Source organism: Ochotona curzoniae, unplaced genomic scaffold (assembly GCF_017591425.1).
Source record: "Ochotona curzoniae isolate NIBS_2020 unplaced genomic scaffold, NIBS_Ocur_1.0 contig_523, whole genome shotgun sequence".
Classification (NCBI taxonomy): Eukaryota; Metazoa; Chordata; class Mammalia; order Lagomorpha; family Ochotonidae; genus Ochotona; species Ochotona curzoniae.
In genome coordinates, this window is record NW_024466459.1 from 2,218,229 (window position 1) to 2,506,586 (window position 288,358).

Sequence of the window (288,358 nt, forward strand, 5' to 3'; positions counted from 1 at the left end):
CTCGAGCTGGATGGGAAGCAGGGCTACTGGAACATGACCCAGCGCATATGGGATCCTGGCATGTGCAATGCAAGGATGTTAGCCACTAGACTACTGTGCTTGGCCTGGAACTTTCTAGATTTTAAAATGGTGTTCCGAGAAGATAAAAACCACGCTTCCAGTGGAGATGATGGATTTAAACCTCACAAGGCACACCAAGAGCTGTGAGCTATCTTTGGAATGTTCTGGATGGAATCCCTTGCAAGCTTAAGGGCACCCAGTGATTCTCAGGGGTTGCTAATAAGCAGTCAGCCACCAGCTGACTCTGTCAGCATCTTGTAGGAGCAGGAAAGTTATTTTTGGAATAAGATTTTATTTTTAAAAATCACAGAAGTCCTGATTTGGCTATTATCCTGAAATATTCCCCAAATGACAGAGTGATCAAAGTTTTCTGAGAACGAGAAGTGAGGAATCCACATTTTTTATGTTTTCTGTGCCCATCTTTGGGTGCACAGAGTTGGTATTTACTTTTTTTAAAAAAGATTTGCTTTATTTTTATTGGAAAGGCAGATATACAGACAGGAGAGACAGAGAGGAAGATCTTTTGTTCAATGCTTCACTCTCCAAGTGACTGCAATGGCTGGAGATGAGCTGATTGGAAGCTAGGAGCCCCGAAGCTCTTCTGGATATCCCACACAGGTGCAGGGTCCCAAGGCTTTGGGCCGTCCTCGACTGCTTTCTCAGGCCACAAGCAGGGAGCTGGAAGGGAAGCGGGGCTGCCATGATTAGAACCGGCGTCCATATGGGATCCTGGCATGTGCGAGGTGAGAATTTTAGCCACTAGGCCACCATACCGGGCCCTCAAATTTGCTCTTGTACAGGATGCTCTTGTTGTAGGCGGTGGCTTAACCCACAGTACCACAACACCAGCCCCTACCAGAAACTTTGAGAAAAACGTGGGTGTTTGGCAGTCTGAGTAATGTTCAAGAAAACGCCTTGACTAAAGGCTGCTGTAAGAGATTGCTGTGTGCGTGTGTGTGTGTGGGGGGGGGGGTTGTTAAAACATCCACATATTTAACATCAGGCATCCAAATATTTAATATTCCCATACAGTGTAGCCCCAGCAGCCAGGCTGATCCCAACTTCGCTGACTGAAAGTCAGCCAGTGACTGTGTGGGAAGTCTGTGTGTTTTGAATAGAGAACTAACAGGCCGGGTGGGGGTGTAATGGATGAAGTGGAACCTACAAAAGTGAGCATGTTTTAGTTAACTGGTGTGGGGAGAACCTGCAGCGTACAACTTTGTGTGTGTCCGATTCAGCTGAGGCTGGATGTGGCTGTGACTTTCAGGATTGAACAGGAGACCCCAGAGAGAAGGGTGTGATGCTGATGAAGCACCAAGAACAGCCAACCAGGGACACTGCGGCATCTCTGACCTCACACTGCCCCTTAAAAACGATTTTTTGGAAAGGCAGGAGGAGCAGGGAAGTGGGGTGGGGAGAGAGTGTTTCTACGCATTGGTTCGCTCTCAAAATGCTGTAACAGCCAGGGCAGAGCCAGGCGCCAGGACCTCCATCTATGTCTCCCACACGGGTAGCAAGGAACCCAATTATTTGGGTCAGTGTGTGTTGCTTTCCCAAACATGTTCATAGAAAGCTGGATCAGAAGCAAAGCAGCGGAGACTCCAGTGTGGGAAGGAGGCTGGCATTGCAAGTCACAGCGTCACCTGCTGGCTCCTGTACCCCCCTGGGATGAAGGGAAACAGAGACCCGTCAGGTGTAGAGATGAGGCTGTGTGTGCACCCATTGGGTGACACCTTCATCATGTCAGTGGACAGTTAGCGCAGACATGAGAGAGATCTGACCTTGAAGGCATCACACACCTTGTCGCTGGCAAGGCTTCCTTGCCCCAAAGTCACCCAGAGTCAGGTCTACATAGCATCCCTAGGTTTGTCTCTTCTTCCTCTGCGGCTTATTTCCTATCAACCCACAAGGTGACACCTGCCATCATTCCTTCGAGAACAGCTGAGAAAGAGAGGAAGCTACCCTTGGAAAGAAGATTGCTTTGTACTTTATTTACAACAGAATGTAAGAAAAAGTAGGTTATGAACAATAATAAATAACTGGGGGGCAGGAAACACAGAACAGCCATAAAATGACGCAGCAGGATGGCAGATGGAGGATCAACTTGTGTTGGCTTTGCTTGTAATCTACGACACGGTGTGCTCCAGAGCTTGGTCCTTCTGCAGTGGCAGTGCTACATATGGATTAATGTCGCCAGTCAAGATCCCAGCTCAAAATGTAAACACCAGAAATTATACGTGAAGCGACAGGTAAGTGGCATGGGTGCCACATCTACTCCAAGAACCTCTTCTTGGTGACACATAGAAACTACAGAGAGACTTACAGTTCAATAGACGCTTTCGACCTAAAGCAGAAACATCCAGAGGCTTATCCCAAAGCATGTGTTAACAGTTATTAACGGTATTAGAAAAGTTCTTGACATATTCACATTTTCTTATTGCACTAACTCCTAATAAGCTTACACATGTATGTTTCAAATGCAAACGGATTGTTTTGAGGGCAGAACACAGAGGACTGCTATATATTTTCCCACTGGCCTGCTGACCGGTGTGGGTTATGTGTGACCCTTGGGTTTTAGCAAGAACAAATAAAGTCACTGGACAGAATTTATTTTCGAAAGTATGGCTCCTGCTGTCAGACGATCAGCACGTTACTAAGGCTATTGGACAAGTCCTCTCTTATTTGACGATCTGATGATGTTTTACATGCAGCCAATTCGATTCTCATCCTTCTCATAAAAATAAATTCTGAATAGCCTAAGCTAGCCAGTGAGCTGCGATTGTGTTGTCTCTGATCCACAAAGAGATGCTCAAGAAGGCAAAACTATAGAATACACATAAACAATTAGTCCCAGAAAAATGATTTATCAAGACCCCCCAGAATGGATTCTCTTTACTGTTTATTACCGTGTGTCTTGAAGCGAAACCACATGATTGCTTTGGGGGAATTATTGTGTTCTTAAGCTTTTTCTTTCTTTGTCCACAACTGTGCTATTGAATTTCTTTTCACAATTCTAATCATGGCTAATCCATACTTCCAAACCCGTTACAATCATCTGATTCACTCGCCAAGTGAGCGCAACGGCCGATGCTATGCCAATCCGAAGCCAGGAGCCTCTTCCGGGTCTCCCACATGGGTGCAGGGTCCCAAAGCTTTGGGTCGTCCTCGACTGCTTTTCCGGGCTACAGGCAGGGAGCTGGAAGGGAAGCGGGGCTGCCGGGATTAGAACCAGCGCCCATATGGGATCCCGGGCATGCAAGGCAAGGACCTTAACCACTGCGCCACTGCGCCGGGCCCTCCTTCTCCTTTGCTTCTCGTCCTCTTACAGCCCCAAAGTTGGCAAATGAAATGGACTGCAAAGATGATTTCTCACAGAGTTTATGCAATAAAAACACAGACCTCCTGAACCAGGGAAAACAGAGGGAAGCTCATACCGGAAGTCCATCCAAAAGCAATGAAGTTTACGTTCGTTTTTACTGTCTCCACTATTATCAGAGATGAAGCGTGGGTGAATATGCATGTCATAATGATACTTTCATTTGGCTACCAGAGACTTAAAACTGGTGGTGTCAGACCACTATACTATATTTATATATGTATATATATATATATATACACACACACAGATATACAATTTTGGTGAGCAAAGTTGAAGGTATCCACATTGCAGAGGCACTGAATTGAGGATTCTATTTTCCCCCCAAACATGCTTAGCAAATTCAAGTTTCTGCTTTTTTCTTCTAAATTACCATCATGCAGCTTTTTAATTTCCATCCATATAAATATTAATGTCCTATATACACATTCATTACAGTTTTCTATCCCATAATCATAAGTTCATGGATGGAGGAAGTGAAGCTTGAAAACCAAGATTTAGAAAATATTGAATTGATGCCTTGTGATGACTGGGTTAAGTAGCCAAAGCAGCTAAACAAGTTACCTGTGTACCTGCCCCCCTCCATTATTTAATGTACACAAACCACACGTAGACAGAGAAAGTGAACATACATCTGTTGGCTAAGAGACACACCATCATGGGTAGCTTTGAAATGGATGTCTGTGGTATTAAACCAGCTACAGAACAGAGCACACAGCAAAGTAAATCAGAACTTGAATCTTCTAAAAGCACATAGAATTTCCACCTATATGTTGACCTAGACAGCAGAAAATAGCAACAGGATTCATGGGAAAACTAGGTGCCAGATGTGTCCACAAACTGCACCCAACAAATTCATTCTCTGTGAAAACAATGAGTCCACTCCCTCCCTGACTTCAGCTTGCAAATGGTAAGCAAAGAAATTCACCATCTCGGGGTCTCCCAAGAACAGAATTTTGCTTTTAAAGCCAAACGTTCTTATTAAGTACTACCATGTGCAAGAGGGACCATGTAGTCCAAGGGGGTTGATAGAAGATTATTTTCCCACAGGCAAAAAAAGAGTCATGCTTCCATTCCATGCAAAGTAGGTGCCTCACTATGATACATGGCGCCTAACGAGGAAATGCATTGCTCTCCTAAGTTATTTGCAACCACTTTCCTCCGAGTTCGGGGTCCATTTTGATTTTTTTTCATTGTCAACCCTACAGGTAAAGAAATGATCTGGACAGTCTGACTTGTGGCTTAGAATACTTTGGTGCTTTGGCTCCCAGGACCAGCGTCTTGCCTGATGGGGATGGTGAGGAGGGGGTGTGGGGGAAGTGTAAGACGTGACTTGACAGGCTGAGCACTGACCAGGGGGGCAGGCAAGGTCCTCTGGCCGATGGGCTGTGAGTAAAGAACAGCTTCCTCAGTCTCCTTGTGTTGCCTTGGGAGTCCGTTTGGGGAAAGTCCCTTTCCCGAGGTTGGAGGTTCTGGTCAGGAAAGCTGGCTAGGACTCGGGCCTCAAAGGTGCCCACTTCCCTGCTTCTCCCCTTCTCCTGGAGGACGAAAGTCAGCGTGGAGATCCTGTTCGCCCGCCCCTCTCTGTGTTGAAAGGCAGTGAGATGCAAAGGCTTCTTTCTTTAGATGGAAAAATCCTCCCGCCACTTGGATGAATGAGCTTGCCTCCTGTCAACCTTGAGCCTAATCTTGCACTAGCAGTATTTGCAGAAAGAAAATAATAATAATAATAATAATAATAATAATAATAATAATAAGGCCAGTCAGGGAGGCATCCATCCCACTGTCAGCAATTCTGCTCATTCTCACCTCCCACTTGATGGCATTTCCCCATTTCTGCAACATTCTCAATATTTGGATTTCACAGGAGGAACAAGAGATTGACAGTCTTTTTCTAAGGTCTGGTGGTGGGCAGTCCATTCCAGGGAGGTCTGGAGTGTCAAGAGTTGTTACACCAGGATGGGTGGGAGACAAATTTGGTTTATGAGACACACACCAGACATGTTGACGACGTTAGAGCCTGGGTAGCCTACTCTACTGTTGAACTTGTTTGGATGGGCAAACGCTCAATGAATCCTAGTTAGCAAAACTGCAGATTCTGACACTTTGAAAGGATGAGGAGAAGGTGACAAGTCAATGTTTGTGGGTACCTCTGTAGAGAAACAAGATGACTGTCTCTCTGGAGCCTCTAGGATCCTAAATGAAATCGGTCCAAAATAAATCACCCAGGCGGTTGGAAAAGATTTCTGAGGCCCCAAGGGCGCAAGAGGGAAAAGTTATTAAAAGACATCCACAAGAGAAATCTTTAGTAAACTCTGTGTGAAAGGTATAAATGTTATCGTTAATTGCACTTGGAGCCTCTAGAAGGTCAATAATTAAAATTTTCAAAAATTTTAAGAGTGAATTAGGCCCCAAATCCTGAGTCAGACTGATCAAAATAGGAATTTCAATACTATTGGTATTCAAGTATTGGTGACCAGCAGTTCAAAATTTAACAGTTATCTGACGCCTGAGAATATTTTTCGAGAATTTCGGGTTGGACAGGAAGAAACCAACTTCACTATTGGACCACATCTTGGAAACAAAGCGTTGCAAAGTTTTTATTTCTTCACCCTCCAAGTCCATGCCCATCTCCTCAAGTGCCCAAAAGGAGGGCTTCTTCCCTGGCTTAGATCTATCTGCGGCTCCAGAAAAAAAAATTCCTTCCAACCTCTGTCATTCTTGAATCTTCCCCTCCACTGTGATGCTGTGTGGCCCAGTTAGGGAACTGTATTACCCGGAATTACTTAACCACATGCACAGTTAGAGATCAAAGGAACATGTTTAAGTGACAAACCAGTCTCTTCCCATATCAGAAGATTCTTTAAAACAAACAAACCCCAAAATGAAACGATCAAACCCCATGAGCTATTCAGACGCAGTTAATCCGATTTGGGTCGACATGGCTTCACTGAGGAGTGTGCACCAGGCAGAGTCAGCGTGGCTTTTTTCTCAGGGTCTGGAAGTGTCAGAGTTTCTGGGGCTGACTTTTTCCGGGGCCGATCTTTGGGAACCGATAGAAACTCGGGCGCATCTGTGGAGAGAGGGGTGGACGGGGCACTGGATGGAGCGCTGCGGACGGAGGAAGGCAGCAGGGGAATGCTGGAGATAGAAATGGCAGGGGGGAAAACGCCGATTTTCCTGTTGGTAGCTTCCTGAGTGGCTCTCTCGAACTCTCGGACTTCATCCATTGTCATGTCTTCAAAAAGAAACACAGAAAGGAGAGTGAGCTGGTGTTGGACCCTCCGTGACACCTGCTGCTAAAGGCATTAACCCTATCAGGAAGCGGTGCCTCCAGATTACCCACCCCAAAGATGCTACCCTCCTCATTTTTCCCTTTTCTGCAGAAACACCCAGGAAACCCACATTCTTTTTTCAGTGTCCACCCAAGACTTGCTCAAAGCACTCTGCAGTGAGTAGTTGAAGTAATCTGAATAAGGACTTAGAAGGAGAGTACAGAACAGGACCACAGGTGCAGGAACGTGCTGAGTGGGGTGTGGAGTATAGGAGACCGTCTTGTCTTCCACAAAGAGAAAGCAACGAACACAATCACCATCCCTGATATGGCACATCACAAAGTTCACGGAGAGTGGAATGAAAAAATAAGTTCATTTGGGTACAAAAACTTCTCTTTTAAAATTGTATTTGTTGGACCTGGTACGGTGGCGTTTCATGCTGATCCTCTACCTGCAGCGCCGGCATCCCATATGGTGCCGGTTTGTGTCCTGGCTGTTCTGCTACTGATCCACCTCCTGGCTTACAGCCTGGGAAAGCAGCAGAGGATGGTCTAGTGCCTGGGCCCCCTGTACTCACATGGGAGACCCAGAGGAAGCTCCTGGCTCAGCTCCAGCTGTTATGACTATTTGGGGAGTGAGTCAGCAGATGGGAGATCTTTTCTCTCTATAAAATCTGCCTTTCAAATAAAACAAGTGAAAATGGCAGAAAGACAGAACTCCCCATCTTCAAATGCCTGCCATTGCCAGGGTAGGGCCAGGCTGAATTTGGGAGCCAGGAACTCAATCCAGGGCTCCAGGCACTGGCTGCCTCAGGTGTAACACAAGAGCAGGAATTAGAACCGGAACCGGAAGTTGACCCCTAGGTGTTCTGCTATGGGATGCGGGTGTCCCAGGCAGTGCCTTAAACACTTGCCAAATTGTACTTCCTCTTCCCAAATGTGAAATTCATGTGTACAAGACGACTCCAAATAGTTCACAAAAATGTGTAATATGAAAAAAACCCCTATCAATGGATTTTAAAAAACTATTCTTTAAGGCCTTATTTGTTTGTAAAACAGAGTTAGAGAGAGTCTTTCATGTGCTAGTACATTCCCCAAATGGTCACAATGGCCAGGGCTGGGCCAGGCTGAAGCCAGGAGCCAGTTGCCAGGAGAGCCTTCCAGGTCCCCCACCTGGGAACAGTGTTCCAGGCATCTGGTCATCCTCTGTTGCTTTCCCAGGCACATTAGTAGGGAGCTGGATTGGAAGCAGAGTACCTGGAACTCCAACTGGTACCTATACGCAATACTGGTCCTGAACGCAGCAGCCTAACCTGATATGCCACAGCACTGGCCCCTACAAACTTTTTGGACCAAAATAAAGCTACCTTTTAATTCTATTTTCCATTAAGTGTTGAAGTCACCCATGTATCACTGTCAATTTTGGATCATAAACAAGTGTGCCTGTCCAGGCTAAGGAGGTAAGTCATCAGAATGTCTCGATGTGTTCTCTACTTCAGGAATAACTTGGACATTCTGTAGGGACCCTGATTTCCTGACTGTGTACCCAGCCTGACTTAGTTCAGATGCTGTGTTTGATTTGGCTACCAAAAAACATTAAGAAAAAAAAAAAAAAACCCTGCTACTTATCTCAAAGCCAAAGAAAGAAAATCTCTTCTCCAAGAAACTTAGAACGGAGAATGCCAAGAGAGGGTCAGTCGATGAGAGATGCTTTTATTCATGGAAAGAAAGCATTGCTGGGAACTCAGCAAAGTCAGCGATGCCTTCACAGGCACTGTCAGAAACAGTGGATTTGCCAAAGATCCGCGGTGCTTGTATTATACAGAAAGTAAAAACACATTTTGGAAACGTTGGTCTTTTCCCCAAGGCATTTCATGCATCTCCTGACTACTTCTGAGACACAGCAGATAGAAAATATTATCCCTGGGGTTACTTCTTTCTCAAGTTTATTCTTTGATAGTGCTTCTTTCGTTCTCAAAGACTTAATATTTTTTCTCGTTATTTTATTACTCTCAATCTGGTCATCCCTGGGATATTTTGCACTTTGATTTGCTGGCAACAGGAAAATCAGGGGGTTTAGTAGAGTGAGGATTCAACACCTGCTGCCCTTGGCGTTCTTCTGTTTCGGCCACTCAGAGGCTACCTTGTCCTACCTTCTTATCCGCCACCGTGGGCTAAGTAGTCAAATCATCCCCAGCCTTGCAGGCATTTGGGGAGTGACGCAGAGGAGGGAAGTTTGTTCTCTTTCTGGTTCTTTGTGTTACTCTGCTTTTCAAATAGATTTTAGAAAAAATTAAAATACTAAGATTACGAAGGTTCAAGTAGATTAGGTGAATAAAAATAATTTATTTCAAAATAAAGACACAGAAAGAAAAATTTTAGTGAATTAGGATATGACGTGTTTTTGCTATCATAAATCTTCAAAAAAGTTGACTTTCCAAACGAGTGTCTGAATACTTGTGCTACTCCGCACATCCAGCAGGGGGCAGAAATTATCCAGGGACAGAGTTTGACTTATCTGTTTTTGAGTGTCGGTCAAGTTTACTTTCCTGCAGGCTTTGCAAAGACTCAACTGGAGCGACACTGCTATTTCTTCCTCGCTGTGTTGCTGACATCACTTTTGCGCCACTTCAGCCTAACTCATCCCTGCTCAGGTTGATGGTTTACTTCCATCTAGCACCACGCAGCTTTATTTGGGCTGGGTGGCAGCCTCTGGATTTTAACTGGTTCCCATTATGGTAGAGGAGAAGGAAAAGCAAATGACCTCCAATTTCCAAGAAACAAGGGAAATGTCACACACTGTCCAACAACCACTTTGCGTAACATCTTGGGCAGGAGGCAGCTTGCGTTCTGAGTCACGCGAAAAGGGCTGGAGTGAGCGAATACACAGGCATTCCCTGTGGAGGACCACTCACTCAAGGCCGTCAGTTTCTCTGACTCTGAACTACCAGGAGGTATTTCTATGGCTCACCCTCTGCTTGGTGATTTTTACAATAAACAGCGATGGAGGGGGGAGACATTCCGGAAAAGAGTGACAGAAATTCATGAGCAGTTTCCCTGAAGAACATCTCTGACTTTCGCCCAAGGGGAGAGGTTTGGTGGGAGTTGGTCTGAGCGTGCAGAGAGGGGATACTTCAGCTACGTCTCATCCAGACACTTTCAGCAAACGCAATCGTGGCATGTTAAATGAGGAGCAAGAGTTAGGGCCCTTGTGACGTCAAGGGCAGTCCCATGCAGCCGCACAGGGCACACGACAAAGACATGCTCGCAACACTTGACTTTGCAACTTGCCAAAGCACAACCAGGAAGTCTCGCAATGCTAAAGGACCTGCTCACAGCAAGAGCACCTCTCTGTTTCCCATCACCACATTTGTGATTATTCTTTAAAGATGCATTTGTCTGAAAGGCAGAACTAGAGGTGTGTGTATGTGAAGTGTAGAGAGAGATCTTCCATCTGCTGCTTCGCTCCCCAAACAGCTGAAGCCAGGAGTCGGGAGCTTCTTCCACATCTCCCAAGTGGCTGCCAGGGCCCACGGATATGAGCAAACTACACTGTTTTCCCAGGTGTATTGATGGACAGCTGGATTAGAAATGGAGCATCTAGGGCTTGAACTGGGGACCATATTGAATGCCAGCATTGCAGGTGGCAGCCTAACCCATTACACCATAACACACTTATGATTTTTAAGAAGCCTAAATGTATTATTCGGGGGCATGAGCTAAGAGACAGGCAAGTTCAAGGTGGAATATAAAGACAGCACAGCTTCGGTTGATCAGGCATATATATATAATTTATTGATTGATACTATTTTCTTTGTTGGCTCCACCTTTTCCACATTAGTGTGGAATACTGAGGGCTAACTGTATCTAAAATGCTGGCCTTGGGGTGGCCATGGTGGTACAGTGAGGTAGGTGACCACTTAGCATGCCTGAGCTCTGTATCTGTGTGTGTACGTCTCAGCTGCTCCACTTCTGATCCAGTTTCCTCCCGACACCTTCCGGGAGGCAGCAGACGATGGCCCATCAAGTGCCTGGGCTCCTGCCACCCATCTGGGAGACTAGGATGGAGTTTCAGGCTCCAGGTTCTAGCCTGGCACAACTCCAGCGGAGGTAGGCATCTGGGGGAGTGAACCGACAAATACAAGCTCCCTCTCCTCCTGCTTTTCAAATAGATGAAAATAAACACTAAAAAAAAAATATGCTGACCTAAAAGCATAGTTAGTTCTCAATTTCCATATTTGATTTCAGAGAAAAGATTGAGAAGGAATCGGTCTCAATGCCCACGATGTGACTAGATAACCTGGGGCCCTACGAGGTGGCTCTGGTGTGCAGCTGGGTACATTCCTTGCTCCCCACCCTGCATGGCTCGGCCTCTGGGTGCACACACACTGCTCCCCCAGCTCGAGATTACCCTATGCAAAAAAGGAACCGATTGCCTGAGACGGCTGGAAAGAGCCTTGAAAGCATTTTGAAGTGAATGTAGAGAAAGCTAAAGCAGCAGATGAGCAGAAGCCCTCCCTCGATGGAATAAGCGAATGCTACGTTTTTAAAAGTTACCGACATACTGTTCTAGCTTACACATGACATCCCTTTTTTTTTTTTTTTTAAATTCCTCTGCCTTTTATGGCATAGGCTGTTTTACTAGTACCACAAAATGTTTCCACTCTCCATGGTCTCGGTTTTACGACCCAAATTAACCCCCAAGAGAAGCAGCTTCAAGCAACTGAACCGCATGGAAGAGAGAGAAAGAGAGAGTGACATGCCCAACCTGAGCCCCAGTTCAGTGACTTCATCGATGGTTTTTCTGGGAGGTGGGGAAGGGGGTGTTTGCAGCACTTGCAAGATCAGTTCACGTGTGCCTTTTTGGTAAAGGGTGGGCAACATGTTTTAAAAATTCTACATACACTTGTTTGGGCATGGCTGTCTATGTCATCCACAGTGGAGGAATGCTGATTGCAAACTTTTATGTTGGTTTGTTCATGCATGTTTTTCTCGTATTCCCGAACATCATCCATTGTCATATCTGAAAGAGGTCAAGACGTGGGTAACTTCCGTTATTAAATGCAATCTTTCAACGGGGGGGGGGGAAGACTACAAGGAAAGGCGGGAGCTTAGCAGTCGCCAAGGAGGTCTTAAAAAGCAGGGAACTGGCTAACTTTACGAAAAGTCATAAAGTTAGCTCTACCAGCCAAAGGAGAAGTGAGGGTAAGGGAGTTAAGTCAAAGGGAGTCTTAGAGGAGATGTGGAACTGCTGAGGGGTGTTTCTTGTCAGAGTGAGCTGAGCGTGGTGGGAGAGTTAGCACGCGGGCTACAGGGCAGCCCCAGATCTCCTACAGCCGTGTTAGCAGATCCCCTGGGGACGCAGGGTCAGCCTGGTTTGGTTTAAACACTTACCTTCCAGGTAAAGAGATTTAGAGATCCTTTGATCAATGCATTCAACACGTGCCTTGCTCCTGTAGGAGTCAGGGCGCGGCAGACAGGCCCGCGATATTTACTGGTGCGATCCTCACTCACACAGACGGATCACTGCGCTGAATGCGCCGTGTCAGAGAGCGCAGGTCTACACCGAACCGCGCATCTAGCCTAACAGCTTGGAGACGGCTGGCACTACTCCCACCCACACTGATCTATAAATAAAATGGCACATGACATGATTTTTGGGCTGAGTTTACAGTGTTTTAGTATTTCAGGACGATGATCTGTTATGCCAGTGGTTCTCAACGAGGGACAATTTTTTTTTCTTTGATATTTCAGTGATTATGGTTGGGGAAGGGGTGCTACTGGCATCTTGGAGGTAAAGGCTGGGGGCGGTGCGGTGCATCCTCCGATACACAGATCCCGCAGCCCCCAACAGAGAATTCTCTGGTCCAAAATGCCCACAGTGCAGAGGGTGCCAAACTGCTTTAAATCAACCGATAAAGAAGTTAGGAAATGCATCTATCTTTCGTGTGTGAAATGCAGAAACATGACAGCTGGTCTCGCTTTAAATGCTTCTGCTGTTTTATCCCTTCCCTCCCCCATGCCTTAGGTTTAACTCACAACATTTTATCAGCAATTTTCCCAGATGGGCATTCCTTTGCTGCTCCGTCCGCAGGATTTAACTCCGTGCCTTTCCAAGGAGGAAGGTATGCTGAACAAAACCTTCATCGACCCCCTGCTCACTAACTGGCTCAGTGGGCGCTGCAGCGGGGGAGGCACAGCTGCGTTTTTTCCCCCTGAAGTATTTTCCCTATCATGTGGTTCAGTGTCTTTTTCTATCAATCCTAGTGTCATGTGAGAGCCGATTTCTTTCCAAAGAACAGGCTTGCCAGAGCTTATGATTTAATTCGCTGCGGTCTGGGGCCAAGACAAGGAGAGGCTCTAAATCCAGACCTGGACTATTTTACCAAAGCTGATGACTCCCCCCCTCTCTACCCCGAAACCCTGAAATCATCCATCACAAGCACTGTCCGAGAAGCAGCGTCAGCATCCAGAGGGCTAGGCAGCGGGCTGGCCAGGCAAACAGCATGCTTTTCTTTGAGGTACAACAGAAAGATGCCATCATGTGATTAGAACGAGCGCATCTTACTTAGCTCACAACACATTCTGTCAACACAGTCACTTTCATCGCAAGGGCTGGCTATCACATTTTTAAAACCAAATACACCTGGAACGCGTACTAAGAGGTCATTTTGGGCTGAAAGCTTAACATTTCAAGCAGTTTCTCGCTGTATGTCTGTTATCAGTGACCCTCTGCGAGACGCCAACAGGCACGACGGGAATTTGGAAAACACAGGCAAAGGAATGTGAGCTGCTTCTTTTTTATCTTAGTGAAATCTCAGAGAGAATTCTTTATCTTCAGCTAACTCTGGGTCCGCAGAGGATGTGTAGTGCATGACTATGGGCTTTCAAAGACACATCTGTTTCATGGATGACAAAGGATTTGGCAACAAAGTCGTTCACTAGTGACTTGCTTAGGAAAAACTGAAAACAACTCCACGGACCAGCAATGTCACAAACGTGGTAGACAAATATGCGACACCGCTATAGAGACAAGGCATCATTATCCATTACTGCTAAATTAAAAAATAAGATAAAAATTATACACATTCTATGATTCATCATTTGAGTCAGAAAAGCCTTATCTCCATTTAATAATACCCAAAGCACACATTTTCAAATGTTAGCAGGATTCTTTTGAGGAGTTGAAGATCATTTTTATTTCTTTTTGCTGTAACTGTATTTTCTAAATCTTCTGCAGCAAATATGTGTTACTTGTGTAAGAAGGGGGAAAATGATTTAAAAATCAATAATTTGGGGTCATTAGAAGATAAATATTATCAGTTTGGAATTAGTAAGGAAAAGATACACTTTTGTAGAATTTATGGTCATTCCTAGGAATAATTCATGTTTAAATATTTTTATAATAGAAAATAAATTCTAGAAAATTCCATACAAAAGGAAAAAAGTTTTCTGATTAGCCCTCATAAAAAAATGAACACTTGGAGAGTGTTTCTCTAAAAACCTGATACTTTGGTCCCCACTGACGCTGAACTATCTCCACATAGAATAAATCTATCTGGAAATAATCGTAAAGATTTTAAACAGTTTCCTCCATTGTTTATGGACACCTTAATCAACTGAGAATGTTCCTGTGCAGATTATCTGGGTAAAACGTGTTGTGTCTCGCTTTTGCAACATATATTACCTCCAAATCTACATGCGAGTCCAGTTTTTGGCAAATTCAACGGCCTGTGCCCAGTGACAGTCTCCTTCCTTCGATGATTCATCTTCATGACTGACTGAATTTCAATGATCATACTGTCTTCTAACAATTTAGACTCCCATCTCCTGACTTCTACAAACAAATGTTCACACACATCGCACAACTTTCTAACTAAAGGACCTTCGCTCAACTCTTTCACCAACACGTTGGGAACTAATCATTTTGGAATTGGTAGGCTTTTGAAAGCTCCTATTTTGGCTTTCTTAATGAAGGTTCTTGAACAAGCAATACTGGGGCTACCTGCACGATTTAGGAGAGTACTGGGAAGAGTGCTGGATGACATGCTGCCTTCAGTGTTTACCGACGCAATGAGAAGCATTCTGGGGCACAATGCTCTCCTCACTGCATTGTGGTGGGACGAGACCCCTTGCCCTGTCCTCTCAAAAGACCATTTCTTTGCTACTCTCTCTTGTTCCGTAGGTGAGAGGACAGCTGGCCTCGGATATCCTGGGGTGTGGAAGTCCTGCTGCACGGGGCCTGGGAAGAACTTGCTCCTGCAGCAGGGGGCTGGACAGAGATCAGCACGTCGCCCTCTGCCAGCAGCCCAGCTTCGCCGAAGCAGCTCCAACCACAGAAGATATGTTACCTGCAGAAGCCCCAGTTTTCTAAACTGTGAGCTACAGGCTTGAGGATCAAAATATGCCTCAACGTTAGCAGGCTAACACTGCTTCCACTACTTCTTTTGTATAAAAGAGCATTTTCAACTGATGCATCTTCACTGACTCATTCAGGTAATGCCTGAATTACATTCCGCTAAATGCTTCACATAGTCCCAGATTATAGAGAAAAATGGGTTTGTTTCATTTGATCCTCTTCCATCAATCTTATTCCTTCTTGAGATAACCAATGTTAAAGGTTAGAGGCATACACTGGGAGATTTTTGCTTCTAAGAAGTCACATCTTCATGAGTGTCCTCTCTCATCTCTTTATTTTTACATATAGAAATCACACTATAGCATGCTAGACTAGACATACCAATCATGCAGTGCTAACTTGCTTTTTCCACTAATGGAAAGAACTCCCTTATTCTTTACAAGCGCTACAAACAATATTCATGGAACGGACACATCATAATTGCCTTGACTACAGTCGTTAATGAGCATGTATGCTGACACACATTCTTAGCTTTTATAAACACTATTAGCATTGTATATATGCTTGTAAACACATACATGTTTGTTCAGAACAAATTTCTGGAAGTGGAACAGCTAGGTCATATGTTTTTTTGTACTTATCACTTTGACAAAGATCTTACACTTCATCATTGTCTTCCTAATGCTGGATATTATCACTCTTTTTTCTATCAGATATTTGTCATATTTTCTTATCTTCAGTACACTTGTGATCGAACGTATTGGTCATTTGTATTTCTTCTTCCACGGTTTATTTACCTATTCATGTTTTTTGCCTGTGCTCAAATTTTTGATTTCTAATTATAGCTATTAACTGTCTGTTGCATACCTAAAGAGGAGCTGGCTTCTCTTCGTCTTTCAGCTTTGTTAGCAGTGGCAACTTTCACTTGCTTGATTTTTGAAAAGGTCAGGTTGACTTCTTAGGAAGTGGAAAGTAAGATCAGATATTTGGGAGACAGCATAGAAGTCAAACAGACAAAGGAATGATAAATGCCCTGGATCAAATGAATTTTCTTTTATTGTATTACCTAGTGGCAGTAGCTAAGATATTTTTAAAAATTTATTTCATTTTTATTGGAAAGTCAGACAGAGAGGAAGAGAGACAGAGAGCAAGATCTTCTCTCTGTTGATTCACTCCTTAAGTGACCGCAACAGCTGGAGCTGTGCCAATTCAAAGCCAGGGTCCTGGAGCCTCTTCTGGGTCCCACATGAGTGCAGAATCCCAAGGCTTTGGACCGTCCTTGACTACTTTCCCAGGCCACAAGCAGGGAGCTGATGGGAAGCGGGGCTGCTGGGATTAGAACCAGCGCCCATATGGGATCCTGGCAAGTTCAAGGCAAGAACTTTACTCGCTAGGCTACTGCACTGCGCCCATTAGCTAAGATTTTTAAAAGGAGATCTAACAGGCTCACACAGCAACCATCCAATGGTATCCCTGACTGGTGCATTTTCTTTTCCAATTTCCCTCTACAAATGTTTTCTAATTCTGGTTTCCACAGCCAAAATAGAAATCGCTTTTTTTTTTCATTGTAAGTAAAAATGGAAGTCTCCAACCGGTTGTAGCTGGAGGGAGGCTCCAGAAAAATGGTGGCCATCCTGTGGGAAGTACTGTGTTTTTACCCCACTCAATGATCATAACTTCTATTTATGCTTGCTCTCCGGAGTGAGAACAGCCAGGCCTGAAGTGGATGTAAGCCCTTTCCATGACTTCCATCCACTCAGATCCTCAGCAGTAATCCAGAGTTGGGCCATTTCCTGCAGCTCTAACTGGGGTGGAGGGCATGCAGGGAAGGGCCCCTTGATCTCTCGGACAATCTAACGGAAAGCTACGAACTCTCTCCCTGGCAAGCTGTACATAAACAACCACATACAAGGTCGCCTAAGAGCACAGCACTCAAGTTCCTATTTCAGAAAACATGGGATCCCCGGAAAATGCTGGCTTGGTGAGCTCAACTAGCCTGTGTGAGTGCTTGCAGGTGTCCTGGTCCACCCTGAGCTTGCTTCATTCGCCCTCAGACCGACAGCAGGCACTCCGCACGGCTGACTGCTGAATCACTTTTCATAGTTCCATCCACACAAGCCAGAACTTCCTTCCCTCATACTTCTTGGGCAGAGTCAGGTTTTCAAAGACATTCATGAGAGTCCACTTGGTCCCAGGCTCCCTTTGACAATCTTCTGTGTTCCTCTTTCAAAATACTGACAGATTTGTGAGGCAAAACTGGGCTTTTGTGAAGCCGGGCTGCCTATTTTTAATCCATCTCCCTGCTTGCCCCATCTTGCAAAATGTGTTCTTGCTGCTTTTCTGATGAGTGTTCCAGCCATGCAGAGAGAACCCAAGGCTCACAGATAAAGACCAGTCAGGGCTTTGAAACACAAACTCGTCTCCTCCAACACAGACACGGCTATACTTTACACTGAACATGAGCAGAATAAAACCTGTTTAGGGAAATAAGTTTCGTGACTACCAAATGCTGGAACTCAGAACAGATCCAGAATTAATCCTTGTGTGAAAAACAAATCACCATCCCCTACAATATCTTTCTTTTTTCCCTTGACTATTAATTAAGCACTAGTGGTGGTGATTCTGATTAGAGAGACAGACATCCAAGGCTGACACTGCATCAGGGTGTATGGTTTGTGCAGTGTAGGAGAGTCAAGTCAACAAAGTGACTGCGGCTAAAATTTGGCCAAGCTCACACACTTGCTGATTCGGCCCAGAAGGGGCGCCATTTTCTAATCCGGCTGTCTGACACAGAGTGCATTTTTCTAACACTCACAAGCCATCAAGGTTTAGTAGTTGGCCTGAAGACACCTGCACCACTCTGGTCTAATTTATTTGGACTAAATTAAACTGTCTTTGAAATCCAATCTAATTTACAGCCCATTTATAAGCCAGTAGTTCTGAAACGTCAGCCAGTATTAGAATCTTCCAGAAGACTTGTTTAAACTGATTGCTGGGCAATATACATTCAGGATTGCTAAATTAGTAGAGTTGAGGTGGGGCCTAGGAATGTTGGATTCTAACAAGTATCCAGGGAATACTATGGTTGCATTTCCGAAGACTTCACTTTGGAAACCAGGGCCACGCTCTCTGCATATAGCCAGAGGTGAGAGTTTTCTTACTTTGGACCTTTCCCCCTATTTATTAATAGAGTCCCATTGAGCCTGAATCTGCTAAAGAAAACTAAGCAACGTTAGGTAGCCAAAACTGGTGGGACAGTAACACACCCATCTTCCTAAAATGCCCACAGCTGTCTGACAGAGAAGACACTGTGTGGGCAGGGGCCATTGCCATTCATTGACTGACTGCACCAGCTTAATCAAGAAGCCATGGCATGCCTGGCTAGCACCTCAATGGTGTTGTTCTCAGCCCACTCGCTGACTGAAAACTGCTGTTTGTTTTGGTTGGGTCTGAGTGTGTACATAGCGGGTGGAACTCACTCTGGGTATTACAGGCACCTTGATGACACACACCCACTAACGGCCACACTGGGATTTTTAGGGGCACTCAGATACAGAAAAGACTTTTTGACCAAGAGATTCTTTGAGTTGTTGACAGCTTCCATCTAATACCTTCTAAGTAAACAGGCCAATGTTCTCCAAGTTTCCTGGCTGGGACATAGCCCATTTCCTTTGATGTAGTAGTCCAGCTTTGGACAATCTGAAGATTCTCTCCCCCATTGAAAAGCTTTATGTTCCTTCCTTGCCCCAGGCTCAGCTGAGCCATGTAAGAGTCCGTCCTGATCCTCCGTGCCCAGACATTGCCTTGAATTTCTTTGGCTTCCTGTATCACGTCTCCAATCAAACCCTCTTCTCTAGTGAAGAACCTTACAGAGTTTTAGCCTCTTGGTCAGAATGTGGCCACCCTTTTTTGATGTTGCCTTTTCTGAAAAATTCTCTTTGGTCCTAGGGAGAAACCTATTCCACCGCCTGTCTCCCAGTCTTCAAGTGGCAGAGTTTTGGCCTTTCAATGTCTGTTCTTCTGCCAAACTTCGCATCAGCTTAAGCTCATGATTCTTTGGGTATCTTTTTTTTTTCCTGTTCCCTTGGTGTTGGTAGCAAAGAAACCACAAACTCCAAAGAGTACAACAGATACCAGAAGATTTTTAACCCCTCTTTGGGATTTATGCTTCCTTTGAGAATCTGAATAAAGTTCACTAGAAAAAAAATCACTAGAAATATTTGAGGAACTGAAGAAGTCATCACAGAAGACTCTCCTTCCACCTATCCCACCAAAGAAAACTGCAAGTAGACAGGTCTTTGGGGGAACCTGAGGACAATGTGGCAAGCCACACGTACTCACGACATGAGCAAAGCATAGTGGCATTTGTGACTAGAAACATTAAATCATATTCTGTCTCTGGACAGATGTGGGGAGATGCACTGGCTCTCTAAAAGGTGCAGATCTGGGAAAATTGCAAAAATAAAATAAGTCTGTAGCCTACAAAATCATGTCTTTCCAAAGGCAATTCACAAATAGCCAACAACGTTAATAACCATCACTGTCTTTGTCCATTTCATTCACTGTGTCCTCTGACTTTCATGTTGGTGTCTTCTGCTAAGAACAGGGAAAGCATTGGTAGAACAAGGATGGAAGGACCAAAATGCAATATAGGTTACACTCAGGCCACATTTAATGTGACATAGGAACAAGCCAAGGAGGAGGGCAGCTTGCTAGACAACTGACCTGAAAAATCAGATCTAACCTAAGGCATCCACTGGGCGTGTTCCTCTCTATTTATAGCCAAGGACAAGAGCTGTCTGATGACTGATTCTGGAAATCGCAGAGGATTCATGTGGGCAGAGCAGGAGTTCACAGGGTCTGGGAAGAATGGTCCATCCGTCAGAGGAAAAAACCAACCTTGTTGTTATTTATTGGAAATGTGCAGAACTTGTTTAACTCTTTCTTGGTCACGAAACAGGCCAGCCTCTGTCTACCCTTAAAGCTTTGCAGAACCTTTATATTATTTAGTAAGGAATTGTTTCAAGTGTTTTTTGATTCAAAGGACTGTTCTGACTTGATATGATGCTATAGACAACTTTGATCTTGAATAGAAGTTTGGGATAAATCGAGTTGGGTCTGAAACCCATCCAAACAGAGAATGATGGAGCTCTGCAGATCAACTTGCAAGCATCAAAAACACCGAGGTCTTAGTTAATCAATAGTTCTGTGGTTATTTTAGCTCAAGTTTCTGCAATTACATCTTCATCATGCCTAGTGGATAATGCCATTTCCAACACAGGAAGCAGTGGCCTGCCTTTGTTGTTGTCCTAGGTAGCAGTTGAAACCAAATGGACCCAAAGCCCAAGTCCATGTGCTACTGGGAGGTTCTCCAAGTTACAGTGGGGAAGTTGACTTACCATACCACTCATCAACCCATGCAAAAGCCTGTCTATGTCCAATCAGCAGGATGTCTCGGACCACCTGGAAAGTAAAAGGCACAAGCTAAATAACATCATGCTTGGTTAAAACACCAAAACCAAAACAAACAAAAATCAGGCTATGTCCCATTCTGGGAGTCCTCGTGGTGATTACCTACGTCCCTGTCAGTATGTGGTGACAATTAGACTGACATGCGCAGACAGCACGCCTGCTCCCCCTTGACCCTTTGCACGCTGTGCATGTATTTTACTGGAAATGAATTTGTTTCATTTGAGCCTCGGGTTGGGGATGTGTAAAGGTGGATGACAAGTACCTGACAGTCACATGGCAGTGATTGAATGACTCTACACTCATCACCTGGAGGCTCTTCCTTTCATTGATCTTGAACCAAAACGGTGTCTGCTTTTCATTTGTGGGTGGGTGTACGTCTCTCTGGGACCAGGAGGGCACACATGCTGGAAATCAAGAGCACTTTTCTGGGCAGCAAGCCACTTCTACACAAAGAGCCCTTAACATTCCCTGTTCTCTGATGAATTATCCCAAATACTGATTCAGTTAAAAAAAAATAAAGGAGGGTGTGTGCCAGGGACCAAAGCACTTAAACCATCACCTACTGTTTCCCAGGAACTGGGTTGGGAGGAAGTTAGGGGTTAGGAGTGATAGCCAGGCACGGAACCCAGGCATTCTGATATGGGATGTTGGCATCTTTCTGCTGGGCCAAATGCCTGTTCCCAGTTATCTATGATTGAAAGAATGTAAGGGGCTCAGTGCAATAGCCTAGTGGCTAAGTCTTTGCCTTGCATTCACCCGGATTGCATACAGACACCCGTTTGTGTCCCCGCTACTCTTCTTCCCATCCAGCTCCCTGCTTGTGACCTGGGAAAGCAGCAGATTGTCCAAAGCCTTGGGACCCTGCGCCTGTATGGGAAACTGGGAGAAGTTCCTGCCTCCTGGCTTCAGATTGGCTTAGCTCCTGTCAGCTCTGGTTGTTTTGGCCACTTGGGGAGTGAACCAGTGGACAGAAGATCTTTCCCTCCGTCTCTCCTCTCTGTAAATCTGCCTTTCCAATAAGAATAAATATATCTTTTTTAAGAAAGAGAAAGAGCAGAAACAGCAGAAATGGGAGTGATAGGGTTGGTTGAAGACGGAATCAAGTGGTTGCTGAGGGTGACATGTCATGATAACAGAAGGCCAAGGAAAATCCCACAGGCCGTGTGTGTGTGTGTGTGTGTGTGTGTGGTCTGATACCGCTTATATGCTTTTATTGTTTTCTGTCTCATCCTGAATAATTTTTTAAATCTTTCTTGCACACTCACAGTCTCCCCGTAACATTCCTTTTTTTCCTGCCAAGCCAAATCCAGTGACTGTCGATACTTAAGGGCTAGGGGGAAGCAATTAGTAAACTATTACTATTTTTAAGTAAATCTATCAAGTTGAGAGACAGAGAGAGCTCCCATCTGCTGGCTGACAAGGGCTGGGGCTCGGCCAGGCTGAAGCCAGGAGCTTCAAACTCACCCATCTCTCCTCTGGAAGGGTTCGAGTTATGTTTCAGCAATTGACAGCTTTGAATTTGGTGTGTTTGCCCAAACAAGGGGAGCATTTCTAATGAAGTATTTGTATTAGCTCCTGGCCTTCGGATCCCCACGGAGGCTTCAGGACGGGGAGCAGGAGACATGCCATGAATAGAAGAAAGAATGCACAGTGCTGAGTGTGTCAAATTCAGGGAATGCAGAGGCGCAGCATCCAGGCATCAGTAAACACACCCCGTTATACGGAGCACAAACACAACACAGCTGCCGGCTGCAAACAAGAATTCAATCAAGTGCTAATGGCTCTGCGATTCAACAGTTTCCCCCTCTTAACTGTGAACAGACGCTTAAAAAAACAACAAAGGTGTTCAGAGAAAGGCATCCCTGGCACTTGAAGCCCATTCAAATGCTAGTCTCATTAGCTGGGTGAGCAGGTGTGTTTGGGGACATAGATCACACCTCATTATATTTGGAAATGGGCAATGGGAATGCCTGGAATAGAGCATTCTTCTTCCAGATTTTTTTTTTTAAGATGTGTTTATTTTTATTGAGAAGGCAGATTTACAGAGAGAAGGAAAGACAGAAAGATCTCTCATCTGCTGGTTCGCTCCCCCCAAGGGGCCACAATGGCCAGAGCTGTGCTAATCTGAAGCCAGCAGGCAGGAGCTTCTTCCAGGTCTCCCACGCAGGATGCAGGGTCGCAAGGTTTTGGGTATCCTCTACTGTTTTGCCACGCCACAAGTAGGGAGGCTGGAATGGAAGTGGAATAGCCAGGACATGAACCAGCATCCATATGGAATCCCAGGACATGCAAGGCGAGGATTCAGCTACTAAGTAACCCATTCTGGAGGCCAGTTAGGCCCAGCAACAAGACACTGCTGAGGACATCTGCATATGACATCTGAGTGTCCTGCTTTTGTTTTCCATTCTTGCATCCCCTTACTGTGCACCCGGAAGGCAGCAGGTGAGGCTTCATATCCATGGGCCCCTGTGTCCATGTGGGAAACCAGGTTGGAGTTCTGGCTCCTGGCTTCGGTGTAGCCCAGCTCAGGTTGCTCAGAGTATTTGAGGAGTGAATAGGCAGGTGGGAGATCTTTTGTCTCTCTGTGTCTCAGCCTCATCTCTCTGCCTTTCAAATAAGCTATGCTTTTTAAAAAGCCCAAGAAAATAGATTTTGAAAACCAGCCAAAGTCAATTGTAAGACAAGAAGATGCTGCAGCAATCTAAATTTGCTTTGTGGGAAGAAATAGAACGTGCTATGACAGCGGCCCTGTCAGCACTTTGTTTCGGGTTAAAAAGCTCCAGGAAAGGGATATTATGGGAAGTCAGATAAGACACAGCCTTAGATGCAAGGATGGGGCAGGAGAACGCTGACTCTGGGACCTGTGACTGCCTTCCTGCTTCTGGGAGGACGAGGAGAAGCTCCGGACCTCCATTCCCGTGGCGCTCCCTTTCAGCCAAGAGCTCAGTCCAGGAACCGCAGTCTTGTCTGTTTAGGAGCACACGCCGTGGCCTCTCACGTTTGTCCCAGGGTCTCTTACCATCCACCTAAACTATGGGGGCGTTGAGAAGCAAACCATCTCTTCCTTGGTCCTAGATCTAAGAATTAAACTTTCCATTGTCCATCGGCCCCCAATGTCAGGAGAGAAATCTATTCATGTATCAACTGCTCAGTGCATGCAGGTGAACTCCAGTGTCCCCCATCCCCCCGAAGTTCCAAGACTGTCCTTCATCAGTGTTTAAGCGGAAAGGTAAACAGAGTCAGCCCTGGAACACCTTAGAAACATAGAAAATTTAAATCACCACCAAGTGAATTCCTGCTGTAAAACTGCCATGTTTCATTAAGGTAGATATTCAACAGAAGCTCATACTCTGAGTTTGTTCCTCATTTTGTAGTAACACAATTGTGAAAGGGACAGAAACGTTGAGGTGTGCTACCTAATGGGACCAATGGAATTTCTTTTTTCATCTTATGGGCGCTCTCCCACCTTAGGAGCCTACATCCGCAGGAGCTGTCTGAGTGAGAATTGGCCTACGAGCCGTGCACACTGATAAATGCCCTGGCCGCTTCCCAAGGGCCTTCCTCAGCAAGCAGATTAGCCCAGTGCTCAAGACAGAAGTGTATTTGGAAAGCTCCAGGCCCCAAAGCTCCAGGTCTCTCTCTCAGACAGCAGCTCAGAGAGAGAGAGAAAGAGGAAGAGTGAAACATCAATTACCAGCAAAAAATGAAACCCAGGTATGCCACGCATCTGCGCCTAAGAGGTGAGTTTCACATGCAGTCACCTGGCTTTGGTTTGGCAGTTGTGTCTCACACACTTCATCCTGCTCGTAAAGACAACGGCCTTGGCTGTAGTCCAGGAACTGGTATTGGTTCACGTACCTTATGAACGAACTGTTCCACTCTGGTCTGGAGTCCCCAGACCTCAAACTTGACAGTCACCAGCTTGTAGGAGCACATGATGGGCTGATGGTGATCCCTCCAGCCTTCCCTTAGCTGTCCCCGGCCCGTCTTCTCGGACTTGAAGTGTTTAGGATCCTGGGGGGGAATGTATCAAAGAAACGGATATATTACAAGTTTGACTCTCTAGAGGACATGTCCAGCGTAGGAAAATCCAGGGAGGAAGTAGATTCACGGCTGCCAGGGATTGGCGAGGGGTAGGGATGTGCTGTGTCCACTCATGGGCTCAGGCTTTCTTGCTAAGATGGTGAAATCACTTCGGAACTAGGTAGTGGTGATAGTCACGCCACCCCGTGAGTACCAACTCCATCGAGTTGTGCCCTTCGTTAGAGCACGAATTGCAGGGCATCTTCATTTTATAAAAGGAAGTTTGTGATGGGATCAAGTGGCAAGAAGACAGCTCACCTAATTTAAATGTCAAAAAAAGCGATTTAAAACGAGATCTTACAATATCGTGCTATATTTTCCCTTGACCTTGGGGCCAATAAACTTTGCTACAGAGAAAGGCGGCTGGTTTGTTTCTGTGAAGTGCAAATTGGTACAATCACCATGGTCGATTACTCAGCAATGCCAACAAATATGTACAAAGCGAAGCAGATGCCTAACTACGATTTGATAGCTCCACGTCTAGAGTACAACGTGTGCCCTCGGCCGCCAAAAGACTATTCTGAAACATTCACAACAGCTTTAAACGTAAGAGACAAAGAATGGGAACAGTTCAGACTTTCATCCGTAGGAAGCCAGATCATCTCATCAGGGGACAAGACACCCAAGGAGAAAAGAATAAATAATTCCTGCTGGTTGACACATGTAGGAATCACGTGCGAGTCCCACAGACTAGGTTAACCCAAGAGCCAAATGCAAGAGCGGAGTGTACACTGTGCAATTCAAACTGAAGTCCAAGGGTAAAATGTATCTACGGGATTAAAGCAAGAGGCGCAAGGGTCTGTGCAAAGCGGCCTAAGAGGAAACCCCGCAGTGATTTTATGTTGAGCTGGATGTAGCATGCAAACATTTACCAAGTCTTTACATCTTTCAGCTGTAAGACTTAACGAAGAACAGTAGAAAAGGTGTCTTTTTGTTTTGTTTTAATGTGTAACCATGTCGTATTTGCTCAGTGATCGTCAGATGGAGATCAGCCACTACTTAGATCACTGGAGATCGTTTCTCCAGAGGTGCTTCCAAGCCGACACAGAACAATGTGCAGAGTGGCCCTGCTTGATGTTTAGAAGTCTATGTGGAATGTTCACGCTCATGAAGAGAGCTTGTGGGGCTTGCTTCGCGAGCTGGGTGGGCGGCCCTTGACTAGGATCCTCATCCCGGCCCTGGCGGATGGAGGCAGAAGCCAGGGGTGAGAGGTGACAGCCCCAGGTACAGAGCAGAAGCAGAAAAGAAGGGTCTGGTCTAATGTAAAGAAAAAGTAGATGGGCAGAGAGCAGAGCAGCCAGGTGGGGACTGACCCAGTCCCTGCAGGAGTGAGGCTGAGTGATCTCTCTCTCTCTCTCTCTCTCTCTCTCACACACACACCCCTCTGGCTGCAGCTGCACAGGGCTGTCTGGTGCTCGCTTCTGAAGAGGTTTAGCCAGCTGCCATCACCAGCCTCTGCAGCTGCGACTCCTCCAGGAGAGATACCTGTGCGTGCTCCTGCCACTGTGTCCCCTCCTCCAGGCAGCCCAAGTAGAGCCTTATCTTTCCCACCTTCATGTTCTGTGGCCAGAGGGGCTTCCCAATGCATACTCCCAAACCCATCCCACAGCACCCACCAAGTCATCAGGGGTAACATTAAAATGCCCTGGCATGGAGCTGCTCGCACCTCATGGGTCAGCATCCCAAGCCCACAGTTCTCCGCTTTGCCCCAGGAAGTGCCTCGCAGCCCCAGGCTGACATCCCAGAAACTGAACATTTTTTGGGCAAGTGTTGGGGGGTCTCCTTCTGAAGTTCCCTCATTGCAGCCAACTGCATTCTCTGCCTGTATCTCCTTTTCTTTCAAGACTCAATCCCGGGGTGGCCGTGGGTACGTGACACACCTGCCTCTCCACTGGGCGTGCCCAGGTTTGAGTCCTGGCTCTTCTGATTCCAGTTTCCTGCCAACGTAGACTCTGGGAGGCAGTGTGGTGGCTCAGGTAGTTAAGCTCCTGCTTGGCATGTGAGAGACCTGGCATGAGTTTCTGGTACCTGGGTTCAGCCTGGCCCAGTTCTGGATGTTATGGGTATTTGAGTAGCAAACCAGAGGATGGAAGATTTCTTTGCCTTTCAAAGAAGTGAAATAAACAAATAAAACACTCTACCACAAATACAATCTAAAGTGTTCTATGCGTTACTGAGGTGGCATCTTCAAGGCGGACACCAGCTCTGCATTTAACAGGTGTCCCCACACACAGTGATGCTGTAGTGGTCCTTAAGTTGAGCATATGTTCAGTATTAGATATGAGCAGTGAGAGCCTGGCTCTCTTACTGACTTTTCTAAAAAGGTGCATTTATATGAAAGGCAAAAACAACAGAGACAAGTTGAGACAATTAGAACAAGGAAGCTAATGAGAGAGAGAGAGAGAGAGAGAGAGAGAGAGAGAGAGAGAGAGAGGCAGAGAGAGAGTTTTCATCCACTGATCTGCTCTCTAAATAACTGCAATAGCTAGGTCTGGGTTAGGTCTCCCACATGGATGGCAGAAGCTGGATTAGAAGTGGAGTTGGTGGGATTGAACTGATACTCAATTCTGAATCCTGATTACAGGATACCAGGGTAGTAAACAGCAGTTTAACTCACTAGGCCACAACGCTGGCCCCATACATAACCAGTATTAAGAGGATGGAAACTAAATTCATTGGTGGTGTTTGGAGGCGGAGACACTGGAAAGGGATAAAATTAAATTAGGTCATTAGGATGGATGAGATCATGGGGATGTGAAAACCCTCTATAAGAGGGACAGAGATACAGAAGTGCCCACATGCTCCTGTCATGGCATGATACAGCCCAAAGAGGTCCCATACCACAGCCAGCTCCATGTTACTGGGATCTTGTGTGTCCAGAACCATGAGCCAAAATAAAGCCCTTCCCTCAATAGCTGACTGCCTGAATATGGAGTCATAGGAATATAAAGCAAACACAGAAAGGAACATAAAGTCTGTCCTGCTATGGGAGTAGAATAAGATGGACAACAGGGATTCTGGGAAGGGTTAAGAAGAAGAGGATGAAGAAGGATTGTCCCAGGGGAATATGTGTGTGACAGGGCTGATGACCTTGGCTGTGGGAAGCCTTTTGGAAGCTTTGTTTCCAACTTTGTGATGTTGTTTGTCCATTGTCTGAACCAACCCAGAAGCTGCCCCCGAGAGCAGATGCACAGGCCTGGAAAGATTACACTAATTTAATAACACAGTACATGAAAAAAGCCTAAGTGCAGGGCCTGGCCCATAGCAAGTGCTCAATTGATGTTGGCCATTACTGCACTTCCCGAGGCAGCCAATGGAACCTTTATATGACATGTCCAACCCTGCAGTCTGGAGCAAAGACGGCATGCTTTCCCAAAGCTGCCAGGCAAAGATTTGATGTTTAAAGCAACAGGATTAATTTTCCCTAGCCTTATATGCTCTTATAGTGGATAATGCCATTAAGAATACCAAGATGATGATCATTATAATAATGAGTAAGTGGGAGAAAAAATTTGGAGGTGATGGATGGGTTTTTCAGTATACGTTGTGGTAAAGGTTTCATGAGGACAAGCTTATCTTCAAATTCACTGGGCTGTGTGCATTAATTTTGTATGTCAAAAAATTTTTTTAAATTATATTGAGTTGAAATAAAAGGAGAAGACAAAAACAAATCAAGCATGCATCATCAGGCAGACTACAATGCATTGCCTTCCCTCACTGCACTGGGGTGCTGGTCCTCTCATCTGGTGCTGGTGTTGTGGCATGCAGAAGAACTTGCTGCTTGCAATGCAGGCATCCCATACTAGAGTGCTGGTTCAAGTTCTGGCAGCCCTGCTTCTGATCCAGCTTCCTGCAAATGCACCTGGGAAGGCAGTGGATGACGGCCCAAGTTCTTGAGCCCCTGCCACCAAGTAGGGGCCCTGGATGGAATTTCTGTCTCCTAGCTTTGGCCTGATCCAGCCCTCACTACTGCAGCTATCTGGGGAGAAAACTAACAGATGGAAGACCTCTGTCTCTCTGCCTTGCAAATAAATGAATTAAATCTTGAACAGGGAGCGGGGTTGGTGCTATGGTGCTGGAATTCCATATGGGTGCCAGTTGGCATGCCAGCTGCTGCTTCACTTCTGATCCAGTTCCTTTTGATTGTACCTGGAAAAGCAGAAGATGATCCAAGTGCTTGGTCCCTTGCACTAGAGTGTGGGAGACCCAAAGAAGTCCCCAGCTCCTAGCTTCATATGGGTCCAATTCTGGTCCATCCAACCATTTGTGGAGTGAGTCAGATTATGCAAGATCTCTTTTGTCTCTTCCTCCCCATAACCCTTTCAAATAAAGTCCTTAAAAAAAGTGGGCCTGGTGCAATAGCCTAGTGACTAAAGTCCCTGCCTTGCATGCACCAAAATCCCGTATGGGTACTGGTTCATATTCTAGTTGCTCTACTTCCCATCCAGCTACCTGCTTGTGGCATGGGAAAGTAGTGGAGTACGGGCCCAAAGCCTTGGGACCATGGACCCCTGTTAAGTGGCTCCTCACTCCTGGCTTCAGATAAGCTCAGTTCAGGTCACTGTGGTCATTTGAAAACTGAACCAGCGAATGGAAGATCTTTCTCTCCGTTTCTCCTTCTCTCTGTCAATCTGTCTTTCCAATAAAGATGGGTGGATTTAAAAAGAAAAAAAGAAAAGAAAAAGAAAAAAAGGAGAGTCTATCTCTTCTTCCCTTGAATTTAATCTGGTTGGTGCTTTGCTTTGGTGGATAGAATATGGTGAAAGAGACACTTTGCTGGTTTCAACTTTTAAGAGAAGCTGGAAACCAGAAACCGGAAGCCTGCCATTATGTAAAAAGCCAAGTCTGAGTACCTTAGACCACTGCACTGCGGGGTCGCTGAAACTAGCCACACTGGGAGAGCGAGTGAAGGATCTTCGACCAGGTCTTAGGTGTTGCAGCTCAGACACCTTAGGGAAAAGACTCCTTAGTTCCACCCCAGCACGGGCCAGGAAAAGCAGATCTGCCCAACTAACCAGGTAAAATGCAGAACTATGAGAAATAATCCACAGTGGTTGTTACTGTTTTAAATATTTACTTCTTTGGCAGGAAAGAGAGGGTGGGGAGAGAGTAAGAGAGACTAGCTACCACCCATTAGTTCACTTTCCAAATGCCTACAACACATGGGGCCGGGGTAAGACAGAACCCAAAGACTGGAGCTCAGCAGCACGCAGCACAAGTCAGCAGCTGGAGCCTGAATGGAACCCACAATCTGCGGTGTAGGACAGAGGCGACTTAGCCACAGATCAAACACCCGGGGCACTGCTGCTGTTTTAAGCCAAAATCTGGGGTGGCATGTCACTTAGTCAAAGGCAACAAGACAGATGTATCAAGTGGATTAAAAAAACAAATGCATTAACTGGATTGCTAAAGATGAAGAAGAGAGTGAATGCTACTTTGTTCTTTCACCGAACACACCAGAAGTTTAAGTCATCAGCCACAACTGCCTGGAAGCTACAAACGAGGAAACGGAAGCCTGCCAAGGAGCTCCTGTGGATTAAAAGTCAGGGGCTAAGGTTAAACTGGGAAAACTGGTTTCTTTCAGCACCTGCTTTTAGACTTTCCCACAGGTGAGGCAAATGAAGGGCGTTATTCACTCTGCTAACGTTGAGGCAAAAAGACACGGCGTCCACCCTGTGGTCAGCCAGCACATGGACAGGCAAATCCTCATGGTGCTGAGTGAAGGTTGTCTTCCTTGGGTTGGGGACTGGGTAAATAAGGGCTGGGTACACACGCAGGACAGAAAGCAGGAGGCCAAATCTTAGGCCAACTCAGGGTCACAGGGAGACAAAGAACACAGGGAAAAGAGCAAGGTGGGCAGGAAGGCACTAAAATTTAGGGAACTAAAATAAAAGCCAACGCCATAGCCTTAACTTCCTCCAGGCCCCTTAGATCCTGTCCATGGGATGTGAGCGAAAAAACTGCAGATGAACTGCAGAACAGCTGGCCACGCACTGGCCCCATCTTGCCCAAATCATGGGCTGCCTCTGGCTCATTTCTTCAGCTCATGGTTCTTGCCTTTGAGATGGTACCTGTTCTAGAATCTTCCTGGACACACTGATTCTGCTCGTCTCAAGAATCAAACAAGGAAGCTCAGCGTGGTAGCCAGGTGGCTACAGTCATCGCCCTGTATGTGCTGGGATCCCCTATGGGCGCCTGTTTGTGTCCCAGCTGCTCCATTTCCCATCCAGCTCCCTGCTTGGTGCCTGGGAAAGCAGCAGAGGATGGCTCAAAGCCTTGGGACCCTGCACCTGCCTGGGGAGACCCAGAAGAAGCTCCTGGCTCCTGGTTTTGGATTGATTCAGTTCTGGCCATTGTAGCCACTTTGGGAGTGAAACACTGGACAAAAGATCTTTCTCTCTGTTTCTCCTTCTCTCTGTAAATATTTCATATATATATATATATATTTTTTTTAAAGCAAGAATCTGCAACACTGAGGGTCATGGTCAATTTGAATCTCAGTTCAGAGTTAAGATTGGAAGAATCACTGCTCGAACAGCACAGTGTGGAGGCTTCAATGCATGAATGGGTCTTGATGGCAGTTTCTAATCATACAATTCTCTGAGCAGCCTTTTTTGGGGGGGTCAGCAAATTAAGCCACTGCTTATGATGTCAGCATTCCATTTCAGAGAGCCAGATCAGGCCCCGCTCCACTGCTTCTAATCCAGTTCCCTGTTAATGTATCTAGGAAAACAGTGGGTGATGACCAAAGCACTTGAGCCCCCCACTTCTCATGAGGGAGACCCAGGCTCCTGGCTTCAGCCTGGACCAGTCCCAGTCACTGTGGCCATTTGAGTAGTGAATCTCTGTTATTCTGCTTTTCCCATAGATAAATGCTTCTTTCCACAAAAGTTACAGTTTTGAGAAAGGCTAAATGGGAATGCAGAGTCTACTACATTTTAAAGATAAATAGAACTTCCTATTTTAATTCTAATCGTGTTAAAGAATAGAATTCTGAAGCTTGAAGTGATGATTTGGTTCATGTCCTTAATTCTACAGATAAGAAGCCCAAAACTTGAGAGAAAGGAAATGCTTGGCTGCCAAGTCTCCCACATGTGATAACAGGACCATGACTACTATGCCAGCCTCCTCCCCTAATCCTAGCCCAGTGTGCTTTCCAATACATTTACTTCTAATGTGAAGGGGCACAGGGTGTTTTTCTTAGAGCAGGCACCAAAAAAACAATGAACAATTGAATTTTCAATGGCAACTGGCACAAAGAATATGTACAAGGCGGGCATGTTCTTTAGCTATTGACTTCACGTACTCAACCTCAGTCAAAGCCTGCAATTAGGGGTTCACTTGCAAAGAGCTGGAGGGAAGGAAAGATGTACCTGAGAATTCCTCTCATCAAAACTCAAGAGCAGAGCCAGCACAATGGCTCAGCTGGCTAATCTTCCACCTGCCAGTGCTGCCATCCCATTTGGGTGCTTCTTCATGACCCGGGTGCTCCACTTCCCATCCCACTCCTTGCCTATGGCCTTGGAGGGCAGTGGAGGATGAGACCCAAATCCTTGGGAGATCTGGAAAAAGCTCCTGGCTCCTGCCTTTGAATTGGTTCAGCTTTGGCAGTTGGGGCCATTTGGGGAGTGAACCAGTGCATGGAAGCTCTCTCTCATTCTCTCCATGGACTTGCCCTTCAATAAAAATAAATAAATCTTTAAACAAAAAAATTAAAAAAGAAAATTGTTCTGCTGTAGTTTCAGATATATATCTTAACTTTTTGTTTTTAAAGATTTAGTTATTTTCATTGGAAAAACAAATCTACAGAAAAAAGAGGAGACAGAGAGCAAGATCTTCCATCTGCTGGTTCACAATGGCTGGAGCTGAGCTGATCAGAAGCCAGGAGTTAGGAGTTTCTTCTGGGTCATGGTTCCAAGGCATTGGGCTGTTCTCTACTACTTTCCTAGGCCATAAGCAGGGAGCTGGATGGGAAGTGGAACAGATGTGATACAAATCAACACCCACATGGGATGCCAGTGCTTGAAAGGTGGAATATTAGCCAATTTAGTCAATGCAATTGGCCTTAAATAAATACGTTTTAAAGAAAGATAGATATATATATATGTATATATATATATATTATTGGAAAGTCATATTTACAGAGAGAAGGAGAGACAGAGAGAAAGATCCTCCGTCCAGTGATTTGCTTCTCAAGTGACCACAATGGCTGGAACTGAGCTGATTTTAAGCTAGGAACCAGGAGCTTTTTCCAGGTCTCCCACATGGGTACAGAGTCCCAAGGTTTTGGGCCATGCTCGACTGCTTTCCCAGGCCACAAGCAGGGAGCTAGATGGGAAGTGGAGCAGCTGGGACATAAACTGGTGCCCATATGGATTCTGGTGCATGCAAGGTGAGGACTTCAGCTACTAGGCTACCATGCCAGGCCTGCTAAATAAATAAATCTTAAAAAACAACAACTCTGGGAGCAGACACACATTCACAGGGAATGCTTTTGAAGGAAGAGAAGCCCAAAATAGGAGAGGAGGACAAGTGACGGTGCGAGGTCTCATCTGGGAGAGAATTTTCTATTCCCCTCTCCAACTCCCTTCCACTCCACCTCCCTCCCAATACCCTTTGCACTGAACTCATTTGCTTCATCTTTCATTTTCTCATTTGGTTTTGTGAACGTTAGGTATCTAAATTGCCTCATTCACCTATTGGTCGACCTTTCTCACAATTTTTTTAAAACCAAATGTATTTCTGGTTTACAGTTCTATAGCCTCTGCAATATTTTTGGACCCGATTCAAACTCTTGTTACATGCCATCTATCACTCTTTCTCAAAGAACAGGCGCTACTTTGCACATCAGACATCCGTTTCATGTTTGCTTATTTTAAGATGAAGTTTCCACACTTTAAGCTTCATCTCAGATGCCACAAGTTCTCTGGGTCATTCTACATGCCACTTTCAGGGTTTAGTCCATTATAAAAAGATCATAAAGCTTGACTGGGGTGACAGGGAGGTCACACATCCTGTTGGATCGACTCGGTGTATTAAAAAAAAAAAGGGTGGCAGTGGTGAAGTTCTTTGCAATGGGTGGCATGGTGATCCTTCCCCCACCAAAAGATATGCCCAAGTCCTTACCTCTAGCACCTATAAATGTGATCTTATTTGGGAAAAAAGGTCTTTGCCAATATAATTAAATGAAGGCTCTTCAGATGAGATCATCCTGGATTAAATGGATGGCCCTAAATCCCATGACAAATGTCCTTATAAGAAGACTTGGAGGGGAGAAGGTCACACGAGGACAGGGCAGAGACTGGAGTGATGCAGTCACAAGCCTGGACTCCTGGAGCCATCCGAGGCTGCTGGAAGAACGGAGGGGGTCATCTCCTAGAACCTGCCCTTGATTTTGGACTTCTGGGCTCCACAGTTAGAGGGGACAGCTCTGGGTCAAGGAGCAAACAGAACAAGAGCAACCACCAGTACACTCTAATCACGCTGGCCTTGGGTGGGGTCTGGAATCCGGCTTTTCCATAGCCACCCCATAGCCTACCACAGCCTAGCCAAAGTGCAACCCCTGTTGTTTCCTAGGACAGCTGAGAGTTAAAGCATAGGGACTTATCATTTCCCAACCAGGACTTTGGAGAATCAAGAAGAATCGGACCCACACATCTTTCCCTGTTCCTGTTTGTTAGCCACCCTTGGTCCTCTGGGGCTGCAGGTGTATCACCATGGAGTGATTTTGTGATGTTCCACAGTTGTCTGCGCTGAGCACCCCTTCTGATGAGGACACTCTTGGTATTCCATTAAGCCCATCCTAACAGCCTCCTTTTAATTAGACAACCTCTGAGGTACGGGACTTCAGCCTACCTTTTTGAGGGACACAACTTAACTCATGTTTCAAAGAGGTTTTTACAATACAATCTTCCAGATTCTCTAGACAACATTCTACTACCCACACACTTGGTCATGTTGGGCTGAACCCCATGGTTAGCTGGACCCACTGGCTAACACTGCTTCTCTGAAAGGGATGCTCCTCCCTCGAGGATCCTGCCCAGCTCCTCCATCCCCAGGGACTGGCTGCGGCTCCAAGATCTTCTCGCTGGGACTTACAGATTTATCCTCCACAAGGTTGCTGGCTTTGGATGCTGTTGCTACTCCCCAGACATGGCAGATGGCAAATTGAACCCTTATAGCTAAGCCCATCTGTATGGAAGGGCTGAGACGTGCCAGGGCTGTTTCTCCAGGGCCAGATGAATCTGGCTGGCTACCCCTGCCCTCTTTAGAAGGCTTTGGCCTTCTACATCTGCAGGTCTCTGGCACTTGCACGTGGTGCATGGATGAAGGTGAGGCTATGGGCCTCTTCACCAGTGCAGCCCATGTGAAAGTGTGTCCTGTGTTGACTCCACTCCATCTTGCTCCACTCACCTGGAAGGTGACAAGGAGAAACTCATGGGGGATGCTGGTCCACCTGAGGCTAATGTTGCATCTCGGAGACAATCTTGTCAGCTGACATTCCCTGGGATACAGTCTCCTTGATGAATTATACTTTCAACCTGCACCAGAAAGGATAACAACCCAGGGGGGCCGGGGGGCTTGCTCTGTTCATGGGAATGCGAAGGTTTTGATAGAGGTTAGATGAGATGGGACTACTGCAGTCAGGAACCACTGCCTGATGTAACCCCAGGGCCCTAAACTAGCGAACACAGTAATGATTATCTATCACAAGTCAAGTATTTTCCTAGATTCTGAAACTCCGAGCTGGTACAGGTGCTAGTGTAATTCCCTCCCATGAATGGCTGCTCCAACTAGGCAAAATATAGCTCTGAGTTTACTGTAGATTTTCTTAAGCTTGAGTCATAAGAGAGATATACACAAAAAACAAAGGAGCTGTGGCCAGTGTTGGGGTACAGTGTGTTAAGCCACCAACATCCCATAGGAGTGCCAGTTCAAGTCCTGGCTCTCCACTTTCAATCCAGCTCCACGCCGATACACCTGGGAAAGCAGCACAGATGGCTCAAATGCTGTGGTCCTTACCTCCCATGAGGACCCAGATAGAATTCTAGGTTCCTGGCTTTGGTGGGCCTTCAGGGAGTGAACCAGTGGAGGAAGATCTCTGTCTCTCCTCACTCTGTAACTGTGCCTTCAAACAAATAAATAATTTTTTCAAAAAGGATCTGTTTATTTTTATGGAAAAGGAAGATTCTACAGAGAGGAGAGGCAAAGATCTCCCATCTGTTGGTTCATTCCCCAAATGGCTACAATGGCTAGAGCTGAGCTGATCTGAAGCTGAATGGGAAGTGGAGCAGCAGGGACATGAATTAGCACACACACGGGATCCTGGTGCTTGTAAGGGGAGAATTAGCCAATTGAACCACTGCACTGGGCCTCCAAATAAATCTTCAACAAACAACCCAAACCTAAGAACTAATGAACTTGCAACAAAGCCAATCCCCAAAGACCATCTATGGGGAGTAAATGAACCCTTTACTTTGTAGTGGGACCAGGGAAGCCCATGGGGATGGTAGGTTAGTGGTTGGTAAGGTTGGGGCAGGTGTGAGGGCAAGACCGTAGGCGGTGACACCTGAAGTAAATAGGGTTTCTTTCAGGGTGGATGAAAATGTTGCAATTTGATTATGATGGTGGCTGCACCCATTTGTATGTATACTAAAATCCACTGAATTGTGCCCTCAATATGGATGAGTCACATGGTATGGGGACCATATGCCTATAAATTTGTTTAGAAGGGGGAAAAACCCCCATCAACTCAGGAGCCTCTTGAGAACGATCTAAACCCTATCTGAAAGGTCACCCGCTACACATCAGTTTAAATAAACAAATAAATAGAGAAAGCCTTCAAAGCAAATCCCAGCCAGAAGCGCCAATTCTTGCTTTGTTAGCAGTTAATGCTCCAAGTGCTATTTTTAAAGCATTTGCTCTTGGCACCAGAATACACTGGCCACACGGAGCGAGGGGCACAGGTCCTCAGCAAAGTGACTCTGCCAAAGGAGCTTGGGCCAGGCAGATGGGTCAGGGTCATCTGATGTTTTGATAAGGCAGGGAAAAAGGTGGCGTGGTATGTGGGGCACCTGCCTACCCAAGGAGTTCCAGGAACATTTGAAATGGACTGCTCTCAGAGACAGGAGGATGAGATGGGAAATGGGAACACACAGCACGACATCAAAAACATTGTTTGAAGGTGGAGAGGCAGGGACTCAACTCCTTGCAGGCTCAGGGCTGCCTCTCAGGGTCTGTGGTGACAGGAAGCCAGAGCCAGGAGCAGAGCCGAGAATCCAACCCAGGGATGCGGGGAGGGGAGGCAGGCATTCCAAGTGGCAGTTTCACCATGGGGCCATATGTGTGCCTTCGCCATGCTGCACAATGTCCCTACCTGTGGTTTCAAGCCTCAGCATCATGGCTGTGGATGCCTGTTAGGGCCTGGGAGGAGATAGGGGTATCAGAACAAAGTTAAGGGCGTTAGCAGGGAAAAAGACTTACAGGAGCTAATGCTTATTAAGTGCACATTTGGAGCCGGAGCCTGTGGCAAGCACTTCCGCTGCATCCTCTCCTGGAAGCCTTGGGGGGAAAAGGACTGTACTTGGTGCTGGTCTCTGGTTCTGGGCACAGAGCTTCTCAAGGCCTTGGAACTTCCCAAGGCAGGCATCATATCCTGTTATTTTGAAGGAGCCCTTCCAGCACACCTGAGTTTGCACTAATGAAGTGGGTGGAGGTAGAGCCGCTTGAGACTCATAATGAAGCTGGTCCCCAGAAAAGACAAGGGACTAACGGCTTGGAGCTTCCACTCTCATCCAGCAGCCTCTCTGGATTGGGGGAATGGTAGCTGAGATTAAGCTTCTCCTGATTTATAAAAATATTTTTATTTTCTTAATTATTTGGGAGACAGAGGTCCATCCACAGATTCAATCCCCAGATGCCCTCGACAGGCCTGTGCAGGCTGGAAGTCAGGAGCTGGGGGCTCAACCTGGAGCTCCCATGAGGGTGGCAGGGACCCAAGTACTGGATCCACCATGGCTACCTTGCAGTGTTTATATTAGCAGGAGGGTGGAGTCAGGAGCTGGAGCCAGGAATCGAACCCAGGTACTCTGATGCTGGTGTCTAAATGGCAATACCAAATATCTGTTCCTAAAAAAAAAAAGTTTGGGGCTCAGCGCAATGATTCAGTGGCTAAAATCCTCACCGTGAATGTGTTGGGTTCAAGCCCTGGCTGCACCACTTCCCAACCAGCTCCCTGCTTGTGGTCTGGGAAAGCAGTCGAGGATGGCCCAAAGCCTTGGGACCCTACGCCCATGTAGGAGATGGGGGAGAGGCTTAGGACTAGCCCAGCGCTGGACGTTGTGGCCATTTGGGGAGCAAATCAGCAGGTGAAAGATTTTTCTGTCACTTATTATGTCTGTAAAAATCGGCCTTTCCAATAAAAATAAATTAAAAAAAAAATATTAAAACTGAACTGAATAGTTGGACACCCACCTGGTATTACAGAACTGGAGACCAAGTTTAGCCTCAGTACACCCTGAAAGTGAACCTACTTCTCTCCATTAGCATTATATATATAATATAGATGTGAATATATTTATTTGAAAGGGAGACTGACAGATTGATGGAGAAAGAAAGAAAGGAGACAATGAGATCTTCCGTCTGCTGTCTCACTCTCCCAACGGCCTGTAACAGCCAGGTTTGGGCCAGACCGAAGCCAGGAGTCTTCAACTCCAGAGGCCCCAAGCACTTGGGTCATCATTTGAATCTGAAGTTGGGAAGAGAGTGCACCTGCAAAGAAGCAATGGTGCCCCTCCTCCATCTCCATAAACTGCCCGGAAAGTGGGACAGGATGGGTTATGGGCAACAGTCTGAAGCCAGGGGGCAGATTCCTGGTAGGGAGAACCTGGAGAGCTCATGGTCTCCATGACAGGCAGCTGCCTACTGAATGGAGCACTGACTGTACTCCGCTTAAGTCCCTAGCTCGGGGCCTAGTTCTAATCCCAGAGCAACCAGCGACATCGCCCTAACATCCTGTTACGTAATGCCCATGGTTTCCTTTTGACATTAACAGAAATGACTTCCTATTCCAAGATTACTTCTATTCAAAACCATAAGGTTATTCAAGGGCACCCTGGTGTGGACCCCACCTTAGTACACGTGACTGGAAGAGGCTGGGAGCTCTAACAGCAAGTGGGTGGAGGGCAGACTCCTCCTGAAAAGAAAGTCTGTTGGGACCTGGCTCTGAGCCTTTGAATGGAGACTGCTGCTTGTGGGAGTGTCCCTGCCCATCCTCACATCAGCAGTGTTATCTGGACATGGGCCATGAAGAAGCATTCAAAGCCCAGATCCACACCGAGAATACACGATCCGGCCCATGCCAACGTCAGCTGATCAAATCAGAAGCTGATAATGGATTGACAAATATCCTTTTGAGTTGCCACAGCCACAGTAATCAGGATTGGTTGGCTTAGCTGTCCCTCAGTCTAGCCTGCTCTCTTCATTGGACTGCATGTTTTTGGAAAACCTGGACCTCTCACTTGTTGAACAGAACCTTGGATGGACAGTGTTCAATGAGCCAATCAACCTGTAATTTGAAGACAACAGAGGATTTCCATTTCCCTAACTAGATCAGGTTGCAAGTTTATTTTAGCTTTAGAACATATTTTGTTTTTCCAAATGTGCGGTTACTTAGAATTTCAACACATTAAGCTGATAAGAATGATGAGTAGAGGTGCTGGCACTGTGATGCGGAAAATCAAATTCGTTCCTGCAACACTGGCCTCCCATATAGGTACTAGTTCAAGTCCCAGCTACTCCATTTCTGAAACAGCTCCCTGCTAACAGAAGCCATGATTTTCATCTGGATCTCCCATGTGGGTACAGAGACCCAAGCACTTGGCCATCCTCCATTGCTTTCCTAGGTGCATTAGCAGGGCTCAGAAGTGGAGCAGCTGGGATGTGAATCAGTGCCCATGAGATGCAGGTGCTGTAGGCAGTGGCTTAATCCACTATGCCACAACACTCGCCTTTATATTATTCTTTATCAGGCCCAGGAATGTTTCTGTGGGATCCTAGGTTCTATGGAGCCTAAGCAAGGCGATTGTTATTTGAAGAGGATGGCCATGACCTTTTATTTTCTATTAAACATGGGTTCCTATATTACTCAGTTGTGGGATGGCCAATTCTTGGAGGTCAGAGATTAGCCAAGTCAAAGCCAGGAACTCTATCTGGGTCTTTCATATGGAGGTCAGGTGCCGCTGCCCAGCAGTGACACTAAATAACGAGGCACACTCCTGAGGGTCTGGGAGAAGCCAGAACCGCAACCGATTCATTGCCAAAAGCCGCCGCGTTTAAACCCTTTTCTCCACTGCCCCTTTCCCCATTGGCCTTAGCTTTCCTCTGCCGCTTCTCTAGTCCTCTCTCCGTCACCCTTCTTCGTTCTTGTCCCTGTTTTCTGCTGCATTCCTCCGTTCTTGTCCCCTAACTTGGGTCTTACTACTTCTCTATCATTTTTCCAGCCCTTTCTCGGCCACCCTTCTTCCCACCTGTGCTTCTTCTCCCTGACCCGTCTTTCTCTCTTGTAGTCTCTCCGTCTTTCTCGTCATCGTCCATCCGTCCATCCGTCCATCCATCCCCAGCTTTTACAAAGGCTACTTTTATATCATTCTCCACCAATCACTTCTCCCCGTGAGTCCACTTGGCGCTACGTGATAGGCCAGTAGCAATGACACATTCGCAGCGAGGGCATAAGCCCATCCCTGTGACTTCCTGTTTACCTGCTGGCGAGACTAACTCCACCTCCTGGCCTTGGGCCAGCTTGCAACAGCCCCTCCCAATCCCAGGAACGGCTTTAGCACCCTGCCCCCCATAGTCAGGGACCAAAATACTCAACCATCCCCTGCTGCTTCCTGAAGAGTACCAGCAGGAGCAGAGATGGGGATGCATGTTGGACACTTGGATATAGGATGCTGGTGTCTCCACTGCCCAGCAAGACCTCTGTGTGTCCTCCAGACGCACATTGGTTCTGGCCAATCCATTAGCTTCTGGGAAGAAACTTCTTCCAAATTGAGAGATTCCATCAGGTCAGGTAGCCAAGGGGGCTGCCAAACCTTCCTTCCTGCTTTTCTCTGTCTTAAAGACCCACGCATTGGTAGGGTCAGTGGGTTGCGAGGTTGGAGGAATATACCAACACAGGAATGGTTGTCAAGCACAACAGTTGCTTCTACCCTCCACCTTCCCCTTGGGAGCGGTTTTTCTGCCAGGAAGTACAATTTCTGGGGGTTTGAACTCAGACTTCCTGAAGCTCCTGGCAAGTTACTCTCTTAGAAATTGGAGAAGTAGCTCTTCTTCTGACTCGCTAGGATCAAACGGTAATTGTGCAAGATGACTTAGCCTTGCCTTTTCCTTTCTAAAGACTGAGTTCCTAGCCTTCTAAAGTCGGGTTTAGCAGCTCTGTGAGAAACCTGCTGAAAACTCTTATGCTCCCAGCTAATGAGCCAGTAATTGTGTGTCTTTCTCTAGGCTCTTTAACAATAAAGATGAAGACAAGCACCTTAATAGAACCTATTCTTTCCTGGATATTTTTGGAGCAGTAACTGAACAGTTGTACTTGGGAATGTGAAGAAATAGAAGTGGAGGTGACAATCACTGGGGTCAGATCTTACCTCTAGAGGGGAAGAATGTGACTTACAGCATCCCAGAGCCAGAGCCAGAGGTGGGAGCAAGGAAATGTAGATGAGGGCGCACCTGTAGCTATCGCTCACTCAGAAACAGCTCAGGAGGAAGATGGCACATGCACACATCTCCTGCAGTCAGCATCAGTGCCCAGCAGGGAAGGCCTTGGACCGGACTCTGCAGATGGTTTCAGATTCCCAACAGATGGAGCGAGATTCAAAGGCACTGACCCCTCCTCCCTCAGTTGGAATAGGCAATCTTCCAGGCTTACGCTGCTGTTTCCCCACAAAATTAAGAAATAATAAAAAACAGTCGAAGGAGCTCTTGGAGGAAAAGCTTCCCTACCTTGAATGGACAGGAGATGTTGTTAAGTTCTAGTTCCACTCCTTGGGCAATGAGACCGGGCCTCCATAGCCCAAGGGGTGGCCACCCCTGTGCAGGAGCTCCTCTGTGGCAGACTGATCGGAATCTGATCATTTTCTAGAGACCAGGATTGTGGCACAGTGGGCTAAGGCACCATTTGAGACACTGGCATTGGACAGGGGAGTGCTGGTTCAAGTCCCTGCTACTTTGTTTCTGATCCAGCTGCCCCCTAGTGAGGCTGAGAAGACAGTGGATGATGGCCCAAATATTTGGGGTCCTGCCACCCATTTGGGAGACCAAAATGGAGTTCTTGGCTCCAGGCTTTGTCCTGGCTAGCACTGGCTATTGTGGCCATCTGGGAAGTGATCCAATAATGAAAAATTTCTCTCTTTTCCTCCTTTCTCTGATGTTCTTTGCCTTTTAAATTAAACACCACTTCCACCTGATCATTTTTACATATCATGACATAAAGAAAGTTGGGAATTTCTTCCTTGAGTCCATTGCCTCAAAGCCTATGCGTGCACACACAGATTCTTAGGTTCCATCTTTGTGACACCACTTTGGTGGGAGTTAGATGGGACTCAGCTGCTCAATATTTTAACATTACCTTCCCTGATTCTGTTTTGAGGGCCAAGAAATTCTGGTGTTTTAATTCAGTAAGATTAAAAATAGCAGAGGCCGATGCAGCTGGCCCAAGTCCTGAGGAACTTGTATACTTGTTGTCGGTTTTCTAGGAAGCACAAAAGGAGGTTCTTGGTTAGAACTGAAGGCAGAGCCTGGCACAGTGGCTTAGTGGCTAAAGTCCTTGCCTTGAATATGCTGGAATCCCATAAGGGCATCGTTCTAATCCCGGTGGCCCCACTTCCCATCCAGCTCCCTGCTTGTGGCCTGGGAAAGCAGTTGAGGATGGCCCAAAACCTTGGTACCCTGCACCCACGTGGGAGACCTGGAAGAGGCTCCTGGCTCCTGGCTCCTGGCTTTGGACTGGCTCAGCTCCAGCCATTGTGGCTACTTGGGGAGTGAACCATCAGATGGAAGATCTTCCTCTCTGTCTCTCCTCTCTGTATACCTGCTTTTCCAATAAAAAAAAATAATAAATATTAAAAAAAAAAAGAACTGAAGGTAAGCTTAGTCGTGTCTGTTCAATGTTGGTTGAGAACCTTGGCCCTTTCAGCTCCTGTTTCCTTCTTTTTAATGTCTAAATATTTTTCTCCTGAAATATACCTGGAATGATGGTTCATGGCAGACTGAGAAAATCCCAAAACCATCTTGGGGCTTCAGTGCCATGGGCTACCTAAATTTGGCACAATAGAAAGCACAGTATCGAAGGTTTCTTAGAAGCAAAATATCGGGTATACAGGCCATTCAGAATTCAAGGTCAACTATAAGAGAAATCCTAACCCATTTATTCCCCTTTGGCAAAGTCTCAGTAGTACAAATGGCCTTGGTTTCTGAAGGCTCAGGCTGCACCTGCTGTGGGTGCCGAAACCTGAGAGCCGGAGCTTTGGGACTGACTGTTCCTCTTCTCCATTCATGACACCTGGTGGAACCTTTCTCACACACTTACACACACACCCATATATATGCTGAAGCTCCCAAAAACATATGGTTTCCACTGAAGCATGGTTCCTGAATCCAGGAGAAAGGAGCCTTTTAAAAAGGCATACTATGTGCTGTGAGCTGTGCTAGAAGCTGTGCTAGTAAGCTGTGCCTTTGAGGTTCTCTCATCTTAGCTCTCCAAACATCCATCCTTGTAAAGAGAGAAAAGGATTCAAGAGAGAACTGATGACAGTGAAGTGCATTGGCTCTGATCAGCTGGAAGATCTTGCAGGGCCAGAGCTCCTGTTCATACTAGAGTTGCGTCATCTCTAGACCAGAAAGAAGAGGCTGGGAATCCTGATTCATAGGTTCTAGAGGTTATCTTTGGTCAAGGTTCCTCTGTGGCAAGCCAAATCCATTCTCCCCTTTGTGTCTTCTTTGGATCAATTCTTCCATCTCTGGTCTATCATCTCCCCAAGGGTTCCTCCAATCAACTCAACAATCCGATGCCACAATCAGCAAGCCCATTCCTGGCACAGAGTTAGCATCTCTGGTTTTGATCTGGCCTTCAGGAATTCATTTGCCTTGAATCTGTTTGACGTACTTGGTCTAGTATTTTACTACCAAATTCAACTGGGGAGATGTGCCATTGCTGCTCTGAGCATGGACTTCTGGGAGACCACAATTATGCAAATTATTACAGCAGCTTAAATTGTTCTTGCTTTTATCCCTTAGAAATGCTTACTTTAGGTTACAGTTAACCACCACCAGTACCCTAATACTCCAAATAAAAAGCAGATTTGCTCAAAACCCTGAGTACCTCCACATTATGAGGCCAAAGGGGAAGCCAATGGGTAGCTAGAATCAGCATGAGACATGGCACCTCAGCAAGCCTTGGGGTTCCAACTTTCTCTCATCGGGAAGGGATGAGATCTGGAAGAGAATACTTGTCTATACCCTGGAAAGTGAACTATCCGTTATTGGTCTGAGAATGATGAAGGTCATTGAGGTCTGGACTACTATTTGGTTCCTTTTCTTTTTTTTTTTTTAAAGATTTATTTATTTATTGGAAAGTCAGATATACAGAGAGGAGGAGAGACAGAGAGGAAGATCTTCCGTCCAATGATTCACTCCCCAAGTGAGCGCAACAGCTGATGCTATGCCAATCCAAAGCCAGGATCCAGGAACTTCTTCCAAGTCTCCCACATGGGTGCAGGGTCCCAAGGTTTTGGGCCGTCCTCAACTGCATTCCCAGGCCACAAGCAGGGAGCTGGATGGGAAGTGGAGCTGCCGGGATTAGAACTGGCGCCCATAAGGGCTCCCGGAGCGTTCAAGGCGAGGACTTTAGCCATCAGGCCACACTGCTGGGCCCTATTTGATTCCTTTTCATTTCCAAATGTTCCATTTATGCTCAAACGGTTATTGGCAAGATGGCAGAAGGGGAATTTGCCAGTGAAAGAGGGAAGCAGAGAGAGAAAGGAGTGGTTAATGGATTTGGAGAGTCCAAAACCACCAAATATTGGGGAGCCTGCCCTCACCACCCCATGAGAACCAGTCCCTCTGGTCAGGCCCCAAATGGAGTCCCTTTGCATCCCAAATGTGACCCTTCCTTTGAAAGCCTTTTGCTACCGGCAGAATAAAGTCCTAACTCTTTGGCTTGACATTCAAGGTCAAAGAGTTATTCATTGACTCATGAATATGCCTTACCTTTGCTCTATTTTCTACACTGCCTCTTTAGTCTCACTTATGTTCAAACTTTAGTGTGCTGCCATACAACCCATACAAGCATGAGTCAGAAGGTAATTTAAGCAAAGGCAACTTGGCCCTATCTGGGAAGACTTAAAGCCATCTTCCCACTGGATCAATATTGCTCTTCCAGAACTGATTCTACAGAAATATTAGAACACTCAAAATGTATCTGAGGCGGGTGAGTCTATGACCTGTATGACCAGTATCCTGGGGTAATGGGACCTGGCTCCAGTTCCTGACTCAAGTTTCTTGCTAACGAGGAACCTAGTAGGCAGTGATGATGACGGCTCAGCAGTCGGGTCCCTGCCTTCCCTGTGAGAGACCTGGATTGAGTTACTAGTTCCTAGCTTTGGTACCCTGGCTGTTGTAGGTACTTGAGGGAGTGAACCACAGAAGGGTAGTTCTTTTCTGTCTTTCTCCCTAATAGGTAAAATTATTAAAAATATATCTATGAATATTGCTTTTGGCAATAGCAAAAGAATGGAAACACTGTTTTCAATATCCTCCAAGTGAAGAATGGCACAATAATGGCATTGCCTGACAGCGGCATACGATACAGCCACTAGCAACCTGCTTGAGGCATGCACTGCCTCAGAAAAATGTTAAGCTTTGGGGAGTGAAATAATGCCTGTTGCAAAGTGGTGTGTTGCACAATGTGAGTCTCATTTTCTAAAATAATGCTATTTAGGTCTTCCATTTACATCTAGACACCATAAACACTAACTTTACTAGCAGCAATTTTTGTGATGTGGTCTTCCAAGACAATTACTCTCTGGCTGCTATTTGTTGGTAGCACACTGGAGTTTTTGAAACGGAGATCACGTATTAACTTGTGACCAAGTGAATTAGGACAAGCCCTTTTCCCAAAGGTTCAGATTCACACAGCACCTCCCCTCCAGTACCTCTAACCTCTTGGGTCCAGAGATACCCACACATCAGTTTTCTGGTGATGACTGTGGGTTTTAGGAGAATAAACCACACACAGCCATGTGGATGGATTCATCCTGAAGCTTTCCAGAGATGACGCCTATCAGGTCAGGCTGCTCCCATTCAGAGGAATCTACCCAAACATCACTTGCTGGGTCTGAGACCTGCTGCCTTTCCAAGGCATCACCTCAGACAGACATGCAGGATGGGGTCCAGCTTGTGAAGCAGGAGAGAGAAAAAAGAAAAAACAAGCCAGCTTCCCAAGAGAGGGTCCCAGTTCTGCCCACCTCTGCAACACAGGAGGGTGTAAGTACTGATACCGCCACCCTGCTTTGGAGCCAACAGAAGCAGAACTCTGGGGAAATGGCTTCTGCATTGTTGCTACAGCACCTGGGAAAGCAGGTATAATGAAAAGTGCTCTCCTTCTTGCATGGGGCTTCTCCCATTTCCACTGCAAGGGTCCACATCCTGAGGCCACCACCAAGGGTTTCTCTCTCAATTTCCAACAGCCCTGGCATCAGTGGGAGCCTAAAGGAGAGCGGGCGCAGGGCTCTGCACGGCTGCCACAGCTGCTGGGAACCATTTCTCTGAGCTCTCTCATTTGTAAGCTTCGCCACCCATTTCCAAGGCTCTCACTGGGGGCTCTCTTGCCCATGGAGACTTTTCTCCTCAATCTCCCCCTGTTGCAGCGAGAACACTTATTAACTGGGAGACACTCAGCCCCCAGAGAGCTGGAAGCCAGTGCAAAGCAGCAGTGTTACTCTCAGAAAACAACAGATGGACTGAGGGAAGGGAGGCAAAAAGTGACAAAAACAGCACGGTGGTGAACTGAATTGACCATGCACCTTGGCGAGAGGCACTGCTGCAGGAAGCCTGGCCACTTGGAGATCATTGAAAAGTCTTCACCATCCTCAACTGCCAAGTTGCAGACCAAAAGGAAAATATTTTGAATGTGAGGGAGCTGACTGGTTTGAAGAAGCACTCTGCACCAAAGGGTTCAGCTACAAAGGCCAATATTTACTTGCTTGTCCTCTCTGTTTTCCATTTGGAGCCCATTGTACTTAGCAAACAGCATTTAATCTCTCGCCTGTGACAGCGACTGGGTGAGTTAGATGTATCTCTTGTTCTATTCTCTGTTCCGTAAGAGACAACTCAACAGATATTTAGATTAACATGACCAATGAATGGGTGGCCAGGCTGGGGGAGGGGAGGGCCTCAAGGAGGGGGGCAGGAAAAAATTGCCCCCATTTGAGATTCACTGAGTGAAAGACTCCTGTGCTTTCCTTGGTCATAAATCTATGAAGATTTGAAAGTACAAAGCACAAAAAAAGTATCTCCTGCTTCTAAACTTCCGCTACGGGGGCATGGAGGCATGTCTGAGAACATAGCAGCCATGCACGCCCTACACAAGCACAACTTACATCCTGGGGAGAGAGACAGGTGGTAGCAGCACCTATAGTGCCATTGCCTCCGGTCACCCCGTGTGGGGTGGAAGCCAAGGTTGGAGAGCACCTGCCAAGACTCAGGGAGGAATACTGGCACTTGACCTTGGGCAATACCCACGGCCCTGAAGTTGGCTATCTTTGAGCAGACTTGTACACTCTCCTGCTCTCCAGGCTGGACCAGGTTTCAAGATTTGATCCTACAATCTGTTAACTGCCTGTTCCGACTTCCTAGGACAGTCTCATGCTAGCAGGCCTGCCACAACTCACGGCCCAGAGTTCCTCATTCCTCCGTCGGGATCTTCACCTTGAAATCTTGGCAGAGCATCAAAGAGTCGGGATGGGAATCTTGGCATATCCAATGCATAACAAATACAGCCCTCTTGGATTTAGGCTTCTCCCTGGCCTGCTGCTCCATCGGGGCTGATGAAGGCTGCCCATGTGAGTTGGTGCAAAGGAAGCCGGGTCTCTCCTGGGGTGGGGGCAGGGAGGACTGGGGCCTGTTGGTCTATGCACACAGATGGCTGGCTCTCTTTGCACTAGAACTCGCACTGATCTATCTCTCTTTCTTTTTTTTTCTTTCCAACAACAACACAGGCCTGCAGGGTCCTCCAGTGGATACAAGAATGAGACCTCGAGCTAAGCGGCTCTGGGGAGCTGTAGCTCAGACCTTCAATTCGGATAAATAGCAAACAGCAGCACCGCAAAAATAAGACTAAGGAGTGCCCAGCAGGGGCCATCAGCTGATCTCGAGTCCCCGGAGTGTCCTTGGTTAGTAGAGGCACAAGGGCTGCCAGGCAGAAGGTCACCCGCCAGTGGAAAATTCCCAGCTCTGGTCACCTTAGCAAGAGAGGCATTCTTGACTATGTAGCTTAGAGGTTTCCAGGGAGAAATGAGAAAAAAAAAAAGTGTCGCCATCCCCTCCTTTGGCCCCGGTGGCACCATGTGCGATGGCAGCTGGGTGGTGAGGAGTGCCCCAGATAATCCTGCTCTTGATTCACTGGTATCAAAATAATCTCGGGGTACAGTCACCTTCCCCCACTCTCCTTGCCTTCCACCCCAGAGCCCTGGCGCGGTCTGCAGAAAACGTGCTCCTGCTTCTGCTGCTGACACAGTCAACTTGCAGAGATGGCCTGGAAGGAAGCGTGCTCATAAAGCCATACGCTTTAGATTACAAAAAAAAAAAAAAAAAAAAGAGACTGATTTACAAGTGCTGGCTCAACAGCAGCAAATCCATCTTCTCAGATGGCACCCGCAATTGTCAATGAAGAGACAAATACCCCCTGCCTTCACTCATTCATTCAACAACCCTGAGCAAGGGTTGTGTGGAAGGGCCACTTGGGTGGGGTATCTTTTTTGGAAGCCATGACATTACTACTCTGAATTGGCATCCATTAGCATGGTCTAGAAGTCTTGGCCCACAATGGCACTGGCCTCCAGGCTATGGGTCAGGGGTGCAGCAAGCCCATGGAGGGGGTGCTAGAGAGGTGGGGGAAAGTGGGCTTCACAAGGGGGAAGGTGTACTTGAGCTAAACCCTGCCAGAGGGCAGTGAATGACAAGGTCAGGTGTCATTTTAGAGGGAAACTCGTGCAGTGGGGGCATAGGGAGGAGGGTGTTCATTATTTACAGTGTGCTGTATAGGATTCGATTTAGAAAAGTCTCCCCTTCTGAATTGGTTGTTCTGATTCTGGGTCCCTGGGTCCCTCTCTAAGGTGGGTTGATTACAGCCTAGGAATCAGGCAGTCAAATGAGGGTAGCGCCGGCCTGTGGGGCAGGGGGATGTGGAAGATGTGTTCAGTCTCAGGTTTAATGGCAGGCTCATGAGGTTGCCAGTAACCCTTTATGGTTAACTGCTGGATCTGTGAATAAAGAAGGCAACCTGTGACACAAGTCAGCTGGCCCTCTTTTGGAGGACAATACTGGACAAAGCTCAGCCCCGGGTGTTCCCTTCGTCCACATCCATGTAGTAGCCTGAATGTCTCTGGGCATGAGAGCTAAAGCCACGGTTCCATTTGTACCCTTTGGGGGCAGGCTTTCCCAGTCAAAAGCACATTTGGACCAGATAATTTTTTGTTGTGAGGGGTGAGCTGTGCTTTACGGCTGCCAGGTGGAATTCCTGGCTGCTTCCACCCTCTAGACAATGGTAGAAACCCCTCAAGTTGTGAAAACCTAAGATATCCCCAGCATTGCCAAGCATCCTGTGGGGTAAAATCACTACCCCAGCCGCATTGGGACTGTTTTAGAAGTCCTTTTTCCATCTATTTCCATTTGGTCTTCCATTCCATCTGACTTGCTCACTCAGCGGCATTAACACAATGGGTCTCTGTCTTTCTTCCACACCCTCTATTCTTTGATGCACCCTCCTGGTTTGCTTCTCACCTCTCTGACCAATGTGTGGTAGATTCCTGGTGCCACCCGACCCCCTTCCTGCCCTCCAAATGCTGCCAGCCTTTCAGGCTCATGCCTGAGCCCCCTTCTCTGTTACACATCCTATTATCTCTCCCCAGGATTCTTGTGCCTGCCAAGTGCTCTCAGAGTTGCCTCCAGCCCGGATGCTCAGCGAAGATCCAAGTTCATTTTTCATTAGCACCAGAAATTCCAGCCATCTTTCTCAAATTCCCATCTCACTCAACAGCACCTACATCTATCCAGTGCTCAAGAAGGGGTGCTCAGGGTCATCCCGACTCCTCCCCGTCTTTGTGGTAATCCCCCGGGTTAAGCCATCTGAAACCTGAGCAACCACAAGGCCAGCACTCCAGTGACCTCCAGGGTCTCCGGCCTTCCACTTGGCCTTCAGTGTATTCTCTGCTCGGTGCAATCATTGAAAAGCACACATCAGATCATCTGATGTTCTGAATTCCATTTCTTATTTTAAAAATACTTATTTAAAAGGCAAGAGCAAAAGAAAGAGGAAGGGACACAGAGAGATAGATCTTTTGTTCAATGATTCACTCCCCAAATTATCACTACAGTTAGGTCTGGGTCAAACTAAAACAGGGAGCCAGGAACTCCATCGTGGTCGCCCTTGTGGGTGTCCGGGGTCCAAGTATTTGAGCCACTTTTCTCTGCCTTCTCAGGAGCATGAGCAGGAAGATGGATTGCAAGTGGAGCAGCCAGGAGTACACGGGATGCTGCCATCACAGCTATGGCCTTACCAGCCGCAATAGTGGCACCCTGGCTTCCATCTCTTTAGCTTGCCCTCAGATACACTTCTAGGGCCTTCCAAACAGCCCCTCCCTTCTTCCCAAGCTCTTCTGTGTGCTGCTGCCACCACTCGGGCCTTCGTTCAGTTCATCACTGCCACATGTTTTGCCTCTACCCGCAAGACTATCCCCTCTCTTCATCCTGCTGGTCTTGGCATCACCCCCTTTCCTTCCGGAACATTTCTGCTGCTCACAGAGTCTTATGCTGAGTTTCTCACTTTAGTCTCTCTCTGTTCCCTTCCTGCTTGCAAGTGTGACTCATAGCTCCCTATCCACCTTTCTGCTTACATCTGTATTGTGTGGCTGCTCTGCTGAACTGGAAGGGTCCCCAGGGGAGGAACCCTTGGCATCTTCTTTGTTCATTGCAATGTCTCTACCTGAACGCTGTAGGTGATACCCACTGACTGCCTGGCAAACACTTGGTGCATGGGTGACTAATCATCTCATTTCCTCGATGACACTGCAGCTGGGAAAGACTATGACCCAGACGGAGAGGACGAACAGGTTCACGGGTGACCCTGCAAGGCCTGAAGGAAGAGATAGATCCTTAAAGGTCTAGGTCAAAGAAAAGACACTTTCTGGTGGCAGATATTGCGGTCACAAAGCACAGGGCAATAAGCCAGGCACCTGCTGACTCAGAGCCAGCCTTGTGGATTTTTCTGTCACATTCCCTGTCTATTCTGGGACTTCCATTTAGCCAGGACAGAGCTCCCTGGGAGCCAGGTTGGTTCTGAGCCCCGGACTCCAAGAAGAAGGGCTGAGATGAGTTCAGAACCTAAAAGGCTCAGGGCTCTGGGTAGGACAGAGCCCCCTGGGCCCAAGGAGCCACAGGAAAGATGGCTTGGTAAGAAACCTTACATGTCACTGAGGTCCTCTAAGTACTGGTGGCTTTGGCCTGACATGGTAGGTGTATCTTGAAGCCGGCATGGGGTATAGCAAGTTAAGCTACCACCTGGAATGCCAGCATCCCATTTGGGCACCAGTTTCAGTCCTGGCAACTCTGCTTCTAACCCAGTTCCTACTAACGCACCAGGGAAAGCAGGCTCCTAGCTTTTGGCCTGGGTTACTGTTATTTGGGAGAGTAAACCGGCGGATGCAAGATCTCTCTCTCTCTCTCTCTGTAACTCTGCCTTTCAAACAGAAAATAACAAATCTTTTTTTTCTCTCCTCAGGAATGTTTTGGTGGAGTGAGCAAGGGGGTAGGCCGATGGAGAGGCTTCTCCCTTCGTCAGCAAAACTGCCCTTTACTTTTTTTTTTTTGAAGGCACAGGTATGGCTGGCTGCAGAGCGTGGTATCGGTGCTCGGCCTGGGGTCAATGTGTGTGATCCACGCCAGCTGCTCGTGTCCCCAGCTCTCTAAGGAACAGCAGCTGCAAAGGACACAACTGCCAAGATCAGGTATGGCTTGTACAGCAAACGACTCACACAGTGTCGAAGCAAAAACCTCCAGACCCCAGGGCGAGCCTGGTCTGAGGTAGGGTACAGTTCCCTTCACCCAGGATGACCTATTCTCTCTTCTTCAATCAGCTTGAATGAATCTGAGAGAAGGGTTTCCAAGTTCATGTGTTACGGCTCAAGGACGAGTCTGGGGCCTTGATTCCAAACATACTGCGATTGGCTGCACGTTGCTAAACAACCGAACTAGCCCGCACCTGGTGTCATAGCAGGGCCCAAGTGATATTTACAGGAGGGTCACTCAGCCAACAGCAGTCATTAATAAAATGCTAATGGGATACAAATGGCTGCTTGCACGTAGAACTAAAGGAAAGGAGGGCTTCCAGCTAGAAGAGCGACCTATCGAATGACCGTAGAGAATGCTATTTTCAGCCACAAGAGAAGAAAGGAACAGCTTTGTTATTCCGAAATGGGTTCTGGCCTAAGATGAGCCATCAAAGTTTCAAAAACGGATTGAGGATTTTCTTTGTATTAAAACCCAAGAGATATAAATAAGCATGGTTCCTGCACCCTCCAGAGTGTGCGACTGGTGAGCTGGACTGGGGTGCTGCATGGCTCAGCTCTTCAAATACTGACACTGTCCAGAGCGATGGCCACTGGGGGCAGGAGACAGCCATCAGAACTGAGCGGCAGCTAGGGCTGGTGCTGGCTCCTGGGGAGCCAGGACTTCATTTTGAGAACTATGCTAAAAAGCCCTGCAAGATGAGAACTCCAGCTGGAAGGAAGTCTCCTACACAAACTTCTGTCGAATGAATGGACACCTGACTCTGCCCCATGTCACCCCATCTCTTGCTTACCTCAGATTCCTTGTAGTAACGTTCTGGAATTTCATCACAGGCAATATCAATAAAGCAAACTTCTCTCTCCAGGTCTTTGGCTTCATTGTCAAAAATCTGAAAAGAGCAGAGCAACATATCAAAGATTACTGATGCCAGGTGGTGCCCTCCAAGGTCCCCGTGGGTTGGCATCGTTGTGCCCGAGGCAGAAGGGCACCCTGCACAGCATCTTCACAGAGCTCCTGGCTAACGCTTTCACCAGCCACAGAGCCTGCGAGAATCATCAAAAGGTTTTTTATGCATCGCTGAGGTTTTGTCACATCAGAGGCAGGTGTAGCATCAATCACCACTTGGTGAGCGGTAAGAGAAAAAGTTGGCTGTTTTTAGAAGTTCAGGAGTGAGGAAATGAATCTCTTGCAAAAAAAAAAAAAAAAAAAAAAACTTCCCAAACTGCAGTCTGCCGTTTTCTGGCCGTGAGTCAGTACAGGGGGAGTGACAAGGCCGAACAAAAAGCAGTGTGCCGGCCAAGGATTTAGAGAAGAAAAAAGGTGTATCTGTGTTTTCATGAAAATATTCATATAGATTTAATTTCACAAATAATACACACTCAGGACAGAGATAAGCACACACACACACACACACACACACACACACACACACAGAGGACAAGAAGCCATCATCCTATGATGCAAGTTAAAATACATGTGTTTTTCTTGACCACCTAAGAGAACTGTGTCCTTGACTAACGCAGTGGCCGCGAGTTTAGCATGGTAACACAGTGATACTGCTTCCTGCCAGCCTCCATGGGGTTTGACTGGTCCAGGGTGCCCACCCCCTGCCACACACATAAAAGCAACACCGCCAGCCACAATATAGAGACACAGTATGCAACTACAGTATCTCTAGGTTTTCTCCTTGCCATCTTTCTGGACTTTTCTTTTGGAAGGATGGTAACGGGCTAAGCCATGCAAACCACGCCACCTTGCAGGAACTCAGTGTTACGCTGCAACTCCTCAGGAAACACTACTTACAACAGACCCTTCAGAAGAGAATAAAATATTTTTACAAGGGCAGGGAGGTTGAGGTCAAAGAACATTGTCCTGAGTCACATTTGGGGGCCTATCAACAGTGATGCCACGCCAACAGACAGCGTTGGAAAGACTCTATGTTGCCTTTACGGTTGGCTTCTCCAATGGAAACTCCTAGCTCTTTCTGAATCACACATGGACTGGTCAAGACCCTCCAAGATGGTTCCCTGTTCTATTGCCTACTTTGGCAAAGGAAATCAACTCCCCAGTTTGGCCTGAGCCAGCCTCTGCCTCTTGCTTGCTCTTAAAGGTAGAGAAAGATTGGTTCCTTCCACTGCCATTTGAAGTCACGTGCTTGGAGACTCTTTGAATGTATTTGGGAGGGACAGGTGGATTGTCTTGGAAAGAAACAAGTTCAAGGCTGAGTGGAGAAATCAGCTGTGAAAGGCCACACTGACCCTCAGAGGTTCTCTCTGTCTCACTAAAGTGTGTCGCAAGAGAAGGAAGACATGAAACTCATTAACAAGACAACACTGAACACTCTGGGAGGATATGAGTTCCGAGGGAATAAATGACAAAAGAACTTTCCGATGTATTGGTGTTAAAACTTACAACATCCAAAGAAAGGGGAAGAGTGGGGGGTGACAGGAGCTGCCGACAGGTTATGTGTCTTTACCTAATTTAACGGGAGGGCTTCTGACCACCCATTGTGTCCATTACCACATTACTGCCTTTCGGTCCCAGTTCCCAGACAATGGACTGGACCCCCTAAAGGCTTCTTCCTTATAATGAGTCTGGCACTAAGCCTTGTCAGTAGAGGGCGCTAGAGGGACACTCCAGGGAGATGGGGCGGGCTCTCCTGGGTTTGGCTCTGCCCCAGGGGCACGATCTATCATGTAGGTAAAGACAGCTCCAGCCCTGCTCTGCCCGAGTTGAACCTTGAACCTGGAGGGCAGAAATGCTCAGTGTGACCTTGCAGCCCTGGCACGGGCCCAGAAACCACTTCTCCATGCCCTCTCGACTGAGGCACTGTGTACACCAGGCTGTACATGAGCAGTGCATCCTGACAACCTCCACACACTTGTCCACCAACCTCATCTTGCCAGAGGGTTGTCTACTGTCCGGCTTAGGTCTCCGCTATCCTACGGGCTCCAATAATCATCCCTTCTCCAGGAAAGTCTGCACCCCAGCCAGACAGGTGTTCCTCCCAGTACTTTCTTCTCGGGTATTCTCGCAGTCTTAGGACACCCTTGAGAGTTCTCTTTGCAGCTTCAAAGTTGTCCTTATTAAGTGGTAACAATTCCTTATGTTAGAATTTACTTGGGACGGTGTGCTGGCTGTCTCCTGTATGGACATGAATGCCCACCAAGCGCTGCCCTAGGCCTTAGTGACTCAAAAACTGCTGATAGGTTGAGTTCCTGATCTGAAAAAAAGCTGTTGTCTAGTAGGAGAGAGACGGACTGGGAAGCTCTCACCAAAACCCCAAAGCACAACCTAGTTGGTGCAACTCAAAGCTAGCGAGATGCACCATTGCTGTTGACTCAGCAACATCACCCAAGGTCACGGTCAGCGGACAGGCTCAGATGGAAGGGCAAAGTCTCTAGACTCCACTGCTGGGCTCCTCCCCTGATAAAAGGTTGTCTCTTAGCACTCAGTGAAGAAGATTGCTATCAGCTCAGAGTGCTTCCTGCTTCTTCCTAAAAAAGCTCTTGGTTTTCCTTCTGCTACTTACTAAGGTCCACTGCTGAGACCCAAAGGCCACTGCTAAGACCTTCGCCGAGCCTTGGGCTTTTCTGCTGCTCTGTCCCCTCACCGTGGCTGCTGCACATTTTCTGGAGGCTCTCTTCGGTCCGACAGGACTGGTATCCTTGGTTAATATGTTTACTTCTTGTGCCAAAGCATGGAAAAGTCAAGTTTACTGGAACTTTGCCACAAACATTTCAAAGGTGGAGTTATACTACTTGAACAAAGCCACAGAAAAGCCACTTTGGGAACCTCAAGCTACTCTTTAGCTTTGCAATTACAGGGTCTTGCTTTCCAATAAATAACCATTCTCCCAGGCCTTGGTCCTTTTAGAAGCTGCTCATGGGTGTTTTATTCGCTAAATTGGTGGCATGCATTAGCTTCTGCTTTCCCAAAAGGAATCCATAGCAGGAATATTACTTACTAATTGATCTTTGATTCCTGTCATGAGTATGGGCTCTGTTTATTCCGTCATAAGTACCCACATTTCCCACAATTTCCAATATAGGATTTCAAACAGGGTGGTGACCCCTTAAGTATGGGCCAGTGGGTCCTATACTGGGAATCTGGAGAGCCAAGTTGGAGTTAATTTATTCAGGTAACCTGCAGGCTTCCATGCTTTTGTCTTTAAATACAAAAGTTTAAGCCAAATGGGTGAGGTTTGGCAAGTATGAAACACCCTGGCAAGCAGACAAACCTCAGGGACGTACACTTCCTGACAGGAGTGTCAACCACTTTGACTATCGGTGCGAACCGAGGCACCTGGTCTGTGTCTTGGGCCTGCTGCTGATCCCTGATTCCCATTAACATGCATCCCTGGAGGGAGACCCCGATGGAGTTCCAGGCTCCCGACGTTGGCCTGCCCTCAGTCCTGGCTGTTGTAGATCTTGGATAAATGAATCAGCATAAGGGCGCTCTCTTTCTGCCTTTAAATTACAAATGAAAATAAATGAATATTTATATGAAAAGACATCTGTGGCCCTGCTGAAGTTGAAACCCAGTGATCCAGATGAGCACAGAAATTCCTTCCAGTTAAAAAGCCTATGGTGCTCAGTATGGCCTCTGGGTCACATTAGTCCCCAAAGCCTTGCTCCTCTGGCTTGTTCCCTCCCTAATCCCTTCATCCCACAGCCAGCCAACTTGGGTGGGAGACAGAGAGGCTGCAGTAGGGCCACAGGAGGTGGTGGCAGTGAGGGTGCAGCATAATCGGAGGGCACAACCAGGGTGAAAGAGCGTGAACTTCACATTCAGTTAAGGGCAGCATCCAGAGGGGACTCTGCTACCACCAGGCAGAGGCTTGGTCAGGCCCCAGAGGAGTGTGCTCAGGAAGAGGAGCAGTTTATCTGGGCTTTCTCCCCGTAGCAGCTGCAGCTGCTAGAGCTCTGGTCCAACCACTGGCTCTCAGAGGTGTTGTTTAGGGCCCCCTCTGAGATGGTGCATCTTACACATAAGCCAAGCCAGGGCCTTGCAGATGGCACTGGACACCTCAGTGCTGCGCACACTCTCCTGGCCTCAGACTTGACTTTGAGAGTTGATTGAGGGACTTTTCCTACATGACTTTAGGATATGGCTCCCGTGGTTGGGTGTTTTTCAAAGACATGGAAGGGGAAATGCGTTGTCCTCTTTCTCGTCTACCACCCACCCACACATCATCCGCAGCGGGGTTTTGGTGCCAGCATGGTTGACGCTCCTGCCCCCCACTCCTCTACGAGGGAAGGAGTGATCTGCAAGGCAAACTCCTTTTAACACAGACTGAGAGATCCCGCAAGAAGGCAGACCTGCAGAAACACTATGACAGATTCCAAAGTAAAAAAGACATTTGTCCTTTTTTTTTTTTTTTGTAAAACATTCAGTTGAACACTAAGTATCCATTGTCTTGAAATTTTTCCTAGACTTCCACTCGGTAAGAGCACACTTGGAGAATTTATCTTAAGGCAATAACCATAAAGAAAAAGCTTATGCACGAACATTTCCATTGCAATATTATTGCAATGACAAGAACAAAAGAAAAGAGAAGGAAGAAAACAGCTTAAATATCCCACTATGGGAGAAGAACTAAGGGGATTCAGATACATCCACTGCTGAAGGATTATGGGTCATGCAATTGTCACTAAGAAAGGACAAGTACATGGAACTACATGGAACGTGTTTCAACCTCGCTCTGGATTTCTCTGTGCATAGAAGCATCTTTTCAGATTTGGTGACGTCTCTTATTCGAGTCCATCAAGAGGACCATGTGGATGACTCTTCATCAATTTACAACCCATCATCCTGGGAATCAGAGATTCTGCCACCCCTTTCGCTACAATATTAACTTTCACTGGTTTAAGATGCAAGTTCAGGGGCAGACACTGTGTTGCAGTGGGGTAAGCTGCAGCTTGGGGATCTAATGGCCCATATGGTGCAGGTTCAAGTTCTGTCTCCTCAACTTCAGGTCTAGCTTCCTGCTAATGCACCTGGGAGGTGGCAGGTGATGGCTAGGTCTTTGGATCCCTGCCACTCACATGGCTTTGGCCTGTCTCACTCCTGGCTGTTAGGGGTATTTGGGGATTGAGTCAATGAACTGAAAAATCTCTCTCTCTTTCAAGTAAATGAAGACAAACTTTTTAAAGATCCAGAGGGGTCGGCACATTAGTCAGTATACTACCTATAATGCCAACACCCCATAGGAATACCTGTTTGAGTCTGGATGCTTCACTTCCGATTCAGCTCCCTGCTAATGAACGTGGAAAGACAGCAGAATTTGGCGTAAGTACTTGGGTCTCTTTCACTATGTGGGAGATACAGATGAGGCTTTTGGCTCCTGCCTTCTGGCTTTCACTTGGCCTGCCCCAGCCCTTGCAGCCATCTGGGGAGTGACCCAGTGGATGAAAAAAATCTCACTCTTTGTAGCTCCCACTTTTCAAACAAATAAGTCTTTTTTTCCCTCCATGGTCACCACGATCATATTATTACTCCAGTGGCACTGGGCTGGGCTGCAGAGTCTCCTGCCTCCTGGAAGTCCCACCCACCTGCTCCTCCCCATTTTGTGGGGAAAAGCTGCTGTGGGCCACTGACCCCAATAAAACTCCTCATGTTTCTCTAGAATTTTGTGCACGTCCATGCTTCCCTAAGATAAAATGAGAAACAAAGTGTTGGGCGTCTCCCCAATCCCCACTGGCCAGTGAGTCTTGTGCAGAAGGTAGGGCTCGGGCCCAGCCACCCCAAGGGGGCAGCTGTAAGGTATGACTGACTGTGGGAGTGCCATCTGGCTGAGCCAGGTCAGGGTGCGGGATTGGCACTGTGGTGCCATGGTTTAAGTTACTTCTTGCAAGGTGCCAGCATCCCATGTCTGAGCATGTGCTACAGTCCTGGCTGTCCCCTTCCTGACCTAGCTCTCTGCTAAGGGGCCTAGCAAGGCAGTGGAAGACGGTCCAAGGACCTGCACCTCTGACACCCATGGAAGAGACCCGATGTAGTTCCTGGCTCCTGGCTTTGACCTAACTGAGATCTGGTTATTGTCCTTTTGGGGAATGAATCAGTAGGTGGAGGATCTCTGTCTCTCTCACTATCTCTGCCTTTTAAACATATGGCTTTCTCTGTTTTTCAATCCAAACATAGAAGAGGACTCAGTACTTTCAGCACAATTTTTCTGCAAACCTTAAGTTTCTCTAAAAAACAGTCTATTACTTGAAGAACTGAGGTGGAAGAGAGGAACAGGCTTAGCAGCTATGTGGATTTATATCTTCCTGCCCGAGTCACGGAGGATGCAAGACAGAGGAACCTGTTACTAGGGATTTACAGAAAAATCTAGCCATCATCTTGCTTTATGCTCCAAATATGATTAAAGGTACCAAGGAGTCTAGCTACATCGCTGCTCTTCCCAACTAGAACTTCTGGCATCTGGGAGCTCTCGGGGGAAACAGCTAAGACATACCAATAAAGTACAGGTTGGGCAAGGATAAGCAGTGGAAGCTGAACTGTTGTTTCAGCCGAGCTTTCATGCTTATGCCCTGGGTTTGCTCAGTGGCAAGTGGTTGGGTAGAGAGAAAGGAACACTGGCCACTGGCTAAAACTTTAGGTATTTGGGGCTAGGATTGGTTCGTGGGTGACAGATTATTCCCTCTTAGTTTAGGATTTGCTTATTTATTTAAACACAGGGTCAAAGAGAGAACCATTCACTTGTTCACACCCTAAAGGACCACAATCAGCTAGGGCTGGGGTTGGGCCAGGCTGAAGGCAAAGGCCAAGAGCCTCATTCCAGGTCTCCCACATGGGCAGCAGGGGATGAAGCACGTGGACCATCTTCTGCTGCTTCCTCAGGTACATTGGTAGGGAGCAGATCTGAAGTGGAGCAGTTGGGACTTGAACTGATGACCACATGGGATGTTGGCACCACAGTGGTTGAATTCTCTATGCTACAATGTCAGCTCTTCTGTTTTTTACTTTCAGTTTTAAGATTTATTTATTTACTTGCAAGTCAGAATTATAGACGAGAGAGAGAGATGCAAAGAGAAAGATTTTCCATCCACAATTTCTCTCCTAAGAGAGTCTCAATGGCCAATACTGGGCCAGGGGGCAGGAACTTCATCTGGGGTGGCAGGTACTACACACCTGAGCCATTCTCTGCAGCCTTTCCCAGGCCATCAGCAGGGAGCTGGATCACAAGTGGAGCCCATATAGGATGTCAGATGTCAGCACTGCAGCGGATAGCTCTGCCTATGTCACCATGGCGGGGCCCTGATGGACTGATATGTAGCAGTAGCAAGTCATTAAGAGTAGCTTGAAAAACTGATATAATGCAAAAAAAGCAGGGGAGGCAAGGTGATCAGTGCCCCCAAACCCATCATCTCATTATCCTGGTTCTACCGGTATTCTCAACAATCATTTTCACAGCTGCCTGATTCAACAGTGGCCATAAGAGTGTTAAGCGCTCCCTGATGCATCCCAAGAAGTCTTCCACGCCGTTAAGACAGGCCTAAAAAGAACGGTGGACATTGATTTCTTCAAGAACATTTTCCATCTCCATGCTGCTTCCCATTTGCCACAGTAGAGAGGTGAGTAGGTGTCACCGGCTCTGAAGAGAGTGACTTGAGGATGGTAAGGAAGCGGTTAGGGCACAGCACCCAGGGAATCTGCAATAGTTAACAAGCACCTATGATGTGGCCAACACTGTGCCTCTTGCAATGTGGTTGGGAGGTCTCCTCTCAAGAAGCTCTGGTCGCTCAGAGAGTAGATTCATTGTAAGATTTCACCTTCTGACACAGACACCGTATGTCACTGAAGCACAGAGGTTCCTCTTTACCTGTAGGAACTGGTTCTAAACCCCTGCAGACACACCACCATACACAGATGCTGGAGTCCCTGATATAAAATGATGAAGTATTTGCATACATAATCCTTACACATCTTCCCATATCATTTCTAGATATTTTATAACACTTAACACAATGCAAATGCCATATAACCGGTTGTTACATTCTATTGTCTGGGAAATAATGACAAGAAAAAAAAATGTTGGGGGTGAGTGTTTCATGAAGTAGTTAAGATACCACGTTGGGGATTAATGATGTGGCATAGTGTGTTAAGTCGCCACTTGTAACACCAGAAGCCCATAGAGGCACCAGTCTGTGCCCCAGCTGCTCCACTTCCAATCCAACTCCCTGCTAATGCACTGGGAAAAGATGGTTCAAGTGTTCTGGTCTCTCACCCGTGTGGGAGACCAGAATTTAACTCCACTGTTAGCCTGGTCTAGCCTGGCCATTGTGGCCATCTGGACACTCAATCAATCTCTCTTTCTCCTCTAACTTTGCCTTTCAAATCAATTACTTCTTTAAAAATGACACCCCATGAGATACCCACATTGTATCTCAGAGCACCTGGTTCAAGCCTTGGCTTCTCTACTTCCAACCTAGCTTCCTGCTAATGTACAAAACTCTGGGAGGCATCAGATGATGCTTCACGTACCTGAGCCCCTGCATCTCATGTGGGAGATCTGGATGGAGTTCTGGGGCTTCTGGTTTGGGTCTGGCCACCATAGGGTATACAGAGAGTAAAGCAGAGGACAGAAGACCTCTTTCTATCTGTTTTTCAAATAATGTGAGAATAACTAATTAAAAACAAAGTCACATGTCCATGTTTAGTATGGGCACAATTTTCATTGAGGATTTTTCATTGGCTGTGGAGGCTGACTGACTACTTGGTCCTGAAAGGGGCGCTTCTGAAAGGGACCCGAGAACCAACTCAGTGAGGAAGGATGCCAGCACAGGCTACTGTCCCTGGGTACAGGAGGGGTACTCGGCCAGCAGGAAGAGGAAGATTGGGTGGTATGCTGGGATGTACACTGCCTTTCCTCAATCCTCCACCAACATGGGCCCTGGTGCAGGGATGTCTTGGTTTATCCAGCTTCTGCCAGGAGCAGTCAAGCCAATGTTTCAGTCCTGAGAGGGTCTCCACACATCCCAGCACTGGCCAGGAGTCAGTGATGGACCTGGCATGGCCTGTGAGTGAAGAGTTTGTTGCCACTGTCAATCATGAAGTTTATGGTTATCTGTTGGGATGGTCCAGGAAGCCAACACCTGGGCCAGCTTTGGTCCAGACCCTTGTCCTCCACTCTCCAGCTCAAGAGGAGATGCTCTGGTCTCAGCCCTGGCCCTGAATGTTCCTATTGCAGGTACCTATGGCTATTTCATTCCCTGCTGGGCGGGTATGGACAGAAGAAGGGGTTGCAAAACTCCAAGTGGACATATGCCATGTGGCATTCTGAGAGGCACATAGAAGACATGTGTGTTTTCCCTGCCCACCGCAAAGGTTGCAGAAAACCCAGGACAGATGGAAACCCATCAACCACAACAGATCCGAGACAGTAGGACATAGTCGTCGGGATAACACCATCAAGACAAAGGAGCAATGGTCAGGTGCAAAAGTGGCCCAGCAGAGTCAGTCACACAGAGGCTCTGAAGTCACTATGCGATGCTTTTGAGGTCAAGGATGTTCCTGTTCCTGGCTTCGTGTCTGGGAAGAACTCCTGCAAAGTGGCAGCAGGCTGGGAACCATCTCATGCCATGATACAGGGTCTGGGCGGGACACCATGGCAAACGCAGGCTTACACAGGGCAGAGAAAAATGAGCAAGATGGCTTAGGAGGGAGACAATAATCCAAGTGACATGGTGAGCGATGAGCAAAAGACTCATTTGGACAGTGTTCTAATCAGGTGCTCTAGGTCTAGTTAACTAAGGACAGAAGAGTCCATTAAAGTCATGCACAAGGTCACGAATTCTGGGACTCCATTCATTTGCTAAGCAGCCTTTAAAGGCACAGAATTGCTCCTAAGTTACGGTTCCCAGGGCAGCTCTAACAAGGCTCCTTTCATGCGCATGGTCTAATTTCAGTGCAGAGTAGCCTTGGTCCAAGTTCTTCCCCGGGGGCCACGGCCTCCTCTGGATGCAGTAGGCAGCGGCTCGGCCCAAGCCTGCTCTCCTTGTGGCAGGATCAATACGGTTGCCGAAAATAAGCCTCGGAAGCCGAGCTCAAAATAGCTCCAGTGTCACCCCGTTCTGTGTGATTTCGCTCCACGGGGTGGTCTCTAGGAACGAGGACTGCTGGTTTGCTCTCAAGTTGACAAATCGATATTGAACGGGAAGGCTCCTGGGGTCTGCGTGGGGCTGGCCTCCAGGGGCCTTGATCCTCCACATCTAGGTGACTTTGATCCTCCCTTGAACTTTTTTGGAGAACCTAAACAATGACTCCTTGGCACAAAGAGGCAGAGTCCTTGACACAGAAAAACCAGGGCTACTTGCTATTCCACTAGCTCAGCTGGGAGAGCAGAGAGCAAGACCCAGCCGTCAGATGGCTTGGAGGTGAGGAGAGGTCCATGGGGGTGGGGGAGATGGATTGGGGTGTGTGGTGGTGTGTGTGGCCACATTGTTCGGGGGGAGGATGCCAAAAGACACATCAAGACTCCCAGCCTCATTCTTCACACAGGAGGGAGTCACTGTTGTTCACCGGACAACAGCTAGTCCCCAGGGGACTCTGGAGGCTGTCTCCTTCTAGTTCATTCCTGGCCAGCTTCTTTGGGCAAAAACAATGCCATGGGCACCAGCCCAAAACCACTTAAGAATCATAGATTGCATCTACTGTCAGAAAAACAAAATAAAAGAACAAACTGTTATATTTTCCTAGTAGGTTGTGTTGTGTTTGGTTTCTCTTTCTGCGCGGATGGCTTGTACATTCTTCCTGGGGCTAAGTCAGAATTTCACAAGGCCTCCTGGCCCAGCTCCATGGATTCTCCAGTCTCTAGGCCTGGCGAGAACAGGTTTGGGCCAGGAGAGGAGGAGGAGAGGAGGCTGGCTTCCAAAGGCATGGGTAATGCACTCTCAGGTCCCTCAGCCGCCCCAAACCCATGGCCCCTGGGGCCCTGCCACTCCTGACAGTCCTGATTCTCCTGGTAGGGAGGAACCTATAGCCCCACCCCCACACTTTAGCTCTCAAATCTGTTTTTTGTGACTCAACCTTGAGCTGTAGGTACTCCATCAATGTTCAATGTTAGTATCATTGAGGGAGAGAAAATCACCCACAAGGCCAATGCTTACTTAAAATTATTATTATTATTATTTTACTTATTTGAGAGGGAGGAAAAGGAGAAGGTCCCTATATATTGATTCTCCCAATGTGTGCCCACACAGGCAGGGCCTGGTGCTACAGTCCAGCCATGTTGGCGAGTAGTAGGAACCCAGTTACTGCTGCCCCCTTGTCTCTTCCCAGGCAGCAGCCAGGGCTGGGAGTGGAACCGAGATGCTCCAAGGTGTGAGGCGAGTGGCTTCACCACCAGACTGGCCACTGGCTCCCACAGTCTTCATTGCAAGGTCTGAATTGCATCATCACTTGGCTGCAATACAAACGAACCAATATTCTCCCCTAAACCCTCCCAAATGCATGGTTGAAACTTGTCCTTTTTATTCCTTTTTTTCTTTTTGGGTGTTACTGGATAAAATGCCAACCTTTGATGGTGGATGATTTAACAAATCTCCTGAATTATCTCAGATATGTTTCCTGAATTCCAGATCTACAGAAGTCAACTGTGAACTGGACATCAATCTCTGGTTTTATCCAAAACTAACATATTCAAAATTGCATTCATCATTTCTACTTATCCTCTGGCTTAAGGTTGGAGCCTTTTTCTCCTCATGGTTCTTTAAACATCCAAGGTAGAAACCTGGGTGTCTTTGTCTTAATTCTTCCTGCTTCTCACATGTGGTCAGGCACTAAGTCTTTTTCACTCTAACATCTCTGCCTGTTACCCACTCATCTCCCTGATGGGCCCTCTACTCTCTATTTTTCCTGGACTCCTAACATTCTTATTGTTGAGATTCTGGTATCGTCATCCATATGTCCATTCATCCACCCTCTATGCATCTACCATCTATTCATGTACTATCACCCATTTAGCCATTCTTTATTAAGCTATAATCCATCCTCCATCTAGCCATCCTCTAGTCATTGATCCCCCCATCATCCATTCATCTACTCATCTGCCTATGCATTTACTTATCAGGAACATACCAGTTTATGACAGAAATGTTAGTGCCCAAGAATTAAACTATCTGGATCTAATCCTGACTCGGGCTTCTCTTTCATCATTTAGAAGTGAGCACTCTGTGTGTCCTGCCCATCACTGAGCTGTTGGCATCTGCTGAGATACTGGGTGTGAAGGTGCTTGGAAAAGTACCAAATGCTACATAAAGGCACAGACTTAGTATTGCTACCTCCACCCTTCAACTCACCCATCTGGAATGTCCTCCTCTCCTCCTCGCTCTGGGCCTGCCCCCCTTCCCCTAAAGCTGCTTTGTTCTCTCTTACAACCTTCCATACCCTGTCTGACTCTCAATCCTCCTTTGACCTAAAAGCCCATCCCATTTCACCAAGATTATGGCTTCTGCCAGGTCTTTCTTAATCATATTTTAGGAAATCATGTGAGTTAAGTCACAGTATATGCAATAAATTCATTTGTGGGTTGCGTTTAGTTATGGGTTCATTCTCGGGCGATCTCAGGCCCAACCCACACCTGCCTGATGGAACTGCCAGGTCACATGAGCCTGAATGAGACATTTGTCTCAGTTATTGTTGTTATGTTAAATTAGGATCTCACACACTGTTACTCTAGGCAAGGTGGAACTATTATCCTCCAATTCCACAGTTTTGGAGAAAGCCAAAGCTGGCAAGTAGCAACCAGCTCATCTTAATATTTTATTTTGAAAAACCATTCATCTATCAAGCTGGAGTTTCAGAACAAATATCCGCGTTACATGGGCTTGAGTAGCTGTCTGGACATGGAAGAGAAAATACATTTGAGAGGCAACAGAGAAAGTCTTTCATTCTGTTGAGTTTCACAAGTCTAGACTAGCAGTATCCCAAGGATTCTATCAAGAGAAAGGTCACTGCCAGAGTCCCATTAAATGTTCCAGTACGCCAAGCTTGTGCAGCCTTGGGGCTATGGGGAATATGCTATTCAACGAACAAAGTCCATTCCTCTGGGTGCCCCCATACATTCTTTCACTATTTCTCTCTCATAAATAGAAGCTTAGCACTTCAATTTCTTTAGTTTTTTTTTTTTTAATAAAAAAAGATTTATTTACTTTGGAAAAGCAGTTCAGATTTATGGAGAGAAAGAGCGACAAAGATCCTCCACCTTCTGGTTCATTCCCCAAATGGCCACAACGGTTGGAGTTGAGCCAATCTGAAACCAGGAACCAGAAGCCTCTTGTGGCTTTCCCATGCAAGTGCAGGGCTCCAAGGTTTTGGACCATCCTCTACTGCTTTCCCAGGCCACAAGCAGGGAGGTGGATGGGAAGTGGAGCAGCTGGGACATGAACTGGCACCCATATGGGATCCCAGTGCTGCAAGGTGAAGATTTAGCCATTGAGTCATCATGCCTGTTGTAGAACAGGACTTTGAGCTTTAATGTTAGTGTGTTTGTTAGTAGCTCCTTCATCTTGTTTGTCAGTAGAGACAAAACTCAGAAAAAAAATTTATCTGGGAAAAAAGGCAAATTCAGATACAATCCATCCACTTAGTTTATTTTTGCAAGTTAGGAAAAACAACTTCACATTTCATTGTAGAGGTTGAGTTTCTTGAATCAGAACAGAGAACCAGTCCTCGCTGCTCCCGCTGGTGAGCACAATAGTAGGGGCTGGGAGCAGGCTAGATCAAGTTGGACTGCAGCACCCTTTGGTGTGAGCTGGGTCTGGGGGTGAGTCAGGCAGGATCAGTCCACAGCAAACAGTGGCACAAGTGAGAGCCAGGACAGGGTACAGGACAGGCCAGACTTGACCTCAACACTCGCCAGTTCACATGAGGGTTGGAGGTGGATCAGGTTGGGCTAGTGACAGCTGGAACTGGGGGCGGGCCAGGCTGAGCCAGGCTGTAGCACTGCTGGTGAATGCTGAGACTGGGATGCAGCACCTGCTGGCACATGTAAGACTCAGGGTTGGGCATGGGTCAGGCTAGACAAGACAAGACAAGGCACCTGTTGGCACGTGTGAGGGCCGGTTCTGGGGGGTTGGGTCAGCTGAGCTAAGCCATAGTACACATTGCTGTGCCCAAGACCTGAATGGGATATGGGTTGGGCCAGGCTAGGCTGCAGCAGATGCTGGCATGCAAAAACTGGGTCTGTGGCAGGCTGGCTGGGCTGGGATGTAGCACCTGTTGGTTTGCATGAGATACGGAGCTGGGATAGAACTGCCCAGGCAGCTGCATTCACTGGTATGTATGTTGAATGGTGCACACAGGAATGAAGTGTGAGGTCATCTCAGGCAAGTTCTCTTGGGGGGCTCCCCAACTAGATTTCTAGACTCAAGTCCCAGCCTAAGGGAAAAATCACATAATCTGTGGTCCAACCTTGGCATCATGTATTGGGTCTGGGCCTCCTCAGTTGTTGATGCAGTAAACAACATGCCAAGATGCACACAAGGGACATGATGGCCAGTTCATTTAGGCCAGAAAGGACGTTGAATGAGTGCCTCACTGGAGAATGGAAAACAAAACAGGTTGGACCACTCTCCTGGTCAGGCTTTGCAACATGTTCCTGGGTCTGTGGATGCACACTGTGGTGTACTTGGTCAGTCAATAAGCCTTGGAAAAATACTTTTAGCCCTGTCACAATGAAACCAACAAGTTCTCAGAACTATCAAGTAACTATCAAGTAAAACCACTCAAGTAATACCTTCGGAACACTCTTCCTCACACTGGGTCTCTAAGGCGTTATCAAATGATCATCCCCCATCCTTGGGTACTGATGTGATTTGACAGCCTCCTCCCCCTCCTCCCCTATGGACAGAGAAGAGAAAAATAAAACCAAATACCGAAGTTTATGCCTCACCTGCTTTCCTCTATACCCAAACCTCCCCATCCTAATTACGGAGGTACACTTGGGCATGCATCCCTCTCAACCATGTAAAAAATATTTAAAAAGAAAATTAAAATTTAAAAAAATCAAGCTTCAATACCTACACTCATATAGCCTGAGGGATAACTTAAGTTCTTTGCATAGGACATAAGCTTCCAGCATGCTTTAAATAGTATGTCCCATGCTTTAATGTACATACAAGTCACCTGGGGAATCTGGTGTGCTTAAGACCAGGTTCTGATTTAGTAGGTGTGAGTACAGTATGTGACTCTAACAAGCTCCCAGACAGTGCTGAAGACTCTAGAAATATCTGGCATTTCTGAAATGTAAGTTTGAGGCAGAGCACATGGAACAGAGAAACCTGGGAAGAAAGAGGCTCGTGGGTACCAGGTGCTGGAATTTCTTCCATGGGACTGCTCAGAATTGAGATTACCTACATTCCTTCCAGGGAGCCCGGTGGGAACTGGGTTTAATGAAATATGGCCCCAGACAAGACACCAGGGCTTTCATTACTACCATTGGTAGTCGGAATGGACAAATGGTATGCAAATGGTAATGTTTAAGAAGCAAAAACCCACTCCAATGGGACGCCCAGGCTTGGGCACAAAAGGGCAACTCACTAACCCACTCTGATCCGTGTTGACTCTGGGTGCCCCTGGGAAGGCTGCATTGTAATTGGCAAGAGGCAGAGGCCAGGCTATCTCGGTGCTCTGCCTTGGGATCCTTCTTTCTTTCATTTAGAGGGACTTGTCAGAGCACACAGTCATCTTTACTGCCTTAGTGCCTAGAACAGCCTAGCTCTTCCAACACTGACCCTCACACCACACCAGCCCCTCACACCAGCTCGGTGACAAACACAGCTTGGAAAACTTTTGGTCAGAGTCTTCCCAAAAGCTGGAAAATAAGGTATGTGGAAGCCACTAATGGAGAAAGGATCTTCTGAAAGTTTCCAAAGACTTCATATGATTACTGTGAGGGGTTTTCCAAAAAGTTCACAGAGCGTATGTATTATGTAAAAGTTATGCGTGGTTGGGAATATTTTTTGTACCAAAAATAGCTTTTATTTAAAAAATTTTATAAAAACTTAAAAAACATTTACTTATTTGCTTAAAAGGCAGAGCAACAGAGAGGAGACAGACAGATACATACAAAATCTTACTTGCTGGTTTACTCCTGAAATGGCCATTAACAACCAGGGCTGGGCCAGGATGAAGCAAGAGCCAGGAACTCTACCCAGGTTTCCTATGTGGGCACCCAACATTGTTCACTGCTTTTCCAGGCATACGAGCAGCAAGCTAGATTGGAAGCTGAGCATCCAGGACCTGAACTGATACTCCAAATTGGAATGTTGGCATCACAAGCATAGGTAGGAATAACCTGCTGTGCCACAATGCTGGTTCTCACCTTTTCTTTTTTACTTTTCCATAAAAGTATCTTTCCTGCCAAAGATACACAATGTGAACTCAATTGTGAGAATGCAATTAGGAAAACCCAAGAATGGAGGGCATCCATGAGACTTTTCCAAATCTCAGACTCAGGAAAGACAGAAAAGCTGGCACACCGCTTCTGATGAAAGGAGACACAAAGAAGTGACAGCCAAATGTCACGTGTGGGCCTACACTGCAACCTGAATCAGTAAGGTTTTGATTGTTTGCTGTAAAGCACGTTACTGGGACAACTGGAACAATGTAAATATGCTTTTATGAGCCTATCAGATAGTAGCTGAGAATTTAATCACTGCACTACGGTTATGTCAGGGCAAGACCTCGTTAGGACACGTTCAGTGAAGTGCTCAAGGGAGAAGGGTCATGATGTAGGTAACGTGTGCTCAATGAGTTCTGGGGGGAAAATCAAGTGTAAATATTTGTAGAAAGAAAAAAAAAACAGAAAGAGAAAAACATTAGCAACTGGTGGCTCTGGGATAATGGTACCATTCTGGCAAACTTCTCGGTAGATTGAATGTTCTCAAAAGTAATTCATCAATCTTGGGCTGGCTTTGTAGAAAGCAGGGACATGGGGCTCATCACGCAGTCTTACCACAGAGACCCCCCCTACCACTCCCAGTGTTCAGGCTATGGGCACCAGTGCTGTACACCCTTTGCAGGGGAGCAAGATGAGAGGGAAACCTCAAAGTAACCTTTCTGGGCTGTACCACACAATGCCTGGGGTCAGTTCCTGCTGGGGCTGGGAGGTGGCTGGAATGTGTCCTCCGGGGAACCATCTATTTAATTCCAGCCCCACTGTTAAGCATGAGGAAGGTAGATACTTAGAAAAAGGTGGACATTTCATCCAGCCATGGTGCTTCAAATGGGGCCTTTGCAACGTGATGAGTGATAAGGATTAGATGAAGCCATGAGGGTAGAGACAAGGACAAGAGGGACAGAGATCAGAGGAGGCACATATCTGCACAGTGCTTGTTGTCTCTTGTCATGTGATGCCACAAACCACCTTGGCACCTGGCTAATAGGAAAGCCAACACTACTGCATGTGGCCTCTTGAGTGTCCAGAACAATGAGGCCACAGAAACCTCTTTTCTGCATTATTATTCAGCCTTGGGTGTCTTGTTATAGTCACACAGAACAGACTAATACAACTCCTTCTCTTGAAATCTCACAAAAGGGAGACAAGGTCATTAGAAGGGTGCTCTCTTGCAGGAGTCCTTCTAGAATGGTGGGGTGATCCTTGGCCATCAGGCAGCAGGGCCCACGAGCTTCCAGTCACTTGGTCCTCAGAGTGTCAGACAGCAGGAGGGAAGGCTCAAGTTTCACTTGAATGATGGTTTCTTCAACTTCAGACATATGAGCCCTGTTGGTTAGATTTGTCCTGAAGTGGCAGAAACATGCTATTCTGTACTTAGGCTAAGTGAGGACAGCAGAGAGGGGCAGGTGGGAAGGGTGATTGTAGAGACCCTTTTAACATCAAGCAACTGCCAAGCACTTAGACACTAGTCTGTTTCCAAGCTCATTTAGACATCGAAGGAGAACAAGCGGAAAGAGGGCTGCTACACAAGAATTCTTTTGTACCTTTCCTCCATTTTTTTCCCTTTAGCCCTCTGCTCCCTTTTTATTATTATTTTTTAATGAAAAGAAAAATACTCTCTTGGCCTTGTGCCTAAAATCTCTTACTTGTGATGCTAATCTCTCCTCCCTGGCTCCAGGCCATTGCTATTGGCTCTGTGCCTATTTAATATCGCGGCTACTGATAGCAGGTGTGGCAATGTTTCCATGATGAAATTCAGCATGAAAAATGATTCCAAGATAGAGAAGCCTTTCAGACTTCTGTGTGCAGTCATCCAAGCGTGGGCTGGGGTCTCCAGCCTGCCTCTGCAGGCCACTCTGACTTAGCTGAATTTACACGTGGTTCTTAAGAACTGTTTGGAAAAGTCAGTTTTCAGTATAAAGTTTCATTTTCTAAATATGGTGCCACTTCTTTGAAGGCACTTGAATGTGAGTTTGTCTTAACAACCACCACCAAGACATATGCCACCTGGGTGTTTAAGGAAAGAATATTTTTCCTCGGGGCTTGATAAAAAATTATTCTGGAGCCAATGCAATAGTTCAACTGGATAACCCTCTGCCTGCAAAAACCAACATTTCATATGGGTGCCAGTTCATGTCCTAGCCTCTCCAAGCAGGGAGCTGGAAGGGAAGCGGGGCTGCTGGGATTAGAACTAACACCAAAATGGTATCCTGGCACGTGAAAGAGGAGGACTTTAATCACTAGGCTACCTTGCCTGGTCCTCAACCCTACTTCTTATAACCTGTGTAAAACTGGAGACTTTTTAACTCAACTACGGAATAAATTCCTCATGTATCTCCCATTGCACACTCATGGTTCCAAGCTTCCCTACCCGAGGTCCACTCTGGCATTGAATTTGCCTCTTGGAGGCTGAATTATAATGTGGAAAGGGCAAAGGACACACAATCTGAAGTCTGGGGACACTGGCTTTTTCAATGGCTTTGGACAATTTGCTTAAAAACTGCTCCAGGAAACAACCTTCTAGATGGTTCTGACCATTGCTATGGCTTGGATTTGGTCTGAGTGTATTACTCAGGGGATTGTGTGTTCAAATTTTATTTCTATTGTGAAGGATAAGAGGATGGGGACTTCATCTGTTTTTGTTGTTTAGAGGTAGGGCTTTCGGACTCAGTTAGGTCATTAGGGTGGAGCATCCATGATTGAGTCTTGAAGGTTCTATACTTGCCAGAGTGAGAGTAAAGAGACAGACAGACACATATAAACATTGGCCATCTCTTGCCTGTGATGCTTTATAATCCTGCCAGCAGGAACACCATTGCAGCCCTTGACCTTGGGCTAGAACTAAGAGCCAAAGTAAATCTATAAGTTACCAAGCATTAGGGATTTTATTATGGTAACAACAAAAACAGTCCAAATGCGGAGACAATATATGGTAGATGGGTTCTTAAAAACAAGCATTAGGTGTTCTTCTATCCTGGTACCTAGTAAGTGCCTGCTTTGAACTTGCTCTGTGTCTTGATATGTGTGCAGGCAGCTTCTGCCATCTGGTCCAGGAGGAGCTTCCTGGTTTGCTTTTAAGATCCATTTCCTAGCCTGTGACTGATTATCAGGCTTCTCAGGAACAGCCCATTGCCAATACAAGGCCCCTACCTAAGACTGACATCATTTAGAAGGTCGAAACAAGTTAAGAATCTCGAATACCATTTCCCCCAGCTAAATACCTCACCAAAACAAGGTCAGGAGGTTTTTGAGGATGAAGATGCAACACCAGGGAAATGTACCACACATTGAGAGGACTCTCCCAGGTCCAGAGTAAATCTGTTCCCAGGCTGGACAGCAGTTGCCTGTTGGCAGGCAGTGTGTGTCCAGGCTCTTGCACAGATTATGGAAAATCCATAAAGGGCTCAGGACAAAGCCTTCTGCAGAGCAGTCTGTCTCTCCACATGGGCAGATATGCTGAGTCGTTTTGGCTGTGGGTATTTTGGGCTGTCCTTTGGCATTTGATCTCAGTTCCATGAGGCACGTGGGGCCTCAGAGGTAGGAAAAATACATTGCTCCAACATCAGGCTCTAGGAATAGAGTTCTTAGTTGAGTTTTGTTCCTGCCAAGGAGCTCTTAGGTTTATCATTACCCTCATTTTATTTTTAACTTGTTTCCTTTGCTTCCTGGTCTCTAGGGCCAGTCTCCCCTCCCCACCAGGGTGTTCCCACCCGGATCTTCTTTTTCTCTAGACTCTCGGCTTTTAGGAGTGACGTGCCTTCTTTTGTGAGTTATCAGCATCCTGCTACTTAGTACATCAGCATCACTGTTAGTTTGGCCAGATTTTGTTACTGTAATGAAATACCTGAAGCTGCATCATCTTACAATGAAAAGAGGTTTCTTTGCTCTCATGGATCTGGCCTAAGGTGAAGGGGCCATACCTGACCACAGTCTTCTGCTGGCAGACTACGGTACATGGCATAGTGAGAGCAAGTGTGTGCTCATGTGCCTCTGGTCCCCCTCTTTCTCCTTTAGAAAGTCACAGAATTTAGTCTTGAAGGCTTAACCTTAATGACCTTATCAAATGTTAACTATTACCCCACAGCCCTGCCTCTCCACACCACAGTTCAAATGAGTTTTCACCTTCTTGATGCTTCGCCATGGAGATTACACTTTGGCATGTGAGTCCCTGGGGGAGGGGGGGCATTCCAACCAAGTCCAAATCATAGCACCTGATAACCCTGGGAGTCTTGCAGACACCAGACTGAGGATGAGCTAGCTCTGTTTTCCATCCCTGATGGAAGATACATAGGTACTGAACACATGACAAGCAAATCATATTTCGGACGACTCCAGCTGATGAAAGCCCCCAATGAGGCAAAACACCTCTGTGAAAATGCTGCCTTTTTGAAAGAGTTTCTGAAAACACAAGATGGTGAGGGGGCATTATTATCATTATGGTTCCTTTCAGGTCCTGGAAAACCAAGAAGGAGGAAAAAAAAATTCCTTTGCAATTGCTTGTGTAATATTGGAGGGATCTACTTCCTTTGCCTCCTTATGAAGTGCCAAGTCTTTGACCTCAGATAGGAAGATAAAAAAAAAACTTAAAAATTAGAAGTATTTTGCACATACAGAATTGGAATTATTCTTAACCAAATATAGCGTGGTAAGCCCATGTGAGCCTGTGCTGCAGGCAACCTCCTCCAAACATGTAAGAACTGAGTCCTGGGTCCGACCCCTGCCAACACTGACTGGGTGCACACCACAGGCTCCCACTGAACCTTGGTGCCTGCTGTAGAATGAAGATATGACCAGTTATGAAGGTTTAATGAGCTTGTGGCTGCAGACAGATGAGTGGGATGTGGCGTTCATGGTCAAATACTATTCCTGCCTATGCTCAGGTCATAATCCTATTACAGCCAGTCTATATCCACAGGGCAGCCATTGTCACTGCCTCTCTCCTCCCGAAGACGTTGCTTTCTCCCTGGGGCCTGCTGGCTTGTCCTCTGCTCTTTGCACCATCCTTTCTCAGAGTCCCAGGGCTGAGGCAGACCTGCTGGCTCCACCTGTACTTTGCAGAGATGTCATTAGATAGGTCCTTGCTGTCATCACCCACCTTGGCCAAGTGGCTCTGACCCTGGACTTGAATACTTGGAGATCCCACTCTTTTGAGCAACAAACACTCTAACCCCGTGAGCTCACACATGGTGCTGTAACCGAGCCTCTTGCATGGGGCAGAAGATAGAAACTGTGGCCCCAGAAGCTCAATCTGGGCAAAGTTGTCTAGTCATGGTCCTTAATTCATTCCTTGAAAATGGTAACATGGGAGAAAATTTAAAAGCACATTAAAATTCCTAGAGGTTGGTGGTCACGGAAGAACCACTGGCACCCTGTCAGGGCCCCACCCCCTTCAGGCTGTTGACGTCATGGGTGACTTGCTGTTACAGTAAGGCCACCTTGCTTTGCCCCTGGTGTTCCAGAGCTCCAAGGACTGTGGCCATGCTGGACTTCATCCCAGCTCATAGGCACACCTTTGAGATCTCAGCAACCACACGCCCTCAGTGCTGTGGGCCGCTCTTCCTTCCACACTCCACTTCTGTCTCTCCCCCGTCGACCTTCACTGCTATGCCATTTCAGCTCACACTTCCCTCCAAGTTCCACTGAGGTCTTAAAACCTCCTGCAACTATTCCATTTCGGACCTCTGAAAACTTGAGCGCCTTTTCCTCCAGCCCTAGCCTCCATTCTCTGACTCTCCCTCCCTCCCTCCCAAGACAAATTCTCCTTGACCTTCCCCCAGCTTTCCAGTCCTGGAGAGCCTCCACCAGCCTCCGAGGCCCATTTTGACCTTCACTGACTCAATTTTTCCATCCTCCGCTGAAGCTACCCAGAAAACAAATCCTGAATCAATTCAGCCATTTCCTGTGCTCCTCTATGCAGGCTGCAAAGCACAGCTGGGAAAATGACACAATTATGTAGGCTGGTGGCCCTACTCATTCAAAATCTCCCCCTTCACCAGACTGCCAAGCAATCCTTTTACTCCTCTTCCCCTTCCCATTCCCCAAAGCCTTCTTTCCTGTCTCCTTCTGTCCCAGCCAGTGACTGTTCTTCCCATTACTGGAAGCTGCGTGAGCTCCGGGGATTTTCTTTCTGCCTCTTTGCCCTCTCCTTATCTGCCCTGCCCATAAACCTTTTCTCCTATATGGAAGTTCACAAGAACCATTCACTCTCAGGCTTCCAATGCCCTCTGCCTCTTCTAATCCCAAACTCATACATCTACTGGCTTTTTCATGTGTTTCGTGGTGAAAGGTTCATGCATGACATGTCACTGGTTATGGGACCACATGCATTTCTCTTGTTCTTGCATCTAATACAATGTTCACCATGCTAAGCTTTAACCATTCCTCCCCTCAAAAATTCACGCTTGAACTGAATCCCCACTGTGAGGTATTAAGAGGTAGAGACCTTATTCAACTCTATTTGGATGAGGGACTTTTGGGAAGGGAATAAACTTAGGAAGGGTAGAGCCTTAATCCAGCGGGGACTGTATCTTGGTAAAAAGAGAAGATACCTGAATTAGGATGCTCTGTGTTGTGCAGGTCTTAAACAAGGCTGAAACCCTGCAGAGAGAGACCCACTGGCAACAATGACCTCACAGGATGTGGCTGCCTGATTTTGAACTTCCCAGCCTTCAGAGCTATGAATCAAGTAGATCTTTACAAATTACTCATCCATGATATTCAGTTATAGCAACTGACAATGGATTAAACCATATCATTAGAGTTACTGCTTCTTTGCATGCTATGTCTTTCCTCTTGAGTAGCTGCTTGCTTGTATGCACGCTTGTTTATTTAAGAGGAAAAAGAATATAGAGACAGAGAAACTGACAAAGGTCCCCAAGCCACTGGTTCATTCCCCAAGTGCCTGCACTAGCGAGGGTTGGGTCAGCCTGAAGTCAGAAGCCAAAAATTCAATTCAGCTCTTGCACGTGGGTGGCAGGAATCCAACCACTAGAGCCATCACCTGCTACCTCGCGGGTGTGCATCAGAAGGAAACCAGGATGCAGAGTGGAGCCAGAACTCGACCCAGACACTTTGATGTGGAATGTGGGCATCCTAACCAAGTTCTCAACCACCAGGACACAAACCTATTCCTTGAGTAGCTTTGAAGAGCTTTCAAAAAGTCTCTTAATACTCTGGAGTTGTATTACAACGTACCTACCTAGGAATTTATTCTTATTTATCTTCTTGGAATATACAGAGGTATTAGAGAGTAACTAGGCCTCCAGGGGGTCTAATTCCATCATCTAGCTGGTTGACCCTGATCAGCTATTTCCATTCCACATCGTGGCCCACACTTGGCTTCAGGGCTAGTACTTGCCTGCCCATCAGACTGACAACTCCTAATGGCAAACAGGTGTTCACCAAAAGTTTCCTGTACAATGCATCAAAACACCATCAAGACAATCCTCTCCTTTTAATACAAAAAAAGGACCTTCCAGATTTCTAGTCCAAAGATAGAACAAGGAATTGAGGAAAATAACTGATATTCACTAAATAAGTATGTCCTGTTAGGAACCTGATAGTGGCTGACATCAATTATTTGGTTTGGAGGATTCTTAAGCATTTTAAAAACTGACATGAGGGAGTAAGAAAAGCAAGGTAAAGAATCTTTATACCACAAGAATTTATTAGACCTCCAAGGAATAAAGAACACTCCAGGGAGCAGCACAAATCAGTAGCCTTTTTATTCTTTCTCATTCGGAAGAATGGTTGGGAACAGCACAAGTTCATCTCGATCTGTTGGATACAGGTGTGACTTGCCCACTTTTCAAGGCAGGGGTTGGCTGCCCTTGAGACAACGTAGGACTCCTCAAGAACATAACCCCAGCTATGCAGCACTGAGCCTGCTACCCAATAAAATCACTCGACTTTGTGCAACATAACATGTCTTATCTGGAGGGGGCACCAGTCAGGTACAAGATAAAGCATGTGGAACTGGAAACTCCTTTATGCCAGGCATTCTATTTGCACAAGTACACAATGCTAATTTTATTCATTGTGCAGTCTGTTCCTCCACTCCCCATGGTGCAAACTCACACAGTGAACAGCCTCCATTTTCAGGGCAGTTAGAGAACAAATCTGGCACATACACACACACACACACACACACACACACACACACACACACACACACCTCTCAAAAAATCTGAACCCAGAGGGAATCACTGATTAATTTTAAGCCCTTAATTAGATGAGAGAATATTTTCCCCAATGGTCAGAGTTTTCAAACAGAAAGGACAAATGTTAGAAACAGGAGGCTGGTGCTGGTGCTGGGAAGCATGCCTCTCCTATGCAAATACCTGGCTTCAAGTCCCAGCTGTTCCAGACTCCGGCTTCCTGCTTCTGCGGATCCTAGGAGGCAGCAGGTGAAGGAGCCAGGTAGCCAGGGCTCTGCTAACCACATGGGAAACCTACATTGAGTTCCTGGGTCTTGGTTCTGGCCTGGTCCAACCTGGTCCAACAGGGAAAAACTCTATCTTTCAAATAAATTTTAAAAAAGGAAGAAAGAGGAACCATTATGTAGTTACATAAATTCCTTTTAAAAAATGCCTGTCTTATTGATGTGTAACAGAGGTCTTCCATCCACCAGTTCACTCTCCTTTTGTCTTCCTTGACTACCACATGACTACATTTTACTATTTTCTCTTTCAGACCGTTCCAAAAAGCCCCAACAAAGGCGTGCCATGTGGGCGAATTGGTGTATCTGGCTTCACAAATCTATTCCAAGAGATCCAGATGGTACTAAGAAAATTTAGCTGAGTGCTGAAAACAAGGCTTTACTCGTAGAACAAAATAAAGTTACTAGAAAAATCCATCTCCCTGTGTCCTCCTTTCTCAAGGATCTTCCTTAACATGCCTCATATTTCATTTCAATATTTTCCTCATTTTGACATGCCCACCAAGGTGAAGTTAAAGGAAGAATAAACTCAAACTCTGATGGATTTCTGGTCCCAGGTATGAGTGTTGATAAAACATGCCAGGGATGAGTACCAGGCACAGGGCTGGGTGGCTGCTTGGGATGTCTGCATCTCAGGCAGGAACATCTGGGTTCAAATCCTGGTTCAGTTCCTGATTCTAGTTTCCCACTCATGCACACCCTGGGATGTAGCTGGTGATGGCTTGAGTGTTTGGTTCCCTGCTGTCCACATGTGAGACCAGGAGGGTTCCTGGCTTCTGTATGGGCCAGTTCTAGAAGTTGTGGGAATTTGTTGAGGGAACCACCAGCTGTAAGATCTCTCTCTTTTTCAAATAAAAAGTTAATTCAATGTTAACAAACCATTTCAGCACCAATGGTCCATTATTTGGTCCCTCCCATGCGTAACGATTCCATGAAGGCATTTGGTTGATGCTTCCCAACACCCAATTACTAATAATCTGATCAGCACAAGATAGAGACTAAGAAAATCGCTCCAGACAATGGTCTGTGGAGTCTAAAGGTATTTATGATAGTCTCCTTATAGGGCTGGGAGCAAGAGGAGACATTTTAACTACTATCAACTGCTCTGTGAAGTTGATAGTTAATACATTAATGTGCCCAATGGGTATAAAATCTGATAGAATAAAGAGAAAGCCTTCAGTAGGGATTAGCAGGGAAATTTGATTTAAATATGATTTAACAGCTTCACCATATCGAGTCAGAAAGATCCTGAACCTCAAAAGATCAAGGAGGATCTTGATATGGAGGAACAGCTGGTTCCATCCAGCTAGAAGCTGAGCCTTTGTCCATACAGGGTGGCAGAAGGAAGGAGCACTCGCTCTTAGCACAGCCAAAGGAAAAAACGCGTCCATTGGAAATCATTAACTTCGCTTCCAGAAGCTCAGTGTCCATCACCCTCTTACCCAATTTTTTTTTTAAAGACTGAAAACACTAGCTGAGATCTTATTCTTGAAGGCGTTCATCATGGATTCAGAGAGAAATGCATTTGCAAAGATGATAGCCACTCCCTTTTTGGAATTTGATCAAGTCACTCACATTACTAGGGAGAGCTGGTCACTGTTCTGGAAGAAGTTAGCCAACATGTTCCAAACCCGAACAGCTACATCACTTCATTTCCAGTAACTTTCTGTTGGCAGAACCCAATTCAGGGTTCACACTAAATTTTATAATTATTATTTTGTATGCATTTGAGAGGCAGAAGGAGAGAGAGAGAGAGAGAGAGAGAGAGAGAGAGATTGGCTTCACCTGCTAGTCCATTTTGCAGATACCTGCAGTGGCCAGGGCTATCACCAGGAACTGGACACTCAATCTAGCTCTCCCACATGGGTGCAGAACTCAGTTATTTGAGCCAGTAGGCCCAGGGATATGTGACTTATAAAGTCATGTCTCCTGGATGATGGCCAAGGAGTAAGGATTGCAGACTTGAGAAGTGGGAGAATGGAGCACCTTTCCGCCAAAGGGATTCCCATGATTAATTTTTCCCCTGTGGATCATCTCCGGTGCTCTAATTCAACGATTATTCCCAGGAAGCCCAGCTGAAATTCCTTTTATGGAGACATTTACTGTCTCGCTAGATCCTCCCCATAAACCTAGGAGGCGGGCATCGCTTTCCCCTTGTCATGGCTGAGCAAGTTCAGACTGATGAACCCTCATTCCCACGGGTCACAGAGCCCTGTTCGGGACCCTGTTTGAGCCGAGGCTGTTGACTTCTCCAACTCAAGTACGCTGGCCTGGCAAATGAGTCTGGCCAATTGCTGGCTTCTGCAGATTCCTAAAGTGTCCTCATCCCAAATGCTCTGAGACCCACAGGTTACCGGCCACCCTCTGTCATGACTAATCCATCCACTGAGGTATGAGCTCAGAACTGCGCTCAGCAAACATAAATACAACACTCTAGGTAAATAAACAGGAAAGCTGTGCCTTATTTGTTTTAAGGGAAGTGTGCTCTTTTCCCACAGAAATTAGGTCTCTTATGGTGGGGTGGGGGTGGGGAGGCGGCAGGAGGGAGTCAAGCATTTGCAAATAACTACAGAGCCAGTGATGGGAGCTAAGAATGGATCCCAGGCACAGAACGGAAGTGTTGAAATAAGATTTTTCTGTTTCAAAACTGAAGACCCACATCTAAATACGAAGGATTATACAAAACACAGCCACTATCAACCCCTCAAAATGAACATCAGGGAGCATTGTGTTCGATCTGATTTCTGACTCCACCCTTACTTGAGAAAGAGAGTGACCAAGCAAGAGAGGGACAGATAAAATCCCTTCCCTTTTCTCTTCAAGTCTGAAAGCTATCACAAATCTTTCTGAGGCAATTCCTATTTTTAATAAGTTCATATTTCATGACATGCAAATGCATGTTTGTTCAATGTTTTCATCAAGGATGCTTAGGTTTGAGAACTTTTGTAGTTTCTTTGTGACTATGGAGTGAGGTAGGGATCAAGTGCTTTTCTTCCATTAGAAATGCAAAAGGACCTAATGTAATTTATCGAGAAACTTATTTTTCCTCCTCACTGATTTGAGACACTTAGTTAACCACATATCAAACTCCTATCATCAGGGTACGCGTCTCTCTCTGTGCCAAAGCCAAGTTATTTTGTATGAGGTAGTCAGCTGATATTTATTCTGTTTGGGACTTTTATCCTTTCAGCAGATTTTGTTTTTCACTTTCAGTGGATTTTGTAGCTAATTTTTTTAGAAATTCTGCTGAGGTTTTGGTTGGAATTATTTGTCTTTTTTTTTTCTTTTAGTATTTAGTCTTACCATCCATGCATATGGAATATTATTTTTTCAGGTTTTTGTTTTGTCATTTAAGAACAATTCCGTTCAGAAAGATCTGGTTTATTTTAAAGTACCTTAAAGTTGTGTTGACATTGATTATTAAAATTTTTCTGATTAGAACTGACATATGGAATACTACTGATATTGATATAATACCTAGTAACTTTGCTGTACTTATAGTCTTAATTAATATTTTAATTAGTTAAAAGCTTCCTCCCACACCTCAGTTCTTTTCTTTTTATATTCTTGGTCTGCTGGTAGGGATAGGGATTGCTTGCTCCTTGCTGTCAAACTACATCAGTACCCAGGGAAGGAGGATGATCATTTGACAACGCCTTAGAGACCCCAATATGAGGAAGAGTGTTCTGAGGGTGTTACTTGAGTGGTTTTGATAGTTCTGAGAAGTTGCTGGCTTCATTGTGCCATGGTTGAGAAATCTTTCCAAAGACTATTGGCTGACCAAGTCTGTCTCAGTGTGCATCCACAGACCCAGGAACATGTTGCGAAGCTTAGCCAGGAGAGTGGTCCAGCCTGTTCTGCTTCCCATCCTCCAATGATGCACTTGATATCTTCTGCTGGCCTAGATGAATCATCATGTCCCTTGTGTACATCTGGGGATGCTGACCACTGCACAGGCATCGGCAACTGAGGAGGCCCAGACCCAATACATGCATGCCAAGGTTGGACCACAAATTTTTTGATTTTTCCCTAAGGATGGGACTTGAGTTTAGAAATCCAGTTGGGGAGTCCTCCAAGAAATTTTTCCTGGGGTGACCTCAGACTTGAGTCTTTTGGCTACCAGCCTGTGCAGAGTCAGGTTCAGTCTGCTAACTGTACCAGTCAATACACATACTGGTAGATGTGGCTGCCTGGTTAGTTCTGTCCCACCTCCATCTCTCACATAAACCAATGGTGCCCAGTCCTCACACACACCAGTGGGTACCATGCCTAGTCAGGGTGGCCCCCCAAAACCCATCAGGTATGGCCCCACTTTCGGTTTTTGCCTGTGCCAGCATGTGCTGCTACCCAACCCAGTCTGTCCTGCATCCTATCTGGCTTTTGTGCATATCCATAGGTGCTGCAGCTTAGCTGAACCCGATCTGCCCCTAGAACTGGCCTACGCGTTTGCTGATGGGTGTTGCTGCCCTGACCAGACTGGCCCACTCACAGACCTGGCTCTTGTGTCTACCAGTAGGAGCGTGCCCACAGTTGCCCTACCAAGAACCATTCCTTTGCCCTGGATCTAACACCTGCCAGTGGATAATATAGTCTAGTTTGATATGACTTGCACCCAGTCTAGGTACTTGCCAGCTGGTGCTGTGGCCTCATCTGGCTGGTCCACACCTATTCTGGCTCTCACCAATGGGTGTTACAGTCTTGCCCAGCCTGCCCTACCCCCCAGCTCTGTCTGGTCTGGTCTGATCTAGCTCCCCAGCAGGAGCTGCAGGCTAATAGGGGCGTTCCTCAAGTTCTCCTATCAGTCCTGCTCCCAGCCTCGGATCTCATACATGCTGGTGGGTGCCGCAGCTCTGCTTGGCCTGGTTTGCCCTTAGTCCCAGTCTTTATATGTGCCAGCAGGTGCTGCATGGCTCTGCCCGGCTTCCTCCCAGCTCCAACTTTCATGTGCACTTGTGGGCTGTGGGCGATGCTACTTAGCCCAGTCCAGGTCTCCCACATGGGCAGGTGCCTTGGCCTGACCCGGACATGCCCTCTGGTCTCCCCACTCCAGACTACCCCGTCTCAGCTCTCTCACCTACATGCAAGTGCCGTGGTCTGATCTATGGAAGCTACAGAAGTCATTCCTTCCCTGTCAAACATGCTCTCAATCCCTCCCAACCCAGTATGTCTCTAGAACCCCTTCCCTGGGGAATCTGGAGCTCTAACACAAATTTGGCATTAACCAGGCCCACAGTACCATCCAGTTATTGCTACTTTTCTCCCAGCAGTGTAACACTTGCCTAGTTATAAGGCAACTAGGCAGTTGCCTATAGCTAGGGGTAAATGCCTTCTTATTATTTTTTTAAGATTTATTTATTTTTATTAGAAAGGCAGATCCACAGAGGGAAGGAGAGACAGAAAGATTTCGCATCCACTGGTTCACTCCCCAGATGTTGGCCAAGGCATGGCTGGGCCAGGCCAAACCCAAGAGCTAAGAGCTTTACCTATTTCTCCCCTATGGTTATCAGGGCCCAAACCTTGGACCTTCTTCCACTGCTTTTTTTCTTTAGATTTATTTATTTTTATTGGAAAGCCAGATATAGAGAGAGGAGGAGAGACAGAGAGGAAGATCTTCTGTCTGATGGGTCACTCCCTAAGTGACCGCAATGGCTGGAGCTGAGTAAACCCAAAGCCAGGAGCCAGGAGCATCTTCCAGGTCTCCCACGCAGGTGCAGGGTCCTAAAGCTTTGGGTCGTCCTCGACTGCTTTCCCAGGCCACAAGCAGGGAGCTGAATGAGAAGCAGGGCTGGCGGGATTAGAACTGGCGCCCATATGGGATCCCAGTGTGTTCAAGGTGAGGACTTTAATTGCTACACTATTGCGCCAGGCCCCTTCCACTACTTTTTGTAGGCCATTAGCAGGAAACTGGATTGGAAGTAGAGCAGCCAAAATCTGAACCAGTACCCCTATGGTTTTGCAGGCAGCAGCTTTATGTGCTATGCCACAACAACGGCCTCAGTTAAGAGCCCTGGCAAGGTCTCGTAGGTTTTCAACTGAGATATTATTGAGAATAACAAAAATGCTTTATCTTTGATTACATCTATTCCTTTGCTTCCATTTTATTTTTTTTTTAATTCACTTATTTTTATTGGAAAGGCAGATGTACAGAGAGGAGGAGAGACAGAGAAGAAGATCCTTCGTCCGATGATCCACTCCCAAAGTGGCCGCAATGGCTGGTGCTGCACTGATCCGAAGCCAGGATCCAGGAACTTCTCTCTGGGTTTCTCACGCGGGTACAGGGCCCCAATGCTCTGGGCTGTCCTCAACTGCTTTCCCAGGCCACAAACAGGGAGCTAGACAGGAAGTAGAGCTGCCAGGACTAGAACCAGCACCCACATGGGATCCCGGTGCGTTCCTGGTGAGGACTTTAGCCACTATGCTATTGTGCTGGGCCCCCTTCCAGTTTATTTTTCAAAATCATTCTAATTTTAAATTTTGAACTTAATAAAACATTTCAAGAATAGCCACAAAATCCTCAATCTTCTTTACTTAGCTTCTCCAATGGTGAGCATTTGCCCCGTTTGTTTTGTCACTCACATTTGAGAGAACATGGTAGATATCACATCTCTTTTTTCCAAAACATTTTCGGGATGGATTTTCTGAGAATTAATGTGGCTACAACATGAGTTAATAAAACCTCTGCTTCTTAGAAACCTTTTGGATGAATCGAATCATCAAAACACCGATCCCAGCCATGATTAGACTATTTTTTCTCTTTCATTAATAGAGATCAGGACGTTACCTAAAAGGTTACCCTTGGTACTAACGCAGCAGCCTAAGCAGTTTGTTATGAATTCCTCCCAGGCCGTGTGAACCAGGCCCAGCCAGAAGGCAAACAGGACGTGAAGCTGTGTCAGGATTACAGGTGTCATGTCCAACTTCTTCCAACAGAGGTACGGCGCCCGTGACCGCCATCAGAAAGGCAGCCCTGTGACACACCCCAGGCCCTGCTCCTCTTGTGTCGCTCACATCCCAGCTGTCAGATCCCAAACGGTACCACAAATAGCCATGGCCGTGTCTTAAGGAAACAAACACGATCCGCTCTCCATTGTCCTCAAAATGATACCATTAGACAAAGATTGAGTGAGGATGCTGGCTTTCCACTTCACGACCCAAATGGATAATCATCCTTGCAGACTGCAAATTGGAGTGTTTTGTGCAGCCTTCTTGTTAGCATGTACCGACTTATTAGAGAAAATTGCTGATTCTGTAGGTGGCTGCTTCAAATCATCTAAGGTTAAAAACAGAACCATAAAAGTTGAAGACAGAAGAGATCACGTCTAAAAATAAAGCAGGTGCTTTTTTCTTCCTCTAATCTTCAATCAGAAGCCATTTAAGGAAAAGATAACCGGCTCCAGGGGCCTTTGAGTATGGATTCCACAGCTGTCACAGGCACCCCCCGGTCGGTGCATTAACTTGGGTACATTTCCAGATGTGTTCATCAACGGCTTTACCTCTCATCTCTCCACATCACCCTTCTGATGTCATAAACATGAATCTTGAGTCAGACACCATGAGGACTGGGAGAATAACAAATCATCAATAACTAACACGTGAACCGCCCTCTGTGTCCACGGGCAACTTCCAGGGGGAAGTGGCTTACCAGCGGGACAGTGGTTCAGCAAGGTTGGCTTTTCCTGAGGGTTCTTTCTTTGGCTTGTGTTCTGGTATGAACATCCTGTGTACACGTGATCCCCCTCATCTCATTATGTGTCACGTGTTCCTTCTCCCCAAGACACAGGCCACTATGCTGACTTCATTGCTCCTTGGTCGCCCTTTTGAAGGCCTTATCTCCAAACATAGTCCCATTCTTAGTGCTTCGTCATACTGAATCTGAATGATGGGGGTGGGAGCACATCTCAGTCCATACCAGTGCCTCAGCCTGGCTAACCCTGGCATTGATTGCCTGGGTCCCATACTCACGTCTGCCATGGAATTGCCATCTTGACCTGATCACCTGTTGCCAGCGAGTTCCTCCTGGCTCAGAACTGCTTTCTAGGTACTCACCACCACTGTCGTTCTGTTTGCTTATTTGGTCTCCCTCGCGCCATGAGGGCTGGACAATAGTCTGGCTTCCTTACAGTCATATCCTCAGGATTTCCCATAATAGCTGGCATGTGGTATGTGCTCAAGACTCCAAGAGCCAACAACACATGGCTGATTGACAATGCAGAGTGGCCTAAGGCAGTCATCATGAACACGCATCTACCCATCACAGCCCCGGCCGCTAACACTTGTAGTGCACTTTACACTTCATGGAGTGCCTGCAGGAAAGCCAGCCTCTGGGAACACTCCATACTTGGGCACCAGCACGACTGATTCGATTTCTCTTGATAAAGGGGCTGAGACGCCGACTAGTTAAGAGGATGGCTTAGGGTTACGGTGCTTGAGGGGCAGTACTGATGGATGGTACTGCCTCAACAAGAATGGCGACGTGTTCTTGCACGACAACATGGGTGAGTCAGAAACCAGAAACCTCTTCTAGGCAGCCTCTGAGAGGAGAGCTCTGGGAAAGATAGAGCTGTGTGCTTCCAGGAACTGGAAAGAACTGGAAGTTTTTCCCATATTGTTGCGGGGTGGTGTGTGTCTTTGCCCTGAGGAGGGGCATGGTCCTTGCCAACACGTGACGAAGGAGAACATACACTCTGCCCTAAGGTTTTTGACCACATGAGTGGGGGATGGGGTGGCAGTTACCAACACATTTCACCAACACTTCAATTTCCAGGAGGATGAAGAAGTGAAGATCTTGGGAGAGCCTGGGTTCTTAAATCTTAGCTTTGTCACTCCTTAGACTCACCTGTGGGAGTTTTGAAAATCCTAATGCTAAGGGCTGGCATTGTGGCACAGTGGATTAAAAGCCATGTGCAATGCCAGCATTCCATATTAGGGTACTGATTTGAGTTCTAGCTGCTCCACTTCTGTTCTGGTTCCCCGCTGATGCAACTCAGAAGGCAGCAGAAAAGGCCCAAGAATGGAGACCCTAGCTCTAGGCTTCAGTCTGGTCAGACTTGGCTGCTGTGACCATTTGGGGAGGGGACCAGTGGATGGAAAATCTCTCCTTTCAATCATACCCAATGTTTGGCCCTTATTCCAGATGAATGAAATCAGAATTCAGTGGGGGGGGAGGTGACACAGGAATCTTCCCAGGTGATGTTTTCATGTGTTTAATTTACCTATTTATTTGCCAGAACCAGAGAGGGAAAGGGGGACTGAACTGGAGAATGCATCTCTTTACCAGTTGACTCCTGAAATGCCTATAATGACTGGGAGCCAAGAACTCAATTCAGGTCTCCCACCTGGGTGGCAAGGATCCAATCATTTGAACCATCACTGTTGCTTTCCAGTGTGTGTATAAGCTGGAAGGTGGAGTTAGGACCCAGAACTGGGGATTGAACCCAGGTACTGAGATCTAGAACATGGGTATCTTAACAGCTAGGTCAACACCACCCTCAGGTCACTTGACTGTGCAGCCATGATTGACAATGCTGGTCTGAATATTCCCCTGGGTGGGGAAGGCATACTCTAGGTCCTCTCCAGGAATGCATCAACTGAGCCCAAGGGTACACTCTCTTTTGCTGTGCATACTCCCAGCTGAAGAATCCAGCATTCTGGAAGCAGGTGTTCCATCTTTCATGTCTGCTGGCTGGCTGGCTGAGGGATGTGCATCCAGGACCAACAACAGTAAATCAAAATCCCAGGGGAGAAGGGGCCCAGCTTGAACTGCTGCGAAAGCTTCTCAGGTGAGTGCAATGTGCAGTCAAGGTCAAGAGCTACTGCTTAGAGGGGTGCAAGCTTTGTTTGGAAGAAGAAATAAGTGTCAGACTGCTCCTTATTAGCTTCATTGAACACCTGTCACCTGGCAACAGGTACCACACACCAGCAGCTCCTCCTTCTGCTGGACCAGGCAGTGCAAAGCTCCGACTCTCCCAGGTCTAGATTTATAGCCTCGGCCAGACAACAGAATCTTCCCCTGGCATTATGCCACCCTCCCCAGCACTAATTAAGTCCTAAGTAATTCTCATCAGTATGCACATAAAATAAATGTGCCTCAACTCAAGACAACTTCCCCACTGTGCCCTTGGCTAATGTAATCATATTTTGCAGGTTTCCACAATCATAAACGCACAACTTTTATTTATAACAAAGAGAATACATTTATATTTAGTCATCCTGATACTTTTTTAAAAAACTAGATACTGGGTTATGCAAAAAAAAATTTACCAACATGGTAACTGATAATAGGACAACAACAATAATAGGACATTCAACAATAATCAATAGGATGATTACTTTCAATCAAGATATTATTTCTTATCAACATCACAGTCATTAAATTTTAGCAAGTGGTGGAGGAAACAATGTAGACATTAGTATGAAAGATGGTAGCTGAATGATGATATACCCAGAAAATACACAAGACATAATCTGAGTTTATTAAGTAGTTTGGAAACATGGTGAGATGAGTCTCTACCACTGCACTGCTGAGTCACTATGCCTCCCATCCAAAACTCTACACTCAATTCTGGACAGAAAAACACGTCAGCACATGCCATTGGCTTGAATGCATAGCTGGACAAAGCTATGTTTTAATAAGGAAAGAATTATCAGGCAAGTTTATATTTCTCATGTCGTGATTCTGAAGCACTAGTAAGTGGGATGGAAAACATTAACGCTCTCCTTCTCTCCCTCCCTGGGATGCTGAGCCAGCTGGGCAACCACCTGCTGCTGCTGAATATGTAAATTAGGAAGTGAACTGGCAAAGAAAATCAGGCTGTGACTGGGCCTGAGGCCCACGGGCCCCAGGAGCAAGCTCTGGGGAGCTGGGGGAGCTAGAGAACTGAGCTGGGAAAAGGCTGGGGTGGGGACACGTGAAGTCTCTCCCGTGATGGTGGGACTTGAACAAGATGGATGCACAGCAGAGGTAAGGAGTGGCCCTGTGGGTGATCTTAGCGGTTAGTGCTTCCCAAGCACTTTGGCTATCACTTGCTGCCTCCCAAGGTAGCTATCAGCAGGAAGTTGGAATCAGGGTGGAGCTGGTACTCAAACCCAGGCATAATGCTATGGGATAGAAGCATCCCAAATGAGGCCTTAATATCTGTGCCAAACACTTGCTCTGAAGTCACCCTTACATTCCATTTTGCATGATTTGTTTAAAGTATCCTTGTATATTTAACCACATCCCCTGTTTCTGGTAAGTATTACTGCCATTGAGAAGGCATGTGCTCAGTCCTACAACTGAAAATCGAACCATGGCATTCTGAAGTTCTCCATCATCCTCTCCACCTCCAAGGACCCATCAAGGCAGGTTCCAGAGATTTCTGTACAGTGGTTCACTAAACATCTATATCATTGATTAGAAAAAACCCAAACCATGAAACAACACCATGGAGAAGTCCCTATGGAATTATCCTCAGGAACCCAAGGCCAGACCGTGACTGTGGCACACACGGCTATGTGAAGGCGAGTGCTGAGTGGAAGGAGGGGAGCTACTCACGCTGTCGTTGCTTCCTTTGTTGTCCTCGTACTTGGTTTCTATATGAATGGAGAATTTCGGCAGGAAGGAACACTGTGGGGGGGGAAAAAAAAAAGCAAACTTTCATGAGCCTAACAGCACTTTCCCTTTCTTCCTGCTGATCACCTGGCTGGGAGCACTGTTCTAGAACACAAAAGTGAAGATACTAAATCAAAATCCAAATTCAGACAAGAAAAGCTGCCTCTGGGAAGGGAACACTTTTATTTTTCTTTTGAAACAGATATCAAACCAGAGACAATAACCAACATCGGAAGTCAAATCCCTCAAGAGAACCTGTCCACAGCAACTTGAGAGGTCTTAAGAAAGCTCACAGAAAACGTGTCTGAGAAAAAAAATATGGGGTGGATGCCCAACGTTGTTTGGTACATGAATAAATTCACTTTTCAATTTTGGTTTCCTCTGAACATTTCGAAGTATTCTTATATGTGTCCAAGGGAAAAGCAAATCCGTGAAACAGACATCCCCTTGGAGCTTGCTTTCAATACCTGCCACTGTGGGCTGCCTGAGAACCCAACTTTAACTCCACATTCATGTTATGGGGCTGGTGGGTATTTGACCTAAAAGTTAAAATCAGCTCTAACTGGATCAAGGACCTAATTCTACACCCAGAAACAATCAAACTATTAGAGGAAAACATAGGAAGCACTCTATAAGACACAGACATTTGTAAAGACTTCTTAGAAAAGTCACTAAAAGCACCAGCAGTCAAAGCCAAAACAAACAAATGGGATTACATCAAACTAAGAAGCTTCTGTACAGCAAAGGAAACGATCAACAAAAGCGACATGAAAAAATACTCAGATTCCCTAGGTATTATGGAAATGCAAGTAAAAATCACATTGAGGTTCCATGTAACTGCAGTGAGATTGGCCTACATTTGGAAATCTTTTAACACCTGTTGACATGGATGTGAAGAAAAAGGTCCCCTACTCCACTACTGGAGTAGTGCAGCCACTGTGGAAGTCAGTATGGAGAGTGCTAAGACAATTGAAAACTGATCTACCGTATGACCCAGCTATTCCACTCCTGGAAAAAATACATATAAAGGAAGTGAAATCTGCATGTGAGACAGGGACCTTCAACCCCATCTAAAGGCAAAGCTATTCCATGGGATGCTACTTGGCCATTAGAAAGAATGAAGTTCTACCATTTGTCAAAATGGTCCTAAATGGAGAGACAACTAAGCTCGGTGAAATAAGCCAATCCTAAAAGAATACATATCATACGTTCTTTTTTTAAAGAGCGCTATTTTTTTTTTTTTTTTAAGATTTACTTATTTTTATGCAAAGTCAGATATACAGAGAGGAGAAGAGACAGAGAGGAAGATCGTCCACCCGATGATTCTTTCCCCAAGTGAGTGCGAGGGCCTGTGCCGTGCCGATCTGAAGCCAGGAGCCAGAAACTTCCTCCAGGTCTCCCAAGCAGGTGCCAAGGATTTGGGCCATCCTCAACTGCTTTCCCAGGCCACGAGCAGGGAGCTGGATGGGAAGTGGGCCCACCAGGACTAGAACCGGCGCCTATAAGGGATCCTGGCGTGTACAAGACGAGGACTTTAGCTGCTAGGCCACCGTGCCAGGCCCTATCATATGTTCTCTTTGACATAAGGCAACACTCAAGCAAAATACAAAACAAATAAATGAAATCAGGAATAAAATGGTGGAATAAAAGCAGGACTCCCAATGAAGGAAGCTGTTAACTATACCTTGACAATATGATACCAGCTTTTCTACCATTGCCTATACCTACAATGTCATGATACATATAAACAGCAGAATGTTGGACTTCTGACTGTTGCTGAAGGACTGTACTATTGTAATACTATGGGGGAAAATGGCGACTGGGGGAAAGAATGGGGAGGGAAGAAGGGAAGGTGGGGGCAAATCCTTGTACCTATAAAACCTTATTATGGAAAATACTAATAAAAGTAAAAAACCACCACCACCACCACAACGAAAGATGCCTACATCTCACATGTGGGTGCTCGAGTTTGATGCTGCTGTGCTTCTGACTCTAGTTTCTTGCGAATGCAGACCCTGCGAGGCAGCCGTGATGGCTCAGGGGAGGGGCTTCCTGCCACCTCCCTGGGAGACCCAGCTTGACTTTCAGCTCAAGCTCTGGTGTTGGCTGACCCAGACCTTGGGGTTTTGGACATTTAATAAGCCAGCAACTGGAGTTCTTTGTGTGCGTCTGCTTCTCACATCAGTTAAGGTTTAAAAAAACACTTTCATGTTAGTCTCCAATAAAATATTTTTACGAAATAGTTAATCAAGTTAGGGAGGTAGGACAGAACTCCAAGATCATCAGTTATTGGCATGAGACGTAGCCACACCCAGTGTTAACGGTCTTACTGGGTACACACCGGGTGGATCTGAAGGGCTGCATCAGAGGAGCGCTTTGACGGATATTGGTAGCTACGACCCTGTCCACATCGGCCTGAGCATTAGCCTCCCTGGCTGCCAGATGTGGGTTGGAGACTAATGGATGAACGGACCCAGCAAGGCTCCTGGGAGCTGCAGCTAGTGGAGCAGCAAGATTCTTGGTCCAAGCTGCTCATGGCCCTGAGAGGAGGGGCTCTTGAGGTGTTTACCAACAATGAGAGTGTGTGCTCCCTTCATCACGTGCCACTTGACATGCTTTCAAGTTCTAACTCTTTACTTCCTTGCAACAACCCTGAGCAGCAGGTGCTACTGTCAGTCCTGCCTGAGATGACGAATGGAGGCACGGAGCGGGTCAGTGTGTGGCCAGTCCCAACCATTGAGTCTTGGAGCTGGGATTGAAAACTGAGTGGTCATGAACTCCATGGATCCTCAAGGTTGGGGTTCCCAGGCCCATAGAGGTGATCAGCCAGTTGTTGTATGAGAAAGCAGAGGCCTGGAACAAGCACACATTAATTTTCCTGGCATCACGTGCCTGTGCACATTTGGTGCTTATCTGTCAGTATTCATAAACCATAACTAAAGGATGATCAATGCCTTTGTGTGCGCGTTAACGCCTTGGTCACAGGTACCTCTCAAACCTCTCACTCCCTACCTGCTGCCCTAATATAGCTTTGGGAGTTTCAAGGCAGGGCTTTTGCCTCCAGTGGAGACCCTGAAATCCAGGCAGAGCAAGGATCAACGTGTGAGCTCTGCTGGGGAATCCTCTCACAAACCAGGTTTTGGGAGGCTGGTTTTGTACCCTTTTACTCCAAATATGTCCAAGAGTCAATTCATGGCTGGAGTCGGAGATGAGGAGGCGGTAAGACAGCAAACTGCACAAAGCGGAAGTATATCTGGGGGTACCAAAGCACACCCCCACAGGATGTTTAATGAGTACAAGCCCTGAGCCACTTAAATCAGTCCAGCAGATGAATGTCATCATTTAGATATTAAATCCAAATAAGAAATTCAAAACCACCATGCAAATGAACATGTTATTTTTTGAGTCAAGGGCTTAGGTTATTTTCATATGAGAATGGCAACCCTGCCCCCAAGGCTGGGAGTACACGTGACTTGAGTAAGCAAGTGGGAGAAGTGGGGTCAGACAAGCCAGCTGCAGGCTGGTTTTGCATTCTCCCCTGACATGTGGTTTGGGGCTCATAACCCTTTGTATTACCTGACGGAACCCTGGGTTGTGCAGATCTCTCCAGCTAAATTCAGAAGGGTTTTTGTGTGACTTCTTAACATCTCCAGGCCTGCCACTGAAATCCTGCCACAGAGAAGTCCCAGCAGAAGCTCAACTTTCTCAGCAGAGGCTCAGCTTTCTCAGGGTGCACAGATTTGACCGTCAAGGCACGAACTGGGATGCCTGCACTTCAGAGCCTGTTTCAGAGTTCTTGGATTCAAATCCCACCTCTGTTTCCAATTCCAGTTTCCTGCTGCTGTGCACCCTGGGAGACAGCTGTGTGGGGCTCAAATACTTGGGTCCCTGCCATCCATGTGGAAGATAGAAAGTTCCAGGCTCCTGACTTTGGTCTGGTCCAATCCTGGCTATTGCAGGCATTTGGGGATTGAACCAGGTGATGAAATATCTCCTATCTGTCTCTATCCCTGTGCCAGGCTAGCTGCCTATTGACCCTCATCCTGTGCAGTTACTCAGAGTCCCTCTGCCTCTCAGCCCCTCTGGCTTCCTCTTTCTTTCACTTACACTTGAGCATTCTGACTCATAGCTTCATGAAAACAGAGTGGGTGTGATAGAAACACCTGCCACTTCTCTGCTACTGCAAACCTTTTGCTTATTTGTTTATGTATATATAAATGTATACACATGCTTGCCCTCTCTTACATATATATACACACACATGCTTGTTTTCTCTTTCTCTCTCTCTCTCTCTCTCTCTCTCTCTCTCTCTCTCTCACACACACACACACACACACACACACACACACACACACAGTGTTTATTAGTTTTATCTGGGTCAGGTTGAAACCAGAAGCCTGAATACTGCTGGGTCTTCCGTGGATGGCAAGGGCCCAACCACTTAAGCCAATCTTTGCTGTATTCTCAGAAAGCCAGATCTCAAGTGGAGCAGCCAGGGCTTGAACCAACACTCAGAGGAGATGTTGGCATCCAAGTGGGGGCTTAACTACTAACTCACAACACCTGCTTGTTTGTTTCTTTATGCCTCTTACTTCTTGGCTGATTAGAGAAAGGCACTGCAGTCTTCTCTAGTGGAAAATGATATAATGAGAAAAAAGTGCGCATGCTGGGGTCTGCTGCAAGGTGTTGACTTGAGCAAATAAACCATCCCCAGACTGAGCTTTCCCATTTCTAGAACAGGGATGATCCTTGGGGGTGTTCAAAAGGTCCATGAGATTGTACCAGTAAACCCAGCCCAGTGTCTGACGTCTGTGAGCTCTGCTTACTTAACTCCCATCTCGGCCCTGCTTCCTTCCATAGTACCCCCTAAGAAGGGAAGAGTGTTGCCTTCTTCCAAATAAGCATGAAGTTCATTGGATGGCTTTTTCCATCAGTCACAGTCAACGTCATTTCTCTCTTTGTCTCCACAATGAAACTTACTAAATGCCTCCTGGCTCTACTTTCTTGCCTCCTGCCTCTTCTCACCCAGGACCTTCTGACATGGAGATAATCGATTATCAAGGAACTTCCCACCCATATCAGCTGTCCCTCGCCTTCTGGAGACCTCTGCATTAGCATGTGGCTAACTGGCATCTCCTCTTCCCTCATCCACCCCTCCACAAAGGTGCACCCACCACGCTCTTGTCTTCTTGCTCTAAACCCTCTCCCTTGGCTCAAGCTACCTTCCTGCTTCTGTCATTCCCACGATCGTTTCTTACGGATGCATCCCAAACCAACACCCCCACTTGGAACTTCTCTTCACACATTTCTTTCCAGTTGCCAACAGGCTGTCTCCAATGAGGGACCTACAGGTGCACCAAACTCAAAATGTCTGCTCTGAACCTGAATGTCCTTCTCTGACCCCTGTATCACTTTCCTGGGGTTGCTGTGCATAAGAATTCTCCACACAGTAGCTTTTACAACAACAGAAGCCTATCCACTCGTGCTGTTGGAGGACAGAAGCCTGGAGTCAAGGTGCTGGCAGAGCCACACTTGCTCAGAAGCCAGTAGGGAAGAACTCTTTGCTGAGTTCTCATGCTTCCTGGAGTCCCGGGCAAGCCTGGGCTTGCAGCTGTATCACTTCATATGAGATGAAGCCTCGCACATGGCTTCATATCACCCCATCTCTGTGCCTCTAACCTCTTCTCTTCACAAGAGAGTCACTGGAGTTAGGCCCATCTGAAAGTCAGATTCAGCCGGAACACCTTCCTGAGCTAGGATCTTCGTGATCACAGTTCTCATGTCCTGAGACTTCCTTCCTAAATCTTCCTCCAAGCCCCCTCCTAAATACTGTTTCCAAATGATTACCCCATGGGGGCAGGCGGCCCTCCATCTTCCCCTATATCATAGCATTGCTACTGGTAGTCTCTGCGGCTGGCTCACCATGCAGAAGGGGAGCTCCGACTGGGATTCAAAAAAAACAGGACACCTTCCCCTGCAGCCATCACATTGGGAATTGCACAGGACACAGGCCCCAGAGCAGCATCTTCACTGCAGTTCACTGCTCAGACACTATCATCGAAGATGTTGCTTTAGCTGGGAACATACCATCTGTCTACAGGACCTGGCCCTGTATGTACACACTTTCCCCAAGAGATGCTGACGTAGTTCCTTGAACAAGGGGGTGCTGTCTCACTGTGGCAGGGTCGGGGGTAGATAAAAGGTGGGAAGTTCCTGAGATACCTACACTTGAACCAGATCCAGGAAGAGAGATCTTGTGGGGAGGTGGGGCATGGTGAAGCCGTTCATAACCCACACTGTTCACAGTACAATGATATGAGAACACAGAATGTTTCAAGTTCCATGTGTCCCCAACATCATGAGGCCCAATGACAGGATGTAATGGTGGTCCCCAGAGTCACAGGCCCTGGTGCCCACAAGCCGCATGCCCACTCCCCACCAGCATGGGCAGGATCTGTGCCTACAATTGGCTCTCACCCCATGGAGTCTTTACAGGGTGCCTGGTGGGGAGACTGACCCTAAGATTTCATCACAGCATCTACAATCTTACTGTAGATAAAACAGACATCTGTTTTCCTTGGCCTTAAAGTTGGGGGTGGGAGGAGCCACATGGCTAGGAACTGAAACAGGCCTCTAGGAGCTGAGGGTCCTAATCTCCCACCCAACCAAGAGCTTGGCAGAGGACCCTAAGTATCAGACGGGACTAGCGGCTTGCCCAACACTGAGATTTCAGCCTAGAGAATTGAAGCCAAAGACCCGGCTAACCTGGAGCCCACCTCCCAGTCCATCCACTGACAGACAGTAAGGTGGGTTCCTGGAAGACATTCAGGATATAGGCAACATGTTAGGCAGCAGTGAAAAAAAAAAAAAAAAAACCTAACACAGCACCTGCCCTTTGCACAGCTTCCCTCCCAAGTTCCCCAGACAGCTTGCATCTGAGCAAAGCATGACTCCCAAAGCAATGCGGACATGCCCCAGGGTGGCGGACACTTGTACTTCCTGACCTAGCAATTCTACCTGTGATTTCACCAGCATTGCTCATAGCCCAGGGTGATGGTTACGAACTGATGCCAACAAGCTTGTCATTAGCTAATGTCCTCCACACGTAGTAGCCTGCACCTGATCTGCAGACAGGAAGTGTGATGGTTCAGTAGGAAGAATGGGTTCAGGAATCAGACAGTTCAAGCCTGAGCTCCTCTTCTTGCAAGATGCATGACTTTGGGCCAATTCCTAGATCCCACCGAACCTTGGTTTCCAAATCTATAAAATGGAGACAGCCTCCCCTCCAGCCTGCTACCCCCAGAGCTGAGGAAGTGAGGGTTAAACGAAATACGGAAAGCCCAAGTCTAGGTCATGTCTGGCAGTACAGTTCATGGAGAAAACAGGCCCACTCCATAGCTTCCTCTACAAGAAGCTCTCACAGACAAAGGAGGAGAAAACAGGGTAGGATGAGAGAAAGGCAACTCCTTCACGAGGAACATGCAAGGTGCACTGGAGGTGGGGAACTTGCTGGAGCAGTAGCCACAGGCAGGACACTGCCCCTGCCCTATCTCCTCCAGCCTCCTCTCTCAGTTCCCCTGTGCTAGGAGGACCTGTCCAGCACTGTCCAGTCTGGCGGTAGGTGCTCTCTCTACTCCCCTTCCCTCTGAGCTTCCTTCTCCTTGACCCCTGCCTGTTTCATGCCCTGCAGCAAGAACCCAGCCAGCTCTCCATGAACTTTCTCCTTTCCCCAGACTCTGGGACTTGATGCTTGCCGGCTCACTGAACCAAATCACAAAAGCCAAGGCTCAGAGCAGCTCAGAAACGACGTGAATTGGCAGAAGCTGAGAGCCCCAGGAGCCGCACACGTGACTCTGCTCACAGCCTTAAGGAAGGGGCAGGGAGTCTAGGGCTCTGGAGCCAGCAGGACACCGGACACCGGGGAGTCATTTCTGCCCTTCCCGCCTGCCCTGGGCTAATCCTAGCGCTAGAATTCCCTTTCTCATGAAAAGTCTCTCTACAAGAGAATGATAAAATATTCACTTTCTCCCATGCAGGGTTTGTTTGGTCCCCTCAATCCTCTACCGCAAGAAGGGTCATGAAGGTATTGGAGGAAAAAGCAAGCAGCAAGCTCTCCTCCCTTCTCTCTGATTTCCAGCCTGGATCTTTCCAAGCCAGAAGAATCCCACTGGTGTGGCTGCCACCTGTTTCTGCCACACCAGCTCCTTTCAGTTCCTCAGCATCTTTTCCTGGTTTCCAAATCCAGTGGAATCCACCAGGAGGCATCTCTCCTTGGAAAATGTTCATCAGGTCCCACTAAAATCTCCAGCACCTAAAAGTGAATGTTCAGAAAAGCACAGATGGGTTTATTTTTTATTTATTTATTTTTGGTTGAACACTTGAATGCATCTACACATAGCTTTTAGAAGTGGGGCGGGGATGTGCAGTTGGAAAGAATAATGCCAGGAAAGATGAGAGGCGGCTGGGGCCTCTGCAGAGATAATTAGCTGACAGCAGCCCTCCCAGGTTCAGTGCCGGGAAATGAAAGCAGCGTATGCAAAATGCACAGCAGAGCTGACTTTCCAATTCACTACAGACAGGCTTTGGAAAAGAGGAAAGAGCTATTTTTAGTCCAGTGATTGATTAGGGTTGCTATGGCAATAAGAAACACTTAGGAGAACAAAACTTAAGGGTAAGTAAGTAAATCAGACTTAAAGAGAAAGGGTCAATTGCACTGGGAATTCTGTTGTCAGTTCCTGGATAATCCTGACCGCCCCCCACTCAGGGTTGTCTGCATGGAAGTGGGGGTCTGGGGACTGGCAGGGAAGGAGCCCCCCCAGCCCTCAGGAGAGGAGGCAGAGGCACTCAGCTCTGTGCACTAGAAATACGGAGCAGCAAACTTCCGGAAGAATGTACACTGTTCACTTTGAAGATTGTCATTTTTATCATCAAAGGATACCAGACTCCCACTGCAACTAGCCTAGAGCCAAAAAAAAGAAACAAAAAAAATCCCCAAACTCGAAGCTATCCCAGGTAACACGGTAGCATAAAAATAATGCTCTCTATCACAATGTGTTTCTGAAACCAACTTAATGATGCCTTGGCTGCCAGGCTTGGTCCAGGCCTGGCTCCAGAGGCTTTGCTCTCAGGAAGCTGGTGGAATTCTACAGACTGCCCCAAACTCAGGGCTTGCTTCTCTTCCTTAAAAAACAAACAAACAAACAAAAAACGAGTTTTATTCACTTATCATATTGATCACCCATTTCAAGCACAAGTTAATGGTTCCTGGGACATTCACGGAGTCATGCACCCAGTGCCACAATCTAATTTCAAAGCAGCTTGACCACCCCCAAAGAGGTGACTGGTTCCCAGGAGCCGTCACTTTCCTGTTGGGTCCCCCAGTACCAACCACACCGTAAGCAGCCACTCAGCTATTTTCTGCCTCTTTGGTTTTCTGTTCCAGACACTTGTAAGAAATGGCATCAGTGGAGATGTGGCCAGTCGTGTCTGGCTTCTTTCAGCGAGCATAATACATTCAGGGTTCACTCCCACGGCAGCACACACCTGTGCTTCCACTCCTTACAGAGTGACAGTCCATCGTTTGGATGTTCTAGTATTCCATTGTCTGGCATTTATCAGTAGGGGGACATTTGTTGTTGTTTTCTAGCCACGGCGAAGAGTAACGACGTGGATATTCTTCCACATCTTTTTGTGTGGACATCTGTTTTCATTTGCTACCTAATGCGGACTTCCGGGATATACAGAAACTCTATGTTAGATCTTTCTGAGCGACTCCATCGGGCTAAACCCTTCCGAAGACATTGTGCCATTGTGGGTTCTACCAGCAGCAAGGAGAGTTCTGAGTTCCCCACATCCTCACCCACATTTGGTGCAGCTGAGCTGTTTCTTAACCCCGGGACGTTCTGGCCTAGTCTTGGAGCAAGAGGACTGAAGATAAACACAGTCAAGGCTTCCCCTGTGCAGGTGGGGCAAGCCTGACCCAACCCAGAGGTCTCCAGCACAACACGATTTCTACTGTGCTTCCTGTCAACAGTACCTGATACACAGGAATGCATCTGTGAACCGACTGTCACACAATCCCGTCAGCATCCTGCACCCAGATGCTCATTTTGTAGGCAGAGAGACAGAGGCACACAGAGCTCTGGTAGTCACATCACAAGTACACACACACACCGGGGAGCTGGTCATGAAAGTCACACTTGCGCCTCCACTCTTAGGTTATCAGGACAGCAGATCAGTGTCCACATGGGGCAGGGATGAATGCTCACCTCATGGTGACAGTGGGTGGGGCTGCTGTTGTGGCACCGTATGTTCAGCTGCTGCCTGCAACACCGACACACCCTATTGCACACTAATTTCACACCTGGCTTCTCTGCTTCCTACCCAGCTCCCTGTTATTTCGGGGAAAAGCAGTGGAAAATGGTTCAAGTGCTTGAACCTCTCTCACCCAGTTGGGAGACCCAGATGAAGTATCCGGCTCCTAGCTTTGCCTTGGCCTAGTAGATGGAAATTCTTTCTCTGGATGCAGCACGATGACCCAGTGGCTAAATCCTTGCTTTGCATCTGCCGGGATCACATATGAGCACTGGTTCGTGCCCTGGCTGCTCCACTTTCCATCCAGCTCTCTGCTTACAGCCTGGGAAAACAGTCAGGGACAGCCCAAAGCCTTGGGATCTTGCACCAGTGTGGGAGACCTGGAAGAGGCTCCTGGCTCTTGGCTTTGGAATGGCTCAGCTCTGGCCATTGTGGTCACTTGGGAAGTGAATAATCAAACAGATGATCTTTGTCTCTGTATATCTGCCTCTCCAATAAAAATAAAACTGTTGGACATATCCAGACAACGGGATGCTGGACCGTCTGGCACTGTCTGTACCAGCAACGTCGGGGCACATTTAAATAACAGACTGATGGAACTATAACTCCTAATGAAGGACTATACTATTGTAACACTATGGGGAAAATCAGTTGGGGGGGTTGGGAATTGTGGGGGAATCCCCGAATCTATAGAATTGTATCATAAAATTCAAAAATTAAAAATAAATCAATCTTTTAAAAAATATCTCTCTTTGTCACTCTTAAAAAAATACAGATTAAATGTCTCTAAAGAGCAGGTGGCAGTAGCTAAAGCCCAGGCCTGCTTTCTCAGTGCGTGCTGTGGTACCAATGGCAGAGAACACATACACGCATGCGCTTGCCAAAGACAGATGTGTCCCATTTCAAACAAACCCCAGCCAGGAGCAACACAAACGATATCCTAGAGGAAATAATGATTTCTTTCAGAAATTTACAACGATATTCCTTCAAATGCTGACATATCCGAGGGCCTTTAAAGTACAGTAATTTTCCAAAATGGCATTTAACTGTGACAGCTTAGGTTAATTCTGACTAGGGAAATGTTTTGAAAACCCTGTCCAGAAGTTGAGGGAAAGAATCAATTCTCAGGTGTGAAAAAAATGTTAGTTACAAATGAACAATGCTTTCACCACAGTGCCAGTCCTCTAAGAAACTTAAAGATACATCCAAAGCCAGCAGCATTCGTTTCACTAAGTTAATGTGGTGGCCTCTAAGGCCAGGACATCAAACAGGATGATTCGGGAAAAAACAATGTAGACCAATAAACGCACACAAAAAAACAGCAGGGAGAATCCAATTCTCCTCAGAAACAGGAGAGATATTTTTTATAAGGATTGGAGTTTTACAACAAGCATCTACGTTTTAAGAAGACTCATTCTTTGTTTGGATGTCGGAGTTTACAGGGAGAGGAGGAGAGAGGCAGGACAGGAGATGGAGAGAGAGACTGATTGATTTTCCACTCACTGGTTCACTCACCAAGCGGCTGCCATGGCCTGTGTTGGGCCAGGATGAAGCCAGAAGCCTGGGATTCCATCAGGGTGTCCCATGTGAGTGAGAGGGGCCCAAGCAGTTGGACCATCTTTGAAGATTAATTTATTTTTATTGTAAAGCCAGATATACAGAGAGGAAGAGAGACAGAGAAGAAGATCTTCTGTCCGATGATTCATTCCCCAAGTGACTGCAGTGGCCGAGTTGAGCTGATCTGAAGCCATGAGTCAAGAACTTCCTTCAGGTCTTCCATTTAGGTGCTGGGTCCCAAGTCTTTGGGCCATCCTGGACTGCTAGGCCACAAGCAGAGAGTTGGATGGGAAGCGGGGCCGCCCGGGATTAGAGCTGGCATCTGTATGGTATTCCAGCACATTTAAGGCGAGGACTTTAGCCACTAGGCCACCGCGCTGGGCCCATCTTTGGCCTTTTCCCTAGGAGTACTAGCAGGGAGCTGGATTCAAAGTGGAGCAGCCAGGACTTGAACTGGCCTTCAGGGAACATACCAGTGTCTCTGGTGAGAACTTCACTACCTGTACCCCAACACCAGCCCCCAAACATCTCATCTACTATTTCAGTAAGCAGAAATATTCTGTAAAAAAGAAAAGGTAAATGAATACTTCCTCCAACCCCAACCTATAGTACCTCTAAAAGATATCACAAGATTTTTCACCAAATTGTTACAATTTTGGTCCATTCAAACCTAAAAAAGGTATAGACTGAAAATACCATCAAACAGATGGGCAAGTTGCAAGTCTGATGAGTTTGGGCTCTGCCATTTCGTGTGTTCCCTTTCTCACCTGCCATAGTCCTTTGAGAAGTTCAAGGAAAATGGAATTGAACAAACTTTGGAAGCTCCTCCCATACTTCACACAGATTCACTTTCACACCTGGGTAGGTGACACAGATCAGTAATATTCGAGTCACTTTCCAGGAGCATCTGAGCTCTTTCTTGAAATCAAACATTACGGAGAGACATCACGGCCCCCGAGGCACGTCCATGGCATGTCCGATTAAGAGAAGGACACCACTCACGAAGTCCTCTCAGCCCAATACCGCAGTGCTTTATGCCCTGTTGCCAGCCCAGCGCTTCCCATGCTGGAGATCAGCTCTTCAGCAGAAGGCTTAAAATCAAAAAAGTCTCCCAGAAGAGTGGAAAAGCTGGGTTGGGGCTGAGAAGTCTATACAGGCTCTTCAACCATCATTTTCTTTTAGCTTTTATCTGAAACATAATTAGTCCTCCCTCGCCATCTTGTTCTGATACAGCCGGCAACGCACCCTCTGCCATCAGTGAAAGTGAAACTCCATATGGACTTGACCTTCCTCCTAATGGAGCTCTCCGGAGGATGGCACCGACCTTCTGGCACTAGATTTCTCATTATCGCATCACATGTACTCCTTTAATAGGATACATTGGCGATGAGATCCTAAGGGAAAATTGGATTTGCCAGTGTTTCCATCTTTCATCAACAAAAGTCTCACAGCCAGAACGTTCTACAGTGCTGGTGAGACCAGGCACGGAGTTTAGAGTTTGTTATTTCGGAACATTGAGGGTTGGAGACACTTACAAAGTGACAGAGAACAATATGTATTGCTTGTATAACGGAGACGGGGTGTTGAACCTTGCCACTCAGTGGGGAGACAGCTAGATCCGAGAGTCCCTTTCAACTGCTGCTTCGCCAGGCAAAAAAAAAATCTAATCAATTAGTTTTCATTTTGTTAAAAAAGCAAGCAGACAGACAGAGAGAGGAAGAGTTCACACTCCTCAGACACCCACACAGCCAGAGCTGGGCAAAGCCAAAGTCAGGGACCCCAAACTCCATCTACAGTCTCCTGCATGGGTGGCAGAAACCCGAGCCTTTGAGTGTCACCTGCCACCTCCCAGGATATGTGCTCTCAGAAAACTAGACATGGAAGCAGACTCAGGAGTTGAACCTGAATGCAGGTGTCCCTAGGAAGTGAACTGGAACCAGATACTCCAATACAGAGCGCACACATACACACATACACACACCAGCAGCTTAGCCCTGGTGCCAAATGGCCACCCCCATTGGGATGTTTTTATTCTTCCTTCTTAAGAGAAACTTTGTCTCACAATCAGAAGGCCAAACACAGACTTCTTTTTTGTGCGCATAGGACATCCTCACTGCAATGTCAAGTCCACGTACCCCACTTGGCCTGAGCATCTTGCTTACCATGCAGGCAAAGAGGGAAGAAAAATCATGGTTTATTGTTTTGGCTTTTGAAGGCCCCAGATGACTCTAGAGTGGGTAGCTGGGGGAAGGAAAAAAAAAGTGCAATGAAGATAGTTCCAGAAAAGGGAGATGAGGAACTCCAGCGCAGAAAATAGAGGAGGAATTTTAAAGAGCAGCTGAGGGAAAAAGAGAATTGCATGTGCATCAAGAGGTGAGGATGAATCACAGAGTGGCTTCTGAAGCTACACTGCATGGGAGGAGGACATGGCCCAGCAGCATGGTGGGCTCTGAGAGGGAAGTGGAGGAGGGTGAGAGGAAGCTGCACCCCAGCCCACAGCCTCTCCGCTTCCCCCAGCCTGCACCTCCACTGGGGCTCCTGTTCATTCATTAGTTCACTCATTGATGGAGTCTTCTGCCTTGCTGAGCAATAGCAACTCGCTGGAGAGGAAAAGCTGGGAGGGAAGGGGAGGGAGCCAAAGGTGTGAATGAGCCCATGTGTTCTGAGTAGGGGGATGGTCGGCTCCTGGAGAGGAATGAGATTCAGGCTCAGAGGATCTTGGCTGGGCTTGTCCAGGCAGAAATCAGCAGGGGATGCTCTAGAAATTCTGTTGGCTACACACAGGAGAGGCGAGGCTAGAATTTAAAGGGATAGGCTAGAATTTAAAGAGATAGGCAAATGTCAATCACAGAGAGGGGAAGGGACTCCTCAAACAGGGGCAGGTAGATGATTGGAACCGGTCAGATGGCAAGTGTTTCTGGTTCACAATCCCTCTGAACCAAATGGGTCAATTCCTGACTTGGAAAAAAAAATGCCCACAACATCAATGTTAAAAGCTGGCTACATCCTTGTAGCAACACTCGAGTGGGTAGCAGAGTGTGGCAGTGATAAGAACGTCAGAGTGGGCAGGTGTATTTCTTTTTGTAGAATGAAACCTGCCCCACCCCAGAGCCTCATGCTGGTTGAATCTTCTGAGGTCACCCCCTGAGAACCCCTAGACCCACTCCTCACCTCAGCAAAATGCAAAAGTCACACGCCTTTCAGGACTGTCAGGTGGAAAAGATTCCACAAGGAGATTTTGCTAATAGAATTTTCTCCAGAGCATCCCCTTAAAAACATAATCTTTTTTCTGGGATGATTGCCCTCTAGAATGTCACTCTGAGTGGTGTTCGGGGAAAAAAAAAAAGCCTAATAGTTTTTTTTTTTTTTAAATCTCTTTGTGGCAGAGCATCATGGATTAATTTTCTCTGAAATACAAAGCAGAGCTCAAGAACAGTGAGAACGCACGTGGAAATGGGATGACCAGAGCTGGCATAGCCAGCCCTCCCCAGTTGCTGTTGGTCAGGTTCTGATGGGTTGGGTGGTTGAGCTGGGGAGACGTGTCCTAACCCACATCTGGAATAAGCCGCTTTGCAATGGGCTCACTCATCCAACAGGTACCTTTTCTTCTTTTTCTTCTCGCTCTCCCTCTTTTTCTCTTTTTCATTTTCTTTATCTAAGAGCTGGAGGGAGTGCTTATCTCCTGATTCACTCCCCAGTGATGTGGTGGTAGTGGAGCTGGGATCACAATTCAGGTCTCCCAGCAGGCTATCTGCTGGCACCGAGTGGAACAGAGACCTGAACTCAGGTATTCCTCAAACCATCACTCTCTGCCTCCCATGGTCTAGCAAGAGCAGGAAGCTGGGACTGGGAACAGGGCTGTGTACCAAACCCAGGCACTCCCATGTAAACTGCGTACGCCTTAACTGCTAAGACCCAATGTATACCGCCTCCTGCTCTGTCCCTGTTCATTTTCTTACTGCATGCAAGTCTGAAGGCATGAACTTGCTGCCTTGGCTATTCAGTTGAACAGAGTTGATTCTCCTTGGAAAGCAACTTTAAAACAAATAATCAAAATATTTCCATTGCACTTGGGCCATTTTTCAAAAAACTGGCATATGAGTGATGGCAATGTTCAGGCACTATATTAGTCCACTGGAATTGAACAGAAATTAACATTTACGTGAGCAGAACTGATCCTCTGGCACACAGAATAGCTTTGACCCTAAGAGAAACTTCTGGAATTCCCCTAAGTTTTAAATGACTGGTCCTGGAAAACCCAAGGTCCCATGGACAAATGCATGTGGGGAAGTGTTGCAATCTGCAGCTTCCTTTGGAGACCAACAATGTGCATTAGAGTAGCAAGAGCTTTGAGAAATGCTGCAGTAAGGCCATCTTCCAACTCTAGATGCCCTCAATAATAACAATTACAAAATGGTTTGAGATGGCTTCCATTTAGATTCTCTGGAACTCTGAAGACTTCATTTTTTTTTTTTAAGATTTATTTACTTGGAAATTAGAGTTTACAGACAGAGAAGGAGAGTCGGATAGAGAAGGAGAGCAGAGGGATAAAGGGGGAGAGGGAGGGAGGCAGGGAAGAAGAGAGAGAAAGAGGCGGTGGCGGGGGTGGGGTAGAGATAGCAAGCAAACGAGTGAGCCAGAAGCTTTGAGCTTTGTCTGAGTCTCCCAAAGACTTGGGTCATCTTCTGTTGACTTCCCAGGTGTATGAGTAAGGAGCTGGAATGGAAGTAGAGCTGTCAGGACATGCACTGGCACCTGTATAGGGATTGCCATGTTGTAGGTGTCATAATACTGCCACGCCTCAGAGACACTTGAACTTGGGCATTATAACTATTCCTGACACAAGTGCCACACCATGACCCACGCTTCAGGCCTGTGTCCAGTTGCTGGCTTGCTTATCAGTGCTCCCCTTCTATCTGGCCCAACCTGGAAAACTGTTTCTTTGGTCTGGTTCACGGCGACCCCTCTAAAGAAGGGATGTGTCCCCTTGTCCCCTCAAAATCACATACTACATTGGTTATGTAGGGTTAATTGTGATGTGAAGACAAAGGCCATTTCCTAACCAGCTAACCCTTGTCTCTATCATCCTGAAGAAAGCATGCTTTGGGGCCTTTGCCCTCTTATCTACACAGTTGAGATGGTTCTCTAAAAGCCTTCCTAACAAAACCAGTCCTGCTATTCTGTCCCTCATCTCCTAAGTCAGTCACTCACTGCTTTCTGCTCCCCTTGGGCCGGGACTGAGAACAAGGTGGGAAGAATGCAGAAGGAGAGAGGTGTGGATGTCATCAGTCTACACACAGCACCCACCAGCTCCTTGGGTTATGGGGCTGGGGGGCAGACCGTGCCCCTCCAAGACCTTGGCCTGCTCTTGCCTTTCCTGGGAAGATGACCCCAAATTCTCTGGGGTGACTTACAGCAGATTTCCTCTTTTCTGGCTCATCTGAACCAATCTGAGCAATACCCCCTTTTCACGCCAGCCTGTACAGTTTAAGCTTTTAATCAAACTTATTTCACTCCCCCTGGGCTGTCACGAGCTCATCTGACCTCTCCTGAATGATCAACATGCTGAAGGACAGTACTCTGTCTCCTACAAGTTTTCTCCCTGCAGGATGGCTCGTCGTCATTCTAACCAGTGGAAAACAGCACCCCAGCTGCCACTGTGTGAACAGATGCATACTTGTATTAAAAGATGTTTTGGAATACGTGTTACAGTGCAGTGGGTTAAATAGATGGTTCAAACCCAGGCTGCTCTGCTCTTCTGGGCCAGCTTCCTGCTAATGCTCCTGGCAGGGTGGCAAACAATGGCCCACATCCTGCCCACCACATGGGGGACCCTGATGCAGTTCCTGGTTCCTGATTTCAGCCTGGCCGCGCCCTAACTGCTGTGGGCACTGGGGAAGTGAGCCTGTGGATAAAGAGCTCCTTCTCTTTTGTTTTACTCTGTCACTCAGCCTTCCAAATAAATAAATAAATAGATCTTTTAAAAACAAAGATGATGCAGCTCCCTGCTAATGTTCTTGGGAAAGCAGCAGAGGATAGCCAAATGCTTTGGGCTCCTGCAGCCAGGTGGGAGAGCTAGATGAAGCTCCTGGAACTGGCTTCGGCCTAGCCCAGCCCTAGCTGGTGTGTCATCTGAGGAGTGAACCAGTGGGTAGAAGATGTCTTTCTCTTTAGCTCTGTAACTATCTTTCAAATCAATGAAACTTAAAAAGGGAAGATGCTGTGATGAGGAGGCATGGTCACAGCAGCAAAAACCCAGTGTAGCTGTGTATTCTAGGTTGCTTCTCAATGTGTCATGGCTTGTGTTTCAAATCCAACAAACGCAAAGAAAATCCATCCTCCCTCTTCACTATTGAGACTAAATTGCTTCTACCCAGTTATGTTCATCTTCATGCAGAGACTTTTTTTTTTTCAATTCTAGAGAAGCACAAGCAACTACTCTGGAAGCATCTGCCTGTGACTTGACAAATGTGTGAAGGACCTGCCAGCGTGAAGGACTGGTTCATGGGTCTGTCCCCTGAGAACCATTCTGGAGCTATTCTTTGTTCACTGTATAATTAAGATTGTTTTCCCATAACCATGCTAAAGATATTTTTCCACTTCCTGGGCAAATGGCCTTTCCACAGAACCACACGCACACACACACACATACTCGCGGTGATGGCAAAATTCTGCTATCTCTATCAGTGAATACTGTTGGAGCACCAGGTGACCCTGAATACAAAGTCGTCCTCCCTGGATATTGTCACCAGTGAGGGCCGCATGGGGTCTCAGGCACAAGACCCAGGGAATCCCAAGATGTGTTGCAGCCACTCTGGGCTAAACCCTCTGTGAGGAGACACGGTGACAGAATGTTCACGGTCCCCAGGCAGGGATCTTAGCTGGGTGTCTGGCATTAGGAGAGGTTTGCTTTGGGAACGCAGGAAATATGGAGCTTGGGAAAGACATCAGAAAGAGGTATTTAGGATGAAAGCATCGAGTGACACAGGGCTCAATGAGAAGCACAAAAACCATGAAAAAAATATGAGAGCCAAGGCAACTAGCTCTCCTAGGTCCTGGGGCAGCCCCATGGTTAGTCAAGGGGAGGCTCATGGGCCCAGACCGCCAGGGGCAGGGAGTGTGAGTACACAGCTGAGATCAGGCTAGAAGGCACATGAGAGAGCACACTGCATGCCACAGAAGGATACACCTGAAGCCAGAAAGACAGAAAGAGAGAGAGAGAAAACACCAGAACCCTGACACCACAGACAGTGAAAGAAAAGCTGTCCTCTGTCTGGAACAATAAATACAATTGAAGCAGCCAATCACAGTGTGGCTTCCCTACAGAGACTGAAAGGCAGGCCTTGAACTGACACTCAAAGCACAAGTGGCCCTCCATGTCCTGCCAGCCAGGACCCAAGCTCGATCCTTGCCTCCTGGCCAACAGGGTGGACTCTGCCTGCTATGGATTGAACTGGATTCCCCCAAAATTCAGGGGAACCTGTCAGCAGTCCTACTGTGATGGTATTTGCATATGAGGCCTCTGGGAGGTGCTCCTGGTTACGTGACTCCAGAAAGGGCAGGGTCCACAAGACAAGATCAGCTCCCCATGAGAGTCTCAAAGACCAGTTCCGCCAAATTCCACCCTGCCTCTGAATGGTTGCCAGGTCAAACACAAGACAATAACCTTTTACCAAAGCCACATCCCATGCAATATTTGGGATATACTGACACTTCTGCCATGGGATGGAGGTACTCCCCCTGCCCCCAGCCCACCTGACATTGAAAGAATCATGAATCTTAAATGTACTTCAGATGCCCAAGGTTCTGGACAGCACAGTTGAGCAAAGGAGCACACATACAACATCTGTTGCTTTCTCTTGTGCTCTGGGCGGAACTGAACGGGAGCTGCCAGCTCTGCACAAGACTACCAAGTCCAAAGTCAAAATCCTAAACAAGCTTGCCAATTAGTGTGTCCCATCTTCCTGCCAAATTTGTGAGTTGAGCCATGGGAGAGTCAAAGATTGCCCCGTCTGCCAGCTGTACCTGCCTGAGCCCCAACTGGATCCTGCTCTTGGGGACCATGTCTGCATTCATGAAACTCAAGGACCCAGTCTGAAGGCCAAGGGCCACTTCCTCCCCTATCGCAATTGCTCATCTGTCTGGATTCCCAAGAGCCATGCATTTGGTCCTCTGCTTTGAGCTTCTGCTCCCAACTCAGCAGACAGGGCTGGTGCCAGTCTGTCCCCTAAATAGAGTCCCCACTGCCTGCCTAAAGAAAAAATGCAGACTTGCTGGTGACTTTCAGGCCTGTATATTGAGTGTTCAGCTCTTCCCCACTGGATCATGACCCTGAGGGCAGTGATAACTGCTCAGCAGTGTCATCTAACATGATGTTTTGCATCTCAGAGGCATTTAATCAATGACTGTTGGCCTCATAGGGAAAGACAGTAATTCAGCGGACTGGACCCAAAAGAGGCCAAGTAATACTCTGAGTCAAATAGGGGAGCTGGACAGGAGCCTGTGCAATTGTAATGGCATTTCTCTTTATGTTTTGTCCCCAAAGGTAAGTCATTTGTATCCCTGTGAAAGTCTGACTGGCATGATTAGAATTGTGCGGCTCTTGGGCCCGGTGGCGTGGCCTAGCGGCTAAAGTCCTTGCCTTGAACGTGCTGGGATCCCATATGGGCTCCATTTCTAATCCCGGCAGCTCCACTTCCCATCCAGCTCCCTGCTTGTGGCCTGGGAAAGCAGTCGAGGCTTTGGGACCCTGCACCCACGTGGGGGACCTGGAGGAAGAGGTTCCTGGTTCCCAGCTTTGGTTCAGCGCAGCACCGGCCGTTGCAGCTCACTTGGGGAGTGAATCATCGGACGGAAGATCTTCCTCTCTGTCTCTCCTCCTCTCTGTATATCTGACTTTGTAATAAAAATAAATAAATCTTTAAAAAAAAAAAAAAGAATTGTGGTGCAGAAGAGAAGGCATTAAGTCCTTCCATGCCCCAACAGAGGCTGGTCCAGGTGACTGAGGTGTCTGGGATGGAGGCTGGGGTGAAGGCTGGTCCCTGGAGGACTTAGAAGCGCTGAGAATGATATATATATATATCATATATTTCTCTCCACATATGTATATGTCTATATATATCTAACACACACATATATATGTATATAGATAGAGAGAGAGAGAGAGATACTATCCTATGATTCAATTCCCCAGATGGCCGTAAAGTCAGGGCAAAGGTAGGAGCTGGCACCTGCACCCAGGTCTTCTACCTAGGTGGTAGGAACCCAAGCCCCTGGCCCATCCCCTTTCCCCTCCCTGGCATACTAGCAGGAAGCTGCATCTGAAGCAGAGGTAAGTCTTAATCCCAAGTATTCCAAGACGAGATGCAGGAGTTCCAAGTAGAGGCTTAACATTCCATGCCACAATGCCTACTGTATATATTCTTAAAGTTGAATGTAATATCATTAAACAGGGCCAGGCATTTAGACTGATGGGTAAGATGCCAGTTAACAGGCCTGCATCCCCATTGCAGTGCCTGTGCTCAATGCCTGGCTCCAGCTCCTGAGTCCAACTTCCTGCTAGTTTGGATCCTGTGAGGCAATGGTGATGGCTATTGCCATCCATCCATCCATCCATCGTCTATTGCCTATCACGCATTCTGTCACTGAATGACTACGAATATCTTCTACATGATAGACACTTGCGGTCATGCATAGGACACGATCAATCATTTTCCTCCACCAATTCCTTTTTCCTTTGCCTGTTCTAATTAAAACCAAAAATTCAACTCTTATCACATCTTCTTGTTATAATAGCTTGATCAGCTGACCACTGGGGAAGATGATCCTATACTCTTGCTTGTGTGTGCAAGCAATGACTTCAGAGGTTCAAAGAACAGGAAGAAGTTCAATTATTTTACTAAGTTGCTAATACTGCCCACTGCAGAGCTCTGGGTGAATGAGCTGTAGATAAACACCACCTCCATCAATGAATGCAATCATCTCTCTAATATCCTGCTGCTAGAAAATCTTGTATTCTGGTGAACCACCACCAGAATACCAGTAGAACAGTGAAGTCATTTTGAAAGTTACCAGCAAGAGTTAATTATGTAAAGTGACAATTAAGGCACTTTAAATTAAATTTCATATTCTTGAGCAAATGAGTACATTTGAATTATTGCATTAAATATAAGCATGCAGTGGCCTGCATTTAAATATCTGATTCTGAATTATTCCCCTTTAAAAATTATTACATTGAGAAGGTGAACATGAAAGATGTTGCAGTTAAATTTAAAAACAAAGAACCGAAACTTACTGTGTATTCTGTTGCCAGATGTTCATTTGGAGAAACGCAGGCAAACGAGGAAAAAAAAAAAAAGAAAGAGAAAATGATGATTTAGCCCATGCTTACATCCAACATAAAACCACAGTGCTAACAAATACTGGTGAATCATTATCACTACAGATGTGGCAAAGAAATCATGCAAAAACAAAACATTCACATATACCGAATGCCACCGTATTGGCTCTGTAACTCAGGACTGGGAGACTTCTGTGGTTGCACAGATAAGGCAGGGAGGCAAGATTCAATTAACCTATAGGTTTGTGGCTAATTAAAACCCAAAGAGTTGGCATTATAAAAGCAGAATTAAAGACTCATAATTCCAGTGGAGCATGTCATTAACCACAAAGGCAATCTTTTAAGTGGAAAAGCAGCTTTTATCGGGAATAAAAAAGGGCCTCTTTTGATGTTCCTGGAGTGTGGGAATCTCAAAATTTGCATGTGTTCAGTACAGAAACCAAACGGTCTACATTTTTTCCCCTATTTTTTTTTTTCCTCTTCTGTTCCTAGTCCTTTAAAGAGCGTTTATTGTCATCGCCATACAAGTGAGAGGAAATGTAATCTTGAGGATGTTCTTATCATAAAGAACAAAGAAGCAGTTTAAGGCAGAAAGAACTAACGCAATCTTCTGAATGAAACAAACAAACAAATGGAGCTGGGGGGCGGGGCTGTGAAACAAAACTCAAAATAAGTTGTTTATGGACAATTCATACCCCCAAATTTCTTGGGGAGTGCTGGGGAAATGGGGCGTATTTCCCCATTTGGAAATACTAAAAAGGATTAGAAACTAAAAAAGATCTTCTTTATCTCCCTTCCCCACCAGTGCTGGAAGGACCACGGTGGACTGTCTTAGCTGAACCTCTGCCACCTGCCACAGCTCAGAATTAAGACTGAGCATCCATGATGCAGAAAGAAGAAAGCAAAAGGTAAGGGTGACCTTCCAGGGTGCCCAGAAGGGCCTGCCTGGATAGCGAGCCTCACGTAGCCCTACATCCATGAAATTCTACTACAGCTGTGCCCCAGCCCTTGCTCTGTGTGGCACGGGGGTTATACTAAAGACTCACCTGTGATAGTATAGGGATAATAGTTCCAAGCCTTCTCGGTGACATAGAATATCTTGGGAACAACAGCTCGGGCCCAACTTGGCAATTTGCTAAGAGAAAACAAAACAAAAAATTAATCTCTTGAGGGTTTCACCCTGTGACTATGCATGGAAATAAAAAAATTCTGAAGCATTTCTGCTGTCCATGACCAATTCTTCCTCATGTCTCTGGTCTTCACCCTGGTCAACTGTTTCCTGGGCACATGTCTGTGCTTTGTAAAATGTGTAAAGGCAGAAGGCTTAAAGGCGTGAAGACAGGGAACGCCCCCGGAGAGCAGGCACGCAGAATTCTCGGGCTGAGTTCTGAGAATCCAGCACCTGAGAGGTGTCATATTTGGAAGGTTGGGCCAGCTTGGTCTTTGCCTCCCAAGAGTGATAGAAGCAGAATAAAGAAATGTTTAAGTCAAGTTAGAGACAAGAGGGGACAGCAGCTAATATTAGATCTGCTTCAGCCTAGCCACTCACCTGAGAGACATTTTAAAATGTTTATGTGCTCACTTTTTTTTATTACAAAGGCCAAGGGAGGGGGCTGGCACTGTGGCATATCAGCCTCCCCTTGTGGTACTAGCATCCCATATGGGTGCAAGTTCAAACCCTGGATGCTCCGCTTGTGATCCAGCTCCCTGTTCATGCACTTGGGAAAGCAGTGGCAGATGATCCCTACCCCAACATGGGAGCTCTGGCTACCAGCTCAGCCTCAGCTCTTGCAGCTGTTTGGGGAGTGTATCGGCAGATCAAAGATCTCCAAGATCACACACATTGGAGGTTGCCACGGATAGGGGAGGCTGGGAGGGAGCTGGTGCTTCAAACACTTGGATGGTGCCAGACTGGGAGACGACACGGTCGAGTTCTGCAAGGTACCCAGCACGTGGTGGTCGGTTGTGAGATTCTGGAAAGCTAGCACAAGGACGTCTGTACATCCAAGGCTACTTCAGTTCTGCTTTGCTATCCTTCAGAGGCAAACCCTCTGGCACAGCATGGGTCCAGAGAATTCCTTACACTCTGTCCTTGAATACATAGTATCATCTATTTTTTTTTACAGTAGTTCTGCACAATTTTATCTTCCTCTAGCCCCAAGGGCTTTTATTTTGCTGCTTTCTTACTCATGGTGGCTACCATGAGGTGTCGTGGAGGCTGGTGTCTACTGGCAGATCTGACCCAGGGGATAACATGGACTCAGTCCCTTGGGGCTGCAGGTTGGCAATAAAGAGAATCAAGAAGCAGCTTTGGGGACTAGCACCGTTGGGTAGTGGGTAAAGCCTCCACCTGCAGCGTCAGCTTTCCATATGGGTGCTGGTTCAAATTCCGGCTGTCCACTTCTGATCCAGCTCCAGGCAAGCACCCCTGGGAAAGCAGCAGAAGATGGCCAAGCGCTTGTGCCCCTGCACACACATTTGGGAGACCCAGAAGAAGCTCCTGGCTCTGGGAAACTTAGCTCTGACTGCTCCAGAAATCTGGGGACTGAACCAGCAGATGGAAGATCAATCACTCTCAACTTTGAGTGTGATGCAGTGGAAAGCATGGACATGCACCATATCATAGTGTCTGGTTTTCATTCCCCATGCCCCTTCAATTCCAGTTCCCCATTAATTCATCGTGAAAGACAGCAGGGGAGGGTTGAAGCGCCTGGCCCCTGCCACCCACATGGGAGACCTGTCTGCTTCCTGGTTCCTAGTTTCAGCCTGGTCCAGCCCAGGCTCCTGTGGGCATGTGGGAAGTGAACCAGGAGGTAGAAGATCTATCTTTCAAATAAAGTGAAAATAGATAAATAAATATATAAAAAGCAGTGACTTTGATTTCCAAGTACATATAAAGAAGAAAGGGGGGACAACAAGTTCACAGAACATCAAATCCCCCAACCATTCTTGCCATGTGGAATGTCCATAGCAACCAGAGCCAGTGAAATACTAAGTGCTTTCCCGGTCTTCTCCTGACAGTGTCCAGGCGCAGTGTTTGGGAAGATAAATGGGTGTTTTCAGTGGGTGGTGGGGCTGGGCCTGAAGCTCTGCAGGTCCCAGCGTGAAGAGAACCAGTGCACTCACTGAGTCCCCAAACTGGGTGCGTGTCTCTGGAAGTGCTGCTGGCCTGGCCAAATGCGCAGGGTGAGCTGAAGCAGTTCTGAGCAGCACATGGTGGGAGCAGTCCCCCAGAAGCCTTGGGGTGGTAACTGTTCATTGATACTCCCTCCTCCGGCTCAGAGGGATGGGCTGCTCCTGACAAGGCATGGTGGAGTTTCTGCTGACAATGGATCCCATCAGCCACCAAGTTGGAGAGCCACTGAAGGAAACGGTCATGAGCAGAGCTTCCTTGGGTCCCCCCGAGCAACACGTCAAGGGCAGGGCAGGAAGACGCAACTTGCAGTTACAGCAAGTCAAATGTGTATGCTTGCAGTGGATTATAACAGGACGTGGAACATCTCCCCAAGGCAAGTGAAGCATTGCTGGGCTCAGACCAAGTGCTCATAGTTCCTCCTGCTCCATTCACCCTGCACAGCTCCTCAAACCCTCAGGTTTCCCTGCTTTGCACTGTGGGTACAAGTCCCCTAGTATCACACCCCTCCATTTCCCCGTTGCACCCAAAAAGCCTCCCAGCCAGAACCTGAATATTAAGCAACTATCATTTTCTGGAAAGAAAAGCATGACCATTGGTGAGTTTCCATTCACACTTGGGATGCTCAGGTCAGGACTCCAGATTCCGGAATTTTCACTTGAGCTGCGATTCCTGGGAAGATGTCCCCCTAACACATGCTCACGCAGTCAAGACAGCTGTTGGGTTTTAGGCCATCCTTCTATTCTGATTAGTACTAAAAAGGGGACTCTTCTGGTCCGAGCCATTTCCTTGGCTGGATGTGGGAGACATTGGTGAGAAGTTTCCTGAGTCTCTAAGTTTACTTATTGAAGAGGCAGAGACACACAGAAAGATGTCATTCCCGGTTCACTCTGAGTACTCATGAGGGGGCCAGGGCCAGAAGCCAGAAGCTGGAACTCAGGGACACGCAACATCAACTCATCACCCAGGGTCTGCATTAGCAGGAAGCTGGAGCCAAGAGGGAAGCTGGGAGTCAAATGCAGGCAGCCTGATATGGGACATGGGCATCCTACTTGGAGTTTTCCCTGCTACACCCAGCATGTGCCCCTACTTAAAGACTGTTTTTAAACACCCCCAACAGACCTCATCAGTCCTTGATGTAGAACCATGATTATTCAAATCATTTTGGTCTGAGAAAGTAAAATTTATTTTTCTCAGCAGCAATGATTTATCAGGGCTTACAAAGGAAAATGGAATTGATTCCCCACAGCTGCTGTCTGTCTCATGATGTGCACTGTGACACAGCCTACAGTTCATAAAAAAAAAAAAGCACCCCATCACTCAAACTCACTGCCAGATTTTACACAAGAGCCTACTTCTTAAAAGCCAGCAGGTGCAAATTGGGTCTGCTATCCATGCATGGGCCAAGATCAAACTTCCAAACTACCTGTCTCTACACAATGCAGGATCTGGCAGCATCGAGGAAGAACAGGGACAAAATCAAAACCTTACGGCTGGCATTGTAGCATAAAGCGTTAAGCCAACAGTGGCAGTGCGAGCATCCAATGGGGTGTTGGTCAAATCTTGGCTGCTTCACTGCTGATCCAGCTCCCTGCCGCTATGCCCTGAGAAAGCAGCCAAGGATGGGCCAAGCCATGTAGCAAACTCAGAAGAGGTTCCTGGCTCCTGGGTCCAGCCTGGCCCAGCCCTAGGTATTCGGGAAGTGAACCAGTGGATGGAAGTTCTATCTCTTCCTTTATCTCTCTCTGTAACTCTGCCTTTAAATAAGTAAAATAAATAAATCGTTAAACCTGCAACCTTTCCCAACTCTGAAAATGTTGTTTATGAAGATGCCGCCTGCCCTGCATCACACTCCCCTAGATGTGTGCCGATGCCTCCCAAGGACGGGCTTCACAAGATGCTCGCTTTCTTGCTTTTCAACTTCATTCTCAGGGCAGGCACTTGGCAAAGTGGTGGGACACTTGCTTTCTGTGTCAGAGCACTCTGGGTCAAGGCCCAGCTCTGCTCCAGATTCTAGCTTCCTGCTAACGCACTCCCTACGAGTGGCAGGTGATGGCTCCATCTGTGAGATTCTGCAACACACCTGTGGGAAACCTGACTGAGCCTGGCCCAGCCTGAACTACTGGAAGATGGACAGATGAAGCTCCCTCTCTGCCTTTAAAATAAACAAATAATTTTGAAAACTAATAGCCTTGTATGTGAATGAGAACATACTGGTGATGGAACCATCAATAGAAAGTTCCCCATGCCAGGTCAGAATGTCCCTCAGTACCAGGCAACCTGAGGTGGGGCTGGTCACCCCACAGAAGAGATTCTCAACAGAGGAGGTGATGTTCTCCACTCAAAGCAAAGTCTAAAAACATTTCTCACTGTTTCCACTGGGGAAGGGTTCTGTGTGTGGGCTTGCTTGCAGTATCTCCCATGTGGAGGTCAGGGACTCTGCCTCAACCTGAAACGCCAGCAGCAGTAAGAGTGGAGAAACTGAGCAGATCTCCTCTCCTCCCATCTATTCCCCAGGTCCCCTAGATCACAGCTGATGTAAGCAGGCCCTGGGGACAGGGGAAATGGGAGGTGAGATGTTTACCAACTTCACCAGAAGCTTCCAGATCCCGAATCCAGAAGGTGCCTCCATTAGAAGTTTCTGGTGCTTTGTCACAGAATTCCCCTGGGTTTCTAATCTCACATGGCAATTTATGGTGCTCCGGGATCAGCTACAGGAGGAGCTGACCGTCGTTGGGCCAAATGGAGTCTAAATGGGGTCTAATTTCATCTTCTCTACGGGGGAAGAGCCACGATGGTCTGGACTGGGATGACTTCTACCTTCCCGGCAGACAACACGGTTCAGGGTTTTTTTTTTTTTTTCTTTCTCCTGAATAGTGCACCTGCCACTTTCTGCACTGAGATGATGTTCCTTTTAAATAGGACCCCACTATTTTCACATCCTTTTTTCCCACTAGCCCCAGAGGAATATTCTGACCTTCTCATTCCTCTTTGTATAGAAACCTGGCACTTTGGGCAATTAGTTGGTAATAACCAATCACTCCTATCCAGTTCTGAGTGCAGTAATTTACAAGGTCTTTAAACGTCTTCTCCAGCTGCTCAGATTCATGGTTTGCTCTTCTGAGTGGTTACTGTGGCTGGGCTGTTACGTGTGCTCCTAGCAGAATTATTTACGGGGCAGTAAAGCGGCAAGCAGTTTCCCGGCCAGAGCTACAACCAGTAGGAGACAGAGCTACCAGCCTAATGCAGAACTTGTCCTTGAACCTGAACACAGGCCTTATGACCCCCGCACCTCCTACTTAGAGACACATTACTGGGAACAGCCAGAGTGCTGGGGAGCTCCCAGGTGAGCAGGTAGCTCTTTCATCTTCTAGAATATATTTTCCCCTATATAAATGATATGTTAATAACAACACAAAGCTTACATACTCTGTCCTAGAATGCAAGTCCCTCCAGGGCAGGGACCTCTGCTCTGTTCACAGCCTCATCCTCAATGCCTGGAATGGTGCCTGGCACACAGCAGTGTTTCTGGAACAGATGTACACGTCCAACCAGAAATCAATATGATCATGAAGTTTCTGAAACCCTCATGGAAAGCAGGGAAGAGGTCAGAACCTATGGCTCTGCCACTTACCCTGTCACTGGGTACCTGGGCAGTGGGCTCTCCCCAAGCCACATGATTGCTAGGCATGAAGCCTGTTTTGGGGAACATCTGGGCAATGGTCTTGATTTACTCAGTGGATCTGGGAGAGCTGGGAGAACAGGAAGAGGAAATAGGAGAGATGGCCACACCATGGCAACAAGGCCCTGCCAATGGACTTAGTGGGAGAAGGAGCCAGCTGGTGGTTTTGCATGCCTGGCAGAAAAGGGTTCGTGGCATATAGAAGCTTCACCCTCTGCTATGCAGTGTCACTACAGGACAGGAGTGAGTGGATGGAAGGTGAGAGCCGCCTCACGGGGGACATGCGCTCTTGGTGCAGACTGACTGAAGGGTTGGGCAGAATCACCATGAGGAGCTGGCAATCCTCCTTGACTGGCGGCTGCCAGCACAGCCTAATTAATCTAGTAGCCAGGTGGCAGCGAACCTGACACTTTATGGCTGAAAAACAAGCCTAAAAATAGGCCCGATACCCCTGTATCCCACCAACCCCATTCCTTCCCATTATGGGCTTCAGTGAGAAGCAACAGGAAGGATAAAGTGAAAAAGTAAAAGGCAATGGAAGAAAAGCCCACTTGTCTGGGCGGCAGGTTTTATTTAGAAGCACTATTGAGTGTTGGATTAGTATTTGCCTCTTTCCTTGGATGCTAATTGAAGCCAGGAGCCTTGAAGATAAGCTTAGAAATACATTTGGTTAACTTGACTGGCTCAAAAGGCTAAGATCAACAAGCCAAACGCAGGATTCTGTTGGGACCAACGGAAATGGAGCAATGCATTAATACTGATTCACCAAACAGATTATGCAGTGTCCCAAACACATCACAGACCCAACCATGTGTCAGACAGTCTGCAGGGAAAGCTGGAGGAGAAAGCAGCTTCACAGTGTCTGGAAACTAATAGGTAAGTAGTACAAGGATCGACTGCATTTTCAGAGGATGTATCCATTAAAAAAAAAAAAAGGCTGGCACAGGATCTGAGCAGATGCTTTTTCAAAGAGGACACACAAAGAGCCAAAGACCACAGGAAATGTCTTAAGTCCTTAGAGAAGTGCCCATCAAAACCCCCAGGGGGGCCCCTTTATACTCACTACATGGCTGCAACCAGAAAGAGCACTGCAAGCATTGGTGGTGACCATGCGGAGAGACGGTGACCCACGGGCCTGGCTGGTGGCCGTGTAAAATGGGGTGACCCCCTTTGAAAAAGAGGCTGCCAGTCCTCATCCCCACGGCTTATCAGGGCTTGGTCTGGGAACCCAGGGGGCTGCTGCTATTTGGAATTTGGGATCATGTGATAGAAAGACACAGGGAGCAACACAGCAGCTGTGGCAGTGATGGCTGGACGTAGCAGGAGTGAGTGTGTGTGTGTGTGTGTGTGTGTGTTGGGGTGGCACTGAGGTGGCAGAGAGAAGTGTTCTACTTGCAGATGAGGTCATTGTTAACATCTGGAGCTGCCCTGCGTCCTGCCCATTTATTCCATGAAATGTCTTTTCTGATTAGGACAGACATTTTCCTTGTATTGGCAACCATGATCTTGACTGAGCCCTCCACTTAGCCCCAACAGGTAACGTACACATCTGCTAAAGTGGGTCAGAGCTGGGGACAGATGTGTGCACTGTCTTTCTTTGCTTGGGGATAATAATTATTGTTGAATCTCACTTTCCACTGAGCAGTTTTCCGGTTTCCACATTACCTGATTACGCAGGCCCTGAGTATTTCCAGAGCCTCTAATAGTTATGTCGGGGAATAAATCAATAAAGCCGTTTCTGACTGTGATTTGGTTTCTCATATAGATTAATGTAAGGAAGAGAACCCATGTGTTTAGCCGGCTCGTGAGTGTTGGATTCAGATCCATGGGACAATGACAACTAATAACGTGATTGCATGGCCACTGGGAACACTGAAGCTACAGCCGGTCCATCTCTCAGGACCACACCACCCCAAGCAGGGACTCTTACAGGGTAGACAGATGGCCTCACAGGGCTGGAACCAACCAGCACTGGATCAGACTTTGACCAGAAGACAAGGACAAAAGATGCCCTCCAGGGGTGGGTATTGGGCAAAGCGGTTAGGACAGCAGCTGGGATACCTGTGTTGTAACTGCTGGATCAGTTCTGTCTCCAGCCCTACTTTCTAACAAATCAATGAGTGTTGGAGCCCAACCTGATTCTGCCCACCACACACACATGGGCCTCATGCAAACCAGTGGGAGCTGCAGCCTAGTAGGAGCGCGACCCACAATAACCCCCACCAGACCTGCCCCCTGCCCCCTTCCCATGCTTACCACTGTGTACAGCAGACTGGTCCAGCTGGTCACGTCCAGCTGGTCACATTCAGCTCTCATACATGTCGATAGGCACTAAAGCCTAGTTCAATCCAACCAGCCCCACTATTCAGCCCACACATGGCCGGTGGGTGACACTCTTTGTCTAGCCATGCCTGCCCCAATCCTGGTTCTCATGCTCACCAGTAGGAGTGGCAACCCAAGAGGGAGGTGCCCACTGTTTCCCTGCTGGGCCTACTCCCACTTCCGGATCGTGCACTCTCCAGGTGGTTCTGCAGGTTAACTTGACAGAATTGGCGCCCCCATGCGAGCATCTGCCAGCTGATGCTATGGCAAAGCCCAACCAACCCTCACCCACTCTGGCTTATGCATGCACCAGAAGGAACAATAAACCCAACCTGGCTTTTCCCTGATCCAGCTCACAGGAGGTCAACAGGTGTTGTAGCCCTGCTTGGTCTGGTCCGCCTCCATCCCAGCTTGTGCTCTCCAGTGGGAGTGGTGGTTCACCTGGGAGCCCCACGCAGCACACCTCCCCGGGTTTTCTCCCTTCCCCCTGGGTCTCATGTGTGCTGGTTGGGTGCTGTGGCCCAGTCTGGCATGGCCCACCTTGCCTTGGCATTTGCCAGTGGGTGTTGTAGCCTGGCTGGGCCCGGCACACCCCCAATTCCAGCTCCCACTGGTGGGGGTTACAGCCTAGCCCAGCCTAGCTGGCCCCCAATCCCAACCCTCACGTGAACTGACACGTCTCGTGACCGAACTCAGCCTAACCCAACCCACACTCTGTTCTGGTATTCAGATTCACCAGTAGATGATGTGAACTGGCCCTGCCTGGTTTGCCCCTGACCTGTGTCAAATGTACGCCGGTAGGTACCCATTCCCTGGCCTAGTCTGGGCTGCTCCCTAACATGGTTCTTGTACTTACCTGCAGGGACTGTGTCCTGCCAGAGGAGTTGCCCAGGTTTCTCCATCAGTACCTCTCTCAATGCCAGATCTTATGTCTACCAGTGAGTCCGTGGGCCAGCCCTACTTAGTCTACCTCCTGTTCTAGCAGAACAGTGGCCTTTCCTGACTGGCCTTCAACCCATTCCAGTTTTTATTGTTGGGTATTACAGCCCAGCCAAGTCTTGTCCACACCCAGGCACAGCTCACACATGGCACAGACCTAGCCTAGCCTGTCCTACACCTGCCCTGGTTCTCATGAGCACCAGTGGGTGCTGGAATCTAGCCCAGTCCAGCACACCCCAGCTCCAGTCCATACTTGTGTCACGGGACACTGAGCTATATTCAGACCAGTATGCAGGCCCTATTCCAGTCCCTGCACTCACCAGTGGGAACCACAACCCAGCCAGGGTGTCCCCTGAGCTCCCCAACCAGGCATGTTCCCAGCCATAGCTCCCATGCGTGCCAGTGGTTGCTCTGACCCAGCTTGGCATAGTCCCTCACCTATCAATAGCCATTGCCTTTGGATGCCGCAGCCTGGCCTGACCCGGCCTGCTCCCAGCCCCAACTCAGTCTGGTCCCATCCTTGGCTCATGTAAACCACTAGGTGTGGCAGCCTAGCCCAGCATGACCTGCACTCCAGCCTGGTTTCTATGCTTGCCGGTGAGCTAACATTTGCTGGGCCCTGCCAGATCCCCCACCTACTTCCAAAACCAACCCGCACATTAGCCAACAGTTAGGACTAGTTCTATATTACTTTAAGATTCATTAAATAAATAAGTAAAATAAATAAAAATATTATTAGAAAGGCAGATAGATAAGATTTATAGAGAGAAAGAAGAAAATGGAGAGAGATATTTTCCATCTGCCAGTTCACTCCCCAAATGGCCACAATGGCCAGAGCTGAGCTGATCTGAAGCCAGGAGCCAGGTGTCTCCTCTAGGACTCCCATGTGGGAGCACGATCCCAAGGCTTTGGGCCATCCTCCACCACTTTCCAAAGCTATAAACACGGAGCTAGATGGGAAGCAGCACAGCCGGGGCCCAAACCGGTGCCAATATGGGATCCTGGCACTTGCAAGGTAAGGATTTGGCCATTGAGCCATCATGCCAGGCCCAGTTCTATATTATTTTAAAACTTTATATAAAAGGCATCATGCTATCCCCTTGTATATATACATACACTTTTGTTTGCCTTTTGCTATTTGCCCATTGCATATTATAGAACACCACGGAAATTTATATCTGGCTCATTAAGCTGAACAGCTTTGGAATTTTCCATTATGTAAATGCCATAATGAATTCCCATTAGCAGATATCTGGGTTGTTTCCATTTATTTTCCATTTCTTGTAGAATTAATCTCCTGGTACATGTGTCTTGCACTTTGACACAGTGCTAGAATTTCTCCAGGGTACTACATATAAACATTACTGTCAGGTGGAGGGTATATATATATATTTTTTTCCAACTTATTTAATTATCATCAATTGTTCTCTAAAAAGATGGTATCAGTTTAAACCTCTTGCCAACATTGGAAATAAGTTACTATTTACTCACTCACATCCTTCTGAACCATCCTTCAAAAGCAAAAAAAAGCTTTTTGCTTTTGACAGTTTGTGTGAAAGAAGATACGTTGTTTGAGAGGTGGCTTTTTATATATACGTTGGCCACCTGTATTTCCTCTTCTTTGAATTTCTTGTTAAATGCCTTTCTGATCTTTTAACGAGAATATTTTGTCTACATTTTTTCAAATTAAAAAATTGATCTACAAGAGAGCTTTAAAAAATCTGAATACCAATTCTTGGTCTCTATATTGTAGGTATTCTCAGTCAGGTCGAGATGGCTCTTTTAATTTTGATGTGTTTTGCTATGGAAAGGTTTTTTTTTTTTTAAAGATTTATTTTTATTATTTTTTCATTGGAAAGGCGGATATACAGAGAGGAGAGACAGAGAGGAAGATCTTCCGTCCGATGATTCACTCCCCAAGTGAGTGCAATGGCCGATGCTATGCCGATCTGAAGCCAGGAGCCTCTTCCGGGTCTCCCACGTGGGTGCAGGGTCCCAAAGCTTTGGGCCATCCTCGACTGCTTTCCCAGGCCACAAGCAGGGAGCTGGAAGGGAAGCGGGGCTGCCGGGATTAGAACCGGCGTCCATATGGGATCCCGGGCATGCAAGGTGAGGACCTTAACCACTTGCGCCATCGTGCCGGGCCCGAAAGGTTTTTTTTTTTCATATTTTTATGTCTCCCATTATGAAGAGGCTATCATTTTTAGCGTAGTAACAGTCATCAATCCATTTCTTTATGCTTTATTTACTCAGCCATATCCTACTCTCCAAATAGTAAAAATACTTACTTATATATATTTTTAATCTGTAGATAAAGATTTCTTTATATTTTCCTTTAATTTTTTCACATTTATGCCTTTAATAAATCTGGAATTTATTTTTAATATATGAAATCAGCATAGGTCTAGTTGTTTCCTAATTAAAAACCCAGGCATTCCAACATCACATAATGAAGAGTTTATTTTTCTAAATTTTTTATGCCACCACGGTTAAATATCAAGCACTGATAACAACTTGGGTCTATTTGGGGGCTATTTTGTCTCAAGAGTTTATCTACCTAATTCCGAATACTAACTTCAATCCCTATGTAAAGTCACACTATCTGGGAAAGTAAGCCATTCCTAGTTACTCCTTGTTTCAAAATTGTTCATATTGTTTTTAGGATTAACTACTCCAGCTCTGTCTAGAAGAATATTGTTGGGATTTTAATTATATTTGCATAAATTTAGAGAATAGTTTGGGAATTGATGGCAACTTATAATACAGCATTTCCCATCCATGAATATGGTATACCTCACCCTCCATCTAGAACCTTCAAAACGTCTGACACCAATGTTTCACTCTTTTCTCAGAAGCTGGTGCATGTCTTGTAGTTTTATTATTGGATCCTTTGAATCTTCTTTTTCTGTGGAAATTGTAATTTCTTTTTTGTTTTTATTTCAGTTTTATTGGAAAATCAGATATACAGAAAGGAGGAGGGACAGAGAGGAAGATCTTCCGTCCAACGATTCACTCCCTAAGTGGCTGCAACAACCAGAACTGAGCTGATCTGAAGCCAGGAGCAAGGAGCCTCTTCTGGGACTCCCACGCAGGTACAGGGTCCCAACACTTTGGGCCATCCTCCACTGCTTTTCCAGGCCACAATCAAGGAGCTGGATGGGAAGCAGGGCTGCCGGGATTAGAACTGGTGCCCACATGGGATCCCGGACTTTAGCTGCTAGGTTACTGTGCGAGGCCTGGAAATTGTAATTTCTTAAAACAACATTTTCCTGATGTATACTGAAAATTATTGTAGATGCTGTGGGATGAGGCTGCTCATTTCTACATAGGAATTCACACCCAACAATATTGACAAATTTTAATTTTGATATTAACAGCAGCCTGGAAAGTCTGAATTTTTGTAATCAGATATTTATCTGATAAATTTGTCTGAAATTTTTATCAGATGATATTGCCTACAAATCACAACTTTTTTTTTCTTTGTTTCATTACACTGGCTTGTCCCTTTGTATAACATTAGATAGTAGAGGTGATCACTTGTATTCCTGAATTAACTGTGGTCAGATAGACAGAAAGATTTGTTCAATGCTAATTGAATAAATTTCAGGGATAATCTGATTTGGTTATGAATTATTTATTATTATTATTATTATTATTCTCTGGGGTTTTGGATTTGCTAATGTTTTATTTAAGGTCACCATGCCTGTGTTTTTAATTAAGTCTGTTTTGTAAGTTTGCTTGTTGTACTGTTATGGCTCAGTTTTGTTATTTAGATTCATGTGGTAGGCACTATTCATTGTCTTTCCAGCAGACAATCCCCTTCCCTCCCTCTTTTTTAATAAACTGAATATGATTCTCATGACTAGGAAAGAAAATCTTCTTGGACATTTGTCTCTTTTTACATCTCAATGGCTAGATCATACGGTCGTCCCTAGTTGTAATGGTAGCCGGAAAAGTGACTTTATTTCAACTTACCATGAAAATGTATGTGATTTCACCAGTTTTGAAAAACATGAATTTATTAGAAAGAACAGCAGAAAGGAGAAGGCATAGAGAAAATGACAATGAGAAGAGAGTGGGAATTTCAAGAGCCTGACATTCTTTCCTGATTTCCCAGGTAAGCACTTGGGCCATCTGCTGCTGCTTTCCCAGGCACATTAACAGGGAGCTGGATTGGAAGTGGGGCAGCTGAGGCTCCAACCAACACTTCATTTTGGAAGCTGGAGTTGCAAGCAGCAGCTTACTTGCTGCACCACGATGCCAGCCCATCAACTTCCTCTTTCTTAAAGTACATCTTTTAAGTAGTTTTTTTAATGCAGGTCTCTGAGTAATAGCCTTTTCCAGCCCTGGATTGTCAAAACCTATTTTTAGGCCTGATTTCCATTTCCAGCTTCCCACATATGTGGGCCCAAGGCCACACTTCCTGTCGCCTTACTAGCATGCCCCACCCAGCCACGGGGCGTTAGGCATGGTCTGTGCGGCCGACTCCTGGCTTCCTTGGCACTAGCTGGCCTGCTTGCCATGCTAACTGGACCCTATCTTTATCTTCTGCACCTGAGGAGGTCCTTTGCTTTGTTCTGAGATCAGCTTCATGCTGTATTTCATCCCGTGTTTGTCATAGGAAGTGGAGGAGGGTCCCCATTAATCTTTTTAGTTAGTGTTACTGGAAGTGCACATACTCTATTTATAACAAAATTCCCTCTTCCTTTAAAATAAAGGATTTTATTTTGTGATTCTCCTTTAAAATAAATACCGTATATTCTGATAGAGAAAACAGACATGAAAGAGACAGCTGGACACTTCTCATTCTGTTTCAAGAAAAGTTATAAAGTTTTGGAATTGTTTTTCTTCTTGATTTTGGTGCCTGGGGATCATTCCCCAGGCACCAACCTAGGAGAATGTAGTCATCCACTCAGAAATGGAATTTTCCAAAGTTTCTCCTTTCCTGCACTCCCCCTGCCTTCCGGCTCTACAGAGGTGATCCCGGAGGGCAAACCTGCTCCTTCACCCCCTCCATGCTAAGAATGCCACAGCTGCATACTAAATCTGTTTCTGGAAGGAGACTGTCTCCAAGCCAGCTTTGCAGCTAGCTCCTCCAGCAAATCAACAGCTGGCTGGAAGCTGAGCCAGCTCCAAGTTCTGGGAATTCACAGCGACTAACAGATGAATGGAATTGATCTCATTTGCATTTCATCGTGACTCAGGATGTCCCTGGTACTGCACCCTCACCTAGACCACAATGCATTGGTTTGGGAGCAGGTACCCAGCCTCATGATCAAAAGCACCTGAGTTCCACATGCAACTGCCTGAATTTGTTTCCCAGTCCTGGCTCCTGACTCCAAATTTTGGCCAATGCAGTCCCTGGGAAGAAGCAATGACAGTTCAAGATTGGGGTTCCTGCCACTTACATGGGCAACCTGGTCCCAGCTTCAGCCCCAACTCATTTCTCCCTGGGCTGGCATTTGAGGAGGGAAGACAGGCCTGGCAGCATTCTCTGTATGTGTCTTTCTCTCTCCCTCTCTGTTCTGCATTTCAAATAAATATTGAAACACCCCTGCACACAAGGCATGGAGTTAATCCCACCAGGGACTTCCCTGTCAGGTACTGGTCTGCAGACTTCCATCCAGTCCAAGGACAGGCCCCAAAGTCTCCCACTGAGAAGGAACAGTGCCCTTGGGCCTGCAAGAGAGTGAATGCAATGTGAGACTGATGGTATTCAGATACAGCCTGTCTTGGAAACCTCTGATCAAGGCCAAGGCTCTGATCATGGTTCAGTATTCACAGTGAATATATACTGTGGGCACTGCCCCGCTGTTGTGTTGGGGATACTTGTTGAACTTAAGGTCACAACTGCAGAGGCCCAAGGCAAGGATTATGTAAGACCATTAATTTCTATTTTTTTTTGTTTTAAAGATTTATTTAATTTTTGTAAAAGATTTATTTTTATTATTATTTTTTTTTATTGGAAAGGCGGATATACAGAGAGGGGGAGAGACAGAGAGGAAGATCTTCCGTCCGATGATTCACTCCCCAAGTGAGTGCAATGGCCAATGCTATGCCGATCCGAAGCCAGGAGACTCTTCCAGGTCTCCCACGCGGGTGCAGGGTCCCAAAGCTATGGGTTGTCCTCAACTGCTTTCCCAGGCCACAGGCAGGGAACTGGATGGGAAGTGGGGCTGCCGGGATTAGAACCGGCGCCCATATGGGATCCCGGGCATGCAAGGTGAGGACCTTAACCACTGTGCCATTGCGCCGGGCCCAGGACCATTAATTTCAATAAAACACATCTCACATAGCACCTGCCTACAGAGGACTGCAAGGAGGATGGGTTAGAGTGGCAAAAGGGATGGGGAGGAAGATCAGACCAGCTCTGGCCATCCATGAGGTTAAAGAGGACATCTCGCCATGTGCATGTGGTGGCTTCCGATTACGCTAGTTCACAGCCCTCCATGCTTTACCCCTGGGGAAGCAGAGTGCTGAGTCCTACCGTGAGGAGGATGGGGCTATTATTGCCTAAGCGATGGCCATCACACCTCACTTTGTTCACAGGTGGCTGCTTTGTCATTTCCTTTGTAGCTACTGAAATGCTTTCTTGTTAGGGAATGGAGTGTCTTATCGCCCAGCAGTTAAGACAGAGGCTGGTGCTGTGGCATAGTATGCTAAGCTTCCACCTACGGTGTTGATATCCCATATGAGGCTTGGTTAGAGTCCTAGTTGCTCTATTTCCAACCTAGCTTCCTATTTATGGCCTGGGGAAGCAGCAGAGGACGCCCTGGGTCCTTGGGCCTCTGCATTCATGTGAGAGACCTGGTCCTTGGGACCCTGCACTCACGTGGGAGACCTGGAATAAACTTCCCGGCTCTTGGTTTTAGATTGATTCACCTGCAGCTACTGTAATCATCTGGGAAGTGAACCAGTGGATAGAAGACCTCTCTCTCTGTCTCTTATTCTCTCTGTAACTTTGTCTTTCCATAAAAATACATCTTTAGGTCCCGGCATCTTTTACTCCACTTCCCATGCAGCTCCCTGCTTGTGGCCTGGGAAAGCAGTCGAGGTTGGCCCAAAGCCTTGGGACCCTGCATTCGTGCAGGAGACCTGGAAGAAGCTTCTAGCTTCGGATCAGCTCAGCTCCAGCCACTGCAGTCACTTAGGGAGTGAACCAGTGGACAGAAGATCTTTCTCTCTGCATCTTCTTATCTATGTATATCTGCCTTTCCCATAAAAACAAATAAATAGATCTTTGTTTTTTAATCTTAAAAAAAAAAGTCCATCTCCTGCACCTGAGTAGCTTTGGGTGACACTTGACTCTGGCTGCTGATGCTCCAGGGCTGGCCTTGGTGGCAATGGTGACGATGCCACTAACTGGTTTCTTGTCATTCCTGGGAAAGACCTGTATTGCAGTCCTGGCCTTCAAGACTTCTGACTGCTGTGCATTTTGGGTAGCAAAACAGTAAATGGGAGTTATCTGCCTGTCGCTGTCTCTTTGATTCTCAAATAAATAATAACAATAATAATTTTTAAAAGCCACAGGCAGAACCACCCGTGACTGATTTGTAGGCAGAACCACCTCTTTCCCACAGCCAACACCAGTGGAAGGGAAAGACAACCTCCCTGGATTCTTAAGGTCTGAGTCCCTCCTAATGTATCATCAAGTACTGGGCGAGCAGAGGTGAAGGCTCCTGCTGATGCACGTGCAGGTGCATACAGCAACTTTCCAGGTGCCCTTCTCCTCCTGGATGTGTCCTGCCTTGTACTCAATTGCACAGCAGGGTCGGGGGCAGCAGGTGCCTGCAGATGCGTGGCCACCAGGACTCACCTGTTGAGGTATACGCGCTTCTCTGTGAACTGGCCGTTGCCGTGGTGCGGATCCTCGAAGGGCTCATTCTGGACGACCTCCACCCCTTCGCCACGGTCACTCTGCTCGTGGCTGTGCTTGCTGATCATGTACAGCTGTCCAATTTTGTACTGTAAAGCATACAGACAAGGAGAGGTCAGTGCCATGGCCGGCCTGTGCCCACAGCCCCCTCCCAACTATAGCCCGCCAGCTGGCAGCCAACTTCACAGGCACCTTCTGCAGAGAAGGAAAAATGCCACATGGGGCTGGGAAGCAAGGAAGACAACGAGAGGCAAGAAGATGGCAGAAGCTGTCTGTTTCTATGAACACTGCTTCTCCCCAGGGTGGCTGGTGTGTGGTCTGGCTGCTACCCATGGGGGAGTACCAGAGTGGCTTCCCATTCTGTCTGATCAGAACTCACTGGCACTGAAGCCCCACTGGGCTGGACTTAGGGCATGTCCTAACTGCCCGCAGAGGAAGACATCACCTGTGTCTTTGTTCTCTCTCAGGGTGGACTCCAGCTCTGGAGGACTCTGTCTCCTTCAAAAGCTGGACCTTACCATCACCTGGAAGCTTTACAAAACCCTAGCTGCCCATGCCCCACCGTGAGGGGAACCGAGGCACCTGTGGCATGGCAAGGTCCTTGTCACCCCAGTCCACTCACTGTACCGGTGCCTTCAAGCCCCAGGTCCGACAAGCCACAAGTCTTACCCAGAAATGGTAAGACGGGGCCATGCCCACACAACAGGAACTTTATCCTGTCTCTCAGAAAATCCCAGGAGCCAGCACTTATTTCTTCCCCAGAAGACTTCCAAAGTGACCAAAGCAATCCGCTAGAGGTGGAGGGGGTGGCACTTGGTGCAGCGAGGGGCTGAGTGTGCTCAGTGTTGGGGTGGGACTCTGTGACCTGGGCAGGGTCCTTCCTGCAGGGGCAGCAGGCCCCTTTCTCCTCAAATACACAGAGTGCAATTGCCATGAGGCCTCTGACACGGGCAGATAGAGGCTGAGCATGCCACAAGCTAATGCTAACACTGAATTGTTCCCACAAGCGCCCAGGCCTGCGGAGAGGCCCGTAGACCTCACACATAGGAGAGAGATATATTTCAGATTAAGGGAGCAGATGAGACATATAAGACCCAAAGACAGCTGTTTCCAGAGCTAGCAGAACATGCTCTTCTAAAGGTGCCTCGCTCCTGCTGGAGGCAGGTGCAGGGAGGGGAGTGTGAGAAAGCTCTAACAGTCTAGTCCACAACCAGCCCCAGGGACCAGGCCAGTAACCATGACAATGGGAGCCAGCAGCTGGCCTGGGTTTTCAAAGGGCCGGGCTTCCCGCCCCTGCCTAGAAGGGTCTGTCTTTTCAACATTTTTTTATGGCACTATATGCGTGTGTGTGCACATGCGTGCCTGAGGGGAGGGGCCGGTGCTGGGGACAGGAGGAGAAAGTGCAGAGAGGCAAATCAAGGAGAAAATCCATTTATACAATGATGGTCTGCTTCAGAAGTGTGGACAACCTCCCGAGGGCCCAGAATGGCTCTGGCTTCCGCTCATACAGATGGATGAGTGCTCTTATAGGAAGCAGGATAATGGAAAGAAGCTTCCAGATTGGAGCTTTGTGAGCTCTTGCCCGAGAGAGCGAGGCCGGCCTCATGCAGATGGGTGCCTGGGACAAGACGTGTGTCTGCTCAGCAGGGGTGAATGTCACAAGGTGCTCTGTGCTTGGTGTTCAAAATTTAAAAAACAAACAAACAAACCCAACAAGGCTTCCACACAGTGGAATAGTATTCAGGCACAAACAGGATCTAAGTCCCAAAATTGCGTCAAAAGTGTTAGTAGCCAAGCTTGTCTCCAGCCTCTCAGAGGATGCAGTTGACCCCCACCCCAGGACCTCAGAACAGTAGCTACTGCAGAAATGGGGTCTCCAGACAAGTCATCAGGTTGGGTCCACATCCAACAGGGCCAACACTCTAGCAGAAAAGGGAAATCAGGGCTCAGAAACAGACGGGCACAGAGGACCGTGATGACAGGATGGCTACCCTTGGGCCAAGGATTGAGACCCAGAATGGGAATCTGAAGGCACCAACCCTAACTCCAGCTCAATTTTGTGAGGTGATCAGCACCCAGTGTGTGGTGCATCGTGATAATGGCAGCCCTACTCTGGCATCTCCTATTGGGCAACCAAGGTGTTTTGGAGAAGAGATGGTGGTTGTGTAATGTGATAAATGTTCTAGATGCCACTGAACTGTTTAAGACATGTCACTAAAAAAAAAAAAAGGTTGATCTTATGTGATATGAATTTCACATTAAGTTCTCACATTAGTGCTGATCTACTTTAGGGCTAGGTACCCTCTTTCAGGGTCCTGAGGGGTGTGGAGGCTGGCTGGTAGAGGAGTCAGGGCTGCCACGGCCCTCCCACACCCTCAAGTAATACGCAGGAAGTGGATCAAGGTCGATGGCTGACACCGAAAAGCCATTAGCCAGACTTGCGTCAGTCCTGGCTGGGAGTGCTCCTTGCTCGGTCAAGATGAGAGGGGGCGAGGTGGCTGGAGGCTGATTCACCAGCAGCCCCCAGAGGGCTTAGCGGACTCATTGATTATTCCAGTGGCTCACCAAGACAGCATTACTGTGGGATGACCCACAATGATGGGGGTGGCGGGACACTCCAGGCCAGAAGCCGAGACAGTCGAGGGCTCTGGGGCTGTCCTCACTTTCTCCCATCCTGAGAAAACTAGGCCTTGTCCTGCTGCTGTGGCTGACCAAGCAGAGGGTCTGCTGGCTTGAGGCAGCAGCAAATGGTTTTTTCAGCTGGGAGAGGCAGAAGGGAGAGGTGGCCCTGGACCCAGGCTGCTTTGAAGTCATTGTAGATTCTCATACAAATGATGCTCCCATGCACACATATGATAAATCCTGGGAACCATGTGTGGCAAAGGTTCTCCGTGGACACCTGCTCTGTTCCACAAGGTGCCAGGCTACCACACTGTCTGCAGAGATTAGTTCCCTCGATCGTCTTTCATAGGAATTTCTTGCCAAGTTCCAGCTCGTGTTTCGCAAACACACTCCATCCCCGATCGCTAATCTCAATGACAATACTTCCCTGCTTTATTGACTGCCCATTAGTTCAAGGTGCCAATGAAGAGTGTGCTATGTATTCCCAACACTCAACAGTGATCTAACCAGGATGACACTGACACATGAGGATACTGAATCTCAGCTTGTAGATGGTGAACTTGGGCCCGGAACAGCACAGGTCTGTATTTGTTCCATTCCACCCAGCATCGGCCCCTGTATCTTTAACAGGTGAGCAGCTTTAACAAATCTAGGCCTTGCTGTGATTTTAGAAGGGGGAAGGAGTGGTGGCACAAGCCACTGTCTCTAGACTTTGGTCTTCAGGAAGATAAATCACAGAAGTCTGACACAAACAGTGGCACTGCCTAAGCCGTGCTCAGGTGTGGAAAGCTAGGGGCCACTAAGCTCCGGCTTGGTAAAACTCTAGTGTTGTTCTGGAGTGTGGGAGTCATCATTACGGGCCCTTACCATCAGGGACAGCTTCATGTCACAGGCTAAGGGCATGCATCTGACAACGCACAGCCACCCCAGACGGTCATCCCTGTCATTGAAAGCTGTCTGGGAGTGCAGCTCTCCTAGTCCCCACTCCCCGGATACACGCGCACTGCTGTGTGATTCATGGCCCTGCACAATCAGGCTCAGCTGAACTGCAGAATGGACATAGGGACACCGAACAGGGCCACGTGTTCACACCTTGCCAACCTGGGGACTGACCCCTCAAAGAGTCACCTAATGCAGCTTCAAACCTGAACCTTGAAAGAGGCATGTCCCAGCTAGTTAACTTCTGATCCAGCTCCCTGTTTATGGCCTGGGAGGGCAGTGAAGGACAGCCCAAGCGTCCATACCCCTGTACCCACATAGAAGACCCCTAAAGAAACTCCTGGCTCCTAGCTTTGGATTGGCTCAGCTCCAGCCATTGTGGCCATTTGAGGAGTGAACTAGTGGACAGAAGATCTCTCTGTCTCTGTAAGTCTGCCTTTCAAATGAATAAATAATTACATTTTTAAGACATAAAAATAAAAAGGCAGCCCAATCCTAAGCATGATGGCTAAGCCTGTGTAACACCATCCACCTGGCCCACAGTGTGTGTAGCTCCTGCCTCAAGATGGGCATTTTATCATGGCAAAAAATGCTCTCATTTAAAAAACTTTTATGTAATTAATTTGAAAGGAAAAGAACCAGAGCTCTCTCATCTGTCGGTTCACTCTTCAAACAAAATCCATGGCTAGGACTGGGGAAGGGGGAAGCCAGGAGACTGAATTCAATCCAGGTCTGTCACACGGGTGACAGGGCCCCAAACACTTGAACCATCACCCTGCTACCTGCCAGGGTGCATAAGCAGCAAGTGGCATCCGGAGCAGAGCCGATTCAAACACTAGCTCTTTGATTTGGGATGCAGATGTCCCAAGCAGCATTTATTCATCCTTGCACCAAATGATCTCCCCTGGAAAGTTATTTAAAGGGCAAGTTTCTTGGGACTGGCACCCTGATGTAGCAAGTTAAGCCTCTCTGTGCTCCTGGCATACTACGTGGGTGCAAATTTGAGCCGTGGCTGCTTCACTTGCGATTCAGTTACCTGCTAATGAACCTCTGAAGGCAGCAGAGGATGGCTCAAATCCTTGGGCCCCTGCACCCACATGAGACACCCGGAAGAAACTCCTGAGTCCTGGCTTTGGACCAGCCCAGTTCTAGGCATTGTGGTCATCTAGGGGAGTGAACCAGCACATAGCTGATTCTGTCTCTCCTTCTCTGTCTTTCTGTCTTTCTCTGTCTTTCCAATAAAAATAAACCTTTCAGGGCTTGGTGTGATAGCCTAGTGGTTAAATCCTGGCCTTACATATGCTGGGATCCTATAAGGACACTGATTTGGGTCTTTGGCTGCTCCACTTCCCATCCAGCTCCCTGCTTGTGGCCTGGGAAAGCAGTGGAGGACGGCCCAAAGCCTTGGGACCCTGCACCTGTGTGGGAGACCCAGAGGAGGCTTCTGGCTCCAGCTACTAGGACATCTTGGGGAGTGAATCTGCAGATGGAAAATCTTTCCCTCTGTATTTCCTTCTCTCTGTATATGTGTCTTTCCAATAAATAAGTAAATAATAAATCTTTAATAAAAACAAATCTTTCTTTAAAAAAAAAAGAAAAAGAAAGGACACAGAGGACACATACTTGATATGTGGGGGTGTCTCCAGTTGGGAAGCTCATCTGAACGTCCTGAGCTTGAGCACAGGGCATGGTGTGTGCGTAGGGGAATATTAAGTGACTTCCAGGGAGACAGCATTACATGAGACCCGGATTCTTGTTTTGTGCATGTGTGACATGATGACCGCCAGCTGAAGGGCAAGGGTGTGGAGTGTGAAAGTCACACTTCACAGCCCTGCCTCCCCTCCCCCACCCCGGGGCTGCTCCTCCGACCAGACGCTGCCCAGCCCAGACTCCTAACTCCAAGGCAAGGCCAACTTGGGTTCCCTCCCCTTGGGAGAATGCTGCACATTGTCACCCCCAGTGGCTGTAGACGATTTGGCCTCTGCCCGGGGGGCTGCGGACTTTGGGATTCAATGTTTAGATGTCGCCACCATAACAGGGAAATTTAGAACAAAAATAAAAAACAAGGTGGGAAGTTTTGAGGAGTTTCAGCAAGATGTCCCCGGGCCAGGTCAACAAACCACGAAAACCAATATCCGATTGTACAAAGAGAGCACGGCTCATATTTCAGGATATCAGCACATCATCACACATTTATCTGTTCTCCTGGAATTGTTATAAGCAGCCCGGTGAGGTGCCTGGGCTTACGTAAGACCCGTGTCATTATGCCAGGGTGTGGGAATGAAAAAAAGCTGATAAAAAGATTTCTGAAGGACCCTGGTTACTAACACTGACTTGAAACAGAAAATAAAATCCCTCTTTTGTGACAAACTAATAGAATCATTAGATGCCGGGGTTTGAGATTGGCTTTGGTTTTTGGGCTGAACTGAACAGATTTGGAAACACTGAGCTACCAGTGAAAGGCTCTGGACGCATGGATCCGAGCCCAAACTCGACTTCTGAGGTTGCTGAGCTGAAAGACACACGGACTGGCTCAAGCACGCTCGGCCACCTTGGAGAGCGATCCACCTGAATGCAGGACAGTTACAGCATGCTTTAGAGCATGTGACAAGTTGGGATGCTTCTTCTAACACCAGCTTACCTTTGGGGGTGGCATTCCAGCCCCCAAAATTCATTTGACTCACGGTACTTACAAGCTACTTTAGAAACACCCATGCGGGCAGCAGCTGTCATCCCTTTAAAACACAATTCAAAAACCACAAGGGGCAGAAAGTGGGATTTCTCTGGGAGGACAGTCTTGATTTTTCAGGGTCCTAGGCATTCCTTCGCCCAGCACTTCCGGGGTGCCATCCTGACAGAGACCCGAGGCACAGCTCTAGGCCACAGACCTGTTGCAGGGCATGTCCTGAGGCTGTGAGCTGCAGCAACATGGCATCTCACGGCTCTCGAGCCACCTGCTGGAACAGTGTGAAACCTACCACGGCTCCAGTCAGCGGAGGCGTGAGGTGCCAGGACTGGCCCTGAGTAAGCCATCAAAATGCTTCTGTTCACCACGGAGGACTCAATCCATAGCCAAACTCGAGACCCCAAAACAAAAGAAACCTAGACATGGCTATGCCAGGGCACGCCGCCCGCACTGTGTGCTTGTAGTTCTCAGTTGCTGCTCACCTGTGAACCATGGCCTCATAATCAGACTTGTGCCCAGGAGAAGAACCCCCTTTAGGGGCTCTGTGACCTCCCTCCGAACCCTCTATGAACCCCTTTATGAAGCTGATGGGTAGCAGCAAAGGGCAGCCGTGTGCCAGTCAAGAGCACACATTCACCTCCAGCGAATTAGTTTCAGTGTCTCTAGACCATCTGGGAGCAGAAGGTTAAACTGAATGTAGAGACACACTTGCTGCTTCACAAACCACAGACAATGCTGGCTCTCAGTGTTTGGAAAGAGCTATTCAAGCCACTTCATGCCTAGAAAAAACGAGATTGCTATACTGTGCGAAGGCCACGTAACCCCTTGGCTTGCTGGAGTGCTAGCTGGCATGCCAAATGGCTCCAGGGTAAATCTCTGGCAAGCCTGGGAGATAGCTGACCCCTATCTGTGGGTTCAAGTGTGGCAAGTTCCAGCAGCTTTCCTCCTTCCACTTTGAGGGAGGGGTCCTGGGTTCCACAGACCAGTACCCGTCATGGTCGGTTGCAGAAACCACCATTCTCTTATACAAAAGCAGCCTAGAAGCTTCTTCCTTGCAAGGGAGTTGGGGAGGGAAAGGCAGATTACCAAGAAAAGCAAACGACTGTCACCTCCTACTCTCCTGAGACAGTTCACAAAGATGGGCCAAATACAGTAAATCGGGTGCATTTCCAGGAATTGCTACATTTTTAAAAATTGATCTACCGAGCTCCTACGGTCCCTTGAACTTATTTTAATGACCTGCAGTGAGATGCAATCAACTGATAACTTGCAAGGCTGAGTGGCAGCTCCTCCGTCTCTCCACATTTCCTAAACCAGGACACAAATCCCCCACCCGTGCCGCGGGGAAACACCAGTGACCATGGGGAAGGGATTTGGTAGATCCAACTGTCAACAGAAAGTTCTGCTCTTCTAATAGCTTTTCCTTTGGTAAAATACATATACAATATGAAAAATAATAAAAATAAATCTTTAAAAAAATACATATACAATGGACAATTTTGCCTCTTTTTTGAGTATATGATTCGGTGGCACCGACAATACTGTGCAACCATTTCGATTTTGAGACCTTTCACATGATCTCAAACACAAACCTTGTATCGTAGCAAACAACTCCCTCCTTCTCCTGAATCCGCAAGCCTCTGCTCTGTTTTCTGCCTCTCTGTCTGTGCCAGGGAACTCAGAGGTGAAACCATGCCGTATCTGTCCTTGCGTTGGGTTGACGAAGTAGCCTAATGTTTTCCAGGTTCACCCGCAATGGAAGCAGCATGTGTCAGAATTCCACTCCCCTCTTTAAAGGCTGCGTAATATTCCACCCTGTTGGCCAAACCACACATCATTCCTCCTTGAGGTGCTTCTACCTCTTGGCTACCGTGAATAAGTGGACATCAGTGTATAAACCTACACCTGGCGCTCCTGTCTGACCCTTTGAGAAACTACCACACTATTTTCAGCAGCACTGGTACCATTTCATACTCTCATATTCTCACCAACAATGAACACAGGTTCCAATTTCTCCCTATCCTCACCAACACTTATTTCCCATGCTTTAGGGTTTGCTTTTTTTTAAGATTTATATATTTTACTGAAAAAAAAAAATCAGAACTACAGAGAAAGACAGAAAGAAAGATCTTCCACTCTGTAAATGGCCACAACAGTCAGAGCTGAGCCAGTCTGAAGCCAGGAGCCAGGAGCAAGGAGCTTCCTCCATATCTCCCACATGGGGACCAAGGTCTTGGGTCATCCTCTGTTGCTTTCCCAGGCCATTAGCAGAGAGCTGAATAGAAAGAGGAATTCTCTGGGACATAAACCAGTGTGCATATGGGATTAACCTGCTACATCACCACACTGGCCCCTTCCCATTTTTTTTCCATAACAGTTATCCAAGTGGATAGTGAAGTAACTGCAATCTTAAAGTCAACTCCAAGTTCTTTCCACAGGCCTCTTAATCTCATGCTTAATTTCACATGGTGCTCAGACATCAATCTTGTCTTGCCAAATAAGTACCAAGATGGTCTTGGGAGAGATGTGGGCTCTGTTAGCTAATTAAACCAGAAAGGCCATCCCAAACTCCCAGGGAGCCACTGAGTAAGTGGCAAGGTGACTTTTCAGGGCACTGGATAATGTCCTCTGCACAGGCTTTGGCTGCAAACTTAAACGCCATGCGATTAAGTCCCTTTAATATCATAAAGCCAAAACCCACTGTCAACAGTGAAGCCACTTCTAGTAAGGGGCACCACAAAGAGGTCGCCAGGCATCGTTATCTTGGGGAGACTGCAAGGCGGGAAGGGGGACTGGGTGTGACAGAGAAGTATTTCTATTTCTGGTTTCCAAGGTGAAATTGCTTTCAGTATTGTTTCGAAGGCCCAGCCAGAAATATGGCAACTATGGACCAGAGGAGGCAGAAGAATCCGATAGCATTTTCTCATCCATGGCCTGGTCCATAACTTACATTTGTAACAGACAGTGGACAGCGTACACTGCATCTCCTTCACATGGATGACGTCACCTTTTATTCTATTGTAGGTGGTGGCTACAGCTGGGCAGGTACTCTCAGGAATGACTTTCAACTCTGAGGCTGCGCACTGGATGTTTCTCACATGTGCAGCGTGCATGCTGGTGGTTTTCAGCATATGCATAAGTTTGTACAACCATCACACCGCTATCCAATCCAGAAAACTCTCTTCACCCCAGGCTTCCTTCACCCACCATGCATCAGTCTCATTCTCCTTCTGCCTGGGTCCCTTGCAGCCACTGACTGACTTCTGGACATTTCAGAGAAGCGGGATTGTACAATATGCACGCGAGGACCTCCAGAGCTGATATTTTTCATGTAACGCTTCTTTCAAGTCCATCCTTGTTTCTTTCTCTTTGTGGCCTTCTAATTTTCCAGTACAGGCAGGACTAGACCTCATCTGTTGACAGGGCTTTGGGTGGTCTCCTCCTCTTGACTTGTCAGCACGCTGGTGCCAGGAGCGTGTGTGTCTGAGTCTGTGTATACAAACATTTTCCTGTCTCCGGGGACTGGAACTGCTGGGCCGCACCGCGACACGATGTTTACACTCTGGAGGAGCCGGCGGCAGCCGTACCTTTTTTACATCCCCACCTGCAACATCTCATATTGACTTTTTAAAAATGTTTATGTGTTATTTATTTGGTAGGCAGAGTGACAGAGACACAGACTGAAAGATCTTCCATTTGTGGGTTTATAGCCCAAATCCCCACAACAGCCAGTGCTGGACTAGGCAGAAGCCAGCAGCAGGGAACTCCGTCCAGGTCGCTTAGACGCAGTAGCAGGAACCTGCAGGAAGCCCCATAGCTAGGACTCAGTCCTGGGCACTTGATACAAGCATCCCAAGTCACAGCTACACCTACTGTGCCACAACGGCTGCCCTGCAAATCCTCCTACTTTTCAAAGTTTCATTTCTTCCCTTTACCATTCTTTCTCCCACCCCCCTGCTTCTGCCACTCTCTCCCTCTCTTTCTGTATTTGTATTCACTTGTTCATTCTCCATAGGCCCACATAGCCAGGGCCAAGCAGACCAACGCTGGGAGCTAGGAACTCAGGCCAGGTCTCCTACATGAGTAGCAGAAACGCAAATGCTTGAGGCGTCACTGCTCCCTCCCAGAGTCTTCAAACTGGTAGCTGGTACCACATCTGAACCCAGGGAGCTCTGGTACAGGACACATCTGCATCCGAACAGCACCTATCTGCTAGGCTGAACAGGTGCCTGGCCCTCTCATTCAAGCTTCTGGCAGGTTTACTCTACCTACAGAAACAGGAAAGCCAGATGAGCAACTGAGCCCCAGGACAAGTGCAGCACAGGTCACCCATGTCACCCATGACACAGTCTTCTCTACCTGGGCTCCTCTTCCAAGAAGCACCTATCACAGGCAATTCTCCAGCCACGTGGCCTCTGCTCATTACTCTGCAGCAACAACAGAGGGCTGGACTTCACACCTACAGTTAGCATGGTCGGCTGGGACGGCCTCTCTGAACATGCAAAGGGCACACAGGAAGTGTGCGGTTCAGGAGGGCAGCAGAGGGGATGGATGCAGGGGCGGTGTTACATGGAAAACGAGGCTGTGCCTATGCATGGGTAGGAACACGCTTGGCCAGGATGAGGCCGCAGCCTGCAGATAAATCCTAGAAATGTCCTTCCTCACAGCCCAGCTTCACCGTGTCCCCAGGTCCCCTGCAGATACACAACAGAAGTAATCATCAAAGCTGCCATAAGGAGTTGCAGGCTTCTCTGGGCCCAGCAGGACTCTAAAATATTTATACTGTGCTTATTTAATCTTCACACAACCCTAGGAGGCAGGTAGGAGTTTTTTTTGGTTTGGATTTTTTTCATCTCTGATGAAGGAAGAAAGTGATATATAGACAGATTTCGCTCAGCAAGCAAATGGTAGGGCTGGGATTTGAACCCAGGCAGGCTAGCTTCAGCACCTACTAGGGCACCAATCTCACTTGACATCAACAGACTGGGTGAAGACACTATGCTAAGTACAGTAGTGGTTCTCACCCTGGTATGCTATTGATGGTTTTAGGGTGGTGTTAGGAAGAAGGTTGTTTTTTTTTAAAGATATATTTATTTTTGTTGGAAAGGCAGATTTATAGAGAGAAGGAGAGATGGAGAGATCTTTCACCTGCTGGTTTACTCCCCAAATAGACACAATGGCCAGAGATGAGCTGATCCAAAGCTAGGAGCCAGGAGGCTCCTCCAGGTCTCCCATGTGGGTGCAGGGTCCCCAGGCTTTGGGCCGTCCTCGACTGCTTTCCCAGGCCACAAGCAGGGAGCTGGACGGGAAGTGGAGCAGCTGGGACACGAACCAACACTCATACGAGATGCTGCACGTAGAGGTGGAAGATTAGCAACTGAGCCAACACACTAGCCCATGAAGAACTTTTTAAAGTGAATAGGGACAGCTAAGTCAACAAAAGCAGGGAACGAGAGGTCAGTGGGGAAGCCACCAGGAGACCCAGAATTAGAAGCCGAGAGCTTCAGCACATAGCTTCCCACACAGATTCCAACATGCAGCCTTGAAAGGGACCGTGGTACCCAACTGAGACCTTGAGACTTGAAAGTGAAATTGAATGAATCCACCCAATTTGGACTGGCGAAGCGTGTGGGCGGGAGAGATCCTTGCAGCTGACAGCTGCTGTGAAGGCTATTCCAGGAAAAGGAGCATCGCAAGGTCCAGGACTTCAGAGCCGAGCGTTTCCAAACGTTCCCATGACCGTGGCCTGAAACCTCACATAGGACCAGGGTGGAATGTGGATATTCTAATGGACAAAGACCCCACCACCACCCCTCCTCGCCATCTACCCTGCCAACCCAGTGTAGGAAAATGAGACCGAGAACCTCCCCTTCTTTAAACCTACCCCAGGGAAGGCAAGCCGACACCATGTGTGGCTCCCACAGGTGGCCCTTGAAAACGAGAGTCCTAATTTTATTTGTGAAGGCGAGATGGGCAAGCCCCAAGTGTGCACGAAGCTGCTGGTCCCATGTGCATGTCCGTGTGCGGTGGACTCCCCTTCTGCAAAACCCACCCACATCTAGATCCCAAAGAATGCTACTTCCCCGCTCGCCTCCCGTCTGTCTCCATTCCCACCCCCAGGATCCCTTCTGCCTGCCCCATCTCCTTTTTCTCCCTTCTGGAACATGCAGGAGGTAAACCACAAACTCCTTCATGGGAAGAAAACGGGGATCAGACTGAGGCTCACACCTCAGTTCCTGGTTTCCCTTCTCCGCAGCCGGCTCCCTTCTCCATCCCAGAGGAAGAACCACTGACAGCTCCTGGGAGGTCTCTCCTCCTCCCTCCTCCTGGGCAGATGGCATTTACATACTGACATATTGTAAATCTAGTCACCCAGGTAACGGGAGCCCCGTTAGCAACGGCAGAATGAAGGTCAGTCCGATGCCGTCTAAATTTAGAAGTCAGACAGATCTGATTTTTAACTGCTCGAAGTAGCTGCCCAGTTAGATGGCAAATTCAATCGTCCTGAGGCATTTTCGGTTGGGAGCCGCAGCACTGGTTAATGAAGATGAACAGGGGCGTTTCGATGCCATCTGAACTCAGATTCTGAAGGACTGACATGACAGCATCTTGGTTCCCCAGCTCTGTGGCTACCGTGAAGAGCCACCTTGAGCCCCAGCACCTGCCTTGGCACTCACGGAGGCCTGGGGCCTCTCCCAGTCCACCCTCCCCATGCAGCCCGTCCCTCGTGGTGCGTGGTGCACCGAGCAGAACGGAACAACCCCTGGCTTCCAGCCCCCTTTGTCCTGATCCCTGCCCCTCCCTCACATTCTCCACCTGTGATTTTCTTCTTTCCGGTCGCGAGGCCAGGGAAGGGGGGTGTCTTCAGTGGGTTTCAGGGCATCCATGAACGGAGCACAATCTTCCCAAATCATTCATTCCCCAACCATCTACTTGGGCTTTCCCACCGTGGTGTTAAGGAAGGAGCATTCCACTATGGGAACAGGGAAGCAGAGCGCTCCAGGTCAGGTGAGGGTGGGGACTTCCAGGGTCCAGGCGCTCGACAGGTCCTAGCGTGGGCCTTTGCTCAGTCACTGGCTGAGTCACCTCTGCTGCCCCTGCCTGTGTTTGGGGGTCCATAGGCCACATCTCAGGCAAGCTGATCTGCACTTCTCTTCCCTCACTGCTTTGGGATGGCTCTTCTGTGTTGAGCTGTTATTTATTTTTTTTACCATAAAATTTTCGTGATTTCTAGTTCTATCAGTACATGAGTCATATGATATTATGTTCATGTTATTGTCAGTCTCCCCTGTGACCCTGGCGGCCACTTGGCAACAGGGTGCACACCCTAGCTTCATCTCTTATCCCAGTGTCTCCAGTGCCAAGCTGATGGAAGCACAGGAAATGATGAAAAATAAAACACAAGTGATCATGACTAACAAGTTCCTTCAAAACATCAACTACATTTTAAACTTTTCTAGTGTTCCCTAAGCATCTAGAAAATAATTTTCTTGTGGCAAAAGTGTCAATAACATGCTTACAGATTAAATTACATTAGGTCCCAGAAATGAAAAGGGATAACGCACAATGTTTATGACCAAGGAGGTCAGAATCTCATAAAGGAAAAAGGTACATAGGCAAAAGAGGGGGGGAAAAGGTAAGAACACATAAATACGGGGACTGGAGCTGTGGTGTAGCAGGGAAGGCCACTGCCTGTGACAATGGCACCTCATATTGGCACTGGTTCATGTACTGGTTGTTCCACTTTCGATCCAGTATTAGAAGGCCTAAAGTGACTGGGCCTCTGCCACACATGGGGGACCCAGATGAAGCTCCTGGCCTAGCACTGGCCATTGTAGCCATCTGGGGAATGAACCAGCTAATGGAGAATGACTGTCTCTTCCTGTCTCTCTATAGCTTTGACTTTCAAAATAAATGTATACAGATATATATGTTAAATATATTATATATGTGTGTGTATGTATTTTAAACAACCCTAGATATTCTAAGAGGAAGCTCAGGATGCCTGGGAACACAGGGTGGAGCTCAGGGCTAACTACGCCTTGAAAGCTAGAAGGGTCTAGCACACTGGGATCTGGAAGTCGGATCTGGTGCCAGGGCCAGAACTGCCAAGTCCTCAGCTGGTCACAGTAACTCCTGGCCGCGAAGTCACCCTAGTTAAGAGTACTCAGGCGAGCTGGAGTTCGGGCGACCTTCTCCCCAACCCCCAGCCCTCACACGCCCCAGCAGGAACCCTGAGTCCTGCTGAGCTGACTTCTCCCTGCCACCTGGAACTTGCAGGCCCCGTCGCCCTGGCAAAGTTGCTCTGGAGCTAGGAACCATCAGGTGGCTGCTTCTGCCGTCTCCATGTCCACAGCCGAAGTTTGGTCCTCTGTGTTTGCGAGTGAAGGATGGGGACATCCAAGAACAGGACGCACCAGGGACAAAGAAGACAAACCTTTTTTATTCCCTCAGAACTAGGGCATGACTGATCTCACTTGCCCACTTGGCCTTACCAGGCAGGACAGCTCCAAGGCCAGCTTCACCTGGCAATGAATCTTGTGGGAAAACCTGGGGAGCCTAAGAAGCAGCAATCAAGGTGGACAACCGCAGAAGCAAGTCCAATCGAGACCACCTGTACGCTGGCTGGGAGTGCAGGGAGTGTTCCTCCCACACAGGGAAGACAACAGAATTTCTCAATCCTGGCTGTCCCTAGAGAGTTGGCTACACAGCCTAACACCCAATCAAGCCACTGCAGTAGAAACCCAGACCCAGGTGTCAGCATTTTCTTAAGCTTCCTTGGGTAGGGTTGAGAACCAGCCCAGTGAATGGAGAGGACTCTGGAGCGCCCCCTTGGAGTGGTGGTCAGGAGTGCCTGACACATGCTGAGTTTCTAAGCCCTTGCAGGAGTGTGACCAGTCCAATCTATGAACACAGCCCTCGGTTCAAGTGGACAAGCACCTGTTCTTGGAAAAGTAAAGACCTAAAAATATGCCTAACCAATGCAAAGAAATATATTCATTCTTTTGGTCTTAATCACCAATGCTTGGTAGAGACATTGAATGCCAAGAATTATTCCCTAACCACAAGCAAGCAACAAGCAAAAAGAATGGAGGCAATGTTCTACATGTTTTATGTAGAATGTCCAAATGTCCAACACTGGCTGGAATGCCAAAAAAGCATCCTAACACTGTGTAATGGGAGGCGTTTGCATTTAACCACACAGTACCTAACCTCCAGGGACAGCCAGGTCAGGAGCCAAGCTGCCCCTTGAACATGGCAGCCACAAACAGGAAGGAAATGGTGAAGACAGACAAACACTGCTGAGTTCGTGCTCACCCCCCTCTCCATGTTGATACTGCTCAGCAGGCACTGGTTGGAAAACAACAAGTACAACTTAGTCTGGCAACTGTGACAAGGGTTATCATGTCCTGAACATTTATACTGTGAGACACCAGGACTAAGCACTTTGTATAAAAATGACCCCCACTGAATCCTGAAGACAACCCTACGTGGTGGGCCAAACGACCACCTCGGATTTCAGATGAGGACACTGAAGTCGAGAGGTTCAGGAAATGGACAAAAATCACAGCACCCCTGAAGCAGCTGGGAATCCCCCCGGGTCTCTTTCATTGCCAACTCCATCCCCCAGCCCTGAGGCAGTAATAAAGGCCCGGGCCAGAGGATGGCACAAGTAGGGACTGGATTTCCCATTCTGGCCATGGAGAATTCCAGGGATGATCATTACACACATACACACCCCACCAAAATGTTTAAACTCAAGTCATCAGGTCAGTAGTACAGATGAACAGGTTAGCCAGTGTTGGCGAAGCTGTAGTGAGAAATCAAGCCAGTTAAACCTAAGAAAGATGGACCTGGTGATGATGGCTTAACAGCTAAATCCTCACCTTGCACACACTAGAATCCCATATGGGCACTGATTTGGGTCTTAGCTGCTCCACTTCCCATCCAGCTCCCTGCTTGTGGCCTGGGAAAGCAATGAAGGATGGCCCAAAGTCTTGGGATCCTGCATCCACTCTGGGAGACCCAAAGGAAGTTTCTGGCTTTGAATCAGCTCAGCTCCAGCTACTGTGGCCATTTGGGGAATGAACCAGTGGGTGGAAGATCTTTCTCTCTGTCTCTCCTTCTCTCTGTAAATTTGATCTGTCTTTATGATAATTCTTGAAAAAAAACTTGGGCAGATGAGCTAGCATTGTCCATTAAAAGACATTCACACCATCTGACCTCTGTGCTGCTCCCAGGAATTTATCCTAGAGGAGCGCTTATTCCAACTGTGCAAAGATGGATTCGTTGATGATTATTCACGTCAACATTACACAGCAATAACCAAAACCTGGAACCACTCCAACTGTCCTTCAGTGGAACCAGGGAGATAAATCACGCTACAGCCAGATAATGAAATGCAATCAGCCATGAATCATGAAGCAGATTTCTGCTGTCAAAATGGTAAGGTGTCCCAGAAGCAGAGTGCAATAACAAGAGAGCTGCTAAACAGCAGAGATAGTAAGCATGTTGTTCAAATACAGTGCACACCTGTGCACTGGACAAGGGAAATAAAACCCTAAGATAGAGTCCTTTGTTTTTATTTTCATGTTATTGGAAAGGCAGAGAACAGACAGATGACTTCAATGATTCGTTCATTCCTTTGATGGCCAGGCAATGTCAGGTGCCTGGAGTTCAATCGAGGTCTTCCACATGCGTAACCGGGAGCCAAGTCCTTGAGGTGCCAATCGCTGCCTCCAGGATGTTATGAGCAGGAAGCTGAATCAGAAGCGGAGGAGCCAGGACCCCAACAGCACTCTGTCTGATACAGTCACCCAGACAACATTTTCACCAAACACCCCTCAACCTGGTTCAATCCATCATTAAAGGCACAAACCCAAGAGCGGATTATGGGAAACACACTTCTCTACGTTTCAGTTTCCACTGGAAGCACTCATTTTCCAAGCACTACAAGAATTAACACAGTGATGTGGGAAAGGCGACCCCCCGCTGACATTAGGGCTAGGAGTCTAACTCCTGGGAGGGGGGCAGAAAGGAGAGATCCAGCAGCTGCAGGTGGCTGTGCTGTGCAGGGCAATTGATCTGCTCCAGAAACAGGAACTCAGGAAGGCAACCACAGCAAAATGGCTCTGGGAGGCCTACACAGGAGCCTCAGCAGAGAGCCCACAGACAGGGATGGGGCATGCAGGACCACAGTGAAAGCCAAAATGGCTGAAGAGGCAGGCTCAGGGCCTCCTGAAAGTGGTCTACACGGTGGAGCAAGGAGCCCAAGCAGAGCTCTGCTTGTCACCGCAGATACACAGCAGCCTGGGACTCAGGGCAGAGGCAATCACTACCTATCTCACCTCCACTTCACTCACTCAGATCCCTGCACTCCACCTCTGGGCTGACAGATTTGCATCTCAACTGGAGGCCTCAGCTGACCCAGGACAGGCAGCCAGAGAGGACCATGGGCTCACCCACACTCCTGGAAGGCAGAACATTGCCATCCAAGAGGCCTGGGTTCCAGAAATGTTTAGGCAAAAGCAAATACATCCTGCTTGGGAACAACTATGTCAATAGACCTGGCCTGTAGTTTCCCTGAAAAAACTTAAGTACTCCTTGTAACAATGCCCATCCAAGGAAACACACGGAGTTTCAGCAGCACATGGGGAATCTGACATGTGCTGCCTGCCTGCCCCGCCCCCGGGGGGGGGGGATGTGGAGACAAGTGAACTCATCACATTTAAAAGCACTGATCCTATTGTCTCATCATCAAAGTCCGGAAGAAACTGGGTCCAGCCAAAGCTGAACAGATTTTGCATGTTAACATCAAGCTCCATTTTAAAAATTACAGCAATATACCTATCACCAAATATTACCACCCTAAGGCATCTTTTTTTTTAATTAATTTATTTTTATTGGGAAGGCAGATTTATACAGAAAAGGAGTGCCAACTGGTGCACTCCCCAAACAGCCACAACAGGCAGAATTGAGGAAATCTGAAACCAGGAGCCAGGAACTTCTGGGTCTCCCACACGGGTACAAGGTCCCAAGGCTTTGGGCTGTCCTCCACTGCTTTCCCAGGACACAAGCAGGGAGCTGGATGGGAAGTGGAGCGGCTGGGACACGAATAGGCCCTCATATGGGATTCTGGCACATGCAGAGCAAGAACTTTATCCACTAGCCTACTGCACCAGGCCCTTACGGGATCTTTTAATTTAAACTTTGATGTTTTCACTTGACAGAGAAAAAAAGTTTCCATCTACTGACTCACTGTCACCAAAGCCACTGGGCTGGAGCTGAAGCTGGGAGCCAAAAACACAATGGTGGGAGGCAGGATCCAGAGACTTCAGCCATCATGTTGCCTCCCAGGGTGTACACTGGCAGGAAGCTCGCATCAGGAACCAGAGCCAAGGAATACACCCAATGCTCCAGGAGGGGCCACTGGCCTCCCACCCAGCGTCTTAACCATTGGGGTGAACCCCTAACCTGCAAGGCTTGTGAACATGTTTGATTCAGTGCCATCAGATACATTCACAATGTGGGACAGAGATTACAAATGAAAACTCTCCTAGTCTTCAAAGAACCTCACCTCCCCGCCCGGCCGCCCCCAGCACTCCTCCTTCCATCTCTATGAATTTGCCTCCTCTAGGGCCCTCTCATCACAGTAAGTGGAATCACAACAGTATTTCACTCCTCCCACCCCCCTTTTTGATCCTTTACAAAGACATCCAAGTCTCTGGCTTGGGTAACCAGTGGGGAGGAAGTGTGGAAACTCTACCAAGGACAGGGACAAGGAGGTGATAATGACCTGCACGTCATTTTGGAAGCCCTGGAAAGAGACCAGGGCTAGAGCTCCGGATGCGAAGACACTACACAGATGGGAGAAAACCATCACCTAATGAGAATAGCATACAGCACTCAGAGACACCAACGAGTAAGGGAGGGAGGGACGGGGGGGGGGGGGGGAACAACCCAGGCACAGTCCTGAGTGCTCCCCACCTGTGGCTTCCCACCTCTCCTCACCACACTCCACAATCTCTCCTACAGTCAGGCATACCAGTATCGTTAAATCCAAAGCCCAGGAGAAATCTCGCTTGCCCTTTTCCTGACTGGTCCTGGTTTTCAGCACTTGCTTTTCCCATTAAACTACACTGCAGCTGACAGCCGCGAAGTGTGTTATAAAGATGATTTATAAATTTGTCCTAAGAAAGCGGCCTTCCAGTATCACTAATTCATGTCCATCTGGCACACACAGTCTCCTCTCCCAAGCAGGGTAATTTGAAGGGAGAAGGGGAATTAAAGGGACTGAAGGGACTGAAGGCAGGGACTGAGCTCTGCAAGGATCAGCTGCACCAGGGGATCCACAATCGGACCTGGTGCCTCCAGCGGGACATGCCCACAAGGTCTGGGGCAAGCCAATCAAGTTGGATGCTGGTGTGGCCAGTCATAATCCCCAACACGCTGCAGGGAAAGAATCCAGAATCCTATGGGGTGGTTAAGTCAGCCTTTGCATGCAAGGCCTACCTACAGAGGTCCCCAGAACAACTGTCTCTCTGCAAGTGTATTTTTCATGGCTAAGACATGTATGTATTTTTAAAAAAAGACTCCAAGATAGAGTAAATCAATGTACAAAAGACCTGTTAGTATACACTGAAACTGGCAAAACAGCTATGTCTGGACAATCATCATAAATATAATGTTGAATGAAAATAGAAATTTTTAATGAAATATTTGATGTCAGAAAGGTATTATTAACATCCTAAACTCCACATATTTGGGAAGCTGGAAGGAAGCATGAAAGAACTGAAAGGGGACAGAGAAGAAGGAGATAAAGGTACTTCTTCAAGTGCTAATGAGCTTGACCTTGGTAACCAGGAAGGCCAAAGGTTAAGAAAACTTTTTTGCAATACCTACAGGTAACTATGAGAAAAATTGAAAACAGGATGTGAACTTTCAAATCACCAGACAAGACCTAAGTACTTAGGGCAAACCACAAGAATGTAAAAAGAAAAATGAAAAAGCTTAAACACATGACAACAGTTAAGATCACACTATGTTACCATAAAGAGCATGGGGCCAATATTGTGCAGTGCCGACACCCCATAAGGGAACATCACTTTGTGTTTCAGCTGCTCTGCTGCTGATCCAGCTCCCTGCTAACATGCTTGGGAAAACACCGGAAGATGGCCTAAATACCTAGGCCCCTGCCACCCTTGTGGGCAACCCGGATGGAGATCCTGGCGCCTGGCTTCAGCCTGGTGTATGCCAACTGCTATGAGTGCTTGAGGACTGAACCAAAAGATGAAAGAGCTCTTTCTTTCTGCCTCCGTCACTCAGCTTTTCAAATAAGTAAATAAATGCTTTTTTAAAAGGATTGATATTAACATGCAATATAATACTTGCCTTGCATCTGATCACAGAACACTTACAAGAATTGAACACAATAAAAACCTGAATAAATTTCATGAAGAAACTTATCTCCACCACTAAAACAATAAACTCACCAAAAGTGTCAGAACTCTAAATAAAAACTCCAGCTCCCTGTGTGTAGCCTGAGAGAGCAGCAGAGGATGACCCAAAGCCCCAGCCCCTGCAACCACCTGGATGGCCCAAAGCCCCGGCCCCTGCAACCATCTGGGGGACCCGGAAGAAGTTCCTGGCTGCTGACCTCCAGAGCTGGATGGGAAGTGGAACAGCCAGCACCTGAGCTGGTGCCCACTTGAAGGTGGTGGATTAGCCTGTTGAGCCACAGTCCTGGCCCATCTTAACAGATTTCAAGGCCATGGCAGAAAATTGTGGTTGGGTCTATGACATAACCACAATGTAACATATATAACAACATAGCATTAGGAGGAGAGCGGGAACAAAGTGATATTTGAGTAAAGAAACAGTACTAGATGGTAACTCCCCCTACAGGTGCAAGTGAATCAGAAATGGTGAAAAAAAAAATGAATATAACCAACTTAGTAAATATGGACACTCCTTCCTTTCTTAGCTTTAATAGAAGCTTAAAATTAGGTCATGTAATATTGGATTTATGGCAAATACAGATATAACATGTATAACAATAGTCAAAACAAGAGGACATATAGACCTACCTAGGACTTAAGTCTGTATCACACTAGAATTAATTTAATCTGAAACAGAGTCTGCCACATTATGACAGAATACAGTAAGCTCCAGAGAAAGGACCAACCAAACAACCTTAAACACTGAGAAAAAAGTCACCAAAAGAACTAATATGCTATACTAGAGAAGAATTCAATGAATGCAAAAACAAAGCAATAAGGAAAAACAGAGGGACAAAGATAGGTGACACGCAGAAAGCAAAAAGCCAAAGAGCAGACAGAAGTCCAACTACATTAATAATAAAATCAAATGTGAGTTGATTAAGGAATCCAAAGAGAAAGTAGAGGTTATCCGACTTGATTAAACAAAAAACAAAACAAAACAAAAAGGAGAACAAGTCTCAACTATATTCTGTCTACAGGAGACGTTTTGTATTTGAAGTTGCAGGCAGATTGAAAGTAAAAAGATAGGAAATTTTTAAGCAGTAACCATAAGACTGGTGCAACAGTTATACTGTAGTGGACTTCAAAATATAAAATGTTATTAAAGAAAAAGGTGGACCTTCTTGATGATTAAAAAAAAAGATGATTCCCTCAGGGGAAGATAAAATTAAAAACATGTATGCACCTAACAGGCCCTGAAATACACAAAACAAAACCAGTGATGGGAGGAATTCACAGCTATCTATAATAGGGGAGACCTCATTATTCCACCTGCAGGAAAAGATAAACCAATTACGCAAGACAGCAGCCAAGAAACAACAGACTGGAACAGCCCAAGGCAACCAGATCACACCTGCTTCTACAACACTCCAGTTAACAGAGCAGTCTACACACTCCTTTCGGGGTGGGCAGAAGTCTGCATGATGGACCAATGCTAGACTGTAAAGGGAGACCTCAATGAATCTGGAAGGACTGACTTCACATAAAATACGTCTCTAAGAGCAAGGGAACAAGCTTCGGAATACAGGAAATTCACAACCGTGTGGAAATGAAGTTACACACGTAAATAGCCAATTGTTCAAATAAGAAGTGACAAAGGAAAATACCTTCAGATGCGTAGGTGGAAAGCAATGGAATTTACAGATGCAGATAAAATGGCAGTTAGCCAAAAAGACAGGAACAGCTAAAAGGCATCTATTTGAAAAACAGAAAAAAGGCATGTGTTTGGGACAGTGGTGAAGATACTGAGTCTCATATCAGAGTGAGTGATAAGGCTGGAGACTGGGCCCCATTCCTGACTCCAACTTCCTGCTAATGTTCAAGGAATTTGGTCCCTGCCTGCTCTGTGGGAGGCCCTGGACTGAGTGCCTAGCTCTTAGCATCCAGGTGCTCCCTGCAAGTGTTTGAGGAGTAAGCCAGGTGGGAGTGCTAGCTCACTCATACTCTCCCTGCCTTTCAAATAAGATGAAAATTCAAACATAAGAAAAAAGTTCTCAAAACAGTAATAGCTTCTACCTGAAGACACTGGAAAAAGAGAGAGCAACACCAAGCTAAACCCAAAGCAAATCAAAATAAGAAAAGTATAAAGATAAGAGTGGAAATGAATGAATTAAAAAAAAAAAACAAAAACAGAAAACCAACAAAATCAAAAGTTGTTTCCTTAATAAAATTGACTAGCCAGGTGGGAAAATACACACACACACACCACACACAAAAGATAAGAAAGAACTTGGGGTATGAAAAACCACCAGCATCACTTCGGTAAAATGTTTTTCCACATCTTCCCTGAGCTCTGTGAAGGAATAGGATCCGGAGACATTTTCACTTTCTGTGTAGCTTTTCAGCAGCAGCTGGATCGCTTGGTCTGTGGTCCCTCTGCTTCTGGGGCTGGGAAGGGCAGAGCCACAGCTGCCTCTGCACCCCTTCAGCTGCTTTACATAAACTCTGTTATGCACGTCTGGGAAAACAGGAAGACCAGAGTGGCTTTTGAGCATGTGTTGATGAGACAGTGTTTTTCACTTGCTCTAGACTCTGAAGCAGACACAAAACAGGTTCAAAGGGTGCTACTCTCAGGGGGAGCCCCATAGTTAACACAAGGGTTGGGCAGGTGAGGGGGTGGACTGACTGAGCCACCACTTCCCCCTTTCCATTGCAATATAGAATCAGGCCACCAGGATCCATGGGGGAAGGGTGCATATCTCTTGGGGTATAAGCTTGCAAGTGAAATGATTTCCCTGGGTTCTTACTGGCTTTCACCCAGTGGGGATCCCATATACCCCATCCCACAGCACATCTTGCAGACTCAACTTCTCAACAACCCACACAGTCCCTCCACTGGCTCCCCTCCAGTCCACAGCTGCCTTAGACTGCAAGCCCTGGACCCCAAGCCCCATAAAAGCTTCAGCTGCGAATGGCCAAGCCTAGGCTTGTGCCTCCAGCACCTTTCTCCTCGCCGTTAAGTCTGACCTCACTGTTACCCTAACAAATCCCTCTAAGCCGCTAGAGCCCCAGCTGTCAAACATGAATGCCCCTCCCAGCCCCTGCAGGGCCCTCCTCTCCCTTAGGGTTCATGTCTGGGACACTGCCTTAGGCACATCAACCCCTTCCTTCCTTAGCTTCATCCTGCTCAAGCCTACGGCTTCCCAAGTACCCTCCTTGTGCCCACAAGTCTAGGCCTGGTCTCCCAGGCAGATCCTCTCCCCAGCTGCTGGTCCTTCCCCTGGAGAGACCCCCACGGTAGCCCTCACAGGTGGACAACAGCCACAGGTCCTCCAGCACCCTCTGTCATGCAAGGGTGTTTGAGGCAGCCACAATCGCTGTTTTGGATGGGGCTGATTGATGGTCTCCTGTTCTCTGATCCTGTACTCAAGCCAATCTACTCCTCACCTCTTCAAGGGCCTGCATGTTCCCACCTCCTTAAAGAGGCTTGCACTGTTCCTCTCCAAAACTGCTTTCCCACGTTGAAATCAAATTTGCATGACCATTTCAATCCCTTTCCTGGAAATGACTGAGAACAGCCTAGTGACCCATCAAACAGTACACGGAAATCCTGCAAGGTTCATCATGATTTTATGAAAGCCGAGACAGGCACCAAGGCATGATTCCCGCAGCTGGGCTGCAGAGCCAGCATTGACCATTTACTTAGTCTCGTTGACTTTTCATCTTTATCTCTCGGCTCTCAGTCCACATGACAGCAGTATGCTGTGATACATGCCAAGTGCTTCATACAGATGACCTGGACCAGAAGTTGTCTATGAGCTTTTCACACGGTGGGCCCGAACCCCGTGGATACCATGAATGGACAGGTTTGACCACTAAGCTCCTCTCCACTGGCCAGGCTAGGAAACTGAGGCACTGGCCAAAATGAAGAGAATTGTAAGCCTCCCAGGATTCAGAAAGCTGACACACCCTACCGACCCATTACTTTTTCTTGCCTGGAAATCACAGCAGGGTGCACTGTTTCCAAAGGCTGCAAATTAGAAGCAAAGAAAGTCAATAAAATGCAGTCAACGCAGTGAAGGAGAGTGGACCATGACTGGTGCACTGGAACAAAGTAATCACGGCCTCAAGAAGTAAGGGACTATCACTTTGCCACACGTGTGCTCACAGCACTAGATGGGGAAAGGACTTTTTGGGCTCATTTGCAAGTAGGAAAAAGAAAGTAGGAATTCTAGGAAAATGAAAAGGCTGCTGTGCATGGCCCCTAAGGAGGATGACTCATTTGAACTCTGATGTTTGAAATACTGTTCTCCGCATGGGGATGCCTGGCCTAGTAGCAGGTAAGACTCAAGCAACCCTGGCCCCTGGACCAGCAGGGCGCAGGGCTTAACACCTGCTGCTTGCTGCCATTCAACCTCTTTTAAAAATTCATTTATTCAAGAGACAAACGGCAAGAGTGCCTATCCACTGGTTCACTTGCCAAATGCATGTGACAGCTGGGCCAGGCCAAGCTGAAGCCAAGGACAGGTAGCACCCCAGGGGCCCAAGGGCCCATGGGTGTAGCAGGGATCCAGCTATCCCTGCTGCCTCCCACCGTCTGCTCTGGCAATCAGGACCCAGAGCCGAGAATGAAACCCAGGCTGTAGCAAGTATCAGTTCTTTCCAGCTTTAATGTTGCCAAGTAACTCCCCATCCTATGAATATACCATATTTGTTCATCTGGAATCTTGACAACATAAAGGAAAGAGAAAAGTGAAAGAAGGGCAAGGCCCTATTGTCCTGAGAATTTTGTTGCCCACCATTGAAAACACCAGAAGTAGAGGCACAGATGTATTCCCTAAAGTAACCAGGTAACCAGGAGAATGACTACTTATTTAAGAGGATTTACTGTAAGGAGTGGCTTCAGAGCTGAAGAGTAACACAAGCAAATGATAGCCTCTGCAGCTCGCTCCCATGTTAGCGGTGGGATGGGACTGGACATGTCTAAAACCGATTAGTTAAACACTGTAGAATTCATTTGCGGCCCTGGTACAATGGCTCAGTGCCTAAATCCTCACCTGCATTCACCAGGATCCTATACAGGCAAGTACTGGTGTGTGTCCCAGATGCTCCACTTCCCATCCAGCTCCCTGCTTGTGGCCTGGGAAAGCAGTGGAGGACACTCCAAAGCCTTGGGACCCTACAACCACATGGGAGACCCAGAAGAAACTCCTGGCCCCTGGCTTTGGATTAGCTCAGCTTTGGCCATTGCAGCCACTTGGGGAGTGAACAAGCAGATGGAAGATCTTTCTCTCACCTTCTTTCTGTAAATCTTCCTTTCCAATAAAAATAAAAATAAATCCTTAAAAAAGAGCAAGTCATTTATAATGGCAGAGGTTCGTGATGGAAGAACTAAAAACAGCTGCTGTGGTCTAAGGGTGGGAGAAAAGCAGGAGGCAGCAAAGGGTGATTCAACCCAACCTCCTCGCCGGATGGATTTTTTACCAAGTGCATTGTACTCTGAAGAAAATAGGAATTATTTACCAGTTACTCCCAATGAAAAGTTACCAAGTCCTTCTCAAAATGAATTTAAGAACTAAATGTAACAGCAAAAAAAAAAAAGGAAACTTTTCTAAATGCCCAGCAATAAGGGAATAACTGAGATTACTCATCCATTCTGTGTACTGTGGCTATACAAGCATAACCCACAGAGATCGTTAATATAAACTGACTTTTCAAGAAATGAGTTTATAGGGGCCAGCATTGTGGCACAGTGTGTTAAGCCACTATCTGAGGTGCTATCAGTATCCCTTTTAATGCCATTTCAAGTCCAGGCTGCTCCAACTTTCAGTCTGCTTCATGTTGATGCTCCTGGGAAGGTGACACACAGTGGCCCCTGCTACTCACGTGAGAGATCCGTCAAGAATTTGCAGTCCCTGATGTCAACTGGTTCTGTCCTGTCTACTGCAGCCATCTAAGAGTGAACCCATGGATGGAAGGTCTCTTTCTCTCTGTATGTCTGCTTTACAAACAGGTAAATGGCTCTTGTTTTAAAATGTAAAAAATAACAAAGTGAGCTTCTAATGATGTGTCTTGTGTGGTTATTTATGTTCCTAAAAAGCAGTCGCTCAGTCTCAGACCCCTGTTTGAAAGAGCCCAGAATGCAGTCTGGAAGGACGGTGGCGCACGCCTCTCTTCTCTGTGCTAAGCTCGGTGGAGAAGACTGCGAGTGGACTTTTCACTCAATATACTCGGTGTATTTTTGTATCCCTCTACTTTGTTCATTTCTAAAAAAAACCCATCACTTCTGACTTCCTCATATCTGTCCTGAAGAGAAATTGTCCCGCTAACGTTTTGGGGTTACACGAACTCCATCACCACACGTGAATCTAGGGTTAAAGCCAGGCAGGGCCTGTCACGGCAGGCACCTGTTCTCCACCATGACTGGCTGCACCTGCTGCTCACATGACCCCTCCGCTCCCAGGGAACGGCGAGTGCTCCCTCTGCTTCTCAGAGGAGTGGGCTTCACTCGCTGACCCAGTCTGTCACTCAATCACAGGGAGCCTGGGACTCAAGACCAGTGGGTGTTAGCTGTCACACGTGGACCCAAGTAACAACCTCCCCCTGACTCCCCTCACAGACAGCCACTCGCCTCTTGGAACTCGTCAAAAAGCTGCAAGTCTGGTAACGCAGTTAAAGAACTTAAACATAGTGTTTGTGCAATTTTCATGGGGGAAATGACCGCGGGCAAGGAGTTTTACTTTAAATCGCAGGAGGAAACAGATGAGAAAAAGAACGAGGAGGGACAGTCTCCCTCATGAAAAGGATCGGCTGCACAGGGCGACTACTTTGCAAGTTCCTTCTTGTTTCCCAAAAAGAATTGGGTCCTCGTGTTTCTCCCCTCCACAGACCGGCACTACACTTGGCACCATTCCAAAGCACTCTCTCTAATCCCAACAACACGCTCGATGAATCCAATTCCCAGAAACATCCAAAGTTCACTTGTAGCTCGGCATTTCCAAAACTGTCAGCGTAAGTAGGAGACAAGCCAATAAGAAATTACCAAATACAGCTACGCCCTCCCCACCCAAAAACACTTCTACAATGACATCTTTAAAAAATCCACAAAACAGAGAAACCCCTCGCGATTTAGGCAAGTGTGACAACACCACCGAGTCCGTCAAAGGCTCTTACACTTGCGGGAGCTTTGTAAGTCACACTCCACAGGGTGATGAAGAAAGCTCACTCCATGCACACTCTGCTCTGACACTCGGCTCTGATCCTTCTAGGCACACAGAGACCCAGCTGATACAGCAGTGACCGCTTCAAACTCAGCAGGGCAAACCACAAGGGGCTTAGTTCAAGTCCTGTTGCTGATCGTTAAACCTACCTGTTGTACCAAAAGATCTGCTTCTACAGACAGAGGACCTGCAGCGGACAAGGCAGGTGATAAGAGAGGGCTCTTGAGACATAATTTTAGGATCGCATATGTTGGACCATGTACATAAGCCCTCGTTGGCAGGGACAGCCCCCGAATGTTTTCTTGAGAACTGGCCCATGTCAGGTACCTTCCAATTCTCTGCTGACTGTGCAAGTAAAACACTGGCCTAAGAAGACAGGTCTGTGTGTGCAAGGTGTGCAAGCAGATGAGGCTCAGCGGGTCTACGTGTGCAAGGTGTGTAAGCAGAGGAGGCTGAGCAGTGGCTCAGTACGGGTGTTTTCCAATGGAGCTGTAAGATGCCTTGTTTTTGTTTTGGAAAATGCCTGTGTTAGGACTTTCAGGCCCATCCCAGATCTTCAGGAAAAACAGCCCTGAAAGGAGCTGCTACCACAGTTCCTCCACCCTTCCTTCAGCCCTTTCAGGGCTGGCTCCACTGTGCTTGGTAATGAAGAGTGACTCATTCAGGAAAATCAACAGGGCTGCTCTGATCCACAGAGGCTCATATGGACCCAGGCTGGCTGTTCGAGGAATTTAAAGTCAAACCTACCCTCTCCCACCTGCACAAGGACCTTATGGAAGATTGCCTGATTGATTGGCGGGTAGATTGAACAGATTAACAGAGAGAGACAAGGGAGAGACACACAGATTTTGCATCTGCTGCTTCACTTTTCAAATGGCTGCAATAGCTCGGGTTAGCCCAGGTAGAGACCATCGGGGTTCCCACATGGGCAGCAAGGGTCCAAGCATCTGGACCACCTGGCATTGCTTTCTTAGGCGCATCAGCAGGGAGCTGGGTTGGCAGAGGAGCAGCCAGGACTTGAACCAGTTCTCTGAATGCCTGTATCGCAAGCATCAGCTTTCCTTGCAGTGCCACAATGTGGACCATTCTGCAAAGATCTTGAGGCAAATCTAGCAAATCATTTAGACTGCTGGGGGCCCTGAACTTCAATCTAGCCCTCTCTGCTACACTAGTTCCACACTCTTCCAAGCAGGCTGCCTTGAAATACTGCACAGCATTGGCTGGCTCCTGAGTCGTAGAGCACAGGACTTGAAAGCCAGAAAGGAGAATCAAGACTGAGTCCCAAGCTGGCAGACATGGCAGCGGTGACATTTGTCTGCAGGGATGAGTTACTCATTTAAAAGTCAAGGGCAGATACTGCAGCACTGCAGCAGAAGCCACCGCTTGGGATACTTGCATCCCAAATCACAGTGCCTGGGATACAGTTCAGCCTCCACTTCAGACCCAGTTTCCTGCTGGTGTGCCCCCTGCACAACTGCAGAAGGCAGGGCAAGGACTTGAGCCCTTGTCATCCACAACGGACACTCAGATGGAGTGTCAAGCTCCTGGCTGCAGCTTGGCCCACCCCAGTTACTGTGGGAGTAAACTATCAGAAAAAAGATCTCTCTCTCTCTCTCTCTCTCCCCTTTCCTCTGTCTCTCCACCCTTCAAATAAATAAAAATGAATACATAAACACTGCAAAAAATGGAATCTATAAAATTCAGGGTCAATGGCCCAGTGTCCTTGATTTCTGGGAACAAGTGTACTTGAACCCTGCCCAGCCCATCATGAGCTGTCCTGGAGGCAGGGGAGATGTGGACTGCAATCGCCTTCTCCCCTCTTATCCATTTGGGACGTGGGTCAAGACGGCCTATGGAAAGGATCCAATATACGCTATGAATGAGGCACCAGAAGAGATCGATGGTAGCTCATAACAGAATAATTTTAACAATATACTATAAAAATTCACATAAGAGATGAATTATTTATCCCTGAAATTTTTCCTTTAATATCTAGAGAATGATGGACAGGATCGGTGAAGCCTCGAAGGGTGACGCAGTAGCCACGGGGGATTGATTGTATCTGGCAACAAGAACAAGTAGGCACACAATAGCACGACAGGTTCCCCCTCCACAGAGGTGAGCGAAAGCGGCATAATGTGCAAAGTCAGAATGGCGTAGGCAGTAGTGGAGCAGGCAGGTGCTGGGGTTCTACAAACCACCTGTTGTTTCCTGCTTACTCAATGGTCAGTGCTGGGCCAGACAAAAGCCAGGAGCCAGGAATTTCATCTGGGAATCCGCACACAGGTCCAGAAGCCCCAGGATTTGGCTCATCCTTTGCTGCTTTCCCAGGCATATTAGCAGGGAGTCGGATCAGAAGTGGAGCAGCTGAGATGCAACCCAGTGCCCAGATGGACTGCTGTCAAAGGCGGCTTTATCCCCTGCACCACTCTCTCATGAAGGATGCTTGTCACTGAATTCAAGGCCCACTCAGAGAAATCTGGGATGCTCTCAGCTCTGAAGCCTCCACTGAATTATGTCTCCTTCCAAATAAGATCACGGCATTAGGCACCAGGTACATCTCCTTTGGAGGAGCCACCATTCAAGCCAGTACTATTTCCTAGGTGGGAAACTTCAGCCAGTGATACACACACCTGCTTTACCAACTGTATGTATGTCACACACAACACACATTGGGATACTTGTATGTATTCATTTGAGAGGCAAAGAATGAGAGGTGGGGAGAGTAGTTATTCTTCAAACGCCTATGGACAGCCAGGGCTGAACCCAAGAGGTGGGAACTCAACCCAGCTCTCCCCTGGGGGCAGCTTAGATGGGCCCATCATCACCTGCTATTCCCCAGGGTCTGCGTTAGCAGGTAGCTGGGACTGGGAATGGGATGTGGGTGTCATAAATCTATGGTTTCCCTGCCAAGCCACAAGCCTGCCCTCCGTAAGTATTTCCTGAGTCAGCTTACGTCTTCTTAGTTACTCGGGATGAGGTATTTGTACAAGGCGATGACCACAACGGCTGACATTTGCCTGGCTCCACGCCTGCAGCATTTGGGGCTTCTGACAACATTCTTCCCCATTTCCGATCTGGCCAGAATACAGAGAAATCCCTCAGCCACTTAAAACTGTTCATTATCTGATTCCTACTCCTGCCCATCCTCCCTTGCCTCACACACCAAGGGTTGATATCTTTTTAACAAATTATGAGCCAGAAATGATCAGAGAGCCCGCCTCTGCATCCTGTCAGTCCAGTATATCCGACTCTAATTTCTGGCAGATGCGAATGAATGTATGGGATCCCTAGTGTGCAGACTGGGCGGGGAGGGGGATGGGCAAGACCAAGCCCAGTGCTCCGGCGGCCCACAAAACATCCCTTATTGAATCACCCATCGTGACTCACGCGGGTTCCCACATCTGGACTACATCACCCAGAGTTCTCAATGTCCTGCAGGTTCCTGGGAACCGGCGGCCCAAAATCAAGTGCACCAGCTGCTGAACCGTCTGTGTTCACACGCCGCCCTGCGTCATTCTGATGGCCACACGCGATGGGGCTGGCTCCCAGAGGCCAAGCCGCAGGGAGGAGGTCACCTCCTGCTCCCTTTCCCATGAGCCCAAGAAGTTGCCAAAGAATTAAAAGTTGGGGCCCGGGACAGGAAAATATCCCCATGGCTTTTGGCGTGCAGAACTCCAGGTCCCACCTTTGAACCTCATTAGCTAAGTTCAAGGGGGAGGGAGTGTGTACACATTCCTTGAATAGGATCAGAGGAGGAGACGGAAAACAAGTATGAAATTTAAAAAGAGACCAGAAGCAGCAGTGACGTCAACAGCTCGCAGCAAGAGGTGGGTGGTGTAGGGGGGTCATGGTGTCCCTGGAGACAAAGCCCCCAACACTGCTCCCTGGCTTCTCAGAACCCAAGCTCTGTTGTGTTCCCTCTATTCCTTACAAAGCCCCCACATGGCCCTCTCACAGTCTCTGTGTGTCACTCAAGCTTTCTGAATAACTACAGATCCGTGGAGATCTCTTTGCCTTCTTTCATCTGCTGACCAGAACTGCCCCAGAGGCTGCTTCTGGAGCAGCAGAAACTCCCAGCAGCCCCCGCAGCAGGGGCTGGAGGCTCTTTATCCACCTGCTTGTGACTGCCAGAACTCCAAGACGTGCACACCTGGCACTCTCTCCAGGCCTGCCTCACCTGTGCATTCACAGAGCCCCAGCACGCCGGGGACACAGGGGAGGTTTATTTTAAAAATTAAAACAGAAAAAGATCGTTAGCTTTATCTTTCTAACTGGTTTGCTGATCCAGGTTCTAATTTTTAAGCCCAGGCTTAAAAAATAATAATAAATAGAAATAACCCTAACTCATCATGTTTGTTTCGATCAGGATAGACAGCAGTCTTTCCATTCCTGATACATTCCATCTCGGGGGGCATGTAGTAGGACCATGGCCTGCCTCTGCTTGCCACGCAGCTTCCTGCTAACACACCCGTGAGACAGCTGGTAATAGCCCCAGTTTCTCACTCCTGGCTTTCACCTGGTTGGGACCCGGCTTTACGGACATTTGGGGAGTGAGTGAGTCAGCAGACAGAAGCCTTCTCTGTGACTCTTTCACATAAATCAAACATTTAAAAAATGACATCCCACAGCTTTATCAATTCAAAACAAAAACAGAAAAGCCTATGTACAAATCTGCAGATGCATTCTAAAGAAATAACCAAGAAGACAGAAAGAAGATGGAGAAAATACACTGCTACGTTCATTTGCCTGGCTGCACACCAGCCTCATGTGAAGGCTGTCCAAGTCGCCAGGCCCAGGGCAGGCCCCAAGTCAGTGGGCATCTCTAGAGGTGCTGGTGGACATCAGTAAGAAGCCAGGTGATTCCAAGGCACAGTTAATGTGAAGCACCACCCACTCCTTGGAACTGGGCTACAATCACCACTTCACCACATCCAGCACTCCCCGGACCAGGGGCACTAGGTATCTGGCAGGATGGGTCACTGTGGGAAAAAGCTGCAGAGCCGGTGACCTGCAAGGGCCAGTTAGGTAACACCAGCCAGCTACCACATGGCACAAGGTGAGCGCTGAGGCACTCCATGCTGGGGACCAGCCAATTGGCATAGGGGTTCCTGGAGACTTTATCATGAAGCCTCCTCCTAATTTTCCGACGCAGCAGGGATACAACTGCGCTAGCTGGAAACTCTCTGGTTTTCTCTTTGATGGATGGACTCAGGTGTAATTTTTAGGAGGGGTTTATCTTTCATCTGCTCATTCTTTTTTGCTTTGTATTCTGGGGGCAAAAAAAAAAAAAAACTTCTGCAAGGAGAAAATGCCGCCAGCAACGACTCTTCGGAGTGCATTTGTAATGCAGACCCTTCAAGAGAGCAAGCCTTCTCCTTGGTTGACACCTCTGGGACAGGTAGAGAAGAAAAAAGAAGAAAAATTAAAGCTTCTTTCTGCTGGGGGATCCTTACCCCTGCCTCAATCAGCAGCCCACAGGAATCCCATACAGTGGATGAGAAAGGCAGCGTTTCCTGGGAGAAAGCACTGACGCCCTGCAGGCTGACCTCCAAGCCTGTGGGTCTGAACTTGGGCCAGGCATCTAAATAAACGTGTCACACTCCTCCGCCCTCAGACTGGTCGCCTCGGGGGCTACCACACTCACCCTTGGCCTGGAAAGTCGGTCCTGATGATTCTCCAAGAAACCTGAAGTTGGGCAGCTGGAAGAACGTAAACTTTCCCCTTTCTTAGAGTTTGCAAATGAACAGCTCCACCCAAAGTGCCTCTCTGCCAGTCATCCCAGGGAACCCAGGTAGACACCTGCTTCTTGGACATAAAGGTTTGCTGAATAAAAAGAAACTTTTGTAAATCTGCGCTACAGCAAAGATAGTGTCCTTGGCATAACTTACACGGTGTGACTTATTTGTGAGAGAGTTCTAACCAGCACTCAGAATTCTCATTATGTTTGACTGATGTACCCATCTATGATGTACAGTGTGATATGTCAATACATGCATTCAACACACAGCAATCCAATCTGGGTCACTGGCCTATCTATCCCTTCTGGCATGTGTGCTGAGAATATTCTGACCAGCTATTTGGAAGCATTTGCTGAATAACTGTGTTACACAATATTAAGCTCATTTCTGCTAGCCAGCTACACCCCGAATCATCCTCTAGCACTTGTATCTTGTGGTATTGCTTTATCATACAGCTATCAAAGCACGTTAGCCTTAAAAAAAAAAAGGTTTATTTATTCTTATTGGAAAGTTAGATTTACAGACAGAAGGAGAGACAAAGATCTTCCATCCATTGGCTCACTCCCTGAGTAGCCACAAAGGCCGAAGCTGAGCCAATCTGAAGCCAGGAGCCAGGAGTTTTTTTTTAATCTTCCACCCAGGTACAGGGTCCCAAGACTTTGCGCCATCCTCTACTGCTTTCCCAGGCAACAAGCAGGGAACTGGAAAGGAAGTGGAGTAGCTAGGATACAAACCAGCACCCACATGGGATCCCAGTGCATGTAGGCAAGGAATTAGGCACCAGGCTATCATGCAGGGCTCATGTTAGCCTTTTAATCTTAAATACACCTCTCTGGGCACTCTGAGGGTGGCCTGAAGACCGCCAAAGAGGAGAAGGCCATACATGCTCCTACCCTCCCCACCCCCACCACTCCAAATGCACATACACTCTTTAGCCAACTGGACATTCCCTTACATGTCTGTATTCCAGACACCCTCCCCGCTTCTCCTACCCTCACCCGTCTATAGTCCCAACACAATCAGGTAGTGATACCTCAGCTCCTACTGCTGCTTTCCTTTCAAAGTTCCATGGCTTCCCTAAGTTTTGGCTGCATAGGTTCGTCTGGAACCCATGGAACTCCACATCCCCGGAGTGGTGGCCACCGTCCCTCTGCCAGCTGCACCCTGGCTTCTCTTCTGTACCGTAGAGGCAGACCCAGCTTAGCCAACTGCAGAAAGGGGGAAGAGGTGTGTTTGTCTCCCACAACTTGCTGGTGGCAATGCCAAGTCTCATGCATACTATGACAACCCACCCCCTTGTTGGCTCAAAAGAGAGACGGCAGCTCATGAAATAAACACCACCATCAATTCGTATTGAATGTTCATTATCTATATCGCCCCACACTAAGATAATGTAGTATATTTCAGCTGGCTGCCAAGACGCTGAGGACACTTTCTGGCACATTTGAACACTGCGACGGTCATAAATTATGGAAAAGGGAGAATTTTCTCCGAACGTTTTGGAAAAAGTCAAATAAAAACCTCGAGCCATAGAATTTAGTGCTTAATAATGCTCACACGCTCAAGTTTCCACTTAATCCATGGTGACTTTTGATATTTCATTTAATGCATCTAGGAGGCACCTCCAAAAGAGCAATTTTAATTTGGCTTCTAAATTCAATTAGAGCGGTTACATTTTTTACAACAGCGTAACATTCACAAGCCATTCTTCAATCACAAATCATTAAATCCCTCATCCCCTTAATCCACACTGTAGACTAATCTGCTGCATTGAAGCTGCCCTGAGAATCCATCCTTCAGCTCCTAGCTCATGCAATGCGAGAGCTTTCACAGCTTTTTAATTTTGGTCCAAGAAGTCATTTCTTTTTCCCTCCTGATGTCTTAAGAGTCATCTTCTATAATGTTCCTCTGCAGCTTGCCCATCTCTTCACTGCTGACACTCCTAAAGGACTTGGCAGAGCAGTTCTTGTGCTGCGGAGATCTTACAGGCAAGGACCCCTGTGGCTGCACAGCGAGCATGCAGGGTCTGGCAGATCCCTAACTACAAAGTCCCCATGTCCAGGCAGAAACTGAAGCAACCTGTGCATGCCAGAGAATTCCATGAACTTGTAGCTGTGCTAGCTGCAAATGTTGCCAGTTGCCCCACCACCAGGAGGGCCAGGCAAAGACACACCCAGGCAAAGACAGCAGCACCCGTAGTGCAGAGGAAGGACCCTGCTGCATTACTGCTTGGGTGCAAACCCTGGCTCTGCCAGTCCTCAGCCACCTCATCACGTAAGGCTCTGTGCCACACTGAGGTCTTCGTTTCCCTGTTCGTAGGGCAGGAAAGCAATAGGTCATGACCTTTTGTGGACACAATGATGGAGAGTCCAGAGGGAACATGTGGGTTACGGGTTAAGATGCCTGTATCCCCTCATCACGGTCCCTGCGTTCAAATCCTGGCTCTAGCTCCTGACTCCAACTTCCTGCTAATACAGATGCTAGCAAGTAGCAGGCATCTGGGGCCCTGCCACCCACGGCGGGGAGAAGTAGATTGCTTGTCCTTGCTCTCTGCCTCTAGAAAACAAACAAACAAACACCTTTTTAAAGAAGGCCTAAAGAAACCCTAGTGTTTACGGCTAGCATTTGACATTTTTATAAAGATCTTCAGTCTTCTTAGATTTTATTTCCCCATTTCCCCAATTTTGTCTCCCCAGTTTCTTAGGAAATTGGGATAATATATCCACTAGTTCAGACTAATTGGCAAAGTAAGAGGCACCACGCTGTAAATTAGTGCTGCGCAGCCTTAAATATTTTCCAGAACAAGGTCAGATGTAAATTAACACGGATAGCAACCCCGAGAGATTTCTACCAGCTTACGTTGTGATGGAACTTGAGAAGCATAAGATTTGACGTAAAGTCAGGATGTTCCCAATTTAGAACAACAAAATATTTCAGCAAAGGCTCATAAGTTTTTTTTCTTTTTTTTTTTTTAAGATTTATTCATTTTTTATTACAAAGTCAGATACACAGAGAGGAGGAGAGACAGAGAGGAAGATCTTCCGTCCAATGATTCACTCCCCAAGTGACCGCAACAGCCGGTACTGTGCTGATCTGAAGCCGGGAACCAGGAGCCTCTTCCGGGTCTCCCACGCGGGTGCAGGGTCCCAAAGCTTTGCGCCATCCTCGACTGCTTTCCCAGGCCACAAGCAGGAAGCTGGATGGGAAGCGGGGCTGCTGGGATTAGAACCTGCGCCCATATGGGATCCCGGGGCGTTCAAGGCGAGGACTTTAGCCGCTAGGCCATGCCGCTGGGCCCAGCTCATAAGTTTTTAAGTGCTTTTATTTAATTAATTAATTTGGATATAGAGGGAGAGAGGAAATATACACTTGCTGGTTCATTTCCCAAAGACCCACAATGGCCAGGCCTTCAACAGGCCGAAGGCAGAAGCCAGAAACTCAGCCTATATGGGATCCTGGTGTGTGCAAGGCGAGGACTTTAGCCACTAGGCTACTGCACCGGGCCCATGACAATCCATCTTCATGCAAATGCAAAATAAGAAATGTATGCTAGAAGGGGATACTGCTTTCCAGCTCTGTGGCCACTTTAGAGTAAGAGAGAAATGTTTTATTTTTGTTGTCTCTGGGATTTCAACTCTCAGTGCTCCGAGGAACAGTTTTAAGAGAAACACAAACAAGACTGAAAATTTTTTATCTAGAGATGTTTTGGCTGTGAAACTTCTTACAAAATTGGCTGCAAGTCCAAATTCTGCCCCAATTGGGTTATTAGTAATGTGCATCAAGAAAGGTCCCTTCCCACCTCCGCAGATGTTCTATAAGCAAAAACATCTCGAAACTCTCCCGTGGTCCAAACCTGCCACTCCCCCAGCTCAGGAGCTAGGAAAGGGTTTCTGAGGATCCCGTCAGTGGCAGAACAAAATCTGGGGATCCCCAGAGGAATCTGGCACAGGGGAAGCCTTAAGCTCCGTGGGGAGATGCCCTCTGACACATCTGAAGCCTGTATCAGAGTGCTGGGTTCAAGTCCCTGCTCTGCTTCCCATCCTGCTTCGCGCTAATGCACACCCCGGGAGGCAGCAAGTGATGGCTCAAGCACTTGGGGGCTCCTGCCAGCCAGGACAGAGTTCCAGGCTCGTAGCTTTAGATGGGACAAGTCTAGGGTCTGGCAGGCACTTGGGGACTGAGCTAGCAGACAGAATGCCTTGATCTCTCTCTCTCCCTGTCACTCTGCCTTTTAAATAAAAAATAAAAGCCTCCTTGAGAAGAGAATCCCAATGTAGACAAGGACAGGGGCTCGGAGGACTGAAAAGCACAACCACCGTACTGGACTTTCCCAGGAGTGAACTCCGAGGCCCTGGTGAATGTTGGGTCTTTTCTTGTCTTGGCAGTGCCTCCTCCTCAAAGCAGGCAGCTGATCACCCAATTGTTCCAGTTTTTCCCAGCTGTAGAAAATTTATTTTTAGCCTAAGCACAATTTGCAAAACAGCAATTTTCAAATCTGGGCTTCATTTGCAATAATTGTTGTCTCACGGCACTTCCAAAACCTGAGGTTCAATAATACTAATACTAATAATGAGGATGATGATGAAGCCACCAGAGAGCCCAGCCATTCTTACTATCCCTGGCCTGTGGATTCTCCTGTGTCTTACGGGACCTCATTCAGGTCAGGTTATAAAGGAGACCAAAATCTAGGGTGTTAACGTATAAAACCAGAATCTTTTTTAACGTTATCAGCTCAAACGCCACTGAGTTGGAAAATTTGGTGTAGGGGTGTATGTGCTTGTGTGGTACATCAGCTGTCACTTGGGACATCCGGTACCAACATCCCAGCTCCGCTCCAGAGTCCACCTCCCTGGGACTGCACACCCAGCAGGGCAGCACTGGTGGCTCAAGGAGTTGGGCACCTGTAGCCTACGTGGGAGATGGGAATTGGGCTCCTGGCCCCCAGGCATGCAGAGAATTGGTGCAGGGGAACTTTCTTTCTGTTTCTCTCTCTCTCTGCCTCTCAAATAAAATTAATTTTTTAAAAAAGTTTTAAAACAAAAAGAATGGAAAAAGCTGCTGTGAAGCAAAATATGAAAAATATGATCTTGGGAAGGAGTGATTAATTGTATGATTAATCATATCATTAATCATATGATTACCATCAAAGGCAGATAAATTTCTTTTTTCAAAAAAAAAAAGATTTATTTTTATTGGAAAGGTAATTTACAGGGAGAAGGAGAGACAGAAAGATTTTCCATGTGCCAGTTCACTCCCCAGATGGCTAGAGTGGCCAGAGCTGAGCCGATGCAAAGCCAAGAGCCAGGAGCTTCTTCTGGGTTTCCACTATGGGTGAGGAATGCCAAGCCTTTTGGTCATCTTCTGCTGCTTTCACAGGTTACAAGCAGGGAGATAAATTGGACGTGGAGCAGCCAGCACCCTGGCATAGTAGGATAAGGTTCCACCTGCAGCACCTGCTGCACCAGCATCCTCATATGGGCACTAAGTTGTGGTTACTCCACTTGTGATCCAGCTTCCTACTAATGCATCTGGGAAAGAAGCAGAGGATGGCCCAAGTTGTGGGGCCCCTCCACTCATGTGGCCGACTTGGATGAAGATCCTGGCTCCCGGCTTTGAGCAGGACCAGCTCTGGCTGTTGTGGCCATTTGGGGAATGAACCAATAAGCAGATACAAGATCTCTCGCTCTCATCTTTGTCTTTCCTTCTCTATAACTCTACATTTCAAATAAAAGTCAATAACTTTTTTTTTAAATCACACAGCCATCATTGTAACAGCTGTTTAATATTCCAATACTTGGGCTATGCCAGCACCTACCTAAATAACCTTTCCCTTTTGGACACTGGGGATTTTCTGTGATAAACAACACCACAAAGAACATTCTTACCTACAGACCTTCACCTATCTGTCAAATTTCCTTCTAGATCTCTAATTTTAACAGACCCTTACCAACAAGGCTATGCCCTCTTCCTGGAGCCTGCATGAAGCCATTGTGTCTGACAGGTGCCTGCAAGGCCACATCCATTCACTGAATCTCTGCATGATCCCATTCATGCTGCAGCATCCATAGACAACATGGAAAGCAAGCGAGGTCCCTGCTTGTCAACAGCAGAGCAAAACGGCATCAGGCACGCGCCTCTCGCACAGCGCAGCGCTGATGCTGAACACACAGGAGGAAGCAGGATCAGGCCTTGTTGCCTGCTGACAAGCCTTGATCTACATCTGTGTTGCCAATGACTTGTTCAACAAACCTGTTACTTTTTTGGAAATGATAAATAATTCAGGGAAAGTCATTTTGAATCCTCTGACATCTGTTGCTTGTACAGCTCTGAATTATTCATCAGTGAGCATAAACAGTATTAATTAAAGTACGAGGGCAAGCCATTGAAATAGAAATGAGCATTGGTGAAGAAAATGCCTTCACTTGAAAAGCATACTGCACCCATCACGGACAAGTCTCTTAGCACACCAGTCCTAAGCATGTAAACCAGGAGGCAAGCTTACATAAGAAACATTAATTCACAGTTCTAATTTTTTCTCTCTTCTTCAGAATAAAAAGCATAATGTTGGACTTGGTCTCTTTGTGCTTATTCTTGGTTTAGAGGAAAGTCAGAGTTTTATTTATTTGAAACCTTATACGGGTGGCAGGGGACCAGGTTGTCGGGCCATCTTCCACTGTTTTCCTAGGTGCATTTGCAGGGAGCTGGACTGGAAGTGAAGCAGCTGGGAATTAAAGCAATGCTCTGATATAATCCCCCAGCATCACAGCAGAAGTTTAATGTGGTGCCCCCCCCAAAACCTTCTTAACTGAGGTTCCAAACAATGACCATGACAATCAGAAATCAAGTCTCTGCTTGCTCATTTGTCACCTTAAAGTCTTAAGACACACTAGTGGAAGAGCTGCACTCTCCCACCCCCAGATTCAGGATAGCTCAGGAGTCTAGCTGGTGGCCTGTTTCTACCTCTGCTATGCTCTTTGGCAAAGACCTGTTGGATGCTAAAAAAAAAAAAAAAAAAAAAAAAGAAGAGGAAAATCTGACAGTCCCCTCAGGGGTGGGCAGCCCTTGGCCAATCACGTCGTCCTTTCACTGGCCTGCCTAGCCAATCACCTCTTCCTTCTGCTGGCCTTTTCACCGGCTTGGTGGCTGGCCTCACACTGCCCTGGGCTCTACCCCCATGGTGGCCTGACTGCTGAATAGGGGCGTTTGAGCCAAGGAGCAGGAGGAGGGCATCTACAGACGATTGAGGGGGAAGAAGGAACCTTTCTCTGTTTCTCACACACACCCCTAAGACTGACAAAAGCCACAAGCCCAACTTGAAGTTTATTCCAAACCACTAAGTCCAGTGGAATGACCAGCACTGGCACAGTCTTGGTGCCAGGGGCCACTAATGATTGGTTTGTCCCTGCAGGTCAGTTCCCAGAGGCCACCCAGGGCCTTCAGACAGAGAGTCAGTAAGGAGCACTCGGCGGACTTGGCCCAAGGGACAAACCTTCCTTGTTTCCCCTAGTCTGCTGGCTGCTGCTGTCCTTTGGGGAATGGGGACAGGAGCTTGGCAAAGGGAAGAGAGGGGAGCAGGCAATGGCCGGCTCAGAGTGGTCCTTCCGCAAAGCAGGCTCCTTGTGCAACAGCCAAGGCTCTGGGCTGCTCGCAGAGGCCGAACAAGGACACCCATATCTCCTGCCCAAACGAAACTGCAGGTTCAGAAAAAGCTCAGCCTTGGGTTTCAAGAGATGAATCAAAAAGATCTATTTCAGAGAGACAGGGGATGGGCTAACACAACCCAGTCTGGCTGGGAGGAAACCTGTTCCTGGCTCTGAAGGCTCCCCAGGGGCCCACACCACCCATGCATACACAAAGATGCCCAGAGGCACCTTCCAGCGAAAGCCAAAGAGCTCCGCCTCCAGGATCTCCAGTGTCCAAGACTTTGAGAAAGACTGAAGGTGAAGTCTCCAAGACCAAGAAACAAACATGGCTCTCTGGGCTAACCCAGCCCTGAGGGGGCTGCTCTCAACAGCCAGATCCTGCTGGGTTGGGGGATCACATGGTGGTACACCAGGAACTTGGTGGCCCTGGAACACTCCTATAGCTAGCAGTGGGTGAGACTTTGGGTGGGCACATAGGAAGCTGTTGGGCTCTTCTTGTAGCTTCAGCCAGGAAAGCCTAGGGCCTATCTGAATCTAACCTTGAATGCTATCCACTAGGATCCAATGTGAAACCCAATCCCAGGTGTGAAGACACCCACTCTGATGTTTCGGGGTATGACCTGGGCAGACGGATAGGAGTCGCTAAGGCCTTCGGCAAGGAACTCATACAATGGGGTCCTGTGGGGAGAAACCAAAGGGACATGGACACACACACACAAACACCCATCCCTGTCCCTGGTATCTTGCCACTGATGCTCTTTGCCTCCTTGGGACTCAGCCAACAAAAGCCATCTCCAGAATCATGAGCTAAGCCAGCCTTCTTTCTTTATGGTTGCCACACACACACACAATCTGGATGTAAAAATAAAGAGCAGATCTCTGAGAAGACACCAGGAGTATCTGAACTACACTGTGCATAGGGGTCAGCTGAGGACTTTTTAAAAATCTATCTATCTAATCATGTGTTTCAAAGGCAGGTACACATACACACACACACACACACACACACACACACACACACACGGTGGGGAAGTGGGGAGATCTTGCATCTACTGGCTCACTCCTTAATAGTCACAACACCCTGGGTTAAGCTGGGCTGAAACCAGGAGCCAGGAGCTTCATCCAGTCTTCCAGGTGGGTGGCAGAGGCACAAGCATTTGGGCCATCTTCTGTTGCCTTGCAGGCACGTTAGCAGAGAGTCAGATCTAAAGCAAAGAGGCTGGAACTCAAACCCACATCCCAACGTAGAACAGCAGAGTTCCACACAGGTGCTTAAGCTGCTCATGGCCTCTCATTTGAAATCTTGTCCTAATGTGACTTCAGCTTCAGAAGATATAGTACATTCCACCATCCTGCGCTGGTCCAACTGAATCAGCATACCCAACTTGGAGAGTCACCACTGGGACTGCTTTTGGTTCCTAGGGGATTCTTCCAGGACTGAGAATGCGCTGGCTGGACTAATTGTGGCTCTCATAAGGAACTTAATCATCAGAACCCTCAGGTTTGGTCATCAGAATCATGGGATATGTTAGCCCTGGGAGATGAGTATAGACACCAGAAGACTATTTGAGAGCATTTGAATGAAGACAGAATACACTAGCTGTGGCATTTGGATATTTTGATTAGAGTGAGGAGTTCACTGTGTCCCTCACTAATCAAATTTCACAAGTAACCATGCACGCTAACCTTGCAGAAGACACCATCTTAGTTTAGAGATCCCCTTCCGGCTCTGCTAACTCCCCACGGCCCAATTCCTTAACTCACAACTGATTTGCCAGTGGATTTCCATCCCAATGGCATCCCACTCAACACCTCCAAAAAAAAAAAAATCCTCTGCACAATCCACCAAGCTCCATTCCAGCACGGGGCATCACTTCTGCCAGCCGCCAACAGATGGCATCAGCGACTGTGCAAGGTCAGCTCAACCCCCACCTGGGTCTTGTGCCTTTGGTTTCTGTCAGCCTGGCTGTGTTGGAGATGGGAGGGCCTCGCTCAAAATGTCCTTAGGAGAGCAACCATTAGACCTGTGCGTTGGAAAACCAAACAAGAGCTGTAGAGGAGGGCAGCTGTGTCAGGAAGCAGCAGACCCCTCAGTAGGTGTCCTGTTGAAACAGCCTTGTGTCCTCCAGAGAAAGCAAAACAACCTTGTACCAGGAGCCACTCATCCCCCAAGGCAACCCTTTGCGCAGCCACCCAACAACCAGGACTCCATTTCCTGGTCCTGGTCTTTCAAAGGCACCAGGCAGCAGTCCTCTGGATGGCTAGTGATTCTCAGGCTGAAGTGACTCTCCTACCATACCTCCCACTGAGGAGGGAGGGCTGGGGGGGAGTCCCACAGCCAGGAGACAATCTGATGGTCACTGCTGGGTGGACAGACAGGACACTGCTAGCACTTAGATTAGGTGACCATCCTACAAGACACAAGGCATGCCACCTTTATCCCACACAGTGACGTATCCAGGCCAAGTGTCCACAGTGCCAAGGCTGGGAAACATGACTCCTGTGGGGCCAAGGACATTAACATTCCAAAAGGCAATTTCCGTATTGTTGTCAGGGAAAACATCTTGACAGAAAAAAAGCAAACTAATGGGAATTCCTTTGAGCTGTCCCTCATGACGAGGAACGAGCCTCCCAGGCTGGGGAGAGCACAGTGTCCCTTGTGCTTGCCAAAACTGTCCCTTCTGGATCTCTCTGTGCCGACCCTTTTCTGGGACTTTCCTCCATCCACTGGCTGTTCCTCTCCTGCACCCACCCTCCTCCTCATCGCCTCCCTCTCCATGACTCGGAGGGGTTTCTCCCTCTCCTGGACCAGCAGGTGTTTGCCTCATGGTTAAGCCAGGAAATAGGCCCACACCCCACACTAGAGCACATGGCTTGGATTCCTGACCCAGCTTTCTGCCATCACAGCTGAAAGCTCTAGGAACTGGGTTCTAGCCACTTGCATAAGGAAATCCCCACATCTCAAGCTTCCAGTTTGGGCCAAGCCTCATGATACATGTATGAGGAGGCTGGATCCATAGACAGGAATTCTCTCTCTCTCTCTCTCTCTCTCAAATCAATAGAAAAAAAACACTCTTGCCCAAAGAATGAAATAAAATATCTGTGATAAATAAATAATATCTGGATAAATAAATAAAAGGAGAGGAAGAAGGAAAGCAAATCTCAATGAAAGAACAAGTTCAGGTAACACAAGAGCAATGGGCAGTTCCAAACCCAGAATCTTGTAGCAGCCACTCAGTCACCATGCAGAGCCAAATCAAATTCCCATGACAACATCCACTAACTGCATGCCCCAAAACTCTGGATCAGAATACAGATGATGCAAGTACAACTGAAATCTCTCTCCTCAGTCCACAGCATCCTCCCTGGACCTTGCATCTGTACAGAAATTCAAGCTCAGAAAAACATCTCACAATGGCCCACAGCCCTCTTCAGCCAACACAGGGACAAAAGTAACTTCTAGAAGGAATCCAAGGAACCTGCATCCAAGCCCTGTGGAAGGCAGGGACATGCTTTCCTCTTAGAAAACTAGAGAGGTTGTTTGGGGCAGAAAATGTGCAACTTGCAGCTGAGGCCTACATACCATCAAGAGACTGTGGAATAAAGCAATTAAAAAGTCAGGAGCCAAGTGCTTCCTACTTTCTGCACAAGCTCTCCTCCAGCAACCTCCACAAGGCTTAGGAAAGACGCAGAGACAAGATTCCACCTTCACCACCTGCTGTATTTAGGAGTAGTTTTTCAAGAGAGGAAACCATAGATGCTGAATCTGAGGACAAGACTCTTGACCCTGCTGCTCTTCTGTCTGTCTTGGATGGGGGCGAGACACCCAGCTACAGTCATTCAGTGTCCCATCTGCTGTTCCTAACATTACTTATGGCTTGTGGTACATCAGATTAAGCTGCAGCCTGCATTGCTGCCATCCTGTCCTGCATGGATGATGGTTCAAGTCCTAACGTCTCCACTTTCAATCCAGCTCCCTGCTAATGCACCTGGGAAAACAGAAAGGATGGTTCAAGTGCTTGGGCTCCTGCTACCAAAGCAAGAAACTCAGATGGCACTCCAGGGTTCTGGCTGGGCCCGGTCCATTCCTGACTGCTGAGGCGGTTGGGAGAGCAAACCAGCAGATGGAAGGTGTTTCTACGACCTTCTTTATGCTTCCCTCTCCCAGTGTCCTGTGCTGCTCCTGGGGCTTCCAACAGCACCTCCTCACACCCTCACCTTAGGCCCAGCTTCTAGGGACCCCTTTAAGATAAGTGGACATTCAATAGTATGAACTCTTGGAACCACAGTTGCACAGTAGACAGAGCCAGAAGGCAAAGCACATCTGTGTTCACTGTGGCAAGCCAGGCTGTCCGCTTGCGTCCCCAGCAAAGTCCCTAAATAGCTGCAGAGATATAAATTCAAGGTTCAAAATGACCTCGCAACTTGATGAAATTCCCAACACTGTGCTGCTTTTGTGCAATTTCTTAACTGAGGTTTGTAGATAAGCCTTCCTAAATCTCCTAGTCCATGACATGAGTATTCCAGACACTGAATTTAGGATCCCGTTCTGAGAGTAAGACAGGGCCAGGTCCACGGTTCCAAGTCCAATTTACGTCCTGCCTTTCCTAATGACCTTTTGGTGTTCAGCAGTGCATGGGTCCTTGAGGACTAAAAAAAGAAAAAAAACACACACATACACACAATGAATTAATCAAAGAAAAAAATGTTCTGCTTCCCCCATTTGAAAATTCGTTGAAATATAGATGAAGTCCATCACGAGCAGCACACCATTCCCAGAAAGCCATCAGCCTAAATGCCTTTATGAATAACTATTATGATAGAAGCTCAAAGGTCTCCCGTCTCAGCTAGATGAATAATCAGGGCACCAAGGAACATTGGGGAACAAATGACTGACACGCATTTGTTTACCTTCCTCTGCTCACAGGCACGTATCAGTACCTTTCATTCTTTTTAGGGCTGAATTTATTTTTGGAAAGACACTCACAGGGATCTCCAACACAGCTGGGGGACTGCGGCTGGGCCAAGCGAAAGTCAGGAGCCAGAACCCCACCAGGGTTTCTCTCAGGGACTCTAGGAGACACCTGCTGCCTCCCAGTGAGCACATCAGTGGGAAGCAGGGACCACAGGCACTCCGATACGGGCTGCAGGCATCCCAAGAAGGATCTTAGCTGCTGCACCAAGCACCCACCCCACGGGCATTATAAGCACGTTCCCACACAAGCAGCTGTTCCTGACAGCACAGATGCTCCCTGACCTCAGTTAAGGTGTCTGGAAGCTGCGTTTCTTTTCTCTTTGCCCAGCGCACCCTCTTTCAGAACTGGTACTATGGGGTCAGAGAGAACTGAATCAATGCCTAGGAGAGAAATAGGAATCAGCCTCCAAAAGTTCATGGAAAACCACATAATTAAATATTTTTGGTGCAAAAGCTTTTAAAATCCATTCAGTTTTTTAAGTCATACACATTTTTTTTTCACAAATTTCCTGAAGTACCTATATATACTCCACAAAGTCAATAATGTGATTTATCAGCCTTGCAAATAAGCATCTTTAAAAAACTTGCCAAAATCAAGTTTTCAGTTTCCTCCAACTGTCAATTGGAGGTACAAAGACAGTAAAGATATCAGAATTCATCCCTCCTACCTGTTATCAGTTGCTTCCGACTCTTCGGAAACATTTTTGTCTGAATTACCATGGGATGCTCATGGTTTTAAAAAAGATATACCAAACATCATCAGCATACTGCTATATATGCACTCAGCATATACAAGTACAACATATGCGTTTATCTGTAATGATTTGGTGATCAAACTAAATAACCCTTTTTAATTTACCAATTATGAAATAACATTTCTTCATGCATATAATTCCCTGATTCTACCACATTTGCATGCAAGTGACTTTTTTTTTTAAAGTACAACATGCACTTGGAAAGTTCCCATTATTTGGTGTTCTTACTTAGAACCATCAAACCTGAAGTACACAATAAAGAAAGAAAAGGAAAAGGGATAAGAGTTGGGTGTGGCAGTTAAGATGCTGCTGGGGCCTCCTGCATGCCACATCGGAATGCTCGGGTTCGAGTCCCAGCTCCACTTCGGATTCACAGCTTCCTGGTAATGCAAACTATGGGAGGCAGCAGGCAGTAACTGAAGTACTTGCTTACTCCCAGGAGACCCAAATTCAGTTCCAGACTCCCATCTTTGACCTGGGCCAGCCTTAGCTGTTGTGGGCACTTGGAGGAGTGAAACAGTTCATGGAAGAGACCTTTGTCTCTCTCAAAGAAAAATTAAAACAACTAAAGAAAAATTGTAACCAAGTTTACACTTGCTAAGTCTACCAACACATCTCCCTTCCTGGACAGGGGACCAAATACATGAACTGCAGCCAAGGGGTCACGCCCAGCTGAGTGCATGGGCAGTTCTGTACCCAAAAACAGCACAGCTTGCTTTAACTTTGAGAGATGCAGGATAAGGGGACTTCCACACATTCCTGGAAAATTAGAATTAAAAGACATTTCGGAATAAAGAAAAATTCAAATCCATGCATTTTAAAAAATTTTAAAGATTTGCTTATTTAATTATCTGAAAGGCAGAAAGAGATGCTTTTCCTGCTGCCTCATTCCCTAACTGGCCTCAACAATCAGGGCTGAGCCAGGAGGAAGCCTGGGATGGGGGAACTCTACCCTTGTCCCTCTCATGGGTGGAAAGGTCCCAGGCATTTGAGTCATCCTGTCTTCTATAGGGGCATTAGTGGAAAGCTGGAATCAAAAGCTGAGCAACAGACTCAAACCATCCCTCTGATATGGGTTGCCGGGATTGCAAGCAGTGGCTTAACCCATTATGCCACAACTCTGGCCCCTCATGCAGAGTTATGCATTTTCCATGAATGTTTTTGAAGACCTTGTACATGCTGTGAAAGAAAATGGGGAGCTTCCCAGGGCAGAAACGATACCATAGAAGCTGTCAGACACAGTGAGAGTTGAGGTCCAGTGGCCAGTGATGCAATGCTGGCCGTGGACCTGCCTGGTTCTGGGATGTGGGGCAAGTCATCCCACACTTTCAGGCTGTGAATTCCTTGTCCCTACAGCTCAAACAGCAGATTAAAAGATGCAATGCCCATGCACTTCAAGATTCTAAGAGCCTTAGACAATCTCGTCATTATCTGGGAACCCTGAGGCCCAAGGACATTGATCCTGGCTCCCTAGGCTGCACTATGGCTGCAGAGAAAATCCTTCCCTCCAACCTTCTCCAATACAGCGACCACGGGTTTGTAGAAACCCAGGAAAGATACATCCTGCGTGACACACGCATGCCGTCGGTCCTCCCAGGGTAAAGAGCTGCCTTGTGTCATGAATTCCCAGAGGCCGCTCAGGGTCTTTAACACAGACCAACCTGCTTCATCACTGTCCCCAAAGCTGTACTGCTAACCTGGGCTCTTCCACTGGGACCTGTTATCTGTGTGTCTCATGTAGGAAGACTGTAAAGCATTTTCTAGAAACACTGGTAAAACTTACAGAATTCGTTTTTATTTCTCATTTAAGAAACTAGAAGTCCCAGGGGCATTTGCTCTTTTCACACATGAAACAAAGCAATCACTCCCTTGGCAGGGACCACCCTGCCACCTCACACTGCTTAGCCACTTCTAACAAACACTGGCCCACAGAGGCTGACAGGAAAGCTATGGAAAATCAATAGGCCCTGACTTTGACAAGACTGTTCTGGAGGCAGAATACCTGTCATGAGTAATAAATCACTTCAAAATGTATCTTTTCTGTAGCGCACAGTGGATTACTCCTCTACATCACCGCAGCCTCTCTTTCCTGCCTTGTTGACAAAGGACAAATTGAGCAGGATAGTGAGAAAGCCGGGAGAAAAGAAGGGATAAAAACAGAAGATTTCTGTTATTTCACCACCAGCGTAGCAGAAGAAATAATGACAGCGATAAAGCAACTATAATGTTTTGTTTTTTTCGAGTTGCTCGTTCCATTTGTAAAATCGTACAGAGCTGTTTGGATTTTCCAACGAAGTTATTGTGGGTTGCAAACGGAGGAAGCTTTCTTTCCAAACCCCTCAGGACACACGATATACCTCAACAAGATCTCAAACATTCTCCCAGTCACAGGGTCTGTGAGATTCCTCGCCGATGCCAACTTAGAAATGGGTGCCCTGAGAATGCTGAAGCCCAGAACTTAATGTGGTCAACGGGACTTCTGGCTCAACATGATGGCAGCAAACTATGATAACATGGGGGAAAAAAAAAAACTTTCACTACAAAAAAACCAACAACACTGGATAAGAGAGAAGCCAAGACAGGGAGGGAGACACAGGGTAGAAGTGTGTGAGCTGATTCTGAGACTGTTCTAGAAGTTAACAGGGGTGCATGTCGAGACCCCAGTGGGCACGAAGGTGGAATCTTGAGCCACCAGGAGGTGCAAGTCATGAAGAGAATCAGGATCCTCAAAAAGATGAAAATAAAGATGAAGAGAAAAGAAAAGTATCCCTCGGAACACCAGCTAAGAGGATAATTCTGTCTCTGGTTTCTAAGTAGAAAAAAACCTTCCTCTGCAAAATCCCAAATGTGAGCCTTAAGTAAGATGGCCCAGGAAGTTCATAAATAAATGAGCAAACACAAGGCCCCCCAAGGCAATGAAACTCCTGAAATCTCAACAAGAAGCAACACAAACTGTTCTACCATCAGACCAAGGGAGATTCCTACAGAAGAAAACAACAATCCCAACTACAGATCAATCTGAAACAAAATTAAAAATTGGGATGCACTATGAGCAGGAAACAGAAACTACAACAAATAAGATTAGAGCTCTAGGGAACTTGCCATAATAAAATTACAATTTGCAAAAGAGAATACAAAACAAGTATGTTTAGTAAGGACAGAAAAGGGGGAACTAAAACCTAGAGGAAAACATACTGTGAAAAGAGTAACAGACAAGAAAATAGTCAAATGCTATACCCCAAAATAAATATTATAATCACAGAATGTACAAAGACAACAAAGCAGAAACAAATGAAGAGAGAATTTATTAAAATGGAAGGCAAATCTCAGGAAGTTACACGAAGGGCATCACAGAGATAAAGGGGATGGAAGAATAAAGACAGAAATAACACAAATAAGGAATGAACTAGGATGGAACAACGGGATTAAGGCAAACAGAGTAGAATGAGAAAGTCCCTAGGTGTCCAATTTAAGATCTTGATGATAAAATGAGAGACTCTGTATTAGTCTGAGTCATCCAAGAAGCAGGTACCAGGAGAGTTGAGGGGAACACCTATGAAGCAGTGGAGGAAGCTGGAGTGGGCAGGGAGAACCATCAAATGACCCATTGGTAGGACAGAGACCGGAGAAAGGGATATGGCATTGGAAGAGACTCGGGGCGAAAGGCCATGTTCATGGGGAATCTCACGCACAAGTCCCCCACTAAAAGAGCACAGTATCCCCTGGGATGGGCCAGCCTAGCACCCTGTCACATTTACCCACCATTTCAGGGGAGTTAGGGTATCTGCAGCTGTCAGTCAACAGGCCTCCTGAAGCAGAGACAGAAGCAGCATTCTTCATGACCGTTACAAGGGAGAGGCAACATTTTACAAGAATCTTTTAGAATTGTGAAAACCATGAATCCTCTCTGCAAATAATAAGTTGTGAGAAGAATATAAAAAAATAAATGCACAGCAGTCAGACCACAGAAAACAAAGAGAACACCTCACAGAACAACCAGAGAGACATGACAGATCACCCACAAAGCAGTGACAATTAGCAGGTATTTCAGCAACAAAAGAGATAAGACAAACAGCAAGGGAAGAAGACTCTAGACCCAGCTAGAAGAGAAGCATTGAGTGATGAGGACAGTAGGGTCTCTAGTGCCTAAAGTTCTCACCTTGCATGCACCGGGATCCCATGTCGGCGCCGATTAGTGTCCTGGCTGCTCCACTTCCCCTCCAGTTCCCTGCTTGTGGCCTGGGAAAACCCTGGAAGACGACCCAAGACCTTTGGACCCTGCACCTGCGTGGGAGACCCAGAGGAGGCTCCTGGCAGCACAGCTCCAGCCATTGCAGCCACTTGGAGACTGAGCCACTGGCAGGAGGATCTTTATCTCTCCTTTAAAAAAAAAAAGGGGGTGCTGAAGTGGACCAGCATCGTGGCATTGTGAGTTAAAAGTTGCTACTGACAAAAAACAAAACCCAGCCAGCATTCCGATTACTCCTTCTGATACAACTCCCTACTAACGTGCCTAGTAAAGCAGCAGCAGAAGACTCAAGTGCTTGTGCTTCTGTCACCCACACTGGAGATCAGGGTGGCACTGGGGCTTCAAACTGGCCCAGCCAGGGCCACTACAGCCATTTGGAAAGCAAACCAGAGAATACAAGTCTCTCCTCTCCCTCTCTCTCTGTCACTCTGCCCCTGCCCCGTCAAATAAATAACATTTTAAAATGCACATAAGAATACATTTCTGGAAAATAAATCTGTACAGAAAATGATTAGAAACCATGAAGGGATGGTGCTAAGCCTCCACCTATGACACTGGAATCCCAAATGAGCGTAGGTTTGAGTTCTTACTGCTATACTTCCCACCCAACTTCCTGCTAATTGGGAAAACAGCGAAGATGACTAAAGTCCTCGAGCCCCTGCACCCACATGGGAGATCTTGAAGAAGCTCCACGTTCCTGGATTTGCACCTGCCCAAGTCCAGCTGCTGTGGCCGTTTGGGGAGTGAACCAGCGATGGACGATCTCTGACTCTCTGTAACTTTGCCTTCCAAATACCTACATGCATACATACATAGAAATCATGAGAAGAAAGCATCCTGCTAAAAAGATACACACAGGCTAGATTGTGGAAAACAGTAAAAACAATGGTGAGTAAAGCACACAATACAAATACAAAAAAAATAAACAAAAGAAAAATAAGACGTTCATGGCGGAATAATGATTGGCGTTCATCTCTCACACTATTCTTCTAGTCAGCACATGAAACACTTAGCAGAAAGAAAGCCAGAACAGGGAGAAGGGAAAGAAACTGATAAAAACGGAATAAGAGATTTGAGTATAGGAAGAAGAAAGCGTGAAGTAAGAGAAATCATTTTTAAAATAGCAACAATTACTATAAATGCAGACTAAAATACTTGGTTGAAAAATATACTACTAACACCTATTTTTTAAAATCTCATGTTATTGTGTTTTTCATTTAACTATAAGAAGCACATCAAAAGATAGAACAATTGAAGCAGGCAATGGCTCAGCAGCTATAATGGGTTTGGGACATCCCACCCCATCTCAGGGTTCCTGGACGTGAGCCCCAGCTCTGCTTCCAGTTTCAGCTTCTTGCCAGTGTGCAGACTGGGATGCAACAGGTGGAAGCTCAAGCACTTGGGTCCCTGCCACACATGTTGGGGACTCAGATGCAGCGCCAGGCTCGTGGCTTCAGCCTGGCTCGGCCGCATCTGCTGTCACCTTTTGGGAAATGAAATCGATGAACAGAAGACCAATTTGTCTATCTCAGTCTCTCTGCCTTTCACAAAAGCTTAAAAATAAATAAAGCATGATTGCAAATCCACTTTCACAACATAAAAACACAGAAGAATTCAAAGAATTGTATTAGAAAACGTGTACCAAGTGCCGATAAAAAATGGACAGCTGATTAGAACATTCATACTAACATCATTAAAAGCATACCAGGGCATAAAAACATCATTAGGACTGCCCACTGACAGGTTTTTGTTGCTTAGACAAATAACCTCTCAGACAGCTGCCACATCTATAAAATGGGATGATAATAATAGATTTGTTTCTGAACAGATAACGTGTTTTTCTTAAAATAACCAAATCAAATCAAACAAAGAGTGAACACCTGTTTCATCTTTCCGATGGCTACTAGGAACAGGTATCGTTATTGTCTGTACTTTTTTATATATTTGAATTATTTTGAAAATGCTTTTATAAAGTCATAAACTCAATCACCAAACAGAAGTACTTAAGATCACACTAAGCAATAGTGTCAAACAGCACTTGGGAAAGGAGAAGCCATGTGCTTTCCTGGAGGACAATTTTGCAAGATATATCAAAAGTTTAAAATTACACTCTGTAAATTACCCAAATGCATTCAGAGATACGTACAAATATGTATGTACTAGTTTAAAACTGAGTTAAGGTTAATAGTAAAAAATAATTCCCTTCAAAAAAAGTATTGTAGCACAGCAAGTTAAACTGCCACTTGCAATGCCAACATCCCATATGAATGCCAATTCAATTGGGTCCTTGCTGCTCTACTTCTGATCCAGCTCTCTGTTAAAGTATTTGGGAACGCAGCAGAAAATACTCCAAGTACTTGGGCCCCTGCCACCCACATGAGAAATCCAGATGGAATTCCAGGCTTCTGGCTTCAGCCTGGCTTAGCCCAAGTCTTCGTGGCCATTTGCGCAATGAATCAGAAAAGGAAAGATCTCCCTTTATATGTATATAGCTTTGTCTTTCAAAACAAACAAAAAATTTTAAAAGATCTATTTATGTATTTTCAAAGTCATAAGAGTTATCAAGAGAAAGGGAAAGACAGAGATCTTCCATCACTGGTTCACTCCCCAGATGATCACAACAATCAGCCAGGCAGGACCCAGGAGTTTCATCTGATCCACCTGGGTGAAGAGGCCCAAGCAGGTGAGTCAAATTCCACTGCTTCCCCAGGTGCATTAGGAGGGAGCTGGATGGGAAACAGAGCAGCTGGGCCTTGAACCAGCACTCATATGGAGTACCACATAATAGGCAGCAGTTTAACCTGATACATCACAATGCTGGCCTCATAAATAAGTCTTTAAAAAAATCCAAAACTTAAATTTTGTTGGATACTGCTTTAGTTAATTTTAATGCAAGTGTATAACAGAATAGTAGACAAAGCATTAAAATCCAGGCTACAGAAGCATAGCAACAACAAGTAGCATATATTATACGGGAAAGATACAAGACCACATGCATAGTCTGGGCCTCTGTTTAATTTACAAAATACATACATATAATGTGCAGAGTGGGCTGGACAATACAGCCAGTACATTACTGGAAAAGCATCCCTGGATGGTAGAGATTCCGAATAACTTTTGGTTCTTGTTGCTTTCCTGTGGTTTCCAAGTTTTCTGCAGTGAACAGATGGTGCTTCCCAATTACGGAAAAAAGCAGTCTGATTTCTAAAGTGGCAATATTTCCAAGCTACACTCTAATGCAAGGTCCACAGATTGTAGCCCAACAGCCAAACCCAGCCCACTACCCACTGCCACAGTGCTGACGAGTGGCTGTGCGTGTTTTTCATCATTGACCAAAGTTATAGAAGAACAAAAAAATGCCCACTACATCCTCCTAAATTACGCTTAGTCTTTACATCAGCCTGGTGAAGGAGACACTAGTACTTCTATCATCGATAAGGAAACAGAAACACATCGGGGTGATGTAAGTAGTCAAACATCTCTGTGATGAAAACTTTGAGTGTGAACTCAGACCTAAGGCCCAACTCATAAGCCTGGGCCCTCAGCCTGCTTTCCCAAAGGAAGGTCCTCCAGGATCTCAGTCAGCCCTGGATGGACTGTCATGACCATGGTCTGAGGGGGCTCAGGAGGCAAAACCCCAGTGTGTCTCCATGTTTCCACCATGTTGGTGGGAGGCACTCACTTTGAACTCCCAATCAGGCAAAAAGCCATCCTTCTCAAAGAAGCCCAGTCTTCTCATTCGTACACCTGCACAAGAACCAAGGCACATCATGCCCGACCATCACACGAGCTGAAGCTCACCAACAGAAAGGCACTTTGTGTCTCATTGTATAAGCACCCATTTGATGCCCTTTGCCCATGCAGTCTAAAACAGTTACCATGTGGTCCTATACACTGTTTGCCGACCTTGCCAATATTGCAGACGAACTGTTGGGGCCGGCGGGGGGGCGGGGGAGGAGTTGGAAGGGTTGGTTTGCCTGCAGGCCAGCACGGTGCTCACAAACCATTCTTCCCCTGTGGCAGCCCAGGGGGTGGGGGGTTGCCCAAAGACCACAAGACTCCCTCTTCAGTTGTCCCACCTGCTCACCTTCATTTACAGGGTGAGGTTCTGACTCCCTCCTGTTCTCTATTTTATCCATTTGCCTCTCTTTAAGGAGCACAGAAAGAACCTTAAGAAAACTCAGTGCCGAAGCACAGTGGGTAAAGGACCACCCAAGACAGTGGCATCCCATTGAGGAGGCATTTCCTGTCCCAGCTGCTCCACCTCTGATCCAGTCCCTGCTAATGGTCTGGGAAAGCAGCAGAAGTGTTTGGACCTTTTCCATCCATGTGGAGATCTGGAAGAAGCTCCTGGATCCTGGCTTCATCCAGGTTCAGACCTGGCTGTTGTAGCTATTGGGAATGAACCAGCAGATGGAAAGTAGGGGGTGTGTGTGTGTGTATCTATGTAAGTCTTAACTTTCAAATACAGAAATCTGAAAAAGCTTATGAAAAACTGGACCTACAAGCAAATTTGTTTTTGGTATAATTAGTCGGAAATCCATGCATAGTTTTTTCGCAATACCTTCTTTCAATACTTGCTTTCCACAAACCTTCTGAGGCCCCTGACCTTGCCAAGCGCCATGTCCAAACGCACACTGCTGGTGAAAGACAAGCAGAAGAGTCCTACATCTGTGTCACTACAACACAGCCTATGCTGCAACTGAAAGTAATGTTATAAGAGTACCGGAAACACAAATGGAAACCACAGTGAGATATCAGCCCACACCTACTAGAGGAGCTGTCATCACAAGAACATAAAGCGTCAAGTATGGCAAGGATGTGGAAACGCCACAGCCCCCAAACACTGCTGGTCAGAATGCAAACTAAAGTCGCTGCTTTAAAAGCCAAACATGCATTTAACACAGGAGCCACCAATTCTGCTGCCAAGGATCTCCCCAAGAAGACCAAAAGCACACGGCCACAATGAGACCTGCAGGAGAGTGATCATGGCAGTATTATTTGCAATGGCCCCAAACTAGAAGCAACATAAATACCCATCACCAGATGACAACGAAGCAACACGGGCAGCCATGCAATGGAACACTTTGTAGCATGAAAAGAACTACTTGGGGGCACCTTCTTCCACATGGATAAACTAAAAAACAAAACACCACGTGGAGTGAAAGATGCCAGTCTCAAACGATCACAAAGTGTACAATTTCCTATGACATTACTGGAGAAAGATGAAATTACAAAGCAAATCAATGGAGGCCTGGCTGAGAACAAGGACTGAATACAGATGGTCATGAGAGGCCACTGCAGGCTGGAAACTTGAAAACTGGATGGTAGAAATGGATACATAAGTCAGTCTGAGAGAAGGAAGCAACAACAAATTGTTATGGGGGCCCTTGTGGAGGTAGAGGTGTCCTGATGCATCAGGCGTCCTGAGGATATAGTCACATCCACATAGCCCGTGTACACTTGTAAAACCAGAGCTGTAACTATGATGTCAGGCATCAATAGGTGATCAACCAATAGAATAGGCACTGGGCCAGCAGTTTAGACATTGCTTGAAAAGCCACATCCCCTACTGGAGTGCCCAGGTTTGAGTCCTGGCTCAGCTTCTAATGCCAGCTTCCTGCTAATGTGCACCCTTGGAAGCAGAAGGTGATGACTCAAGTGGTTGGTTCCCTGCCACCCGCAGCTTCTGGCTTTGGCCTGGCCCAACCTTGACTATCGTGGGTACTTGTAGAGTGAACCAATGGATAGGATATCACTCTGTGTCTGACTGTCTTTCACATGGACAAAAATGAGTCATTAAAATAACTTCTTATAAGATGGTAACTGAAACTAATGAAATGAGCCAAGATTCAGAAGAACCCACAGCAGCAGCAAAAAGTCCCAGGTCAAGATGACAAAGGACAGGAAGTCTATTCCACTCCTTACCATGCCAGCAAAGACCCTAAGAGAATACATCTCCCTCTGCTGCTATTCTTACTGCCAGTTTGTTTGAAGCAGACAGCCAAAAGATTCTATATGGAGCTACAGATTACAAACCAAATATGCCCCAGAGGATGGTCTACCTAAGGACACACAGACAGACTGGAGAGCAGGACCCTCCAGAGGTGGTTTTGACTGCACAGACTCTGGTTCTGTGGAGAGTAAGGTGCACAAGCTAGCTGCCTTGGAAACACTCAGTCTGCTACCCTTTCAAGAAAGGCCTTCAGCTCACCCACACCCAGGTCTTCCACACCAGTTAATAGCACACCACAGAAACCGATTCCCTGAGCTCTGGGATTCCCCAACATCCACCAGATAGCTGGCACATGGAAAGACAACCAGATTTCACATAGTAGCAGAGAAGGAATTCAGAAATGCACAGAGAAGAGCTGGGAGCCCCAGGGCCTAGACTCCTCAGTGGCAGCACAGACAAGTCCAGTTCATGCTCCCTTTGCTCAGCAAGCACAAAGGGGGCTGCCTACCATGAGCTCAAGTAATGTCCAGCATCCAGGCTACTGCCCAAAGCTGGGCAACCCCACACACAAGCTCCTGCATCACGAGGAGGCAGATGGGATAACAGAGTTGGGCTGTATTGCTTATGAGAAGTTTTTGAGGGTGAACCAGGAGAACCATTTACAAGAACTCACACCTGGGAGGGGGCTGTTGGTTATGTCAGATGTTCCTGCACACAAGCTTTTCCTCTGCTCCCACTTCTGAGGCAAGAACACTCAAAACATGGCCTAGGCCCCTCAGTTCCCTAGGGTCTCCTGCAGCCCACCTCCAGTGACCACGGCCCTTCACCAACAATGAGCCAACCACCTTCCCACTCAATTTCCCTTTTGGGTGGACACCCATCAAGCAAGACATCCAATTTCCTTGTCTGCCTACCCTGCCACCCCTGAAAGCAAGAGTGAGTGCATGCAACATTGCATTCTTAGTATCTGGCACTATGGAGGCACTCAAGAAATTAATGCTGGGCCCAGCCTGGCATCAGTCTTGTGGTATAGTTGGCAAAGCCACTGCCTGTGACACCAGCATCCTATAAGGATACAAGTTCATGGGAAGAGCAATGTAAGACAGGCTGAGTGCTTGGACCCCTGCCACCCATATGGAAGACCCAGAGGAAGCTGCTGGCTCCTGGATTCAGCCCGGTCCAGCCCCAGCCATTGAAGCCATCCAGTGAGTAAAACAGATTGAAGATGTCTCTCTCTCTCTCCTTCTAAATCTATCTTTCAAATAAATAAGTAAATCTTTAAAGAAAAGAATGAGAGTGTCCAGTGTATTAGGTCAATAGGCTAATCCTATGCCTGTAGTATCATCATTCCATATGGTTGTTGGTTCTAATCCTAGCTGCTCCACTTCCAATCCAGCTCCCTGCTTATGCCATGGAAAGGCAGAAGAAGATAGCCCAAGCCCTTGGGTCCCAGTACCAGCAGATGTAACACAAAAGAAGCTCCTGGCCCTGGGCTTCTTATTGGCTCAGCCACGAACACTGTAGCCATTGGGGAATGAACCAGCAGATAGAAGATCTCTGTCTATATATATCTCTTTCTGTCTGTGAATCTGTCTTTCAGACAAAAATAAATAAATCTGAAAAAAAAAGTCTCCTGTGCATCATTCAACAGCTCTATGAAAAAGCAAATGCAGGGTACACATACTGTGGAATATTTAATATTCAGCCTTAAAAAGTACTGAAACCTGCTGCGACACAGATTAACTGGGAACATGGCACTGAGTGAAAGGAGTCAATCATGAAAGGATACATGAGTAGAGTCTGCACAGTGCAGAGGTTCCATCAGGGGGTACAGGGGACAGTGCAGAGGTGCCGTCAGGGGGTACAGGGGACAGTGCAGGTGCCGTCAGGGGGTACAGGAGACAGTGCAGGGTGCCGTCAGGGGGTACAGTGCACAATACAGAGGTTCTGTCAGGGGTTACAGAGTTTCTATGCAGGATGAGGAAAAGGTCCTGGACACAGACAACAGAGTACTCAATGCCTCCAAGTCGTACACTTAAAAATGGCCAAGGGGTGGACATTTGGTGGAGCAGTTACAGCACCGTTAGGGATACCTGTACTCCTTCTTAGAATGCCTCAATTCAACTCCCAGTGCTGCTCACATTCCAGCTTCCTTCCAGCATGCACTCTGGGAGGCAGCCACTGATGACTCAAATACCTGGATCCCTGGTACCCAGACAGGAGACCTAGACTGAGTTCAACATCACCAACTTTGACCTGGCCTAGCCTTGGCTGCTATAGGCATTTGGAGAGCAAATCAGTAGATGGGAAATCCTTGCCTCTCTGCATATGTGTGTGTGTGTGTGTGTGTGTGTGTGTGTGTGTGTGTGTGTATGTGTGTGTGTGTTTAAAATAAAGAAGAGAAATTTTAAAAGGTTTAAAGGGTATATTGTACTACTTTATTTTTAAGTCTGCAGCTCAGAAGAGCAAAGCATGGAACTTAGCCTTGGCCTCCCATTCAAGTATTCCTTCATTTGAGTTCTTTTGTTGTTGTTGTTTAAGATTTATTTACTTTCATTGGAAAGTCAGATATACAGAGATATACAGATATACAGAAGATCTACCACCTACTGATTCACTCCCCAAGTGGCTGCAATGGCCAGAGCTGAGCTGATCCAAAGTCAGGAGCCAGGAGCATCTTCCAATTCTCCCACACAGGTACAGGGTCCCAAGGCTCTGGGCCATCCTTAACTGCTTTCCCAGGTCATAGGCAAGGAGCTGGATGGGAAGGGGGGGGGTTCTGGGATTAGAACCAACACCCACATGGGATCCTGGTTCTTTTAAGGTGACGACTTTAGCCACTAGGCTATCACGCCAGGCCCCACTGAAGTTCTTACAAATCTAATTGACAGGGGTCAATACCATGGTGCAGTAGGCCAAGCTGCTGCCTAAAGCATCAGCATCCTATATGGATACCAGTTCGTGTCCTGACTGCTCAACTTCTGATCCAGCTCCCTGTTTGTGGCCTGGGAAAGCAGCAGAGGGTAGTTCAAGTCCTTGGACCCCTGGCTCCTGGCTCGTGGTTCTGGATCAGTTCAACTCCAGCTCTTGCAGCCTTTTGGGGAGTGAACCAGCAGATGCAAGATCTCTCTTTCTTCTCTCTGCAACTCTGCCTTAAAAAAAAAGTCTAACTGACTCCAAATGGGGAACTCATTTTGCATTCATGTGCTTCATTGTTCCAGACACTAAAAGTCCTTTATTTGGGAAAGACAAGAATCATGAAACTGGCTCTAAATCTACATGGGTACAAATAAGAAGCAGGACTGGAATGAAGGGGGGTGGTTGGTGGAGACGCAGGCCCCCCTCATGTGTGACTGGTTATTTTGTGTAACTGTTGGTTATCACTGGCTGCTATACTGACCTCATGCCCAGAAAGATAAGCAGTTACACAGTGAAAAGATTCAAAAGCTTGAGCTAACAGAGAACAAATGTCCCTGTTTCTAATAGTTCCATTGGAGCACTGAGGGGATGCAGGGATCAAAGGATTAACCTTTTCAAAGGAGACGAACTCGCTGTCCCTATTTGGCTATTTTGGCAACTCAGTGAACGTAACTATTTTAGTGTCTTCTTTTGACACCCTATTATGGGGGACAGCTGGGTCTGATCTCTGAGCTGTCCAGATTATAAAGTGGGTGCAAAACCCCCAGCTGTGTATAATATCTTGTTCAGGTGAAAATACTAAATACTATAATTGGTTTTTCTTTTGCTGTCAAGAAAATGTGTTTATTACTATTTAAAACTTTTTTTCTTTTTCCCCATTAGATTCAAGTACCATGCTTCTTTTAATGGCGGATTAACAAATAAGCTCAAAGCTTCCCAATGGGCAATTTGAAGGCAATGAGCTTTGCCTGATAAGACCTAACCCAAAATTTCAAAGGTTGGCAGCACCATCAAAATAAACATTCTGGACCACTTTGATTTAATTAACAAATTTCTTTTTTATATCCGCCTCCCCTTTTTTTTTACAAACTTGTTTTGTTTTGAGAAAACTCCCTTCTACAGGCCCACTGCCCAAATGCCCACAACAGGTCGGACCAAGGTCTGTATGCACAGGAAACCGGAGTCAGGAGTCCAAAGGCTGCCACTGGAGCCCAGAAGTCGGGCACTCCAGTGTGGGATGTGCAATGTGGACATCTTAACTGCTGACTGGATCCCTAGGCCAAATGACAACCTGCCTGGATCATTTTTAACTTCTTCCAACACCAACCTGTCCAAACCAAATGCAAGGCCGAGGACTTTGCTCTGTCAACACTGCTTTTGGAAAATAGGCATAAATGAGAGGGGTCCAACCAAATGGTTCTGTTTAGGTGACAGTTCACAGGGGACAGGAGGAACAACAGAGAAACAAAAACGCTAGGACGTAAAGCTCATCTCTGCGGCTTAAGGAGACTTGGCCAAATGGCCCCTTTGACTGCGGATACTGAAAAAAGACTTTGTACCAAAAATCCCGCAGATAGGACTGGAAGGCCACGACCACACAAGAGAGAAGACAGCGGCCCTAGTGACCTCTAGATAGTTCCTGCAGTGGGGGGAAATGGGAGGGAAGAGGTGTGATAGAGAATCAGTCAGGAAGCACATTCCAGAGCAGGTTCAGGGGCAAGGACCACCAAGCAGCTTCCTGGGCTGCAGGTGCTCCCTTGTCATGAGCATCCTCAGGCATACTCAGTGACATAAGCAGGCACACAGGTGCCCCAAAGCAGAAGAAAACATCCAGATTAAACCGGATCATTTTTAAATAAGCCATGATGGAATGTAAGACGTGCTGGCTGGATCCCAGGTAAAAATTTCAGAAAACAAACACCTTCAAAGGGGAGAGGGTGAGGACTCTCCTTCCACAGAGCAGGACATGGATGTACACCCTCCCCACCCCAAACCCCACCCAGATGGAGAGCTGCGTGTGCAGGCTTTGAGGCCGCCACCCTCCCTTTAGAGATCTTACCTTGTCCACCTAACAGATTGTAGGAGAGCAAGAAATAGATAGGCCTCCTCTATCCTGCTTGGCTACCCCTCTTAGATAAATATCTTCAACGGCACAATTCCTTCTGTCTAAAAGGCAGAATAACAGAAGGTATGAGAGAGGAAAGACTAGACTCACCCCATTTGCTAGTTCACATCCACCACAAATGCCTGCAACAGCCAGGGCTGAGCCAAGCCAACACCAGGAGTCCCAAACTCCATCAGGCAGAGACCCAAGTACTTGAGCCATCTCTGACTGCCTTGTAGAATACACTAGCTGGGAGCTGGATCGGAAGCAGAGCAGCTGGCACTCAAACCAGCAGTTCCTTAAGGAATGCTGGGATACCAAACAACAGTTTAACCAACTGCACCACAACACACACAGCCAGAATAATTTTTCTCCCACGTTCCTTTCTCAAGGTTCCCCTCTGGCTAAGTTTGCCCACATTTCCATTCCATTCCAGTCCTTTGGACATGGACGAATTTCTCCCTGTGTAGTAAAAAAAAAAAAAAAAAAAGCCTTCAGTAGAAGGGTTGGTTGTGCCCTAGTTTTAGGAAGTGCTGCAGAAGCAGAAAGGAGAGCTAATGGTACAGTGAAGCTACCCCTGGTGGCCGCAGGGCAGGACTGGGGGAAGTGCGGACCAGCAAGCCAAGCAAAAACACCTGGGTTCTGATTGGAACTTCTGGAGCAACTACAGCGTGACATTCCAGAGGGCTGAACAATGGCCTCTCTATGCACAGTTCAGAAGCCCTCATTGCATCAGAAGGCACCTTCTGAAACAGATTGCAGCTAATTCTCCTGCCAGCAGAAATCCTCTCTCAATGGAACAACAAAGCTTCACTCTGGTGTTCATTAAAAAGGATTAAACCCAGTGGGAGAGGAGCCACCCTGGCCAGGTCACTTTGGTGAAGGACCGAACATGGAAAACCTGAACTCTCCCACGAAAGCCTGGGGGTTGGTAACAGAACCGGTTTCTTTCCATGCACCTGCTACAATTTCTTTCACCAGTCAAGGAAAATTGAGCGAGCAAAGTACTTCGAGAAACAGAAGTGCATGGTGTGTTGCATAAGTGTTATTACTGTCTGTAGTCACAGGTCAACACACGGTGCATGCAAGTCTCCAAAATAACATATTGTTGTTACCTAAGACCAAAAACTCTCCCAGGCTGGCCCCTCACCCAGAAAGCCACCTTCCTATTCTGAGCTTCTGTTTCCCTTCCCATTCCCCACTCCCCAACTGGCTGCCTTCCAGCTCAGACACTCTGGACCACAGCCGGCTTGGGGACCCATAGCTGCCTACCCCAGCCTTCTCTGCATCCATCCATCACAACCTGCCACACAGCTTCCTGACCGGCCCAGGCCCTGCTCTTGACACATGGCTCACAGTGAGTTCACCACCAATGAGGCTGCTTGTGTCCAGACTGGAGTAACTGCATAGGAACTGAAGAAGATGAGACAGGGGACATCTCTACAAGCAGCCAGATGGGCCATGAGCTAGGGATTGCATTTGGGCAATGGGCACAAGCGGGTTCAAACACTTTTCTCTCCTTTTGCTTCAAGTTTTCCACAGTAAAAACCTGGTAACCATTACAGTGTCACAAAAAAGGCCAGTGACAGGATAAGACTCAAAGCCAGGATCTCCTGCATAGACAGGACCAGTGTCCTGGGGCCATGACTGTAGCATAGCACATGAAGTCCCTGCCTACAGAGCCTACATTCTATATGGGCTCCAGTTGAAGCCTTAACTATTCTACTTCCCATCTAATGTACTTGGGAAAGCAACAGAGAATGAACCAAGTGCTTGAGCTTCTGTACCCACATGGGAGACCCAGAAGAAATCCTGGCCTCAGCCTGACCCAGACATAACAGCCTGGACTGGCCAGGCGAAAGCCAGGGACCAGGCATCCTTGGTAAATCATTCACAAGCCATTGTCCATTCTATAGACCAGACTTCCGAGCCATTGCCTCTTCTCCCAACCCATTGAGCCACCCCCCCACCAAATTCACTGACTGCTCCCCTACCCTTCTCCTAGGGGAAAAGGGGCACAGAAGTTGCTGACTAACTGGAGGGAGCTAGTGGGTAATCACATAAAGCTTCCCCTCATTCTGTGAGCTTTCCCCATTCGCACATCCATCAGTTTGGCTGCCTTTTCTGCTACTGAGTTCATGCCCACAGAGCATCAGAAAGTTGAGTGGAAATTTCCCTTTCTGCCTAGAAGAGAGGGGGGAGTACCCTTTTCTCCTGCCCCAAACTCCACTACAGTTGGGCAGGGCACTACAACCGACAAAAGAATCAATGTGGAAGGGGGCGGGGTGGACAGGCTGGAACTAGTAGCAGCTCAAGTTCAGAGGGCTAAAAAGGATAAACGGGATTCAGGCAACATCCCCTAGGCAAAAGGAAGAGATGGTGGAAAACCAGCAGCAGCCTTAGGTCAGGCTGAACAGATTCAGCCCCCCAGGTAAGTCAGAAGCACTGCAGGAGCCAACCCTGCTCTCCTAGAACATTTCTCTGTGCAGCCGGCTCTGCCAAGTCCCTGCTAAGTGCAAAAGAAGAGCTTGAGTGCAAGGCAGCGGCAATGGACGCCAGACTGTGGTGCCCGCTTCTCACCGCCACCGCCACCACACAGAGGCACAGATGAACATTCAAAATGTAGTGGCCACTGTTGGTGACTAAGACATTCAATGTCTCATGAGTTGTGTTAGCTCCCTTCTGTCACTATCCCCTTCTCCTTTTGCATCCTCAGGACCAAGGAGAATAGATGGTCCAGCCTGAGGGTCTCTCCAGGCAGGATCGGATTCACCTGCCTTGGGGGGTTGGAGAGAAGGAGCGAGCCACCTTCCGGTTTCTGGCACCCACATCAGCTGGATCGCGACTTCCAACTGGCTCCATGATGGCCACACTGCCTGTGCTTGCTTCAGTGCTCCCTGTGGGAACACAGCCCGTCTCCCCCAGTGTGCAGGAAAAGAAGCTGAGCTCCAGGGTGGTGGATGAGGCAAATGACAGGAAAGGGAAGTGGCATCCACACTGGCATCAGGTATGGGCGATGCGTCTGACACGCGTGCTGACTGAGGAGGGCTTTGCAGATAAAAAGCCCACAAGCCCTAACTTGTCAACTTCTCCAGAGCGGAAGCGCAGAGATCACAGCTTGCCGCCCATAGCTAGGGCCAGGCGAGGAGCTGTGACTAAACAGGAAACGGGTGACTGGGTAGTCCAACGGATGTACGCGTGTTTAGAACACAGTCACAAGAAACCACACTCTGACAGCATTAAAAACAAGCCCGCTTAACCCTGATGGAGACCCACGTGTCTCCCTGCGCTGCAGCTGGTAGCCACTCCTGGAGGACACAGCCCTTCATGACATTCACAAATTACAAGTGTTCTCTCCAGTGTGCAAGGAAGAAGGCCAAAGACGTTGCTGTGTGCCTGAGGTCACCCAGCGGGTTAGGTCAGAGGGTGAATTCAAGCCAGGCTTAAAGGAACACACAGCTCCCCCACCCCCCGACAATCTCGAAGACTTCACGCTTGGAGACTCAAGGTCAAAGCCAGGAATAGATGTTGGAGTGCGCCAGCTGAAGGTCAGATCCTGTCTCACATTTGGACCTTGTATTCACCTTGGAATATTTTGCAGCAGTTTTGGGTTTTTGAAAAATATTACATCTAAATACTCTTTTTTAAATTTTTTTTTAAGATTTTATTTTTATTATTTTTCATTGGAAAGGCGGATATACACAGAGGAGAGACAGAGAGGAAGATCTTCCGTCCAATGATTTACTCCCCAAGTGAGCGCAACAGGCCGATACTATGCCGATCCGAAGCCAGGAGCCTCTTCCGGGTCTCCCACGCGGGTGCAGGGTCCCAAAGCTTTGGGCCGTCCTTGACTGCTTTCCCAGGCCACAGACAGGGAGCTGGAAGGGAAGCGGGGCTGCCGGGATAGAACCGGTGCCCATATGGGATCCCGGGCATGCAAGGCGAGGACCTTAACCACTGCGCCACCGCGCCGGGCCCCTAAATACTCTTTATTGGGGCTTTGGGGTGTCTCAAGTCTTGTTCACAAAAGCCGTGTCTCACTGTATTGCTTTGTGTCTATTTCATTTGTTCATTTGCCCCTTTTATTTCTCTTTCTGTATCTGCCTTACCAGCCTTGCACAAGCCCCAGATGGAGATCCAAGCTCCCAGCTTTGGGCTGAACCAGCCATGGCCAATGTAGCCATTTGGAGAATTAACCAGCAGATGCAAAACCAATTCTCTCTTTTTCTCTTTGCCTTTCATCTGAAAAAAATTTTAAATGTTCATGTCATCATAAAAAAAGATAATTTATAAATCTGTTGGTGTGCTAATTACCTTGGCTGATTTTTTAAAAAGATTTATTCATTTTTATTGCAAAGTCAGATATCCAGAGAGGAGGAGAGACAGAGAAAGATCTTCTGTCCAATGATTCACTCCCCAAGTGACCACAACAGCCAGTGCTGTGCCAGTGCAAAGACAGGAACCAGGAACCTCCTCCAGGTCTCCCACAAAAGTGCAGGGTCCCAAGCACTTCGAGCCATCCTTGACTGCTTCCCAGGCCACAAGCAGGGAGCTGGACAGGAAGTGGAGCTGCCAGGATTAGAACCGGCGCCCATATAGGATCCCGACACATTCAAGGCGAGGACTTTAGCTACTAGGCCACTGTGCCAGGGTCCACCTTGGCTGATTTTAATCACTCCACAATGTATATAGATGCTAAAATGTCACATCATATGCTGTAATAATATATTCACATTTTCATTCATTAGTGCAGGAATGAATGAATGAATGAATGAATGAACAAACGAACCAACTGCCCAAAACTAAAAGTATGTCCCATGACCAAGGCTAAAGAACCTGTTTATTTCTGCAAGACATTGCCTTGCAAAATCACCCATTCTTCCAACATTTGCTCCAAAGAATATCTCAACATCCTTCCCCCAGGTAACAAAGCAAACAGACACCATGAGATGAAGTTGTGGGCTGTCCCTGGTGGAGGCATAAAAATCTTTCTATTTCCAACATTTGCTTCTGCCACCATCATGAATGCACGGCTATTGGCAGGATCACAGCCATGCCAACAGCAAACACAGCTGTCTTGAACCTTACATTTTTTTTATTTTTATTAACTAAATACACTGATTTATTTAAAGAATCAACATGAAGAGGCTCGTCAATTACACAGGAACAAGACGGTGACACAGACCTTCACGGCATCCAGGTCACACCGGCCTGGTAGCAGGGCAAGTAGAGCATGGGCAGGTGCTCCCGCACCCAGGGTGGGGCTGCCCCCTGAAGCTTCTCATAACTTGCAAATGACCCCAAGTCAAAATGCACCTCATACACCAGACTGACGGAGCCTAAGAGAAGCCCCGCATGCTGCAGTGTCAGGGGTTGCCCCTTACCACATACCCTACATCTCCAGAGGGTAACGTACAGCCTACCACTAGCCTGGGGAAAGATCAAGTTCAAAATACAAAGTACGGTCTCAACTGAACTCACACTCTGCTTACACACCATCATCAAGTCAAAAAGCCCGGAAGCTGACCCACTGCGGTTTACGGCCCTTCTTGAAAGGCTCTTTTAACTCTGGTTTCAATTAGAAGAAGCCATCCCTTGGCACCCACCAAGAATCTGCAAATACCAAGGCTGGATTTCCTGGGAGCGCTGGATGCCCAGCAAGGCGCTGCTGTTTGGACCTGCAGTTCATTAGTTTAACGTGGAAAAAAAAAAGTGCTCGCTTACAAGCCCCGGGCACTTCTTCCAAGACAGGCCAAGATAAACGCAGGGGCACACAGGGGGTAGACCTCTGGCAGGAATACTGCAAACTTCAATTTCTGTGGCCTGGAGTTTCCACCCCATTTAGTTCTTTCTGACTCTCAACAAAAAGCTCAGTGGTGGGGAAGCCAGCAGCGGCTGCTTTCTGCTGCCAAGGCAGGGGTTGTGTTCCTGGGCCAGATGTTGCTTAGAAGATACCCAGCAGCAGATGAGTAGAGGGACAAGGGACAGCGTGGGAGAGGATAGGGTCAGAGTGGAGGGGTTGGGGGTGAAGGGTGAGCTGACACAATTTGGGACAGCGGCATCCCTTCTCATATTGCTTCCACTTCTGAGTCCAGCTTCCTGCCAGTGCACTCCCTGGGAGGAAGCAGGTGGTGACTTAAGTATTTGGGGATCCCTGCTACCCACAAGAGAAAAACCTAGATGGAGTCCCTGACTCCTAACTTTGGCCCAGCCCTCGTTATTGCAAGCATTTGGGAAGTGAACCAGCAGACAGAAGATCTCAGTCTCTCAAATTAATACACAAAACTGATAAGCTGAACCCCCATGTTACCCCTAGAAGGCCAGCAGAATGCAGCCCGTGAGTCCAAGACTCCAGGGTGTTCCCTTGTCACCTGCCCTTTCATCCATAGCCCTCCTGCAAAGTTCTCCCCACAGCAGCTATCAATCCAGGCCCCTGGGTCAAAACCCAGGGATCCACCTAGCCTGTCCCTCCAGGGCTTGTGACCGCCTGGGACTCCCAGTGCAGGAAAGTCAAACAGCATTAAAGTCCTGCCCCCTGGGCCTGCAAGCCACCTCCCTGGCCTCACCATACTCTGCTCCCTCCTGGCTCACTTAGCATTCTCCCTACTAACTCCCACCCCAAGCCCACCCCTTGCCTGGATGGTCCCCAGTCTGTCTCTTGGATCAACCCATCATCAGTCTCCCAGGGTGTCCTCTGCTCTCTCTGCTTGAAATCCCTGCCTCCATCATATCACATCACCCCAGTATGTTCTGCCCTTGCAGCACTTGCCCTGTCTAAAGTCACACGGTAGACATAGAAGCCATTCATTTGCTCAGTGTCCACCTGCCAGAGAGTATCAACCCCATAAGGACCCAGAGGTGCGCATACTTCACCCTTGGTGACTGATGTCCGAATGGCCAAGTCAGCTAGTGTGTAGGGCAGTGGGATGCAAAGAATACCTACAACACAATTTGGCCCTGGATGGCCGCAAGGAACACAGCAATTCTGCCAGAACCACATGTCTTGGGTGGCTTTTGACTTCAACAATCCAGTTCTGAGGTCCAGCAGCTTGGGCCTGGGGGAAGCCAGAGTTCACACCAGGTGGTCTGATTCTAGACCCCCAAGCTCTGGACCTCTCACTGTTACCTCCCCCATGGAGGTTATATAACAGCCCCTTGGGGAGCCTGAAGAGGAAACTCTGCCTGCAGGACAGGGTGGAGAAGGAGAGAGGGTGGCGCCCAGGCACAGGAGGCATCTACTGGTGCCAACGGGTACAAAGGCAGAGGGCACACTGTACTTAGCATGCAAAGTCCCCACTGGCAATATTGTGTGCACACAGGAAGGGCGGTCAGGAGCCCCAGCTCCACAACAGAAATGGCAACTGTTGGTTCCGGTGCTGCAAATCCCACTCCCAGCCTGCCACCCTGAGCTCTTGCCTCCCCGACAAACGTGAATTTCTGCTTCTAAGGCCTAGCCTGGCTCTGCCTCACTTCCTAGAGAGCCAGGTGCCATCTGCTGATGACCACACTCTATTTGGCTGACTTCTGCCAGGGGACGGATCTCTGGGCTCCTGTAGCCCAGGGTTGACTGGTCCGTGGATACAACTGCTGTTCCCACAAGCAGGACCCTGTTTGCACAAAACCATCAACCCTACAGGGTGTGACCCCACCCACCTACCCCAGCTTGCTCCAGCAGCCTGGAGCTGAGCCCTTTGCGATATCAGCACCGTGCTTGGAGCTCCAGCTCCACTTTTGACTTCTCTCAGCTGGGCTCCACTCAGCCCTTCTTTGATGCTCACGGCCAGAAGACAGGAAGGCGACCGAAGCAGAAAGGGGAGAACCACAGAGTACAGAATCAAGTGGCTGGTCTGCCTCATTCCCTGCAAGCCTTATTCCTATATCCGTTCAGTCTCTTCCCAACCATCACTCATCCAAGGCTTTGTACATCATGCACGCTATGCCCATTCCCTGTTCCTTTATTCTGCTATGCTTATCTCCACCTGACACCCTGTTATCTTGCTTTTGCATGCTTACATGTTAATAGCAGGGTCCACCTTGCCACTCTCCTCCAAATACAAGCAGCCAGAAGGAGTTTGTTGGAGTCCCTGCTGTCCATCTCATCATACACTCCAACATCCAGCATGTAATATTCACTCAATAAACAGCAGAGGGCTGGATGAGCAGGAGAGTCCTCAAACAAGAAGTCCACACAATAGAGGCTCCAAAATAGTAGGTGCTGTTTTCAAAAAGCTCTCCCAAGAAATGATGCCATAGCAAGCTCTTTTGTTTGGATTAAACAAGGTTCCTAAAGTTCACAAGGGAAGTTTCTGGAACATGGCAAGCTCACAAAAAATGTTGGCCTTTATTGAAGAAAACATCTTCAACAGATGAACAAGATCCTGGGGACCACTCTTATCAGGAACATCCAGCTCCTTCCTTGAGCCAGGCAGATAGCTCAAGACTTCCTGGAGGAGTAGCTGAGTTGGGAAACCGGAGGTTGTGTGGGGCGTGGTGGCTGATTGAGGAGCGAAAAATCTGACAGAGCCAAACAGAAGAACCACAACAGGAAAGCACTGCTGGGAAGGTGTGGGGTACAGCAGCTTGGTCACCACTTGGAATGCCCAGGACCCTTCCAGAGCTCCAGCTGCACTCCTGCTGAGAGCCTCCTGCTAACACGCACCCTGAGAGGCAGTAGGTGAGAGTTCGAGTCATGGGGAACCCTGCCAGCCACTGGGGTGATATACAGGAGGGGTTCAGGGCTCCTGGCTTTGCCCTGGCGAGTCTTAGCCCTGGCTGCCAGCAGGCATCTGTAGGGTGACCTAGTGGATGGAAGATGTCTGCCTCCCTTCTCACTCTCAAACAAAATGAGTAAGAAACGCAAAAAGAATGATGCTGCCACTGCAATTCAAACAGCGGGCAACAAAGTCGTGACCGGAAGACAAAGGAAGCAAAGTCTCTGAGCTTTCGGGATGGCATGGTCCTGAGAGTCACAAGGCGAACAGGTGGCGTGAACCGGGCATTCCCGTGTGGCTGTGAAGCTAAGAGGATGTGCAGAAGGCACACACAGGTGCATTGTCATGGCAGGCTATGGAACCCCATCTGCTTTACAAACCGCCGTGGAATTACACTGGAGGTGGGAGGAGGGGTGGCCTGAGAGCTATTTTCAACACGTTCTTTTCTTAGTCTCAGTCTTCCACACAATGGTCAAGACCTTATGAATATCTCTTGCTCAGGCCACAGTTTAAAACTCGCCAAGTCACTGGTCTATATCAAGGAATATTTTCTAATTGTACCCTAAGGCAGGCTGCCAGACAGGCTGTGTTCGAGTGGTGTGTTAAGGGATTCTAGGCTGACAGGAAAAAATGCAGAGCAGGGGAGGCGGAGGATAAAATTTGAGGCAAGCCAGGACAGGAAACTCCAACAACAACAACAAAAAAAAAATTACAGGATATTTCATCATGAAATAGAAACACACAATAAACTTTCAACAGTCCAAATAAGTTTTTCTTTTTTCTTTTTGGTCACAAAGCAGCAGACAGTTAAAGTCTCCAGATATTCCAAACTGTCATAAATCCTGCATAAGCCCTATCCCTACAGCTCTGAGATGTACCCCTTTCACAGATGGGTCAAATGAGGCTCAGAAAAGCTCAGCAGTTTGCCCCTCCCCGCAGTAACTGGCATTCCGAACTGGAGGTGATGCTGTGTCCTTCAAAGCAAAAGCCCCCTTTCCAACCTTGATAAGGATTCCAAAGAGCCCGTGCCCGAGAGGCAAGCACGAGCTGGGAGGCGGTTTCCAGAGAGCGAACCTCAGAGATGGGCACATGACCCTGCAGTTAGGAGGCTGCTTGGGACACTTGTGTCCAAGTCACAGTCTGCCTTCAGTCCTGGCTCTACTTCAGATCCAGCCTCCTGCTAATGTACTCTCAGGGAGGCCATGGGCGATGGTTTTAAAACTTCGATCCTTGTAACACACATACACAAGGAACCCAGGCTGAGCTCTGCGCTCCTGGTTTTGGCTTAACCCAGCCCTGGCAACGTGTGACTTTGGGGCCTGAACCAGCAGAGAGAATCTATCATTCTCTCTCCCTTAAAAAAAAAAAAAAAACCCTGAAAATTTTATATAATCTCATATTATTTAAATCCTAAATTGTATCCTTGCTAATATGTCATGGTAAAATACACTTTCCTAAAAGAAAGGATATTTTGGAGGTTGTTATGATGGCGGATCCTCTACCTGCAAGCACCAGCATCCCGTATGGGTGCCGGTGCATGTCTCAGCTGCTCCACCTCTGATCCAGCTCCCTGCCTATGGCCTTGGAAAGCAGCACAGGATGGCCCAGATCTTTGGGACCCTGCACCCCTGTGTGAGACCCAGAAGAAGCTCCTGACTCCCGGCTTCGGACTGGCTCAGCTCCAGGCATTGCAGCTTCTTGGGAGTGAACCAGCGGATACAAGATCTTTCACTGTGCATCTCCCTCTCTCTGTAAATCTGACAGGAAGGAAGGAAGGAAGGAAGGAAGGAAGGAAGGAAGGAAGGAAGGAAGGAAGGGAGGGAGGGAGGGAGGAAGGGAGGAAGACTTTGACATGAAAAATCCATCCAGGGCCCGGCGCGGTGGTGCAAGTGGTTAAAGGTCCTCGCCTTGCACTCCCGGGATCCCATATGGGCACCAGTTCTAATCCCAGCAGCCCCGCTTCCCTTTCAGCTCCCTGCCTGTGGCCTGGGAAAGCAGTCGAGGACGGCCCAAAGCTTTGGGACCCTGCACCCGCGTGGGAGACCCAGAAGAGGCTCCTGGCTTCGGATCGGCATAGCGTCGGCCGTTGCGCTCACTTGGGGAGTGAAACATCGGACGGAAGATCTTCCTCTCTGTCTCTCCTCTCTGTATATCCGCCTTTCCAATGAAAAAATAATAAAAATAAATCTTTAAAAAAAAAAGAAAGAAAATTCCCCTTACCTTGTCAAACTCATAAAAGCATAATTTTAACATGACAATTGAGTAAAAGAACACTGGTGGTAGAGATGTTTTCTTCAAAAGCTTTAAATACCCTTACTTTATAACAGAAAATGTAAGTAATCCTATGTCAACCCCCATAATTTCTTAGAAATTTCAGCAACCCCTGAAATTCAAGACTGGCAACCACCATGCCACAATCAGGGTTTTTCAATTCAGTAGTACAGGAAGTAATTTTTCTGGGTTAGTACTTAAATTCTCTTTCTTTTTGTTATTAAAATAGAATTTTTAAAAAATAGAAAACATAAGACGGTAAGTAAAGACAGGTAGCAAAAAGGTTAACTAATGTTGCGTCAAAATCTTGTTTCAGTTTCACAAATAGGGCCCAGCATGGTGGCCTAATAGTTAACGTTCTCACCTTGCATGAGTTGAGATCCCATATGGGAGCCAGTTCGGCTCCTATCCTAGCTGTTCCACTTCCCTTCAGCTCCCTGCTTGTAGCCTGGAAAAGCAGTTGAGGATGGCCCAAAGCCTTAAGACCCTGCGCCAGCATGGGAGACCCAGAAGAGGCTTTGAGTTCCTGGCTTCAGATCAACTCAGCTCTGGCCATTGCAGCCACTTGAGGAGTGAACCAGTGGATAGAAGATCTTTCTCTCTGTCTCTCCTTATCTTTGTAAATCTGCCTTTCCAATAACAAAAAAATAAATCTTAAAAAATATACTTTGACATGAAAATCACAACTTGTAAAACTCATAGAATCCTAATTTTAACATGACAAATGAGTAAAAGAACACAGATATTTACTTTGAATAAATCTTTTTTTTTATTTACAAATGCATAAATGTGTGCTCAGACCACATCAAGGCCTACAATGATTTACTATAAGTCAGAATCAAAAAGCTTTGCAAGTTTTTGCAGTGTTTGTCTTGATTGGATTAACACATTTTCGTTACTGAACATCTGTAAAACATAGAAAAATGATCAAGGACAATGTTTCGAATCATCTATAACCCCATAACTTTCAAATAACTTATAAATATTTGTGTGTTCCAGGCCCCACGTGACTTCACCGATGCAGGCACAAGCTGTAAGCCGCACTAAATATTCCTGAATCTTTTAACATAGCAGCATGATTGAAACAAGCCAATCAGTTTTGACAGTGTGCCACAAATGGAAGGGTAGATGCCCTAAAACAAGAGAGATGGGGGTCACTTCAGATGGCCAGGCACCCAGCATCAATCTTCCTGATGACATCGATTGATTGGTGGAATTTGTTTCTATGCACCTTGCTCCTAGAAAGGAATGCAATCTTGTGTTTTACAGGTAAGCCTCTGACTCCACAACCAAATCAGATTACATATTTGCCTGAAATGTTACTTTCAAGTGTGAAATATGGTTTATTTTTAGCTGTGGAAGTGATGGAATGTGTGTTAACGGGCTCTGGTGAGAATACTCAGTTCACAGCCAAACTTGAGGTGTAGCCAATGTGCACACGTAACACAGGAAGACTATAAAAATTCAAGCGGAGCCAGCCTGCACACTCTGGTGGGGATTCGGAAGAGACTTAACACTGGGAAAGGACTGAAGTCATCAGGGTCTCCTAGTGCTTGGAGACCACAGTATTGTAGGGGCTCCTCCCAGACAACTCTACCAAGGGGACACCACGGGGACTCACTCCGGATCAGAAGGCGGTTTGCTTGGGATGGCACCCAAACCATTAAGGACTCCCTGGGAACCTCATAACTGGGAATTGCTCCAGAGAGATATGTGAGCACTCAATGGCATGTCCAAGAGAACTGCAACCTGAATCCACACACCACTGACTCACTGGTTTCACATCAAACAAAAGCACCTTGCCAAGCATGGATGGCAAGTCCATAATCAATGCACAACGCTTACATACAAATTAAGTAAGATTTAAGAAAACATTAGAATACATAAATATGGAAGCATCTGCTATCTAAACATGTCTAATTTATATTCAAATGAGTTTCCTGCTCCAAAATATAATCTTCATTTTCAAAAGGATAGCAGAAGTTGATGCCGGTCTGTGCAGCAGGTAGTAACTTAGGGCTGGTGGGCTGGTGGCTTGTGCGTTGGCTTTAATGTAAAACTGTTACATTCTCTCACCCTACTGCACGCCATTGCTTTTGAATTACATCAGGGTTGGTTGGGGGCAGCAAAGATCATTATGACGGTCAAGACCAAAACTATGTCTTTGGCCCTTTAAGAAGATTTGGCTGACTCCAGATCCAATGCTAGGATTCCTGGTGAGGCAGTGGACCTCTGGAACCAGGAGCACCGCTGTGATGAGCAGTAAGCATTCCCAAGGTTCTCATCTCCCTGTACTGGTAACCGACAGGTGTGCCTTCCGTTCCCATAGAGGTCACCTGGCCAGAGGCACAAGGTGTAAACTGGAACAAGATCACCCATAGCGTTGGGAGTGGCATTAAATCCAGTGTCCTGGAAGTATGACTCAGGGCTGCAAGCAACTTACTTAAACCGTTTTCAATTAAACTGATCCAGATGTGTCAGAATTGAATTCAGATGAGGGCAAGGACCTCCCCACATCCCACCCACCCAAGAAGGCACCAGTAGCTTCCCCACATGAGGGGCTGGGCCCCCTTCCCCACTGGAGGACAGGAACCTGGAAGTTGGTGTTTGTTATGAAGGAGCCACAGAAACTGTTCTCTTTCACAACTTTCCCCAACATGTCCTTTGCCTTAGAACTGTAGGGAGGACACTCACAAAGGCACACCTGGGCACACATTCATCTTCTTTAAAACACAGGTAGACCCTGTTAGTTGAAATGTTAGTAACAAAGAGAGAAAAGAAGATGCTAGCAGGCAGATTTCACCAGCCCTCCACACCAAGGCCTTTGGAGAAGACCAGTCTCCTTATCACAGGTTTAAATCCCAGTCTCAATCAACTGCAGGTGGAAGACGTTCAGGGGGAAATAAAAAAACTGCATCTGTAGTTAACATGGACAGATTGTTTTGTTGTTTTTTTTTGTCATTAATCCCTAAACAATGGCCAGAGATGATTTACAGGGCCAGGGGAAGTGCATAGTTTACATGCAAATACCACCAGGGATTTGAGCCTCCCTGGATTCTGTTCTTAGACATGGAGGGAAGACTGTATTTCCCCAGCATATCTTGCTACTGATGTCTAGGAAAGAAACATGCCTGAAACGACTCGAAAGCCAGACTTAAATCTCAATGCCATCTCTACAATATTTCTACTCAATAAAAACCCTGCGTTTTGTCTTAGGGACTTTTACAAGGAATCTGCCACCCAAAGATTCTGAACAAGTTAGTGAGGCCAACGCTGACCCACTCTCCCCAGCAAGCCCTCCTCCACCAATAATCAATGAACTTTGTTCCACAGATCAAAACAGCAAGCAGCTGAGAGGCAGCAGTACAAATAAAACACAGCTCTCCCCAACTCGATTCTTCCTCCTGTTTAACCCCTACCCCCCAAGCCATCACGCTGAAGGCTTGAACCGAGACATGGCTGGCTTCAAATCTCAGCTTGGCACCCCTCTAGCACAGCTAACAATAACCGAATGTGTATCACCCAAGGTGTGAGACGCAGACACACAGCTACCCGACAAGGTAGACACGTCACGTTGGAATAACTCGAAGAGCAGCAAATCCAGGCTCAGAAATTGTTGACTTGTTCAAGGTCAAAAGCTGAAGAAGAAGTAGCAAAGTGGAGATTCAGTCTCTCTCCAAATTTCTGCTTCTACGCTCCTCCTGGCCCCTTGGTCATCCCTGAATCACCACCATGAATGATGAACAATACCCAAGGCTGCAGGGCCAGGGCTGGGCATGTGTGTCTGCCTCCTTTGTCTCCCCGCCCCTCCCCTCATGCTTCGGAAGCATCTCTTGGCACACAGTTTCTTCAGATGATCCGGTCTAATCCTTCCTGGTTTTACAGTCACAACTGAGTCATCCCTCCTGCAATTTCCACCTGCTCACCTTGCCTGGCCTCCAAGAGTTCACAGATTCTGGGTTCGTCTCTCACACTGTGAATCCTATCTGCCATTTGAGGTCATTTCCTGTTGGCCTCATCAATCGTCTACAGGTGGAATCTGCTTGCCCATATTGTTTCTGGAAGGTCTCTAATTGCCTTGGCCCCATCAACGACAGACCTGCTGGCTCATTTACCACAGCAGTCCCAGACAGAATTGAACAAATATTTGCTGGATGCATGGACACTGCGTAATTGCAGCATTTCAAAATGGTAAGGAGAATAAGGTCCAGTAAAAAATCATGATTTCTATAATGAGGTGAGTATCTGGGAGAGCGGCTGCTAGGATGCCTCTTGAGATGTCCCCTCTCCCGTATGTCCACATCAGAGTCTGGCTTTGAGTCCATACCACTTCTAGCTTCCTGTTAGTGCATGCCATGGGAGGCAGCAGGGGACAGCACTTGGTACCTGCCATGCATGCAAGAGACCCAGATTAGGTCATAGACTCATCTCTTTGAGTGTGGGCATTTAGGGAATAAACCCAGCGGCTAACAAATCTGTCTGTGAAATTTGTGTCTCTCTGCCTTTGAGATGAACAAAATTAAATCATTTAAAGAAAAAAAAAACTTTTAAAAATTCCATAAGGCCACACAAGAGCAGAGTGTCACATCCAGCAGCTACAGGACTGGCACCTGGGCTTGGGCCTGTCTGGGAGACTCACTCGGTTCTTTCCCAGTACTCCCTGTGCAAAGAGAACAAAAGAAGAACAAGAATGGGTTCCAGAAGTTACCATGCTCTGTCTCCAAGGGACAGAGAATGGTGAGGTATTGAGGGAGAAGACTTGCGAACTCCCTACAGGCTGTGTGCATGAATGCATCTAAGTGGAGTGACAGAGCAATTCATGTTCCACCTGCCACATTCTCACCAGCACTCTTAGAGGAGGAAGTTTTTCGTTCCCTCAGCCCACCTGGAAGAAGAAAGCAGCGGGTGGGGGAGCATGCAGAAGTCTCTTGAAGGGTCACCTTGCGTTCTGCACCCAGAAAGACCCTATAGAACCACCGACAAGAGCGTGGACACTCTGCTTATCATAGATAATGCATTATTCAAGACTGGCAAAGTTCTAATGGCTCCATAATGAATTAGATGCCCACAGGAGGGATTCTGGACTTTTCTTCCATTGCCTATAGACTGCGTAAGTAGAGGGCTATTGATTTTACCAGAGATGCTGGAAAGCAAGCCTGAGTGCCAAAACACTAAGTGCATCTACAATGAGAAGATGTATTAAGAGTCAGGAAATGCAGCAGAAATGAAGACATACATAGTGTCTAGTTTCTAGGTGCCCCTCCCAAAGAACAGAGAAATCTGGCCAAGCAAGGAGATTGTTCACTCTGATGTCTAACTGAGCTCAGGGGCATGCTACAGGCAGTGACAGAGCGACTCTGAGCACCTGCCATGGAAGATTCTGGAACCATATATAACACAAGGCATGTGATCAAAGACTTGGCATTGATCAATAAAAAAATATTCCCTTGCACAGAATGCCTCTTTTTAACTGCATTTGGAAAAGCCTTACTGTTCCTGGCACCCCTCAAGGATCAAAGACTGACGAATGTGAGGTCCACGGAGCAGAGCACAAGAGGAGAGCGTGGCTTATCTCAATCCATGTCTGTGTCTCAGGAACAGCCAGATGTAGGTTCTAGAACAACAGTTTCTTGACTGGGGGGATTTCATGAGGGGATGCCACAGTTTGAGTTTGGTCCCCACAGGTTCAGGTGCTAGGAGGTGGGACTCCTGAAGAGGCCAGGTCTCATAGAGGCGATGAGGTCCTTGAAAGGGACCCCAAGTTAGTTCTGGGGAGAAAGTGCTGACACAAGAGCAAGCCTCACTCTGGTAGTTTTCCCATGACATGCACAGCAGTACTGCCAAAGATAGACTGACAGGATGAGGCAGAGATCCAGTCCCCAATCAAAGCAGACACTGACGCCTCCATGTGGTTGACAGACAATCAGCAGATGTCAAGCCACTGCCTCATCAACTCCTGAGCACCATGTCACAAGCCTGGAAGCCCAAAGACATCCACTCCCAAGGCAGGGATGTCTCAATAACACTGCGTCCTTCGGCTGACTTTGCAAATGCAGGAGACACACAGGCCACACCATTTGTAGCTCTAAGGATGGCAGGCAGAGCTCTGAGGATCGCAGCCTGTAGGCCAACAGGCTCCAGGAGACCAGCAACCAAGATACTCTCATGCAGCCACGGAGGGGAACAGAACCAAACAGACTGTGTAAGTTGGAGAAGTCCATGAGCATGGTGCCTGCCGCTGAACGCGAGTCTGGGGCCCTGAGCATGCGCGACAGAGGGGCAGACACAGGGAATTCCAGTAGCAGTCCTATGCTTAGCACGCGGTTGTCTGTATGAACCCAGGCACCTTACTGCTCCCTAGCACATGAGCAAAGAGGACCAAAGAGCAGCACAGCATCTTCAACACGCACAAAAAAAATTGGGGTTTATTTTTCAGGCAAACACGGTCTTTCGATTTTTTTTTAATGTATTTTTCTTCAAAAGATAGAGAGACAGAACCCCTAGCCACTGATTGACTCCCTCCAGGCAACACTGGCCAAACCGAGGCAATGAGCCTACATCTCCATCCGGGTCTCCCACGTGGGCAACCGGAGCCAAGCTACTCGATCCACCTTCTGGTGCTTCCGGGAACCAGGGGCATCAGCAGGCAGCTGGATCAGTAGCAGAGCAGCCGGAGACTAGAATCAGCACAGGACGTTGACATCGCAAGCGGTTGCTTCAACCACTGTGCTAGTACAACACTGGTCCCAACTTCACTGCTTTTGTCTGAAGTTGCTTGTGAATCATGCAGAAGCAGGACAGGAGTTGTAGCACAGTGGGTTAAACCACCGTTTGGGAACCCACATCTCATATCGTGTCGGTTTGCTACTCTGCTTCTGATTCAGCTTCCTGCTCATGCAGACTGGAAAGCAGTGGATGACGGCTTGAATGTTTAGGTGCCTGCCACTTACAGGGGAGACTGGATTGAGTTCCAGGCTCCTGGTTCAGCCTAGGCTAACTCTGGCATTTGCAAAGTAAACCAGTGGATGGAAGATTTCTTTCTCTTTCTCTCCCTCTCTCCCCAACCCTCACCCCTGCCACATCCCTTCTGCCCCATCCATCCTTCAAAAAGACAACAAACAAATCCATAAGAAAAAATCATCCAAGAAGAAAGCATAGTAAAACATGATCTTTAGAAAGTGTTAGAAAGCTTCAGACAAAATCAAGTTCAAATGAGTTTCTGGGTTCAAAAAGATGTAACATTTAAGATTTCATTTACTAAGGGCGTCTCGGAGCTATTACATAACCACGTCCACGTAACCATAATAGCCAACATTTCATTAGCACTGATTTTCCAGACAGCAAAGGCAATAAAATGAAGAGATATTAAAAGTTAACTACATAGTACATTTGGGGAGCTGTAATTAGTTTGATTTGGGCCAGAGCACAGGATACCAGGAAAGGCAGAAGATGCGGCTGGGCACAGTCAGCCTAAGGGGACTTCAAATATTACACAGAACAGCTTACACTTGTACTGTAACAGGCCATGCTGGCCAGCAGGTTTGCACATTGTGATTCGGGTCTTGTTATCACAATGCTGACAATCCTGCTGGGGTAGGAGGGGGGAGGCTACCCACAGAGGCTGGAGCTAAAGACAAAGGAATTATGAAGGACGGCTGGAGCAGTGATATGCCCAGCCTGGCCTACAGCATTCTTCATGGCCCCTGTATGGTCCCCACCCACCCAGCATTCTACCTGGACCCTGTAGGGTCCCCACCCACCTTCCAGGGACCTTTTTTTTTTTTTTTGCCTCCTGATTCCCTGCCCCAGCCCTGCTGACTGGGAGTCTGACACAGGCTGGCTGCTCCTTACTCTTTTTAAATACTTACTTTTTATTTGAAAGATAGCGAACAAGGAGAGAGAGACAACCAGGGCTGAGCAAGGCCGAAGCCAGAAACGTGGAACTCCATCCTGGTCTACGTGGTAGCAGAGACTCAAGAACTTGGGCCATGAGCTACTACCTCCCAGGGTGTGTACTAGCAGGAAGTTGCATCAGAAGTGGAGTGGCCAGGGCTCCCAGGCACTTCCATATGCAACAGAGATGCTCCTAGTACCGCCTTAAATGCCACGCCAAACACCAGCCTCCTGGTTGAGTTTTCCAGCTACAACGCTCAATCACCGCACGCTGCAGATTCGTCCACCCTAGAGAGGATCTTCTAGCCCCAAGGTTCTAATTGCTCCCAGCTCGACTATGGCCCCCAGCTTTATCATCTGTCAACTCTTTCGTGAGATACTACAGAAAAAGCAGGTTTCTTATTACTGTGGACCATTTTTCCTTAGCATAACCATTATACCTCTAACATGCAGGTGCTAAGCAAGGGAAGCATACCTGGATTCTGACAAGTATTATACTGTGTTACACCTGTGCTAGGTCTTATGTAAGAGATGTGACATTACTCCAGTTAACACACAAACTTAGAGGCTGGCATTGAGAAGCAGTGGACTAAGGCACTGGTGGCAATGCTGTCATCCCATCAAGGTGTTGGTTTGATTCCTGCCTTCTCCCTCTCAGATCCAGCTGCCCACATGGTTGCCGGAGAAAGCAATGACCCAGGTGCTTGTGCCCCTGCAGTCACATAGGAGACCCAGATGGAGTTCCAGGTTCTAAATTTGCACCTGGCCCTGTCCTGGCCAATGTGGCCATTTATGGAATGAATCAGCAGATGGAAGATTAATCTCTCTCTCTTTCAACCTGCCTTTCAGAGAAAATAAGTAAATATATGAATCTGTAATGCACACATGTTTGTGCGTGTGCACACATACACAGACTCGGCTTCAGAAGCTACACCCCACATCCACTAAGGATATGTTCCAAGACCCCCTTGGATGTCTGAAACCACAGATGGCACCAAAACCTGCAAAACCTATGCTTCTTCCAGTACACATACCCTCAAAAACTCCCACCTTCTCACTTGGAGAGCACGTCATGACTTCTCTTTGGCATACTCAAACTGCCTGCATCCTTACTCTTACACCCCACAGTCCCTGATTAGTAATAAAAGAGGTCTCAGCTTTTGACACGGTGAGTTAAGCCACAGCCTGGGACGCAGACAGCCCAAAGAGGTACCAGTTTGAGTCCTGGCTGCTCCATTTCTAATCCTGCTCCTTGTGACAGCGTTTGGGAAAGCAGTGAATGATGGTCCAAGCGCCTGGGTCCCTTCCACACATGGAGGAGACCTGGTTGGAGCCCCAGGCTTCTGGCTTCAGCCTGGCCCAGCCATGGCTGTTGTAGCCATTTGAGGAATAAACCATGAAATGGAAGATGTCTATCTTTCCCTCTCTCTAGATCCACCTTTCAGATAAATGAATAAACAAATAAATGAGAGTTGAACATAAGCATTACAATTCCCTGATGGTCCATTTGATACTCAGTGTGCTACCCAGTAACCAGCCAGCATTCAGCAGTCACAGTGTGGATACACCCAACCAAGGCAGGATTCCCTGGCAGGCCAGTGCAAGCTTTCACACTGCTACTCAGAACATGTCATTTAAAACGTAGGAATGTCTTCGTTCTGGAATTTTCCATGAACATTTTCAACCTGTAACTGAAACCACGGAAAGCACAACAGTGGATTAGAGGAACGATGGTCTATCAGCAAACGTCATCACCACCTCAGCCAACCAAAAAGCCGTCGAAGCCACACACTAATATTCACAAAGTTAAAGAGATGCTAATTGCATATTAGTTTCCCTAGCTATTAGCCATTTTTTTCATTTAAGATCATTTTTACCAATAAAATAGCAGAAGCCCAAAAGGCAAATTACATTTGCAAATAACCTTTTTTCTTTTTAATGAATAATGACTTTTTCAAAAGAGATACAAAACAAACAGAAAGCTTAAAACTACTTATTCCCAAGTGTAACTATCATGCATTGCCGATAGGAACAAAAATATTACAATCACTTTGGAAAACACACATACACTGTACTAGGAAGGACACACCCTGGAGAGTTCTCACACACTGAAGAGACACTCAATCTATGTTTACAGCAACCATGTTGACAGTAGCAACCCCTGGAAGCAATCCAACATGTATGGAACAAACAATGGATAAACACATCATGGCATAGTCATAGGATAACAAAGAGCCATGCTATATGCATCAATCAAAGGAACAACATATTAAAAAAAAAAGCAGGTTTTAGACAAGATAATGAGAGAGAACAGTCAAATAGTGTTGGGACTAATGGACATCCACACGCAAGGGAAGAGAGTTGGATCACTACCTCACACATATACAAGAAATCAACTCAGGCAACTGGTGCCATGGCAGAGAAAGCTAAGCCAAGCCTCTGGCTGCCAGTGCCAACATCCCATATGGGCACAGGTTTGTGTCCTGAATGCTCCACTTTCGATCCAGCTCCCTGATTATGGCCAGGGAAAGCAGTGGAGGATGGCCCCAAGTACTTGGACCCCACATTCACTCATGTAGGAGGCCCAGAAGAAGCTCCTGGCTCCCAGCTTTGGATGTGCTAAGCTCCAGCCACCGAGGCCGGGTGGAGAGTGAACTAACAGATAGAAGATTCTCATTCTCTCTGCTTCTCTAGCTCTGCTTTCCAAATTAAAAAAATAATAATAATCTTTAAAAAATCAACTCAAAATGGACCAAGGATCTAAATGGAAGAGCTTATTCTTCTCTTTCTTAGAAGAAAACATAGTAAATGTTTACGATGGTGGGTTAGGCAATGATTTCTCAGGTGTTGAGACAAAAGCACAAGGAACTAAAGGTAGGATTCAGTCGAAATTTTACACTTTGTGTTTCAGAAGTCACTACGAAGAAAGCCAAAAGACAACCAACAAAATGAGAGGAAATATTTGCAAGTCAGATATCTGGATACATCAAGAAGTCTTACAACTCAATGAAAAAAAAAAGGCACATAGCCCTTAAAACTAGACAAAGGGCTTTCACAGAAATTTCTCCGAAAGAAACAGAGGAATCCTAAACAGAAGCAGGCAAGGATGTTCACCACTATTAGTCATCAGGGAGATCTAGCTAAGCCCTAATGAGTTACACTTCTCACCCACATGGAAGAAGATCAGCAGGAGAGGAAGGAATGTTTGTGGGAGCATGAGGTCATTGTATCCCCCATAAACTGTTAGTGGGAATTAAAATGCTGCAGTGAGGGGCTGGTGCGGGGGCATAGCAAGTTCAGTTGCTACCAGAGACACCAGCATCCCATATGTGCACAGGTTCAAGTCCTGGCTACTCCACTTTCAATCCAGCTCCATGCTAATTTCCCTGGGAAACCAGAGGAAGGTAGCCCACATCCTTGTGCCCCTGTACCCATGTGGGAGACCTGGAAGAAGTTCCTCGCTCCTGACTTGAAATGTCCAAAATAGGCAAATCCATAAAGAGAGGCACAGGTTAGTGGTTGCCAGGAACTGGGGAATGTGGGAGATCAGGAGTGACTGCCAGCGGGCACATAGTTTCTTCAGATGGTTCTGAAAATATCCTAGAATTAAATAGTGGTGATGTTGTACGACCTTGGGGAGATACTGAAAACCACTGACCTGTACATATGTTTAAAAGTGAATTTTGTGGAATGTGAATTATAATTGTTTTAATTCATAGGAGAAATAGCAAGCTATCAAAGATGGCATCCATGAGGTCACATGTCTAGGGCACCTGGGCTGGGGGGCAGGCTTACTGGGAATGTTTAGTGAATATATCACTCCATTTGGTAAGCCAGGAAGTGGAGTTAATCTGTTCCAAACAGATTCAATATTCAACTTAAAAAAATTTCTCAAAGAACAACATAGTTTTTGCTAGAGAATCAAACCACAATGGAGATAAATTTAAATTTGAATAACCATAAGCTGGAGGTCAGTCAGTCATCTCAAGTACCCATCCCTAACAAAGCACTGTGAAAGCCACCATGTGGAGTTGAGGCAGGTGCTTTGGTGGTGTGGCTCAGTGGGTTAAGCCAGCACTGGCAATACCAGCATCTCATACTGAAGCACCGGTCAAGTCTCAGGTGCTCCACCTGTGATCTGGCTCTCAGCTAATGTGTCTGGGAAGGCAACAGGTGATGGCTCCAGTCCTTGGACCCTGCACTCATGTGGTTTTGGTCTGGTTTGGGCCCTGGACATTGCGACCATTTGGGCAGTGAAACAGAAAATGGAATCTCTCTCTCCTTAAGTGAATCTTTAAAAAAAGAGACTTGGGCTCGGCTGCGTGGCCTAGCAGCTAAAGTCCTCGCCTTGCACGCTCCAGGATCCCATATGGGCGCCAGTTCTAATCCCGGCAGCTCCACTTCCCATCCAGCTCCCTGCTTGTGGCCTGGGAAAGCAGTTGAGGACGGCCCAAAGCTTTGGGAACCTGCACCCATGTGGGAGAAAAGGAAGAAGTTCCTGGATCCTGGCTTCAGATCGGCATAGCATCAGCCGTTGCGCTCACTAGGGGAGTGAATCATCGGACAGAAGATCTTCCTCTCTGTCTCTCCTCCTCTCTGTATATCTGACTTTGCAATGAATAAATAAATCTTTAAAAAAAAAAAGAGAGAGAGAGAGAGAGACTCAAGACACACTCGGGCTTGGGTCTGGAGCATAATTCGTGAACTGTAAAGAACCTGTTCCCCAGACTTCCTTCTGCACTTGAAGTCATGTATTTTTAAAGCCTGGACTTTGATAACTTTAGATTATCACATGTTCTCATCTAGGCTCTATTGCAGGTTAGCTGGTGAATATTCATAGAATGGCATCTTGAAGTGCCTTTTTCCAAGAGACAATCCAGATAGACCCAGAAGCTTTCTAAAAACAATCAAGGTGTCCCTCCAGATTTGCAGTAGTTTTAAGATAAAAAATTATGATCTATGCTTCCATTTTTACTGAAGAATGGAAAATGTAAATAGCCTTTATTGAACAGCTGCTGAATTTACATTCTCGTTTCTGGGATCTATGCTGCAGATGTACACGTTTTAGTAAATAAGTCAGAAACATACGTCCACTTTAGAGCACCAAACACAGCGATACAACCAACTTGACAATCAGTCAGGGCCAACTTCTCATTGGCTGTGGAAAGCAGTGATGCTGCTGTGGAAAGCCAATGGCATTCATGGCCGAGAGTACTGGGTTTGAACCCAATGCTGCTACTGTCTTGATTCAGTGGCTTTGGCAAATCCTCCAAGCCTCTGTCCCCACAGGTATAAAATGAAGCTAATAGGATCCACTTTGGAAGATAATTCAAAGATGTAATGAGATGATGAACACAATGGAGCTGGTATTCCAGAAAGTTCCAATATAACAGGCCCACCATGCTTTCCCTTCCCCTGAAAGCAAAAGTTCGCCAAGTGAAACTACACAAACAGATCATTTTAAGGAAATGCTTACACCCTAGAAAAACTGGCTTCACTGTTTCTAAATTCTCTCCCCTTGCCTATTACTTTATAATCCTAATAAAACTATTTCACAGATTAATGAGAATGAACAAAATTGAATGAGCAAATAGGGAATAATCCATTCTTGATAGTTATAATCGATGATTCCATGATTATACCCAAATACCTAGCATTTCACACACAACAAAGATGAGCAGTGACAACCTGCTTTTTATAATCAAGATGTGGGGAAGTCAGCGGCTTGGAGAAAGACAGGGAGCTGCTCCCAGCACATCTGTGGCTAAGCCGAGAGGAGTAGCTAATACAGGGGACACCTGAAGCAAGAATCCAAAACACGTGGTCAACACTTGAAACCAGCGGATGCCACTCAGAACATTCACATTTCCAAGCCCATCGTCACAGCTGTGGTGGGGGTGGGGCCTTCTGTAGGAAATACACATACAGAGCAGAGCTAAGCTTGGCCATACGTGTTGGTTCACCTCATCAAAAGCAGCCAGCAGATAGACACAGTTTCTGACAACAGTAGCACTGGTGTTGAGCACGAACAAAGGAACGGTTCCAATGATTTCATCATTGGGTCCTCCCATCTCTACATTAGAGCAGACATCCGCACACTAGATCTCAAAGGGCAAACCCAGCCCTCTGGCTGCTTTGTATACCCTCCTACTATGTACCACATAATGACATGTTGGTCAACCACAGACTGCATATGCCGGGAGAGGGGAGTGCGGAGAGCTGAGACAGCTCTGCAGCCCAGGGACATCATAAGCATTGGACGTCACAGCACAGTACATTGCATATGTGCTGTGTGCACATAAGCCCTCGGTATGCCAGCTGTGTCAAAGTCAAGCTTATATATACGCAGGGCACATGTGACACTTCATGATGTTCATCGAAGGCTCTGTAAGTTGATTTAGATGTTTATTGCCCGTGTGTTTACTGTGGATGTTTATTGCCTGTGTGGTTGTGGATGTGAGCCTTCTGCTTAGGTCTGCTGTGCCATGCAGTCACATCCATCTACCGTTTCAACTCTCTGCATTACATCAGGAGGTCACATCGTGGAGCAGGTGTTCAGCCTAGCAGCTAACACACCAGTCAAGATGTCTACCTCTCACTTCACAGAGCTTGGCTTTCATTTCATCAGATGTTGTCTGCACTGCCTTTTGCATTATGAAGCCAGAGTTCGATAGCTGCAGTAGACACCTCAAGACCCTCAAGACTAATCGATTTCTACCTGTTTATTGCAAAAGTTGGCCAAGCCCTACTCTGGAACAGTGGGTTCAATATTTCTTTTTTTTTTTTTTTTAAAGATTTATTTTTATTATTTTTTCATTGGAAAGGCGGATATACAGAGAGGAGAGACAGAGAGGAAGATCTTCCGTCCGATGATTCACTCCCCAAGTGAGCGCAACGGTCGATGCTATGCCGATCCGAAGCCAGGAGCCTCTTCTGGGTCTCCCACGCGGGTGCAGGGTCCCAAAGCTTTGGGCCGTCCTCAACTGCTTTCCCGGGCCACAGGCAGGGAGCTGGAAGGGAAGCAGGGCTGCCGGGATTAGAACCGGCGCCCATATGGGATTCCGGGCGTGCAAGGCGAGGACCTTAACCGCTTGCGCCACCGCGCCGGGCCCGGGTTCAATATTTCTTAAAGGGCAGAAATGAAGACAGCCAGTGAAAACAGGAAGGGAAACTCGAAGCCGTGTCATAAATGGACTTGTTGCAGGAATTGTGGACAATAATTGATGACAGATGATTGATGGATGACCAACAAGACAACATTACAAGTTTCCTGAAATTCTTGGAAGCAGCATGTGGAAAGGACTGGTGTCAGTGTCACTATGCCGGAAATGGCCATGAAAACTCTAGAGTTATATATTAAGCAAACCTAAAAAAACAAAAAACAAAGCATGCGCTGGCATTGTAGTGCAACAGGTTAAGCCACTGCTTGAAACATCAGTATCCCACATGAGAGTAATGGTTCAAATCCCAGCTGCTTCGTTTCTGAGCCAAACCCCTGCTCATGCTCCCGGGAAGGCAGGGCAAGATGGTACTTGGGACCCTACCACCCATGTAGGAGACAGATGCAGCCCCAGGCTCTGGGCTTCTCCTGGCAGCTGCAGGCAACTGGAGGGTTGAATTAACAGAAGAATCTTGCTCTCACACTCTGCCTTTCAAATACATTAAAAAGTAAGTAGATCTTTTCTTTAAAAAAAAAAATCCCCAAGTGCACAACCTGGTAGAAGAGGTCATACAACAAAAGATCCAGCACCTTGTGGGTGGCAGGTGTTTAAGCCAAAACACAGGATGATCTCCTTCCAAGATAACCCTAGAAGGGATGCCTAAAGCGGGTAGGGCTGGTCTAATGTACAGAGTCTTCCTGATTTTATCTCAAAGAAAAGAAAATCTAAGCCAGGGGGAACCCCACCATCAGTTTCCACCAGGAGATAAGTTTCATTGCACAGCATTTATTTATATGTGAAGCTTATGTTAATGTCCAATAAACATATAGATCCATAAAAGCAGGCCTGTTTAAAAAAAAAAAAAGACCTTCTGTTTACATAAAGGGCACAACAGCTATAATAAGAATCATATTGGGGTTATTTTTAGGAGGAGGGCTCCGGTTACACACAATAAGGAAAGGACATCCACAGCTAGCTAAAACGAGCTGCAATCTTTCCTTGTGTTACTACAGGAAATCGGCATGGCACTGCTTGAAAGAGGGAAAATGTCTATATATAAAATGGAGGCGGGAGGAATGTGTAAAAAAAATGCTGAACTATAAAATACACTTGGGAGCACAGTCACGTGATCTCCCTACGCTGGACTGCTTCACAACATAGTTTCATGAACGGCTGCACAAAGCACGGCCACCTGTTAAGCTTTTATTTTGGTCCATCTATTTTCAAAGGCCATCTTGACAGCCAGGCAAGAGACATACCACCATGGCAACATAAACATCAGGTGCTTTGGAATAAGGCATCCAGCCGGGCAGGTGGTTGGCACAGCAGTTGGGATGTCACTTAGGATGCCCTCATTCCACACCCTAGTGCCTGCCCTGCTCCCAATCCCAGCTTCCTGCTAATGTGCATCCTGGGAAGCAATAGGTGCTGATGGCTAAAGTGCTTGAGGCTGTGTTATATCACATGAGAGACCAGGATGGAGTTCCTGGCTCCAGGCTCCTGCTCTGGCCTGGTCCAGTCCCAGTTGTTGGGTATTTGGGGAGTGAAATAACAAACAAAAGATGTCTAAGTTTGTGTGTGTCTCGTCTCTATTGCGAATAAACAAATAAATTTAAAGTAACCTATTGATGGGGCTTGCAGAATTGGAAATACAAGAATGCTTCTAAGCCCCAAAATAGTCATTACCAGGACACAGGTTCTCACAGAACAAACTCAAATCCTACAGACACCTCAGAATTCCCCCATGGACCTTTAGGAAAGTTGAATATAAAATGTCTATTGTGTTAGGTGGTCCCCAATATAAAGATATTCAACAGCAATGGATAACGGCAGTTGGGACACAGTGAGACCGGCAGGTGTTTATGATGCAGCCCTCGAACCTGGGCAAGCATCATGGGCACCCAGATTTGCTGAGTAGGCCCCAGGAGCGGCTCACACAAGCAACTGCTGATACAGAAGACAGGCCTGAATGGTTGAGGATACGGACAGATCTTAGAAATCATGCAGCAAAGACTCAAGCCTTCCAACTCCCTCTGCATTCATCCACCATCCCTCACCTGCAGAATCCAGAGACCCCAGGGCAGGACAGTGCAGAGGTGCTGTGGCTTAGGGAGATAAAAGGCTAAGGCATGTAAGCAAATGAAATAGTAGAAGAAAAAAAAAATAAACAGAGAAGGACCATGTTTGGAAGTGACTTTGCCTCTTTTCAGAGGGGTGGCACTTCTGGTGGCAGTGGTACAGGGGCAAGTTACAGGACTAAAATGTGGACCAGATAAGACATGGTTGGTATGCAACTGGAAAAGATCCAACAAAAGCAGAAAGGCAGCTCACCCATCCTGTGGAGAGAGGTGACACACCCACCTGTGTGTCTTGGGGTTGCCCTGGCGTATGTACCAGGGTAGCAAGGCCCCTCCTCAGCCTGGGGTTCTCATCCCAGAACTAGAAACCAGCAACTCAGACCTGGGTCCCAGTGACTACAGTGCACAGAGCTAGCCCTGGCCACCCCTCCCAACTGCATTAAGAGCTCCTTTGTTCTCTACAAAGGAAGAAGGCCAGGGAGGCCCTTGGGCTACACAGTTCTTTCTCCAGGCCTCCAGTAGGTAGCCCTAAAGGGGGTCCATTATGTAGAAAGAAGACCAGTGGTGTGACCCAAAGCTCTTATGACATCAGGGATTAGGGGGCTTAGGCTCTCAGACCCAGTTCTGATCCCCCTCTTAAAAAAAAAAAAATAGGATGGGTTCTAAGAGACCAAACCAATGTTAACACCAGAAACCACTCCTTGCAGAACATGGGCCAATGGCTGAGCACCTACGTCAATGACTGATGTGAAATACTCTTGACCCTTTCCGAAGTGTTTTTCTTGAAAAAGCTTAAGGGGATTATTCCATTTGGACAACTAATAGCCTAATTATTATTTTTTCTCAAAAAAAAAAAAAACAAAAAACACAACCACCCTCATGCTCCTTTTCAGCCCGATCTTGGCAAGAAAACCTCCCCGTATCTGCAGCATCGTAAGTCACGCTGCTCCAGAACATAATTAGCCACAGCCGCGGCCAAGTTTCCGTCAAAAAGCAATCCAAGAGGTGCACTACCGAGTGCTGAATCCAACGATGCTGCAGATGCCTCCAACCAGGCCGTAGGGACGTCTAAGCAAGACTGGAGCACCCCTCTTCCTGGGCTTGGAACCTCCTCCCTGCACCCCAACAACTCCATGCAATTATTGCTGCCAGACTGTAGCAGGCTGGGGAAGAACTGAACAATCACATTGTACATCCATACCATACACCTGTCTCGTGATGCCGAACAAGAGTCTGCGTTCCCAGCATCAGGTCTAAGACAAGCACGCCTGCTCCCTCATCAACTGAAGGAGGCGACAACAGTCCGGAGTGATGCAGCGAATGAAAGATTTCCCTCTCTCTCTTTCAAGTAAATTAAAAAGAATCCAGAGTACTATACTGTAGCCCACATACAGTGTGACTATAAGAGAACAGTATTAATTTGCCCTGTTGTTTGTAAACTGGATCTGAAAGCAATGCCAGTTCCCAGAGGGAGGGCTAACTAGATAACTGAACAGCACACACTCATTGTTTCCAATTCTTCCCAATCTGCTTACCTCCACCTGACAAGTGTAACTTTTCAACTCAATGTGCCCCAGAGGCAGTTCTGCTCCTCTGTCCCCAGCATGACTTCACTCACGGGTGTTCAGGAGGAACCAGCCAGATTGATGGCACCCGTGACAGCCACAGATGTTCACTGGCACTCGCGGGAGCCATTTCCAAGGGGTATAGGGGCGGTTCTCTCAGAGAGCACAAACACAATGAATGTTGACACAGAGGGCAAGATTTGCTCTCTGAGGTCAGACAGAAGAAGGTCACTGGGCTCGATGGCTGGGTACAATTGATCGTTGGATGGGACATAAAACCCAGGGCCACTCACTTTTCTTACTGTTCATCCTGGTTTCCTTTGCTGATCCTGGAAAATCTAAGTGACTTCTAAATTATGTTTTTTTTCGGATCGAGATGGAAAGCAATCACCTTCCAAGTTCTTTCCACCTTTAGAATTTGGGAGATAGAAGAACAGGGAGGAGCGAAGTGTCCATGGCCTTGAACTGCCAGGTCTGGCTTGCCGAGATGCCAATCAAGGTATACCACTGACTAGCCACGCAAGCATTCCCAGTTCACATCTGCAAAATGGATCCACTAACGTTTTTTCTCAGAGGACGAAGGGCAACAGGAAGAGATTCAATGAATGCAGTCTCTCTCTCTCCCACTCTCTCCTTCCTTTGCAGTTGAGGAATGAGGAAATGATATTCAAAAAGTTCATGAAAAAATGTACATGATGAAAAACCTCTGCACAAATGTCTAGCTTTTTTCTACTGAAACTTATCTCTGAATCCCATTTTTCCATGAACTTTTTCCAGTGCCGACTATTTCATCGTGACCCTAGAGGCATGGCATTGGCAAAATCCCAGTCAGGCATGATCTTGTGATCTGGGAGAGCTGGCTAGGTTACCCTCATTGTCAGGACTAAGTCATCCAGAGCAGGTGACAACGTATGTCAGACTCGAATGTATGCAAATGGTTCAGATAAGTGGCCTGAGCACCCAGCACCCAGCACTCAGCTTCGGAGGCCCCGCCCAGGCCCGTACGGGACTTCTTCAGGAAGTTTGTATGCAAGATTCCGAAAAAGGGCACATTGCTATCTAGACAGGCCCTAAACATATCTGCAGAGACAAGAGGTCGGCGAAAGTTTGCCACTACAACAAAAAATAAACTTGCTATAATTTTTAAGTCCAGAAAATATTGGCAAGCTGTTAGGATCATCAAAGATCTAGCAAACCAGAATCGGAGCATCTAAAGGCTTAAACAATTTAGTCATGGAGCTGCGGAGCAGATGAAGACTTCTGAGTTGTTCTCACTTGATTCACTTTCTTCTAAAGAAACACACAGATGAGCTAGTGTTAAAAAAATATATATATACCACCAAATGCATGCTCACCTGGATCAGAATAAAATACAGCAACTACAGAGCTGGGTTGTGTGTGTGTGTGTGTGTGTGTGTGTGTGTGTGTGTGTGTGTGTGTGCACACGCCCAAACTACAGGGGACTGGGAAACAACAGTCTTTAGAGATTAACTGCTGAGAGTGAGTGTTGCAACAACATGATTATAGGTTGTCCTCAAATTACATCGGTTTGGCCACTCTTACTTCCCTAGGTGATTCAATCTGGGAGAGAAACACCACCCTAAAGATGGCCAGATATGCTGCCAGAGGAATGAAAGAATGACGACAGTGCGCTGGGGAACAACAGGAATCCTCTAAGGTCATGTTTCACCTCAACTTCAAAGCAGCCAGGAGTGGGCGTTCAGTTGTGCCACCTGCATCCTGAGTGCCGCTCTCAGCTCCCAAACTCCAGCTTTCTGCTGCTGCAAACTCTAGGCAGGCAGCATGTGATGGGGCAAGCAACTGATTGGCCACCCACATGGGTGACCCAGACGGAGTAACTAGCTCCCAGGTTCAGCCTGGTGGCATCTGGGGAGTGAACCCAGGGATTTGCTCACTCTTTCTCTCTCTTCGAATAAATAGTTTTAAAAAGCAACACCTCCCTCCCATTAAAATAAATAACTAAAAGAAGACTCAGTGGCTACATTTGATCAAGAACTTATTTAGGCTCTGTACTTTAGATGCATGGGTTGACTTCCACTAATGTTAGAAATGGAGTTTCAAGAGGTGGCCCCTTTTGTCAACTTGCTGGGAAATGAAAGAATGAGTCACTTTAATCCGTGATGTCAAAGTCTTGGTGAGCTTTGGCTCTAGGGTTTCTAAGTCAACCACCAGACAGCCCAACAGGAAATGGTAGCAGGGCCCAGACCCCTTCCTCTGCCATGGTTTGCCAAGCCAACGGCTGCAACAGTGCATCCTCACTAGCCAACTGCCTTCCTGGGGACTGGGCCCCCACGTCTGGTAGCATTTTGCCATCCTAGACAGACTCTCAAGACAACCACAACAAAACCCATGGTGGGAAGTCTGGCAACACTCATCAGACATCAGCAAAGCCAAGGGCACTCATGTCACTTTCCTCCCCACTGGGCTGTCTCGGATGGCACGGCATCTCCCGTCCAACATGCCCAACAGCAGCCAGTGCCTTCTAGTTGTCCACCCGTGGCAGCCACTGTGCCCTCCAAGGGGCTCCTGAGCCCTCAGGCCCTGCAGGTGACACCAGGGCAACTCTTCCAGTTGTGACCACTTGTTCCTTTAAGTATCGTGCCCTGGCTTCATCTGTGATCATTCAGGCCAAATGTGGCAGACTTTCTGTTTTCCACGTGGCTGCAGAAGAGAATCACCACCTTGAAAAAGCTTGTCTGAGGTCAGGCCCACCAGAGCCATCTCCCTGAGGACAGAGACCTGATGACATCCTCAGAACACAGGCTCTGTGCTGCTGAAATTAACCAATCAGCACCTCTATTCAGACAAACAAAAAAGGCCTTACTGAGATGCATTTTGCAGACCAATTCAATTCAAGGATTTTTAAAATAGTTGTAGGTGTGAATGCTGCAGCACAAAGGATGAAACAGCCCAGATGGACTAGCATCCCTTACCTAAGTAACAGCTCAAAGCCCAGTTCTGCACCTGGGAAGGCAGCAGAAGATACCCAAGTGCTTGGGCCAGTGGGGGGATCAGATGCCACTCAGGTCTCTGGCTTCTGCCTGAACCTTTAGGAAAGTGAACCAGCAGAGGGAAGATTCTCATTCTCTCTCTCACTCTGCATTTCAAATAACTAAATTTTATTTTAAAAAGAAAATCATATTTTGTGGAATATCACCACTAACATCTAAAATGGCAGAGAAACTTATTTTAAAAGATTTTTTTTTTTACTTATTTGAAAGGCAGAATTACAGAGAGGAAGAGACCAAGAGAGCGAGGGATAAACAGATCCATCTCCCAACTACTGGTTCACTCACAAAATGGCCACAACAACCAGGGCTGGGCCAGGCCAGAGCTTCATCCAGGTCTCCAACCTGGGTGCAGGGACCCAAGCACTAGAGTCGTCTTCTTTTGCTCTTCCAGGTGCATCAGCAGGGAGCTGGATCAGAAGTGGAACAGGTGGGACTCGAACTGACAACCATATGAGATGCCCATGCTACAGGCAGTTTAACCCCTTGCACCCCAGCACCCACCCCAGAGAAACTTCTCTGGCATCATCTGGCTAGGGAGGTCTGGAAGGGCAGGGATCACATCTGCCTCGCCAGCTGCTCCATCCCCAGTACCTGGCACGTGGGAGTTCCATCATATACTCATGAAATCAATGTGTTGACACAACCCTTAGTATCCATCTGGAACTTCCACATCCCCACATCTGCTAGATCCAAAACAGCTTTCTCCCAAAGGAACTTTTCATCCAACTCATCTGCCTGTGGTGGACAGAACGACCCCTGAGAGGCCCACTGCCAAGGGGGCACATCTTTAGATGCTTAATCTCCTTCCTCTTGAATGTGCTGGACCAGACCCAAAGAGGCAAGGCCTTTTGCAAGAGTAACAGTCTGGTAGTCAGAGACAAGGCAAGGAGACTTGAAAAGCTACACAGCTGACCTTGTGAGAGCCACCTGTCCATGGTGGAGAGCAGCGTGTGGCAGGAAATGGCAGGTGACCTTTAGGGGCCAGCCACTATTGGACAGCCAAGAGGTCCAAGAAAGATAGGCAACCTGGACAGCAGCTGCATTGCAGTCCTGGGGAACCCTAAGTGGGCAATCCTGCCAGGCCATACCCAGACTTCTGACTGACGGGAACTGCAGGATAATAAAGGTGCTGCAGCAAGCATGATGTGCACACAGCTTTGTTACACAGCCCTGGAAAACTGGCCTGTGCCTCCAGGAGTGAGGCGGAGACCAGTGTAATCGCCTAACTCCCAGCAATAGTTGACCTCAGACCTTACAGCAACTTCAAAACGGGGCTGTCTTTAATAGGAAGAGATAAAATCTCAGGAAGTAGAAAATGGAAGTGAGGAGCAGGTGTCTGGACCAGTAAAGATGTTGCTTGGGACACCTGTGTTTGAGTCTTAGCCCTGCTCCTAATTCTAGCCTCTTGCTGATGCACACCCCGAGATGCAGCAGAAGATAATGGTTCAAGGGGTTGAGTCTCTACCACCTGCACCTGGGGACCCAGATGGAGTTCCTTGCTCCTGGCTTCAGCCTCGCCCACCCAGGAGCGAGCCAATAAATAGATCTCCCCACTCCCCACCCCCATCACTCTTTCAAATAAATAAATCCTTATAAGCCCACGCATGTGTATAGACCTTCAGGTTTAAATAGAATAGCAGCTGGAGCTGGGAGTATGAGAGCTGACAAGGGTGTCTAGGTGGCTGCCTCCAGATCTACCGCATTGCTTTGTTCCCATTGGGTTCCACGTAAGTAGCGCCCCCTGCAGGTGTGCACCACTACAATTCTCTTTGCTCGAACCCTACCTACATTTTGCTAAGTTGGTGGTGATATAGTACAAATGTAAAATTTCCCAAGACAATTCTTTCAGACTTTACCCTTCCAGATCTGGTTTTTTTTTTAATAGTTTTAATATTTACAATACACTTGGACTTCATCCACCTCGTAACCTACAAAAATCTCTCTACTTGGGAAGACCCTCCCCCTAAATTCCTGGTTTCTCAGGATGAGATAAGGAGGTGGGTGGTTGGCAGGGTACCCCTGGAACGCTCCCTTCCCTCTGCCGGTGGGCTCAGTTTGCTAAGGACACCTGGAAGCTTCCTGCCCTCTCACTACAACATCACCTGGTTTCTAAGGCTCTTTTTTTCTCTCTCTCTACACAGGGAAAGGAGTGTTATGGAGTGTTCCCATAAAGGTTATCCATGTGAACTGAGCAGAGACCAAGCAGGCCAAAGCCCACACGGGCCACCAGGCACCTGCAGCCTTCCGGGGGCGGCTAGAGCAACGAACCTAGACGTGCTTTTCCAGCGAGTTCAGTGCCTGAAAACCACATTCACTGCTTGTCCCTGGGTCCCCACTGCACATTTTCTGAACTGTCAAGTCTTGATGACTTTCCCACTCTTTCAGACACCCTACTGACCAACACGCTAGAACAAGAGAAATACCTTAAAGAACATGAGTGTTGGCACTGTGTAGACTGCCTACCAAAACAGTGTTCTTGATTCACCTGAAACAGTTCCCTTCAATCAGACAAGGGCCCTCTAAGTTGACTTTTAAAAGCCTTAGGGGCAAACTCCGGGATGTAACAAAAAAGCAAAAGTAGCTACCTACTTTTAACCAGGGTTTTGTTTGTCATGATACCCATTTTTTTTTCCTACCACCCAGAATCTGCTTCAGGTGACAGGCACTCACCCCTAAATCCAGAGGAAAAGCAGTGTCCTTCAGGTACAAAGTCAATGGCACCGCCTGGCCAGGAGGGCAGCATTGGCTCCTTGTCTGTTCCATTTGTGGTGAAAGGTTTGCACTTAGCCATGAACCTGCTCTCCCTTTCCAGGTGCCAACCTCACCACTAAGAATGACCTTTGCAAGGGAATTCTGTCTGCTGGCCATGGGACAAGCCAAAGAGGCTCCTTGGCTCACCTCAGAAATCAAACTCACCACCCCGGCCTTGGCTCCTTTCAACGAGTCTCACAGACAATGCTTTCACAATGTCACACGTGTGCTACTTAAGTATATTCACCGTTCTGTGGGGGAAGAACCCCAGGGAAGGGCTGAGAGAAATCCACAGAAACTTGGGCCCCGTGATACCCTACAATATCACTTAGAACCTGGAACAAGGGCAAGGCCAGGATACCCAACTTCCAAACGTCTTTCTTCAAGAACTTCCATCCTGATGTGTTGCCACAGGGGCTTCCTAAGAATTGCTCACAAGAGAGGAGCATTTGGTTGGCATTTTGGCACCTCCATTCTTGTCATTCCCAGAGTGACACCACCCCAACTCCCAAATCTGTTCTCAGAAACATAAGCAAGAAAACTCTTCAGGGACCCAGCGGAGCCCGGATCAAGTGCACTGGGCTCCCTGCCAGGGCAAGGAACACAATTGGATTCAGTTTTTAAAAATAAATAAATAAATAAAAAGCTATTTTTTTTCTTTTCCCTTTCCTGTGTTCTTGGAGAGGGCTTCAAGAAGCTCCCCCCAAAGTGTCCACATGAGCGTGAACGCAGTCAGAACAAGGACCGCCCAAGGGTCCTGCCTCCCCGGATGGCATTAGGGTGTGCTGAGCCCCTACAAGGTGCAGATAGGAACCTTTGCCAGGGACGGCGACCTCCCCTTCGTACTGCACTTCAAGGGATCTTGGCATGGTAAATAGGGGGCCGGTTCCAGGAACAGCATCAAGTGGCTGGGGCTGGGAGGAAGCGATCTGAAACTCCAGCGTAAGCTTTCAACAAGCCACACAAACCAAAGTCACTCCAAAACAACAACATGCAGTCTAACCATGGGGCTTAGTCTACAAAAGCAGCTAACACCCCTCCACGTGACCCCCTAAGGAGGCCCAAGGTCACAGTCTCTAACCACCATCAACTAGAGACAGCCTAGTATACTCTCTTCACACACAGGCCCAGCAGTAACATTCTCTTACAGCAAGGAATCTCAGAGGAAAGAGAAAAGGGGGAAATGGTGAGGCCCTCTAGAAGTCAGAACTTGGCTTCTAGACTGGACTTGACCTTCAGCCATGAGATGGGCATCTAGCTGGGCCTTCAATTGCTCTGCTTTTCTCCTCCCTAAAACAAAATGGCTCAACAATAAGTCAACTCTAAGGATCCTTCCAGTCTAAATCTCACTGGAGAATCTACAGCACCAAATATTTCGAATGAAGACAATGACAACTTTCTCTTTATAGCAACTATCAGCCCCTTGGGGACTTTTCCTGTTGGGAACTTTCCAGCAGGCTGATGTTTAGTGCAGAGAGGACTGCGCTGAACACACACCAGAGGAGGGCTACTCCAATGAAGCTTTTCCAATTCAACGGAGCCCAGGAACTCAGTCTTCCAAGTCTTTATTCTGAAATGAGTGCTTAAACATACACACACCCCAAAAACACCAACACTCTGATCCGCTTCATTTTTAATCTCTCAGAGCTGCTCTTTTTTTTTTTTTTTCCTGGAATTAGGAACATTTTATAAGTTAAAATAGGCCTAGAGAGGCAAAAGCCAGCCAGGGCCCTGGGACAATTCAAGAGGCCCTTGATTTTTCACGGACTTGATAGTGCTGACTTATTCTGTTCTTTGGAAAGGATTTTCCTTGTCCCGGATTAAATACTAGTGACAGGCAAAGAGCAGACTCAGGAAAAACAAATAATGGGCTTTTATCATGGCTCTCCTTCTGGCTTGGCTATTAACTAATGGAGCAGCCTAAAGCACATTACTAAACCTTTGCAAATCTCAGTTTACTCATCTGCCAGAGGCGGGGAATAGCACACCAGTTCTCTCCCAGCCCCACCACAGCATTTGACAGGGAAATGGGATAAAGCCAGGAGTGACATAGCTCTCTCCAAAAGGCAGGCATTTGCTGCATGTGCAGAATTACACCTGCTATTAATTAACTGTGGTGGTTAAATAAACGCTCGATCCAGGAGATCCACAGAGGTTGAAAACTCACCCCAAGACCCGAAAGCCAAGTCAGGTTTCCAAAAGTCTACCAAGTTGATGGGAAACGCGTTGAAAAACCTGAGTGGCTTCACAGTTCAGTTTTCAGAGTGAAGGTCACGGGCAGCAGGGCAGACTGGGGTTGGCATGGTCTGTGGGGGCGAACAACCAGGGTTTCTATGGTCTCTGCCCTTGGCTGACCACCTGAGCCCTTTAAGAAAGAAACCTCTGAATCGTCCCCTGGCTTCTCCAACAAAGTAGAAAATGACTTCAGCAAGGGAGCCTGCAGAAACTGAACCATGCTTATCTCAGTCTGAATGCATGACACATGAAATGACTTAATCATTATACCTATTACAGGTGGCGTCCGACTTTGTCCGCCAATTAAGAAAGGAAGGGGCTCCACCTAGACCACTTAGGTGCAATTATCTCACTGCCTCATTGTATTCCAGGCCCCAAAAACCACGTGGAAAAAGCCTTCTGTCTGGCTAGGCTGGAGAATGCAATCAACCAAGTTGTAGAGCTGCAGAGAAAATTCTAGAACAGGCTCTCCCCCCCACCCACCCCTCGCCACCTATATTGGTGTGTATCTCATGCAGTCCCAGCCCTGTGGTGACATTCCAAACTCCTATCAACCCAAGAAGTCCTAGGGGACACGCAGCAGAGGCACTGGCACCCCCAAGCTTAACTTGCCCAGCTCAGTGCCCCAGGAGGTGCCAACAGCGCGACCTCTGCAGGCAACACTGAGTTGCACTGGCTTTACCTCCCAGGGTCCCCACAGGGCCCAGGGGGCTGTTTCTCCGCACCCATTCCCCAGGCTCATCCCACACCACCCAGCTCCTGGTGGGAGCTGACACACGTCTTGCAACTCAGAGCTACGTGGGTCTCGCCTGAACCCTTGTTTGCAGGTGCTAAAGATCACAGGCCCTGGTGCACCGCCACGCTCCTGGTTATACAAGAGCACATGGCCTCTGTCACGGAAGGGTCACTCGGGAACGCATCGGATGGACTTGGCGCTGGACAAGGAAGGAAGCGGCACAGGGCGAGGGTCGCTGACTGCCCGGTGTTGCCCGCACCCCCTCGGCCACGCTGCCTTGACTGGCTTCGCGCGCCCTGCTGCCTCCGGGACTGTGGCTGAGCCGTTGTGAAATCAGCAAGAAGGTGCAAATGTAGGAGAGAGGGAGGAAGAAAGGGAAGCCCGGGCGGGAATAATCCCCTCTGAGTCACCATTTCCTGAATGCCAGAGCTCGCTGCACGCGGGGATCTGGAGCCCGCGCCGAGCTCGCGGAGGTCGAGCCCCGCGCCAGGTCGCGACGGGACCCCCGGGAGAGGGAGGTGGGGGGCGGGGACCCCGGCCCGGCACCCGCATGCTGGGGCGCCCTCGCGTGGCTGCGTCGCAACCCCCGGCGCTCCGGGCTCGGCGCGGACGGCGCTCCCCGCGGCGGAAGAAACAAGACACGCAGAAAGTTTCCGAGCCAGGCGGTTTGCGAAACCACGAAGCCGGATCCCGGGGCCCCGAGGCGCAGGCTTGGCGCGAGCGGGGAGCCCAGCTCGAGGCGACCTCGCGGAGCAGGGGGGCCTCCACGGACCCCGCCCGCCCCCTCCCACTGCCCTGGACCTCCAAGACCCCAGGGGCGCGGGGCTTGTCTCCGCGTCGCGCCTCCTCCTCACGGCCAAGCGGGGAGAGGAGGCAGGGTCCAGGCCAGGACGGGGCACCCCTTGCACCCCGGCGACAAGGGCTGCCGTGCTCCGGCGTTTGCTTTATGCGTTTTGTTCATTGAAGGGAGGGGGCGCGCCAACTCCCGTGGCGCATTGTGAGCCCCGGCGAGCTGGATTCTGAGTGCCCCCCTCCCAAGAGCCCACCTGGAGTCCCCCACCCCACCCAGGGCTGACGAGTGGGACCCTCAAACGGCCGGCCTACCCCAGCTCCGCCCCGGGAGTCTGGGAGCGGATGCTCCGCCGGGACGCTCCCACCTCCCTCGGGGGGCGGCGGCGGCGGGGCCCGGCCGGGAGCGGCGCCTACCTCATCCACGGTGAGCGGCATGCAGATCCGGTACTCCTTCAGAAGCATGGTCCTGCCGGCCGCGGACCCTGGGGTGTGAACTAGGGTGTTTTGGGGCTGGGGGCGCCCCCGGACCAGCGAGACTGCCGCCTCGGCACAGGGCAGGGCGCTGGGCGCAGACGGGCGAGGCAGCCGCGGCGGTGCGCGCTCAGCTCCGGGCTTCCTCCTCCGAGCCCCAGAGCATGTCAGGGTTTTGGGTCCCAGCGCTCGCGGCTCCCCGCCTCCTTCCTCGGTGAGGTGGTTCTCCCAGAACGCGGTGTTGCAAAGTCAGGGAGCGAGAGAGAGGAAGGTGGACCTCCCGCTGGAGACGGCTTGGCTCGGCGGCAGCCCCCGGGGCGGTCGCAGCGGTCGCCGATTCAGGACATGCCCGGCAACGGGCAAGCGAGGAAGGCAGAGCTTTCCAAAAAAAAAATTGGAAGGAAATGCACAGAAGTCAACCGCTCAGTTCGCCTGAGGAGGCAGAAGAGCCCAGCCCGGTCGGCGCGCCCCGTGCTAATGTCACCGGGAGCCGAGATGCTGCTCCCCGGCCAGACAAAGGCTCGCTCGGCGCCTCTTCCTGGGCGGTAAACAAGGTTTCCTGCGCTTTGCGGGACAGGTCCCCGAGCCGCTCCCGTGCTGAGCTGGGAGAGAAAAGGGGAAGCCGCCGCCGCCGCTCGACTCTACCCGGCCGGGGCCCCGGTGCCTCCACCCTCGGCGGGCGGCTGCCAGGGGCGGGCGAGAGGAAGCTGGCGCCTTCCGTGCGCGCGTCCCCTCCCCCGAGCCCCTGGGCCCCCCGAGCGCCGTGCGCGCCCGCGAGTTTGCAGCCGGCGCGCCGGGGCCGAGAGTCCGCGCCGAGCCGCAGGGAGCCTGGGGCCGGGAGGTGGTGCGGGAGGAGCGAGCGCGCCGGGGCTGACATCAGCAGCGGCCGCGGCGGGGAGGGTAGCCCCATCCGGCCAATAGGGAAATGGCAGCGAATGTGGAGGATTTAAACAAAACAGCATGTCTCTTTCCCCCCTGGCTGCGGGCCGTGGCTAGACAGGGCACCGGGCAGGGGGCGGCTCGGAGCGCCCGGTGGCCTGGGAGTCCCCCCCACCCCAACCCCCGGTGTTCCGTCAGCGCTTCTACTGCCAGGGCGCAACCAGGGACCCTTGACCTTCGCCTGGGGGCGGGGGTAACTAGGGAGAATTTTTATTTTTTATTTTCACAAACGCCCACCAGGAGCGTTTGCACTTTGGCCCGCTAAGCAACGCCGGTGCTGGGGAGGCCTTGGGGCGGGAGCTTGTTTCAGAAAAGAGATTCTACGGGTGCAGCCCTGTGGATGACAATGAGGTTCAGACAGGAAGAACTGCACCCTCCCCGGGAGCCTGCCCCCTCGGCCTGGCCCAGCTCCTGCTTTTCCCCAGCACAAAGAATAGGTTTTGGCGTCAGCGCTCCTGAGTGCAGAAAGTCACCGTGAAATGTCAGTGAGAATGCTGGCAGTGTTGGTATTCGCTCCCTGTGAAGCAGAGCCCTCGCGTTAGCTGCAAGCAGCACATTCCTGAGGTCCCTGGGAAGCAGCTTGTAACTGCTCGGGTCTGTGTTTCATTTGTCTGGTATTTTGGAGATTGTTTTTCTGAAAAGTTAGTGGATGGAAAAAAAAAAGAGAGAGAGAGAAAGAAAGAGCTACCCTCAGTGACTCCTGAAACTGACCTGGAACCTGGAAACAACATCCGTTCTCCAAAAACTATCCACGCTCTTATATGGCACACATAGAGCTTGGTGGTGATCCAGCCCCCATATTATAGCAATCGTGTTTAATGATGATGAGGGAGGGATTTAGGGGAGCCGATGAAGGGACTGGTATGGCAGTGCCTGCTAGGGGAGATGACATCCTATGACTAGCTGGCTTATCTTGGGGTGAAAAGTCTTTTCCAGATGCGCAGTTGCCTTGCAAAGATTCCCAGCAACTAATTAAAGTGAAACCAAATTCCTCGAGGTGGAGAGTCTAAATCTGACACTGGATTCTAACACATTGAACATCGGTGATACGGCAAGACGCTCTTCCCTCTGCTGCTGGAAAGTAAGTGCAGGTGGCTTCGCTCCGGCCCCTTGTCATCCTCCCAGAAGCTGCCAGCCCCTCCTGCCACACAGGCACCTCGGGGCATGGGGATGTGTGGGCGCCCTACCTGGCTTGCTAGCTGTTTCCCATCCCTGGTGCCGGAGCACTCTGCTGATGGGTGGCCCTGGGGAGCACCTGCTCTGGGTTTCCCAAGTTGCACATTGCCCCCTCTGCAGTCATCTCTCAGGGTCTGTGGGGCACTGGTGTTAGGACTGCTACAGACACCCAAATGGCCGGTGCCCAGGCGCCTTAGGGAAAATGACAGTATTTGCTTACAACCCTCATTTCAGATCACCTCTGGGTGACTTATAATACCTAATATGCATCATAAATAATTGTAATAACAACATGGGGAAAAAAACGTATATATTCAGTATAGATGCTATTTTTTAAACTGTTTTTATGCATACATCTTTTTTTAAAAAAAAGATTCATTTATTTTTATTGTAAAGGTAGATTTACAGAGAGGAGAGAAAGATCTTCTATTCTCTGGTTCATTCCCCAAGTGACTGCAACAACTGAAGCTGAACCTATCTGAAGCCAGGAGCTTCTTACCACTCTCCCACCTGGGTGCAGGGTCCCAAGGCCCTGGGTCTTCCTCGACTGCTTTCCTAGGCCACAAGCAGGGAGCTGGATGGTAAGTGGAGCAGCCAGGATACAAACCAGTGCCCATATGGGATCTTGGCACATGCAAGACAAGAACTTTAGCCACTAAGCTAACTATGTCAGACCCATCCCTGTTTTTAAGTGTTTATTTGCTTATTTATTTGAAAGAAGAAATAATCGAGAGATTTTCCACTAGCTGGTTTGCTCCCCCAAATGTCTGCTACAGCTACAACTAGGCCAGGCTGAAGTCAGGAGCCTGGAACTCCAGCTGGGTCTCCCCTGAGGATGGTAGGGGACCATAGACTTGAACCATCACTTGCTGTGCATTAGCAAGAAGCTGGATGGGAAGTGGAGGCAGGATTTGAACCTAGACCTTCTTGATATGGGATGTGGATATCCCAAACCTAGGATCATCTGCTAGATAACAAAACCTACCCCTAAAAAGACATCTCCTAGGGAGTGGACCTGGTGGAATGGTAGGTTAAGACTCCACTTAGAGGCCCGGCGCGATAGTATAGCGGTTAAAGCCCTCGCCTTGAACGTACCAGCAGGATCCCATATGGGCACCGGTTCTAATCCCATCCAGCTCCCTGCTTATGGCCTGGGAAAGCAGTTGAGGACGGCCCAATGCCTTGGGACCCTGCACCCACATGGGAGACCCGGAAGAAGCTCCTGGCTCCTGGCTTCAGATTAGCTCAGCACTAGCCACTGTGGCCGCTTGGGAAGTGAACCATTGGACGGAAGGTCTTCCTTTCTGTCTCTCCTCCTCTCTGTATATCTGTCTTCCCAATAAAAATAATAAATATATCTTAAAAAAAAAAAAAAGACTTCACTTGGGACACCTGTATCCCATATCAGGGTGGCTCAAATCCCAGCTACTCTGCACTTCTGATTCAACTTCCTGTTACTGCCTCAAATGGCAGCCAATGATGACACAAGGATTTGGGTCCCTGTTAGCCACATGGGAAACCAGAATGGACCTTCTAGCTCCTGGCTTCGGCCTAGCCTCCCACTGGCTGGAGCAGGCATTCGGGTAGTGATTCGGGAGATAAAAGACTCCTCTCTCTCTTGCTTTTCAGATAACTAAGACCACGTATTTCCTGTATATTCTTCCAATGGTTTATGGAATCCATGCACCCAAAACCCCAAGTGTGTGGCGCTATTGGTGTTGTAAGGTAGATGTGCGTTGTCCATCAACCCATCAGCACCCTCACCACATACAGCTTGTGCAAGCACAGCTCTCATCCTGCGCTCTCCACGGCTTGCAGTGATTCTCCGTTGGCCTGTGTTTCAAGGCTTTGCACCGGCTTTTCCCATGCTCACCCGTGCCCCTGCTCCAACCCCACCCTGATCTTGAGGTTGCCAGTGGGGTGGGCAGAGCTAGCTCTCTTTGTACTTGGACCCTCCCACTGCCTTCACAGAGAATGCTGCCCAACCCGACCCCAGCCCCAAGCCAGGTCTTGACAATTCATGTTTTTGGAAATTGACTTGATAAGCGTAAGTGCATCCGGTGGGATAGAGGGATACAGAGGTATTTGGATGGTCCTATTGCCGTGCTGTAGGAGACTTCGGGAAGGATCTGAAACAGGAAGTGAAGAAGGGGAGGATATGTTCAAAAGATTTGGACAGGGCTGGAATGGCTGGCTCTTGGACCACGCCTGCTAAAAGTGCAGGGACCAGTTGTTCATTCATAACTTGCTCACTCCTAGGGAGGAGGGCGCCATCTCCTGGTCAGGCGCGACTGTCCTGAAGAACGTGTTTGAAGTTCTGTGGACCAGAACGTATCTTTGTGGCTTTCCAAGCATGCCAGTCGCCATGGCTACTTCCTGCGAGGCCTTGCCGTCCTCATGATGGGTAGTGGTGAGACTCCATTAACAATATGCCATCTGCCGTTGCTGATCGGCAGGGCTGGAGCACCAAGGACCTAGTGTCGCGGGGGAGAGATGCCTGTGACCCGCATGGTCACGGTGAGTGACAGCCTCTGAAGGCACGGTTTGTCAGAAAGCAAGGTAGGTGGCAGAGAACGCCTGGTTATTTCCCGGCCCTCTGATTCCGCTCAATGACCCACCTTGGTGTTACCTGGGCTTGTACCTGACCCGCCTCTATATGCAGCCTCTGACTCTGGGTCCCCGTTTCTGGAACATTCTAGTACAGGTAAAGTGTGTATCTATGGTCCTGCAGCCTCTGACTCTGGGTCCCCATTTCTGGAATATTCTAGTACAGGTAAAGTGTGCATCTGTGGTCCTTTCCATCTCCCTGTCTCCCACCCACCGTCGCTGTGGTCGTTGGGCTCATCACGGCCATTAGTCCTGGGTCACCTTTCTGGATTCCTCAGCCCACACATCTGGCACATTCGCTCTGGCTCTTGTTTGGATGTTAGTATTGCCTTCATACGTGATGCCAACCATAACCCTCTCCACCTGTTCTCCAGCAGCCCCCACGTGGTGATCTGTAAGCTGCTTACAGCGGGCTGCTGTGAGGAATGGTGAAGGTCGCCAACGTCGGTTAGATGCATGGATGAGTTCACGCGGGCTTCTTGATCTCACGCTATTGACATGTTGTTGGACCCTTCTTAGGCTCCTGTTGGATTCCTTTTTGTGAAGGGTCTGGCAGGGTATTGAGCAGCATCCCTGGCCTCACCCAGCTATGTTGCCATTTGAAATTATTTCTTTGACAGAAAAGCAGAGTTACAGAGAGGGAGAAACAGAGATCTTCCATCTGCTGGCTCACTCCGCCAAATGGTCATAACAGCCAAGCAGAGCCAGTAACGTGGACACGGAGAGGGGCTGAGGATGAAGCACCGACAGATACCAGTGATGGTAGAAGTCTCTAAAAAGTCTTGCTTTACTGTTCCTTCATCTCTCCTTATATACTCTCCCCCATCCTCATTTAGCAGGATATTGGATACAGATGAGTCCAGTTAGTCTAAGTGTTTTTAGCCACAAGTCCAGTTCCTGTTCCTGCCCAGCTCGACGAATGCTAATCAACTCCTAGGCCCACAACACCTTCACATTTTGACATAATCGGGCACTGGCACCACTTCTCCGTTCACTTTGTAGTCTGTATTGTGCCAGCATTTGCCACTGGGTGAATCTGAGCCATTCCTGTCTTCCTTTGACTTCCCCATAACTATCTTTTTATTTCTTTTTTTCTTTCTCTCTTTCCTTCTTTCTTTCTCTATATTAGAAAGGCAGAGTGACAGAGAAAAGGAGAGAAAAAGATCTTCCATCTGCTGGTTCACTCCCCACACGACCTCAACAGCTGGAGCTAACCGATCCTAAGCCAGGAGCCAGGAGCTTCTTCTGGGTCTCCCATGCAGGTGCAGGGTCCCAAGACTTTGGGCCGTCCTCTACTGTTTTCCCAGGCCACAGGAAGGGAGTTGGATGGGAAGTAGAGCAACCAGGATACAAACCAGCATCCATGTGGAATCCCAGCGCTTGCAAGGCAAAGGATTAGCCACTGAGCTGGGCCGCATCACCACCACTTTTAAAAGGCAGATGGGCAAATGCAACACTCTTCTTCACAATTCGTTCGTTTTTATATTAAACAATAAAACATTAGTGGTTTATTCCTTACCATGTGAGTGCGATCATTTCCACCTGTACGTCTGCTCTTCGTTGTTACTAAGCTGCTGCTCAATCCTTTCTTAATGAAACTATACAAAGGAAGTCCCAAGGCGATTCTTCAGTGGAGACCCACTCATCAGGCCTCTATTAAATATAGAGAATGTCTTTGATGTGGAATAGCTCGAATCTCTGCAGCAAATGGCCATAAAATAAAAGGGAATGAAACTGGTGCACAAATTGCTGCACATAGAAAAAAACCTGCAGATTCTGTGTACAAAGCTGTAGGGCTGTTTTTTCTAATGATGAAGCTAGTAATAAAATCTTATTTTTATTACATTACCTGCTATTTTTTTTCTCCCAGAAACTGGCGCAACATTGCAATACTGTGAGATGAATTTTCTCAGTAAGCCTTTTAATACCTGCAGAATGGCCTGCAAACAGAGAAAGCACAGTGTTAAGACCGTCCTGTCTGGGGTGGCCTGCAATGCTGGCGTCCTACGCTGGAGCACCAGCACAAGTCCCAGCTGCTCTACTTCCAACCCAGCTTCCCAATACACCTTGGGAAACAATAGATGATGGTCCAAGTGCTTGAGCCCCTGGACCCCAACGGGAGACCAAGATGGAGTGCCTAGCTCCTGGCTTCAGCCTAGCCCAGACCTGGTTGTGGTGGTCTTCGGGAAGTGAACTAGTGAATGGACGGTCTCTTTCTCTGTCTCTGTAACTCTCTCAAATAAATACATCATTTTAAAAAGACCATTATGGGCCCGGCGCAGTGGCGCAAGTGGTTAAAGTCCTCGCCTTGCACGCCCGGGATCCCATATGGGCGCCGGTTCTAATCCCGGCAGCCCCGCCAGAAGAGGCTCCTGGCTTCTGATTGGCATAGCATCGGCCGTTGCTTGGGGAGTGAATCATCGGACGGAAGATCTTCCTCTCTGTCTCTCCTCTCTGTATATCCGCCTTTCCAATAAAAAAATAATAAAAATAAATCTTTTAAAAAAATAAATAAAATAAAATAAAAATAAAAGACCGTTATATCATACTTACTAGTTCCTCATCTCAGGCTTGTCAGATTCTGAAGTCTAGCAGGGTGACATTCTTTTAGGAGGAAAGTCTTCAGTCCCACCTTCTGTATATACCACGACCCCAAGGAGCGCACATCCACTGAAGAGAGAAAAACTGGTGATGGATGAAGATGTTGTCTTTGAACGTGAGTGTTCTTTAAGAGGAGGTAGCCATGCAGCCTTAGCCTCTAGTTGCCTTTGACCTGGGTTGTCAATTGATGTCAGTGGAAACAAGTGGTCCTTAGCTATGCAATGCCATCTCATAATTACTTTTAGTGGAACATTTTAAATGTCAGAGACAAAAAAAAAAAAAAAAGGAAATGATGTTCACGTTTAAGCATCTTAAAAACATATCAGGGGCCTAGTGCAATAGCCTAGTGGCTAAAGTCCTGACCTCGCATGTGCCAGGATCCCATGTGGATATTGCTTGGTATCCTAGCTGCTCCACTTCCCATCCAGCTCCCTGCTTGTGGCCTGGGAAAGCAGTGGAGAACAGCCCAAAGCCTTGGGACCCTGCACCCACATGGGAGAGCCGGAAGAAGCTCCTGGCTCCTGGCTTTGGGAAGGCTCAGCTCCGGCCATTATGACCACTTGGGGAGTGAGCTAGTATGCAGAAGATCTTTTTCTCTATATACCTGTGTTTTTGATAAAATAATAATAATAATAAAGTATAAATAAATCTGGAGTGACTCAGAGTTTGGAGGTGAGGCAATCAGCCTGGCTTCTCTAAATGCAGTCATAGGTTCTGGATTAGAGAGAGCCTGGGGAAGATCTGACATGCAGAATAGAAGGCAGTGTGACCACGAAGGCACGGACTGAGGGAGGCAAGAAATGTTGTCCACTCCCAGAAAGGGGGCGAGAGCAAGAGGCCAGGAATAGCTGGCTGCTGGAGCCTCTGCAGAGAGCCCGGCCCCACCACACCCTGAGTTTGCTCAATGATGCTCAGACTCCAGACCGGGAGAGAAAGAGTGGCTGCTGGCTCAAGCTACTGAGTTTGTGATAGTGTATGACAGAAGCAAAGATTTATGTATTTATTTGAAAAGCATTGCTGAGGCTTGGCGGAGAGAGACAGAGAGATGTCTCCCACGTGCTGGTTCACTCCCCGAGTGCCCACAACAGCCGGTGGAAGCCAGGAGCCAGGAACTCCAACAGGATCTTCCACACGCGTGCTGGGGGCCATTAACCATTACCTTCCCTTGCTTATTGGCAGGAAAGCTGGATTGGAAGCGGAGCAGCGAAGTCTCAGACATGGGATGCTGGTGTCCAAATCCATGGCTTAATCCACTGTGCCACAGCACCAGCTCCTTTTTTATTGGCTTAAAAAAAAAAGATTTATTTTGTTTATTAGAAAGGCAGATTTACTGAGAAAAGGAGACAGAAAGATCTTCCAGAAAGATCTGCTGGCTCACTTCCCAAATGCCTGCAATGGCTGGAGCTGACTGATCTGAAGCTGGGATCCAGGAGCTTCTTCTAGGTCTCTGACATGGGTACAGGGTCCCAGAGCTTTGGGCCATGCTCTGCTGCTTTCCCAGGCCACAGGAAGAGAGCTGGAGTGGAAGTGCAGCAACTGGAAACAAACTGGTGCCCATCTGGAATCCCAGTGCTTGCAAGGGGAGAATTAGACAGTTGAGCCATTGTACTAGGCCCTTTCCATTGGCTTTATTCACCTGGTATACAAATGCTCCTCTCTCCAGCTGTGGGCAACAGCCTAGATTGCATTGTACCTAGGTAAGTGTTACACTGCTGGGAGAAAAGCAGCTAATTATTGGGAGGAATCCTGGGCTTGGTTAATGCCAAATCTGTTAACCATGCCATTGTGTCAGAACAGTTCCTAGCTTATTCTATTTTTTTTTCCCCCAAAGATATGTGTGTTGGAGGGGGTGCCAGGTCCACGAGCCCTGGGGTAAGTAGTCCGACGGTGCCCAGGTTGGGTGGCCTGGGTGCCAATGGCACCAAACAAAGCCCACTGGCTGCCTGGCAGCATGCTTGTAGGGGCTTGGTGTGTAAAGTCACAGGGGTCTGAGGGATGGCGCAGGTGGGGGCATGTGGGAACATGACGGTCCATGTCCAGAAGTGATGGTCTCACCATAGAGTGCATGTGTCAAAACTGGGTCTCCTCAGGTGAAAAGACAGAATAGTGGATGGCAGGCCCAGATGTGCACGGAGGGTAGGGCAGCCCTTTGGGGCCTGCAGAGGATGTCTGTACCATAGCAAAGGAAGGCAGGCATACCACATTGGACAACCACTCTAACCAAACAAAGACAGCAACTGTCCGGGTGAATGGAGACTCTAAGATTGACTGTGTCAGCCAATGGAACTTAGAAGGATTTCTTCATCCTTGGATTGACAAGATTGACAGCATTTCAGAACTATTGAAACCACTTAAGCACTCAGAACATGCTCCACATTGGGGACCCTGGGTTGACATTGGGTGGCTGTTCCCCATCCATGGATAATGGGGTGTTGGAAGGCTGGGTGTGACTTCTCTCTTTATCTTCCTCCTTCCCCCACATATACAGGAAGAAGAAAAAATTTGGAAACAATGGTCTTACCCACTTTCTCCTGACCCTTGATCCTTCCCACCCTGATCAACTATATAAATATCATCAAAAATGAAAAAAAAATTTAAAAAGCAACTAAAAAAATGCTCCTCAATGTACATGATGAGATTACCTGCCCATTTGGCGCAGCATTTAGCACGTGATTAAGGCAATGCTTGGAATGACTGCATCCCATATCAGAGTACCATGGCTGAAGTCTTCTTCCTTTCTTTCAAATTTATTTTCATTTGGGCCCAGTGCAATGACTCAGTGGCTAAATCCTCGTCTTGCATGTCCCAGGATCCCATATGGACACCAGTTCTAATCCTGATTGCTCCACTTCCCACCCAGCTCCCTGTTTGTGACCTGGGAAAGCAGTAGAGGATGGCCCAAAGCCTTGGCACCCTGCACCCGCGTGAGAGACCTGGAAGACACTCCTGGCTCCTGGCTTCAGAGCAGCTGTTGTGACCACTTAGGAAGTGAACCAGCAGATGGAAGATCTTTCTGTCTCTGTCTTTCCTTCTCTCTGTAAATCTGATCTGCATTTCCAATAAGAATAAATAGATTTTGGGGCCCAGCGGTGTGGCCTAGCGGTTAGTCATCACCTTGAACACACCAGGATCCCATATGGGTGCCGGTTGTGATCCCAGCAGCTCCACTTCCCATCCAGCTCCCTGCTTGTGGCCTGGGAAAGCTGTTGAGGACAGCCCAACCTTGGGACCCTGCACCTGTGTGGGATACCTGGAAGAAGTTCCTGGATCCTGGCTTCAGATCGGCATAGCATCGGCCGTTGCGCTCACTTGGGGAGTGAATCATCGGACGGAAGATCTTCCTCTCTGTCTCTCCTCCTCTCTGTATATCTGACTTTGCAATGAATAAATAAATCTTTAAAAAAAAAAGAATAAATAGATTTTTATTGACAAAAAAAAAAAGTTACAACAGCCACTTGACCCAGAACCTCATCTTGCATACTTCCAACCTTTTGTCTCCTTCCTGTCTGGCCATCGTGACCTCTTTGGACATCTTCCAAAGGGCCAGACATCATTGGAGTGCTCAGCCTGGAGGGATCTGGCACCTGCTGCAGCCTCTGGAATCTTCACCCCCAGATGCAGGCAAGACATGGTCCCTGGCTCCCTGAAGCCCAGGCTCCTTAGGGATGCCTTCTTCCATCACCTCCAAGCGCCCTTCATCCCTTCCCTCGGCCAGAATCGACGGGGTCTTCCCCTCATCAGAATCATTACATACACGCATGGCTAATAACCTGAAGGTACCAGAAATGCTGACTATTAAAAAAGTGCACCAAATAGTGATTAACGCCCAGGTACATGATGTTTTGGTCATTAGCCTCACAGTGCACAATTGCACCATCCTTCTTGAATACACTCCCTTTTCCAATCACCGTTTCTCACTCACCTTTCAGTTACAGTTCCCCCCTTTCTGAAACCGCTTTCTCACAAAGCCACAAGCTGAACTCAAAGAATTCACACCACATACTCACACCCATTTTCTCTGACGACTCATGCTTCTTCTAAGTTCCTTGATCTGCTTAATTCGTGTTCTCAGCAGTCTGCTTCGAGGACCAACTGACTTTTCCTCCATTTCAAATTTGCTTATTTTTAACATCTCCTTCCCACTCTCATTTATTTTTTTTTTTCATCCGCCGATTCACTCTCTAAATGCCTGTGGCAGCCAGGATGGGGAGCTGAACCCCCAGCCCAGGCCTCCTGCACCGGTGGCAGGGACCTACTCTCTTGAGCCATCACATGCTGCTTGCCAAGGTGCCCGTGCCTGAAGCTGGATTTAAAGTGGAAGGGCACATGAGCCCACACAACCCCCGTTCTGCCACAGGATACACCTGTCCCCAGGGCGGCTTCATCCGCTGGGGACCCACCCTGACCATCAGACTTCCAAATATGCAGTAGATACTGATGTGTAAGGCCAACACCTGAACTCGTTTTAACACGTGGTATTTTAAAGTTTTAATGTGAACTAAAATTCTGAAGGATCCTTTTGCGTGAAAGGCAAAGGAAGATTATTTCTTGATGTGGTCAGAAGTTCACCAAGAAGTTTCTTAGCACGTTGGAAACCGTCTGTGGCCTGCACCTGCGCAGGCGCCACTCCCCAACCTGTTGGCACACCGCCGCGGTGTTTTCCACCACAAGCTCGTTTTAGCCTTTGCCTTTAGAAATATATGTTATTTTGCTGTTGTTTCATTTTGTGTGTGGGTGTAATATTATGGGTACTATCCATGTCTTTGAGGAACAGTAAAAAAACAAAAAAACAAAAAAACAAAAAAAACACCCCACTACATTTTAAAAATTTAAATTTAAATTTCCTTTTAGGAAATTTAGTTGACAGCCACACACATACCCCAGAAATCGCTCCAAGATTTTCCCATTGGCTTCCCAAACGCCTATTGACCATAGGACCATCTCCCTGGTCTCCCTACCCCCTTCCCCGTCCCATTCCCATTTTTCAAGGAGCCTAAAACATTTTTAGGATTGTCACCGGGTGAGGGTGACAATCACTAGAACCTGTACTGTCCTCAACTGCTTCGCGTGGGCCATCTGGTTCGAGTCTCGTATTGATCCTATGGGGATAATAAAGAATCTCTCTCTAGAAATCCCACAAAGACCCCAAGATTCTCAGCCAAATATAACCACAGAGTTTTTTGTCTTTACTCTTTTTTTCCCCCCTCCAGCCTCTTCAGGTACAAATGGGAAAGCCGAGATCCAAAATGCACTAATTCCTCCCGTCCTATAATAATAGAGGCGCTAGCCCCGCCCCGCCCCGCCCCAGGCCCCGCCTCACCCACAGGCTCCGCCCCTCCCTTCCATGCCCCACCCCGTCCTCCCAGACCCCGCCCTCCAGGGCTGTCCGCGCCACTGCCTGACTGATGGCTTGGCGCCAGGGGGCCTCGAGCGGTCCTTCGCGCGGGCTCCCGACGCGCCGCCTGAGTGGATCCTGGGTCGGCTTCCGGTGCGGGTACCGAGTGGCGGCTGAAGCCGAAGCCGAAACCGGGGAACGGGCAGGGACGCGGAGACGGGCACCATGGCAGACGGCGGGTCGGAGCGCGCTGACGGTCGCATCGTGAAGATGGAGGTGGACTACAGCGCCACGGTGGACCAGCGCCTGCCGGAGTGCGAGCAGCTGGCCAAGGTGCGGCAGCCGCCCGGGGCTGAGTCACGGCGGGGCCCGCCTAGGCCTCGGGGGGCCCGGGGGCCGGAGCGCGCGTCCCCGGCTGTGTGTCCACGCTGTCCGCGGGGGCTGGACGGGACCTTTTCCTTACATACTGTCGCAGTTCGTGGCTTTTCCGGGCTGGCCTTGCAGCCATTCCCGGGGAAGGCGAGTGGACGCCCCGGTGCACCAGGGCCCCACGGCCCGGCTGCCAGGGAGTGGCCACTCACGGCCCACGCTCGTGGCCTCTCGCCGCGATCACATTTGGCTTTGGGAAAGAAAGCATTCTGATCTTTTTTCTTTTTAAAAAGGAAAAAAAAAGCTTTTTACAAAAACGACACGGAGAAGGGGGAGGCCGACGCACCTGTGTCAGATCTTGCCGGCTTACCTGCCCGGGAGTGTGGGAGGGCTGTCGATTCTGGTCAGCAGCCCATCGTGGGAGGAAGGTGACCGTGGCTGACCTTGCTGAGGGGCTTTCTGCAGTGGCCAGAGCTGGCCATGATGGGCCCATTGGGTCCTCACCCCATCCCTGTGCAGTGGTCATTACAATTGTTTTTTTTTAAGATTTTTTTTTTTAATTGGAAAGGCAGATATACAGAGAGGAGAGACAGAGAGGAAGATCTTCTATCCTGTGATTCACTCGCCAAGCAGACACATCAGCCAGAGCTGAGCCAGCCAAAGCCAGGAACAAGGAGCCTCTTCCAGGTCTCTCATGCTAGTGCAGGTTCCCAAGGCCTTGGGCCTTGCGCAACTGCTTTCCCAGGCCACAAGCAGGGAGCTGGATGGGAAGTGGAGCTGCCGGGATTAGGACCGGCGCCCATATGGGATTCCAGTGCATTCACGGCGAGGACTTTAGCCGCTAGGCCACCACACTGGGCCCAAAAAGTATTTTTAGATTTCAGATGTTGGGATATTTGCATACTTTCATGAGACATCTGGAGAATGGGACCCGTTTTATACACATTTTCACACATACTACACGGTAGCCTTGGTGCACTGTGTCTAGACTGTTGTGACCTGTCAGGTACGATCTGGATTTTTCCACCTGTGTCATCAGTGCTCAGAAACCTGACAGTAAGTTCAGTATCTCAGTAGACTGTGGTTTTGCTTTCTTTACACCGTATTTTGTTGGCAGAAGGTCTGGTTCAAGCTGGAGTCACAAATGGGGCACTGCATTGCAGTGGGAGGAGTTTGAACTAGAGGCAGGATCCCAGGCGTCCAGGTCCACTCAATGTGACTGAGTGAGCCATTTAAGCCGTCTGGGCCTCCGTCCATGTTCTGTCTGTTATTGAGGAGGTTGGGGATGCCATTGAGGTGTGGTCATCACTTGGGCTGTCCGCATCTGGGATGCCAGGGCCTGGGATTGACTCCCCTCGCTGCCTCTGATCCAGCCACCTGCTCGTGTGCACCCAGTGTGGAAGCAGATGGTGACTCGGTGCCTGAGCGCCTGCCGCCAGCATGGGAGGCTCAGATGGAGTGCTAGGCCCCTGGCGTGGAGCTGGACACACTGACCAGTTAGTATGTGAACCAGTGGATGGAAGATCTCTTCCTCTCACTTGCTCTTCTGGGCTCTCTCTCTTCCTTTGCTTTCAACTGAACAAACTTTTGATCTTTATGACTTATGCCTTAGGCTTGGGGAATTTATAGATTTGCTTACTGTACTTTTCCTTTGATGATCATTTATCGAATGTGTGTCTGTAAAGCTTTCAGAATCACTGCTGGCCTTTTTAAAAGCAGTAGTCCGTGCCCCTGGGGGTGAGCGCCCCTTACAAGCACCTCGGGCCCTTGAGGCCCTGTCACCCACATGGAGTTCCAGGGGAAGTTCCTGGCTCCTGGCTCTGCCCTGCCTGCCCTGGCCCTCACTCCAGCTGCTGCAGGCGTTAGCAACCTGCAGATGGAAGATCTTTCTCTTCATTTTACCTTTCAGATATATACAAATGAGAAAACACTGACAGACATTAGTGTCTCCAGTGTGGTGGCACAGTAAATGAAGCCACTGCCTGTGACACATAATGGGAGTTGGTTTGAGTGCTGTTTGTTCCTCTTACAGTCTTTTTATTTATTGATTTATTTTTATTATGTTTTTATTGGAAAGGCGGATATACAGAGAGGAGAGACAGGAAGATCTTCCGTCCAATGATTCACTCCCCAAGTGAGCGCAACGGCTGATACTATGCCGATCCGAAGCCACGAGCCTCTTCCAGGTCTCCCACGCGGGTGCAGGGTCCCAAAACTTTGGGCCATCCTCGACTGCTTTCCAAGGCCACAGGCAGGGAGCTGGAAAGGAAGCGGGGTCGCCGGGATTAGAACTGGTGCCCATATGGGATCCCAGGTGTGCAAGGCGAGGACCTTAACCACTGCGCCACCACGCCGGGCCCTCCTCTTACAGTCTTAACTCCCTGCTAATGGCCTGGGAAAAGCAGTGGAGGGTGGCCCAAGTGCCTGAGCCTCCTGCAGCCTTGTAGGAGATCCAGCAGAAGCTTCTGGATTTGGCTTGGCCCAGTCTTGGCCATTGTGGCCATTTGGGGAGTGAACCAAGCAGATGGAATATGTCTCTCGGTCTCTCAAGGCTGCCTTTAAAATAATAGAATAAATCTTTCTTTACATAATGTGTAGTTTTTCGGGCCCGGTACAATAGGCTAATTTCTAAAAGTCTTCCTTGCATGTGCTGGGATCCCATATGGGCGCAGGTTTGTATCCCGGTTCCTCCACCTCATCCAGCTCCCTGCTTGTGGCCTGGGAAAGCAGTAGAGGCTGTCCCAAGGCCTTGGGATGCTGCACCCGTGTGGGAGAGTGGCAGAAGCTCTTGGCTTCTGGCTTCAGATTGGCTCGGTTCTGGCCATTGTGGCCGCTTGGGGAGTGAACCAGTGTATGAAAGATCTTTCTCTCCTCTCTGTTTATCTGACTTCCCGATAAAAATAAATCATTTTTGTAAATGCAGTTTTTCTGCTGTAGTTTTTTTTTTTTTTAATTAAAATATATGCCTCTTAGGATTAGTTTTAGGGCCCGGCGGTGTGGCATAGCTGCTAAAGTCCTCGCCTTCAATGCCCCGGGATCCCATATGGGCGCCGGTTCTAATCCCGGCTGCTCCACTTCCCATCCAGCTCCCTGCTTGTAGCCTGGGAAAGCAGTTGAGCAAGGCCCAAGGATTTGGGACCCTGTACCTGCGTGGGAGACCTGGAAGAAGTTCCTTGTTCCTGGCTTCAGATCAGCATAGCACCGACTGTTGCGCTCACTTGGGGAGTGAATCATTGGATGGAAGATCTTTCTCTCTTTCTCTCCTCCTTTCTATGTATCTGACTTTGTAATAAAAATAAATAAATCTTTTTTTTATTAGAGGATTAGTTCTCATAATATTTGAATTTTATATTTTATTGTTTGAGTTTTATGATTTCCCTATCTTAATACTTGAGCAAGCGTTTTCTTTTACCTTTGAGCTAGGGATGGGAAGACGTGACATAGGTTAGCCATTCAGGTGTATTTGGCTCGGTGGCTATGTAAGAGGTGGTCTCCAGTGGCCGTATATTTCAGATGCTCTTCAGTTCATCTGTGCATGGTTATTAAGTATTTTTGAATGTCAATAAAAAGTTAGCTAGAATTTGATGACCAGAGCAACAGAAAGAAAGAGATCTACCCACTGGTTCATTCCACAAATGGCCACAGCGGCCAGGCTGGGACTGGGCAGAATCCAAGAGCCAGGACCTCCATCTGTGTTTCCCACAGGGATGGCAGGGCCCAGATACTTAAGCCACCATCCCTTGCCTTCCCAGGCTCGTTAGTGGGGAGCTGGACCCACAGTGGAGCAACTGGGCTTGAACTGACACGTTGATACTAGATACTGCCTTCCCACTGTGCTGGAACACTGGTGCCTGACAGCATGTTCTAAAATATGTGTTGTACAAATTTAAAAAGAAAGCATCTGTGAAGATAAACACGTGTTACCTTAATGAGTTAATAAATTAGAATGCAAAACAAAGACAGTGTTTTTCTCAAGTTTTTGTATGTTCAGTTTCTGCCAGGCCTGTTCGGGTGGGCACTGAGTTACAGCAGGTAAAGCCACCACCTGCAGTACCATCTGGTTTAAGTCGTGGCTGCTCCACTTGGAATCTAGCGTCCTGCTGATATGCCTGGGAAAGCAGTGGAGACTCGAGTATTGGGGCCCCTGCACCCAGGTGGGAGACCCGGAGGAGGCTCCCGGCTCCCGCCTCCAGCTGGTCCAGCTCCATGGCCGCCTGGGGAGTAGTTGTTTGGTGTTTGTTTTCAGATTAGTTTTTTGGTTTGTGCTGCCAGGTGTGTTTTCATTATTCACTGTTATCTTTTTTAGGAAGGAAGACTCCAAGAAGTCATTGAAACTCTTCTCTCCTTGGAAAAACAGACTCGTACGGTGAGTAGATTATGATGAAAAACCTCATTACTGTTGATTTTATTTAACGTTCTGTTAACTCAGTGTGTTTTCTTCCAGGCTTCTGACATGGTGTCTACGTCCCGTATCTTAGTTGCGGTGGTGAAGATGTGCTATGAAGCTAAAGAATGGGATTTGCTTAATGAAAACATTATGCTTTTGTCCAAAAGGCGGAGTCAGTTAAAACAAGTGAGTGCCCAGGATGACAGGACTTGGTTGGTGTTGCCCTGCTCTTTATTTTTATTACTTTAAGTGGTTGTTTTGTTGTAATCTGTTGAGTTGATCATCTGAAGTACTTAATAGATAAGTTACTCATTTGTTTAAAACTTTGGTAAATGTCTTAGGTGTTTTTGTGAAATTGGATTTTCTTCACTGTTTCGTTATTCCTCTGCCTGAGATCTGTCTAGACGGTCATTTTTATCTCCTCTAAGATGCTGTGCCCTCCCAGTCCTGGCTGATGTGGGCATCTGGGGACTGAGCCAGGCGATAGTGGGGTGACAGGGCAAAGGGCTCTGTCTCCCTTTCTGCTAAATTTAATTATAAAAATCAGCAGCAGAACCTTTTAAATAATGCTGTTCCCAGAGTAGTTTCTGGATTCCTTTTTTTTGCTTAATTAACGATATTGTAAAAGAGGATAGTAGCAGAACTGAAATAGTCAAGAGAGGGTTTCTGTCCAGGAAGGAGCCTGGTCTGTTCGTGAGCCTGAAGCAGGGTTGAGCATAGCATTAAAATGCGTTGTGTTGGGGCAGTTGTTTAGCACAGCAGTTAAAGTGCAGTGGGGACACCTGCATCACCTTTTGGAGTGCCTGCTTCTGGCATCCTGGAGGCTGTGGTTCATGGCCAAGGTGCTTGGGTCTGTGTCACCCACATTGGGACAGATGGAGTTTGGCTAGCCTGGGCTTGGCTGTTGGAGGCATTCAAGAAATTAACCAATGCACACAGGATTTAGTGCTAAAAATGATTGAAATCCATGTGTACTTAATGCATTGTAAATAAGTAAGAAAATAATGGAAGGTGTGAGTAAAGGACAGGCGGTGGGGATTGTTAGGGACGTCTTGGTGAGAGAGGAGTTTGAGTGGGTTTCTCAGCAGACTCGAACGGGGATCAGCACTGCTCTGCTGCCTTTAACTGACTGTGTCTTCGTAGCTGTGGAGAGTGCTGAAGAAACTTGAATGGTCTTGTTCTTCTCCTCTGATGTATTTTTAAGAAGGGGATACTCCTTCTATTTGAAAGGCAGAGCAAAGGAGAGCGCTGGGAGTTAGCTTGTGTCTCCTGGGTGGCTTCCCGATGCCTGCAGCAGTCAGCATGGGCCAGGTAGACGCAGCTCCGCACTTCCAGGTGGGTGGCGGGCCAGAGTCTGGGCCTGTGGGCCATCTGCTGCCTCCCAGGGTCCGCGGCAGCAGGAAGCTGGACTAAAAGCAGAACAACTGGAGTCCAGGGCCCTGTGCCTCCTCAGCAGGGGCTTCGTCCCTGCACCACGATTCCTGCCACTCTTCTTGCTTTTTTATTTTTTTCATTTTCTTTTGCTTAATTTGTCCCAAATTTTTAATCCTGTGAATATTTCAGCAACAGAATGTTTATTTTACAGTTATCTTAAGTCGTGGATTTGCTGCTCAATTAAGTCTATTAAATGCCCAAATATAGCACAGTGGGACATATTAGATTACACAGACTGAGAAAGTAACATTTTTCTTAAATAAAACAATTGTTTTAGCTTGTTTTAAAAGGATGGGTTATAATTCATCATAATTTGAACCCAGGGTCTCATGGCAGCTGCCCCTGATAACTTCCTTGGAGAACCACAGGGTGTTCACTTACTTGAATTTGATGTAGATTCTGTTGTTGTTGTTATATATTTTACATGGCTTGAATAATTGTTAAGTTATGGGCCCAGTGCAGGGGCCTAGTGGCTAAGGTCTTTGCCTTGCATACGCCAGGATCCATTATGGGCACTTGTTCATATCCCAGCTGCTTTACTTCCCATCCAGCTCCCTGCTTATGGCCTGGGAAAGCATACACTGGTTTACTGCCCAGGTGGCCTGGCTGAGCTGATCCAGGAGCCAAGAGCATCTTCCGGGTCTCCCACATGGGTACAGGGTCCCAAACTCTTCAACTGCTTACCCAGGCCACAAGCAGGAAGCTGGGTGGGAATTGGAGCAGCGGGACACAGGCCTGGCGCCCGTATGAGATCCCAGCACGTGAAGTCGAATACTTTAGCCACTAGGCTGTCAACGCTGCGGCCTGTAATTTTTTTTTTTTTTAAGATCCGTTTATTTTACTTGAAAGTTAAAGAGAGAAGGAGAGAAAGAGGGATCTTCTTTCTGCTGAATCACCCCCCAGATGAGTGGTCAGAAGCCAGCAGCTTCTGGGTCGCCCACGTGGGTGCAGGGTCCAAGGACTAGAGCCGTGCTCTGCTGCTTTCTCAGCTCCCATTGGAAGTGGGGCAGCCAGGACTTGAACCAGCATCCCTGTGGAATACCAGTGCCGCAGACTGAGGACTAGTGTGCTGCACCCTGGCTTAATCCCTGGAGGTCATCATCATTGTAGCGTGAATGCACTTTGTGAGATACTGGATGTCCTGGGACTTACGGTTATGAGAGAAAATTTGTATTTTGCAATAAGATCTCAGCTTTCTGAAGTCTGTTTTGCCTATAGTTTAAGATTTAGTCTGGACTACTTGGAACATTGGTGTTGTCGTGGAAATCTATCCAGGCTATGTTGTCTACTTTTCTATCCTAAAATGTGTGTACTTAACGTAACTTAATGTTTTCTTGAATGACTCGGAGACATCGATGTTATCAGTGATTTTGCTCTGCTGCTTAAACCAAACGCCGTTTGCCAGCTCTAGAGTTACACGGGCACAGCTGAGTAGTTGGCTCAGACTGTGATCAGGGCCTCAGTTCTAAAATATTTACTTAGTAAATATTTGCAAAAATATAGGACATGTTTGCTGGCCCCTGGTCTCGATGGTAGGATGTTGGAGCCGGAGGGCGTGCATGTGGACCAGAGCCCGCGTGTCAGCCCCCGGGCAGAGCGAGCACCAGAGATGTTCTGCTGTTTGCTGAGGTGACCCGGGGTGGCTGAGGGCCCCACCCTGCCGGGGAGGGACAGCTTCTGCCCCAGTGCAGTGTCTCTGGTCATGGCATCCAACCACTGTCAGCTCTGCCCGTCTCCTGCTTTCCCCGGGACTCGGCAGCCATTTGCTAGTTGGCTGTGCTTTCTCATCTCAGGTTGCTCTGGCGGTCATTGATTGGTTACTGAGTATTCAGTATTTCTTAGCTGTTGAGGAGATTTTGTTGTTCTTCGACAGGCATTTCAGAGTTGCTTGGGAAAATTGAAATTGATTCTAGCCGTTCCACCAATAAAATATATTTTTTTCCCTCTGTGAGAATTGAGTTTTATTTCCAAATGATTTTTTTCTATTTTAGGCTGTTGCAAAAATGGTTCAGCAGTGCTGTGCTTATGTTGAGGAAATCACAGACCTTCCAATCAAACTTCGATTGATTGATACTCTCCGAATGGTCACAGAGGGAAAGGTGAGGTTTCTGTTGGCGTAACTCCCAGGGATGAGTACAGCTCTGTCCCCAGAGGGACCCGTGTTGTTTACATTCTCTAGGTAAATATATATGTGTGCTTGTAAATAGTAGCAGTTTTGGTGTGTCCAGCTTTCTCTAGCAGTTTGTGATCTTACTCCAAATCTGTGGATGCAAGTATCCTTTGAAAAATAAGCAAAATTCTCGGAGCCGAGAGAGTGGGGAAGGGGCTTTTAGGCACTGGGGGAGTTACATGCAAAGATAGTGACATAGGAAATACACAGCATACGTAGTGTGAGGTTCTTGGGGATGAGGGCTCCCGAGGATGGGGCGAGGACAGGGCCGCTGCGCAGCAGGGCCGGAGTGAGGCTGCCCAGACTCTGGGACAGACCTGTTCTCAAGATGTGCCTTTGTTAGAAATTATAAATCCAACATTGCTCGTAGTTAACAAATCTGCGAGCAGTTGTAATACTTAGCTGGATCCGATGTTTTTAAAGTCAGAGCATTGGTTGAATTGTTGATACTGAATTGCTTATGCCTTTTGTAAAATGTGCCATTTTTAAAATAATTTTTACAGCGACATTGGCATTTTTATTCCGTTTTGATTGCTTGTAATCCTATTTGTTCAAACCAGCAATTTTATATTTGAGTTCCCCAAGCGAAACTGTGAAATAAGAATAATGCTCTTGGAAACATTATCTTAAAACTTATGGCTATACTTGTAAAATGTAGAATGTCTCAGTTCTATTTATACATGGAAGATAAAGTATCTATTTGAATAATAGCTTAAGTTTGCCTTTAAATTTTAACACTTTTACAGGAATTTTGACAGTATAAATGTCTCTTGTAGATTTATGTTGAAATTGAACGTGCTCGGTTGACTAAAACTTTGGCAACCATTAAAGAGCAGAATGGTGACGTCAAGGAGGCAGCCTCCATCCTGCAGGAGCTACAGGTAGGCGCTGCCTGGGGAGTGCTGCCAGGAGTGTGTTCTGGAAGAGCCTCCGGGAGTTTCTCACGAGGTTAAACATGCACTTTGGTGAAGCCCAGCAGTGTACTGAAGGTTTTACCCAAGAGAAGTAAAATGTAGTATTCACACAAAACTCGTTCTCTTGTGTGAGGATGACTTTATGCATAATAATGAAAACAGTCTGCCCAGGTGTCCCTCGGGTGAGGGGCTAGGCTGTGGTGTTGTGACTCAGAGTCTGCCGAGCAGTCAGAAAGAGCGAACACTGAGGCAGACAGCGCACATGAATCCTGCGGGGTGAATAAAGACGGCTTTAGGGAGCTGCTGGCTCTGTGTGGTGTTCTTGAAGGTAGCGAACAGGCGCCTCACTCCCGGAGCCTGCAGGTGCGCGAGTCGCATGACTGTAGGAAAGCAGATCGGGGTTTGTGCGTACAGAACTCTCCTGCAGTCACACGAGTCAGTCCCTATGTTAAACTTCCTAAAGCTTCCCCAGAGGGGGAAAAACCCCATTTTACTGAATAAATTTTAAATGATAATTTCCTGGAAATAACCAACTTTTTAAAAATATGATCTGTTCTCCCTTTTTAAATAATGTTTCTTATCTGGAAAGGGTGAATATTTTAGCATCTGATTAGTTCTATTGCAGTTCATGCAAATTACTAAGTATTATAAACTTGCTAGGTGGAAACGTATGGGTCAATGGAGAAGAAAGAACGAGTGGAATTCATTCTGGAGCAAATGCGGCTCTGCCTCGCAGTGAAGGATTACATTCGAACACAAATCATCAGTAAGAAAATTAATACCAAATTTTTCCAGGAAGAAAATACAGAGGTAAGCTTATCTCCAGCCACTGATTACATTAAAGTGTTTGGATAGAACCTATAAACCCCAACTGATTTTGTCACCTCTTTTTTCAGAAATTAAAATTGAAATACTATAACTTAATGATTCAGCTGGATCAACATGAGGGATCCTACCTGTCTATTTGTAAGCACTACAGAGCCATCTATGACACTCCCTGTATACAGGCAGAAAGTGAAAAGTGGCAGCAGGTAAGGAGACATCAAATGGGACACTGGCACCTGTTAGAAAGAACTTGGTTTTTCAGTCTCGTGTTTATTTTGAGAGCAGTCATTGACTGGCTCGATGTAGCCAGTGGTGGAGCAGGCCACAGCTAGGAACTAGGAGTGAGATGCAGTCTTCCGCTGCTTGACGGGGCACTGGCTGCCTCCCAGCTTCTACGTCAGCAGGAGGCCGGTATAGGGAGCAGAGCTGCCACTCAAACCCAGGCCGTCCGATCCAGGCTGTAGCTGCCCCCCGATGGCATCCTTAGCCCCACGGCCAAGTGCGCGCCCCAGAACTGGCCTTTTAAACTTACTTTCAGTCATTTTAACTGCAGAAAGTTTGTGCGGTTTTATGGTGCTGCTGTCTGTTTATCATGTTGGCACTTAATGCATCCTTGCTAATTGGGCAATAGTTTAAATTGTGACTTTAAAATTTTAATATTTAAAAAAATAGTTTTATTGGAAATGCAGATATACAAAGAGGAGATACAGGGAAAAAGATCTTCCATTTGCTGGTTCATTCCCCAAGTGGCTGTAACGGCCAAAGCTGAGCTGATCTAAAACCAGGAACCTCCTGGTTTCCCACGTAGGTTCAGGGTCCCAAGGCTACAAGCAGGCAGCTTGATGGGAAGTGGAGGAGTCAGGATTCAAACTGGCACCCACATGGGATCCCAGTGGATGCAAGGTGAGGATTTAGCCACTTGGCTATTGTGCCGGGCCCTAAATTTTTTTTTTTTTTTTTAATTTGAAAGACAGATCTTTGTTCTGCTGGTTCAACTCCCCTCCTCCCCCAGCCCACCCCTCACCAAATGCTGGGGCAGCTAAAGTCAAAGTGCTGAATTCATCTGGATCTCCTTCATCTGCTGCCTCCCACAGTGCACATCAACAGGAAGCTGCTTACGAAACAGAAGAGCTGAGAGTTGAATCCAGGCACAGTGAGACAGGCTGCTGCTCTTCCTGGCAGCATCTTAGCCACCGTGTGAAACCTGCCCCTGTGTGTCACTGCCTTTTTTCTTTCTTGTTCTTTCTGTGTATGTGGCAGGAGCCCCCACACTTAGGTCATCCTATTCTTTCCCAGGTGTGCTGTTAGGGAGCTAAATCAGAAGTGAAGCAGGGGCCTAGCGCAATGGCTCGGTGTCTAAATCTTCACCTTGCACACTCTGGATCCCATATGGGCACCTACCTGGGAAAGCAGTTAAGGATGGCCCAAAGCCCTGGGACCCTGTACCTGCATCAGAGACCCAGAAGAAGCTCCTGGCTTCAGTTCTGTTCAGCTTTGGCCATTGTGGCCACATGGGGAGTGAACCAGCAGACGGAAGGTCTTTGTCTCCTTCTCTCTGTAAATCTGCATATCCAGTTATAATGAATGAATGTTAAAAAGAAGCAGCAAGAACTCAAACTGGTACTCATGTGATGCCAGCATTGTAGATGATAGCTCAGCCTGCTACGCTGTAATGCTGGTTCCTGTGGATTATCACTTCAGATAGCATGCAGGCGTATTGTTTGCTATAGCTGTCAGCCTGGTGGTTAGATGCCCATGTTTTACACACAGTGCCTGCGTTCCGTACCTGGCCCCACCTCCAGCTCTCTGCTGATGCAGACCGCTGTGAGACAGCCACAGTGCTGCAAGTGGTTGGGTTCCTGCCACCGATGTGGGAGCCTGGCTGCCGCTTCTGCCCAGTCTGGTCCTAGCTGGGCAGGCATGTAGAGGGTGAAGCACAGGTGTAAGTGCTCTATCTTCATTTCAAATAATAATGAATTAAAAATGTATGCAGCGGGTCAGCTGTAACAAAATTTACAGATAAGGACCCCGCACTGCTTTGGAAAGTTATTTTATAAAAGCTGTTTTAAAAGCTTGCATTTGTGTTCCACATTTGTGTTGCTAACTTAATATGAGAACTTTATATTTTGTCAAAAATATAAAGACAGTAATTGAAATTTGCAGAGATTTGTTGTAATGGTCTTAAAAACTTAATATTACATAAAATGATACCATGGGCAGCCTGGTAATGTTTTTACACCGAAGACTTTTTTGAATACAAAATAAATATTAAAATTATGGCACAGTTTTTCACTTGCTGAGGTTGCATCTCATCTTGCGAATAACCTTTTGTGTTGTATAACTTTTTAGGCTCTGAAAAGTGTTGTTCTGTATGTGATTCTGGCCCCGTTTGACAATGAACAGTCAGATTTGGTTCACCGAATAAGTGGTGATAAGAAGCTAGAAGAAATTCCCAAATACAAGTAAGCATTTTTACAGTAGAAAATATAATTGTAAAGAAAAATTGATTCATTTAAGTATGTTTCCTAATTGATCACTGCATTAGAGAATAAAACAGAAATAAAGTGATAACATGTTCAACAGTTTTTCAAGTAGAAGCTTTGTATCGAGTCCACATTGAGTGTTCTTTGTTTTGGTTTATTATTGTTTTATAAGTTTTCATCATTAGTGGGCTCTTGGTGGCTTTGAAGATTCGTCCTTGTGAAAGTCTGTGGTACAACAGTCATGCTTTTCCCTAAGCATGATGGACTTGGAGTTTTATCTGTTTCGCTGGGGTGCTCCCAGGAGGTTATTTCACAGGCTGACAAATGCAACGGGAGAGCAGAAGCGTTGAGCTGGGAGATACTCCCTTCAGAACTGCTGTGGGAAAATGGTAGTAAAGGTGGGAGAATAAGAAATAGCCTAATTGTGTTTTATTCCACTCAAAAACAAAGTGAGGGCAGTCTTTTTTGGTCGATTTGAACAGGGACCTCCTCAAGCTGTTCACAACGATGGAGCTGATGCGCTGGTCCACGCTGGTGGAGGACTACGGCGTGGAGCTGAGGAAAGGCTCGCCCGAGAGCCCTGCCACCGACGTCTTTGCCTCCACCGAGGAAGGAGAGAAGAGGTGGAACGACCTGAAGAACAGAGTGGTTGAGCATGTGAGGATCTGGGATGAGGGGATCTTTAACCTCTGACTGGTGCACTTCTTTTCAGAGTTGATAGGATTCAGCTCTGACATATTTGAGTGCAAGCTTTATTTTTCAAGTTGGGTATTCAGGTGTCACTTTTATGTTTTAATGTCTTTAATTCTTCACTGTAGGATTTTTTTTTATAAACCTAACATCATAATTATGTAAATTTCTCAGCAGAGTTTATCTCCTCCTATTTAGCTCTTTTTCTCTACTTTTCGATTTTCTGAAAAAGGTAGCTATTTCAGCACAGGTCATTTTCTAAGAGGACCTCTAGAGAATCCAGAATTTTATAGTACATATATCTGAATTTTCTGAGCGCTGGCTAAGGGAACGTGTTCTTGCTGATACTCGCCTACTAATCTAGGAAGTAAGGAACAGGTCTTAAGCTAACTTGATCTTCTTGGTAGCTCTACAGATTGCATTGTGTTGACATTCATTTATTTCTCTAACAAACATTATTATAAGGCACCTGTGTGTCAGGTACTGTACGAAGTGGTGGCACATGGGATACTAAGGCGTGGTCTCTTCAGGGAGCTTGAAACGGAGGGACAGGTTTGGGCCTCTGACTCCAGAGCTCACTGTTGATACGTTGGGAAGTGGTGGTGATGCCTTAGGAATTTTAAGTGTAAGTGACAGAGTATTTCCTCTCCATGCCCTTGGAAGATCCAGTTGAGTTCTCAGCCCCAAACTTCAAGCACTTGAGGGGCAACTGAGCTATATAGGAGTGCTATATCTCTGCCTCTCACAGTTTTTTTAAGTGAACTTAAAATTACAGAAAAGAGTGCTTATAAATAAAATAATAAAGATGATACAAGTATATAGAGTAGAGTGAGGAAAAGCAAGAAGGTTGGTTGATTCTGCCTGGGAGAATAGTCGGGTAGCAGGGTAGGAATTAATGAGTGAGGTGAGTGTGTGCTTGCTCTGCAGACAAGGCAGGACCGTCACAGTCCTGGTCAGCATGTCTGAGCATAAGCGTAGAGGAGCCCAACTAGAGGAACTTGGAGAGCTTAGGGAGAAAAAAGAGCTCCAAAAAATGTTGGAAGGGTCCAAATCAGAAGAAATCTTGTTTTGCCCATGAGCAGGAAAAAAAAAAATGCTTTTAAAGATTTATCAGTTTGAATGTCAGAATTACAGAAAGGACAGTGATTTCTGTCTGTTAATTTAGTCCACACAGGGCTGCAGTGGTCGGGGCTGGGCCATGCTGAGGACTTGAACTATCCTCTGCTGCTTTTCCCAAGTATATTAGCAGCAAGTTGAATCAGAAGTGGAACAGCTGGGACATGAATCGGTGTCCATGTGGGATGCCGACACTGCAGGCAGTGGCTTTGCTCACTACGCCACAATGCCAATGCACCATTCTGGTGTTTCATAGTCTCTCTGGGATGTAGAGGATGAATTTGGAGTCCGTAAAGAAAGCTGGTTCCGTGAGGAACCCTATGGATTCATAGCAAGGCAGAGGCGGAGGGTACCGAAAAATCAGAGTATGAAACAAATTATACAAAGAAACCCTAGTCTGTAGTCACTGATTTTGATATAGGAGTTGAAGGAAAAGGTGAAGTGTGGAGTGCTTGGCTGCTTTCCAGACGGTCAGTGTGGCCATGGCCTTCATTTGTGGGGGCAAGTGCAGCTTCTTCAAAGACAAATCCATTTTTCTCCCTACTGTTCTGTCGTTCCCCGTAGGTGCTGGTATTTTGTTAATGATATGAAGAATGACTAAGGGGACAGAATCTTTTCCAAGAAAAATTAAGAAATGTAATTTTAAATTGCCTTTAGGTAGTTGGGATGATCTTCAATTATTTTTTATTTAAATTTTAACCTTTCAAACACTTATAGTTAGAAAGGCTTAACTTCGGATTCTTAGATTTAGCAAAAACTACTTCAGTACAGTTACAAGTTTTAAATAAAGTGTACATTTTAACTTTTTTTTTTTAAGATTTATTTATTTTTGTTGGAAAGTCAGATATACAGAGAAGAAGAGAGGAAGATCTTCTGTCCTATGATTCACCCCCTAAGTGACTGCAATGGCCAGTGCTGTGCCTATCAGAAGCCAGGAGCCCAGATCCTCTTCTGGGTCTCTCACATGGGTGCAGCGTCCCAATCTGTCCTTGACTGCTTTCCCAGGCCACAAGCAGGGAGCTAGATGGGAAGTGGAGCTGCTGGGATTAGAACCGGCGCCCATATGGGATCCTGGTGCATTCAAGGCGAGGACTTTAGCCGCTAGGCCATGCCACCGGGCCTGTTTTTACTATTTTTGAAAGGCAGTGAGAGGAACCAAGTCAGAGAGCTCTTGCATCTCTTGGTTCACTCTCCAAGAGCCAGGACTGGGTGAGGCCAAAGCCATGAGACAGGAAGTCTGGTTTCTGAATGAGGGCTGGAGACCTAGGTGCTCAGGTGGTCACCTGCTACCCCTGAGGGTGCACATCGGCGGGGTGGAATCCAAAGTGTAGCGAGCCTGAAGCCCGCAGGCCCTGGTGTGGGTAACGTCACCACTCAGCTCCTGTGCCCTTGCCTGTGTGTGTGAAGCGTTGTGGCTGGCATTGTGGTACAGCGAGTAAGACAGCTGCCTGTCATGCTTCTTTCCATGTGGATGCTGGTTGGAACCCTAAGTGCCCTGCTTCTCATCCAGGTCTCTGCTAATACGCTTTGTCTGGGAAAGCAGAGGGATGTGGCCCAAGTCCTTGGCCCCTGCACCCACAGGGAGACCTGCATGGACCTCAGGCTCCTCTCTCCAGCCTGGCCCAACTCTGGCCATTGTAGCCATTTGGAGAGGGAACCAGCAGATGAAAGATTTCTTTCTTCTCTTTTTCTCTTGATCCAACTCCCCTCTCCCCTCCTCTGTCTTTGTAACTCTGCCTTTCAAAAAGAAAGTATTAGGTATTTATACTGATTGGCCACACAAACAGAAACCTCCCAGCCTTCAGTTTTGTTATTGAAGTTCAGAACAGCTTCATGCATTCCAGTGGTGGGCGGTAGGAAAGTGAACGATGCCCCTAGCTCTGATGTTGTAAGTGGCCTTGGATGTGAAGTGACTTTCAGTCTTAACCTCTTGTGTTGCCCTCTGTGCTCTTCCCAGAATATTCGAATAATGGCCAAGTACTATACCCGGATAACAATGAAAAGAATGGCACAGCTTCTGGATTTATCTGTTGATGTAAGTAGCAGGCGTCGTCGTATCCTGGGTTCCGCAGGAAAAAAAAATCAGAAAATCCATTTTGTTTGCTCTAAAAAAATCTTAGGTTTCAAGGATAGAAAGTTCCCAAACTATCTTGAGTACCAAAAATGGCCTAAATACTGAGTTGGTGATTACATAATATTATTGACCCTAGTTGAGACCTGCTCTTAAATAGGTTAGTTGGTTATGGATTAACTTGGAGTGCAGTGTGTGTGTAAAAATGTATTTCAGTCTCCACCAAAAGGAGCTGCATGAATATTCTATGTGAGGACAATGTGACAGTGGTCCACCTGGGACAGGGCCAGCACTTGCTAGAGGAATGCTGTGTCCAGTGTGCATTTCATGTTGAGAAAATGTACAACAGACAGGGGGATCGGTCTGCTGGTACGTGGCACCAGAGGGAAACGGGAGTTTGGCTTAGAAGGGAGGTCTGTGGTGAGGTGGAGCTGGAAGGCTCCATCCTTGGTGAGGATGTAAGTTGTTCTCTGTGGGTAAAAGTCCCACAGTCCTTTGGAATAAGCAGTGTTGACTGTGGCTGTGTAGTTCCCAGATGGCAGAGCTTCTGTTCCAGCCAGCATATCTGGGTATCAAGGAATGTGCCATAGTGTTTTCAAAAAGGGGTAGAGCAGCTTCATTGCTGATTGCTGTGTGCTGTCCCACACTGCCAGCCCTTGTAGCCTTACAGAAGGCGGTTTGGGGCAGCCCTGCCTGAGGAGGCGCCGGTCCTGTTCATGCCCTGGGCTGTTGGGAGAGGGACAGTATTGTTACCGGAAAGTCAGTGGTTGCTGACAGTGAGTGAGAACTTGTAGTCATATGTATTCTTGTTTTCCCTCAGCTCTGCTTGTCTGCTGTAATCATCCTACTTAAATCCTGTGTGTGTGTCTTGCAGGAATCAGAAGCCTTCCTCTCAAATCTGGTAGTCAACAAGACCATCTTTGCCAAAGTAGACCGATTGGCCGGAATTATCAACTTCCAGAGACCCAAGGATCCCAATAATTTATTAAATGACTGGTCTCAGAAACTGAACTCACTGATGTCTCTGGTTAACAAGACTACACACCTGATAGCCAAAGAGGAAATGATACATAACCTGCAGTGAGGGCCTGCCTGCTCTGAGTCACAGGTGGAAGTCATTAAAGCAAAGACTGTTATCCTGGTGTATATGTTGTTTCTTTCTGTTCTCAGCTCCTTTGTCTGAAATTTTAAAATAGTGAACACGTTTGAGGCGAGCTCACCCTTGGAGCTCCCTGGCTGTGTTGTTAACCTTGGAGTTTGCAATTGGTGCAAAATTAGGATACATTGCTGTTGACTGGATACACAAAACTGTGTTATAACTTACCCAAATATGTTTTTATATCATTTGAAGACTTTTTAGCTATTATTTGTTTTCATTCAACTAGCAGTCATATAGAGTAATAATAAACACAGTATATGTACATTCACTTTCTGTAGTTAATATCTGTTTCCAGACATTTTGTGTGGTGATGGTTTCATAGGTGTGTCTTTTTTTTTTTTTTTTTTTTAAGTAAATTCTGGTGTAAAGTTATCTATCATTTAGTGGAATTTAAGATTCCACAGAACATGTAAGAATACGGGGAGAGAGTTGTGGATTGTGGAGGATTTGATATTGGGGCGGAAGGCCTCCCGGTTGGCCGGCTGTATCCTGTGTGGGGATGGGAACTTTGGGGCTTGGTAAGGGGGTGCTGCTTTTTTCCTGACCTCTTTCGGTCTGCGTTTAAATTGAACACAACATGTTGCTTTTGTAAGGCTCCTTTATGTGATATAGTCTGATGACTACATCATGAGCATTCTCAGTGTGTTAGCTTCATTATTTGAATGCTGGATGACTTGATTTTGTTGATATGTACAATGATAGAAGGTCCTCAGGCCACCCTCCCAGTAAGTGGTATAGAATCGGGGTGGGTTGTTTTTTTTTTTCAGATTCAAAACAAAAGTAGTTTTGCTGTCAAAAGAAACATCTGAGATCAATTCAAGTAAGCGTATGAAGTGTTTTTAATTTGATTTATTCCAGAGAAAATAGAAAAGTGAAATAATGTTATTTAAATGCTGCATAAATGAAGAAAGTGTGAGGTCTGCTTTTTTAAAAAATCCCAAATGGAGAGAGGGAGAAACGAAACATTCTAGACACAGCATTTCTCATAATTAGCTTTTCATGTAATGGTCACTAAATTGTCCTATTTTATGGTCCCAGGGCTGGGGACAATTGCAGGACCTCTGTAATGCTTGTACTCGGAGTCACTGTGAATAATGACATACAGTAACTGAAGTAATCTAATTGTAGTCTTTGGAAATTTAATGCCTTGGTGACATTAATCACGTCAACATCTGCTATCATTTAGCCCTGAAAAACTAACCAGAAATTATGGCAAGCTTAGAAATATTAGAAGTCCACCCTAGCGTAAGAGTGTGGTTTTAATTTTCTTTTGAATGAAAAGGATAGAAACTAAAACCATTTTGCATTGTTCATGTGTGAGTAGAATTGGAGCTAATTTGAACCTAGCTTCTCGTTAGCTTCTTCTTTGCAGGGACTCGGTGTGTTGGGCTGGCCAGCCCCAGACTGTGCAGCCGAGAGTGTTGATGTAAATGAGTCAGGTTCTGCTCCCTGGGCTCTGACGTTCGTGCACGCGTCCTCGGGAGTAGTCAGATCCCACTGACTCGATGACCTGTGCACCCAAGGCTGTCTCCAGCTTTCTTCTTTTGGTAACATTGAAAGGCAGAGTTACAGAAAGAGAACTTCTATCTGTTGGTTAACTCCCCAGATGGCCACAACAGCCAGGGCTGGGCCAGGCTAGAGCCAGGAGCGGGATCAGAAGGTGGAATCCAGTGCCACAGGTGACAGCTTATGCGAGGCCAGCCCCTGCTTCTTGTTTTTGTAGTAAGGGACCAGTTTCTTTGCTTGGTGGCATCTGTTAGCGTAAGGCAGGAAACCATTTCAGGCTTTCAGAACTACAGTCGGTCCTGTCTCATGTTAAAGATCTGAAGATGGGCATGTGCGGTAGACTACTGGCTAAGTCCTCGCCTTGCATGCACTGGGAACCTATATAGGTGCTTATTTGTGTTCTGGCAGCTCCACTTCCCATCCAGCTCCCTGTTTGTGGCCTGGGGAAGCAGTGGAAGATGGCTCAAAGCCTTGGGAAACTGCACCTGCCTGGGAGACCCGGAAGAGGCTCCTGGCTCCCAGCTTCGGATTGGCTCAGTTCTGGCCTTTGGGATGACTTGGGAAGTGAACCAGCGGACAGAAGATCTTCCTCTCCTTTTCTCTGTAAATCTGACTCTCCACAAACATTTTAAAAATAGCTATTTAAAAAAAAACAATAAAGATCTAAAAATGACATTAGAAACGCTTTGTTTCAGATGTGGAGAAAATCTTTGGTTCATCATTTTGATCAACAGAAGTGATGAACCACCCTGTGTTTCTGTATGATTTATTCTTTAGAATCCGTTTCTATAATTATCCCCATTTCCATTGCTGAATCGAAAAACATGTCTCTAAGATTGATACAGCTCATTCTATCTCTTAGAATTCTTATGAAAACACATATTCAGGTGCCCTCAGCACTTGGGCACAGTAGTGATAAAAACACTGATTTGTTGTAGGTATGTAAGAAAACTTGAGAATATACTCATTCTTTAAGAGGTTATCCTACTTAAAACAGAAAGCCATAGATCGCAGTTTTTCCTTCCCCAAATCATCTGTCTCTTTATACCTGCTTGGTTGTTTTTGTCTTATTTTTAATTAAGACTTTTTTGAGAATTAAATTCTCAGCAAAATGGGATAATAGGTCCCAAATTTTAAAAACATTTTTCAAGTGTGGATTGTTTAGATTTTATTAGCCTCTTCAAGTTTTCCAACAGGAAGTGTAACAGCAGCCTGAAATGCCCGTTTTGGAATATGAAGGTACTTCAAAAACATTGATGGAGCATGAGAAGGTAGGTTTAGGGGTGGGAGTTGGTATTGAGACCCTGGCATCCTGTTGGAGTGCTTAGGTTCAGCCTCCAGTGTCCTCCAGATGCCAGCTTCCTGCTGCTGCACACCTCCGGAGGCAGCAGTGCTGGCTCAGGTTGCTGGGTTCCTGGCACTCCCGTACGAGACCTGGGCTGAGCTGGCTTTAGTTTCTGTTACTGCAGGCAGGTGAGAGTTCTCTGTCTCTGCTTCTCTGCCCCTCATGTGTACAGTCTAGTATTTTTACAAAGATGGGAGTCCGGGCATGCTGCTGCTGCCATAGCAGGCATTCCCATGAACCGGGTTCTCTAGTTCTCTCCATCCTGCAGGCACTTCCCCCTCCAAGGACACATACCATCATTTAGTAAACAATGTGGGACCCCATCCAGTGTACCTTGAGGCTGACACACTTATCCCAGGGGTGTAAATGGCTCTAAGCTGACTTTGTCCTGGCCTGGCCCCTTCATTCCCCATGACTGTCCACAGCTGATGGAGAGCTGTTTCCTGACCACAGAATTCCAGAAGCCCTGGTCCTCCTACTGTAATTTGGGACAACTTTGAAGACCATCCGGACTCTCAGGAATTCCCTGAGCGTCCATCGCAGCCACACCAGTGGTTGCGTCTTTCCTTCACTTGCCCACAGGTACTGGCCTTCCACGCACGGCTCGGGAAGCTCCCCGTATGCAAAGATCCAACTCCAAGTCTGTGACTGTTGGTGCTGGCTGCGGTCTAAGAAGGCTGCCTGGACGATGGGATTGTGCAAGCAGCTTGCCCGCCGGCCAGCTGGCAGTGAGAAGCCCACCACCAGCGACACATGGAGTGTGGATAGCCCTTAGCCTCGAGGAGGGCTGCAGTTTAACTGCTGACTGGTGGGAGGGAATTCTGTGGGCATAGTTGGAGGATAAGGGAATGAAAAGGCTCTCTTAAGTGTGAAAACCCTCAGCGACCTCTGAAGACAGCCAGAGCAGATGGATTGTTCGGTCTGTCAGGCCTACAAGTTAGCAGCTGAGCTATGGAGGACCACTCTGAACGCCAAGGTCAGGTCCCTGACGGAGGAATGATCCCACAAGGCATGGGAGTGAGGAGGCCCTGAGTAGCCTTACAGCAGCCCACAGGCGCTGATCACAGGGTGGCCTGGAGGATGCCAGTGACACAAGCACCTTCCTGGCTCAGATGCTCCCCACTCAGGCTGTGCTCACTGAGCCAGGGCTTACAGGGGGAGATGGAATTACAGAGCAGGGCTCCTTGCTGACAGGATCCCAGGGTGACAGAGATGAGAACACTTACTTGTGCAAAACAAGACAGCAAAGGGAGCCTGGGATACAGAATGACGGAGCTAGCTAACCAAACCTAGTTTCCAGAGGGGCGAAAGCGGGCAGTTCTGATTGCCCAGCTCTACAAAGCAGAAGGCATCAAAGTGCACCCATCAACAGTTGTGATGTCTTTCCCAGCCAGTGGAGGAGAAGCTGGGTGCCAGAAGGAAGGGACTGGCACCACACAGCAGGTGTATTAAGCTGCCCCAAAGCGGACCTATAGCCATTAGCTTAGGTGTGCTCACACCGGGCAAAGGGTGACACACATTCCCATTGCTGCTGCCCACCGTGTCTGAGGATGCCCAGGGATCCAAATCATCACGTCACTTCTACATTCCATTACAGAGAATTAGCCTAAGGAAGCCAGGCAGTGACCAACTCTTCAGTGCGTCCATGGGTCTGGCCCACTAATAAATCATGTGCATGGACCTCCTGAATGGTGGCAAATCCCCACATTAGCCCTTGTGATACAGCTGTCATAGCAGGGAAGACTAACGGGCCTCTGACCTTTCACCCCTTAGTGGCCAAAACAATGCTGCATCCTGGGAAGAAGGAAGCAGCTGGATGGTCCAAGATGACATGGTTGCAGGGGCAGGCAGTGGGTCGCCACACTTGTTTTCAATTCCAGTCCCTGCAAAAAATGCTGGAGTGACGTGGGTGACTGAAAGCTTGCAGCTATGAGACCTCATGAGGCCCCTGCCAGGGGAGACTCACACGGTCTCAGGTACATGAGACTCTCCTGCCTTGCCAGTATGGGCCACAGGCACTTGAACGAGCAAGAGTCGGCACTTACACTGCAGCCCCTAGCTGGATGAGCAGTCCCACCTTCTGCTGGAATACCCTTGAGGCTAGCTGGATGCTCTGGTCACCTTCTGGAGCATCCCCTTGGGCCATGGGATTGCTCACGGCACATGCGTCAGACAAAATGAACAGGACATGATAAGTATCTGGGAGGGCTTGGTATGCATTCTAAAGAGGCAGAGACCAACTCTTCTTTCTTTTTCTAAGATTTATTTATTTAGGGCCTGGAGTGATGATTCAATGGTTAAATCCTAACCTTGCACAGACCAGGATCCTATATGGATGCTAGTTTGTGTCCCAGCTACTCTGCTTCCCATCCAGCTCCCTGCCTGTGGCCTGGGAAAGCACTCGAGGACGGCCCAAAGCTTTGGGACCCTGCACCCGCGTGGGAGACCCGGAAGAGGCTCCTGGCTTCGGATAGGCACAGTACCGGCCATTGCGCTCACTTGGGGAGTGAATCATCAGACGGAAGATCTTCCTCTCTGTCTCTCCTCTCTCTGTATATCCGCCTTCCCAATAAAAATAAAATAAAAATAAATCTTAAAAAAAAAGAAAATATATTCACTTTCCAATTAAAAAAAAAAAACTGAATCTTAAAAAAAAATGTGACTAGAAGTGGAATGGCTATTGGCTGGGTTGGGAGCTGGGGACTCAGATGATGAAAAAGCCTAAAAATTATTTACAGTAATTTAAGTATAATGTTGTAAATATAACAAACGCCACTGGGTTGTGGATTTTAAAAAGGGCTAAGGTGCGATAACCTAGTGGCTAAATCCTTGTCTTGTATGGGCGTCGGTTTGTGTCCTGGTTGCTCCCTGCTTGTGGCCTGGGAAAGCAGTAGCGGACGGCCCATAGCCTTGGGATGCTACACCTGCGTGGGAGACCCGGAAGAAGCCCCTGGTTTCAGCTTAGCTCAACTCTGGCCATTGCGGCCACTTGGGGAGTGAGCCAGTGGATGGGAGATCATCTCTCTCCTCTACATCTGTCGTTGCAGTTAAATAATAAGTGTCTTTAAAAGGAGGAGCTAAAACAGCTATTTTGTTATATATTTTACAAGTGTTTAAAAAGCCAATATATATAGAAACTAAGACAACAGAAAGAATTACAGATCAGTGGTTTCCAACGTCATCCATCCACCCATCTGCTGATGGTCACTTGGGTTGTTTCCTCCATTGTTTTTATTGTTTTTAAGGTTTACTTGAAAGGCATGGAGTTGAGAAAGAGGGAGCTTCTGTGGTTGGCATCAACTCCTCTGTGGGCGCTGGGGTGCGCCCTGTGCATGGTTGCATGATGGCGGTGGGGGTGCGGAAGGGAGCGGCACTTCAACAGGCACCGCTGGGATCGCAATAGGTGGTCCCTGGGTCTGAAACCCATTAAGGACGCCTTACAGTTTTAGAACTAAAAAAAAAAAAAAAATCTGAGGCACACTTGGCATCACTGGGGACAAACAAGAGGATTATTCAGTATGAATAATAAAAATAGCCGAGTAAACACGCATTATTTATACATCCACAGAAGGACATCTGGGCCAACTTTGCAGGAACTTGAGGGCGTCGAACTATTTTTAGAAAGGGCAGCTTTACAAAATCAGACAAAGCACACTGTCGCGGAGCACCTTCTGTTAATTTTTCTGCACTGTCAGAAATGTGTCTTATTACCAGATTCTCTGCCTTACCACTGCTTACCATGTGATAGCTACAGACAACTCTGCAGTAAGGATCACCTTTGTTAAGAACTCTTGCAATTTCTAGGGGCTTGTGGATGGGTGTGGTGGTTGGATTGCACGAGGGACACCCACATCATGTATCATTGTGCCTGGGTTGGAGGAGCAGCTCCACTCCAGTTCCAGCTTCCAGCTCTAACACTCTAGTGGCAGCAGGTGATGGAGGGCTGGACTGAGCCCTGGGCTCCTGGCTTCAGCCTGCCCCAGCCTTGACTGATCTCCACTGGGCCCGCAGTGAGTTCCACTCTAAGTAAAACGCATTGCTAATAGATTTTTTTAAATATATATACATATATATATATTTTTATTGGAAAGACAGATCAGGATTTGTGAGAGAAAGATCATTCACCCACTGGTTTATTCCTCAAATGATCACAACAGCCGGAGATGAGCCAATCCGAAGCCAGGAGCTTTTTCTGAATCTCCACGTGGGTTCAGAGTCCCAAGGACTTGGGCCATGCTCCTCTATTTTCCCAGGCCACAAGCAGAGAACTAGATAGGTAAAGGAGCAGCCAGGAATAGTACCGGCCGGCGTCCATATGGAATGCCAGCACTGCAAGGCAAAGTATTAGCCTATTGAGCCACTGTGCCAGTCCCCAAAATGTTTTTATTTATTTGAGACGTGAGTGACGGAGAAAGGGGGAGAATCTTCCATCCACTGATTCACTTTTCCAAATGGCCTCGAAGGGTGGGGCTGGTGTCAGAAGCCTGGAACCAGGACCTCCCACACGGGTGCTGGGGCCCACGCAAACTATTTTCCACTTCTTTCCCAGGAGCATTAGCAGGAAACTGGATGGGAAGCAGAACAGCCAGGACTCGAACCCGCATTCATACAGGATGCTAATGTGGTAGGGGGAAGGTTAACCCATGGCACGGTTGGTCAACAGCTGTTTGGTGTTACCTTGGACTTCTAGAGAGAAAAGACGCCTTTTTCTACTTCAAAATTTCTTTTGTGACCTGGTTCCATTTCTTTAGATCTTGGACTTAAATATGTTTTCATGAATTCTCTGGCTTTTGAAATTCAATTCTATTACTGAAAATTTACTGTTGGATGCCTGATGACACATTCAAGTTAGCTTGGAGCAACTGAGCAATGTATTCAGTGGAAGAATCTGTGTGTGTCTGTCCTGAAAATTCTAAAACCAAGGGCGGTGTGTGCCATGGCAGGTGAACGCGCATCTCTTGTGGATTCTGGTCCTGACACTTCTGCCTCTATTCAGCTGCCTGGTAACATACCCTGGGAGACAGCGAATGGAGGTTCAAATGCTTGATGCTGCTCCCACATGGAAGCCCCAGATGGAGGTCCTAGATCCTGGCTTTTGCCTGAGCCTGCCTTGGCTGTTGCAAGGGTTTTAGCAGTGGACCAGTGGATGGAAGATTCTCTCTCTCTCTTTGCTCCCTTTGCCTTTCAAACAATAAATAAGTTATAAAATAACTTAATTTGTTCAAAGAGACTCCCAGTGTTGCTCATATCCAGCTAATGGGATGCTAACCTGAACACGTGCAACAACAAGGAGAGGCTGAAGGGCTGACAGCCCGCAGATCAGAGTGGCAGAAAGGAGCTGAAGAAACTGCATGCTCCAGCCAGGCTGTCATTGCCCAAGGAGCCCATAGCCTGCGCCTGGGGAGTCCTGGATCACATACCCAAAGCCCTGAACAGTGTATTCAGTGTTAGAATTTGTCCTCTTCGGGTACATCTAACACGAAGCACAGATTGTTTCACTGACCCAGTTATCCGCCACTTGCGGTCATCCTAAGTGAGCTGCGCTGGCTGCAGCAGCTGGACAGCACATGAGCCAACAGAGGACATCAGTGTGCCGGGAAGGAAGCTGTGTGTCTCCTCGTGAGATGGCTATCGCTCGTTTCCCATCCGCTGCCTGTGGACTGTGTATGGCGAGGGTTGGACGTTGAAGACCATGCTAGATGAGGTCAGACACTCCTTCTGTGAACAGCATTTCAGCCTCATGGGGCCAGGATTGTTGTGTCCCCACTGGACAGAGGCGTGGTAGATGCTATGCGTTTGAGTTGGCGTCATGCTAAAATGCATGTTACCGACCATGTGTTTTTTTTGCCTGGAAGCCAAGAACTGGCAGTCAAAACTGTTTTCCTGGAACGCTGGGCTTTGCAGTGATCTCACCGGGTCCTGCTGTTCCAAGTGGACGGAGAAGAGCAGCAGCACAGGGAGCACCCTCTGCGTTTCCTACCTGCAGGTGCACCTGACAGCCCAGAGTCCACCTGTCGTGTGCAAGCCTAGATCTGATCATATTTCCGGTCACTTTGAGCAGCAAAACATTGGGGACAAACTGAGCGAAGATGAGGTCATTGTGTACCCAGTGAGCCTAGGAGCCAGGACTCTGGGACTCTTCCATCTGTTAATGTGGAACTTCCTTCCCCGATTGTATGCCCTTCCTGCTCCTGTGAGAGACTCAAAGCCACCCGAGACCTGGATGTCCTCCTCTGTGCTGTCCAGAAGGCTTTGTGTTTCTGTGTCCCTTCTCCTTTTCCTGAGGAGGCCTAAGCAGAGAATTTACAGTAATTGCTACCCAGGGAGCACTCGGAGGCGTAAATGATCCCATCACAGGAGGCAGATGCCGGGGAGGCTTGCAGGACCAGATCCCACACCTGCCTGCAGAGGGCGCTGGGGGAGGGCTCCGCGTGGATGCAGCTTTAATGAAGTGTCAGAACTTCAGATAAGGTGGGGAGGGATGTGCAACCTTCATAAGCAATGGTCTGGTTCTGTCTGAAGGGGCTGGTATCGCCCCCTTCCAACACCTCCAGCCAGGGCTCCCCCATGCCTGTGCACCCTATGGCTTAGGCTCGTCTTTTTTTTTTTTTCTTTTTTATTATTCAGATCAAACTAGTCCAAGGTCATGAATAAGACAGGAAGGAGAGGATCCCCAGAGCTGCCCATTCTGGAAAGGTCTCATTTGCCTTGTGAAGTGGCAGAGGCCTAATTAAATGTCATTGGGTGAGAAGAATCCTCAACGACTAAGGTGATTTGTGGCCCGCAAATGAGAGACTGAGTTTATTTTCCCTGGGCAGGCCCTGGGCCACGGCTGGCCATCTATGCCTTCTTGACTCAAGAATCTTGAATTCTCAGGACAACCTAACAAGCCATTGGTGATTCTTGGAGGTTTTCTGGTTTGTTCTTCACCAAAATTTCTAGAAAGGGGTGGCCTTTCCAGACAGAAAAGCCTGCTGTGCCATCCTCACATGCATCGGTCTCCTCCGATGGGCAAAACTGTGTGTTTGTGTGACCAGAGGGTCGGGTGGGCAGAGGCCTGCATCTCCCACAACCCTCAGTAAGTCAGTACACCCTCCACAGCTGGAAAGAACCCAAAGGGCTCCCCGCAAGCAGGGAGCTGGAAGGGAAGTGGAGCAGCCAGGACTAGAACCAGTGCCCCTACGGGATCCTGGAGAATGCAGAGCAAGGACTTAACCACTAGGCTACTGTACCGGGCCACAAAGGCAGGTTTCACAGAAAGAAGGAGAGACAGAGAGAAAGATATTTATATACATATATATATTTATATACATATAAGATATTTATATACATATATTTGTCCGCTAGTTCACTCCCCAAATGGCTGCAATGGCCAGAGCTGAACTGATTCGAACTCAGGAGCTGCTTCTGGGTCTCCCAAGCAGGTGCAGGATCCCAAGGCTTTGGAACATTCTTGACTGTTCTCCCAGATCTCAGACAGGGAGCTGGAAGGGAAGTGGAGCAGCCATGACATGAACTGGTTCCCATATGGGATCCTAGATGTTACAAGGTGAAGATTCAGCTATTGAGTTATTGTGCCAGGCCTGTCACTCTCCTTTCCAAATACATAATTAAATAATATTTTAAAAACAGAACAATGTCTCACAAACTTGAGTTTTTTCTTTGTAGAGAATTTTCTTCCAACAAATGACAAGTCGTAGTGGTGGTGGTAATATCAACAGTTGTGCACGCCCCATCCCCACAGTGTGGATCATGGCTTCTGGCAGCCATGCCCCAGTAAAATCCCCTCCTGGGTGGATGTTGGGACTGGCTGTGTGTGAACTTGTCGCGTGACTCATTTGGCCAATGGGACTGTAGCCAAGAAGAGGCTTGTCAAATAGCAGGGCTTGGGGGCAGTCCTTCTAGAACAGCCATACGGAGGGAGAGGCCAGCTGTGTCACCACGCCACCTGACCGCAGCCCCGACCTGCCATGTGTGATGTCACTAGAGGGAGTCCAGGCCACAGCAGCGCAGCTCCTTGTGGGTGCTGACACTAGAAACTGCTGCGATGCTCTGCTACGCAGCAGAAACTAGTAAAATACAGACACAGAGTCAAATCATTGATTTCATGCTCATCTTGAGAACATTCTACCCCCATTCCCCCTTTACGTCCAAACCATTTTTTTTTTTTATTGGAAAAGCAGATTTACAGAGAGGAGAGAAAGAGACCTCCAGCCAGTCCTCCCGTATGGAGCCCACATACTTGGGCTCTCTGCTGGGGCTTCCTCCGGTGCAGGAAGCAGAATAGCCAGATCCAAACTGGGATGCCCTTGTTGGAAGTGACGGTTGAACCTGGTCCGCCACAACACCAGCCCGACGGGGCTCTTTGACCGATGAGAGGAAGTATTTCATGCCCCCACAAAACTGAAGGTCCTAAGAGGCAGACCTTCCATGTCTGACTTCTCAGGGTGGGGTGGGGGGCTGAGCAGGCAGCAACATTGAGCAGCACGTTGTGAGCGGTCTCCCTCCTCTGACCCTATAATACAAACTGCCCTTCCCGGTCCATCACAGGAGCCAGCCCCACAGGCTGTGCTTCCCGGAGGCTCAGGGCTAACATTGTTGCCATTTTCCACAGGATTACACTGACTTTCTGTGACGCCATCTGTAAACCTTGCAGCACACCGAGCACCCGGGGCTGTAGAACCTGGTATTTCACTCCTGCGGGCCTGCCGCCCTGCTTGCCTGATGACAGAAGCAGATCTATTGCAGGGGACAGGAGGCAGCAGAAGCATGATCAGGGACACGTCTGTGGCTCACTCACCCGCCTGCTCTCTCCTTCCTCCCTTCCCTGCCTCCCTGCCTGCCTTCCTGGTCCCTCAGTCTCTCCATGCTGTGTAGAGACACTTGTTGCTCCGGGCTTTGGAGCCTGAGTGGACGCCACTTTTCCCCTCCAGGGTTGTCCCAGTGCTGGCCACTGGCAGTCCTCTAGGGGGTGCTGGGGTCTCTCCCATTCACCATCTCTCCCCAGCCAATTTCTGGAGGTGCAGGATCTGCCACGGGACTACCATCTCCCCTTGTCTTCCATCCTTCACCTTGCTTCTGCCTGGATTAGCTGAAAGCAAAGATGAACTCCACAAGTTCAACATGCAACTCCTGGCTTCCTCAGCAACCTGCATCTACCTGTTAGGACGTAGCAACATCATACAGCCAGGTCACGCAGGTGGGAAACCAGAGGACCCCTCCCTCTGCTCCCCCGTGCCCAGCCCACCCATTGCAAGTCTTGCTGCATCACTGCAGGCTCCGTGGCCCATGACTCATCCTTCTCTAACCATTTCCTCACCACGGTGCCACCGTCATCCTGACTCAAGTCATTGCCACATCTTGCCTGGGGCACAGGAGGCTCCCAATGGGTGTGTCTGAACTTTCTGTGCCCTCCAGATGCAGGCAGGGTGACTTTGTGGTTATGTGCAATTACACTTCATCCCTGCTCACATTTAAAGAAAAAAAAAAAAAAAACTCCCAATATCACCCCTTGTAAGAATTAAATCCAAATGCCTGGGGGCATGCGTGGTGGGATCTAGGTTAACCTGCCACCTGGGAGGGCCTGGGGGCTAGTCCCTCTGCTTCCAATTCAGCTTCCTTCTCTGTTGGGGAGGCAGTAGATGATGGTCCAAGTACTTGGGCTCCTCCCAGCCACGTGGGAGACCCAGATGGAGTACCCGGGGCCTGGCTTTAGTCTGGCCTTGGGGGAATGAGCCAGCAAACAGAAAAACTTCTCTCTTCCCCTTTCTGTCATTCGTGCTTCAATAAAATAAATCCAACTTTTTACCAAGTCCAACGCCCTTACCAGGACCCAGTACCTCTGCTCAGACAGCCCCTGCTGAAGCCCTGCCATCCCCTTGTCGGCCTCCTCCTCGTCGGCCTCCCCCTCATCCACGTCCCCCTCTGCTTCCTGATCTCCAACCCCCACGTGTCCATCACCTTTGCACCGTGTGCTCCTGACTCCTGAGCTGCTCGGCTCTCCCTGGGCTTTTCCTTATCACTGAGGTCTCAGCTCCAAGGTCATGATCTCAGCAGGACTTTGTGACCTCTGCTTCCGGGGACTCCTCCCTGTCCAAGCCCCTCCAGACCTCTGGTTCCGGGCATCCCTCCCTGCCCAAGCCTCTTGGGACCCCACCAACCCAGCTAACTTTTAGCCAAGTTGCTTGTCGCCATTGGAAACTATTGCTTGCCTTACTTCCCTACTCTTCTGTGTAAGAGCCTGCTGTCTCCTGCTCGTGGTTGCGGTGCCCAGGGACCACGACACTTTGACCTGTTGCCCCACTGTATCCCTGGAGATCAGGATAGTACCTGTAATTCAATGGGAACTGTTTGCTAAGCACGGGATGCGTGTTTGTTGACTTGCTGGACGTGTGTGGGAGAATTATGGGTGGGTAATTTCCCTTCAGTAAAGGGCTTCAGACAAGGATGATCTCCATAATGATCATCTCCATCATCTTTCTGCACAGTAGGAGATGCCTGTCTCTGCTCTTTCATTATGCTTATAATTTTATCCTATCAGGGTCACTGAAGAGCTTACTGGATAATGAAAAACAAAAGTCCTTCTCTGCCTCCCCTCCGTTTCTCACGGCCTAGGACAGTGTCACGGCCAGGAAGTGCTGCTCACCTGCCCAATGCCCCACCGCCGTCCTGTTTAGAAGGTGGGTTCTGGGAATATCCAAGGACTTCAGGGTTCCATGGACAGAGCTGCAGCCAGGCTGGGGGGTGGGCTAAGACTTAAAATAATAATAATAATAAATAAAACCAAATGTGGCGAAAATCCCATGGGGGAGGAAGCTATTGACCTTGGCACTGGCAGACACAGCATGGGGGTGAGAAGTGGCCAGACCAGCTCCAGTCCTTATGTAACAGATCCACTCCCCACCTCCAATAAGTCACCCACCTTCTTTGTCCTCCAGTTTCCCTATGAGAATTCTAACAGCAGTATCCCTGCCTAGGGCTTCCATATGTATTGAATGCCCAGCTAAGTACTTGGCATAGACACCCACTGTTGTTCCAAGCTAGCTGGCTGGGAGAGATGAGGCTTGTGCTTCTTTAAGGATAAAGAGTATTCCCTTCAACCCTTCAATGCTTTCTTTTTCTTGTTCTTTTTTTTTTTTTGGTTTGGTTTGGTTTTTAAGAAACTTCCATAACTCCCATTCCAATGCCTGATCCCCCGGAGGGGCTGGCATGGCACATCACAGCCACCAGGGGGCGGCCCTGTCCCCAGGTCTCAGCCGCTCTCCCAGCACAGAGTTCTGAATAGGCTAGGTCCAGGAAGCCCTTCCACTCCAGCTCCTGTTCTCCAAGAACAGGCCTGTGCCGGGCATGCCCTTTCGCTTCTTAAAGGGCATCAGGAAACAGCTGCTGTCTCCTCTCTGCTGTGGCTGGTGGCCCAGGGGACCAGTATGCGAGGCCCTTCCTGCTCTCCCACTCCACCCCAGGGCTTGGGTGTACAGCCCAGGATTTGCAGCGCCAGGAATTCGCAAGCCTGAAGCAGAGGTCATGCATGGGATGAGCCTCCGTATGCGACTTCATCACCAGAAGGGACAGGACAAGTGGAGGAGCGCTAGGGGGACGAGGAGGAGGAGAGGAGGCAGAAAGATGGCCAGCTGCTCTCGCAAGGTTGAGGGGGTCACCTCCAAGTCCAGCTGGGAAGGACCAGGGTGGGGTTTGCAGTCCCCCTTCCTCCCAGCAGGGCGGGAATCCAAAAGGCCTCATTGCCAGCTGGAACGCCTGTGGACAGGCAGTGGTTTGCTTTCCACCCCAACAGATGACCCCTTTGAGGTGACCATGGTGACACTGCTGTCCCCTGTGGGTCCTCATCGGCTGTCCCACAGCACACAGAAGCTTCTGCTCAGGTCCCCTGGGCAGCCGTGTCTGCCAAAACAGAATTCCACGGGCTAGTGACTTGAACAAAAGGAACTGACGTCCTCCCAGTGGTGATGGCTGGGATGGCTGTGGCAGGCCTCCTGGGAAGACCCTCCTGGTGGCCTGTGGACGAGGGCTGGGGGGTGTGTGGGGGGGTGCTGGCCTCCCTGGGAGCCTCTGTGGGTGGCCTGTGCACACGGCCTGTGAAGGGCCGTCCTCTTACCATCCTCACCCCATCCTCCCTCAGTGTGTGTGTGCCCCTTCCATCACTCACTCCTCTTATAAAGACATCGGTCATGTGCATTTGAGCCCCACCCCAAAGACCTCATTTTAAACTTAGCCACGTCTTCCGAGCTCTTGAAGTATTTGGGCATTTGACCTGCTGGTAAGATGCGACTTGGGGGACCTAGCCGTGGTAGCCTAGTGACTAAAATCCTTATCTTGCACGCACTAGGATCCCATACGGGCGCTGATTCTAATCCCAGCGGCCCCACTTCCCATCCAGCTCCCTGCTTGTGACCTGGGAAAGCAGTCAAGGACGGCCCAAAGCCTTGGGACCTGGTACCCTTGCAGAAGATCTGGAAGAAGCTCCTGGCTCCTGGTTTCAGATTGGCTCAGCTCTGATCGTTGCAGCTACTTGGGGAGTGAATCAATGGACAGAAGATCATCCTCTCTGTCTTTCCTCCTCTCTGTATGTCTGCCTTTCCTGTAAAAATAAATCTTAAAGAAAAACAAACAAAAAAAAATGTGACTTGGGATGCCTGAATCCCGTATCAGACTGGAGTCCTGCTCCCCTGCTAGCCGTGCCCACAAGGGCAATTTCCTACTACGTGCCCGGGGAGGAGCAGGTGGTGGCTGAAGTGCCTGGGTCCCCGGCCCCTACGGACGATAGAGATCTTTGCTCTTGATCCAGCCCTGGGTATTGAGAGCTTAGGGCCAGCGAACCAACTTGGGTATGTGTGTATGTGTGTGTGGGAAATCTTTCCTGTCTTTCTCTGTCTTCGAAATAGAATTAATTTATTTTGAGTACTTCAGAAAAAAAATCTTATCTCTGTAAACGATTACATTCTGAGGTACTGGGAGTTAGAGCATCAACATATAATTTTGGAGGAAGGGAAGGTGCTATTCTATCCGTAATAGATTGTGACTTCCTGAGCTCGGTTTTCTTCCATGTCAAGAACAGCTAGGGGGCTCAGCATGACAGCCAAGTAGCTAAATCCTTGCCTTGCATGTGCCGAGATCCTATACTGGTGCCAGTTTGTGTCCCAGCTGTTTCACTTCCCATCCATCTCCCTGCTTGTGGCCTGGGAAAGCAGCAGAGGCAGACCCAAAGCACCTGCATGGGAGACCCTAAAGAAGCTCCTGGCTTGGGATTAGCTCAGCTTCAGCTGTTGTAGCCGCTTGGGGAGTGAACCAAGGATGGAAGATCTTTCTGTCTCTTTTTCACTCTATAAATCTCATCTGCCTTTCCAAGGAAAATAAATACTTCTTAAAAATATAAATAAGTAAAAGTGACAGCTAAAAAATACTATTGGATCTTCTACCCCCAACACTGGGGTGACGAGGTGCAGGTAGGGCAGCCCAGTAGGACAGGTGTGTCCCTGTGGAATGACTGTGGGGAAGCCCGGGAGACTGGGGACGGTGTTGGTGACCTGACAAGGGGTAGTATAAGTTGGGTCCATCTCCCTGTGCCCCGTGACCTCTGACTAAATAAAACACAGACAAACAAGTAAACCCCCACCCTGCTTCCTTCATGGTGAGCTCAGGACATCCCTGTGATTACCGGCAGGTGCAGCAAAGTAGCAGAGAGATGCCGCCTCTTCCGGTCCTGGGTGCAGGTGCGCACAGACCAACCTTGGTGTGCGTGTGGATTCCACTTCCTGGCGCTTCTCCCTTCCTCCTTCTCTGAAGCTGGGGTGTCCAGCATCAGGACTCTGCCTCCTGCTCCCTGCAGCCTTCAGTCTCAACCCCTCATGGGACAGCTGAGAGAGCTGGGACACGGTGAGTCTGCATCATCAGCACGTTGTGTGAAGAAAATCCACCCTGGGGAGGCGTAATCCGGGGCTCCAGAAACGCCAGGCTAGTTAACGCAGTGGAAAACAAGAGGGCAGGAAGTGGATCCTTGTGGAACGCGGAGATGGCTGTACCACTCCGGAGCTAAGCGTTTCCGCCCCAAGAAGGAGCCGGCTCAGCCCGAAGACAGACTGGCTGTGTCCTTATCCGCATCTGTGGCAGATGTTAGCAATGCCTTCCCCACACGGAGAAGCAAGCACGGGGCGGGAAACGGCCAAGTCCCACAGGCACTTGGACCCTCAGAAGGAACTTGTCCAAAGGCAAAACCTAGGCAACTGAGAAACCCTTGCTGGTGGGACAAGCAGGTACCACAGGCTGTCTGCGGTGCAGGCGAGGTGGGGGCAGGCTGGGGGAGCTGATTTTGTGCTGGGAGTGTTTGAGCTATAGGTTCCTGAGGAAACAATAATGCCTGCTATGGCGTTTCTTGCTAAAAAGGCCCATCGTGAGGCAACTTGGAGGGAAACTCGGAGGGGAAAAAAAAAAAAAAAAAAAAAAAGGTCAGGATTGTAACCGGCGCTGGCATTCCAGGCAGTCCCCTTTGCACTACCCGTGCTACAACGGTCACATATTTCCGCATGAAGCAGCCACGACCGTTTCTCCATAGTTCACACCCGAGCACGCGCTGAGAGGCTCCTGGGATGGTGGAGTTTGGGCCGGTGTCCATTATTATAAAATGTGTTTATGAGGCTCAAATGACATGGCTGAGTTCTAGGAAAATGGAAAAACACATACAAACTTGAAGAATGTAAAAAATTCAAGTGCCCAGAAAACATCACTGATAGCATTGTGGTTTTTTTTTCTCTTTTTTCCTAGTCTTGTTCTCTAATACATGCTCTAAAAATACTTGTTAACATAGGTGAGGTTAGATAAATTTATGTGTGTGTATGTATATATGTGTATATATAACATAAAATCTTGACTTGTCCATTTAGCACTATAGTGTGAACATTTTTTCCAAGGGTGGTGTCTTTATGGGAGAATTCCTCAGACGCCAGGGGAAAGCCCTTGGCGCAGGCTGGCTCTCTCTATGCTGAGGAAGCAAGGGGGTGCCCACCAGCGGGGCCTGGATCTCACCCCAGCCTGGTGCGCCCTTTGGCTCTGTTTGCCTGCCCATGCCAAGCTTCCTCCCACAGGGCCTTCCCGAGCTTTCCACAGCGTCCACATCAACAGCACTTTTGTCTGCTCTGCTTGGGGGAGAGAGCTGGAGAGTCCGGGTGTGGGTGTGTGTGTGTGTGTGTGTGTGTGTGTGTGTGTGTCCTTGATGGAGCCAGCCCAAGTTTGACAGACCTGTGTAACTTGCTCAGTTTCCCTACATGGCCCTGCTGCAAGAACAGCTCAGAAGGCAAGGAAGCCCAAATCTCTCTGTCTGCAGCCAAAATGGACAGGCTGTTGCCTGATACTGTGTGTGTGTGAGAGAAATGAGGCTTGCCTGCAAGTTGATTTGTGACCACAGGAAGCCGCTCTGTGTGCACTACCGCAGCGTTTTCCCGGCTCTGGAGCAGAGTCAAATGGATGCTCTGCTCCCCTGCCGTCTCCCCGCTAAGGTATCTGGGAAAGGAGCAGAAGATGCCTCAAGTGCTTGGGTTCCTGCCACCCAGGAGAGAGACTAGATGGCGGTCCTGGCTCTTGGCTTTGGCCTAGCACTGGTTAGTTGTACAATGAACTGGCAGACACAAGATATTATCTCTCTCTCTCTGTAACTTTTCCTTTCTGTTGAGCTGTCTTTCAAATAAAATAAGCTTTTCAAAATAGTCTACTTTTTTCTAGTTCACATGTGGGGTTTTTTTTTAGCTTTTTAATTTTTATTTATTTTTATTATTGTATTTTTGACAATCTTTACATAGTTAATTAGGGTGAAAAGGTTCAAGGGCTATAGGGAAGTGGGTAAGACTATTATTTCCATATTGATTGTTTCCTTCATGTATCTGAGGTAAAGGGGGTTTTAAGAGAGAAGCCCCACCCAGTTTCCCACCCACCCCAGGTCCCGGATGTGGGGCATGCTCCGAGGTTCTTGCTCAAGTGGTTTTGATAGTTCACCAGTTTTGAATCACTGCCAGTCTCGCCACTCCAAGCATGATGAGGTCGTTGAAGAATCCACTGATTGACATAGTCCATCATAGAGTCTCCATTTGCCCAGTATTTTGCTGCCAGCATATAGCTGAGGTGGTTGATTGACTTGTTCTGTCTTCTGTCTTTTCTTGGTTTGGGTTCCGAGTCCAGCACTTTGATTGGGGAGATCTCAAAAGAAACTTTGAGGTGTTCCCAGTCCAGATTCTTTTATGTACTAGTAAGTACAGGGCCGGGTATAGTCCATCACCCTGATCAGCTGGTGGTTGCAATTGCTGGGTTGGTTCTGTTTTCAACCCCAACTTCCACTGGAACCAGTGGGTGTTGCAGTCCAGCCTGATTCTGCCCAGCGCATACTCGACCCTCGCATAAACCAGTAGGAGCTGCAGCCTAGTCGGAGCAACACACAATAACCCCCACCAGGCCTGCCCCTACCCTGGTTTGCCAGTATGTGTAGCAGACTAGTCCAGTCTGCCCCACATCCCATTTGGCTCTCGTACATGGCAATGGGTATTAAAGCTTAGTTCCATCTAACCAGCTCCACTGTGCAGCCCACACAGATGCTGTTGGATGTCTCTCTGTTTGGCCACCCCAGCCCCTGTCCTAGTTTTCATGTCCTCCTGTGGAAGTGGTAACCCAAGATGGAGGAGCCCACTATTTCCCTCCCAGCCTCTCCCACTCCTGGATTATGCATTCTCCAGGTGGTTCTGTGGTTTAACTTGACAGAATTAGCCCCCAGTGCCAGCTTCTGCCAGCTGATGCTGTGGCTAAGCCCAAACAACCCTTACCCACTCTAATATTGTTTGCACCAGTAGGAATAATCAGCCCAGCCTTGCTTTTCCCTGATCTAGTCCACATGAGGCACAGGTGTTGTAACCCTACTTGGTCTGGTCTGCCCCCATCCCAGCCCACGCTCTCCAGTGGGAGTAGCTGTCCAGCAAGGGAACCACCCACCCGTTATTCCCCCTACCGGCTCTGCCCCCTCCCTTCCTGTTTCTCACGTGTGCTGATTGGGCGTTGCAGTCACCTCTGGTACAGGCAACCTCACCTTGGCATTCCGTATTCACACGAGTTTTATTATGGGAATGTCAGCCCTGTGGAGGGCCTTTCTCTCCCTCCTTCACTATTGCAGTTGAAGTTCTATTTAATATAGACTTTATTATTTATGTCAAACATTTGTTATTTGTTTTTTTAAGATTTTTTTTGGTAACTGGAAACTCAACTTTACAGAGAAATGGAGACACAGACAGCAGGATCTTCTGTATCCCTGGTTTACTCCCAATATGGCTGCAGCTCCAGAATTGAGCTGATCTGAAGCCAGGAGCCAGGAGCTTCTTCTGGGTCTCCCTCATGGGTGCAGGGTTCCGAGGCTTTGGGCCGGCCTTGACTGCTTTCCCAGGCCACAAGCAAGGAGCTGGAAAGGAAGTGGAGCAGCTGGGACATGAACTGTCGCCCATATGGGATCCTGGCGCATGCAAGGCAAGGACTTTAGCCACTGAGCCATTGTGCCAGGCCTAGTTATTTGGGTTTTAAAATTGAGCGAACACTTCTTCCCTTGATTCTCCAGGTGTGTAGGGGTGGGCGCAGAGCCCCTGTGAGGCCAGGTGAAGTGAAGTTTATGCTATTCCCCCACCCGCAAGGGCCAGGCCTGTGTGAGTGGAAGGAGGGTTCTGTGTTATACAATTGCAGCTCAGTTTACAAGAATCGGGACTAAAAGGCTGTCTAGAAAAGGAACCTAAATCCCCATAGTCCTGGGGGAAGAGGGTTTTGAGGGGTTAGAGAAGAGCAGGTTTGATGGAAAACATCCTAAGATGACCCAGCTGCAGCTTCAGGCAGTACCTCGTACCTCACCCCACCCCCTGGGCCCAGAGGATCCCCTTCTCAGCTCCTTGGGAAAGCCAGGGAGGGTTGAGCTGCTGGGCCTGGCCGCCCTATGCAGCAGCAGCCACTGGGCAGAGAGGGGAAGCCTTTGGCACCCGGGACTAGGGAAATTTGCAAGACAGAGTGAAAGGGATTGATGAGCAGCAAAGCTTGAGCTTTTCTGAAGGGAAGAGTGATGGATGGAGAAAAAGCAGGGGAGGGTTCAGGAAGGGGAGAAAGTTTAGGGCAGGTGTTCCCTGAAGAGAAAGAAGGGAGGGATTTGTGAGAAAGTATTTCTCTGCCTATGGTGTCACAGAAGGCACCAAGATTTAAAAAAAAAGCTGTAGGGCCCAGGGCAGTAGTCTAGCAGTTACCTTGCACGTGCCAGGATCCCATATGGGCGCCGGTTCTAATCCCAGCAGCTCTGCTTTCCATCCAGCTCCCTGCTTGTGGCCTGAGAAAGCAGTTGAGAATGGCCCAAAGCCTTGGAACCCTGTGCCCATGTGGGAGACTCAAAAGAGGCTCCTGACTCCTGGCTTTTTGGAGTGACTCAGCTCCAGCCATTTTGGCTGCTTGGGGCGTGAATCAACAGATGGAAAATCTTCCTCTGTCTCGTCTTTTCTCTGTATATGTGACTTACCAAAAAAAAAAAAAAAAAAAGGTCTATTTATTTTTATTGGAAAGACAGATCAGAATTTGTGAAAGATCGTCCATCTGCTGCTTTATTCCCCAAATGATCACAACAGCCAGAGCTGAGTCCATTGAAACCCAGGAGCTTCTTCCAGCCGTTGTGGTCATGAGGGATTGAAGCAGACAGAAGATTTTCCTCTCTGTCTCTGCTTTCTGTATATCTGACTTTTGGCACTGAAATACTTGGCTTGATACAAACCCATCAGGTGGAATCTATGAAGGGCAAATGACAAAGCCAGGGAGGGTTTGAAGACCTGAACTGGCAAGAAGATGAGACTGGGAGAGCAATCCCACAGACGATCTCCAAAAGATGCCAAGGACATAATATGAGAACTTTGCCTCAGGCACATGGGACTTGGAGAGAGAAGTTGCTGGATTCCTCTAAATAGCTTAGTCAGGCTTTCCCAACAGAGCTGCCCTTCCTGGCTGTGGACACTGGGCACCAACTGTCCCCTACTGCCTTTCCAGAGATAAGATAGATGTTGCATTGGTATCGAGAAAAAAAGTTTCCTAGCTCCAAGAGAAGAACAATAGCCACTTTTGGGGAGCTGGGCTCTGGTGTCAGCAAAGGCAGGAGTTGTGGGGAAGCTGTTTAACACCGTCTCCCTGGTATGTGGGAGCTGGGATCCCAGCATGTGCCAGGAGTTTGGGAGTCAGGTTTGAGACTGGGAGAGGATGTGCTTGTCTTGCAACTCCGAGGCTACGGAGTGGGAGTCAAGTCTGAGTCTCAGATAAGAGTGGGCCAGTTCAGAGCTCTGAGTTAGGGTGCAGAAGCACTGGTGCCGAGCCTTAGCAGGAACCAGGAACCAAGGCACTTTTGGAAGATCAAGTCCAAAGCCAGAATTTAAAAGGGTAGAAATTGGCACAGTGAGGTCGGGAGTATCAGCTCAGAGACAGAGAAAAATCTACCCAGTCAAGAACTTCCCTAGTGTGGCATGGATAGAACAGCTGGGAAATGCCCGTCAGGGCCATCACTGTGGAATGACTGACTAAACCTCTGCCTGCGACCCTGGCACCCAGCGTAAGCACTGGCTCAAGTCCTGGCTGTTCCACTTCCAATTGAGTCCCCTTGCTAATGTGCCCCTGGGGGGAAGCAGCAGAAAGATGGCTCAAAATGCTTGGGTTCCTGCCACCCAGTGGAGACCCAGATGCAGTTCCAGGCTCCTGGGTTCCACTTGACGCATCCCTGGCTGTTGCAGGCATTTGGAGAGTGAACCAATGGATGGAAAAACTGTCTCTCCTTCTGTCTTGGAAACCCTGACTTTCAGATAAGCAAATGGATCATCACTACAGGAACTGTGGAACCAGGGCCTGATGTGGTCCTTAGAAGACTGTTTTGGCCCTAAGTTACCCAGGGGTCTTTAATTCCATCCAGTATCCCCAGCTGTTCCTTTTGGACTGGGAATACTACAGGGTCTTGATATCAATCTGTAGGTGGGACCCCCTTGCAGCTAATGACCTGCCAAGAAAGTTATTGATGTTGGAAAAGGATCTTCCCATTTAAAAAAAAAATTTACTTTGTTTTTACTTTTAACTAATGCATAGAAGTTTTATGTATTTGGGGCCAGTAGATGGCTCAAGTGGCTATCTGTTGCCTACAAATACCAGAATCCCATACAGGCGTTAGTTTGTGTCCTGGCTGCTCCTCCTCTGATCTAGCTTTCAACTTGTGGCCTGGGAAAACAACAGAGATGGGCCAAAGCCTTGGAACCCTGCATGGGAGACCTGGAGGAGGCTCCTGGTTCCTGGCTTCGGATTGGTTCAGCTCTGGCTGTTGCAGCCATTTGGGAAGTGAACCAGTAGATAGAATATCTTTCTCTTCGTCTATCTTTCTCGCTACCTTAAAAAAAAAAGTTGTACCTGTTTGTGAGCTCTATACATGCATTTATAATGTTTAAATCATGAGAAAATATTTATCTTCTCAAACATTAATTTCTTTAAAAAATATTTATATATTTTTATTTGCAAGGCAGATCTACAGAGAGAAGGAGAGACTGAAAGAAAGATCTTCTGTCTGCTGATTTACTCCCCAAGTGATCTCGATGGCCAGAGCTGAGCTGGTTTGAAGTCAGGAGCCAGGAACTTCTTTTGGTCCCCCCACACGGGTGCAGGGTCCTGAGGTTTCTGACCATCCTCCAATGTTTTCCCAGGCTGCAAGCAGAGAGCTGGAAGGGAAGTAGAGCAGGTAGGACACGAACTGGCGCCCACAAGGGATCCTGGCACATGCTAGTGAGGATTTAACCTCTAGGCTACCATACCAGGCCCTGTGCTTATACTTAAAGTGGAGTTACACTAGTATGTTAGGATATTTCAGGGAAAGAGAACAGATAGAGATACAGATACGAAAACAGATATGACAGTGCTTTAGAAAGTTCATGGACAGATGAAGTCCAGAACAAGTTTAGTATGGACTGGTTAAGACACACGTGAACACTTAACACGCCCCATGAGAGTAACTGGGTTTGAACTGCAGCTTGGCTTCTGCTTCTGGCTTCCTGCCGATGTGCGCCCTAGCAGGCAGTGGGTGAAGGGCCCGATGCTTGCTTCTCTGCCCTTTCTTGTACAAGAGCCTGACGAAGTGTGCCCACTCCTGGTTTTTACTTTGCCTAGCAGTGGCTGTTGAGAACATCTGAGAGTGAATCAGAGATGGGAGAGCGCTCTGTTTCTTTTTCTCCCCTATTTGCTGTTCAAATAAAATAAATAAAAACCTTGTTAAAAGACAGTTTATTTTTTATTTATTTATTTTCGTTGGAAAGTCAGATAATACAGAGAGAGGAGGAGAAACAGAGAGGAAGATCTTTTGTCTGCTGTTTCACTCCCCAAGTGGCTGCAACAGCTGGAGCTGAGCAAATCTGAAGCCAGGAACCAGGAGCTTCCTCTGGGTCTCACACACAGGTGCAGCGTCCCAAGGCTTTGGGCTGTCCTCGACTGCTCTCTCAGGCCATAAGCAAGGGGCTGGATGGGTGCCATGTGGGAGCCTGGTGCATGCAAGGCCAGGACTTTAGCCGCTAGGCTACCATGCCAGGCCCCTAAAAATAAAAAAAAAAATTTAAGATTTATTGTATTTTATTTTTTATTGGAAAGGCAGATATACAGAGAGGAGAGACAGAGAGGAAGATCTTCCCTCCAATGATTCACTCCCCAAGTGAGCGCAATGGCTGATGCTATGCTGATCGGAAGCCAGGAGCCTCTTCCGGGTCTCCCACGCAGGTGCAGGGTCCCAAAGCTTTGGGCTGTCCTTGACTGCTTTCCCAGGCCACAGGCATGGAGCTGGATGGGAAGCAGGGCTGCCGGGATTAGAACCGGCGCCCATATGGGATTCCAGGCATGCTAGGCCATTGTGCCTTAACCACTGCGCCACTGCGCCTGGCCCCCAAAAATAAATTTTTAAAGTCCAGGGCAGATGTCTGACCCAGAGAGGAAGCACCTGCTTCTCAGAGTGCCTGCGTTTGGTTTCTGGCTCTGACTCCAGACCCAGCTTCCTGATGGGGCAGACCCCGGGAAGTGGTAATGATGACCACGGGAGCCCTGGACTGGCCCTCTGGCTCCTGGCTTTGGCCTCAGCTGGGGGCCTTGGCAGCATCTGAGGAGTGACTCAGGCAGATGGGAGCTCCTTCTGTCCATCTGCCTGTCTCTCTCCCTCTAACTCACTTCATCAGCTAGGTGTAACTGGAGAACCAGAGAGCCCGTGGTCCAGTTCAGTTGGGTCCAGGGGCCTAAAAACCAGGGGAATCTGAAAAATCAACTCAAAATTCATTCATTTATTTGCATTTTATTTGTAAGGTAAAATGAGACAGGTCTTCCATGTACTGCTTCACTCAGCAAATGCCCACAAGAGCCAGTGCCGAGCCAGTGTGAGGCCAGGAGCCTGTTGTCTCACCTGTGTCTCACTTGGGGTGAAGGCTGTTCCTGAGGCAGAGCAAACTCAGAATTCTGAAATGGGATGAGGGTATCATACCTGCCCCAGGAAAAAAGGCACATACTCTGATAGGCATTTCTCAAAGAAGATACACAACGGCCTAGAAACACCCAACAAGGTGCTATTAGTAATAGAGAAATGCAAGTTCACACCATCATGAGCAACCACTTCACACCCAGTAAAATGGCTGTAGTATAAATAGAATGTAGAACCTTCATTCACTGTTGGTGGGAATGGCGTAGTCAGCGGTCATCCTTTTATGTCAAAACCATGTGACACTTTCTCAAAATATTAAACATGGATTTCTCTCAATGATGCAATAAGTCCCCTTCTAGAAAAATGAAATCACATGTCCACACAAGGACGTGTACAGAGGACTCCAAGAAGCTTGAATCTGATTAAAATGGTCAAAAACATAGCAGCCAGATTACCCAACAACCAGTGGGTGGATAAGGAAAAATGGCACATTTTTGCAAAGGAATACCATGCAGCAATACGAATGAATGGAATCCTCACTGTCATAGACTAAAGCAGCTGATCAGGAAAGATTGCAGATGAGACTCCGTGTCAATGAAAGGTCCACAGCTCTGCAGACACTAGGTCAGCTATTGTTGGAGGAAGAATGACAGGGAGTTTAAATGCGTTTTCTTTCAAAAGGATGAGATATTTCAAAACTAGGTAGCAGAAAGACTCAATAACTGCTTCAGCGGGCTGATTGAGTTGTGTGCTTTAAAGGGATACATTTTATGATATGTGAATTCTATCTCAACAAAAGGCTGTTTTTAAAAGTTTGATTAGCTCAGGGACATTTTTGTCTGAGATAAGGTGAATGGCAATTTTTTTTTCAACTTAAAAAATTCCATGATTGCTTTGTAAGCGTCTACAAAGCAGGTTTTAATTTTGAATCCATATTTAAACTGTAAAAAGTGAAAAATCAAAATTTAAAAAAATGTGACGAACTATAATGTCAATGATGAAAATCTGTCTCGTGAACACTAACATTAATACCCGGAAGTTGACATAATGTGGGGAGAGGAGGTGTCTCGCATTGGAGGTGATGTTGCAGAACCCGGTCAAGTTAGAACTATAAGGGTCTCAGGTCAGTGTGGCTGACTTGCCCAGTCAATGCTTTCTTTCCTTAAAGGGAGATATTTCTTGAGGGTTTCTAGAGTCTTTGTCCATGTTTGGCCACTCAAGTTTCTTACAAGGGACAAGGTTCAAGTTTGGCCATTCAG

At 47.6% G+C, this 288,358-nt stretch overlaps 2 protein-coding genes across 5 annotated transcripts; one reads left to right on the forward strand and one right to left on the reverse strand.

Moving 5' to 3' along the window:
- Positions 1–3,424: 3,424 nt before the first annotated feature.
- PITPNC1 (phosphatidylinositol transfer protein cytoplasmic 1) lies at positions 3,425–232,350 on the reverse strand. 3 transcript variants are annotated; one of them, XM_040989535.1, is made up of 10 exons: positions 231,442–232,350; positions 129,497–129,645; positions 112,651–112,739; positions 111,560–111,567; positions 89,338–89,409; positions 52,757–52,852; positions 24,400–24,555; positions 20,469–20,532; positions 11,615–11,733; positions 6,242–6,674 (listed from the first exon to the last, which is right to left on the reverse strand). In XM_040989535.1, exons 1-10 carry the CDS (start codon positions 231,487–231,489, stop codon positions 6,669–6,671), a joined length of 807 nt encoding a protein of 268 aa, XP_040845469.1. In that variant the 5' UTR covers positions 231,490–232,350; the 3' UTR covers positions 6,242–6,668. The 3 variants fall into 3 exon arrangements, with proteins under 3 accessions (XP_040845467.1, XP_040845469.1, XP_040845468.1); XM_040989533.1 differs by lacking the exon at positions 11,615–11,733 and having other exon boundaries at positions 3,425–6,674; positions 231,442–232,347; XM_040989534.1 differs by lacking the exon at positions 6,242–6,674 and having other exon boundaries at positions 11,173–11,733.
- Positions 232,351–244,302: 11,952 nt separating this feature from the next.
- Positions 244,303–262,042, forward strand: PSMD12 (proteasome 26S subunit, non-ATPase 12). Of its 2 annotated transcripts, XM_040989536.1 has the most exons (11): positions 244,303–244,489; positions 248,832–248,891; positions 248,970–249,098; positions 252,338–252,445; positions 253,293–253,397; positions 254,091–254,240; positions 254,327–254,461; positions 256,605–256,717; positions 257,221–257,395; positions 260,502–260,579; positions 261,490–262,042. In XM_040989536.1, the coding sequence occupies exons 1-11, from the start codon at positions 244,382–244,384 to the stop codon at positions 261,697–261,699; spliced, it is 1,371 nt and encodes a 456-aa protein (XP_040845470.1). In that variant the 5' UTR covers positions 244,303–244,381; the 3' UTR covers positions 261,700–262,042. The 2 variants fall into 2 exon arrangements, with proteins under 2 accessions (XP_040845470.1, XP_040845471.1); XM_040989537.1 differs by lacking the exon at positions 248,832–248,891.
- The last annotated feature ends 26,316 nt before the right edge of the window (positions 262,043–288,358 follow it).

Bases quoted from the DNA above. Each gene is read 5' to 3' on its own strand.
- PITPNC1 (XM_040989533.1), bottom strand. From the start codon at position 231,489: ATGCTTCTGAAGGAGTACCGGATCTGCATGCCGCTCACCGTGGATGAG. The intron at 129,646-231,441 runs GTAGGCGCCGCT...TATGCTTTACAG, and splicing joins TGCCGCTCACCGTGGATGAG to TACAAAATTGGACAGCTGTA. The intron at 112,740-129,496 runs GTGAGTCCTGGT...GTTTTCTCTTAG, and splicing joins AAGCGCGTATACCTCAACAG to CAAATTGCCAAGTTGGGCCC.
- PSMD12 (XM_040989536.1), top strand. From the start codon at position 244,382: ATGGCAGACGGCGGGTCGGAGCGCGCTGACGGTCGCATCGTGAAGATG. The intron at 249,099-252,337 runs GTGAGTGCCCAG...TTTCTATTTTAG, and splicing joins GGCGGAGTCAGTTAAAACAA to GCTGTTGCAAAAATGGTTCA. The intron at 256,718-257,220 runs GTAAGCATTTTT...CGATTTGAACAG, and splicing joins GAAGAAATTCCCAAATACAA to GGACCTCCTCAAGCTGTTCA.